A 288,358-nucleotide genomic window follows, 5' to 3' on the forward strand; every position below is an offset into this window, starting at 1 on the left:
CCAATCATGGCCTCCTAATAATCCCCATCTATGAGTTGGCTTCATCACTCTGTCCTCCTTCCTGCTGAGAGTTGGTGTGTGGGGAGTGTACTGGTGCACTAAGGCAGCTGTCGCATCATCCAGGTGGGGCTGCACATTGGTGGTGGTGACGAGTCATCCTTACTCACGCAAGTAGTGCCATTATTATAGATATATAATATATTATAGATCTCTTTTTATCTACAGTTTATTAAAAAAGTCTACACACCCTTATTGAAATTGCAGGTTTTTGTGATGTAAAGCCAGAAATCAAGATAAATCATGTCAGACATTTTTCTATATTTAATGTGACCTTGCAACCAACAAAATTCAAGAGAAAGCAAATAGATAATTACTAGGAAAAATAATTGAAATAATAGAACCTGCAACACCCTGGTTGCATAAGTGTGCACACCCTTTTATAATGGGGGCTGTAGCTGTGCTCCAAGTTAACCGATCACATTCAAAATTATTCCCAAAGGTAAGTAGCATACACCTGCCATCAATGAAAGTGATTCTGATTAACCCCAGATAAAAATCAGCTGTTCGTGTAGGATTTTCTTGAAACTTTCATGGTTGCATCCTACTGGGATTGCCATAGTCTGCAAGGAGCTGACAAAACACCTACGGGATCTTATTGTTGAAAGGCACCGATCAGGAGAGGGTATAAAAGAATATCAAAGGCATTGGATGTACCAAGGAGCACTGTGAAGACTATCATCAATAAGTGGAGAAAATGTTGGAACTACAGGGACATTGACAAGATCAGGACAACCCTCTAAAGGTGATGATGACAAGGAGAAATCTTATCAGGGAGGCTACCAAGAGGCCTACAGCAACATTAAAGGAGCTGCGGGAATTTCTGGCAAGTATTGGTCACTCCTTGCATGTGACAACAGTCTCCCGTATTCTGCACGTCTGGCCTGTGGGGTAGGGTGGCAAAACGGAAGCCGTTTCTCACAAAAAAGAACATCCAAACCCATATTACTTTAGCAAAAAAATACATTCAATCACCCCAAACCATGTGGGAAAATGTCTTATGGCCAGATGAGACAAAGGGTGAACTTTTTGGCCTTGATTTTAAAAGATATGTTTGGTGCAAAGACAATGCAGCTCATCATCCAAAGAACACCATACCTACTGTGAACCGTGGTGGTGGCAGCATCATGTTTTGGGGCTGTGACAGGGGCTCTAGTCAAGATAGATGGGATAATGACTTACTCCAAATATCAAGATATTTTGGCACAACCTGCTGGCCTCCGTCAGAAAGCTGAAGCTGAAGATGAAGAGGAATTTCACCTTCCAACATAACGACCCAAAGCACACATACAAGTCAACCAAGGAATGGCTTCGGAAAAGGAAGATCAAAGTCTTGGAATGCTCCAGTCAGAGCCCAGCCCTCAATCCCATAGAAAACCTGTGGAATGACCTAAAGAGGGCTGTGCACAGGAGATCCCCTGGCAATTTGAAGGAGCTTGAGCTTTTTTTTTGCAAGGAAATGTGGGATAAAAATGTAAAGTTGATAGAGACTAATTCACAAAGACTTCTTAATAAATAAATGCAAAAGGTGCTGTGCTTCCACAAAGTATCAGTTGGAGAGAGGGGGTGCACACTTGCACAACCAGGATTGATGCAGGTTTTTTTATTTGTTATTTTTCCTTATTATCTATTTGTTTTTCTCCTGAATTTTGTTGGTTGCAAGGTAACATTAAATATAGAAAAATATCTGACACGATTTATCTTGATTTCTGGCTTTACATCACAAAAACCTGCAATTTCAATAAGGGTGTGTAGACTTTTTATATCCACTGTAACAGTATTATTATAGGTAATAGAACGTTTAATTCTCAAGGAGTTTGGGCCCCAGTTTTAATGTTTGAGAAACTTGCCCACAGATGATTAGCTCCACCAACACTAGGATCTCCCTCCCAGTCCTGAGCAGGTCCAGCTTTCTGAGCTCTAATACATTTAGACCAGACACTGACAGTTCTGTCATCGCAGGAGTCTCCACAAAATTAGGACAGATCCAGGTGGAAGGTAAAGAACAAAATCCAATTCTGTTTTTATTGATACAGTATGTGGGCCTAATTATTCTATTTCAAATTATAATATTACCAAAGTAATTCCCAAACACTGGGATTAATTTTTTATTTTTCATGAAATATACTTTAATCTTTTATGAAGCTGGATTATGACAATCATCTGCTTTGCTGTACTAATTAATTCCAAATTCACTTTTTCTTTCTAGGAAAACAATGATCTGTTGCTAAAATACACAGTATTGTAATAAAAGCAGTAGTCTATTGTGAAAGTAAGATATTTTTACAATATTGGTCTTATTATGAATATAATTTGAGTAATTCAGATGTTAAATCCATTGCAGGCAATTTATGCATTTTTGGATTCTTTGCAATATTCTTAGCGGTCATGGGAGTGAAGTTTCCCATCTGTTTCTATAAACAGAATTGTTGGACTTCTGCTATAATGTGCTGCAGGCAAAAGACAAACCCATTGTAAGACATGTGCTCAGTTAGCACAACACTCCTACCTCACTGTACGAGCCCTTTCAACACCGTCTGCTTCATTCCTCTCGCAAACAGCTGTGTTTAAACCCCTTGGCTGATATCTGATATCACAAGAAAGAGGACACCTTGCCTGTGGCCCATAACAGCTACAGTATCTGTGCATCAGTGGGGGTGATTTGGATTTCTGCATGCCTTCAGAAAAGGAGCATCACTGTAGGCAGGGAATGGCAATGATTAATAAGCAGTGAAACACTCTTGTGTATGTTCTCACAGAACAAGGCAAGAAGAGCATACCCCAGCACAGCCTGCTCTCACAGACCAGACACAAGCCATTGTGAGGGAGCAGCAGGTTTCATCCGGATCTCGCACCTCATCTGGGAATCTGAGAAGTGAGCATAATCCAGACAACTGGGATTCATAAGACAGGTGGGCAATGCAGGACCTGGGGGGGTGGTGTGTCTGCTGGGCTTCACTCCAACCCGGCTGCTAACAATCTACTGTAGATCAGCTCATTGTTGGCTTATTGGGACCAATTGATCAGCTTCTCCCAGCTCTTCAGGTGCTGCAGCTTTAAGGAGACCCAGAAGACCTGCAGACACACAGTCCCCCAGCACCAGAACTGCCTACACCTGCCTGACAGAGGAAGAGAACCAAAGAATGCTGTTGTTCTGTGCGACCTCAGTGAGTTCCCATTAAGCACTGAAGGTGTGAAGAAAGGGTCAGAGTATGTGGGACTGACAGAGTCTGATGAAACTCTTAGCTGTCATTTTGTAAAATAAAAATTCATTTGTCTTAAGTTATATAACCATGTGGACACATGCTCTTCATTTCCACAAGCATGTCATAGAGGGGATGGGAGACATTGTCCACGATGGCCTCTAGTTTGGACACCATTCTCCTCTACCACTACCTCCAGGGGGTCCAGGCCAGGCCCAATGACAGAGCTTGCTCTTCTGATGAGCTTGTTCAGCCTGTTAGAATCCCCTGCTCTAATCCCAGAGCCCCAGCACACCACCGTGTAGAAAATGGCGCTCACCACCACCAACCGATAGAACATATGTAGCATCTTACTACACACATTGAAGGACCGGACCTGAGCCTTCTCAAGAAGTAGAGTCAGCTCTGGTCCTTCATGTAGATGGCCTCGGTGTTCTTGGACCATTCCAGTCTATTGTCGATGTGCACTCCCAGGTACTTGTATGAGTCCACTATCTCCATGCCACTCCCATGGATGCAGACAGGTTGGACCCTCTTTTTCTTGAAACCTATCACCAACTCCTTCGTCTTTGCCACATTAATTTGCAGGTGGTTCTTCTCACACCACTCCACGAAGCTGCTGACCAGTCCTCTGTACTCTTCCTCCTGCCCACCCATGATGCATCCCACAATCACTACCCAGGCTGAAGGAACTGAACCTTTTTAGTTTTGACAAGGAAATTCCAAATTTCTGTTCAATTCAGCCCAGTGGACTTCGCACTTTGCCCTTCTTTACACAAAGTGTTGTTGTGATCTGGGACAAGAAACTAACTATTTTGTTGAAGCCGATCTTCTTTCACGAAACAGAGTTCCTTCGAATTAGGTCACAGGATGAGAACCCTGGATCAATCAACTACTACAAACACAAGGGCTCTAGCCACCTCTCATCATATCCCTTGTTTGTTCAATAACTGAGATGTTAATAACCCCTTAGCAAGAGGTCACCCAGAGAACACACAAGGGAACCAAGATGCAGGCAGCACCCCTGGGCAGCAGAAGATAGTTCTTTGCTGCTGTGTGTAGAAGGCTGGCCTGTGGTCTGAGTGTGAGCTGAGAGCACAGACAATGGGCCCCTTGCCCTTTAAGCAGCTGGTGTCAGCGCTCGTGTGTGTGTGTGCGCCTGAGTGTGAGCAAGTGATCAGACTCTCTTCATAGCCGGAGGAGCAGCAGCAGCAGTGCGCCAGTCTGGGACAGTGGGAAACGCCAGTGCTGTGGTCAGAGGACCGTCTCCGCTCTACCTCTCCGGCTGCGTCCCGCCTGCCTCCCCATGCTGCGCGTGTTTGTGCTCCGCGCCGGGAATGTGCTGACGCCTGACACGGACATCAGCGATGCCTACTGCTGCGTCACTTTCCAAGGTAGGAGGCTGAACACAGAGGCAGACACTTTCGCCCGTTCCTCTGTCCCTCTCTCCGCTGTGGCTGGAGCTATTATTGGAACAGCCAGGCTCCTATTTCTGCTTCCCATCTATCTGAGGAGTCCTGTTACACTGCAGGCAGGCATGTGCTCCTGAAGTGAGTGAGGCTCAGAGTAAACGCAGCCTGGGGGTTATGGGGGTTCTGTTCCACTGAAACCACTGTTGCTGTCTTCTCAGTTCTGTGTCATAGCACTCTGCACAAAATCAGGGTTTAACAAGTGCTTATTTGTGGTCACCAATGTTTTTCTGACAGTATAAAACAGAACCGAAACACCTTTAGTTTTGTCAGTGTTTGTGTTTTGACCTAATCCAGTGTTACTTAAGGGGAGACTTTGGTTTGTCTCTGTAGTGAGCAACCACAGACCTCCGTGGCAGATTCTTACTGACTGAAGATCAATAACTCTTGGCTAATGTGATTGCTGCAATTTGCTGTTGATAGAGCTGGAGTCAGGGCTGTTTTAGTGGGCTTGTGTATGCAGCCTCTGCTGGGGAGAATGATTTTCTTTAGTGCTCCTTTGAACCATAAATTAAAATGCAGTCAGTGCCTCCATGGCTGGCAGCCATCGTGTGAAGCACTGTTATGCCCTTTCTGTCTGTAGCCTTCCACAGGAGACAGGTAGCTTGATCTGGCCAGTCTGAGACAACTTGCGGCAGGAATCACATCAATGGGTGAAGGGATGCAGAAGAGGAATGTATCTGGGCCTCATTCGTGTTTCTGACTGAATTACAGAACTCCATGTGCTTTGACTTGGCAGAGTAAGAAGGCTTGACATGATACACATTTGATACACATCATGTAAATGGAGAATCATAGGTTCCTCTATAGCCTGGATCTCTGCCCAAACTCCTCAGACATTTCTCATTCCTGTGTGCAGAGTGTATAAGGACTTCAAGCAGAAACAGGATTGATGAGGGAAATCTCCATCTTAATTTTGTTTTTTGTTGTTTATTTTTTCTGCTTTAGTGATTAGAATGAGAACTAGTATTTTCTTTTAGGAATGGTGCAGTGGTGAGCATTGCTGCCTCAAAGTGCTGAGACCCTGGGTTCAGTTCCAGACCTGGGGTGCTGTCTGTGTGGAGTTTGCATGTTCCTCCTGTGTCTGCATGAGTTTTGTCTGTGATCTGGTTTCCTTCCACAGTCTAAAACCATACTGGTTAATTGGGAAGATCAGCCCTGGTGTGAGTGTGTTTGTTTGTGTGTCCTGTGATGCACTGGCATCCCATCCAGGGTGTATCTTGCCTTGTGCCTATTGCTTGCTGGATAAGCTCTGACTCTCCTGTAACCATGAATTGGAAGAAGTGGTTAGAAAATGGATGGATAGATTTAAGTAACTGCTTAGCCCAGTTCAAGTCTGTGGTGAGTCCAGAGTGTAACCCCACAAGGGAAGATCTGTCCATGGCAGCTCACACATGTGGAATTCAGGGCACAGAGAAAACTGTGTGACCGAGAAGTGATCATGCAAACTCCACACACAAGGATCCAGGAGCAGTGCTACCTGTAATGCTACTGTGATGCCTGACATGCAGTGTAAACAATAAAATAATAATAAAACAGCTTTAGCCCTCAAGGAGAGCATTTTATAATGACAAACTATATGTTTTCCTTTTCTGTGGAATCACTGCATTTGTTCTTTATTGAGAGTTAAAGAAGAGGATTTTTAATAAAGTTAAAAAACAGTTGTCCAAGGTAGCATCAGACATGTATATGCTGTTTAATCAGCCCTTTAAAAAAATGAAAGGACCGATCTGCCAAAACCATGGGTCTCCTGACAGCTGTTTGTTTCAGGCAGAGCTTGATCTAGCTATAGACTTTGCAGAGCTCTGCCACGTCTCTGATGGTAACGAAGGGGTCAGAGGTCACACCTGGGCTTTACTGCTCCATAAACCTGATCATATGGAGGGGAGGCCAGTCTCTGACTCAGTTACCAGACACACAACTGGAGTGGGAATCAGCACAGCCATGGACATGCAAATATTGCCAACTGTAGTATAAAGAACCTGAGTTTTGAAAATGTTATCACTATACCATATTTTCAAAAACATGATAGTCAAAGGAAAAAGGCCGAGGTGAAATGTGATGTGAATTGAATAAATAGCGTTGACCTTTTATTTCCTTCCTTACCCCTTTGGTAAAGCTATTTTTACAAAGACAGTCAGCTGCTAAGGCTGCTAAGGTTAGATTAAGCTCAAGTATTGGACAGCTGGTCAGTTACATTTGTACAGCAGGAAGTACAACTGCATTTCCTTTATCTGCTTGAAAATCCGAATTTCTTAACTGTCATGATCAAGATGTTTACAGAGTTCATGGCAGCTTCAAACAGCTTCTGCGCTGATGAAGATGTAGTCTAGAATATAAACAGATCAACATAAATGGAAGGCGTCTGTGAAGTCCTCTTTCAAGTCCAAGTCGCTGTTTTCTCTGAGGATCTCATTCAGACATGATTAGGGAATCCCAGAGCCGTGCTATCGCCCCAGATTCCCACAACTCTCTGAGTAAAGAGGTATCTGTTTGCCCGAGTCAGGAAGATCATATTTCCAAGACCTATGTTTTTTCACTTTCCAGCAATGAATAAGGCAGGGGTGGGGCAAATATATACACTGTATGAGTCAGAATACTTCTTATCTCTTATCTATAACATCACTTGATTAACCCTATAGAATTTCTTGCATTAGGAATTTGTCTTTTCGCAGACCCCAGCTTGCTCTCCATGAGACACACAGACTCGGAGAGAGCCTGGGGTCAGAGCAGTTGGGGATAAGGGCCTTGCTCAGGGGCCCAACGGAGTAGGATTCCTCTGCCGGCTGTGCGATTTGAACCGGCAACCTTCCAGCTACAGGCACAGACCCTGAGCCTCAGAGCCACCGCTCCGCCCACGATTAGTCTCTTAATCACGGGAGACACTCAGGATTCACATGCGGTTCTTCAGGACAGTGCTTGAAAGAAAGCTTGTGCTCGTATTCTGTCAGTCCTCCACCAGGTCCCCAAGGACACACAGGTACACATTGGAAGAGAGTACTTTCTCCCTGTTGGGCTCCGAGCTTCAGCTGCAGATCCTGCGGTGTTTTACAGCTTCGTTCAGAATTCTTAAAGGAAAGCAACTGAGACTGACTCGGCAGGTTTACAACTTTAAAACTGAGCAAGATGCTGCTGTGGTGCTCTTCGTTAAGCATTTACTCTCCTGCAGTTGTGAGACTTTACTCCTCGCGTCATTATGAGCTCTTTCATTTTGCCTGCCCAGCCTGTAATCTGCCCATGGCTCTGCTGTGAGCTTCTCCTACCCTCCTCCTCACCCCTTGACATTCCAGGGCGAAGTTGCTCTGAAGTACAACTGGAAGATAAATCCCAGCCAGTGTGCACTGATTTTATAGTGATAACAGCACAATGAGATAAAACATTTGCACATGATAGGAAAACAGTGGGCTATCAACGAGCTGAAGATGAATATTCAGCTTCAAAGGAATAATAATAATGTAACATACATATACATCTCAAGCTATGTAGAGTCTTATAGGTGAGCATGAGAATATTGAAGTTGACAGAAAATCTGACAGGAAGCCAGTGCAAGAGCTCCAGGACAGGAGTAATGTTATCACTTGCATGTAACCTGGTCCACAGTGCAAATACAGACAAGACACTGACATAGACAATGTAGACAGGACTGATAATACTAATATTGATAAATAAGATTGTACAAACTGAGACAATGTACACCGGAACAGAGGCAGTGTACAAAGGATATATGCATAGTGCAATTTAACTGTTACAGAATAGTATAAAAAATACATCATACAATCTACACAACACACTGGGGGGATTTAAACCCTGTTTCTGGAATTGGGGTGGGTGCCAGTAGATTCCAGGGTGAGGAGCCTGACAGCCTGCAGGAAAAAGCTGTTACAGAGTCTGGTGGAGCTGGCCTGTACACTGTGATATCTTTTCCCAGAGGGTAGGAGGGAAAAGAGTTTATGGGAGGGGTGGGAGGGGTCATCTACTATACTGGAGGCCCTGTGTAAGCAGCGTTTGTGAAAGGTGACAGAAATGGAAGGGAGGGAGACTCCAATGATCTTTTCAGCTGTTTCCACAATTCATTGCAGGGTCTTGTGGTCTGAAGTGTTACGATTCCCAAACCAGACAGTGATGCAGCTGGTCAAGGTGCTCTCAATGGTGCTTCTGTAGAGAGTGGTAAGAATGGGCGGGGGAAGGTTTGCCCTCCTCAGTCGCCGCAGGAAATAGAGAATCTGCTGTGCTTTCTTGGCTAGGGAGGTGGTTTTGAGGTATTGTTATGTGTACACCAAGGAACTTGGTGCTTCTAATTGTCTCCAGAGGGGAGCCATTGATGTACAGTGAGGAGTGATCTTTTGTTTTATCTACTTTAAGAGACAAGTTGTTGTTTGTGCACCAGTCCACTAGTTGCTCCACCTCCTCTCTGTATGGTGACTCATCGTTGTTACGAATGAGGACCACCATCGTCATGTTATCAGAAAACTTGATGATGCAGTTTGAACTGTGGCAGTACAGTCATGAGTCATCAATGTGAACAGCAGTGGGCTGAGCACACAGCCATGGGGAGTTCTGGTGCTCATTGTGATGGTGCTGGAGATGTTTTTTTCCGATCTGGACTGTCTGAGGTCTCTCAGTCAGAAAGTCCAGAATCCAGTTGCAGAGGGATGTGCTGGGGTTCAGCAAGCTCAATTTTCCTATCAGTCAATGAACCGCATTCTTACATAAGAGTCTTTCTTATCCAGGTGGGACAGGGCCAGGTGAAGGGCATGAGATACAGCATCATCAGTAGGCCAGTTGGGGTGGTAGGCAAACTGAAGGGGGTCCAGAGGGGTAGGGAGTCTGGACTTGATGTGGCTCATGACTAGGCTCCCGAAGCACTTCATGATAAGGAGCCACCGGGCTGTAATCATTGACTGATACGGGGATGACCGCATGGCACAGAGAGATATTAAACACATCTGTAAAGACATCAGCTATCTGATCTGCTCATTCCTTGAGCACGATATATTGGTATATTGTCAGCTCCAGCAGCCTTACTTGGATTAACTTTTGCTAGTGTCTTACTCACATCAGCTGCGGACAGCAGATTAGGGTATTAAGGCACTTTATCAAGCAATGTATGCTTTTAAATTGCATGCCAGAATAACAGGTGCCCGGAGAAGCAGCATGAGCAACTTGAAGATGTTGACGCATATATCTCACCAGATCTAGAAATGTTTACTGTCTTAGCTGTTCCAGTTTAACAACTGCAGGATCTTAATACTGGAAACCACAGAATTCCAGTCATCAAATTTGGTCAGTTCCATAACTAAGTGAAAATAAAATTTCACCAGGCCACTTAAGGAGTTCAGAGTTTGGTCCTCAACTACCTGAAATGGAAAGCTGTTCCAGAAACCCACTTCTCCAATGTAAAGAACTAAATGTTCTTTCTGGGGGGGTGCTTATCAAAACTGAATCTTATGTTCTATTCAGTTATATTCTATAATAGTCTTGGTAGTGTGTTGTGGAGTTTTAACTTCTCTGTTTTTCTGTTGCTTCCCCAATTTGACCTGACGGGTACGTGGGAAAACCTACTGTACGTGAACATCCAGATTCCTGTTTCGTGTGTTGTGGAGTCACTGGTGGGGGTCATGTTGTACGTACCAATGTTAAATTTCATCGGTCACGCTCGTCTTTCGGAAAGTCCCTTTACCACACCTCCTGAAATTTAAGCATGTTTTCTAAATGTTCCACAGTTTAAATCACTGATATACAGTAGATCAGGCATGTTATTGATGCCTTTTGTAAAAACGCCATTTGAAATATTGATTTAGCAATTTAACTGCATCTTTATTGTCTCCTGTTATTGATCCCTATATGGCTCATTAATTTTTTACTTCTGCGTAGACACCCTGCAGACACACCGGCCCTCTGGGACCTGTATAAGACTACCCTGGTCTGTTTGCCTGGTGTTTGTTCATTAGATTGTAGCCAGTGAGAGGATGTTTTTAGGACCCTAAAAAGACAATACACAGCGTGCAAGTATCTGACCAGGGTAAGAGACCACAAGGAGGAATAGACAGTGACCATAGTCTGGCCTGGGCTACAAATGCAGACCTGGCTGCCCAGAGAGAACATGCTGAGTGACCAAAGACTGGTCAAAGAAAGTGGAAACAAGCAGAGGCACTGGTGTACTGTGAGGAATATTCTGGGATTAGACAATCATTCTTCCCTAAAAAAAATCTATTTCAAATTCTCAGCTCCCAACAGCTCCCAAACCTACTGGAGGAGGGAGGAGGAAAGTCAATAGAGCTACAGCCCAGTATGTGATCTCCAGGCACAGGCATGTGGGTCTCCTTATAATGTTTCATGAAATGTCCAGAAAAGTCCCATTTATATTGTAAATGTTCAGTTCATTTTTAACTGCGCTGTTCAAAATTCATCGGTCATGCCAATAAAGCTCTTTGAATTTTAAATTTGAAACAGGGAAAGCTGTGCCAATTCCTCTCACTAGAGAGAGTACAATAGAAAAACGAAAAAGAATCGGGAAAAAGCAAACTGGGACTCAAACAGTAAAAAGTCTAAAAATACAGTGCACGTGTATGAACAAACCACTGTTCAAACAGACATTTATAGAAACTGTGACTTGCACTGTTGTACTCTTCTTCTTCCTCCATTCTACAGATTCCATTCCACAGCGGTCTACAGACAGTTTTAAACTAGCGGTCAGTCCCGATGGTTCTGTATTGGGTGGTATAAACCCTAGTTTTTCAGCTCTTTGGATGTGTAGAGAGGAACAAGCAATGTAAATAATGAGGGACACCTGACGATGAGTCAATGAGATTGTGCAGGTTTAATTTTCTGCCACCGGTCCAGTTAAAATTAAAGGTCTGACTTGTATGCTGCGTTATTATAATAACATATCTGTTACAGGTATGTTTTGTTCTCTTTGTTCCTGCCATGTCTCTCTGCGTTTTTTTTTTAGCTGTGAAGAAGCCTCTTGCTCCAGACATAAACAGACCCATGAACCCTTAAATTGAAGCAACTAGCACATTCCTTTCCTGGACAGATGAGGTTAAAGAAAGCAATAGATTTTTTTATGATCATGTTTGTGATGGATGCACAGTGGAGCAGGGGTTAGCACTGCAGCCCATACGTTCAACTCCTGGGATGCTGTCTGCGTGTCTCCTCCGGGTGCTCTGGGTTCCTCCTACAGTCCTGGTAGCTTCAGAGTCTCTTGGGAAAATTCTGCATGCCTGCATTTGTGTCTTTGTGTACCCTGTGATAGACTAACCCTGGTGTGAGTGTGTGTCTGTGTGTGTATGTACCCTGTGATGGACTGGCCCTGGTGAGTGTGTGTGTGTGTGTGTGTGTGTGTGTGTGTGTGTGTGCCCTGTGATGGACTGTGCAGAGTGTACCCTGCCTTGCGCCTGTATTGGATTAAGTGGTTAGAAATTAGTTGGATTGTTATCATGAACAGCAGGTGGCGCTCCATGCCTTTAGGACCTTGTGCAGGATTGCAGAAGAGGAGGTGCAGGCATTGTTAGGAAATGAAGAAAACACTAAGAAAACACATTAATATTGTTTCACAGATGAAAGGTTCCTTTAACATAAAGACACACCATAGAATGAATGGTCAAAAAAACTCAGAGGCTCTGGGGAAATTAGATTCAGGAACATTCTAAAAAATAACTCTGATATAACAAATCAAACTAGGAGAGCATAGAAGAAGAAAGCCAGGAAATAAGAGGAACTGCTTTGTAATGAGAGTTGCAGGAGTTTGGAACACAATGCCTGACTGTGGTGTAGAAGGCGGATTTCTGGGATGTCTATCAAGCAGGTCAATGGATTTGAAAGAGCATTAATCAATTATTTGTGTTTGCACACTAGGATTGTGAAGATGTTAGCTGGTCAAGAGCACTTCCACAGGGATCTAGTTTTTCAGGGTTTGAAGTTCGTAACATTTTCATCTTTTACCAATTTCTCCAATTGCTACTCCAGCAGTTAGGAAGTTAAAATCATTTACTTGAAACCATGTGTTTCAACCTTTATTTGCTCTTTTATTTCTATGTAGATTCATACTTAACCACTGTGAAAAATTATATATTGCAAGCAAAAGTATGTGATTTTATACTAGCATGTAAGCATGTCCTTAAAGCACGATGCAGGTAACAACATCCTGCTGGAGTGGTTACTGGAATTTTCTGAAGTTTTTAATGCCACTACTGGGAGAAGCTAAACTCCAACATACTGTATAAATCCATGTTTAAAATTGTGGCCTATGAATTAATCAGCACCGAATTCCTCTGTGTATGAAGAGGTGCTGTGCTGTTGAAGCTGTGTGTCATAGCAGTCCAGGCAGTCCTGCCCAGCTCCAACTCTAACCCTGAAGCAGGGCAAAAGAGAGCAGAGGAAATATTCTGACTTCCTCAGGACGCCGCTCTATCCTCTCTGAAGGCGGAGTCTCACTGGAGCGGAGAGTTCTCCTGTGTGTGTGCGTGTGAGTGAGGGAGAGCTGGAATACTGATCACTCGGAGAACACAAATCTAACCCGAGAGTGTGTGCTGAAACACACACACACAGACTCGTACTGTGGTGATCCAGCCCACTCCTTGTTACTCTGGGGAGACAAAGCCCTTATACTCACTCACTTTGAGAATTACTTCCTCCCCACTGCTTCCCTCTGCCATGCATGGCTGGTCTGGATTACTGGGGAAGAGGTAGCAGCCAGTTCAAGGAAACATGTTGAGGTGCCTTGTCCAGCGGGCCAGCAGCCTTCCCAATGTGGAGAAGGGGGACAGGCAGAGCGACCCAGTGGCCAGCCTGACATTTCGAGGTAAGGACTGGGATCTGGGCCAGAGCCGGTGGGATTGCACTGCGTGTGGGAGAACCCTGTAAGGAGTGAAAAGGAATAATTGAGATAATAGAGGGCTGGTTTCACAACAGAGCGTACATTGATGGAAGTTGCTTTATCAGTATGTTTGGTGTTTGTAGAAGTACTGTATATCTTTAAACAAAGCTCTTTAATGAGATATAAAAAGGTGATGGAAATTATGTCATTTGTAATTATTCAAAGATTTTTTTCTAATTGTTCAGTGATTTAAGTAAGGACACTGCATCAGAAAAGCCAACAAGACCAAACAGAAAAATACAAAATATGTTTAATCTTTTTTCACTCATTTTCTCAGTTTTAGAGAACTGAATTATTTTTTCATGTTTTTTCTCTGTCAGGAAAACTGTAACTGTTTCAGAGCTTTTTGACACAGAACTGATTCTCAGATTTTGATGTTTGGAAAGAGTCTGCAGGGAGACTCTTACCTACAGAGGAAGTATGGCAGTGTTAAGACTGTGTATGTTAACCAAGGTGCTGCACAGCAGGACAGCGATTGTAAAGGCTACAGCGCAGACCTCCACCGCTCTGTGTGAGCCCTAACTCTGGGTGACACTGCTGCTGAGCCCTAGAGCAGGTCTTCCCTCAGGCTGCCCCTGTAAATACTCTGCTGGATAAATGGGTCTCCAGTTGTCACTTTCAGAGAATTTGTTTTTAAATCACTTACTTGTATAAGTAAAACAAATAAAAAAGAGTAGAATTGCTGTAACTGCCGGCCTTCATCCATGATCTCTGAATAATGATCTATTGTGTAACAGTTTCTTTTGCAAACAAAGGTTTATGATTTTATCACAACTTTTTATCAACATTACTTCTTCATAATACATTTTTACACATCCTCATATTTTGTCTCATAGAGCAGAAAGGCAAAATGTCTAATTGTTCACCAGTGGGGACCTGGATTCCCCTAAAGAGGTTGTACACGATTGGCTCAGTGCCTTTGGGAGCCGAGCTGGGATTGGTCAGCTTCTGCGAGTTCTGCAGGTGGTGATGTCATTGAGAGTCAGGCCACTCCTCCAATCAGCGCTGAGCGCCTTGCATGTCACTGTGGAGCTGGTAGAGTGGTAGAGTTAGTAGAGTGTTTCTATGAGCTGAGACTTACAGAAACAAAAGGGCATTGGCAACTTCTACAAAAAAAAGGAGAGTTATAATATTTTAAATAGAAATGTTTTTAGTGTTGATTTGCATATGGGTCAGTAGAAGCCCTCTCTTCTACTCTCTTTTCAAACAACTAAGATGTATTACTTACTTGTCTTATTTTTCTGGGAGATAAAATATCCTGTTCTGGAATTACCACAGAACAAAGAGATGTACTAAGGAAACCGGGGTACTTTACTGATGGAAGTCATGGGTAAAACAAGCAAAAATCAGAACTGCTTGATCAAAGTCGGATATCTCTAATTTGCTGAACAGCCTGAAGAAATTTGTGAACCCTAATTTTTAGTTTAGGGGAATCAGAGCCTGGGACTAGAGTAACAAAGAGCAGAGAGTATGTCAGTGTTTCATGTCTGAGTGAGAATGTTTTATGTGGAAAGTTTTCCAGTGGGCAAGTCAATCAGTAGGTAAAAATGATATAATTATATACATTTGTTGGGTATCTCAATGAGTTTCTTAAACTGAAAGACGAAAAGTATGCAAATTGAACATTAAAATGTGTTTTTATGAAAGATCTTCACTGAAATTCTGGAGGAATAAAGACAGACAGGTCAATATCATCCAACTGGTTTAAATCACAACTTTTGCTTACCAGCGTTTGTTATATATACAGTATCTGTTTTTCACACACCTCTTCTCTCATCTCTCTCTTAATGGGGTGGAGCCTCCTTCCCCTGTGTCCTTAAATACTCAATAAACATTCAGAAATCATCTGATTCTCAGATGTCATTATTCATTTTGAAATATTTGACCATGAACAGTTTATAAGAATTGTTTTGAAAATGAAATGCAGTTTAATTTGTTCACTACATTTAGAACTTTGTTGATTATGTTGCAGTTTTCCACATTTCCATTTTCATATTCCTTGCTATAATGCTTTTCCTAATGAACAGCTGTTGAACAGTAGTTTCTTTAATCTCTGTGATGATAGCAAACTTTAAAAACTTACAGAATGATAACAAAAGAAACAATGAACAAACAAATATACACCATTAGACATTGTTGTTTCATGTTGTGCTTTCCTGCAATATTTAAGCAATAATATCATTTATGAATATTAAAATGTTAGTTTTAATTTCACATAGGTTTCTTTCTGCATTAGAGCAGCTTTAAGAACTCACGGGTCTCGCTAGCAGAATGTGCTAGGATTGTGGTCAGAATTTACATCCCCTGTTAATGACCTTATTGTAAGCAGTTTGCCCCACAGTCAGCTGCTGACAGAGAAGCACTGAGAGGGCTCGGCTGCCAGCAGGGATACAGGAGTACAGGGGTTGACCAGCAGCAGCGCTGGTCTGAGGGAGAAGACACAGGAAGAGGAAGTGTCCGAAATGTGTGCTTGGGGGGCTCCTGTGTGTGTGAACGGCTGGGGAGCATTAATCACTATAAGGAAATTTTCCAATCCTGGCTTTTGTCATGCAGTGATTTAGAGACGAGACTGATTTTAATGCGGCTTGCTCATCTTCATGCGTAGACCAGGGAAAACACAGAGTGCTCGGGTTCAACAGTTTGGGGTCTTTTGTTGAGACAGGAGAATGAACTCTCTCTGGGAGACAGTTCATGTGATAAGAGTGGAATTTGGAGTATGCAAAGCAACTGGATTGTTTAGTGGTAGCTCAGTATATTAGATGTGATAATAATATATTTAAAAAACAACAGTTATTTTAAGGCCTCTTTATGGTTTCAGATTCCTGTCATTGTCTGTGGTTCCTGTCATAAAGTTGTTTAGGCTATTGCTAGGTGTCAGGTAGCCATGGCAACAATGTAAAGCTGTTTAAGTGCTTGTGTTTCCATTGTTTAACTGGAGGTGTTCTTTACTGAGTGTACTCAATGATTTTCTTCATTGTCTTCAAGCTATATTCAATTAATATACGTTCTCGTCTCTCATTTCCAATAAATGTGCTGCTTGCTGAAGTTGTGGTTCTGAATTTATCTTATCTTCAAATGATGGCGCCAGTCTTCCCTTCAAAACTCTTCTCCGTATAAATTAGAACATTTAAAAAGATAGGCTGGACTTTTTCTCCAACTCTTTTGAAAAAGAAAATGCTCAATTCAAACACATTTCAGAGGTCTAATTGGCAATGTCTCAATGACCTGAGCTCTTTTAAATACAATTTGGCCACTTGAGGATTCAGTTTATTTATTAATCCTGAGAAGAAAATAATGGATGTTAAATAATACTTTAAATTATTGCAATGGTTCGTAGTAAGCCATTTGTCTTGATAATATCATAGCAACAAAATATTATTTTTTACCATGTTGTGACCTCAGGAAGGAAAAAAAGATTCATTACTATTGCAAATCTAAAATTCATGCCACTTGAAATAATACACACAATAACACTTCTTCTGCAGCAATATAAATCTAAAGTGTTTGAAAGTGAAATATCTATGGTTTGAAAACATCACTAAAAACATTAAAATGAAAAGAAGATGAATTTTCTAAGTTACTCCTTTTTCTGCTTGTACATATCAGAAGTAGAAATGACAGGTAGTGTAATCAATAAAATCACAGTAACAAGAGCTCAGCAGCAATACATCTGCATTCACTGGACATTCGTTTCTCTAGCCCTGAATGAAAGCAAGAACTCATGCCTCAGTGTGGTGATGTGGGGACAGTGCTGTCCTTTGAACTCGGGTCCTGACTACTTGAATATTAAAGTTCCTGTGGCATTGTTTATAAAGAGTCTTAACGCCACTTTCATGACTCGGTTCCACTGCTGGACAGTGGGGCTTTTGGTGCAGAATGGCTGCTGGTGCAGAATGGCCACTGTGTGTCTCCCAGGTGGGGCTGCTGGTGCAGAATGGCCGCTGTGTGTCTCCCAGGTGGGGCTGCTGGTGCAGAATGGCTGTTGTGTGTCTCTCAGGTGGGGCTGCTGGTGCAGAATGGCTGTTGTGTGTCTCCCAGGTGGGGCTGCTGGTGCAGAATGGCTGTTGTGTGTCTCCCAGGTGGGGCTGCTGGTGCAGAATGGCCACTGTGTGTCTCCAGTGTGGGGCTGCTTGTGCAGAATGCACTCACATTAACCATGCAGGGTTGAAGTTCAGTAATTAATTTTCAACAGTCAGCAGTTTTCTTGGAGAAGGAGTGTTTAGTTTGCACAGTCAAGACAACTTGACAATTGATGGACTGATTTCCTTGGTGTTGACTCAGCTCCCCCTGAATCTGACAGACACCTATGAAGATGAAGCAAAAGCACCACTCTACTGATGCTTCCCTTCCTGTAGATAGAATAATAAGCCTTTCCCAACAAGACAGCCTTTAAAAATTAATGTAGCAGTAAAGGTATTTATATAAATTTGAGCCAAGTGCATATTTATGACATGGATATTGATTAGGCAGTGATGCAAATGTAAATTACCCCTAATTTTGGGGTAGTAGTATGGGGTATATTAGATGCTTAGTGAACACTGGTATGCTTCATTGCTATTGTTGTCCGTACAATACATTTTTAAATGTAGGTAAGACGTAAGGAGTAGGTTGTGTTGACTTGCTTAATGAAAGCTTTCAAACAAAACTTAATTGCTGGGTTCATAATTCTACATTTGGAGAGGCCAATGCTCTAAGGATTTTTGTGATATTGCACTTTATATCAGCTGACTGGGTTGTATTTTTTAAATCTTCCTTTAAGAACTGTATCTTCTTGCTAAAAGGTTTTATTGAATATGTTGTTTTTTCAGTTTTAACCTTGAAGATATTTTGCATTGGATCTAATTACAGTCACGTGAACAAATGATCCTGTAAATCTAGAACTACAGTACTGAAATAATTCAATAAAATAACTTGTGAAAAGAAAGATTTTGGCATTTGAGTTTGTGTGGCCAGTTTGTGACAGCAAACACCAAGAGCACTAAATCACTAAGAAGTAACTTTCCAAAACAAACTCCAAATCAGGAAGTACAACAACTATTATACTGTATATTGTGTTCATTTCCCACCAACTGTAGTCAATATATACTACAGTCGCACACAGCTCTCACAGAGCATGACTAGGAGTTCCAATAGCCCACATTTTGGAGTCATGGTTAATAGTCTTTGTGCCCCCAGAACATCATGGGCTGGAGATATGCCCTCATAGGTTGGTCTTTATTTCTAGGTAGGACCTCATCTTTCACTTGGGAAATCTTGGTTATATAGAAATATATAAAGAATGTTCTTCAGAACATTGAAGTCACATTCACTGCCTTAACATGTCTTTAGCAGGTCTTCTTGTGCTGACTGGTTTCTATGCAGATTACAATCATTTCTCAAGGTTTTTTCACCTCGGTCAGGGATTTGCTTTCTGTTTCTTATTTCTGTTGAACACCAGGAACGGCTCCTTGCAGGATATGCAGGGCAGAGTAACTGTAAACTTTGATTTAAGAAGAACAAGTAGGACTCAACTGAGTGTAACTGTATCTGTGGGTTATTGTTAGTTATGACCCTGCAGTTTATCAGCTGAGGTTTCATTTTGCTGTTTTAAAATTAGTAAAACATTTTTTCTAAAACCATACTGACAGACAGTAAAAAAGGTGGAAGGAAATTATTCAGTAAATTCTTGTGTCTCTTTATAAGACTGTAAAAGCTTAGGGAAGATTTCTGGGATGGTGGCATCCCAGAAAATACTTTCTCAGCATTGCTTCTGAATTGGAGACAGGAGTGCAACACATGTAGCAGTGCGTGAATTTTGTCACATGTCAAAAGGTACCAGGATGCCATGATGGGTGTGCACTGGGCACATCCCAGCCCTGTAAAAACAGCGCGCTCATAACTGCACCTCTTTATCTGCAAGACACAGTGGGGGGGCCACACAAGCCTTCCTTCATGCACAAGATGTTCACCTCCGTGATGGCCAGCCATGAGCCCAGCTGATGATGGAGGTGCTGCAGCCCCTCCACAGACACCGGTGACACTGTGCCAGCTGATGCCTCTCAGACTGCAGACATGTGTCAGGGCCCCAGCTGGTCTCACCCGTGAGCAGGCATCAGTGACCTCCATGTGTATTCCTGACCTCTCCTGGAACAAGATTTTCAGATCTTGAGTATCCACCTCATAAAATGCCATTGTTGAATATGAGCTTTTTTTACAACTGCCTTAGACATGGGACTGAGCTCCAACTGAGAAGGTTACCGATACAAAGACTTCGCTTGAATAGCCCACAATTGACTAAAAAGACTCATTTATTCTTTATGCTTCCAAAGGGAAGTGTGTTTGTGTGTTGCCTTGAGGTGGACTGGTGTCCCGTCCAGGGTGTGCCAACCTTCTGCCTGGTGCTGGCCAAGCTCCCCCTGACCCTGAATTGGATAAAGAGGTTAGAATATAAATAATCGATGGACTGCTTCATTCAGGTGTTTACAGTTTTGCCTGATTTCTTACTACAAAATTATTTTTTAGGTAGTAGTTTTCTCTTAGCAGGGATTTAAAGAGAGCCTTAAGAAAAGGGATATATCTTGCTCCCTGCCTCTTCACTATGGAGTGTGATGTTTAACTCATCAGCTGTGGGTGAGCTCAGAGTAGCCGGGAAACGAGTGTGTGCCAAACGGAAAAATGGGAGAGCGGCTCTATCAGATGAAAGTGCTGTATCCTCTGGAATGCCATTGCCATTTATAGACATCAGACAAGCAATCTGTGAGAAGGAGGTAATTTGCAGGCAGGCCCGAGAGAGAAATTTGAGGCTTGAGGCACAGGGAGCTGGGAGGAAGAATTAAAGGCATACAGCACAGTGAAGTGGGAAAACTGCAGCTCACAGAACACAGACACCGGCGCACAGCAAACCCTGGCGTGTGTATGCAGAGGAGCCCAGAATTGTTCTTAAGAGAAACTGAATAGTGTTCAATGTAGATTGCATGCTTCTTTAGAACTTCATCCATCAATCACTTTCAGCTTCCAGGATAACTGTTTTAAAAAGCGATACCAGTTAGGACCAAGAACTACCCATGAATGTGATTGGCTCTTACTGCACATGTAGGCAGTGTTAATACATGACACCTCTTGCTGCACCAGTATGAACAGAGACCACTGCTGGGATCTGAATGGGATCCACTGATGGGATCTGTACTGAGACCACTGCAGCGATCTATATTGGGATCCACTGCACTTCTAATTTATGTTAATGATCTAGTCTCTGGTATAATTAGTAAATTAATCACAGAAGCTGATGATACCAAATTAGGAAACACTGTAGATTAGCACTGTAGAAGCAGTAGATGGAAAAAAAAATTAAGACTGGGCAGCAGACAAGTGGAGGGTTTTTCAAGATGTAAACACTAAAACTATAAATATAAAATGTGAAACATTCAGATAGAAGAGGTTATTTGTAAAAAGAGCTTATATTGACACATCATTTACATTTTGTAGAGAATGTGGGAAAGCGAGGCAAAATGGTAGGACCTATTCTGTAGTTAAAACATTATTTAAATCAAAGGATGTTATTGCTAAAATTGTATAATGTACTAATAAGACTTCATTGGAATACTGTGTATTTTGGTTACTATCACCACATACTGTACAAAACATATTTTCAATCAGTCCAGGGAAGAGTCACCAGGTGCAGACTGACATGCTGAAGGAACTGAGCCTCTTCAGTCTTGAACAGAAAAACTACAAGGGTCCCGAGACAAGTATTAAAATGGCTGCAGAAGCCCAAGTGCAGGCTACTGTTTCCAGTGCGTGTGATGATGGTGAAAAATAATTAAAGGAGTTATTTTTGGAACCATAGAAACATATTAAATTTAGTTTACGTGTTGCAAATGTTACTGTTACTGCTGCCAGGGTGTGTGTTCACCCTGGTAGGAATTTACCACTTTTCTGCAGGCTTCTGTCCAGTGGTTTTTAGTTTAAAGATTTGCTTCTGTGAAAAAAAACTTCCAAAAACTAGGGAAAAAATATAAGCACCTTTATGGGGTTAATTTTTGTTATTCTTTATTTTAGGATTTTGTTTGGTGCAGTTTTATCTTATTGATACTGCGTTTACTGCGAGAATAGATTAAGCTACTAACATTTTCAATGTCAATCACAGTTTCTACAATGTTTTCTAAACCTCCTATTAAGGTATTTTTTCAAGCCATGGTCAGGCAGTATTAGAATAGAATAGAATCTTAATTGCCACACGTCCGAGGCTGGTGAAAACTGTTGTTGGTACAGCTTTACTACAGACATTTGACTTGTAACAGTAACATACAGAATATAAATACAGGACCAGAATGCACAATATACAATGCAGATTATTAAAATACAGGATGATGTATACAATACAAAACATAAAAATTCACTCTATAATCGAAAATGCAAAACAATCCGCGTTGATGCCCTGCAATGCAAACATAGACAAATAGATAAATGTAAACATAGACAAATCAGTGCAATTTAAATATGATACAGGTAAAGCACAATACTAACTAAAAAAAGCACTGCCCTTGGTATATAGATATATACCTCTGCTTCTGGAGGGGCACACCCAGGTTTTATAATCACCAGGATTTAAGACCTTAGAAAAGTTTAAATTGGCCTAAGTAAGACATAAATGTATTGAATAAGGCCTTCAAAGGTCAGGTGAAACCCAGATCTGTACACTCTGCAGCCCTTGTAGACTGGACGTGTGTACTGCTGCCTTGGTCAGCCATGAATCACCCACCTGTGATGACAAAAAACAAATGTTCAGGAACTGGAAAAGTCTGGTTTTAATTCTTTCTCCTTTTTCACAGGTTCAAAGAAGAAAACCAAAGTCATCAAGAACAATGTGAATCCCGTGTGGAATGAGGTACGAGAGCCTGAAAATAAAACAGACAAGCAGATAGACTGTGCTCTGTGTCCTTCTTAAGGAAAGATTCTTACATGTAGGTAGATCAGCACACACCTACAGACAAACATAGACTGCCCTGATGCAGATAGACAGACAGCTCTCCACTGCTCACTGCTCCTCTGAGAGCAGCAAAGAGTCAGGGAACTGTGATGGCGCTCTCTGCACTGACTCACACTCCATCGGCTCTCACTGGCTTTGACCGAGAAAAGTGCTCTTCTCACCCAACCCTGTGTCTCTCCCATGTAGGGCTTTGAGTGGGACCTGAAGGGAGTCCCTCTGGACACGAATGCCGAGATCCATGTGGTGGTGAAGGACCATGAGACCATGGGCAGAAACAGGTCAGACTGGGGCGGGGGAGGTGAGAAGGAGACCAAACAGGGTGGAGGGTGGGAGGGTGTGGGCAATTGAATTTGTGTGGGGGATATCACAAAATATGGCATGTGATTGTTAGGCAGGGAAGCCTCTTGTTAAAAAGGTGTGTGTTGCTAAGTGACCACAATGGTAGAAACTTTGTAATCTAAGAAGCAACAGCTGCAGGCCATCTTATAATTATCAGCTGCACACTTTGCTGCAAGGAGAAATATCTAGGAATCCGTCTGAGCTTCACTGAGTAAGCCACCCAACATGCAGATAGAGCAGAAGAACTAACTGAGGAGAGTAAGGTGCTGGTACGAGTGTGTCTGTGTCCACTTAGCAGTGAGAGTGGCAGGGCTAGAGCTTTGGGGCAGAGTGGGTTTGTTAAATGTCTGTGTGCAGGCAAGTGAGCAGGTTATGTGCAAGGACAGCAGCCTATTTATATCAGAAGGCTGGCATATATGAAGGGTGGCAGGCTGGTTAAGCTGAGTCTTTCTGTGTGTTAAACTGCCAGCAGCCATATCACCCTGCAACTCACAACTGGCAACCCACTGAAGCTAAGCAGGTGTGAGCCTGGTCAGTACCTGGATGGGAGACCTCCTGGGAAAAACTAGGTTGCTGCTGGAAGAGGTGTTAGTGGGGCCAGCAGGGGGCGCTCACCCTGTGGTCCATGTGGGTCCTAATGCCCCAGTATAGTGATGGGGACACTATACTGTAAACAGGCGCCGTCCTTCGGATGAGACGTAAAACCGAGGTCCTGACTCTCTGTGGTCATTAAAAATCCCAGGGTGCTTCTCGAAAAGAGTAGGGGTGTAACCCCGGTGTCCTGGCCAAATTTCCCATTGGCCCTTGCCAATCATGGCTTCCTAATAATCCCCCTCTATGAATTGGCTTCATTACTCTGCTCTCCTCCCCACTGATAGCTGGTGTGTGGTGAGCGTTCTGGCGCACTATGGCTGCCGTCGCATCATCCAGGTGGATGCTACACATTGGTGGTGGTGGAGGGGAGTCCCCATTACCTGTAAAGCGCTTTGAGTGGAGTGTCCAGAAAAGCGCTATATAAGTGTAAGCAATTATTATTATTATTATTAAACTGTGTTGTGTCGTACCCCCATAAAGGGAACGACTCTGGAGAGAACTGGGACAAGGTTATATTAAACTGTATTGTGTGTGCCCCACAAGGGGAAAGATTTATAACAACGATCTTGGAGGTGATTGGGAGTAAGTAATCTTTGTGTATTGTTATGTGCCTGGAGTACCTCGAGGAAGGGGCCCATGAAGGACACTGAGGGCAATATGTCACGAGTACAGAATTCAAAGCCCCAGAGTCCGCAAGCTGAGGGTTCATTAAGGAATGAACAAGCTCTGACAGAGTGAGTGTTAGAAAGCAATAAAGCATTCCATGTGTCCCAGTCATCCTGATGAAGGGGCATTTTGAGAACCAATCTCAGAGAGGAAAATTGTGAAAAAGTTCCCCAGCAGGCTATGACGAGCATGTTGCCTGAATCACAGCTCTTTGTGAAGGCCAGCCCTGGGTGCCACAGTGGGTATTGGAAAAGGTTTTCTGAAATATAAGAGTCTTCTACTCCCACTCTTCCATTTCTGCAATCCAAAAATGGCAGCTAAATTCTGGTCTGGGAAGTGGGGGCACTTCTTTGCAAGCGTTATTGGAGAAGGGGAAACAGAAAGCTGTCAAGGTGTGAACACCAAGCCAGTGGAGGAATTCAGGGACATCCTTGATGGTTCTGTAGGATCATTATGACAGGAAGTCAGGAGAGATCCTGTTTGTAAACCTTCTCATTGTCACGAAGCGTTAATCAGGACCCTATGCAGATGGTAAAATCTGGAAGGGAGTAAAATGAACACGGGGGAGAGAAGACTAGGATTGGGGCTGGTAGATGAACAGGGGGGTGTGTCAACAGTGCACTGGTGCTTGGGGGGGCCTGATCCAAGTGAAAGTCCAACGGGAGTCCGTAGGGAAATCTAGGGTGAGCAAAAGTCCAGAACCGGGTAATCCATCCTCGATAGACATGACGGAAGTTAAAAGCCGGAACAGGATCTGGTGCAGGGACGGGGAAATAAAAAGGGGGACCCAGATGGACAGGATGCCGTGGTGAAGCCGATGCCGTCGGGCCACTCCAGGACTCGCTGGTAGGGGGGCTTTCGGGTGTCATCTTCCAAAGCTGAGCCCAGATTGGTAGGAGCGCCCGGCTTCTATAGGGAGGGGCTGGAACAGGAGGCAGGCGCAAGCAATTAACAGAAACAAGAAAGAGCCAGAGCGCCCTGAAGAGAAGGGGCTTACAATTGTGACATATGTTATAATTTATCATTTATATGATAATTATTAATAATTAGTCTTTATAAGGCTTTGAATAATTAATCTTAAAGGCTTTATACAGACCTCAGCTCATTTCCTCATTAATTTGAGAATCCTGGGCTGGTTGCATTCCGGAGAGCAGCATGAGCTCCTTGTGGCTCCATGATTGCATCATCACTTCCATGATTCTTGATCCAAGGGGGTTCTCCTGGACCCTCCCAGCTTTTCATCGTGCTAACTCGCTCCTCATTCCTCAGCTCAGTCTAACCTGTGTCACTCTTCAATCTCACTCTGTCATAGGTTATGCTTCACCTCTCCCTGAGTCACACCTCATCCACACTGGAGTCACGCCATTCCCCTTCCTCTCACCCGTTCTTGAGTCAATCCTCAATGTTTCAAAGGGAAGTTCAGTAGTTCAGTCAAATTGTTAATTACTCTGACAAATATAAAGGGAAGAGTGTACTTAATACTTGGCAGTGTGAAGCATTAACTTGCCAGGATGAGGAAATAACAGCCTTGGCCGCAAGGTCAAGACTGATAACCCCCCCAACACTAGGAATGAGCTAGGGAGGCTGCTACAAGGGTGAAGTTGGAGTGAAGGGAAGGGTGCAAGAATGAACATGCACCAAGGGGGCCAAACATGAGAAATATTAGACATACAGGAAGAGAGCAAGATTACAATCAGATATCCCCAGTTTCAAATTAACAAAACCCTTTTGATTGTTAAATAAAGTGTGACATCAGATATCATCCATTGTTATGTTTCCTCATTTGTGAAATATTACTGAATAAAATTCTAAAAGAAGCAAACCATGCAAACCTTGACAGTTTATGTGTTGACAAAACAATACAAGACATCACACAAATATCCCAACCAAAAGCAATACAAAAAAGTAATGAAACTGACATATATACAAAATCAATTGTTTATATTTGCACTATATATTACTTTAAATACATTTAGAAACATACAATAATATCAGAATATCTATGAAAATAATAAGGAAAATAAAATACATATCAGGTCTTCTTAACTTATTTAAAGATCAGATGAATAACTCTGGCAATGCAAATAGTTTGGGAGATATGATTTTCCTATATAACACTCATGACAGCATATTATTGTAGTGATGAAAATGACATGTTATGAACTATGATATTAAAGGATACATTATGTTGCACTGTTTTTTTTCATTGACTGTGCAATTATTGTATCTGAACTGGCTGACGTGATAGCTTAAATAAAGCCTAGCCCTTGCTTTCTCAGCCCTCTGTCCACATCTCCGTTACCTTCAGATCCAGCCGCCGTCTCCCCTCCTGCTGCCACACTGTTTTCCTCTGTGGGGGGGTGTGGCCTGCTGGTGTGGGATGCTGGGTGTCCCTCTTGGACTGGCTGACCCAACAGAAGGACATTGGCTTGTGTGAGATGCAAAGTCAGCTAATAATAATAATAATAATAATAATAATAATAATAATAATAATAATAATAATAATAATAATAATCATAATAATAATCATAATAATTATTATTATTATAAGAAGAAGAAGAATCCTTATATTTATATATTTATATAGTATATAGTATAAGAGTTTTACAGGCAATGAGAACCGCCATCCACAAACAACAGATAATCAGGTGTTCATGTCAACCCCCACTGGAGTCACTGCACTGTTTAACTGTAAAATAAGAGTGTGTTTCAAGTTTCTACTCTTCACTGACAAATATTTACACCGCCCTGCTTCACTGTACCTAAGGGATTGTTAGCTGTGAGCTGACTGGACTTCTACTGAACTGGTGGAACTCTTCACTCTTAAACATAGTTTGGTCCAATTTAATTAAAACATAAAAATGCTTGATATGTACTCTCAAGGTATCTGCAATTTTTATGGTCAATTGGACTCCAGAGTGTGTTTAAGTAATTCAATGGCACAGAATATTTAAAGGGATCTTTAAAGTGATCATTTTTAATACAGTATTTCAAGTTCTATGTCATTCAGCTCAGTATCTCTTAAATGAGCAGATCAAATGAGAAAAATGAGAAACAATATACAATATACGAGATGCAAAATCAAACCACTCAGCTTTCTCCGATTCTTGATATAGAACTACCTTTGCATTGTTTAAGACCGATTGATGCACAAGAATAGCAACGATAAGAGAGAAGAGAAAGGGAGCTCAGCAGTGGTCTACATGAATGTTTCGATCTCTGAAACCCCACTGGGATAATTCTCCTACAGCAGTGAGATACCACAGGTATTCAGCTCCACAGTCTGTCTTCAGGCACAGCTGCTCTGCTCTCACTTCTCCATCAGAAGTCCCCTGATTGTGAAAGCCCCCTGCTTTCACTTTCCCAGTAACAGCTAGTGGAAGCAAATCTAACTGGGACTACAGCTGGCACTCCTTAACAGTGACTGCTACACAACCAGCAGAGACGCACTAATATACAGTACAAAGGAATAATAATAATCACTGCAGATGTAAACAGTTTGCTTATTCAACACGTACATTTGTAAAGAAACTAAGTGCCGTTAATTTCAAAGCAATATAACTATTCAAAACATACATTTCAAAACAGGACACTACAAAACAAATATGCATAATTAGTAATTGAAATATGAAGCACAAAATAGAAATGATTAACTGATACTGGGGAGGGTAATGATGACAAGTCAATCTCACAGAGCTGTTTCTAATCATAATCTTTACCGCAATTAGCAATAGCAATTAGCAATAAACTATATATCTCATACACACCTCCTTTCTCTCCTCCTTGCAGCTGCCCCTTTGTTAACACCTCTCTATGAACAGGGTTCGACCCTCCTCGAACCAAAACCATCCTATCTAAAATACTCAATAATTTACGAAACATCTGATTCTAGGCTGTTATTGTCCCTCATGGACTGAAGTCATTTATTTGTGCTGTAAAGGGATCTCCTTCTGTAGGACATATTTTTGAATAACTGTGAGTCATAGGTGTGATAAACCCAGAATGTTATTTTTTACTTTTTTACTGTGGGGTTATGAATCAGAGGGGACAGCTGGAAAAATCTGCGTGGCAGCATGCCTATCTGTGCCCACTCTTCGTCAGGTGCTGGTCACAACACGCATGAGCAATGGACAGAAGTGAGACTGAGTTGGGCAGTGGTGTCAGTGGGATTTGAGGAATGACAGGCTTCTCTAAGCACAGATTATTTGCTAGACTTTTTAGTGGATGTGGATTTTTTTGAGACTTATGTCTTAAAAACTTGTTCTCTTCATTTCTGCTGATAAATGTTGACTAAGAGTACAGGTGCTCTGTAAGGCACAGAAGCTGCATCAGTGGTGTTTTATAAACATCACATTGCACTGTAACAATGTAGATATAAGAAAGGAGTTCATATGCCTAAATGAGTCTGGAAGATCACAGTGCCACCACATGACTGAGCTCAGTACTGGAGTGGAAAACAAGTTTGCTGCTATACGTGCTGTTGGTGAACCAGCAGGAGGCCGTTAAGATTACTGCTCCTGTCAGTTTGGACTCCTGCAGGTCACGATACAGCTGAACTTGTGTTTCCATTTTAGAGATCATATTTTAAAAGGTTTCTGTAAGATATTGTTACAAGGAACAAGCAGGCAAGAACAGAAACAATCAACACAGCACATACAAAAGGACAGACACTAAAGGGGGTCTGACTTATTCCTTTTTACTGTTCCAGCCACTCTTACCTGCTAGAACATGGTTGTTTCCCAGCTGTCGATTCGAATCTGTACACTAGCTTCAGCCCTACAGGTCTTTTGTGCAAGTCTGCTCATGTGAAGTGTGCAAAGGAACAAGTGATAGTGTTTATTCCATGCTGAAAAGAGGAATAATACCGGTGAGGAGGAGTTGTCAGCAAAATGAGCAAAATGAGCTTTGAGCCGAATCCTGCGGTGAAAACCGTTGAGGTCAACTTGGGTTTGTGGGATGTCCAGCTTCTTGGGGACTGGAACAAAACTGAGGCCTTTGCTAAGAAGAGATCGATCATCCTGTGAAAGAGAGTGGTCAGAGGGTATAGTAACCACTATAGTTTTTTTATCCTTCTCTGAAGTGAGGAACTGGTAGAGTTAGGAGTTGAGGGATCTGATGAAGTTAGTTATAAAGGGAAGATGCAGTGGAGCTGTTAGCCATTAAAATGCCTTGGCTTTCTGTTGTTTGAGGGAGAGGATGGTAGAAAGCATTAGTTTCTGTGAACACTGTTGTAGAAGTCTCTGAGTGTTGCCGGAGTCAAAAGAAAAAGTGTTAAATCTAAGGTGAAATCCTTTAGGAATGTTATTATAACGACGACATCTGTAAAGGAATAAGAGGTGGTTAGAAAGCCTGGTCTTGGAACATGTGAAGTGTGTCAGGTGAACTAAACCCTCTTTCCAAAACATCATCCTCTCCCCATCCTGGGATCCCAGGCTCATGGGGGTCATGTATCGTGTGGGATCCTTACCCTTACTCTTTCCACCATACTTGCTCTGTGAGTGCATTAGCAGATGGTGCTTTGTGGGCCTGCACTTTCATGTTGAGCTTTGTCTCCGGGTAAGGGGTGTCTTGGTAGAGGATGTTCACATTCCAGGAATCTCTGGCACATTCAGGGCCAGTAAGCTGCACAGTTCACACTCTTCTCAGGCTTAGGGGGTTGCTTGAAGTCTAAGTATTCACTGGTTTGGTATGAGAGTTTTTGCCAGTCTGAAACATTTTAAATGTCTTTGTTAAAGTAACAAACCCCTTTATGTTGTGATTTCCTCGTAAATGCCTGTTAGCAGAACTATTCAAACATCATGCCATGCGTGCAGAGCTCTTGATAAACACTCCAGCGCATTGTTGATTTTCCCTCTCACTGTCTTCACCTCCACAGATGTGACATCAAGATTTCTTTCCAAGCTTCTTGCTGCTTGCGTCTGGCAAGTGTAATATTGTAGATATCCAGACTTAATAAAACTGCGGTGTATCTGTAAATTACCAATGAAATACTGGCTAGGACTCTTCAGAAACTCTCTTCTTAAGCATCCCAGTAGTGTAAAAAACTGGACATGGAGGATTGACCTAGAAAATGCTGTTTTTTAAGAGAGTAGGTTAATTTATCTTTTTCATTCTCGGAATGCTTCCTTGCCTGTGTGTTTTCTATCAGTAGTTTAGAATACTTAACACAACAGGCAATGAAACAAATAAAGGCAGAACAATCAGAAAAAGAGAATTCTATCAACCAATATGAATGCTTTTATATGAAATATAAAAATATTAAAGATTTTATGTTTACTTGGAAAAGATAGAGCACTGAAGTCAGGTTGTGCTCAGGTCTCAAGTGGGCTTCACGCTCCGATATAGGAGTACCCCCAGGCTAGAGGGCTTGTCTGTGCCTGTTGAAGCTGAGGGTCTGCAACAGTACAGATACAAATACCTGCGGTGCTTTAACACCACAGTCTGAACACAGCCTGTGCACACAGGTCCGGTTTCAGTCTGAAACCAGCATGTAGAAACAGGAATTCCATAAATCAAGATATTAAGGCTAATCTTGGTGGTAAAAGAGGGGGAAGGAGCTATTTCCTTAATTAAGTAATGTTAAGTAATGCAATAATCTGAAAACTTTCTTTTATCCTCTACTATTCTTTTTTGTGCAATGCAACACTGTGTTTTAAGAAACTTTTTGTAGATTGAATAATAAAAATAAAATATGACATTAATTCATATTTTTTGGTAGCACTTTTCTCAAAAAAGCCAACTGGACCCTCTGTTTTGGACAATCGAATGACTGAATAACTGCCAGCTGAAATGTGGAATACCATTCTGAATGATATTGAAATGCTATGAGAATAATGTTGTTTTCCAAGGTATTCAGAACTGTTTTTAGAACCATTAAGAAGCCTTTTCCTGTTTACTTTCTGTTTGCTCAACACTTTTATCCCTACCAACTAAAGACAAGATGTCTGCCAGAAAGAGCAGAGGGGGGTACTGCACAAATTCAGTTTTAGATTATCTGTTTATAGAAAGATACTTGAATGTTGAATGACTCAGCTAAAACATGCTCTGCTGACAAAGGCTGTAATTTTCGAAAGCTGTTTTCTGTCTACGGATGACAGTGGTGCAGCCAGTGCTAAAACAGCCTCTTTTGCAAACAGCCGGCAGTGCTCAGTATTGCCTCTCTACCCAGTCTTGGTTTGAACTCCTGTAGTTCACAGAGGATGACAAGTCAGTGACATAAGAAACAAAGAAATAAATAGGAATGTGCTCCTGTGTGTAAGTTGAAATATGCAGGCCTTATGTCACAAAACACATATGAAAACCAATGGTATGAGATACAATTGCCTGATACAAGTGTCTGATTAATTTTACACCTTCATCGTGTATTTTACATTGTACTTCCTCCCTTTTTATTTTCATGCACTTAACAGGCATTCTTATGCTGCTATATATACAAAGAGCTATTATTGAAGTATAAAATACTCTTGTTCAAGAGTTATGGATTAGCGTGGTTTAACAAAATGTTTAGAATTAAAATTAGATATGATGTGACGAGTATAGTACAAATCAAGGGATGTTATTAAAAAATTGTGCAATGCACTGGTGAAAGCTCTTCTACAAAATTGAGTATAACAATGTTCCTACAACAATGCTACTCAAGAGATATTGTTATATTTGAATCACTCCAGGGAAGAACAATCAGATAATCTGGGGTTTAAAGGACTGTTCTACACTGACAAACAAGTGAACCTTTTTCATTCCTGAACACAGAAGGAGAGCTGGTTCAAGTTTCGAAGTTCTCAAAGGCAATGACAAAGTCGACCTAGTGAACATCTTCAGAACGAGCAGTGAAACACGATCCTGAGGACACAGATGGAAACAGAACGCACTTCTTTACACAAAGAGTTGTTGGAGTGTTTAACAAGCTACCCATCATGTTGCTTGAAGTCCAAAGTCCAAATCCTGGTTTATTTAAAGAAATATGCTGGATGAGATGCCTGGGTTAATTAACGGACTGCCAAACTTGCTAGATGGGCCAAATGGCTTCCTCTTGTTTGTAACCTTTCTTATGCTCTTAGGTTAAGTGTTACAAGAATTGTATACAATATCCAAGTACAGCGGATCATGTGAAAGATTACCTGAATTGACAACACACAGAGTTACAAATGAAAACAAAGGTACATGATGTCTGTGGTCTGCCTTGGGAGGAAACATGAAGTCCCACTGATGTGGTGAGATTATAGGCCGCTGGCCAGCTCAGAGTGTGTGATCTCCTTGCTATCTAGCTGGCTGGATCTTGAGGAGGCTCTAGACAGTGGTCATAATATTAATATTCCACGTTCTTTATTTTTTCCACATTTTCCTTTTTTCAGAAAAATGACACACGTACTGTGAATGTGACCATACCTGCATTGTCTAAATTAAGTTTCCATTCTAAGAATGGAAGCTACATTTTTGCACACGGGATCATCAACAGCTCCAGACATCCTGTGCTTTCTATCATGGCAGAAACCTCTACCAATAATGAACTTTTATAGTTTATTTATTTTTCTTTAGTAAGAAGCTTGAAAATCTGCTTCCACTTTAATTATCTTCCTGGGTCCAGTCTCTCTGTGCTTTACAGATCCCCATCAACACCAACAATCACTCCATCCCTTCAGTTTATTATTTGATGTGGTTTATTATTTTTAACTCTGCTTTAATGATGCGTTGCTTTGTTTCCCAAGTCCCCCTCTCAGTGTATCAGGAAAATCAGGCCAACATAAACGGGAAAAGCCCCTTTAGGAAGTGCCTAGTGGTAAACATCACCAGGATGCATTGTTCCAAAACTGTGTGTCACCGGAGCTGCAGCCATTAGTGCCAAGCGCACTGGTGCCGAGCGCAAGCCCATTGTCTCCTGCAGCCGGCTGAAACCAAGAAAACACCTTCAGCTCAAGATGTGGCTGCCTGAGAGACAGAGGAGGAGTCACCTCCTCGAGGAAGGTCCTTAAACTATCCATACAGCTTTGTTCACACAAGGTATCGCATGATATGGGGTTATAGGTTTTGATAAGCCCCCGAGACCCTGACGTCTTTGAGGGACGTGGCTCCTGAGTGGCTGATGCAGAGTGTCTGGCCACACGATGGACAGAATGCTACAGCCCTGAGCCTGCAGGTTTGAATCCACACCATGTGCCTGAGTGATGCTGACAGGAGTTCTGAGGCACTGGAGCAATAGGAGGGTAAAAACTGACTTCCTCTCAAAGACATTAAGGAAACAAGAAGAGAAGAACAGTAACAAGCAAGAGCAGGATGTTTGGTCTATCTCCCTGTTTAGTAGTATGCTGATATTAGTATCTTATTCAGATGTTTCTTGAAAGAGTTAAGAGCATTGTTTTGAACAACATGATTGGGTAGCTTGTTCCAGACACCCACAACTCTTTGAGTAACGTAGTGCCTCCTGGTCTGTGTTTCACTGTTCATTCTGAAGTCGATTAGGCAGACTTTGTTGCAGACTTTGAGTATTTTGAATACTGTAGCAGATTCCCCTCATAGCCTTCTTCATATAAAACTAAAAGTGTTGAATTCCTTCAGCCCTTCATTGCTGGATTTCCCTTAAGCCCCAGGACCTGTTTGGTTGCTCCTCTCTGGAGCGATTGCAGAGCAGTCTATAGCTGTGATGAACATTGTATACAGTGTTGTACACGAGGCCTTAGCAGTAACATGGCCAGCTGTGGAGCTGAGTAAACTATATACGTGTTATAGTTACTACAGTAACCATGCTGTTGGGCTACTTGGTGTCAATCAACAGAAAAGCACTTTCTGCTTCCGAGAGATCAGCAGGGGAATGCTGGACAGAGACAGTGTCTCAAGCTCCCTGAAGTCATGTTCCCGGTTCCTGATAATGAAAGAAAAATTGCACTTCCCCAGAACACTCCTGTGGACATTCAACTTCTGACAGTTTCCATTCAGGAAAAGCTCAGTGCTCCAGTCACTCTGGGAAGTATTTAGCAGAAGGGTAAATGCATTGCAATTTGATCCAGGGACAGCTTACAGTCTCGACTCAATGAATGAGAATGACACATTAACTGCAGCAGCATCAGGTGCTGTGAGCCACCTCCTCCAAGGGTCAGTTATTTCCATGTCTGCTTCTTACTCAGCTTGTTCACACTTCTCCAGCTGGTGCTCTCTTCAGCATCGTGAGCACAGCTGGTCAGCAGTCTGGTCAGCCCAGCACATCAGGCTGGTTCTGGAGCTGAGGGCTGGCGGCTGGCGGCTGGCGGCTGGCGGCTGGCGGCTGTGTGGTTCTCCTCTGTCTTAGTCTCTTGTCCTGCCAGTGTATTGAACCTGCTGCCTGCACTCAGGGGGATGTTTACAGGTTTTGCTCCAGAGCAGAATTTCCCTCTCTTTTCTGAAAGCGATTGTAAAAGATGATACAACCAGAAATTCTGAAAGAGCCAATGAAAGGTGAGCAAACAGAAATGATGCTGGCAGGTGGTTTTTGGAGTAAACATGGTTTCCATAAATTTGTTGCAGGTTATGTGGAGTTGAGAATGTTGAGACAAATTTTGTACTTGAGCAAAACGTCCTGGAGGTTTGAGCACATTGAGCATCACTTCTTACTCTCTGGCCTTGTCCACTTAGGCATTAAATGATTTGGGCAGACTGACTCACTCATGTGGTATTTCAACATTCTTCTGAAATACAAAAACACCCCCCTCTTAGTAACATTCTCTGGAAATGTCTGTGATTGAATAGGATCTGAGCTGTTTTAAGATGGGCCTGAAAACGTCTGCAGGCTCTCTGGGGGATTTTTTAAATAAAACAAATCTCAGCAAAGCGAAGCAGCAGCCGCTGGGATTGAAGCAGGCCAGCTGTGGACACTGCAAGCGCAGCCTGACAGGAAGCCGGGGGAGTGAGTCACCTCGGTGGCACACACTGCTCCTCCCCTTGTCGAGGGGTCTGTCTTCCTGAGGCCCAGAGCCTTCCTCTCTCCCCTCTGGGCTGGGAGCTCACAGCTAGGGGCTCTGCGCTTTCATCTGTGGACATGTCAAAAAACTTCACACAGGCTGCATGTAACACGCTTCTGATTTGACTTGATAGTTTCTGCATTATTATTTCATGGTATTACAGCCATACTTAATACACAGTATGTAAAGATGAATATAAACTGATTTATAATTTTGATAAGAATTGTGGATGTGAATATTAAATACCTCTTGTCATATTGCAATGCTTTGTTGCCTTTCAACTTGTAATCCTCCCTTTTGTACACATAAAGTCAGTTATCAGCCACAGACAGCTGTTTCTTCCTTATTAAGTCTTAACAGCATGACATGATTAACTTTAACCAGTGAAACAGATAACCACAGAGTTAGTATGTTCTCCCTGTTTTCACCTGCATTTCCTCCCACAGTCTGAAGACATACTGTAGATTATTGGCTTCTGGGAAAATTGGCCCTGGTGTGAGTATTTGTGTTTGTGTCTTTCTGTACTGGGATCTGGGATGGACTGGTATCCCGTCCAGGATATGCCCTGCCTTGCACCTGTTGCTTACTGGATAGACTCATCCATAAGCCTGAACTAGAAAAAGCAGTTCGAAAATGGATGCATGGGTATGTCAGAATGAAAAGGAGTACCTTTGTTACAAAAAGTATCCCAACTGTAATGGTTTTTTAAATCAAACTTTCACTTTCTCCCTCGAAACCATCAATGTTGATATTTTATAGTGTCTGTCTTGATATAAAAATGGTATGAGATGTGCCTGTCCTCTAATGCAAACAGGCAGTTTTGGAAAGAAGTACTGTAGCTAGTGTGCTCTCACAGTTATCTGAGTGAAGGCTGAGACCCAGTCCCTGTTTCTTCTTAATGATTATTCAGCAAGTAGTTTTAATGCAATGCAACAGAAACCTTTACTGGTGTGCTTATTAGCCATGAACAAAACTATTCTTAAACTCTTGTTTGAACCCATTGTGGGCACATTGCTGGCTAATTGTGGTTGGAGACACACTGCGGTTAAACTCCAGCGATCCGCTGCCAGAGTGAATGGTGTGGACCTGCAGTACATACAGCACAGTACAGACCCACTGGGGTCTGTTTCTGCTCTCTTACGTAAGTGTTTATTGGACTGAGTAATTAAATAACAGTAATTTTACATTTACATTTACTGTGAGTATGAGCTATATAAATAGTTCCTAGTATGTCTGTTGTTTTCATATTTTCTGTTCCTTTTTCAAAAATAATAAACTGTTAATCACAAAACACATGAGCTGGCACTTATTTAAATCAGAAGGAGGGGTGTTTACCCTCGCACTGTGTGGACTCCTGCCTATTCTGTCAGAGCTGCTTTTAAACATCTGCAAACTCTTAGGAAAAACATTAACATGCAGTTTATTTTCAAAATAAGGAAATTAACTAAAATGCATAACTACTTTTGTCTGTTTAAAGGGGAAAATTTGTACTGGTGTTGTTTTTACAGTTTCCTTTTAAGCTGTGTAACAATTATCTTAAATGCCAGTAATATCTCCTCTTCTGGTTTATTTTCTAAGGCTGATTGCAAATTGAATACGACCCGCAAGTGTGGTAATGCTCTTCCACACAAACAACTCAGAAGGGAAAAAGAGAAACACAAATTGAGTCAAAGCCCTGAGAATTTCGGAAGTAATCAAAAGCAATTTATAGAAATGAATAGGTTGAACCCAACAACATCCTGCTGTTGAAAGCTGAAAACTTGTCACTCGCGTGATCTAAAATGAAAACTGTTACTTTCCTCTATCTTCTTTATCTTCCTTCTCGACCAGCTTCTCGAAAGCGTGTCTCTAAAACTCACGGTGAAGTAGGTGAACATGTTTTAATTATGGAGGAAACTTAATTGCTTCTACTTCTCTTCTCTGACTGCTTCATCTTCCACAAGAATGATCCAAGAACAAACACAAAATATAAATACTGTATATCAATAATTCAGTAAGAGAATGATCCACAGGAAATGCATTTTGTGTGCAATGTGGTGTTGCCCAGCGAAGGAATGACTTGGAGGTTTGGGAATGAGGTGCAAGCATCTCTGCACCAGCAGCTCCGGCGCAGCCTGTGGCAGGGGCTCTGTGCTGCCTGCGCGGACCGACCTGGCGCTGCGTGCGTCTGTCTCAGTGCCTGTGCCTGTTCCTGCAGGTTCCTGGGGGAGGCGCGGGTGGCCCTGAGGGACGTCCTCCACTCGCCCAGCTTGGCTGCCAGCTACAACGTAGCCCTGATGGACAACAAGAAAAACAACATAGGGGTGAGTCACTGCAAGGCAGGCAAGACCTCAGGTACTGCAACTGGACAGAGCTCCCCGTTTCCCCAGCTGTTGGCAAGCACTGCCACACAGACTACACATGCACATCATGCATCATGCATATACTGTATCTACTGTATGTACTTGGCTGATGCTGTTATTCAACGCAGCTTCCACCTGTACCCATTAATACAGCTGAGCATTTTTACTGAAGCAATCAGAGTGAAGCACTTTTTTCAAGGGAACAACAAATGCCAGCCTGGATATGAACCCACAACTTGCTGCAATTTCACTGTAGTCACATCTGTCTGAGACACGGTGTCTCTGTTGGAGTATCCTTATCAAAGGGGCTGTTTCAGGTCAGGGAGAAAAAGGTCAATTCTTTGAATTAAGTCAATAATTTGCTTGATTAATTAAGACGCCCCGAGTTGGTATGAAAACGCAGAGGGAGAATGTAGACAAAAGGGACTATAACTGACCACTCCCAGCCTCAGTGGTCACTGCATTACCCCGTTTTTCACCTCCATGCTTTGACATTGCCAGTGTGTTGTAAATCCAAATCTGTCATCCATGAACACACTGCTTTTCCCTTCCTGCTGGACAGGCGCGAAGAACATGCAGCTGTAGTACAACTCGGTCATGCAAACCTCTGCTGATGCCTCTCCGTCTATTTTCCAACAGGCTAAAAACAGCAAGTTCTCATAACGTCTACCTGTACATCACATCCGACTTCCACAATATAACATTGCTCTGCTCCTGCCCCCTGGCTTCGTTCCAGAGCAGAAATGTCTCTTTTCTGGTGGGCACACCCAGACTAAACACTCTTTCTGGCAGGGTTGCCCTGATCTGTTATAAAACTACGACACTGTCTCACATCCTCTCTGGATTTATATTTATCACTGTGGGATCATATGCCAAAGTGTATTGTTAGTCCTCTGGGTGGCTTCCTCACATTGTCTCGTTGGCACTCTTGGGTTTTGGGATTAAAATGGCAAAAACAGGAGGGAGGAGCTGTGAGACGCAGTTCAGTATTGTGTTATTGTGGGGTGGAAGTTCATCTCATGGATAAACACAGGCAGATCGACTGGTTCTGGACTCTACCTCACTTCCTCAGGAAGATTGTTTCAGCGTCCAGGTGTACTCCTGGCGCCAGACACAAATTAATGTCAGCCTGTGAACTTTGTGGACTTCCTGAAACAGAGAGTGAGCAGTCCTCCTGTCAGGGCATGACAGTTACTGCTGCAGCGAGATCTAGCTGGATTCCAGCACAGCGTCTCAGTAGCCGCAGCCCTGTCACATGCTGCTCAGAAGGAAATCACAACTCTTGCACTTCTAAAACTAGTCTAGTCTCAGATCAATTAACTACTAGTAACTGAGTGAAGAAGAGGGGAATGAGGAGTGGTCAGCACTGATTTGTAACTTTTCTTATGTTCTCATGTTCAGTTTCTGACACCCACAATCCTGCAACAGGTTGCAGGTGTCAATAAATCAATAAAGGAAAAATAATTAAAGTAATTAAATGCACGAACTCATTTTGGCACCTCAGAGTTTCAGTGTTGCAATGATATCTAAACCACACGGCTGTTGCCAAGACGCAGACATTTAGTGCTGTTGACTGTCCAAAGATATACAGTACCCCTTGTGTGGCTCTAAATAAATTAAGACTACAAAAATGTTCCTGAAAATTCAACTGTGAGAAATGGGACATTTCTGAAGCTGGTTTAAGAAATGATTGACATCAGGATAGCACCAGGGTGATACTCCTCCTAATAGATGCCCAGTATATCACAGCTGTCTCCTGTTAGATGGAGACATGCACATAGAAAACAGGAGGTCTGCCTGATTCAACTGCTCTATTCATAGAGAAATAATGTAATGTAATAACAGTGTTTCTTTATTAGCCCTATACAATTTCTTGCATTAGGAATTCATCTTTTCACATAGCCCAGCTTTTTCTCCAAGGAGACACAGACACAGACAGGGAGAAAAGCTTGGGGTCAGAGTGCAGGGTCAGCCATTGTACAGCACCCCTGGAGCAGTTGGGGTGAAGGGCCTTGCTCAGGGGGCCAATGGAGTAGGATTCCTCTGCCAGCCACAGGATTTGAACCACCAATCTTCCAGTCATAGCCACAGATCCTTAGCCACAGAGCCACCATGGCACCCAAATATACCCAGTATAAACATAATAGTTCAGTTTTTTCAGTCCTGAGGTGATCATTGTTGTTTCACATGCAGAGATGGTAGAAGCTTAAATGATACATGGACCAACTTCCACAAAAAAAGCTGGAGTGAAGTTGAAACAGGACCAGAAATCGCAACCACAGAAAATCGTTACCTTGACTTCACTCTCTTTCTGCCTCTCTACCACTTTTACGCAAACTGGCCTGTTAAACCCCGGATTCCTTTGCTTTTTACCTGGCTGTGTTGACACTACGCTACTCTCCTCTAATGGTTCCCTACCTGTCTCCCATCTCTCTGGGCTCCCTCTGTCTCTGCAGTCCACCTCTCACATCTCACCTCTCTCTCCTGCAGGCCACACTGGTCCTGCAAGTTTCCTACATCCCTCCCCCAGGAGCGGCTCCTGCCTTCCCCCCTCCGGCTGCCCCCGAGGCCCAGCACGCCCCGTCTGAGCTGGACACTGTGACTGGTAAGGGCTCCCGGCAGAGGTAACGGTCGGCTCGTGCAGCTCCTGTCCTTCAAGACTTAATAGCCTGTACATTAGCACAGGTTACATTGTTCTCAGATGCAAAAGCACTGTATAAATGGACAGTTTCTGTTTCTAAAACTTTCAATGCTACTTTTATGGTGGTGATAATGATGTCATTTATAAAAAAAGCAGCTCCTTTTTTGGGGATTTCTTGTTATAAAACGTGTTATAAAAGCAGCACAAAGTCTATAATCACTGAGTTTGGTGATGAAAGGTAGTAAATGTTTAGCCAGACCTTTAGAGGGGTTTTCCAGCACTTGTTAGGTCTTTTTATGAATGGCGCATCAAGACACATGACTACCAGGCAGCCTCTAAAATACCTTGTGGCTGTAATAAGGATTGACAAAAAGAAAGAGGGTGAACTCAAACATGGAAAAGAAGACACTCGACTTCTCACTGTGGAATAACAGGTGCAGAAAGACTGCAGCTCCCTGCTTTCAAATGCATTTCTTTTACAGAAACACAGTGGTACTGTGTTCCACATGACTGTGATCCATAGAGATTGTTCCTGTGGGAAAAGCTCGGCGTGTGTTTGACAATGGGCACAGTGAGGGGCAAGCGCAGCGAGGCGTGGCAGGCGCAGGCCTGGTGTCTCAGAGCTGCTGCTGCCAGGCTGCACAGGGGTCCACGTGTAACAGGCTCTGCTTCGACCCATGCACGGGGCACGGAGCGGTTCTGTGCAAGGTTGTGTCTTCCACAGCGTCCGTGAACGCGATGAGCCCCGCCAGCCCTGGGAATCAGGGTTGCTCAGAACACTTTTCAAAGAGGTAATGTCAGTGTGGCCCACACGGTTTCAATGGGGCTCAGCTCTGTCGCTGTGGGCTAGCCAGTCACTGGGAGAGAACTGCACTGTATTCCCCTGAGGGAAAAAAACACACATTACAGCTCGGCACCGATCCATTTCACACGTTGCTGATAAGACAGGAAGTGTCCATTGTTTCCCAGTCTGAAGCGATTCTGGCAGCCGTGCTGAGGTAGGGGGGCGACTCAGGGATGTCTCTGTCTCCCCTCAGACACCGCCGGCGAGGAGGACACAGAGGACCAGGCCGAGAGCACCGAGGAGCCGGAGCCAGCTCCTGGGACCCCCGGGCAGGAACCCTCCATCGCACCCCCCAAGAAAGCCCCCCCAAACGCTGTCCAGGGGCTCAAAAGAAAGAAGCGTGCCACCAAACAGCCGCTGTCCAACAAACCCCAGGATTTCCAGGTCAGGGTCAGGACACAAACCCCCAAATCTGAGCAAAGAAGACCTCAGGCAGACCAGAGGGCAATCTGGCCGGACACAAGAAGACAGAGAAGCACAGGAACTTTTAGAGTCTAATCCCTACATTGTCTAATTTATGGTTTTCTTTAGCTTGGCAAAATATAATTCCATATTAAAACATAAGAAATTATGTTTTAGTTTAAATGTCAGATGCTTCGGGTGATAAGATGAAATTTGTTAACTTTGGGAACTTTCTGCAATAATTTGTGTATGTGCACATGAGATGTTGTGATGTCATAACTCCACAACAAGAATCTTCTTATCCTCTGATTCCATTTTTGAGCTCTGATTCTCTCATTGAGTCTTGCTCACTCTGCGGTGGGGGCTGAGGAAGCTATCTACAGGACAAGAATGGGGCTAACTCCCATTTCTCAAATTCAAACACAGGCCTACGTAAACCTTGACAGATTAACATTGTTTTCTCAGGAATGAGCACACGGGTACATTCCTATTTGGCGGGTACATTTCCTATTCCTATAAACCTATAACTGCAATGAATTATTTTTTAAGTAGTAGTTCAGGAGGGGTTAGAGGCAGGAGCAGGGGACAGAAAGAGAGGCCAATCAAGAGGTGTGAAGTCAGGATAGATGTAGAAAGGTGTGAAATGAAACTTCCAATGAATGGAGAAAATTTAGTAGAATAGTAGTCTGTCGTTAAGAGAAGGGGGAAGGTGTGATCATAGCTGCAGGATAAATTTGGTTTCGATAGTCTTTCTGATGTATGAGTTCGGAAAACCAAAAAAGTGTTCGGAAAAGTCTTTTGCAAGAATAATCTTGGTTTCTCATGTATTTCTGGAGTAGGAGTCCTACAATCCCTGAAAGAAATAAGACCCAGACAGAACAGGTCCGTGAAACCATGAGCTACACTTTGGGTTTCTCTTTGAGGTGGAGCTTTTTCCTGCCTGTGCTCCTGCAGATCCGCGCTCGGGTCATCGAGGGGCGGCAGCTGCCCGGGGTCAACATCAAGCCCGTCGTCAAGGTGACCGTGGCCGGACAGACCAAGCGCACGAGAATCCGCAAGGGCAACAATCCGCACTTTGACGAGGTGAGGAGACGGACCCCTGTGTTAACAGAGGAGCCCGCATGGGTGTGTTTCACTGTTGCTCCGGGCATGCTACTGGAGCTGTGTAAAAACACGGGCCCCCGGTCCCCTGTCAGGTGTCCTTGCATGAGGTCCCTCTGTCCACCGACATCCTGTAAGTGGAAGAAAAAGGCAGGGGCTCGTATGCAAATAAGCCATGCGGAAGGGTTTCTACAAAAGGTTTCTCCTGAAAGCGGGGGAATAGCAGTTTTCATACTCGGAGAGCTTGTGGACAAGAATATGGTACCGGGAGAGGACATGCCTGCTGCGCCCGGTGACCTCTTGTCTGAGCGCGACTGTTCAAGCACACTGTTGGGCGGCTGTAAGTGAGCTGTAAAGGTTGTTGCGTTGCACCTGTCCAAATAACTACAGAATGGGACTTAGTAAAAGCCCGAAACAGCTGGATGGATCATGTCATTAGAAGGGAAATCTATCTGCACTAATAAACCTCATGAGCGTCTGAACGAAATTAAACCGTTTACATTGAAAGCTTTAACTGCCCTGCCCAGCTGTTTACAGATTGCCACGGATGAAAACCGGCTCGGGGGTGCTCCACTAGCAGTTTCCTGTGTTTTCAGGTGCAATGTGGGATTCGAAGTGAAAATGCACGGAGTTAATAATAATTTACAACACTCTCGCGTGTTTATGGGATGAACTCTTGCCCCCCCACACACATGCAAGCTCTTCGCCTGGCGCGGGAGACACGCGTGGACTGCCAGGTGGGAGAGGAGACACTCGGGTACCCGGGCGGCTGTGGGCTGCTTTCTTCTAACAGCGTACAAAGCACATCATCTCCGTGTAAATACTGTCACTCCATGTGGTCTCGCTGCCAGAATGCCCGTTCGGTTATATTTCAGCCTACTGCACGGGAGACCGTGGGTTACGCCTCTCATGTGTTTTTCTCCTTTTTTTTCCACAGACGTTTTTCTTTAACTTCTTCGAGTCTCCGTCGGAGCTCTTCGACGAACCGGTTTTTCTCACCGTGAGTACGCCCATTGCAGTGTGTGCATATACTCGGCTGTAGTTGTCACGGACAAATATGGATTTCAAAACGAATTTCAAAATGCAGGCTACTTTAACTTTACCGACTACGCCACCTCCTCCACACACGCCACTGCAAGGGTGGTAGGACCCCAATTCCCCCGAAACATCTTGTTTAAATCCCCAGAACCACCACTGCCCCCCACTGACCAGCATTGGACATCAGTATGGTCCTCTTGATTCCTCTAACAATCAAGCAGTTACCATGTCTATCACTGCCTGCCTAAAACACAGAACACATGACACCACGTATCCACAAGGGACACTCGCACTCACAGAAGCACCCTCAAAGACCCCAGTTACCCTAGACCAGGTTACCCCAAACACCTGGTACCATGGCATGCCTCCTTCCACCATAGCTGTGTATGCCTTCAGTGGTCATAGACCAGCACCTGGATGGGAGACCTGGGAAAGCTCAGGCTGCTGCCAGAAGAGGTGTTAGTGGGGCCAGTAGGGGGCGCTCACCCTGCAGTCTGTGTCCTGGCCACATTTGCGGGGCTGTGCAGTGACTCTGTGGCTCAGGATCTGTGTCTGTGGCTGGAAGGTTTACTGTTTCGTATCCTGCAGCTGGTAGAGGAATCCTACTCCGTTGGGCCCCTGAGCAAGGCCCTTCAGGCAGAGCACATGTTTTGGGGTTAATTAACGAACTGACTGTGTGCTGATGGCCAGGTGTCCTGGGGCCCCGCCCTCTCTGGCCCAGGTCTGGTTCACCCTGGCTCTGCCCCGCCACACCCCTCCACGTGCCATCCTTTACTGTTTGGTATGTCAGTGGCATCTCTGCAAACTGTTTCCTTCAAGCCCGTAGACAGGCACCTTCTGTGCTTGACTTTGATTAGAATGAGGAAACACACATAACCACTGGCCACGTAAAGCTACTGTTACAGTAAGTCAGTCTAGTCCCTGACAGCTGTTTTCCCACACAAAACTTTGTCACCCTCTGAAACTTTGCTTTCTGATCCTGACGAAAAAAACCTTCAGAAGGTTGAGCTGCTCTGTCTACCTTCACCGAGGTCTTGGTTTTGGAATTGACTCTAATAAACTGCATTAAATCTAGTCTAGCTACTCAGAGCCATTTCAATAATGTATAGTGAAGATTTTCATGAAATATTAAAGCTCCTTCTCTCTGCCCAGGTTTTTGACTCTCGATCTCTTCGTAATGACTCTGTAATTGGGGAATTCAAGGTAAGACTCCTTTTCCTCAGCTCCATTACCCTTAAGAGGATTTCTACAACTTATGTAAAGGCTGTACAGTAAATGATCTCACACAGTTTGTGATGCAGTAGTTAAACCGACCTGCTCATTGTATCTAATTCTTAAATTTTTGCATGTTTAACTACACAGAGCACATGCAGGTTTTTGATGCAGTTTTATTCCAATAAAATATTATTATTGCATCAGGACGATGTTTCAGGAGGCAGTGCTCAGGATGAGCCCGCGTCTCAGGGGAAATGGGGATATACAGTACCTGAATGTTGAATAATCACAGTGTCACTCCACACTGAGCTAGTGCTATACGTGTTGGAGCTCTGGACCCCTGACTGGAAGGTTGCAGGTTCCAGGCAGGGACCTGCTGTTGTTCAACTGGACTTTCATTCAGGCTGATCCAATAAAACACCTCCTTACCGAAGTGAGCTCAAATATAGCTTACATTAGATAAATGCATCAACTGTGTAAATCACTAACTCAATTATTTCGTTGATGTTTTTTATCCAAAGCAAATTGCATTTACACCCATTTGTATAGCCAGATAATTTCCTGGAATGAATTCAGGTGACATACTTTACTCAAGATTACAACAGCAGGGTCTCACCTCGCCCTTGGTTCCAGATGCACACACCAATTGTCAAATGAGCACAAGGCAGGACAGACACAGACATACACTGGCAATCCTGCAGACTGACACAGGAACTTATCGATGCTGGTGTTTCAATCATATTATAGAAGAAAAGGGAAATTCAGACTTTAATGCAGCAAAATCCAGTCATTCTTTAAAGAGCAAATGTACACACTGGTAATTGGCTTTTTACTTCCGGATGTAAGCTTCAGGAAAGGCATTTCAGAAGTTGTTTGGGGTCAGCAATACTTATTTACTACTACAAAACATATGACATATAATCATGATTTACCAATTCATTTTCTTTAATATATGATTCTATTTTCACAAGTTTTGATTTTGGTTACTAGGAAAAGATCCTCTGTCTAATCACATCTTTTTGTTGATTCTTAGCTTGATGTGGGCACAATCTATGCAGAACCCAGTAAGTACAATACTTCTTTTCCTTGCTGATGTTATAGTGACAGAGATACTCTGGGTTAGCTCTCAGCTGATGTCTGATGTCATGTTGTCTTTTCAATGCCTAGTGAAAGTGTTCTGAACATAGCACAAGTTTCACCTTGTGTTGCTTTAAAGCCTCCAGTCTTTACACTTTGAATTAGTAATTAATACTCGCTAAACAACCTACTCTACACATTTAACGCAAAGAACAAAAAGAAAGAAGTCATGAGGGTTTGAATGCTTTTGCAAAGCACTGTACAATATCTGCTACTGCTAATCAGTTCCTTTTGCATTTCCCAGCGATTAATCATTGTTACATGCATATGAGCCACTTCCAGAGTCTGTTTATTCAAACTTAAAGTTATTGCCTAGTGTTTGAATAACTGAGGGCATGCATCTGAATTCATCAGGGCTGTCAGGTGAAGATATCTAATCCAGACTGCACGTCTCCTTGTGTCTGTCTGTCAGAGCATGCATTCCTCAGGAAGTGGCTCCTGCTCTCTGACCCCGATGACATCTCTGCAGGGGCCAAAGGCTACCTGAAAGTCAGCCTGTTTGTGCTGGGGGTTGGCGATGAGGCTCCGGTGAGTCTGAGTCTGTTTTAAGTCACTAGTCTTCCGGTGCTGCTCATCCTGAACTCGATCTTCCTGTTGACACTGTTCTTTTACAAGAAATATACAAAATCAAACAATTTTCAGTTCATTATCCAAGGAATATAGAAGGAGTGTGTGAATATAAGTCCTAGCCACAATATGGCTGTTGGCCATAAGGAATTTTTCTCTCCTAGATTTTTTTTTTAATTATGAAAATTTAATGGAGACAATGACTGAGGGATAATGAGCTAAATTCATTATCTCTCAGTCATTGTCTCCATTAAATTGTGTTAATTAACTGGACACTCAGATATCTGAGCTCAGCACTGGAACATGAGCAAGAGGCACCTTCCTTCAGAATGTGAGTGTATCGTGTTACACGTGTCAGTAGTGATGCAAATTGCACTTGGAAAGGATGGGTTTTAAAATCCTTGACTACTGTATTTAAAGTTCAACAGGCTGTTTTCTGGGATTCCAATTTTAGATAGCTAAAACCATCTCAGTATTTTCAGAACCACCCTAATGCTACAACAGAAAAACTAAGTGCTATCCGGCTCCCTAAGGTTTGCCTTTGTCTTCAGTGAGTGTAGAGCAGATCTCTGTTTCTGTGAATGACTGCCTGAGCCCTGTGTTTCAGCTGGACAAGAAGGATGGGGTGGAGGACAGAGAAGACATCGAGGGGAACCTGCTGCGGCCCGCAGGGCTGGCGCTGAGAGGGGCTCACTTCACACTGAGGGTGTACCGAGCCGAGGACCTGCCTCAGAGTGAGTGCAGGCCAAGGGTGTGGCTCCCTCCTGTGCTTCTCCACACACGTGTGTCTGTCTGACGATAGGGCAGTGTATCTGTGTGACTGTGCTGACGTCAGTCTGTCTGACGATAGGGCAGTGTATCTGTGTGACTGTGCTGACGTCAGTCAGTCTGACGATAGGGCAGTGTATCTGTGTGACTGTGCTGACGTCAGTCTGTCTGACGATAGGGCAGTGTATCTGTGTGACTGTGCTGACGTCAGTCTGTCTGACGATAGGGCAGTGTATCTGTGTGACTGTGCTGACGTCAGTCTGTCTGACGATAGGGCAGTGTATCTGTGTGACTGTGCTGACGTCAGTCTGTCTGACGATAGGGCGGTGTATCTGTGTGACTGTGCTGACGTCAGTCAGTCTGACGATAGGGCGGTGTATCTGTGTGACTGTGCTGACGTCAGTCAGTCTGACGATAGGGCGGTGTATCTGTGTGACTGTGCTGACGTCAGTCTGTCTGACGATAGGGCGGTGTATCTGTGTGACTGTGCTGACGTCAGTCTGTCTGACGATAGGGCGGTGTATCTGTGTGACTGTGCTGACGTCAGTCTGTCTGACGATAGGGCAGTGTATCTGTTACTGTGCTGATGTCAGTCAGTCTGACGATAGGGAAGTGTATCTGTGTGACTGTGCTGACGTCAGTCTGTCTGACGATAGGGCAGTGTATCTGTGTGACTGTGCTGACGTCAGTCTGTCTGACGATAGGGCAGTGTATCTGTGTGACTGTGCTGACGTCAGTCTGTCTGACGATAGGGCGGTGTATCTGTGTGACTGTGCTTATGTCAGTCAGTCTGACGATAGGGCAGTGTATCTGTGTGACTGTGCTGACGTCAGTCTGTCTGACGTTAGGGCAGTGTATCTGTGTGACTGTGCTGATGTCAGTCTGTCTGACGGCGCTGATGTTGTTCTGTCAGTGTGATGGTGGAGCTGTGTGTCAGTTTGACAGTGGTGCTGTGTGTCAGTGTGATGGTGGAGCTGTGTGTTAGTTTGACAGTGGTGCTGTGTGTCAGTGTGATGGTAGAGTTCTGTGTGTGTCAGTGGTGCTGTGTGTCAGTGTGACGGTGGTGCTGTGTGTCAGTGTGACGGTAGAGTTGTGTGTCAGTGTGATGGTAGAGTTCTGTGTGTGTCAGTGGTGCTGTGTGTCAGTGTGACAGTGGTGCTGTGTGTCAGTGTGACGGTGGTGCTGTGTGTCAGTGTGACGGTAGAGTTGTGTGTCAGTGTGACTGTGGTGTTGTGTGTCAGTGTGACGGTAGAGTTGTGTGTCAGTGTCAGTGGTGCTGTGTGTCAGTGTGACGGTGGTGCTGTGTGTCAGTGTGACGGTAGAGTTGTGTGTCAGTGTGACTGTGGTGTTGTGTGTCAGTGTGACAGTAGAGTTGTGTGTCAGTGTCAGTGGTGCTGTGTGTCAGTGTGACGGTGGTGCTGTGTGTCAGTGTGACGGTAGAGTTGTGTGTCAGTGTCAGTGGTGCTGTGTGTTAGTGTGACGGTAGAGTTGTGTGTCAGTGTCAGTGGTGCTGTGTGTCAGTGTGATGGTGGTGCTGTGTGTCAGTGACAGTGGTGCTGTGTGTCAGTGTGACAGTGGTGCTGTGTGTCAGTGTGACGGTGGTGCTGTGTGTCTGTGACAGTGGAGCTGTGTGTCAGTGTGACAGTGGTGCTGTGTGTCAGTGTGATGGTGGAGCTGTGTGTCAGTGTGATGGTGGTGCTGTGTGTCAGTGTGACACAGGTATTGTGTGTCAGTGTGACGGTGGAGCTGTTTGTCGGTGTCAGTGGTGCTGTGTGTCAGGGTGACGGTGGTGCTGTGTGTCAGTGTGATGGTGGAGCTGTGTGTCAGTGTGATGGTGGTGCTGTGTGTCAGTGTGACACAGGTATTGTGTGTCAGTGTGACGGTGGTGCTGTGTGTCAGTGTGACGGTAGAGTTGTGTGTCAGTGTCAGTGGTGCTGTGTGTTAGTGAGCCGGTAGAGTTGTGTGTCAGTGTCAGTGGTGCTGTGTGTTAGTGTGACGGTAGAGTTGTGTGTCAGTGTCAGTGGTGCTGTGTGTCAGTGTGACAGTGGTGCTGTGTGTCAGTGTGATGGTGGAGCTGTGTGTCAGTGTGATGGTGGTGCTGTGTGTCAGTGTGACACAGGTATTGTGTGTCAGTGTGATGGTGGAGCTGTGTGTCAGTGTGATGGTGGTGCTGTGTGTCAGTGTGACAGTGGTGCTGTGTGTCAGTGTGATGGTGGTGCTGTGTGTCAGTGTGACACAGGTATTGTGTGTCAGTGTGACGGTGGTGCTGTGTGTCAGTGTGACGGTAGAGTTGTGTGTCAGTGTCAGTGGTGCTGTGTGTTAGTGTGACGGTAGAGTTGTGTGTCAGTGTCAGTGGTGCTGTGTGTCAGTGTGATGGTGGTGCTGTGTGTCAGTGACAGTGGTGCTGTGTGTCAGTGTGACAGTGGTGCTGTGTGTCAGTGTGACGGTGGTGCTGTGTGTCTGTGACAGTGGAGCTGTGTGTCAGTGTGACAGTGGTGCTGTGTGTCAGTGTGACAGTGGTGCTGTGTGTCAGTGTGATGGTGGAGCTGTGTGTCAGTGTGATGGTGGTGCTGTGTGTCAGTGTGACACAGGTATTGTGTGTCAGTGTGACGGTGGAGCTGTGTGTCAGTGTGATGGTGGTGCTGTGTGTCAGTGTGATGGTGGTGCTGTGTGTCAGTGTGACACAGGTATTGTGTGTCAGTGTGACAGTGGTGCTGTGTGTCAGTGTGACGGTGGTGCTGTGTGTCTGTGACAGTGGAGCTGTGTGTCAATGTGATGGTGGAGCTGTGTGTCAGTGTGATGGTGGTGCTGTGTGTCAGTGTGACACAGGTATTGTGTGTCAGTGTGACGGTGGAGCTGTGTGTCAGTGTGATGGTGGTGCTGTGTGTCAGTGTGATGGTGGTGCTGTGTGTCAGTGTGACACAGGTATTGTGTGTCAGTGTGACGGTGGTGCTGTGTGTCAGTGTGACGGTAGAGTTGTGTGTCAGTGTCAGTGGTGCTGTGTGTTAGTGTGACGGTAGAGTTGTGTGTCAGTGTCAGTGGTGCTGTGTGTCAGTGTGATGGTGGTGCTGTGTGTCAGTGACAGTGGTGCTGTGTGTCAGTGTGACGGTGGTGCTGTGTGTCAGTGTGACAGTGGTGCTGTGTGTCAGTGTGACGGTGGTGCTGTGTGTCTGTGACAGTGGAGCTGTGTGTCAGTGTGACAGTGGTGCTGTGTGTCAGTGTGATGGTGGAGCTGTTTGTCGGTGTCAGTGGTGCTGTGTGTCAGTGTGACGGTGGTGCTGTGTGTCAGTGTGACGGTGGTGCTGTGTGTCTGTGACAGTGGAGCTGTGTGTCAGTGTGACAGTGGTGCTGTGTGTCAGTGTGATGGTGGAGCTGTGTGTTAGTTTGACAGTGGTGCTGTGTGTCAGTGTGATGGTAGAGTTCTGTGTGTGTCAGTGGTGCTGTGTGTCAGTGTGACGGTGGTGCTGTGTGTCAGTGTGACGGTGGTGCTGTGTGTCAGTGTGACGGTAGAGTTGTGTGTCAGTGTGATGGTAGAGTTCTGTGTGTGTCAGTGGTGCTGTGTGTCAGTGTGACAGTGGTGCTGTGTGTCAGTGTGACGGTGGTGCTGTGTGTCAGTGTGACGGTAGAGTTGTGTGTCAGTGTGACTGTGGTGTTGTGTGTCAGTGTGACGGTAGAGTTGTGTGTCAGTGTCAGTGGTGCTGTGTGTCAGTGTGACGGTGGTGCTGTGTGTCAGTGTGACGGTAGAGTTGTGTGTCAGTGTCAGTGGTGCTGTGTGTCAGTGTGACGGTGGTGCTGTGTGTCAGTGTGACGGTAGAGTTGTGTGTCAGTGTGACTGTGGTGTTGTGTGTCAGTGTGACAGTAGAGTTGTGTGTCAGTGTCAGTGGTGCTGTGTGTCAGTGTGACGGTGGTGCTGTGTGTCAGTGTGACGGTAGAGTTGTGTGTCAGTGTCAGTGGTGCTGTGTGTTAGTGTGACGGTAGAGTTGTGTGTCAGTGTCAGTGGTGCTGTGTGTCAGTGTGATGGTGGTGCTGTGTGTCAGTGACAGTGGTGCTGTGTGTCAGTGTGACAGTGGTGCTGTGTGTCAGTGTGACGGTGGTGCTGTGTGTCTGTGACAGTGGAGCTGTGTGTCAGTGTGACAGTGGTGCTGTGTGTCAGGGTGACGGTGGTGCTGTGTGTCTGTGACAGTGGAGCTGTGTGTCAGTGTGACAGTGGTGCTGTGTGTCAGGGTGACGGTGGTGCTGTGTGTCTGTGACAGTGGTGCTGTGTGTCAGTGTGACAGTGGTGCTGTGTGTCAGTGTGACAGTGGTGCTGTGTGTCAGTGTGACGGTGGTGCTGTGTGTCAGTGTGACGGTGGTGCTGTGTGTCAGTGTGACAGTGGAGCTGTGTGTCAGTGTGATGGTGGTGCTGTGTGTCAGTGTGACACAGGTATTGTGTGTCAGTGTGACGGTGGAGCTGTTTGTCGGTGTCAGTGGTGCTGTGTGTCAGTGTGACGGTGGTGCTGTGTGTCAGGGTGACGGTGGTGCTGTGTGTCAGTGTGATGGTGGAGCTGTGTGTCAGTGTGACAGTGGTGCTGTGTGTCAGTGTGATGGTGGTGCTGTGTGTCAGTGTGACACAGGTATTGTGTGTCAGTGTGACGGTGGTGCTGTGTGTCAGTGTGACGGTAGAGTTGTGTGTCAGTGTCAGTGGTGCTGTGTGTTAGTGTGACGGTAGAGTTGTGTGTCAGTGTCAGTGGTGCTGTGTGTTAGTGTGACGGTAGAGTTGTGTGTCAGTGTCAGTGGTGCTGTGTGTCAGTGTGACAGTGGTGCTGTGTGTCAGTGTGATGGTGGAGCTGTGTGTCAGTGTGATGGTGGTGCTGTGTGTCAGTGTGACACAGGTATTGTGTGTCAGTGTGACGGTGGAGCTGTGTGTCAGTGTGATGGTGGTGCTGTGTGTCAGTGTGACAGTGGTGCTGTGTGTCAGTGTGATGGTGGTGCTGTGTGTCAGTGTGACACAGGTATTGTGTGTCAGTGTGACGGTGGTGCTGTGTGTCAGTGTGACACAGGTATTGTGTGTCAGTGTGACGGTGGAGCTGTGTGTCAGTGTGATGGTGGTGCTGTGTGTCAGTGTGATGGTGGTGCTGTGTGTCAGTGTGACACAGGTATTGTGTGTCAGTGTGACGGTGGTGCTGTGTGTCAGTGTGACGGTAGAGTTGTGTGTCAGTGTCAGTGGTGCTGTGTGTTAGTGTGACGGTAGAGTTGTGTGTCAGTGTCAGTGGTGCTGTGTGTCAGTGTGATGGTGGTGCTGTGTGTCAGTGACAGTGGTGCTGTGTGTCAGTGTGACGGTGGTGCTGTGTGTCAGTGTGACAGTGGTGCTGTGTGTCAGTGTGACAGTGGTGCTGTGTGTCAGTGTGACGGTGGTGCTGTGTGTCTGTGTGACGGTGGTGCTGTGTGTCTGTGACAGTGGAGCTGTGTGTCAGTGTGACAGTGGTGCTGTGTGTCAGTGTGATGGTGGAGCTGTGTGTTAGTTTGACAGTGGTGCTGTGTGTCAGTGTGATGGTAGAGTTCTGTGTGTGTCAGTGGTGCTGTGTGTCAGTGTGACGGTGGTGCTGTGTGTCAGTGTGACGGTGGTGCTGTGTGTCAGTGTGACGGTAGAGTTGTGTGTCAGTGTGACTGTGGTGTTGTGTGTCAGTGTGACGGTAGAGTTGTGTGTCAGTGTCAGTGGTGCTGTGTGTCAGTGTGACGGTAGAGTTGTGTGTCAGTGTCAGTGGTGCTGTGTGTCAGTGTGACGGTGGTGCTGTGTGTCAGTGTGACGGTAGAGTTGTGTGTCAGTGTGACTGTGGTGTTGTGTGTCAGTGTGACAGTAGAGTTGTGTGTCAGTGTCAGTGGTGCTGTGTGTCAGTGTGACGGTGGTGCTGTGTGTCAGTGTGACGGTAGAGTTGTGTGTCAGTGTCAGTGGTGCTGTGTGTTAGTGTGACGGTAGAGTTGTGTGTCAGTGTCAGTGGTGCTGTGTGTCAGTGTGATGGTGGTGCTGTGTGTCAGTGACAGTGGTGCTGTGTGTCAGTGTGACAGTGGTGCTGTGTGTCAGTGTGACGGTGGTGCTGTGTGTCTGTGACAGTGGAGCTGTGTGTCAGTGTGACAGTGGTGCTGTGTGTCAGGGTGACGGTGGTGCTGTGTGTCTGTGACAGTGGAGCTGTGTGTCAGTGTGACGGTGGTGCTGTGTGTCAGTGTGACAGTGGTGCTGTGTGTCAGTGTGACAGTGGTGCTGTGTGTCAGTGTGACGGTGGTGCTGTGTGTCTGTGACAGTGGAGCTGTGTGTCAGTGTGATGGTGGTGCTGTGTGTCAGTGTGACACAGGTATTGTGTGTCAGTGTGACGGTGGAGCTGTTTGTCGGTGTCAGTGGTGCTGTGTGTCAGTGTGACGGTGGTGTTGTGTGTCAGGGTGACGGTGGTGCTGTGTGTCAGTGTGATGGTGGAGCTGTGTGTCAGTGTGACAGTGGTGCTGTGTGTCAGTGTGATGGTGGTGCTGTGTGTCAGTGTGACACAGGTATTGTGTGTCAGTGTGACGGTGGTGCTGTGTGTCAGTGTGACGGTAGAGTTGTGTGTCAGTGTCAGTGGTGCTGTGTGTTAGTGTGACGGTAGAGTTGTGTGTCAGTGTCAGTGGTGCTGTGTGTTAGTGTGACGGTAGAGTTGTGTGTCAGTGTCAGTGGTGCTGTGTGTCAGTGTGACAGTGGTGCTGTGTGTCAGTGTGATGGTGGAGCTGTGTGTCAGTGTGATGGTGGTGCTGTGTGTCAGTGTGACACAGGTATTGTGTGTCAGTGTGACGGTGGAGCTGTGTGTCAGTGTGATGGTGGTGCTGTGTGTCAGTGTGACAGTGGTGCTGTGTGTCAGTGTGATGGTGGTGCTGTGTGTCAGTGTGACACAGGTATTGTGTGTCAGTGTGACGGTGGTGCTGTGTGTCAGTGTGACGGTAGAGTTGTGTGTCAGTGTCAGTGGTGCTGTGTGTCAGTGTGATGGTGGTGCTGTGTGTCAGTGACAGTGGTGCTGTGTGTCAGTGTGACGGTGGTGCTGTGTGTCAGTGTGACGGTAGAGTTGTGTGTCAGTGTCAGTGGTGCTGTGTGTCAGTGTGATGGTGGTGCTGTGTGTCAGTGACAGTGGTGCTGTGTGTCAGTGTGACGGTGGTGCTGTGTGTCAGTGTGACGGTGGTGCTGTGTGTCAGTGTGACGGTGGTGCTGTGTGTCTGTGACAGTGGAGCTGTGTGTCAGTGTGACAGTGGAGCTGTGTGTCAGTGTGATGGTGGAGCTGTGTGTCAGTGTGATGGTGGTGCTGTGTGTCAGTGTGACACAGGTATTGTGTGTCAGTGTGACGGTGGAGCTGTGTGTCAGTGTGATGGTGGTGCTGTGTGTCAGTGTGATGGTGGTGCTGTGTGTCTGTGTGACACAGGTATTGTGTGTCAGTGTGACGGTGGTGTTGTGTGTCAGTGTGACGGTAGAGTTGTGTGTCAGTGTCAGTGGTGCTGTGTGTTAGTGTGACGGTAGAGTTGTGTGTCAGTGTCAGTGGTGCTGTGTGTCAGTGTGATGGTGGTGCTGTGTGTCAGTGACAGTGGTGCTGTGTGTCAGTGTGACGGTGGTGCTGTGTGTCAGTGTGACAGTGGTGCTGTGTGTCAGTGTGACAGTGGTGCTGTGTGTCAGTGTGACGGTGGTGCTGTGTGTCTGTGACAGTGGAGCTGTGTGTCAGTGTGACAGTGGTGCTGTGTGTCAGTGTGATGGTGGAGCTGTGTGTCAGTGTGATGGTGGTGCTGTGTGTCAGTGTGACACAGGTATTGTGTGTCAGTGTGACAGTGGAGCTGTTTGTCGGTGTCAGTGGTGCTGTGTGTCAGTGTGACGGTGGTGCTGTGTGTCAGGGTGACGGTGGTGCTGTGTGTCAGTGTGACGGTGGTGCTGTGTGTCTGTGACAGTGGAGCTGTGTGTCAGTGTGACAGTGGTGCTGTGTGTCAGTGTGATGGTGGAGCTGTGTGTCAGTGTGACACAGGTATTGTGTGTCAGTGTGACGGTGGAGCTGTGTGTCAGTGTTATGGTGGTGCTGTGTGTCAGTGTCACGGTGGTGCTGTGTGTCAGTGTGATGGTGGTGCTGTGTGTCAGTGTGACACAGGTATTGTGTGTCAGTGTGACGGTGGAGCTGTTTGTCAGTGTCAGTGGTGCTGTGTGTCAGTGTGACGGTGGTGTTGTGTGTCTTTATCTAACAGTTGTTTTATGTGTTAATCTAACAGTGTTACTGTTTGTGTCTGCAGTGGATGATGCCTTCCTTGATGGAATGAAACAGATCTTTGGCTTCGAAAGCAACCGGAAGAACTTGGTGGACCCGCTGGTGGAGGTCAACTTTGCTGGCAAAACGGTAACACTGGGAAACAACTACACTTTTCTTCAACTACACTGCCCTGACATTGCACAGAGCACCGCTGAGCTGGCAGACTCTGTAATAGTGCACCGACTTGCTCAAGACTGTGTTGACACTCACAATACTGTATCACACAATAGTAACAACCCATTCCTCTACAATGAACACAAAAATGAACACACTTTGCACCAGCATATCAATATTAATTTTGCTTATTTAATGGCAAATATTTTGTTATCTTTTGAAATTTTCCAATAGCTTTAATAATGAGCTAATTCTTCATACAGGTTTTATTTTTCCATTCTTTCTTTGACAGATCTGCACTAAGATCCTGGAGAAAAATGCCAACCCACAGTGGAACCAGAGCCTCTCTCTTCCTATCCGGGTAAGATATTCCCTACTGAGATGCCTCTAAAGAACACCTACAGTACCACAGCTCTTCATAGCCGAGTTATCAAAAATAGTAAATCTGTAATGAGAACAATGAGTAACAGGAACAATATAGAAACACATATTAAGTAATATTAATAGGAATAAAAAGGAAACATATTTGGGTTGGTGTGTAGAGTCGGGTCAGTGAGAGGTGTGTAGAGTCGGGTCAGTGAGAGGTGTGTGTGGGACGGTGTGTAGAGTCGGGTCAGTGAGAGGTGTGTGGGACGGTGTGTAGAGTCGGGTCAGTGAGAGGTGTGTGTGGGACGGTGTGTAGAGTCGGGTCAGTGAGAGGTGTGTGTGGGACGGTGTGTAGAGTCGGGTCAGTGAGAGGTGTGTGTGGGACGGTGTGTAGAGTCGGGTCAGAGAGAGGTGTGTTTGGGACGGTGTGTAGAGTCGGGTCAGTGAGAGGTGTGTGTGGGACGGTGTGTAGAGTCGGGTCAGTGAGAGGTGTGTGTGGGACGGTGTGTAGAGTCCGGTCAGAGAGAGGTGTGTGTGGGACGGTGTGTAGAGTCGGGTCAGTGAGAGGTGTGTGTGGGACGGTGTGTAGAGTCGGGTCAGTGAGAGGTGTGTGTGGGACGGTGTGTAGAGTCGGGTCAGTGAGAGGTGTGTGTGGGACGGTGTGTAGAGTCGGGTCAGTGAGAGGTGTGTGTGGGACGGTGTGTAGAGTCGGGTCAGTGAGAGGTGTGTGTGGGACGGTGTGTAGAGTCGGGTCAGTGAGAGGTGTGTGGGACGGTGTGTAGAGTCGGGTCAGTGAGAGGTGTGTGTGGGACGGTGTGTAGAGTCGGGTCAGTGAGAGGTGTGTGTGGGACGGTGTGTAGAGTCGGGTCAGTGAGAGGTGTGTGTGGGGGACGGTGTGTAGAGTCGGGTCAGTGAGAGGTGTGTGTGGGACAGTGTGTAGAGTCGGGTCAGTGAGAGGTGTGTGTGGGACGGTGTGTAGAGTCGGGTCAGTGAGAGGTGTGTGTGGGACGGTGTGTAGAGTCGGGTCAGTGAGAGGTGTGTGTGGGACAGTGTGTAGGGCTAAATGTGCAGAAAAAAATATGCTCTGACAGTGGTCTCCCTCTTTACAGTTCCCCTCTATGTGTGAGAAAATGAAAATCCGAATCCTAGACTGGTAAGTCAATACTCACCCTGATATGCCCGCTGCCGAAACATTTGCCATCCATCCAATTTCCTAAGTGCTTTGTCCTATACAGAGTTGTGCAGGAGTGGGACTCCATCCCAGCAAACAACAGGCATAAGGCAGGATACACCCTCAAAATTACCCCAGCCCATTGCACTCACACAGACAGACATGCACACACTAACACTCAAGCTTCCCCACAAGTCTACTTACCAGTATGTCTGGACTGTTGAAGGAAACACTCACAAACCCAGGGAGGTAACAACCCAGGTCTGAAATTGAACCCAGAGCCCCAGAGCTGCAAGGCAGCTATGCTAACGACTCTGCCACCATGCTGCTTCAAACACATTTTATTTACAGTTATTTCATGATCAATACGTTTTGATCATAGCGATGACAGTTATGGTCTTTTTCAGCTATTTCCTGTACAGATTGTTGGTATTTATGTGTGTACACCTCTAATGGATTGTGACCCCTAAATGCAGGAATTGCTTTTTTATTGATTACACCATTGAGCAAAGTTAAGGGTGCTAGGACCCCTTTTCCCTGCAACAGGGTACACCAAAGCTTGTCTCTTTAACCTCTCTCTCACATAAATCACTCTCACAAAAAAGAAAACACACAAACCTCCACAAAACTTAATTTCTAGTAAATGCAACATTCATCACCACTGAGAAAAACAGAATCCATGACACAGAATATCCCTCCAAAGGGCAGACCCACACAAATCCCCCATGGACCCCAGCTACTTGACACAGAGTCTCAAAGGAGACGTCCAGCAGCACTCTTCTCTGTGTAGGGTCTCTGGGGGCTCTTAGCATCCTCTTTAGTCTGACTCTCCTGCACAGCCTGTCCCCCCCTACCCTGTTCACCTCTGTGACCAGCTCTGGGTAAAAGGTGGGGGTGCAGGGGTCTTCCTCCTCTGCTCACTGTAGAGTCCCTGGTGTCCGAGTCCTCTCCTGGGGGCTGTTGGGCAGACACTGCCATTGTCTTTTTGAAATTGTCTCATTCTCTGGGGGATGATGTCTAGCTTGGGGGCAGAGCTAATTGCTCAGGGCTCATTGAGGAACTGTCTATATACAGATTTGGCCAGGTGTAAGAATGCATTATGTAGCGCTAATTCCCAGTATGACCCTGCCATATGTACACAGTCAGACCTGTGTCACAGTTCACGTCACCTCTCGATTGTCTCTAATTGCCCGGAATCTGTGTTAATAGGGTGCTTGATCAGTGGGATGAAGCTCAGAGCACAAGGTGTGAACTACACCAACCCTTAGGGTGACACTGGCCATTGAGTGCAACTTACATCCCCACCTTGACACCTTTCATCCCACACCCATTATCTCCCTCTGTGACACACCTCCAGGTGTTTTCTCCATGTAACCTTGAGCTATAACCATGTGAAGTTTTTACATGATCTGAACGTGTGTTTCTTAAAGACACTTCCTCATTCTCTCTGGCAGGGACCGAGCAACTCACAACGATGTGATCGGCACAACACACCTGTGCATGTCCAAGATCTCTGCGCCGGGAGGGGAGATTGAAGGTAGGGAGGCTGGGGCTGTGGAGCACGCTGGACTGATTAACACAGTGGTGTAGTGCGGTGGGCCGCTAACCCCACTGTACCCGGGGGATAATGGGCTGTGCTATGAGGTGGTGGGAGCCTTGCTCTGCTGTGTGGGAAAATGCATGCGGTTAATTCACTCTTGCAGTCACAGAAGGCAGTGTTCATGTAACTTATCACTATTGCAGATTTTACGCCACAGGATGCATACAGTATCTCCTACTACATGGGTAGTCAAATACGTGATCAACCCTGTCCACCCACTGCAGGGTTTTAACCCAGCCAGCTCTTTAACTGTTTGACCCACTAATAATCACCTCTACAGTTAATTAAAGGGCTGGTTGTTCAAGACATACATGCTAAATGTAACGGGAGGTTTGGTATGTTACTACCCCTGGCCTCACAGATTTTTATTTAGTGGGGCTGCTCTTTACTGAGAACTCTCACCCACTTCTGATACAGGGATCATACAAACCAGACATGCAGCCTTGCTTTTTATGTCTGCTTATATGTCATGGTTTTCAATATCTTTGTTGCTACACAGTTGTCGCTCCTGCTCAGGCATCTGCAGAGGTCTGACACTGAGAGTTTATAAACAACACTGTTTAGAGTCGAGACAAGACCAACCAACCAATGAGACTGGTGGTTCTGTGGCTGAGGCTGTGACTGGCCTTTCTCAGGGGTATCAGGAGACCAGAGCGCTGTGCTGTGTGTGCAAAGATCTTGGCGTATTCTACAGGGCATGGGGACTGAGATGTGTTCTGTATTCAAAGGACTGGGCTGTTTTCCTGGACTGTTCATCACCATTTTAACTCTTATGACATAAAAAAATACAAAATCCATGAATGATTTGATTGCTCAAATTAAGAAAAAACAACTCGAGATTTAAGCCTGCCTCCCCAAAAATGTATGTGACACTGTTGCAACACTTTTCTTACAAAGATGAAGACTGTGTGAATGTGGCATCGGTTTGTGTGTGTTGAGAGACTGTGGCCAGAAGAGCTTTAAGATCTGCTGCTCCAAACATGACCTGAGCACCAAGTGGTTCCTCGGCCTCTTGTACCAGGAGGCTCCAGGAGGCGTCAGGCTCAAGTGCCAGGAGGTCCACTCTGTGTGTGTCCTCCAGTTAGTTGTTTTCGGATGCATTGAACTGTTGAGGTGTCACAGGTGCTTGCAGGCTTGTTTCAGTCCTGTATTAATGAGGACTAGATCTCACATCAGTGCCCCTTCTCATGGTGTCTCTTGTAATGCCTTTATTAGAGTTTACTGCAGTTTACCCTAGTAAATGCAGATTTTGTAATAATGCTGAGTGACATAATTACAAAGCATGAATGCATATAGTAAATTGTTATGTAAACCAGTGAAAACTATAGCAAAGAAATTGCAGTGTTGGAGCAATAGCAGAATTGTGTTAAGTAACAAAATTGTGTGATGGGGTGAATTGGTGTACCTGTAGGGTGAGGAGCCCTAAAGCAGTCGTCTGAGAATGAAATTTCACCATCCTCCTGCAATCTCCTGCAGGCTGTTGCTTGGTTGGTAGGAGCTGCATATGTTGAATTAACTGGCAAATTAACATGTCAGCAATTATGTCCAATGGTCATAATGTGGTCAAGCCACCATCTTGTTAGGGAGCTTGTATTGAAATTAATAAAAAAAAACAACACCATAGGGACAATAACAAAAATATCATTGCAATTTACTTTGATTGACGGTGTGTGTGAGTGTGTGAATGTGTGAGCGTGCAAATGTGTGTTTGTGAGTGTTTGCAAATCAGTCACTGTCTGGATCTGCAAAGCCCCGAATTATAAGTGTGCTAGAGCTGCTCTTTGGGCTGAGCCTCGATTAAAGTAGAATATTTATCAAGATGGTGTCGACCAGCCAGAGAGTGTTTCAGTACAGCTGTAGGAATGCCATGACACAAGAGCAGTTAGCACAGAACTGGCCTCTGTGCTAGAGAAGGCAGCCCAGGTCTTTACTGTCTTTTCTCTGTCTCACTGCTCCCCTGTAGTCAACAGTCCCCCTCACAGTCCTTCCTCCTGCTGCTCTCGGTGTGGAGCAGACTGCTTGGGTTGGAGAGCTGGGTGATGTGGATACAGAGCAGGAAGGGAAATTGGGACATGTTGAGGGAGAAGGAAGGGAACTGGGTGTGTCTCAGGAGGGGATCGTGTGAGAAAACACCACGACGAACCTAATCTCTCAACAGCTATCTCAACAGCAAGCACAAGGAGTATCCACTAATCATACTGTGGTCTAGAACACTGGCAGAAATAGGCCCATTCCTCACCCAGACCCAAGACATGCAGGCCAGATGACACCCATGAGTGGAGTGCTGGATGGGGTGGGTGGGCGTGTGTCTGCAGAGTGGACTAGGGTGAGCGTGTGGGATGTGCTGTGTGTGTGGTGCCAAGTAATGGAAGACACACAAAAGACACTGAGGAATTTGGAGACTCTATCCTGATGAATTCATGCCAGTGTCATTTGGGATTTCTTAAAGAACTATGAAGTTGCACTTTAAGATTCACATAAAACCTGGCGGTATCTGAAGGGATAGTCCAGTTGCTGATATGTGTGATTTTCTTGGGATCTGAGAATTTTACCTGCTAATGCAATTACTAACACACAAACCTTTGTTGCTTTCTGATAACATATTTTAGAAGTGCTGACTAAACCATTAGAGAGGTAGACTGACTTTTTTTAAAAGTCAGCCTATCTATGAAAAAGGCAGATCTTATAGCATGTCCTTTACCACCAAGAATAAAACTGGTTGCATAAATGTGTCGGTTAGACAGTTCTACCTCTGTGACAGCCTGATCGTACACAACTACAGCAGCTCACTGGTGGCGTGTCTGGTGCTTCTTAAGTTGAGTAAAATTAGATTTTCTTTACACTTTTCAGGGACAAATCCCTCCATGTTTTTTACAGGTTACATTAAATTAATCTAATATATATATCTTCTTTGGGGAAAGTGTTTTTGTCGCTTACTTTAGTAGGAAATCGAATACTGGACGCACTTAATGTGAATGCTAATTGCAACGTGCCGTTAGTTCAGTGATATCTGTTGTTTGCTTTGCTGATCTCACTTGGAGACACAGAGCAAAACAAGCACTCATGTGTCACAGCAACACACAGAGAGTTTGCAGGGAGGAGAATGTCCACATGGTTAGGGTGAGACATGCATCCTTTTACAGCCTACAACAGGAAGGATGCCAGACAGGGCAGAACTGTGAAATAAAAGTAGCAGGAGTCTGATCAGTTTCTAAACTGGCTTTCGCCAAGACCCACCACTCCTCTTGGGCTCCGAATGGCTTTTTTCTTTACTGAGAGCTGCATCGACACATGGCAGCCTGATCTGCTCAGAATTTAGTAGTTATCCAGGCCGGGGCTGATCAGTACTGGAGAAGGAGACCTCTGAGGACAAGCAGGATGAGACTGTAAGTGGTGCTGTGGATCAATACCCCTACATTTCCCTTGAATTTAAGTGCTGAAGTAGTTTGTCACTACAGGCGCAGAATGGCTGCTCTGTGTCGTCCAGCTGGGACTGCAGTTCAGAGGCTGTGGAAGTGGATCTCCTCCTAATGTAAAAACACTTTGGCATCTTTTGAGATGAAAAGTACCCTATAAATCGAAGGAATTAATTAATTCATGACTTGCAACCTGTTCCATCCTGACATCAGAGCACTGTACAGCGTGCACACAACAGGGAACACAACAACAATGACAATAATGAATAAATAATAATACATTTATAGCTGTTGTACAATAGTTCACATATAAAAACACTTGTGTTTTATATAAAACTCAGACCCATAAAAACTTGCACATAAAAAGACAGATGAAAAGCAGCAGCAGTTTCTCCTTGAGTGAGTGGAGATGCACAAGAGCAGGTGCTATTGCTCACTGTGTGATACCAGGCCTCGCGTGGGAAAAGAAGACTCAGATCATTTGTGTACCAGCAGGACAAACAAGGAGAAAGGAGAAAGGAGTCCAGTTTTGTAGGAGGTACATGATAAGTAGCTTGCATTAGTGTCTCAGTCCCTGGAAGGCCACATTCCCTAAAAGCTTACCATTAGCAGGAGGTGGCCAGGCAGGAGGCCTTGTCCTCATTAACGACCAGTTGCTTCTGAGCTGGGAATTTGACATGCTGAGTAAAGCCAAAACAATCCAAAATAGCTGTTTGTGAAACGGTATATACATTTAAATAACCAGCAAGAAGAACATTTGGAAAGGTTCAACATAGTAATATTAATAGCTCTCAGATTGAAACCCAATAGCAGGTTTAGGGGCACAGTATATCACAATGTAAAGCACAGGTTAAGAATCCTAAAACAATCTTGCATTCAGAGAATGCAACATTCAGAATAGAAACCATATTTCAACCAGTCTCCACCTTGAAGGACTGCTAAATCACAATCCTGTGAGTTGCTTCAGCATCTGCTGGTCAGTTCTGTACAATCAGGCTCGAGTGTGGTATTTGTGTGCTGATCTGATCCTTTCTGAGGGAGGCAGCTCTGTCACACCAGGGATCTGCGGATTTGATTAGCTGAAGAGGGCAACTCTTCTGATTCCCTCCATTAGAGGTGAAGGTTTACGTTTATCTGTTTAACTGGATTTGTAGATCAGTGGTTTTGTAGTCTGGCTGAGCTGAGTTTATTTTCTTTCAAATGTGTCATTATTAGCTCCTGATTTTTTTTACAAAGAATTCATTAAAAAAATAGACTCAGTGGATGAAAACTATCTGAAATGCACAGCACTGTAAAATTTGTTATAATTAGGTTAATGTTTATCTTTATTACAGGCCCTTGCAGATGATTGCCGGGCATCAGAAGTATTTGTCATGTCTTGTTTTTACATTTTCTGTCTGAAACATTAGGCTTTGACTGTATATCTCTATCCACTGCACTTGTCTGAGCAAGTTAGTGGAAAGCTTTAAATTAAACTAATATTCATGTGCAATAAAGTACTCCTTAGTGGTTCTGTATATTTCCAGACCACAGAACAACGAACCCAGTTAAAAAATGATAAAACATTGCTAGAAATCGAAGCTCTCTTGGTGTGCACCTCTGTACTGTGTGATCTGCTGTTTCCTTGAAGCCCCATGCTAACTCGCTCCTAATGTGTATCCATCTCTCTGTGCTTCAGATGACTTACCACCGAAGACCCTCACAAACAGCTGTACGTCTGGTACATCATTTCTCTCCTTTGTGATGTTACACTTAATGCTGCCATAGTCACTCCCACAGTAGTGTTCCCCAGCAGTGGCTTCTATATGACGAAAAAGGAATGTTTTCTTATGCTGGGTGATAGGCAATGTTGTCATTGGTACCAGGAATCTTTCTGAGTGCTATTCTCTGGAATTATTCTTGTTCCACTATGTGAAGTTTTATTAACTCTGCTCAGAGTATGGCAAAGCTCTACAGAGATTTTGTTTTCAGAGAAACAGCAATATAATACAGCACCATCCCAGAAGATAATAAAATGGTTTGTGTCTCTTGCTTAGACACTCACATAAAAACGTGGACTCTCAGGTCCAACTGTGTCTTAGAGGAATCTGAAGAATTCCTTATATTCACTATAATTCAAGTTTTAAATGTTAACAAATAATGATAACCATGTTTACCAGTTTTCTAGCATGTGTTTCTGAATCAAAAACAACACTGTAACTGATGATTTACACAGCTGTAAGAATATATGGTTTTATTAGAATATTGTAAAATGCCTTGTTGATCCATTCATGAAACAGGTGAGTTTGGATCTTTTTGTGATCTTCAATTATACTATCTTCAAAATATTTGGACAAGGAAAGGCAATAAAACTGTAAATTGATCCAAGTATCTTGTGTAGCCAGTTCTTGGAAGAAGCTAAGACACTGACATCAACTACTGTATATGACTGGGTAGTTTGTTCTAAGCTTCCAAAACTCTTTGGGTAAATAAGTGCCCCCTGTTCTAGGTTTTAAATGTTGTTGCACATAGTTTCTGCTTGTGTCCTCTGGTTTGTGTTTCATTGTTTATTTTGAAATCCTCTTGATTGACTGGTCAGTGATTTTCAATGCTTATATCAGGTCCTCTCGTAATATTCTCTGTTCATAATAGACCTGTCACTCCAAGAGTAGACCTGATTTCCTTCAATAACTAAGCTAAACGAAATATACACATTAACAACATTTGACATGTATTTCCTCACAGGGAGGATTTGTTCTGTGTTCACTGAAAGACAGGCAATTACTAAATCACTGAATTCAGCCTCTGCTGAATGGCACTGGCCTTGCCGAGACTTTGACAGAACGCCGACTCTTTTAACAATTAGACCCAGACGTCAGTCCATGGGCAGTTCAAGCACTCGCCCTGGGTGTCCTGGGTATTGTATAAGCTGTTAACGAGTGTTTATGCTTCCTCTTAATCGCCTTTGTGTCTTCTGTACCCCCAGTTGATGACAGCCTGGGGTTCCTGCCCACCTTTGGGCCCTGCTATGTCAACGTCTATGGCAGCCCCCGGGAGTTCAGCACATTCTCGGACCCCTACGAGGCTCTCAATCTGGGCAAGGTGCAGTGCTACATGCCTCATTGTGCTGAGTGTTTCATGGTAGTCCGCCTTTCACTACTCGACAAAGCACGTGAGACACAGAGAAGCCCATTTCCTTCTCCTGCTCTCTCCCTGTTCGACCTCTTTCCCTCTCCTGCTCTCTCCCTGTTCGACCTCTTTCCCTCTCTGACAACAATCTGTTCTCTCCCTGTTCAACCACTTTCCCTCTCCAACAACAATCTGCTCTCTCCCTGTTCAACCACTTTCCCTCTCCAGCAACAATCTGCTCTCTCCCTGTTCGACCTCTTTCCCTCTCCAACAACAATCTGTTCTCTCCCTGTTCAACCACTTTCCTTCTCCAACAACAATCTGCTCTCTCCCTGTTCGACCTCTTTCCCTCTCCTGCTCTCTCCCTGTTCGACCTCTTTCCCTCTCTGACAACAATCTGTTCTCTCCCTGTTCAACCTCTTTCCCTCTCCTGCTCTCTCCCTGTTTGGCACATTTCTCTCCATCGATTACTTCAATGTTAATAATCACAGTTCTCCCTTAGAGCACGACCCTTCTGGGGGACTGCCTCTACTATTCCAGAAGGGTGCAGATATGAATGTAGTGAATGCCAGTGATCTGATTCGTGCCCTGTGTGCCTGCAGGGAGAGGGAGTGGCATACCGTGGCCGCATCCTCTTGGAGCTCAGCACCAAGCTGGCGGAGCGTGTCGAGCAGAAGGTGGAGGATATTCCCAATGATGATTTGTTGGTGGTGGAGGTGAGAATGTACTCTCAGTGCTTTCTGGGAAACACTTCACACTATTTACTGAGAGTAAACAAAACCTACAGTTTGCTTATTGTGACACTACACCCTGACACACTGCACACTGAGACACGACAGCCTGACACACTTCTCACTGACACTACAGACTGTCACACTGCTCACTGTCACTACAGCCTGACACACTGCTCACTGAGACACTACAGCCTGACACACTTCTTACTGTCACTACAGCCTGACACACTGCTCACTGAGACACTACAGCCTGACACACTTCTCACTGTCACTACAGCCTGACACACTGCTCACTGTGACACTACAGCCTGACACACTTCTTACTGTCACTACAGCCTGACACACTGCTCACTGAGACACTACAGCCTGACACACTTCTCACTGTCACTACAGCCTGTCACACTGCTCACTGTCACTACAGCCTGACACACTGCTCACTGACACTACAGCCTGACACACTTCTCACTGTCACTACAGCCTGACACACTGCTCACTGTCACTACAGCCTGACACACTGCTCACTGACACTACAGCCTGACACACTTCTCACTGTCACTACAGCCTGACACACTGCTCACTGACACTACAGCCTGTCACACTGCTCACTGTCACTACAGCCTGACACACTGCTCACTGAGACACTACAGCCTGACACACTGCTCACTGAAACTACAGCCTGTAACACTGCTCACTGAGACACTACAGCCTGACACACTGCTCACTGACACTACAGCCTGACACACTGCTCACTGACACTACAGACTGACACACTGCTCACTGACACTACAGCCTGACACACTGCTCACTGACACTACAGACTGACACACTGCTCACTGAAACTACAGCCTGTAACACTGCTCACTGAGACACTACAGCCTGACACACTGCTCACTGACACTACAGCCTGACACACTGCTCACTGACACTACAGACTGACACACTGCTCACTGACACTACAGCCTGACACAATGCTCACTGACACTACAGACTGACACACTGCTCACTGAAACTACAGCCTGTAACACTGCTCACTGAGACACTACAGCCTGACACACTGCTCACTGACACTACCGACTGACACACTGCTCACTGTCATTACAGCCTGACACACTGCTCACTGAGACACTACAGCCTGACACACTTCTCACTGACACTACAGACTGACACACTTCTCACTGACACTACAGACTGTCACACTGCTCACTGAGACACTACAGCCTGACACACTTCTCACTGACACTACAGACTGACAAACTGCTCACTGAGACTACTGCCTGTCACACTGCTTACTGTCATTACAGCCTTACACACTGCTCACTGAGACACTACAGCCTTACACACTGCTCACTGACACTACAGACTGACACACTGCTCACTGACACCACAGCCTGTCACACTGCTCACTGACACTACAGTCTAACATACTGCTCACTGTGACTCTGCAATCTGACATACAGTACCGCTTACTGAGAAACATACACGCATGGTCATCCACACCAGTGTTGGCATCCTTATAGTTTATTATTGCTTCCAGAAAACCAGGGAAGCCAGTCATGTTAAGATTGTAATTGATTTTGTTATTTTTAAAAATTGTATCACAGATATAATAAAAATTGTTTGCATACTTTTAATCTTGTCACAACTGTTTGTAGAAGACGTACATTGTTCTTTGGGTTGAAAATAAATGTGGCCCCTATTCTGGTGATGTCATTAAAACATTCCGTAGTCTGTCGATGTCCTGAGCCTGTGTTTTGTCTGCGACTTTTCCAGAAGTTCATGAGGAAGAGGAAGTACTGCCTGTTTGCTGCCTTCTATTCTGCCACTCTGCTCCAGGACGTGGATGATGCCATACAGTTTGAAGTCAGCATTGGCAACTATGGCAATAAGTTTGACAACTCCTGCCTGCCTCTGGCCTCCACCACTCAGTACAGCCGGGCAGTATTCGATGGTGAGATCCCAGCTCCAGCCTCCAGGGGGTGTCAGTGTGCAGTTAATATTCTAGTTCAGTTGCCTATGGTCTGCAGTCTCATATCAGACTGCAAAACTCTTCAGCTGAGTGCTATGAAGACATTATTGTTCCTTTCCTGTTGAATTTCTAGTGATATATGAAGGGTTCTCTTTGCAAAAAAATAAAATTCATTAACAATAGATGTACAAAGCTTCGTAGTTGAGCCACAAATATGAAACATTAAAAAGAAGAACTAGTAAAAAGTAAGATTTATCAATCCATTGATACAATTAAATAATTTTTATTTAGTATAGCGCCCATTGCTACTGCAAGTTACCACAGAGTTTTTGGACATATGCATTAAGTAATATACAATAAAAAACAATAACAAAATGACATAAAAAGAGACTTAATACAAGCATCAGGCCTAAAGTAAACATCCACATCTGCATACAGTTATACACAACAAATCTAACACTACAGTTCTTGTTGTAAAGTTTTTTTGATCTGTTGATGATAAAACTGTTAATATTAAGAACATATAAAAGTTGCAAACAAGGGAAGGGCAGGTGGCCCCCTGTAATTAGTAGGTAATTGAGTGAAATATGTTATCCAGCTGTTTCTTGAAAGAAGCCAGGGTATCCGTTTCAACAACATCCCCATTTTAGCATTCCCTCCTTATCTGTGCCCTTTGTTTTCTCTAAATCCACCCATATGCCTTTCCCTGAACACCTACTGCCTGTAATTCGAGAATTAATCCTTAATGAAGGACCTTATAAAACACCATATCGTATATTCCTTACGTGTACACTATGGTTGAAAGCTAAGTAACAGGATAGTTACAAGACCTACACTTTCTATATCCTTGCTGACTATCGTCTAGAAACCTATTTCCATCTACAGGAGGTATTGCTTTTATTTACTTCTAATAATTGTTTCCATATCCTGACATGTAATAGAAGTCAGACTAATTGCTCTTTAATGACTTGGTTCAGTCTCCCCCCCTTCTCATGAACGGGCACTTCCTTAGCAGTTCTGCAGTCCTGAGTGCGCCCCTGTCTGAAGGGACTGACGGAAGAGGTGGTAAGATCCTGTCAGGCCCTGGGGGGTTATTAATCTCGAGTGCTCCTAGTACCCAAAACTCTTCTCCCTCTTCTGTGCTGATACCGTCCAATACAGACCTGTGTCCTTCTGTTGCCTGAGGCCGGTTGTTGACTCCTTCCTCAGTGAACACCTGAGAGAAAAAGGTAAAGATTTATTCCATGCTGAAAGGAAAAGAAAAGAGACACACAATGTTTAGGCTATGGAGCCTTATTCAGGTGTCATCTCACCAAAACGTTTTACTTCTCTTTTCTTGTCCTTTCAGCTGGAATAAACCTTGACCTGTTCCTTTGCAGCCTACACATGCTGACGCAGCTCCCTGCCTGAGAGGACTGCTCGATTACTACACCATTCACTTCCCCTTTGTCCCAGATGCAGGATCCATTTTGCTTTATCCTTCTTAGTTGTTGTGTGCGATAGTACTTAAGGAATATTTTAGGATCATTTTAGGCTCCAAAACAACATACCTTTCCATATCTCCTTTGAGCTGTCCAATGTCTACGTGGGTTTTAATTGACTTGCGCTGGGACGACGTTATATGTGCAGTGCGTGTACAGTGTGTGCAGCTCAGTCCTCAGGTGGGCAGCCTGTTGACCCCGCTGTCTTGCCTGCCCTGCAGGGTGTCACTATTACTACCTGCCCTGGGGGAACGTGAAGCCCGTGGTGGTGCTGTCCTCGGAGTGGGAGGACGTGAAGCCGCGCATCGACGCCCTCAACATGATGCTGCACATGACGGAGCGCCTGGTGAGTCTGCAGCAGCTGATCGGTGGTGCACAGCCCCAGGGCCCCAGGACATCCGCCTCTGCCAGGCTCTCCTGACCCAGCGTGCACTCGTTCTTCAGGGCACAGCAGCAGGCCCAACGGTCATACAGTCTGGACAAGGCTCTCCCCCAGCGTGAGGAGTATGGGAGTCGGACACTAGGTGTCTCTGCTTTAGTGACTCCTTGTAAGGGTAGTGTCCTACCAGGACTTGTACTTTTGCATTGTTACAGGTGTGGAGAGAAGGTCGTCTCCAAACTGCTTGTCAGCCCTGCTGGCAGAGTCAGCGAAACAGGTCTGATTCTCTCTTCTCCTCTTTCCCCTCTGGTTAGGAAGCCAATCTGGAGCAGGTGCAGTTGGATCTGAAGGCAGGCAGTCCAATGCAGGAGGTGGACAGCAAGGTGTCCCATCTCTTAGACGATGTCATCGCTGACTGCAGGTATAATCTGGTTCGGTGGCTCATAGGGGTGGGGTCGTGCAAAATCATCAAGGGGGGCCTAGTTCAGGTGGTCTTAGCCTCCTTTGGGCAGGGATAAGTTACCATTTAAATTGACAAAATCTTAAACATCATGACAAATTAAAATCTAATAACTCAGGATGATGGTGTCATTAATTAGAAACAAAACAAAAGCAGAACTACAGAACAACATCAATGTATTTTAATATTAATAAAATAATATATTTGTGGAAATATTATTAATGTGAATGTTTTTAAGAGCAAACACTGTGTAAAGACGTCCCTGGTGAAAGGCTCATTTGAATGGGACTGCGGGGTCGCAGATGACTCTGGGTGTCCCGATCCCTAGCTGGGCCAGCTCTCTAACTCACCTTGCTGTGTGCTGCAGCCAGGAGCTCCCTGACCTGCAGAGCTGGCCCTGCGCCACACCCCTGGACAAGGCCAGGCGCCACCTGCGCAGGAGCAACCTCCAGCAGATCCAGCAGGCGGCGCTGGCCCTCAGACACGGCCCCGCCACGGAGCTGGGCGTGGTGCTGGAGCAGGCGGAGGACTGGGCGCTGCGGCTCCGGGCCCTGGCCGAGGAGGTACGGCAGGAGGGGCTGGCTGGGTGGGAGCGTGGGGAGGGGTGCACAGAGCCGAGAGCCCCGGCGAACGGCGGAGGTGAGCGATGGAGGAGTGTGCTGCTGATCCATGGCGGGTAAGCTCAGGAATTGTCAGGAAGTTTGGGCCCTCCCGCTCGCTGTGCAGGAGGTGGAAAAGCACAGCAGGGGTGGGGACAGATGTAGACAGAGGTAGGTGGAAGAATGGCTGAGGGAGCCTGAGCAGGACATTGGCATGAAGCAGACACCGAGGGAAATCGGACAAGGCCGTGGACTCACAGCGCTGTCCCTCTCCCAGCCCCAGAACAGCCTCCCGGACATTGTGATCTGGATGCTGCAGGGGGATCGGCGACTCGCCTACTACAGAATTCCCGCTCATGAGGTCTTCTACTCCCGGAGCCACTGCGGCAGGAGCTGTGGGCAGCTGCAGACCATCCGCATGAAGGTGAGCCGCAGGGCTGGTCCTGGTGCTGAATCTCCGGGTCGGCTATGGCCACTGTTACCACAAGCTTTGCACAGCACGTGGGTGTTTCAGAGGTTACGGATGGATAAGTGACTTGAGTTCTCACTTCCTTCCTATTTCCACCTTCACTGTATTAATGTGCTCAGGATTTTAAAGCACTCTGATGAGGACGTGAAGACTTAATGAAAAACCAAACAGATGTGATGTTTACTTGGCATTTGTTCAGGTGCGTGGAGGACAGTGAAAGAAACTGACAAACTTTAGTTGCCCAGGTATCCTGCTTCGAAGTCCCTGAGACATATTCTTCACAGACAACCTCTTTAGAATGAAGCACTACTTTACCCAGAGGATTGCAGGACTATGGCAGAAGCTGTTAAGCAGTCATTGAATCCATTTGCCTGGGTTCCTTAGAGAAAGTACAGAGTTCTCAACTCTAGAAATCCAATATTGTCCACAGTACCACTGAACACAATTCACCATTTGATATTTTTAATGTGCTAAAATGAACAAATGCAGACACAAAAATGAAGTAGCTGTTTTTTGCCTTAACACCTGTGATGTTAATCAGTTCAGCTCAGCTTAATTTAATGTGCTTCATGGGCATGACCAATCCAGTACAGTAAAGCATGACATGAGACGGCTATTAACTACAACAGGTAATTAAAAATTACAGTGTCAAGAAATAGCTTAGTTGCTAATTCCAACCTAGTTGTCTTGCCTAGAGCCCTTAAACCAAGCTGGGTAAGAAAATGTGTCATTTTCTCTCATAGTCCTCCACCCACCACTGCCTGGTGAACCAAGACTTCAGTTAATCTCTCTGATTGTGGACGTTACCAGATTTCACCGATGAGCAGTGTGTGGAGTGACTCTTGTGTGTGTTTTACGCAGTATCCTCAGAACGGCCGGCCGGACTTCAAGATCCCTGCACAGCTGCGTGTGCGGGTGTGGTTCGGCCTCTTGGCCGACACAAAGGAATTCAATCAGTTTGCCGAAGGGAAGCTGTCAGTGTTTGCAGAGACGGTGAGTGTCAGGAAGGCTGAGGGAGAACAGATCTGTCCATCTCACTCGGTGAAAAGATTCTTGGGAAAAATACTTGGCGTTCACGTAGACACTCGCTTACATCTTCCGGACAATGTGGGAAAACAATACTTAAGGCGAGATATATTGCACCTCTCAGTGGTCATTAAAGATCCCCGGGCATTTCTTGAGAAGAGTAGGGAGTTATCCCGGTGTCCGGGCCATATTTCCCCCCTCGGCCCCCCTTTGGCACAAGCAGAAAAGATTACTAGAGGACACGATTAAGCAAACACGTGTGAACTGAAATTAACTTTTACTCCAGTAACTCGAATGTCCTCTCTCAGTCAGTGTCACACTGTTATAGAGGCTCTGCAAGCCCGTCAGATCAAGTGATGCCCAGGAACAGTGGGAGGTTCCTCTTGACAGCTTGGGGGCGGGGTGAGGCCTGTCGATGTCCAGTCAGTGACTTGTCTTCTTTTTCCTTTGCCAGTATGAGAACCAGACCAAGCTGGCCCTAGTGGGGAACTGGGGAACCACTGGCCTCACATACCCCAAGTTCAGTGATGTCACGGGGAAAATCAAACTGCCCAAAGACAGCTTCCACCCATCGCCTGGCTGGGCCTGGGCAGGGGAGTGGTTCATCAGTCCAGAAAAGACGTCAGTGTCCCGCCACATTCTCCACAACTCTTCGTACTGGGCTCCCTCCTCCACACCTCTCCACTGCCTGTCTGTCTCTTTCCTCACTGTCCACTAGTTGTTATTCTGCTTCCCAAAGAGAACTGTCTAAATTACACTTGATGTGCATGAACTTTTTGTTGCTGTTTTTGGATTCTCTTAAGCATTTTTTGCATTGCTGTTTTATAACTTGGGCCAAAGGCCAAAGGCCAAAGTTTTTCCTCTTGTACAATAAAAGGCATTCATTAAGGTAAAACTGTTATGCAACTTAATTGCCATAGCTCAATGTCTTGATGACCACAGAGCTTTGTGTCCTGTGTGCCCCTCAGGCTGCTGTATGATGTGGATGCGGGTCACATGACATTCATGGAAGAGGCATTTGAGAATCAGATGCGGTTGCCAGGGGGGCAGTGGATCGGGATGCATGAAGGCTACACTGATGTGGTTAGTGGATTTTGGCCATTTCCAGCACTGCAAACCTGAATTACCACTTTATGCATTAGGGACAGGGACCATGATTGCCTTCTCTCACACCTGGCCTTGGTCATCCCTAATTCAAATTGCACTGACTGGTACTTCTGTAGTGATTCAAGAAGTCTCAGTGCAGTGTTGAGATAAGTTTGTTACGAAAGCCCCTCAGCTGAGCAGAGAGATGCCAAGGTACTCTCATTCACTCAACTTTAAAGCACAGACACTTCTGGGAGATTCTAATACCTTAGATATGACCATGAACAACTTATTATGTTAACTATGTAACATACAGTATCTTAGAATTAGAATTGACCTGGCAAGAATATATATTTAAACCTAGACATAGAATACAGTGTATCATTCCATAAACTGTTCAGAAGCTCAAAAAATGTCAATCATTCTATAGGGGGCCTAGCCAGCTAAATGAAGATTTGTCACTGTGATCAGAATTACAACAGGTGGTCTGCCTTCTTTCTTAAACACGAAGGGTAAAAGTAAATAAAGGTTTCATCTAAATTCAGTCCAATGAAATCCTGCACTACTGCAGTTATTTTAATTTATTTTCCCTTTTTTCCTCACTTCGACGTGCCCATACTATAAGATGCAAAGAATGGAAAGAGCAGCCTCCTTCACTGACTTCTTATTTTGTGTGCTGAGGCAGAACGGGGAGAAAGCGCTGGCGAAGGATGAGATCGAGTGTCCTCCTGGCTGGGTGTGGGAGGACGTGGAGTGGAGCGAGGATCTCAACAGGGCTGTGGACGACCAAGGTACGGTCTGCCTCAGCAGGTCAGAGACAGGACGCTTTGCAGACATTTACATGCGCTTCGTGCCCTGCGGTGCCCAGCCAGCGTGTTAGCACAGTCAGAAACTCAAAGGACAATGCAGAGCTACAGTACGACACAGTGACTTTTATTAGCAGAGTTGTAAAGCCAGAACTGAGTCCACCAAAATCGTAACAGATCCGGCATGTCACCCAAACCCTGACCCACCTCCCCAAACCCTGCTTTTCCTGTCTTGTGTCTTTCATTTCACTTATGGGCTGTTTCTCAGCCTGGCTCTCAGCTCCAAATTCCCTGTGAGAAGGATTTTCAAATGCAGTGAAGGTGAGGCTTTGAGTGCACCTGCTGGAAAGATAGAACCTGACACTGAAGTAAGAAACTGAACGCAGTAAGTTTATCCAAGATTAAGGCATCATAGTATCCTACCTGTATAAGACTTGGGTCTTCTAGCATTTGCTCCCTGAAAATATGCAAGCATACTGTAGAAGCACTAGACATCTGCTTCAGGATGTAAAAACAGCAAGGAAAGGATCCCAGCATTACTATGTGCGGCTGCTGAGGGCTTTCACACGTTGACACCAGTAAAGTCGGCACGTCACGGAGACCGAGGGGCCTCAAGGATATGATCGGCGAGCTTCCAGTACTCTATTACCATTGTGAAAAAACTCGATTTACTTCTGACATAGTGTACTCTCATATTCGAGTCTTTTTTGAGTTGCAAATGTCTTATTGGTAATTCAATGGACAGCCGGCAGTACTGGACACCACTTTCCCTCTATTAATCTGGTAAAACAATGATTTACTGTACTGTGGTACAATACAGTGCATTAAATAAACAGTCCAGCAATATATTAATATACAGCACAGTTACAGTTTGTATTAACATATCGAGGAAGCATATGAAGTCATCACGTCATGTCATTGCCAAACCACTTTATACCCTATGGTGTCGGGGGAAGCCAGAGCCTACCTGGCAAGCAGCGAGCACAAGGCAGGGTTCACCCTGGACGGGGCGCCAGTCCATCGCAGGGCCAGTGCAGGCCATCACACATGGGGACAATCTGGAGGCCACAGTAAAGGCCGAGGGGGGAAATATGGCCCAGACACCGGGATAACTCCCTACTCTTCTCAAGAAATGCCCGGGGATCTTTAATGACCACTGAGAGTTAGGACCTCGGTTTAATGTCTCATCCAAGAGACGGCACTCACTCCAGTATAGTGTCCCTGTCACTATACCAGGGCATTAGGACCCACACAGACCGCAGGGTGGGCGCCCCCTGCTGGCCCCACTAACACCTCTTACAGCAGCAACCATAGCTTACCAGGAGGTCTCCCATCCAGGTCCTGACCAGGCTCAACCCTGTTTAGCTTCAGTCATATATATTTTTCTAATACATTGTAATATTGTGATTTTGGATTTAAAAAAACGTCATTCGTGATTTAATGGACAGTCAGCAATAACAGACACCCCTTCACCTCTGTAAGTCCATTAAACTGAGGGTTTACTGTATCGTTGAAATCTTTAAGTTGTATGAGCAGCCTTAAGGACAACACACTGTATCCTTCCATTGTATCTTGAGCAGGCTAGGTGAGCAGATGCTACCCAGAGACAAAGTAAAAGGAATTCAGGCCTTTCCCCATACAGTAGTGAAGCACAATGCAGTCCAAGAAAAATAACATATATTTCAAACCCTGTTTATCATTACAGCGGCAGTTACCAGGTTACAAAGATTCACTGGTTAACCAATGAAACCACAAGCAGTCCATCACATCACTGCTCTTCATAACTCATCCCTCGCTGGACACATTGTGTGATTCGGCCAAGGGCTCACACATGAATCACTGCTATGATGTAAGACAACTCGAGAGAGTCTCATCCAACCCATGGGGAGAAGATTATATTAAAACAAAAATTCAGCCAGGAGCCAGCACAGCGAACCACTTTGAACTGTGGAGGAAAAAGCAACAAAAAGAGTGAACTGTATCTCAACATCATTTTATAATTCTAAATTATAAATTACCTGTTGGTTTCAGACAATTGTTATGTTATACATCAGGGTGAGCGAGGTTTGTTTACAATGAAAATGAAGAATAACTTAATCAGTGTTATGTACCAATACGGAAGTTGTATTGTACGACTATAATCACTGATGGGTTTCAATGCTACTGAAGAAACATAAGTTAATAACATAAGGGCTTAGTCAGTAAGTGGGGGTTGGCCTCTGGTCGGGTAAGTCGTGATGAGATGAGTTTTCAGTTTCTTCCAGAAGCCGAGTCTGTGGTTCAGGCTGTGGCAAGTTAGTTGCTCCACCACTGGGGGGCAGCAGAGAGAACAATCAGGCCTGGGACTCGCAGCCCCTCAGACATGGCAGTGCCAGTTGGCCAGAGGAAACAGATCTCAGTGCCCCAGCAGGAACACGGGGCCTGGCTGTGTCCCACAGTTATGGGATCCCCTCGGGATCCCTGTAGGCCAGCACCAGGGTTTTGAGTCTGACGCCAATGGAACGACGTCTAGAGAGATGTAAAGTAGTGAATCCTGGTGATCTCACTGCCTGAGCCGAGTGCCGCCGGCTTTCCTTCCCTTGCGTTCCCTTGCAGTAACGGGGTGTCACTGCTTGTCCCAACAGGCTGGGAATACGGCATCACCATCCCCCCAGACCGCAAGCCCAAGTCCTGGGTGCCGTCAGAGAAGATGTACCACACTAACCGGCGCCGGCGCTGGGTGCGGTTGCGCCGCAGAGACCCGAAGAGGATGGAGGCGCTGAGGAAGGTACTGCGGCTGCGGACTGCCCACGGAAATACAGTTTTGTCCCCAGATCCACCTCAACAGAGCATTCTGCTCATTCAGCACCACCTCTGCGTTCGAGAAGATGCATTTCAATTCATTCCAAGTCGCTGCGTTTTTGCAGAGCATTTCCTCATGAGCTCACAGAGGGGAGCCGCTGGCTAGTTTTCAATCAGAAAGTTACCTCTTGCTTGTAAGGCTCAATGTAAAAAACGCTAACCTGATTTAACATTGCTGGGACACGAAAGGCAGAGACATTGTAACTTGAGCTGATTCTGGTTCGTGTTTAGAACCCATTTCCTGTATTATAGAGTGACTTAAAATTCACACAAACACTTATTATTTAAGTTTTTTTTAAAAAAAGTTTCTGACTTTTTGCATGTCTCAACAGGTAGCAAAATATATTGATCAAAACTCAACTTTAACTCGCTTCTGAAATCTGAGCAACAAGGAATCCTGAGGTGCCCATCTGGTGTTGTTGTAACAGTAAAAGCCTCTAGGTGGTGCTGAATGAACACTGAATGGAAGTTTACTTCAGGAAATAAGTGAGGGTGGTACAGTGTTTAGCACTGTGTGTGTGCCCTGCGATGGGCTGGTGTCCTGTCCAGGGTAAGATAAGATTAGATCACTTTATTAGCCATATACAATTTATTGCTTTAGGAATTTGTCTTTTCACATACCCCAGCTTGCTCTCCATGGGACACAGACACACAGACAGGGAGAGAAGCTTGGGGTCAGAGCGCAGGGTCAGCCATTTATACGGCGCACCTGGAGCAGTTCAGGTGAAGGGCCTTGCTCAGGAGTAGGATTCTTCTGCCAGCTGCAGGATTTGAACCAGCAACCTTCCAGCCACAGGCGCAGATCCTCAGCCACAGAGCCACCAGGTGTACGCTGTCTTGTGCCCATGGCTTGCTGGGACAGGCTCTGGCTCCCCCGCGCCCCTGTGCAGGATAAAACGGTTAGCAAATGGGTGGATGTAAATTTTAAAGTGCTCAGAGAGCATCAGGGAATCCTGTCCGCACTCCGTTCACGATTTCAGAACTAGTCCTATTTCTGTAGTCTCCCTGATGTCCATTAGACATCTGTCGTGAGATTTCATCATGAAGAACCTTTAAGAACAGGGCTTTATGTTCCTATATGCATCGGACACTTGAGTGTTACATTTCTTACCTATTAAAACTCTAAACATTTAAATATGTGGTGGGCTAAAATAATTTTAGTGCTCAGGTTTTGTAAAATCTATCTGTAGAATAAAAGTCAAATAGTATTAAAACGTTAAGTTGAGAACATTTAAAAAGGAGCTCTATTCCTGTTTTTGTACTCTACAGTTAAAATCAGACAGGACATTGCATCAGTAGTAAATACTGGTGCGAAATGGAGTATGATCCCGAAGAGAAAGATTAAAAAATCTTAAGAGTGTTGATTGTATTTATAAACACGTAATACATGGCGCTCAGACACGTGTCTGTGGGACCCTGGGGGTAGATCGGTAAGACGTGGCGCTCAGACACGTGTCTGTGGGACCCTGGGGGTAGATCGGTAAGACATGGCGCTCAGACACGTGTCTGTGGGACCCTGGGGGTAGATCGGTAAGACATGGCGCTCAGACACGTGTCTGTGGGACCCTGGGGGTAGATCGGTAAGACATGGTGCTCAGACACGTGTCTGTGGGACCCTGGGGGTAGATCGGTAAGACGTGGCCACAAACCGTTCCCGCTCCCTGCAGCAGCGGCCGGACGAGACGGAGCGCGAGGGCTGGGAGTACGCCTCGCTTTTTGGCTGGAGGTTCCGCCTGAAGCAGCGCAAGACTGACACCTTCCGGCGCCGGCGCTGGCGCTGCCGCATGGAGCCGCTGGAGAAGACGGGCCCGGCCGCGGTCTTCGCCCTGGAGGGGTCCCTGGTATGACTAACCCCCCCGCGGAGGCAATCAATCAAAGTTTCTTCATCAAATGCACAACAGTACAGCGTGCAGCAGTAGTTGCTGGCCTCTCTTTCTGTCCCCTGCTCCTGCCCCTCTTCTCTCCCAGCTTTTGTCCTCCCGCTACATTACCTTTGCCTACTGCCCTGTCTTACTCACACCTGAAGAAGGCTCCACGGCCGAAACGTTCTGTTTTCTTTCTTCTCTTTTCAGCATGTAATAAACCTATTACTTGCAATACATTATGTCCAAGTAGTGCAATATGCCGAATACAGTGAAAACTGTATGTCCATATAGCCATTAGGGGTGATTTGCTGAAGGAACTGCAGGTTGGCTATTTAGCAGTCTTATTGCCTGGAGGTAGAAGCTGTTCTGTAGTCTGTTGGACTTGGACCGAATGCTTTGGTACCGTTTACCAGACGGTAGGAGAGAAAACAGTTTCTGACTGGGGTCCTTGAGAATTGACTTCTCAAGACATCTAGCTGAGTAGATATCCTGGATGCTTGGTAGCTCACAGCCGGTAATGAGCTGCGCTGACTTCACCACCCTCTGCAGTACTTTGCGATCCCGGGCGGAGCAGCTCCCACACCAGGCAGTGATGCAACCAGTCAAGATACTCTCAATAGTGCACCTGTAGAAGTTTGCCTGGTTATGTGACGGCATGCCGAACGTCTTTAGCCTATGGAGAAAGAATAGGCACTGCTGTGCTGTCTTGACCACAGTGTTGGTGTGGTGGGTCCAGGTTAAGTCCTCTGTGATGTTAACTCCCAGGATTTTTAAAACTGTTGACCCTCTCCACCGAAGCAGAGGGGCGCAGCTCTGAGGAGGCAACTGGGCACTTCTTGGTCAGGGGGCTCAGAGCTCTGGGTTATTGCTGGGTACAGATCCTCAGGGCCTCAGCTCCCCCTCCACTGTGGGCAAGTGCTCAGCTGAAAGGAACCCAGGCAGGGTGTTGTGTGCTTGGTGTGAGAGCCCCAGTGTTGTGTGCTCATTGTAAGAGCCCCAGCATTGTGTGCTTGTTGTGAGAGCCCCGGCGTTGTGTGCTCATTGTGGTACCCCCGGTGTTGTGTGTTTGGTGTGAGAGCCGCAGTGTTGTATTCTCGTTGTGAGAGCCCTGTTGTTGTGTGTTTGTTGTGTGCTCCTGTAGCATTCCTGTGTTGGCAGATGCTCAGACTACTGTGATGTCTTCCAGCTCTGTGGTTCACAAACCATTCGGCAGTAGTTCTCAGGGTACACTTTAGAAACTGAAAGAACTAAGAATCGTGAATTGTAGAGCAGCTATCCACAGTTTATCTTTCTTTCTGTCTTCTAACTTACCTGGTGTGCTCTGATCCCTGCAGACCAGGGTGACTCAGGCTGGAGATGGCTTCTCATTGGACTAGCAAGGGAGAAAGGCTGCTGTCCCTCGTAAAGCTTCTGCTTTGTTTTACCAGGGAGGTGTATTGGAAGACAAGAGCGATGAGAAATCAGCAACTGCCAGCTTTGGGGTGAACCGTCCCACCATCTCCTGCATGTTTGATAGTGAGTACCAGCCCCCAGTTAGGGCTGACTGGAGACCGTCACCGGAGGGGCTCTGAGCTCCGAGCAGAGAAACGCACACACCTGCTTCACTTGAACTGGCTGAAAGAGCGCTACATTAAGAGCAGGCCTGTTTTTGGATAAGCTTAATATCACGTGAACCCTTGATTAGGACTCTCCTGAAGCAATGAAATGTGCACCAGAGGGCACAGGTGGAAACTATGTGGAAGTGTATTTAAATCAGAGAACCAGAGGCTCTTTTTTACATCGAGGGTTGTGGGAGTGTGGAACAAGCTCTTCAGCCATGTTGTTAAAGCTGACATGCTATTTTTTTCAAGAAACAACTGTATGAAAACTACAACAAACTACCAGACCTATCAGATACATTATTTCCCACTGATATCATCAAGAGTTTTAAAGAATGGGAGCAACGATGAGTAACCGAATTTGCCCGAGATCATTTCCCAGAAGTTTCTTTAGTGTCCCCACACACTCTCCACTGTAGTTCGCAATGCCATCAGTTCTACAGAGCTGGCTCGTGCCCACTGTGCCAGTGCCACTGAAGTGCAGGTGGCCACTGGGAGGGCTGGCCAGCCTGTGATTATTGAAGAGCGAACGTTCCCTCTCTTCCAGTCCCTCTTTCCACTGGGATCACGGGCCGCTGCCCTGCCTGGGTTCTCATACTCTGCAGAATTCCTACACCCGGGTAGGACATTATGAAAAAAGAAAACCAGCCAGTGTGATGCCGTCCTCCACAACAGGCAGATGAAAAACCACCTACCCTGTTTAGATTTGTGATGTTAATTTTCTCCTTCATCCAGTACTGGTCCCACTGAACCTTTTGCTGCTTTGAAATTATTTTCCGAGCTTGAATGAAAACGGGCCAAACGCCCGGACCTCTTTTGTGTGAAGTCTGGGAGGCAACAAGATTTCTTGAACAATTGTGCAGTTTAGGATCAATTCTATATATAGAATAGGAATAGTATTCCTAGAATACGACCATCAAGAATAATTGACCAGGCACCTTCTGAAGGGCAGGGGAGTTAGACATTTTAGCCTGCCTTCTGACTACAGGGAAAAAATTAATCATTGCATGTGAAAAGTTTAATAACATTTCATCTGACTGTCTGTCTCTTTAAACAGCTTTAATTTTAAACCAATGTCAGTCAAATATTTTATCAGTTCAACCTAGAAAGAGATTGCGTTAATCAGGACAGGTTCACAGACTGCAGTTCTGTTCTGAACAGGTGCTCCTAGCTACAACAGGACAAAACCAGTAAAGAGCAGTTGAAAATATTACATAACTGATAATAAAACACCTGAGTGTGTTTGCTGGCTGCCATGACATGTGCTGTGAGTACCTTGTGCCAGAGTATCGGTGTTGTGTCGCCCTGCAGGTGGAACCCGGTACCACTTGCGATGCTACATGTACCAGGCCAGGGAGCTCATCGCGATGGACAAGGACAGCTTCTCAGGCACGTAGTCACGGCACCCTTTTACTCACTAAAATAAAAAGGTGGTGAGGTGGCACAGGGGTCAGCATTGCTTCAGTTCCTGGGATGCTGTCTGTGTGGAGTTTGAATGGTCTCCCTGCGTTTGCATGGGCTTCCTTTGGGTGCTCCAGTTTCCTCTCCCAGTCCAAAGACATGCTGATAGAATTTGCTTCTGTAAAAGTGGCCCTGGTGTGAGTGTGTGTGTGTGTGTGTCTGTGTGTGTACCCTTCACTGGACTGGTATCCTGCTGCGCCTGTTGCTTGTTGGGACAGGCTCCTCCATGACTCTGTGTTAGAGAAAGCGGTAAGAAAATTGATGGATGTTCAAATGAGAAAAAAGTTTTTCTGTTAACATTTTCAAATATTACAGTCACTTCCTCTACCGATCTACAAATTGGATGGAGTAATTTTGTGCTTCAAAGAGAGGAAAGAAATGAATCTCAGTAACAGTCTTTCATTAAAGTGCTGTGAGGTCACATTACACAGCATGAAAGTGGATGAAAAATATAAATAGACTTAATAAGAGCAGTAATACGGAGTGCTGATGTAAGACTGAGTAAAATACTGCTCTGGCATGGATTGCTGTTTTTGGAGGAAAGACACAAGCCTTTCAAAGCACATAGCATCAGATTTACAGCTGTGGCAAAACCAGCCCACAGTCTGAGTCATTCTTCCCAGTCTCTGAAAGGTCAGGGCTAGAGCACAAACCATGCTGCTTGGGGAGAGCTGGTGTGCTGTACCACCGTCCTGAGGTAGCCAGTGTGTAAAGGAATGCATTAAGCAGTGTAGGCACTGAGTGAGGTGCAGTCGCTCCAGTTGTCATATTAACATGGTTGCGAGCAACTTGTTGATCCAGGCGCACTGAAACCGTCTGCAGAGTTCAGTGAATGAGGGCTGGAAACATGGTGTTCGCTAAGTGTGTGCCCAGCTATTGTGCGCTGGTCCCATTCCACAAACCCATGTTTAATTCCCCTTTAAGCACCAGCTTTGAATTGGCTGGGAATCTCTTGCCATTTTCTCATCACCCTGTCTTAATAGAAGTTGATGCTAATCGCCCTGTCACTGTCTTCTTTCATTAATAATCCTACATTAAGACAGCAGTGAGGTAACCGCAGGACTGGCATGGCTTCAGTCCTACCACGATGGGCAGATCATGTTTTGCTGTGGAGAAGGAGAGACAGCAGACAGCAGAGAGATGGAGGAATGCATATGAAGGATTAGCAAGCTAACACGTTATTTCTCAGAACTGTCGAGGTAGCCAAATGAATTGTATCGTTTTATCTCAGGCTGCTCATGTAGTGGACTGGTTTATTAATTAAAAAGCTGTCAGAGGGCCATTTTACTGGACTGATTTGCACCCTGTATTTTATATCATACTATTTGGACCCAGAAAGAAAGTAAATAATTTTCCTCTTACTAGGTAAGAGCATGTGACCCTAACCCTGCTCTCTCATTACCAGTGCTTTTTATTCTGTATCTTTTTACTCTTTTTACAGTACCTTTTTACAGTTGCTGACCACCACCATTGCATTTCCAGCCATCGCTCAGTTATTGCTTCTTAAAGCACATTGCAGTGAGGAATCCCAGTCCTTTTCAAACACTTTTTTCTGTCCAACCATCCATTATATCCATTATCAGTAGCCGTTTAGTCCAAAACAGACAATAGACACAGGATTCATCTGGTTTGGGACGCCAGTCCATCAAGTGGTACTAACATGCACATTAACAAGACTGTCTAAAAATTCCAGGGAACTGGCGGAGAACATGCAAACTCCAAACAGCAGGTGCCCTGTCCACAGTTACACACTTGACTCAAGAGCTGTGAGGCAGCAGCTGTAACTACCGTCACATTGTGCTGCTCACTCTGCTCACTCTGAAGGGCTTTGAGTTTTTTTTTCCTTATTGGAGTCCAGGGACCTGTCAGTTGAAAACCACTTTGCATGGTGGATGAAGATGCACATTTCAGGGCACAAAACGGTTTCAAAAGAAATACAGAGCAAAAGGAGGTTAAGTAAGGAAAGGCTGTATACAGGGACAAATAAGTATGAGGATGAGACTATCGAAGAGGTACATGATACTGCAAGAATGCACACACACATCGGTTTCATTGGGAAAGTGAGAGTTTCATTTGGAAAAACAAGTTTTTAAATGGCACTACAGTGTCGTGTGTAGAGTACATGGGTATCAGCACACCTCCTCTGGGCGGCTCTGGGGCAGTGCCTAGTGTTCTCTGGCCCAAGGGGCAATTTCAGGCACAGGTTCTGTAATCAGCAAATTAACGAAACACCCAGATAATTACATCCTGACAATGTCAATTAGGCACCCTGGTTTTGTGTGGAATGGAAACAGAAAAGATGTCAGGCTTCAAGTCACATTGGATCGATAGCACTTTGGAATTCGCAGGAGCTGTGGAATACATCTCGAAGTCCACAGTACATGCAGCTGAAGAATGAGAAAGCATTTAGGCCAGATGTTCGAGTTCATTGCTAAAGAACTGCTTTTTTAATAATGTTGTGCTTACGTTTTGTGTAATTTCTTTAGGGATGTACTACAGTACGTAGCAATTTCACAATTTGCTGAAATAAGCAAAAACTAAAGCTAGGGCTTTTTTTCACAAGCGCCCCTAAATTTTGTTTTGTTTTTACTGCATCAACAAAGATGGATTGCCACTAGACAAGAGAGATTCGCAATATTAATTTGGTGGAAAAGAGACTTGATGAAAGAATGGCTTTTTTTTCCATTAAGCGACAAGATAATGGAAACAAGCTTCTGCTGCCCATTAAATTATTACATCTTATAAACCAATTTAAAAATAAGAGGATTATACTTAGGCTCATTATAAAGCATGATTCATTTATAAATAAAAAAAGTTAGTGTCATCTTCTGATTCCTAATCCCTTTCTTTTGATATTTTCTTGGAGTAAACCACAGATACTTTGGGTTTTCCATGAAAATTGTAGTTCTTAAAATAGCCATAAGGTTCAGAACTTGTTAAATGGATCATTCTTTCTGTATGGACTACGGCAACTAGGTTTTGCAGACCAGTCTAATATCGCTACCAGTAAAGCTGTTTAATTACTGCAGCTGACAAGAAGAATAAATCCCCACACAACAATGGCACCCTACACTGCGGAAGGATGCCAGGCCCCTGGGGACGCTGTCTCTGCCCCACACTGTCTGTTTATTGTTATTACCTCTGAGCCTGATTCAGATCTGTGCACCATTTTCCACTGCTGGCACAGGCACAGGATATCAGCGCATTTATTTTTACAAAATTAAATCAGGAACATTTTTAAACCCAACCTAAAAAAAATAACTAAACATTTAATGCTTCTCTTTTTTCTTTCCTTAAAGCTCGTGTTCACGAAGGGGAAAGGTTAGCCTGCACTTAGCGAAGCTGCTTTGATTTTTCCAAGTGAAACAATCCCCAGGCACCCATTTACATGTCTGAACATAATAAACTACCAAGGAATTTATTCTGATGGAGGTTTTGGCATTCCTATGGCTTTTATGTTATTTATTTTTGTTCTTGTTTTGGAATATGTTTTAACAAAAAAGGTTTTCAAAAAAGAAAGCATGGCTTCTTCCTTTTTGATGTTTTAGGATTTGAGAATTCAGTTTCTGACTAACCTTTGGCAACGCATTTGCTTGTTTCCGACTGAAAAAAAGTGAGGAGTGGGGATTAGATGACTGTTTTGCGGTTTCTGGTTTTGATTGACAATACAGTATGTAGAAAATTGAAGGATCCAATGAAAAGCTTTCTACAGCATTGTTAATTCAGAGAAAGGGATAAAGAGCAGCAACAATCAATTTAGAGACACTAACTTTCATCAGGGTGCAGCGTTACAAGATTAGCAGCCTGAAACGATTATAGAATTAAAAAAAAAGGAAAAAGCCTCTTAAGACGTAGCAAAACCTTTAAAAACTGTAACAAAAAATGTTTTCTCAGTGGATAAATCTCCTTTTTACTTTCATCCGTATGATACAACGGCTCATGTTCCTGTCATCTCCCTCTTTCCGACACACTCCTGAAGAGGATCACAGTGCTCGAAAAGCACTTTGCCTTTTCTGTTCAGTCTAGAATTTGACCCTTGTTGCTTTGCAGCAGACAAGCCAGTGGAGCTTCCCACTCTCTTTTTAAAAATAAAGCATCTTCTCTTATTTGGGAAATTTATGGATTTTTTTGTCTGCCTTAAACTGCTTTAGAATCCACTATTCTAACTAACTAAACCATCGTATCTGTGACCCTGCTTCTACAGACCCCTACGCCATCGTGTCCTTTCTCCACCAGAGCCAGAAGACCGTGACAATCCGCAACACGCTGAACCCCACCTGGGACCAGACCCTCATATTCTACGAAATCGAGATCTTCGGGGACCCCAAGGTCACAGAGCAGAACCCCCCCAACATCGTGGTGGAGATCTTTGATGAGGACACCTATGTGAGTTGCAGTGAATTCGTACAGTACTGCTGTTCAGATGAGGTCTTTCTGCAGATGACTAACAGGAATGGTGATCGTAGGCAGCGTTTCATGCACAAATAGACAAAGAAATCAAGACAGACATACAGAAAATGCTAAATAAAATAGAATGTGATACAACAATATCAAAAATAAGTTTATTTTCTTGTACTTATCTACAAGTTTTTTTAAGCTTAATACTACACTTGCAATAACTGGTGATTGCAAGATATGACTAGTAAGACATTACCTCATAATCATTGCAGTTTCTCACTGCACAAATGGTCTCTTCAGTTAAAGTCTGACGTGGTGTATGGTTTCTTTATTGGGATTTGTCCTGTTAATTCTACTTGCTTCTATAAGAAATGATTCCATGTAATATGTGTGTGGTTCATTGGTGCTGTCTTCATCTGTTTCAATCAGATGTACCATGGAGCACATACACAAACTGGGCTGATCTGAAGATGGTTTTAAATATAACCAGTCACAGAGGTATTGTTCTTGAAGCAGGGGCAAGACTTTTGCAGATTTTCTAAACATTATTGGAGTAAATGCATTATCTCTTAGCTTGTTTACTTTAGTACTACATCAAAATAAGCAGAAACTTACCAATTTAGTAACATTAGGTGTCTTAAGAAACGTCTTTGCAATCTAATATGTCTTCTTTCTAATAACCAGAAAGAAGGAGAAAATGGAAAATAACAACACCTCTTTGGCCAGATCTCATTGGCTATAATCACAGTATATTAGATTCCATGTCTGGTTTCATTTCACTCGAGACAACTTCGAAGTGTGTCCTTGGACCTCTCCTGCTGTCCATGGAATGAGAGCTTTCTCACCGTCTTCCTGTTGAAGTGTAGGTCCTCCTCCCATCGGCCCATCCCTTTCCCAAACCACTTTATCCAATACAGGGTTGCAGGGGACCATAATGACACCAGTCCACCGCAGGGCAAACACAGACACAAACGCACACTCTCACCCTTGGGCTAGTTTTCCCGGAAGCCAATTAACCTGCCAGCATGTCTTTGGACAGTGGGAGGCAACCAGAGCAGCGGGAGGAAACCCACATGAACGCAGTGAGAACAGACAAGCTCCACACAGGGATTCAGCCCAGGGCCCCGTGCTGTGAGGCAGCAGTGCTGACCACTGCCCCACTCCACCGCCTGTGGGTCACACATACAGGATAAAATGTCAGGCAAGGTCATATTAAAATTAAACAGTCTGAAGCTCTTTAAAACTGAAGGGAAGTTGATATAATAATGATGTGATTTAAAAAAGCCATGTGCCTGTCTGTTTGTGACATTGTTAACGCTGCTACCCAAATTGTTTTCCACCTCATTAGTATCCAAAAAACAACAAGAAACATACCTGATATCGCATAGTGAAAGGGTCCAGTCACCAAGGTAGAACGCCAGGGTGTCTTTACTTTAGAGAGTCTGCGTCTGAACCTCCCTCCTGTCAGCATTGTCTTCCTTCATGGGCCAGCGGCCGCTGTGCGTGGATTCCACTGTGACTGGTATTACAAGTGCTTGTGTGAAGAGGAATCGCAGGCTGACCATCATGTCCTTGTGAAATAGTTGTTTCCATGTCTAAATGTGCTTGAGGTTTGGACTTTGCCTTGAGCTTTAGTGCCCAGAAAGTGACAAGAACCCCGGGCTGGTGAGGCTGCCTGGAGGCTTTGCTCCTGCACTGAGAGGCTGTTGTTCTGCCTGTGTCCTGCAGGGGGCAGACGAGTTCATGGGTCTCTGTGTGTGCCAGCCCGCCATGAGTAGCCCCCCCCGCTTGGCCTGGTACCCGGTGCAGCGGGGGGGCAAGACTGCTGGGGAGCTGCTGGCAGCGTTTGAGCTCATCCGCCGAGAGAAGGTGAGGGCAGATGCTTGCCGAGTAGACATTTAGCTTCAGACAGAAAGCATGTGACAGAAGTCATGCCCACCAGTAAATGTCATTAGTCCTGTTTTCCTGTTGAAAAGATGTAACACCATAGTCATTTAATCTATCAATTATGCTCATCATTTAATGGGATTAAATTAATTCTGTTCAGGTGGGTAACTGCGTCAGCATGCGTAGCCTGCAAAGGAACAAGTAGTAGGTTTATTCCAGGCTGAAAAGAGAAGAGAGAAAACACTATGTTTCGGCTGTGAAGCCTCACACCTGAAGAAGGCTCCACAGCCGAAATGTTGTGTTTTCTATCATCTCTTTTCAGCATTGAATAAACCGATTACTTGTTCCTTAAATTAATTCTATTTACAGTAGTTGTAAGATAATCAGAGATACCTGCTTGACTTTGATTTGCATGCCAAAGAATGTCATTTCTGGTAGTATGTCTGCTATATTGTAAATTTTGTTCATGACATTCATTATGGCCTGAAATGAGAATAACCTCTTTATATTTAAAGACCCATCTCTTCTGTTTTGGTATGGATTGTTTGGCCAAAAGGAAGAAAAATAGTGCTACAGTGTGTGCACATTTGAATTTTGCCCCTTTGGGAACTGGATTTCTTCTATTTTGAATGCTCTCAAGCTGTATTCAGTACCTGCAGCCTGCAGGCACGATCTCCCTGCCTCTTCTGTAAAAAAGCTGCTTGTTATATTTAAGGTAGCAGGGATAACTCGAGGTGGGCGGGCTGGTTGGAGATTTTGTCTTCGTTCATTTGTGGTGGAGGCAGATGGCCCTGTGCCTCCTAATTATTGGCACCACCACTGACAGTCCCAGTCCCAGCCTGCGCACTGCATCTACTGTTCAGCCGATATCTCAGGGGCCCTCTCTCGGATTTAAGATGACTCTGCTTTCACATGTGAAAAGCCTGCTTTCCCAGCAGTTAGAAGCTAATTTAATAATGGAGTATGAAGTCATTGCCTTCATTTGAGACTCATTAACTCCACTGTTTCTCTCTTTCCCACAGCCAGCGGTCCATCACATTCCCGGCCTGGAGGTTAGTCACGTTATAGGAGGGGCTGGCTCCCTTCCCTATGGATACCGCACTGCGCTCCTCAATCAACCAACCCTTGCAGGATAATTAGACACAACTCCTCAACGTCGGCAGACAAATCTGCTGTACCTGGATACAGCCAAATTGCTCAATCTGCCTATAAGTCTTCTGGATTCAAAATGCCAAACAGCCCTGCCAGAGTGGCCCCGTATCTATAACCCAGCTGCATACTGTTAGACCTGGCTAATCAATGGGAAACTTAATTAAACTGAGCACTTGCATGAGGACACAGCTTCCCACACACAATACCAAAGACATAAATCTACCTGGCCTGGCCAGCGCAGCTTTAATCAAGCTGTTGCTTCTCTGCCTGTGATGTACTGTCGACAGCAGCCCACCGAGTAGTGACCTTTGAAGTTCGCAGAAGCAGAATAATTGTATGGCCTCCTTTCCACAAGATTCCCAAAGACACGGTGGCGAAGGCAGCCCCATCTCTAATTTAAGGCCAGAAAAGGGTTCAGCATCACAGAATTGGTAAATGAATTGGGAGCAGATTTTGAACAGGAGGCCTGCCCTCGTACATACAGATGTGGGTGTTTGCAGTAAACTGCCAAGCCATATAGCACTTGCTGATTTAGCAGGATCTTAAAAAAGAAACAAAAGGAAACATTATGAGTTTTTTGGATCTATGAGGTAGTAGCAACCAGGAGAGCAAGGCCAGCCAAATTGCCTCCTCTCATTTGTATCCATTCTAATGTTTGTGACGTGCCAAACACAACATCCAGGAGTGACATGCTTGTCAGATGATCCTGCATTTGTGAAACTGATTTGCTCTCTTTGCGCATTTCGCCAGCAAGGGAATTAGGATTTTTTTGTTCGTAGTTAATGCTTGAATGGTTTCATAGAATAGCTTATTAAAAATGGCAGCAATTTTGCAACCTTGTGGCCTGATCTGGTCAGGTCACAGACGCTCTGCAAGGCAGGGCTCAGCCAGTACTGGGATTGGAGAGCTCCAAGGGAAACCACAACTGGTTCCCTTTCAGACAGAATTTCCAGACCAGCGCATGTGGTGACCGGGGACACTGAGCATAAGAGGTGCCATCCATAAGATGGGATATTAAACAGAATTCCTCATCACTTAGTCATGAAAGATGGCATTGTCGTGGTGGGGACTAGTGGTTAGGGACACAGATATGGGAGATTGTGTGCTCCACCCGTGAGCAAGATACTGCACTCAGATTGCTTCAGTTGCTCTGGACAAAGGCCTCAATCAAATTTATATGAGTAGTAATAGACGATAGATACAACAGTAAATTGGGGAAAATCAGAGTTCATGAGCCGAGGGCTGTTAGCTCCAGTGCCAGTAGTGGCAGTGCCAAGTCCACAGTGTTTCCCAACCTGGCCTTCCTCATGTTCCCTGTTATTCCATTGGCAAATCAGTTCCTCACGTCTTTCAGTAATGAACATTAAGTCATTTTGATTAGGCCCTTCCTTACAAGATTAACATATCCTTTATGTAAAACAAATTGATTTTCCAAATACTTAATGCAGTTGTTTAATGTAAGAAGAATTGCAATAAATTGCATGAGCTTTCTCATAGAAATGTATGAATGCTCTAAAATAATTTTTGGTTGTTCTGACTTTGCTTTTTATGTGTCCCTATTCTTCCTGCTTGAAATTCCAGGGAGAGCCAATTTCCACTCCAGCCCTGGATGAGGTGAGTCCTGCCTCAGGCTGTTGTGGGGTTTTTCACAGAAGCAGGCTGTGGTTTAAGGACAAACTGTTATGCAGGCTATGAGAGAGGGCACTTCAGTATCTACAACACTGTAGCAGTGAGAGTCAAGTAATGACCCTTAATTTGTCTTCTTGGCACTCTAAAAATACAAGATTAACTTTCCAAAAGGTGATAAATAAGGATTGATTAATCTGTTTATATATTGTGAATACATTTATAAAGCAAAGTGACAACTGGAATTGGAAGGAAAGATGGATGAATCTCCCTAAATTTAAAAAATAAACATATTGCAGAAAACTCCCAGGTTTGCATTTTTCAGGGTATTTTGCTTTGTACTGAAGTTGTATGAACAATCATTCCCTCTGCAAAAAAAAATCTTGCTAAGAAACTAAGGAAAATCAACAATGTATGTTTACAATAAAAAAAATCAATCAATCACTCTCCATAGCTTGTGTTGCATGTGCAATTAATCACATCTTGAGTTCAGTTTTGACTCATTTCTTAATGTTGTATTTTGCCAGGTAGAACAGTGGCTCACACACCATGTCAGCTCAATAGATATCCACTCTGGTCTCGCATGAGCAGAGGGGTTTTGGCCTTATAGACTCCTGGAATGGTCCAGTGTGTTTCATGTCCATTAAAGAGCTTCAGAATTCAGAGTACTCCAGGATCATAAATGATCATGGAATAATTATTTATCCATGAATAGCCATGTTCTTTTTTGCTCATGTTGGTTTATCCTAAATAAAATGTATCCTTAATAAACAGTTATTTCTATTAAATAACTGTTATATAATAGATAACAGTTATATCTATTGTAACAGTTGATATAAGACAACCCCAAACATAGCAGACATGTCAATAAGTTTAGAGGAATGAAAGTGTGCACAGCCGTGTAATGATAATGCTCTGTATATACATGCATTGACACTGGTCGGAGTGAATAGTGAGATAGTAATGTGCTCTCTGCTCTTCTCCCCCGCCTGTCTCTCTGGGGTCTGTGGCGCCTCACAGCTGGTTCTTCCAGGCTTCTTCTCTGGGAATCTGCAACAATGGGTACAGCACAGCAGCTCCTCAGCAGCTCCAGTGTGGGCAGGGGATCTGCCTCTGGATCAGATCAACAAGTCTTTAGCACGTCTCTGTAATGGGCTCATACTGACCCCCCCGTGTCCTCAGCCGTGCTGCATGTGCAGGGCCTCTGATACCAGATTAGTAGATAGTAGAAAGGATACAACGGACAGGAGGCCATGGAGCTTTTTGTATTGCCATTGACAAAATCAGAAGACTGGTTCAGAGTGAACAATAAAATATGAACCAGAGGAAAAGTGGAAACTGCTTGGAAGTAAGATGTAAGAAAATGGGGAGATTAAAAAGTTGTATAGAATGAAAATAATCTGGAACTGGCGACACTATTACTGGGTAATGAATTGGAGAGACCTGCTGATGTTAAATGCACTTTTCATCTGATCCAGTGCAGTGTCTGCTCTCTGCTTATGGATATAACAAAGACACTGCTTATGGTACTGTGGCTTCTCATTTTACAGGAACTGTGTAATTAAATGCAGTGTCAAAATGGCACCTTAAGCAGTCACATACAAATACTGATGAACCTCAAATTCTTTAAACCTAAGCAATCGGCACACTGTAATGCCATGCTTCTAATTCACTGACATCATGAAGCTTTGCAACAGCAGGAATGGTAGAATTCATTTCATACATTCTTTCAGCCCAGCTCCTGCAAAGTTCAGCTCTCCCACACAACTGCACAGCCACAGAGCGCAGGGCACTGTCTCTGTTGTACAGCGGTTCTTTTCACCACAGTGTGACTCGTCTTTTACTCTCTCATGCTCACCGATCCCTGTCTGCTCTGCTCGCATTGACCCTGCTGGTTTGCTGTTTGTAAATATCTGGAAATGAAATTGATCTTTTCAACACCGATATGATTGGTAGACAACCATGCATGCTGTCTTCCCTGTGTCTCTACATGTTTTTTTTGCAGTGTTACTGGTTTTTATTAGCCGCTCATAAGTAAATCATTTGTCAGCATTGTCAAAATTAGATGTGATGCAATTTGTGTGAAATATGCCATCTTTAATACTTTTAATAACTTTCTGACTTGAAAAAGTTATACATCTAGTGTTAAGTCTAATTTTAATTCCAAAAGCAATCTAGTTCTTAAACAATTATATAGAATTATTTTTGTTCTTTTGACAGCATGTCTGTTAGTTACTTGCGTCCTCATGTTTGTGCAGGGTATTTAATCTTCATGGCTTCGTGAAGTTGTCATTCTTCGCATATTTGTACCCATCTGTTTATTACCAACAAAATTAATACAACACCTGGCTTATTTATCTTGAGATATTGTGCTTTGCTGTAAGAATCCTGTTCTTGTTTTGTATTTACGTGTCTACTTCAGACTGGTGTGCTATTCTTCTTATTGTTATTGGTACAGTTGACATTAGGGGCTGGATATGAACAATCCCAGCACACCCTGAAGCAGCCACTCGCTCTGCAGGTCATAGGTTCAGCAGCAATGTCTGGCTTCCGTCACAGAGCCATGCAATGGCAAAATCTTATGTTTGTGACAACGTGCTGACATAGCATTAGATTTCTTGTAATTTCATAAAGCACAGCAACAATCTTTAATTAGTAATTATTTACCTATATTTGCAAAGCACATTTCATCTAAAAGCATCCTTAAGAGCTTCAGGTACAGAGGGGCGATCCACCTCATCCACGCTGAAGTGCAGCTTCTGCTCGCTGATACACAGCACAGCAGATCACAGCAGATCACAGCAGATCGGCTCCACCCATCGAATAACGGAATTCACACATATTCTTCCTCAGACGTTCGTCCCCATGTAGCAGAATGAATGAAATGACACAAGCTTCTTGTTTTTCTTTCTGTGCATTATTACATACATATTACAATCTGCACTTGTAGTCCTGTAGTCCTGTGCAGCGAGCTGGCAGAGGTCCTGGGGTTCGGAGGGTGAGGATCACCTCAGTGTTTTAACTGTCTCTGTTCTGACCCCAGCCTGCAGACACAGACCTGCCCTATCCTCCACCACAGCGAGAGCCCAACATCTACATGGTCCCGCAGGGCATCAAGCCGGTGCTGCAAAGAACTGCCATCGAGGCAAGTACTGCCCTCCCCCCCTGTTCCTCCTGGCACTTTGCCCACGGCTGGCGCGGCTCAACTTCAGCTCCATCTCCTCAGCACCCCATTCCTCTCCCTGAGCTTTTCCCCACGGTGTCTGTCACTCAATTCTCCATTCGGCTCCGGACCTATTCTGAGTGCTGGCAGAGGGTGCAGGCCCTTACCAATCATGGCCTCCTAATAATCCCCATCTATGAACTGGCTTCATCACCCTGGCTCCCTTCTGAGAGCTGATGTGTGGTGAGTGTACTGGTGCACTATGGCTGCCATCGCATCATCCAGGTGGGTGCTGCACAATTGTGGTGGTGGAGGGGACTCCCCATTACCTGTAAAGCGCTTTGAGTGGAGTGTCCAGAAAAGTGCTATATAAGTGTAAGCAATTATTATTATTATTATTATTATTAATTTTCCTCCATGGCCTCCCTGCACCTGGGCCGTGGGAGATTGCAGGCTTCGCTGCACGTGTGGCTCGACTGTGATGCCCCTGTGGTTCCCTGTGGCCTGCAGGTCCTGGCCTGGGGTGTGAGGAACCTGAAGAGCTACCAGCTGGCCAGTGTGACCTCCCCAAGCCTGCAGGTGGAGTGCGGGGGCCAGATGGTGCAGTCGTGCGTCATCCGCAGCGTCAAGAAAAAGCCCAACTTCGACATCAATGTCCTCTTCATGGAGGTGGTGAGTATCCTCTCTGCCTCCTGCCCTCGACAGACAAAAACTGAGAGCTTCTCAGTAGAAGCTTTTAATTTGCTGGAGTTCAGGTTTGGCTCAGATGGTGTTGGTTTGGAGATCCGAGATCTGATGTGAGCTGCCCTCTGTCCAGAGAATCCCAGGAGCAAAATCAGAGCTCCTAGTGGGTCACCATCTTCTCTCCTCAAAGCACAACTCAGTTACCTAATATTAAGGTTGTCCACACCATCTCCTGCAGAAACTGCATTATATAAAATAAAGGTTAGTGTGATGAAGATGTGATGAGGTGCTTAATGCACCTAGTGTCTCAGTATTTAAAATCCAAATGTGCATGTTTGAATTATTTTTAGATCCTCTTTTTAATACAAGCCTGAGAAATATTTTGAGTAAGGGGCTCCAAAGTGAAAGTGAGTTGATTCCGTAAAAGAAATAACATCCATTTGCTAGTTCATGGAGCACTCTTCTCATAATGCATTTGAGTATGTTATGCCTGTCCTCTGTGTTTATGTTCATTTCACAAGGATTCACAATGATCTAGAAGAATGTTGTAGTGTTATAAATGGAAACACTTTGATTAAACCCTTTTCAGCACTCTAAAGTGTAAATATGTTTGATGCCAGTTGCTTTCTTGTGAGGAATTGAAATTCTGACATCTGAGATTTTGCGAAAACCGTTGAAAGTCATGGGATTTTAAGATAATTGATGATGTCCATAACTACCTGTAGGCAAAAGAGCATACAGGATTTGTGTTATGGATTATATTGGGATTCTTGATGGGGCTCAGTCTTTTTCCTTACCTTCTGATGAAAACAAAGCAGTTTTGACAAACCAAGATATCCTTGTAATGAATGAAAAGCAAAGGAGATGTAGTGCTTTGTCTTTTAAAGCAAGCGCTTTTGAGAGCGTTGAACTGTACCTCTTTAGCCTCTACTGCTGTGACTCCTACCACAGACCTGGTCTCCACTGCCCTCTCCCTGACCCTTACCCCCTCCGCTCCACTACAGCGCTTGCCCCGGGAGGAGCTGTACATGCCTCCCATCGTGCTGAAGGTGATTGACAACAGGCAGTTTGGCAGGAAGCCTGTAGTGGGGCAGTGCACCGTCCGGGCCCTGGAGGAGTACCGCTGCCACCCGGGCAGCCTGGAGAGGGACTCCTGCGAGGACCAGCAGGGTAGGTCTGAGGCCAGGGGCTGCAGTCCACACAGAGGCAGTCCTGACATTGATCAGTTTGCAGATGAGAGACATTCAAGGGCAAAAACGTTTGGCAGCAGACAAACGAGCAGCGGTACATGAGCAGTTTGCTGCAGGGGAACAAACATGTCCTATGAGTCACCCACACAGTAAGTCAGAATGTGCTTCATATATTCAGATGTATCCTTCCTATTCTTTCTGGCCAGAAAGTATTTCCTTTGCCACACACGGAGGTGAGTGAGCTATGAGCCACACTCAGAAGCAGATTCATGCCCTCGCAGTGTGAGGGGATCAGGGAACAGGCTCACTGTATTTGAGCAAAGGATTTTCTCTCCTTCCGTCCAGATGAGATCAGCATCTCGCCCCGCGACGAAGTCCTGATTGACATCGACGACAAAGAGCTGTTGATCCCAGGGCAGGTAAGAGCGCACTGCTCTGTGAACGGCGAGGGGGCAGTGAACCCAGCACCCAATAAAGCCGCATGGCTATGCTGTAATGTGCTAACATGTGCAGCTGTCAGAATGTTTGAGCTCCTCTGCGCAATCTCAGGCTAAGTGGAGAGCACAGAGAGTAGGTGGTGCAGTCACACATAGGGCCACAGAAAAAGAAGATCTCGGCATGCCGTCTGTAGATTCAAATAGTAATGATGATGATGAAATAATCATTGGAGTTGGAATCCCCATGTTCCAGACTTCCTTCAGATTCCAGAACTGTAAGAAAGGGCCTTTTTCTACCTGTGCTGTCTTCCAAAACCTCCTTTACTGTCAATCTCCCAAACTGGATTGAGCCCTTGTTGTTGAGACCCTTCAGCAGTTTGCATTATTGTATCTTTTCATGTTGTGAACTAAAAATGAAATCCACCATTCAAGCAAATCAATTCATATAATTAAATGACTAAATATTAGGGAGTCTATGGGAAAGAACAATCAAATCCTTCAAATCCCAGGTTCCTGTTTAACTGAAGGGTTTATTGTTGTGTTGTGTCTCTTGTCTCTTTTCACATGAATAGCGCAGATATAAAAGATGGATGAAGGCAGTGAGACGTGTAAGTAGATGTCTGTGTGACAGTACTTGGTGTTGTGTTGGGTGACACTGGAGGTGTTCTTCGTGTGGGCTTGGGGTCTCCTCAAAGAGGCATGGAGGTTTCTCTGTCCTGTCACTCTGTGGGTCGGTATCCTGTCTGGAGGTGATGTTTTAACTTTTCTGAGGTGATGGTGTTTTTAATTTACTCTGTCCAAGTTCAAATAAAAAGCAGGTTCCGGAAATTAGATTAATGTATCCTAATGGGATGTGTTTTGTGCTATTCGAAAGCTGTATTTTGGACTTATTTTCAGCTGCAGGGGAACAAACATGTCCTACAAGTCACCCGCACAGTAAGAAAGCCATATTTTTGATATAGTGCTGTTTCTTTTTGTGCTTTCACCTTTGTAAAATGACCTCAGAACATTTGTAGAAGAAGTTTGGCATACCAATGTCAGTCTGGACCTAAATATCATACCACTATCCAGCAAAATCCAAATATCATACACTGGAGGACGTGCATATCAGGTTACTGCCCATTGGAGAATGCGTGCCTGCCTGTAATCCACTCAGGATAATTAAGGACTCACACCCACATGACAGGAAGTGCTCTCATTTGATTATTATTATTGCTTTGGTTCCAGAATTCCAAACTCTGGATTATTTTTCTGGTGCGCTTAGCTGAATTGATGAAAAAAAAGAAGAAACCTCCAAAATTAATCTGATCCTATAATATCACTCGGTGTGGGCTGTTGCAGTCATTCTCAATGAAGAATATAGCATTTCAGATAAATTAGCATTCTTGTGTTGTGGAGGTCGGGAACTGTAATTGACAGCAAAGTGTTTTTGTTGTGGATAACAGTAAATGGAGCTGACCACGTCTAGTAATACTCTGCCATGGTCTGTGAGGGACAGTGATCTGGCCAGTTTCTCAGTATTTGAAGCATTGAATTGTGCTTGTTATGTAAAACCATTTACAGTCCTGTTCCCTTGGAGTTAAATTGGCCTACAAATACTGGAATTATTCCATAGTCTAAAAATACAACACAAAATGTGTGAATCTGCATTCTGTGCCATTCATTAACTTTGCTGACGCATCGCAGAATTTACAACTCCTTGAGTAGCAAGTTAATGCAGTTATGCCACTGGACAGAATTGGTGTCAAAGGGCATGTGGCAGGGTTTGTATGCAATTTCCTTTGGGAATTGTAGTTTACTGCAGTTAAGACATTTATACTGGCGTGATTTATTTTGGAATTAAAAAAAAAATCCCTGGATGAGGTCATGTGACTTGACAGAGCAATGGCACAATAGAATTCTTCTAGTCCCTTACACCACTCTTCCATGGAAGAACAGCATCATATTTCACTATTTGTCCAGTTTCCTTTTTCTAATTGTGTGAAGTACATTCCAGAATGTTGAAATTCTGGGCGGACAGGTCCCTGTTACACACCAGTAAGGGCAAAACAGGAAAACCTTACAGAAATCATCGAAGCCTGGGATCTCATATGGATTTATGACTTCAGTCAGGAAACAAAATGCAAACTGTAGCCTCTGCAGAAGGGTCGGGACTGCTTTGTCAGATGACAAAGATGCTAGTGTTTGAGAAAAATACTGTCTCTAGTTGCGAGTGGGACTAAAGGAGGAGGCCAAAATTGCTCAGCTCACCAGTGTCTCCCCATTTTATACCTGGTCTTGCAAACAGGTCTATCAGGGCCGTGCAAGCTTCACTGCATCTATAGCAGCGTAACCACAGTAACTGAAGACAACACATCTCTTGTGCTACATAGACCACGAGGATTTTGAAGGGATCCAAAAAGGGCAACCCATTTATCGTCAGATCAGACAGTTCAGACTGTGCGCAGATTTGAGCACCTTTACTGCAAATTAAGCAGAAGTTGTCCTGGGAGCCACTCAGACCAGCCCGTACACAGGGTCTGGGTCCGTACACAGTATTCCTGCTCCATCTGAACATAATCCACAGATCCGATGTCTATTTATAATACCACCCCCCTCACAGCACCCTCAGAACTGACAGCAGGGAAATTGGGCAGAGGCAGTGCAATGCCAAGAGAAGGGTTTGCCCTGCCTTTCAACATGATGTTGATTAAGAATTTTAAATATATATAATTCATTTTTTTAAAAGAAAATTAGCATCTTCAAATTTCTGTTACACCCACCCAATTTTAGTTTCACCAGTTGCTTGTTTGTTCGTCGGCTCGCAGCTAGAGTGCTGTCCACTCCCCAAGCCCGCACCACACCCCAGGCCAGCCTGAGGAGCTGTGGACTGGCTCCTTCCCTTGCCCAGCGCTGAGCCCCTTGAAAAGGAGACACAGCGCCGTACTGACAGTGCAGGACTGGCTGGAGGAGGCCACAGGGTTCATGTCATTCTGTCGCTGAAAGCCCAGTGAGCCATGGCTGATTAACCCCAGCCTCGGACCCACAACCACAGAGCTCAGCCTGTGTTTGGGCAAGCACCTTGACTAGCTTAGACATTCAAAGGTCCCGTGCATGACCTCCATATTCATTTTCGTTGCAATTTACAATCTTAACAAGATTTTAAGGCAGGTGGAGGGAGACAATAATGGGTGCACCATTACCTTTGCAAATCCATATCACTTTCAGAAAAAAGAATATTTTTACTTGCAATTTTTTGCTTTCCTATACTGCCCCTATTTTGTAAGGACCTGTCTAAGAGCGCAGAGTATCAGCACACAGACACCAGATATCTGAAGTGTGACATACTCAGGTGTTGCTTTCAGGCAGTGGAAATTAGACTTTGGTCCTGATGTTATGCATTTTATTATTGTAAGGTGCAACAGGATCTGAAATGAAATGACACTTTCACATCATTATCTTTTAGCATTGTGTGCACCCATGTAGAGTTTATTGCTTTCCATTATGGGCAGACAGGAGACACACATTCACAGTTTTCAGGAGTTACAATTACAGCACATCAGTGTACACTGTTGTGTTTCTCTTTGGTCCTCCCCTTTCTGCAGCGTGTTTGTGGAGTGCCCTGGGACACAGACTTGCCAGCACATACTGTATGCAACATGGGGGTTCAGGTGGGAGTGGGGACAAATGGATATCAGCTGGGACGCTATTAGGAATAATACAAATTGTACTGATTAGCAGATAAAATTTCTCCCAATCCCTTGTACATACTCTGGTCCTACTGCAATGTTGGTGGCTCCTGGTTTTGGGAAGGTGCCACCATGTTCTGAGCTTGGACTACTCTCCTTTAGTCTTGAATGGTGAGTCTTGATCTCTCCGCGCAGCAGAAACACATCTGGATGGCTGGTCTTACAGAGGCTAAAAAGACTACTGCACAATAATGGTGGGGCCCACCTACCCTTCCCTGAAAAAGATGGTCCCTTTCCTTGGAGTTCTAGAAATACTGGAATGGAGTCTTCCCTGTAGCCTGGGTGGGGACTGGAGATGCACCGCAGAATGTGTTTCCAGTGTGTTTGTTCACAGTCATCCATCTGGCACAGCGGGCGCGAGGCGGGGAACATCCTGGACAGGATGCCAGACTATCACAGGGCAGACACACACCCTCACACCAGGGCCGGTTTCCCAGAAACCAGTGAACCTAACAGTGTGTTTTTGGACTGTGAAAGGAAACCAGAGCAGCTGAGAAAACCCACGCAAACAAGAGAAGGCATACAAACTCCATGCATACAGCACCCTAGGAATTGAACCCAGGGCCCCAGCTCTGTAAGGCAGTTGTGCATCACCATGCTGCCCTGTCTGCAGTTCTGCCCATCTAAAATACATCAATTTTCTAAAATAGAATTGGTGTCTGGTCTGTTAAAACTGTGTTTTCCAGGAGCACCCTCCCTCCTTTAACCTTGATCTTTAACCTGTGTTTTATTTACCTGGGGCTGGATCCAGAATTCTTTTCAGCCCCTCTCACTCGACCGCTGGCTGGAGACAAGGTCCTGATTTTAATGTTCATTACAAGGCAGCTCTTCTGCAGCGACAGCCCACTGGAGTTTACTTCGGTTCATGTAGCAAGGGGCTGATGACGCAGTGGCACAGTCTATTCAATAGCGTTGCCTGTGAAAGCCATGTTGCTGTCAAGCCTTCAGTAATGACTGCCTAATCCCATTGTAAAGTATTCGATTCTCTGTTGCTGTCTCCAAGCCAGTAATTTATTGAATGTTTTTTTTCCAGTGCAGTGCAGCTCTAAGTTTTATTTATTTATGGAGATTTTTGACTTGGAGACGTCCATAAAAATGTGGGCCTCCTCTCTCCCTGGCTCCCAGAGGCAGAGGCGGCAGTATTAGCGCTGCAAAAACATTCTCATCCCTTGACCCGCCCGCCGCGGACCCACTCTGCTTCTAATGAAAGACAGTTGCTCCGTGGTTCTGGTAGATCAACTGTCGCTGCAGTAGCTCTGTAGGCAGGACTTTACTGCACAGGGCTGCGTACAGCACAGCTTGGACTGTACAGTCCGAGTATTACTTTAATCATCTGTAGATATGGTTGAGCTACTACGTTCATGTGGAGATGGCAAGTGTACTCAACAGAGCACTGTTCATACAGATATTCCTCCCACTTCTGCTCTTCCTACCAGAATTCTTCAGTAAACATGTTTGAGACAAATGAGTCTAAATATTAAAGAGAAGTCTAATCATATTTTATTTTGTTTAATTCATCTGCATTTTCCTTCAAATCATAGCAATATCCTGTTATAAGAGTGGTGCGAATCTGAAGGCGTACATTGTGATAGGGAACACTATACTTCTCTTTGGTAAATGAACTATTTGCATTATTTCCAAAGCTCCAGATGTCTCAAATTTATATCAAAATCATATGAATTAAATGTTTATTTGTGGTGAGCTCCATTCAGCCTCATGCGTCGTCTTAAAATGAATCTTAATTTATAACACCATCTTAAGTGTTATAAACTGGCATTAAGAGCTGCTCTGAGCAAAGACTTTCTGACAGGCTGGCATTATTTCAGCAGATGTGATCCCACAGCACTGGAACACTCTTTTAGAGAATGTCTTTGACATGCGGCATTCATGGCGAATCGTGTAGGCTTGTTTTACCACGAATTAAGTTACTGCTCCATTTATCTCCCATATGCTTAAATACATTACTTTGCTGTGCAGTGTCTTTGATGGCATCCTGTGTCTTTTGAATGGCTATATAATTTTAGAACGTATCTGTTTTGATTTCAAGGTGCCTTAGAGACAGAAGGTTAACAGAGTGGATAGCAGAGGACTGTCAGTGCATTTAGGGTTTGCATAGTGTCTCTCAGGGCAGGAGCTGAGAAAAAGAATGGCATCCCTCCTGGTTTTATAAATCTTCTGATCCAGTGCAGTAACCAAGGTTCAAATCTTTGGTGAGAAACTGCTGTTGTCCGCTTGAGCAAGGTACTTCGCTCAGAGCGATTCAGCAAAGCCCTCTGCCATATAAATGGGTGCAAATAAATATAAATAAATAAACACACCTGGGCTCTCAAATATTGTAAGTAGAAGATGGTTCAGTCTGAATTACTAAGTTGATAAGGTTTAAATTAAATTAAAACTAAAAGCTTATTTATTTTAGTTGTTTGTATTTTCTGTGGATTTGGTGATGATGTGTGGAAGAGCAACCCAGAGATGTAGGTTAAGGAAGACATTCTTCTTCAGAACAGTGCAGTAAATTTAGCATGGTGGGGTGAAAAAAAAGTTTTAAATACAGTCCTTGGCAAAGGAGGTGCTGTGTGAACCGGCTGTGTGAACTGGTTTGGATCCCATGGAAGACAGGAGTCTGCTAATTCCCTGCCATAGCTACAGCGAAAAATAATAAGAGTAAAAATAATAAATAAAAATAATAAAAAAAAATTCTGGGATTATGGAAATAGGCAGATTTATACATCTAAAAAATCATTTGAATTTTGCAGCTGTAACCTTTCAGCCTTTTCTTGTTTAGTCACTTTATAAAAATAATAAATTAAGGAAGAGTTGTCTACTCTGTTGCTGTAGCAACGACCACATAAACGTGGCTTGTGTCACTGTATACTCTGTGTTTATTTACATTTTTGACCCTTCCATTTTTTACTTGAAATGGCTGGTTCTTTAAATGAAACAAAAAATTAATCTTTTTAAAATTTTAAATTTAATTACCTACGCAGGTAATTGCCCAATTTCATTTTGTACCCTTGCTGTTGTTGTAAACAAATTTGTGAACTTGTAGCTCACAATATCAAGAAACAGACATTCTTGTGTGCTTTATATAATTAAAACAACAAATAAGTTTATACAACTCTCACCTGCCATATAATGACAGTGGAAAACTGTTTGCCTGTGAACTTTGATGTTAATATTTGAGATCCACGCTGAAGAATCTGTCTTCTTCTATAAGAGGAATAAACCAGATTCACTGATGGTCTTTAATGTTTGTCAGTTTTGAAATGACCTATAATTATATTTAAAATGAATAATAATTCATTACATTTGTATACTGCTTTTTATTCCAAATAATCACAGAGCACTTTACACATTTAGGAAGGTTCACAATTCTTCCCCTACTGAAGTGCAGCCCCACCAGGGAGACACACAGCAGCCATTCTTCACCAGTAGCCCCACCTGAGAGACACACAGCGGCCATTCTGCACTGCACAGTTCAAAATTGAGTAGTTTATCAGCTGAAATAAGAGAAATGGCAAGGGTCAAATTATTTAAACCTAGAGTGTAATTATTAAAAACAGAGCAGAAATATTTATCCTGCTATTCTGAATATGTGCAAACTTTAACAATTGTGTACATCACACTGCAACTAAATGTAGAGCTACAGTAAGTGTTCAGTTTAGCAATAACTTCTTATGTAATTATTTATTTATATTCCTTTGTCTGATTATCTTTTTGGAAATATTGGCAAGAATCTCAACACAATGGTATGTAGCTGCATAAATAAACAGCCGCAATCCACACGAAAAAGTCAAATATTTGGTTTTGTGGGTGGATCAGCAGGGATCCATCTTCTGAGTCCCGCTGAGAGCAATCCAAAAGGTTATCTTTCACTCTAGTGAACAATGACAGAAAAATGAAAATGAAAGCATGTGTTCTTGATGAATTAATGCGCTGATAAATGCCCCAGAATTTCCGACGTCTAAGATGTTTAAAATGTAACACAATATTTGGATATTCAAAATGTAGTACAATCTGTTACTCTAACTTAATGAGAGGTGCAGAAGTACAAGTTTACATAGTTCACATAATGTGATTTACATTCAGGGCCCTCACTGATGATTCAGGGTAACTCAAAACCAGCCGTGCTCCTCGGCCGGCTTCGTGAGTCTGCTGCAGTCTGGCTACACTTCGGCCTGTTCCAGTTCGCCTCATGCTTGCTATTAGGTTGCAGGAAATGGGAAACAAAAAGAGATTGTGAGCCAGTTGCTACTGTTTTGGGACTAAGCCTGGCCTGCCTGGTCAGAATCTTTTATGCATTTTTTCTTTACATCCTGAGATGAGCTCTACAGAAAACACAGCTTTAGTTTTTCCAGTGGCAGACAGAGGAAGGCTTTCTTGCAGCACCTGTAATTTATAGAGTAAAGCAGTAGTCCAAGCAGGGAACATGCTTGAACATATCACATAAGTCAGGAGCATATTCATGATGTGTTTCACTCCTGCTTACTACATGGATCATCGTGGTATCTGCTGAGAAACATTGAAGAATGCATCAGATACATACAGTATTGTAAAAACCGGGGAAGTTAATCAGTTTCTCCCTCTGCTTAAAGAAACCCCTTTCTCCTTAGTCTTCCTTAGCTGTTTATCTCAGTGAGAAGGTGAAAGAGTAAGCAGAGGTGTGCTTTAGACAGTAGAATATTTACTGCAGCAATATGCCTGCTAGGAACTTGCTCAAAGATATCACACTTGTGATCTGAACCTACAACTCTGTGGTCCAGAAGCCTTGAGAACTTCTCCATAGTGCTGCTTGTCCATCCGTGTTATCTTATACTGGCAAATGATGACATGCGACACACCTTCATGCACTCTAATAGCTTGTTACACACGTTCCTGTAAAGAAACAGTTAGTGTCCAAGTATACAGACATGCATCTTTGCAGTCTGTATAAGTGCAGCTCTCTGGAACTGTCTGTGTTGGTTTAAGCCACTAGAGGGCAGCTTAGAGACACTGGATGTCTGGTCCTGGAGAGCCAGCATCCAACAGGTTTTGTACTGTCGGTCAAATCATCAATTTTTAAGGATATGGAAGAATTTCATTTTGATCAGTTAAACAGATGATTTTCTAAAATAAGTGTTTTAAAAATCATTTAGGATTAACATCTAAGTACCTTTCAGTCCTCAAGGAGCAGAATTCTCTTAATTAGATTACTTGCTTATTCATACATATGTAGCTTGTTGGTGTTGCTAATCTTTAAAAACAGGTGAACTGTAAGACTTACTCAGCTGGGGCTCCGCAGGACCAGGGTTGGATACCCCTGCTTTACACAGAGTGAAAACATTCACACTAGGATGAATGAGAGAACCCCAGTGCAGCTGGTTTCATTGCGTTCCTCTATGAACAGGTAAAGGACACAGGAGAAGGTATCTAAAGAACAGACCTTGTCATTCGAGATATGTCTTGTGGGGAGACCAAATCTTTGGTTAGATTATTTGCAGAGTCCATGTGTTACTGATATACAGTTGTGCAGTGCTTATTATATGCTGAAAAGAGAAGAAAAGAAACACACTGTTTTGGCCATGGAGCCTTCTTCTTCTTTGACCCAAAGAAGGCCCCACAGCCAAAATGTTGTTTCTTTTCTTCTCTTTTCAGCTGGAATAAACCTTTACTCGTTCCTTTGCAGCCTACGCATGCTGACGCAGCTCCTAACCTGAACTAGTACAGTGCCTGCTCATTGACGGGAGGTTAGACTTGGGTTGAGGGTTTAGGTACTTCTGGAAAGTTTACTCTAAGCAGCTATAATTCCGCTGGGAAAGAGGTGGGCAAAGGAACCTTGTGAGGTTCGGACACAACGCGAAAGTGGACAGGCCTTTAAGCTATAATTAATAATAATTGCTAACACTTATAAAGTGCTTTTCTGGACACTCCACTCAAAGGGGGAGTGGAGTGGCTCTGTTGCTAAGGATCTGTGCCTGTGGCTGGAAGGTTGCTGGTTCAAATCCTGCAGCTGGCAGAGGAATCCTACTCTGTTGGGCCCCTGAGTAAGGCCCTTAACCCACATACAATGGCAGCCCTGTGCTCTGACCCTATGCTCTCTCTCTGTCTGTGTGTCTCATGGAGAGCAAGCTGGGGTATGCAAAAAGATAATTCCTTATGCAAGAAATTGTAAAGGGTTAATAAAGTGATGTTATTTTTATTATTATTAAAGCGCTTTACAGGTACTGTAAGCTACAACCATCTCACAGAGGGGCTCAGCTTCTGCTTCACGGTTTTCTTTAGTTCAGGGGGTTAAACAGGGGGACTGCCATATTATTGATGTGAAGATTTTCCTATGTGCAAAACAGCCATTCAAAGCACCAGTGTAGTCAGCACAGCTGGAGCTGCTTCTGAGGACTGAGCAAAAAAAGATGTTCTCCAGAGCATCGTTCAGGGCCGAGGCCTGAACCAGTGGAATGGGGATCTGCACTCAAAATATTGATTGACTAGCCCCAAGGAATGATCAGTGTGCACTAAGCTCTTCATATTTATAAACCCTAATTGTAAGTTTGAATCCTAATGCTCACTCCTTCATTATTTCTTCACAATCATGCAAAATCAGGTGGAAAATGTAAACTTCTAAAATGATCCCAGTTTCCAGACCCCTGGGGTACAGTAAAGGGAAGCCATCAAAGAGGCATTCAGCAGATATTCTGAGCCAGTTTGGTAAAAAAAACTGTTTCAAATATATTCAGGGTACTCTGGAATCCGTTTACTCCATGTTTCAAATGTTGAGAACACTAAAATAAACTTTGAGGTGCATTAACTGAAACCTAAAACACTGCCTTTCACTCTACAGCAGAAAAAAATGTAGTGTTTCCAAATACATAGCTTGGGAAGAACATCTGTACCTTAAAAAAAGAAATTAAAGACGCTTAAAGAGCCAACTGACTGCAGGCATTGGGCAGTGTGTTACATGGCACATAGCTACAGACAATTTCTTTAAGAAGGTTAGGTACTTGTCTTCCTGTAGTATTCCCTACTCAGTACATGTGAGTATTTTCTTCTCAAGCAGGTGAGTGATTTCCTGTTTCTTTATTGTGGAAGCACACCTGTGTCTTGTCTAGCCGCTCGTTGAGAGTCAGAGACATTTTCGGGCCTTCTGCAGAGTGTCACCACAGATCCTTAAAAGCTCATGCTATCAAGAGCTGTACAATATTTCCTTGTTTAAAGACAATCACAACAAAGGCCTGCTCCTAATTAGCCCCATTGCAGAGGCCTGTTTTTGAAGTCTGCATTATTGTATATATAATGCCCTGGCACAATGTGAAGGCTGGGGCTTTAAAGGGGAGCTCGCTCAGATGTGGTGTATCGTCATGGGCAGACTGCGATTCTGCCGGCCGCGCCTCTGTCACCACAGGCGCCACGAGATCTTCTTTGCGCTTTTCTCTGCCAGAGGTTTACTGGGAAAATTCGCAGAGGGGAAACATAAAAATTACAATAGCAATTATAATAATGATAATCTTAATGATGGATAAACGAGAAAAAGGGGCCGGGCGGTTGAGCTTGCGCCGCGCAGGCCGAGGGCAATGATGACCCTCATCTGGATCTGCACGTTTGCCGCCTGCTGACTTCGCCGCTGACGGACGTTCGTCCGCTTGCTCTGTCCCAACGCGCTCGCGAACCCAGACAGCTTGGCCGGGGCCCACATTTTAGCGCCAGTTTGACGTGAATAAACTGTAACTGTCAACGAGATTAGCAGGGGACGACTGCGCCAGCTCCTTGCTGGCTCCAGTACCATCACTCTGGTGTTTATTAGAAACCATCCAAACATGCCGCCTTCGCTTCAGCTCCAGGAGCCATTCCCATGTTCAGAATCGACCCTTCTCTGCACCATGTGAACCCTTGACCTCCCTCTACTGGACTGTCATCGTGGTTCCCAGGGTGGAATGCTGCTTGTCACTTACTAAGGATCAGTGCCATTCCCTTCAAAGTCCCCAATACCATGAGAGCTCACGTCCCATTTCAAAGCATGCATAGCGGCTGCACATCAGCGCGGATGATTGGGCTGTGTACACTGGGGGTTTGGGTTTTTCTGGAATGCGCTGGATGTCAAGAATTAAGGCGACAGTAATCTGTGGGATACAGGACAAACTGTGCAGCTTTGTCTGTCCCCAGTTTGAGTGAAGCAGTACATTCTTTTTTATCATTCTGATCCTACAGGTGGGGCAGATACTAAGTGAAAAGTTTATTCTAAATAGTTTCCATATATAAATGTAGAAAGACTTCTGTCCTTTGGCAGGTCTGTGGCTTTATCTTTGTGTTACCAGATGTACCGATGAGCAAAACGGCCTGGACTTTCCCTCTGTCCAGGTGTGCTCTTTAAGGAAACTCACTACTTCAAGATCTACTGTAAATGTGTGCCTGACTGAAAACCAGTCCAAAAGCTTCCAAAATTAAATGATGTTTTTTACAATCTTCCCACCAACCTTCATTCATTTTTGGTGAATTTTGCAGTTTCATTGAAGGTCTTCAAATATGTAAAATCTAATATAAGGTGGGGTTTTTAATAGCAAAATATTTTCCATCTTCTACATTTCTTGTTGCTTCAAAGGTTGCTTGTTCAAAATGACCCTGTCTCAGTCTCAGTGCCAGGGTGAGGGGAGTCTGAGAATGCCCTCACTGGCACAGCTTCAGGTCACACTGCCCACGGTCCAGCCGGGTTGCAGTCTGTCTCCCAGCTGTTTTGACGGGAGAATGCTCACCGCAGAATCCTTCCCTGTCTCAAAAGTTAAGAAAATACATTTTGTGCAGTAAAACAATTTGTTTTAATTCAATGTCTTTGGGCATTTGTCAGGTTTCTCTTTTTTTTAATCAGTGCTGACTTGATATTTTGTAAGAATTAAATACCAGAACAGGATAAAAGGATGTCAACCCAAATGCCATTTGCTCCCTTACTTTGCCAGGAGTTCTGCACAGTTAACCAGGGGTGCTGGAGGCATCTGTAGTACCGGCCCTTTATTTCCACAGTGACCACCACCTCTGTGCTTGATACGTGTTCACAAAGCCTGTGTGAGGTCTGGAGTTATATACGAATAAAACACAACTGATTGAAGATCTAGACACTGGGAGGTCTGTGGTTAGGTCCTATATATAGGTTTATGTTATGTCAGCCAGCTAAGAATCACATATGCAGTCTCAGGATCAGGATCCAAGTGTTTTACTGAATATAAAGGCAAGACGAATACTTCTTCCAGGCAGTGAGGTGTTAATGTAAATGTAGGCATCGGGATTTTAAAGAGGTGGACAAAACTGTTGAGTGCAGAGGCTAAAAATAAACTTCTGAGTCCAAAACCAAAGGAATTGGTCTTTTACTTTTATTCAGTGTAATTAAGAATTTAAACTTAGTTCTTGTAAATGTTACCGAAACCTAAGATGAGAGTCAAACATGATGTAATGTTAAGGTTTTAGACAAGATCCACCATGACCATGTTCTCGTTACTTGTAAATTTATCACATACACAAGATGGCAAAAGTGGTGCCCTCTAGCACTGGATGGTGATAGAGAATGATTCCAGTAATTAGATATTCTCTTTAGCCCTTTAGAGCAACTGTATCTGCTTCTGTGACCAAAAGCCTGACCTTTAACATTGCCTGCCTTTTGTCTCTTTCTGTGTCGAGAGCCCAGGTGACTGCACCTCATCTCTGCGTGTTCTGCTAGTGCAATATGTGTGCTCTCGACTTTTTGTACGTTTTATATTGTTGAGCCCTAACCAGCTAACCAAATCATTTTGATTTGTAGTTTGCAGACGGCACCAGCAGCTCAGCCATTATTAACCTCTCATCCTCTCGGTCCAGCCTTCATGTACGTATCTTTTTAACGATGTCTCCTCTTTCTCTCTGTTCATTCTTCCATCCTGACTGAAAGGTGCAGTCAATCACAATGCTAACTCAAGACTCGGACCAACCCTTTCAAATACTCCTCACAAAAATATGGCATTGAGGTTGTAACATTTCCATACAAGAGTGTTCACACTGGCAAGGAATTCTGGGGTAAAGACAAATTCAGATCCTATCAAGAGTGTAATACATTGTTGAAGCACAACTTTTGCAAAGGGATTGTCAGAGAGTTTTAGACATGTTTCTTCAACTGTGTTCGGAAGAATCCAGAGGGATCAAGAAATTTCATTCTATTTGTGGTACCGGTATAAACATCGACGAGTACAGAATATTGCAAGGAGGGAGCAGAAACACAAGATACACACATGAAATGGGAAACTCTAAACACGAAGACACTATCTGTAAAAAAAACTTTGGTGTTTATGTTCACTCATCATTTACCACTTCTACTATTGTGGGGAAGGGATAAAAAAGTAAACAGAATATTAGGATATCTAATTAGAAATGCTGAATTTGAAACTAGGGATAATATGTTAAATTTTTGTAATGTACTAGTATAGTTTAATTTATAATATTGTGTAAAATTCTGGTCACCTGGACCTGAAGGAATGTCCTACACTGAAAAAAACAACAGACCTAAACCTTTTTCATCTTGAACAGAGAAGACTGTGAAGGGACCTGATTTGAGTATTTAAAATCCAGAAAATAACTGACATTGTCAACCCAATACAGCAGTGAGACATGGAACAGAAGATAGAAGTACGTTATAACTGAAATCAGAAACACGATCTTACACAAAGGGGGTCTTTAAAGAACTGGCAGGATGAGATCCCAATCAAGTACAGTAACTACTGACTTCTGCTCTCATTTGTAACAATTGCTGAACTCTTGTAAGACGATAAAGTTAAGACAATAAGATCAGCCACTACTTTTATTAGACAGATGTGCTGAGAGGAGTTAGTAAGCATGCTCAGGAATGTATTTCCACAGTAAAACACCGGTGACGAAGAGTATTAATAGGTTACCATTATTATACTGTAGTGTTTATACTATAATGTACTGTACCAGATGTATAAGCATCATACAACAGGGGGAGCAGTAAGGATTCAAGTTTCTTCCTTTTTAAAATAAATTAATTATTTTCTTCCTTTCACCTTCTTATGCTGTGGAGGAGGCCCGGTCTGATTGCTAGTTATTGCCCTGGTCGTATCTTAACTGCCAGTTTCGGCACAGTAACATTAAAGCTTCGATTTCAAACAGTGAAACCAAATTTGCTTTCTTATTTGTATCTGAGCCCTATAAACCCTTCTTTTGTTACGGTTAGAATTACTTGCAGGTTCCATCTAGGGAACAGATGCATCTAATGCTGGTTCAGATTAAACATTGAAAAGGATAATTGAATCAAATATTTCACTTGGATGTATTCTAGCTCGAAGCAACAGTAAAACTTGTGTCTTTTTGTGTTTTTTAATGTTATTTTTCCTATTTTTTTAACTCAGATTTTGAGAGATAAAAGGCTGACCTTACAACAGTCAGTGCGTGCTTGGCCTGGCAGTTTATAATCCAGTTTTATAAGCTAGTTTTACGAAAGTGATTGCTGGTCTCAGTGACTTTCCTGAGTCTGAGATGACATTAAGCTCTTTTGATAATGGCTTGTTTATATCATGCTCCAAATGTAGCACTGAATTTGTCTCTTGAGCCAAGATCTGGAGGTTTTTCTTTCTGCAAACAAAGATATTTATTTTATTAGAAAATATTCAAACCAGATGATCAAACCCAAATTTCTTTCACCAAAGCCAAAGTAAATAAGGCTGTTAAAAGATTCCCGACTTATATCCCTAAGCCAGACGTCAGACAAAAAAGTGAAACGTGCATTTAATCAATTTTCCCCTAATTAAATTTCTGAGATTCAGACTTTACAAGAATCAGGGGATCCCAGTCCAGTCCTGCTCTTGCGGAGCATTGCGTAAAAAATGAGAACATTTCATCAGTTATGCACAAACTTAACAGAAGCATAATATATTGCCGCAAAAATGTGTTTTCAGATTTGGGGGTTGTTAACAAATATTATCTGTTTTGTTTTATTCATTGTCATCGCTATACAGTACTTTATTAGTAGTTGCTCCATATCCAGTTCCACGATTCCCCTAATGTGAATAGATTTTCTTAATAGATGATGAATTGGCAGTTAGGGGATCTATCCTGCTCTCCTGAGGACAGCACTAGCAGACAAAGCGGAGTAGCCATTTTACATTTAAAGACAGCCTTGCCCAAGACTTATCCTACAGTAGCACTCCCAGAATCAAGTGTCAAGTGTAGCTACAGTAGTTCAGGTGGGTAGCTGCGTCAGCATGCGTAGGCTGCAAAGGAACAAGTAATAGGTTTATTCCATGCTGAAAAAAAGAAGAAAGAGAACACAACGTTTCGGCCGTGGAGCCAAAGGAAGCCTGAAGAAGGCTCCACGGCCGAAACGTTGTGTTCTCTTTCTTCTTTTTTTCAGCATGGAATAAACCTATTACTTGTTCCTTTGTAGCTACAGTACAAGCCTCACGGAGCAATTCCTGTCCTTAATTTTCCTGCATTGCTTCATCCTGTACAGTACACGCTAAACCTAGCACGATATTAAAAACAGAGGACAGATATACTCTATTCTGTTTTTCAACTGGAGAGGGCACTGCAAAATGAAGAACGTTTATATTTCTACACCCTGGAACAATTACAGAGTTCAAAGTTTCTGATGCCATGAATTGTTTGTTTTCTTCCTGCGTTTGACCTTCATCTGTCCGCCTGTCGGTGCCCCTCTCCATTGGAGAGGTGCGTGTGATGAGCGTGCTCAGTGGGGAAGTTTATTACTGCTATCTCATGTCATCTCTAAATAAAAAGCAGCCCACGGAGGACTAGCTGGGTCATCCAAGTCAGTGGAAGCTTTTTGAAAACAAACAATAGAAAGAAATTTGTCCTGAGCCACATGCCTCTGCTATTAGAGCAATTTAGGGCCGACCAGCTGGCAGGGAAAGATCCTTCAGCGTTTCTAAACCTCTGCCTGGCATCGTTCTCTTCGCTGCCCTACCCTGCCCGGGCTCCTCAGTCAGATTCCTGCCATCACAGCTCAAAGCCTTCTGCTATTCCTTGGCATCGGGCAAGTGGTTAACAAGAGTTTGCAGTTAGTATTTCAGAGCTGGAGCACTCGTTGCCATTTTCCATGGGACACTTAAAAAGCATCTGACTTTTCCTTGGCATTTGAGGAGGCTTGCCGTTAACGAACAAAACGGCTTCTATTCAAGCCCATAGAGCAGAGGCTTGGAAAGCACTTAATTTGTGTGTGTTGGGGAGCAAGGGAAAGGGAGGCAACCCATAGTATTACAATTGGTATGCAGACATTTTTTTAAAGACAGACTTTGACACAGACACATGCAGTGGTTGAAATTCTTTGCATGTTTCTTTTCTAGATTTAACAATTTGGTTTTGAATGGCTCATCAAAGATGGCTAAAGTGCTGTTCCTATACGTGGCTGTGGTTAAGTGTTGTATTGGCTAATCTGTCCCTTGGTACTGATTAAAACCCCAACAATGTCTGTCTGTACCAATTTCCACATCAGAGTAGCTGGTTCAGTAAAGCCAAGCGCTCTTTGTATTTTGTATGTGGGCAATGCACTTCAGCTATTTACACAAATCTTTTTTTTTGCTATTTCATTTTCCAGCACCCTTGGGGCTTAATATTTTAGCCTGTAATATTGAGTTAGATGGCTAAATGCAGTTTGCCTGACTGTTCCTCTGGACTTTGGACCTGTGTTAAATTTGCTGCATGTAAGACAGTCCCATGGTTATAAAGTCTGGTAAATGTTGTTTTGACACCTGTCTTTCAGCACTTTATCTCACACCGGAGAACATTACAACGTTAGACTCCACTCCTTTTGCTGTATAGATACACCTTAACATGGCCTGTCAGTCCTTCACAATAGCTGTTATTCAGTCAAAACCTGTTTGTGTAGAAGAAAAGAAGGCTGAATTACTCCCACATGTTCACAGTTAGTAACAGATAGGATGAAAGTCCTGCTCCTAACTTTATGATTTGCCCATCAGTTTAACAACATGAGCACTTTGATTAGAACTAACAATAAATAGGAAAACAACAGTGATTTGTTGGTTTTGTCTGATATACAGTATAGCTCTTTGGAGGTTTTTTACAATTTGATGGTTGCAAAATTAGGATTTTGTTTTGCTGAGACGGACACGGTACTCAGTGGCCATATCATTTCCATTTCCTCTTTCAGGTTGTCTTCCCTGCTGCAAACTGCTTTAGATTCTGTTGGTGGTAATGTGAAATTGTCCAGACAACATTTCCTAGGGTCTCATCATTTGGTCTATATGATCTCCAGTCACCTCTTCTTGCCAGTGTGAACCGCTTTCTCTTGTTCCTGCCTCCTTCCCCTGGGCCTGAACTGCTACACATGTTCACCTACGGAGCTGGGGAAAGTTACTTTTAAAAGTAATCTATTGCAGGTACAAGCTATTAGTGTAATGTATTTCTTTAAAAAAAAAATAATACTTTGTTACTTTTAAGAAGTAGTGTGATACTTACTGTACATGGGAACTATACAGACTACATAAGTCAATGTTAGTGATGGCTTTTTTAAATTAATTTCCCCATGCCACTTGTTAATTTAAAAAAATAATCCCTTGCACGTGAAGCTTGTTACTGTAATCTATCACTTTTTAAAGGTAACTTTCCCCAACAATGGCCACTTATCCAGAAAACAGTAAATGTTTTTTTGTTTGGACTGTATATGTGTTACAATACAGTGAAACAAATGCATGTCAAGTCATGGGTGACAGCACATGTTCAAAGGAATTCAAAATTCAGAGGAACTTTTCCCTTTGTTGTGGCAAACGTGGTGAACACATTCTCCTGCTTTAGCCCAGAGCACATACATGATGAAAAATCTCTGTGGTACACGTAGTCCTTCAGGCCTTGAAGGACTGTGCTGGTGAGGATAATTAAAAACATGGATATTAAATTAATAATTTTGGAAAAGCACTTTAGAATGTTCAAATTATTTAATTCGCTTTTCTGTGCATAGTCTTTGGAAAGTTTGCATGTACAGTATCAGATTGCTCTGTCTGTTCAGTCTTAACCATCTTTGTGTAGCCATAAGGGAATGCAGCAGTTTTCTCGACATTCATTCCTGTGCTGTGTATTATATGAAGTTTATATAAAGCTTACCTACGCACTACTGTAAGACAACAATGTCTTTCGTCTCCAGTGTGGGCTCAATCCTATCTTAAATTCCCTGACATCTGACTTCCGCATGATCATCAGTAGCTGTAAAAAAACATCTAATGCATCGTGTACAAGGTCCTCTTGGAAATGTGCATGTACCATTAGCAAAATATGTTCATCAGTTATTTATTGACCACTTGTTTCTTGAGCTTTATTTTGTTTTGCCACTTTACTATTCACTCTGAAGAAACTCCTATATAAAATCATTCTAACATTGTTTCTAACATGCTTGCATTCCCCTGATGGAACTAGAAGATACAGTGGGTAAGTTGGTTTCTCGGCACAATATCACTTTCCTGTTGACGTACTGTGGACAGAACTATGGAACCATATCTCTTGTTCTCCAGTGCTCTCTGAAAGGGCCAGCTTTAGAAGACAGACTTTCACATAGCAGGAGCTCGGGATGCTCGAATCGGATTCCTCTCTACAGACTTTCAGTAAATGGCATGCATGAGTTAAGCATTTTAGAATACTGTCACAATGATGAATTTGGTTTTCATCTACAATTTAAACAAATGAAGCATACAGTACAGTACATTGGAAACACTGGAGTTTGAGTTTTGCTTTTGGAATGCTAGTGTCTGGATTTTGCATTATCAGAACAATATAACAAGATGCGTGTTGGATTACTGCAAAAAACATTCATATGTGCCTATTAGAACTAGGCGCTGGCTGACTTCCTTCTGTCTGCTGCTTTCACAGGAGGAGGAATTCATGGACTGGTGGAGCAAGTTCTTCGCCTCCACAGGCGAGCGCAGCAAGTGTGGGACCTACCTGGAGAAGGGCTGTGACACCCTGCAGGTATGGACATTTCAGACATTGGATGTGGAGCAACACAGGCGGGAACCTGCTCCCTGTGACAGCGTGTCTGCCAGAGGGGCTCCTGGGTTTGAGTCTGGCTGCTGCCGCTCTGCAATGCCTGTCTGTCTGGTTCTGTCCCTGCAGGTGTACAACACGGAGCTGGAGAAAGTGGAGGGCTTCGAGGGGCTCACTGACTTCTGTCAGACTTTCAAACTGTACAGAGGAAAGTCTCAGGATGACAGCGAGGATCCCTCTGTGGTTGGGGAGTTCAAGGTGTGTGAGATCCCCGCAAAGGAGGTCACCTCTAAGAGGGGCTTCGGGTCACACACCCTACGGATGGTGCAGTTTCTGATGAGTGGCTTATTGGGGTCAACCTCAAGGCTCAAAAGCGAGGAGTTAAAGAGATATTCTTAATATCACTGCTGCTTGAGAAGCGATTTTCTGACATGTTGGCAGGAGTCTGTTAGGTATCAGTCGAGGTAAAGACTAAGGAAGGAGGCCATTCAGCCCACCAGTCCCAGGAGTCAGATAAATGTCAGAAACTATAAAAAAAAACCTCAGGGGGTGATTTTTAGACAAGCTGCTGGAAACTTGGGATAATTTACAAAACCTTGGTGAAAATACAGTATAGAAAGAAAAATACTATAAAAACTTTATTTCAAGGCAACCCAGACTAACATTGCACATCCCCTGAGAAAATTAAATGGCCAAACACAGTGACTGAACTCATATAAAGTGATCAGACAGATATTAAGGGTGTGCATTGTTTTGGGTGAGACTGTACTTACAGTACTGTCCCAAACCCTCATTTATTGATTGGCATGTTAGACCATGCTTTTTCTGTACTAAGAGATCAGCTTTATCGGACTGGCTGATGTCCGATAAAGACATCTTACATGCTTCTAAAATATCAAATCGAGGGCTTTTACCACTGTGATGATGCCATTCACTGTGTGAACTTCATTTGAAGTCTGTTTAATAGTTTATTGCTACAAACAGATCTTCGGGCTGCTCTCACTCAACGGTCCACGTGCATTCCCGAAGAGATCATTGGTGGGCTGGTAAATGGTAAATGTTTGGTATGTTTTGGTAAATGTTTGCTGCTGCTCTCTGCCTCCACAGGGGATGTTTAAGATTTACCCACTGCCAGATGACCCCTCCCTGCCCACTCCCCCTCGCCAGTTCTGCCAGCTGCCGCCCAATGGCACGGAGGAGTGCCTCGTCCGTGTCTACATCATCCAGGCCGTCGGACTGCAGCCCAAGGACGCCAATGGCAAGGTGAGCGACCGGAGCACAGCGTGCCTCCACACTGTGTCCCCGTCCCTGACAGAGCGGGAGGCACGCTGCGCTCCGGCCGACTCGTTCGGAAGAATCCAGAGGGATCTGATTGCTCTGATTGCTATGACTTTGAGGCGGTTTGTATTCAGAAAGCATGAGTTTGAGTAAGAGGTCTTGAATGACTCCAGACAGCCCACCAATGATAAGTTAAAAATCCAGTACTCAGTATTAGATTCCTTGATGTTTAAAAGCAAAACCCCAACATCATATACTGGGATTGCAGTTCATGGCTGCCAGCCGGGCAGGAAAAAGTAAAAGCTCCTCAGTACTAAGTGCATTTGGCAGGGGCAGGTTTGAATGGGGGCAGCAGAAGCACATCAGCTCTGCCTATATCCTCGCTGGCGAAGCTGCCCTTGCACATTGCCAGTGTTCCCTCTGGAATGATTTTGCAATGAGACAAAGCTGCCTCTCGCAGCCCTGCCCCTCTTACCTCCGATCTCAGTGTCTGTCCAAGACTCGCACTGGTTTAAGAAGGGAGGGCTGTTCAGACTGAAATCTGGCCTGTTGCTTCCAGTTGCGAAATCTTTAGACTCAAACTGCCGACTTCATTATAAAGTAGTTAGTATAACATAGATTTCCTCCAATTAGAAGAAAATTGAAGCACAATTAACCCTTCCATTGCCTGTCTGCACAACTGGCCTATTGAGAACAACATGCCACAGATCGTCACTCCTTTCTAGGGCATGTTCATACTGTATCTTCTGCTTCCAGACTGTGGCATTGACTTGAACTGTGTGTTCCCATAGTGTGACCCCTATGTGAAGATCACGCTGGGCAAGAAATCAGTCAATGACCAGGACCACTACATCCCTTGCACACTGGACCCTGTCTTCGGAAGGTAGTTCTTATTCTCTTTCTTCCTGAATTTGGTTTATTCAGTCCATAGTCCACTAAAGTATGAATCATTGCTACACAGCATGAATGTATGAGAACTGTATGGGAAAAATACAGTTTTGGCCTGAACTCAGTATAATAAGAAACCTGTTAGTAGTTTTGAATAAGCCTGCGGAAGGATAAAGTAGAGAACCTTGCGGAGCTGCTAAGCGTGTGCTGAACTGGATGTCCAGTGCGCTGCAGTGAGTGTCATTAAACAGCAGGGGTCACTGCTGTCTCAGGAATGAAGGCGCTTGCTCGGTGGGTACTGTGCCCAGCTCAGTGAGTCAGGACACCACAAACGTCTGTTGTCATGTGTATCCCCTGAAGAGCCAGCTTCCCAGCCTCCTAGCTGATTGTACACATCCTCAAGGCAGCCTGCATTACAGTATGGACAGGAAGGAAAGCATGTCTTTGGGTATTGATGTTTATTTAATACTATTTCGTTTTGAAATCCATGATGCATTCTTATCTAATAGTCTTCTCCAGGCTGTATAATCCTGTATATCTGAATTGATTAAAAATACATTTTAACTTAAAGCCTTAATTTTGTATATTATATCCTGAAATTCTGGCTCTGGAGTCAGCCTTCTTTTGTCCCCCCTAAAAAAACGTCTGAACTAGGCTTGAGTGTGTTTCTGAACACTCCAGTCTGATTGTATCCATTTCTGCTTTGGCTGTACACTTCAGGCTCTATACAGCAGTGATTGTTCACCTTATGCTGCTGTGAAAGCCAGTATCCTAACTTTATGGGGGCTGTACGGAGGCTCTGTGGCTTAAGATTGGTCCCTGTAGCTGGAAGGTTGCCGGTTCGAATCCCGCGGCCAGCAGAGGAATCCTACTCCGTTGGGCCCCTGAGCAAGGCCCTTCACCCCAACTGCTCCAGGGGCACCGTATAAATGGCAGACCCTGCACTCTGATCCCAAGCTTCTCTCCCTGTCTGTGTGTATCATGGAGAGCAAGCTGGGGTATGCGAAAATACACATTCCTAGTACAAGAAACTGTATATGGCCAATAAAGTGATCTTAACCACAACTCTCCTGTGGCCCTGATGTTAATGTCTTGCCTTAGAAAGACATCTTTCAGAAGCCTGACCTCAGTCCTCTACCCCTGCTCGCTGTACTGACTCCCCGCGGGTCTGTCTCCCTGCCGCAGGATGTTTGAGCTGACGTGCACCCTGCCCTTGGAGAAGGATCTGAGGATCACGCTGTACGATTACGACCTGCTGTCCAAGGACGAGAAGATCGGCGAGACCGTCATCGACCTGGAGAACCGCTTCCTGTCGAGGCACGGGGCGCGCTGCGGCCTGCCCCAGTCATACTGCCTGTGAGTGGCACCCAGCACGCAGACCCCTGGCTGGGGCTGCTGTCATGGGAACACAGTTCTCGTGCTGGGGGTCTAGAGAAGCCATTGGGCCCGTTCGGCTCTCTTGGTTGCTGGCAGCCAGCTGATACAAGGATGTCCTCCCACTGAAGGAGGTTGGCTTTGACCAGATGGCTGGACAGCTCGGCGAGCTCGTAAACGCTCATATTCATAAAGCACATGTTGCAGAGGTCCTGGTGGCAAGCCCTCCAGCTCTCTGCTTTTCAACCTGAACTCTTCCGCTTTGGCGTGCTGCTCTGACCTTGCCGTGCCTCTTCCCAGGTCAGGGGTGAATCAGTGGAGGGACCAGCTGAAGCCGTCTCAGCTCCTGAGGCTGCTGTGCGAGAGGAGAAACTACAAGCTGCCCATCTTCAAACAGGACCGCATCCTCTTCAGGGGGCAGGAGTACACACTTGCTGACCTGGGTAAATGAGGGTGCAAAAGGACCTGGCTCACCTTGCAGGTCTGGTTGGGGATTGCTCATTGATCCAAGAATCTCTTCCAGCCCTCCCAGGGAATCCAGCTCCAAAAGTTGCGCTGGGAAGCTTGTTCCAGAAACCACACCTCTGTGAAAAAGCGGCTCCTGTTTCAGTCATTAATGTGTCTGCTCTTGATTTGCCTCAGAGCAATACATGGGGCCAGTTCAATAGTATTTTAATAGGGTCCTCAAGGAGCTCTCTTTGGCACATGCTGTGAAAGTAAAACCATGATTGCTGCATTTCTGGAACATATAACATATCTAAGGACCATTCTTTGAGCCAATCTGCACTACCATCTACTGACAGAAGACCAAAATGTCAAAAGACAGAGCTGAATGGAGTGGTCACCGTTTTTAAACTTTCATCCACTTTGTTTGTCCAAAGGTCAGCGCTCAAACGACTCCTTGGTATACCACCAGTATTTCTCATAGAATAATTGCTTTAATACAGTACTTCAGATCACTCTTAAAATTATATAGCACACTAGTGAGACCTATTTTAGAATATTGTGCACAATTTTGGTCACCATCTTATGGACAATTTATGCTACTTTGGAACCAGTCCAGGGAAAAGCGACACGGTACTTTCCAGGATTCAGGGAATGTCCTACACTGACAGGCTGAAGGAGCTGGACCTTTTTAGTTATACAAATGCTTACTTTCTTCACTCGCTAAATCTGGAGTTTTGTTTTCTGATCCTTCTGTCCAGCACGTGAGGACAGACCATGTCCTACACCATGTGCTTCTGTGAAAGAAGGACCTTGGACCACATCAGGGAGAGAGTGGTGGTTGACTCAGGAGTTACACTGGCACATTTTCCCATTAAAAACCCAGAGGCTTCCTTATAAGTAAAAAAATAAGGACCACTGGAAAACAATATATTATAAAATAAGACACTAATAATACGTCAGATGAAAAGGTGAAGAAACAAATTTCTGCTGAAATCAGTTATTAGTTATCGTTGTTGGGTCTTGGTTTAAGCACAAAGAGAACCTGGTTCAGTAAAGACTCAGCACGTTGCTGGTGAAAGCTGACGGCTGTGTTGGTTCTGTGGCCATGTGCTACGTCAGTGTGGCACCTCTGACCCTGCTCTGTTGTGTCTTACAGAAGATTCAAAGCCCCCAAACCCTCATCTCGGCCCCACCGAGGAACGTCTGGCACTGTGTGTGCTGCAGAAACAGGGCCTCGTCCCCGAGCACGTGGAGACACGGCCGCTGTACAGCCCATTGCAGCCTGATATCGAACAGGTGAGAGAGCACAGGGCCAGAGCAGACAGACACCCTCAATGCTGTGCCCACTGCAGCCTGATATCAAACAGGTGAGAGAGCACAGGGCCAGAGTGGACAGACAGCCTCTCTGCAGCCCTGGGTTTAGTTCCACACCTGTAGAGTCTCTCTGCATGCAGTTTGTATGTTCTCCCTGTGTTCATGTGGGTTTCTTCCTGGTGCTCTGGTTTCAACCCACAGACCAAAGACATACTTGATGGTTAATTGGCATCTGGAAAAACTGGCCCTGGTGTGAGCGTATCCATACCTCTGTATTGGTCTGTGTTTGCCCTGTGATGGACTGACGTCTCGTTCAGGGTGTATTCAGCTTTGTGCCCAATGCTTCCCAGATTATATCGTCCCTCCTGTGTCACCTTATTCTGAACTGTGGTCAGACGTGAGGGCATGTCAGTTTGTTAAGGAGGGAGTGGTGCTGATCTTATCGCTGTGTCTTCAATCCCTTGACCAGTGCGTTTTCTTCTCTGTTCTCACAGGGGAGGCTTTACCTGTGGGTGGACCTGTTTCCTAAATCCCTGGGCCCCCCTGGGCCCCCTTTCAACATTTCCCCACGTAAAGCCAAGAGGTAAGAGCAGGACAGCGATATCTCGATTTAAAATCTGAGGTGCTTACTGAAGTCTGCACCCGCCATAGGCTCAGCCACACTTCAGAAGGGATCTTCCATTGAGACGTTCTCTTCAGGCCACTGAGCTGTGTGTTTAGGATTAATGTGAATGTGTGAGTGTGGCGGCTTCCTGGGGTCTTAAATTACACCTCTGTTCTGAGCCCTCCTGTGCTTTTCTGCTCTCAGTGTCTTTCTCTCTACGCGCCTCTGCCCCAGTGTAGTCCTGTTATTGCTCACATTCTGTTTTAGCTTGTGTTTTAGTTCATAATCTGTCTCTGCTCTCTTGTCCTTCCTGTTGCCCTGTGCCCACAGTTCTCCTCTTTCGTTTCCCGTAGGTTCTTCCTGCGCTGCGTGATCTGGAACACCAGTGATGTCATCCTGGATGACGTCAGCATCACGGGGGAGAAGATGAGCGACATATATGTCAAAGGGTATGATGTAATGAGTGCCAGGAGATAGAGGACCATGAGCGCTGGAGAGGATAATGGGGATTACATCCCACATGCTGCTTTAATGCAGATGTGTACCACGTGTGTAGGCAGGAGCTTGAGCAGGAGGCTGCTTCAGCTTGCTGTGGGGGCAAAGGAAATGCCATTGCATTCAGGCCACCAATCATGGTCATAAAGAATGAAACAGTGTTTTGGCTTTTGAGCCTTTGCTTTGCGAGGCTGCTTTGACCATTCACAAGAAGGATATAAGAACATACTGTTACACAGGTTCTGATCTAGCTCTCTTGGTTGCTACGTAGTAGCCAACTGATGCAAGGAACTCATCCAGCTGTTGAGACCAGCTGAGACCAGGGTATCTGGGCTGGGTAGCTTGTTCTGGTCTCTCACAGCTCTTTGTGAAACATGCTCTTCTCAGTTTCATATGCCCACAGGTCCCAGTTGTGTGCGCTGGTTTGTGTTTCACTGTTGATTCTTATGGAATCCCTTGTGCTGACTCTGTTGATGCCTTTGCAGATTTTGAACACTTGAATCAGACACTCTTGCAGTCTTCCCTGGCCAAAAGAATAGAAGATAAAACTCTTTCAGCCTGCCTGGTTAGGGCATTCCATTAATTCCATTATGCAATCTTACAAATCAAATCCCTTGATTTAATTCTTCACTTTTAACTGTAATTCCTAACATTTTGTTTTCCTCGGCAGGAAAGGATGATTCTCACCTGTTGACAAACTAACTGTGTTTTTCTATATCAATAACATCATTGAATTTCCACATGGCTGTCATACAATACTTCCTAATGAGTAAATATGCTTGTAACAATGCGTTTCACTCAGAGTTTCATGTTCCGTGGGTTTAAGGAACTGGACTACAGTTTTGTTCACACTTGTACTACTGTCAAAGGGTGTACTTGTGACTAAGAGCTATTTCTACTTCTTCTCTTTCTGCATCCTTCTGAGCACTGAACACCAGTTCAGCAGAACTGTTCAGTGGACCAGAAACTTAAGCTAATACTTACAAATAACAGCTGGACAAAGCAGTAGTTTGTTCATGTTTACTGTACGTCACCGGTACTGGCCCAGACCCGGGACATGCTTGTCTCACGCCAGTGTGTGAGGCATGACGAACCCAGAGGAACAAGTAAAGGTTACGTCCATGCTAAAAAGTAGAAAGAAGAAATAATGTTTTGGCTCTTCAGGTGTGACAGCTGAAGAATTCTCAACAGACTAATTAAGTTTGCATTAATTTTCAACGTGCAATTAACCTTTACTTGTTCTTATGTGCTCAATGCGCGCTGGCACAGTTCCCCACTCAAAAACTGTGTAATACAGTTTACAGCACCAATGCCCAGAACTGCAGCTGGCTCTGTTGCACACAGCCACAGATTAAGTGTCTCTGATCTCACGGTTGGCTCTGTATTGTATGAGCTATAGAATGAAATGGCAGGACCACGCATCTTGCTTGCCATTGAAATTAGGTTACCAAGTCATAGATGAAGTAACAGGGCACCTATGTGAGCTTCCAATTGGCAGTCAATTGGTAGCACAAAAAAGGAAGAAATTTTTAGTTCATTAAAGCCAGTAATGATATACACTATTTTCACCATGCACTTTTACAGATGTAGTGGCAATGTGCTTCTCCAGTTACATTTTCCTGTTTGCCACTGTTGACAAGGAGGCACTTCCTTGTGCTGACAGCTGGCAGGATAGTGCAGTATTGAGGATCTTCGTGTTCTTTCACATGAGTGTATTGTGCAACGATGTGTGTATATAGTGTATGTAGATATTTCTCATGTCTGTCTATCTGCTTACACGTGCCATCAATAGTTGGAAGCCAGCTGTCGCACACTGTTGATGCAGTAGTGCTGCTGTGTTCCTGCACTGTGCAGCTGTGATACAGATGTCACTGTTGGATGTTCGCAGCTGGCTTCTGGGACACGAGGAAAACAAGCAGAAGACAGATGTGCACTACCGCTCTCTGGGTGGGGAGGGAAACTTCAACTGGAGGCTCGTCTTCCCCTTTCACTACCTGCCTGCAGAGCAAGTCTGCACCGTCAACAAGAAGGTCTGTGTGTGTGCGTGTGTGTGCATGTGTCTGTGCATGTGTACGCATGTCAGCGTGTGTCTGTGAATGTGTGCACTTCTGCATGTTTGTGTGTGTCCGCAAGTGTCTGCGTTTGTCTGTGTGTGTGCACGTGTGTCCGAGCATGTGTTTGAGTATGTAAGCGGTCTGCAGCGGGAAGCACCTTTAATATAGCTGCTGCTGTCACTGTGTGTTTTTCTATAGTTCTGCTGTAGTTACTAATTGCATCCTTAATTACTTTGTTGAATGCTTTCTTACTGCAGGAGCACTTCTGGAGCCTAGACAAGGCTGAAACAAAGATCCCCCCGAAGTTTGTGATCCAGATCTGGGACAATGACAAGTTCTCCTTTGATGACTATCTTGGTAAAGTCCTTTCCCAGTGGTGTTGCTTTAAGAGTCTCCTTTTGCTCCTCCAAGGATTAGTAGCAACACACGAGTTAATTAAGATAAGATAAGATCAGTTTATTAGCCATTAAATAATTTCTTGCATTAGGAGTTCTTCTTTTCGCATACCCCAACTTGCTCTCTGTGAGACACAAAGAGAGAAGCTTGGGGTCAGAGCGCAGGGTCAGCCATTGCACTGCACCTCTGGAGCAGTTGGGGTTAAGGGCCTTGCTCAGGGGCCCAATGGAGTAGGATTCCTCTGCCGGCCGCAGAATACGAACCGGCAACCTTCCAGCCACAGGCGCAGATCCTGAGCCACAGAGCCTCCCCACTGCCCCTTTGTCCAGTGATTCAATGTGCACAGCTGTGCTCAGCCCCTGTTGGGATTCGATCACAAACTCTCTCGGGCCAGAAGCCCAGGTCCTCTGCTGCTGCAGAATCCTACTCTGTCTATGTTTCAAGGGGGTGACATCAGTTCAGTGCATTGAGCCCTGTTACAACAACACATCTGAATATTTGCAACACACCCACCTGTGTGTGCACGTGTCTCACAAATACTGTTCTTGACCAATTCATCGAATGACATTTAGTTATTTAAAAAGTTCCGGTTTAATCCTTAACAAAACAAAAACCATTCAGAGTACACATGTAATAGGATGTCCAATTGGAAAGACATTGGAATCATGGGAAATGAAAGATTATAGAAGTACTCCTTCCTGACTGTTTGGGCAGGTAGAACTTGCCTTTTATGCTCCTCGCTACTGATCTTCCTGTCTCTTTCTTTTTGTGCCTGGCAGGCTCTCTGGAGATGGACCTGAACCGCATGGTACGGCCTGCAAAGTCTGCTGAGAAGTGTGGCCTGGAGCTTCTCGACCAAACCCTCTCCGCAGACCGGCTGGTTTCCCTCTTTGAGCAGAAGACAGTGAAGGGCTGGTGGCCCTGTGTTGGCGAGAGAAACGGGGAGAAGATCATTGCAGTGAGTGCACAGTGCAGCTCCTTTCTCAACTACATTAACCAACTGAATTTAAATAAACCATATCATCAAACTGTACTGCCTTCTGCTCTTGGAGCACAGCCTGACAGCCCCCCGCGTGACACTGCGGTCTCTCTGTCTCCGGCAGGGGAAGGTGGAGATGACGCTGGAGATAGCGTCAGAGCAGGAGCACGAGGAGCGACCAGCAGGGCAGGGGAGAGATGAGCCCAACATGAATCCCCACCTGGAGGAGCCCAGGTGAGTCCCGCAATCTTTGCATCACTGCGCATGTGCTTACACGCAATGTAATCTCTAGTGTCTCCTGTGTCTCACAGGGCTCTGCTCTTGTCCAGTTCTTCCTTACTAACTGTATGTAACCATTGAGTCAGATTTGTCTTGGGTATTAATGTTCTCATGGAACTTGAAGATGATGGTGAAAATGGATACAACAAACAATGTCTGAGCTCTGGTAAATTGTGTTGATTGGTCCCCCTTATCAATTATGCAAATTTTACTTTGCCCGTTGATGTCTTGGAATCCATCCAAATATTCAGTTTAGGGACATTTTGGGTTTGTGTTTGAAGGTCATGTTTTTACTGTTGCAAAGGTTTTTATCCCCATCTTTCATCTTTGTAGCATTGCTTGTATTCATACAAACCTTTTCAAGTCAGAAAAGATGACCATACGTTTGACTTGTCAGACTCCATTACTGTAATACTTCCTGATGTATCAAAATGTGTTGTTAACAGGAGGCAATGTGTTCAAAGCTCAGAATCTCCTATTTTAACCCAAACTAAAATGCTTATTTAATGACTTCCTGTGGATTTAAGAATCACATTCAAAATAGTTGCTTTTAAGGTCTGGAATGGTTTTGCTCTTGACTCTGTCAGTGAGCTGTTCACTGCCTACACACCATACACCATTTGCACTGTTCAGAATCAGGCTTTTATTTTTTTCTCTTTGTGTTTGCTTGGATTTTATTCCTGAGGCTCCAGTTTCAAAGACATGTTGGCTGTGCTGATTCGGATCTCTAAATTGATCCTGTGTGTCGTGTGTGTGTCAGCCTTGAGTTGGACTGACATCTTCTCCAGGGTATCTTCTCTTCATCCTGCACTCAGAGTTTAGGCTCCGGGATGCCACTGTCCTTACTAGGAATAATCTAATGTCTCATAACTGATGGACCATTTCAAGCTAATGTTGCATTTTTATCAAAGCAATGCAGAAGCAAAGTGCAAGAAGTGGCCAGATGTGATACTTGTAACAATTAAACGACATTCGACATAAGTGCACTGCACTTCTAGTGTTTCCTCATTCACTGTCCAAAGAATGGGCATGTTTTCAAAGATGTCATCTTCTGTTCGCTGTTTTCCAGACTCTTCCCAGAAACAAAGCTTTGCTGCCTTAGAAGTTACAATCGTAATCAGTCATTAAAGCACAGCCAAATCAGGGTCCTAAAGCAAAGCCTCACAATATGTGATGCCACAGCAAAGCCAGTAAACTTACGGTATAAACATGGTGAAAGCATGGGAAAAGGGTAGATTTTTCCAGTGCTGGGCTTGGCCTCTGACTGTCTTTCTTCCTGTCCTGCAGGCGGCCAGAGACCTCTTTCTTGTGGTTCTCCTCCCCCTTCAAGACCATGAAGTACATCTTGTGGAGGAGGTTCAAGTGGGTCATCATTGCACTCCTCATCCTCTTCTTCGTGCTGCTCTTCCTCGGGATCTTTCTCTATTCCTTCCCGGTAAGACCCTGCCTGACCTCCTCTTCAGCACCTTTATGGAGCAGAAAGCACACCTATGACACTGCTTCTAGGCCACTGGTGCACAGCCTCAACTCCTTCAGAGCCAGAGTCCAGCAGAGTGTATCTGCCTGCGTCAGTCACGCACTGTCGTCAGGTTCAGATGACCCGTAACTGACAAAGATCAGCGTCAGGGGCACTCAAGAGCTGCATTTGTATTTTCGGTACTGAAAGAGAAAAGAGAATCTTATGTACAGTTTCTTTTGGTTTTCAATTAATGTTCTTCCTTGATTTTACTGCAATTTATTGCTAACTAAGCACTTGAATACACGTTACATCCAGTACAAGATAAGCCTTCTTTTCATGCCAGATATGTGAAGAAGCCAGTCTGGAAATGTCAGGAGTCTAATACAGTAATACTTTCTCATCTGCAAATCCTGTTTAGAGAAAGGATCACACTTTAGATCCAATCAGCACCGTTTGTCTTGATAAGTTTTTTTTTTGCTGGAGCATTTTTGTTTAGTAGCTGAAAGACATTTTGTGTCACACAGCTTTGCTTTTCCAAACATTTTTGAACACCCTCATACCGAAACTGATATCACTTCACAGACCCTGTCTTTTCTTTGTACATTGGAAGACTTCAAAATTAAAAGAACTTCTCCAGCACACAGTTTAAAGCTTTTCTGAGCAAGTTAAATAGAATTAAAACTCTCTTTCAACAGTCAACATGTCGTTTTTGTGTGTTGCCAAACCTGTGGCAGTGGTGTAATTATATAAAAGCTTTATACAGTCAAACAATCCAAGCGCACTTCATGTGCAGGACGGGGCCCATATTATCTACCACTGAAAAGCAGCCCCATCTGGATGTCACATGGCAGGTTGACTCCAGCCCCACTCCAGAGCAGATCAGATGAGGACATGAGAAATGGCATCATCAATGGATTTAAAGGGGGACTTTAGGAAAGCCAGGCTATGTAATCCCAGAGTGAATTTAGCCAGTAGGAGGGCAGTAACACCTCTACTCTTATGAGCAGAGTGTTGGGATCTTTAGTGACCTAGTAGTCAAGACCTTGGTTTAATGTTGGTGATACCTCTTACAATAGATTGTCTGCAGTTAACATACTGGGACATTGTGTTGGAAATTATGGCCCAGTGGGAAGAGAGCCACCTAGTGATCCAGTAACCTGGTTTTCCCTGGGGGTCTCCCATCCCAGTGATGGCCAGACCCTGCCTTGCTGGGTTTCTGAGATTTGGTGAGATTCAGCTGCAAGTTGATAACTGCCCAGTGTAAAGATCCTTTGTACTGATGCTTTTATGGCTCAAAGAATCTCTTTGTTCCTGCAACACAATCATGCTTTCTTTTCCTACCATTTTATTTCCAGGTTTGCGTACCTGTAACAATGACCTAATGTAAAAAACAAAGCCACAGCTAGAGGGCACTGTGCATGTAAACTAAACAGAGCACTTATACGCTTTAACTTCGGGAACTAAGCATAACGAGCGCGTACAATATCAGCCAGTCCAAACAGACAAGAATAAAACTACAGATTTTTTTTTAATCAAGATCTCAAGGCCACAGTTCAGCTCATCCAGCATTAAAAGTCCGGTGTTAGTTACCGCCCGCTCATCCGAGCCAGCCTTTAATACGATTTTCCGCACCAGAGCGCCATGAATGAGAATGAGCGTCTGCGGCCCCGCTCACGCCGCTCAGGTGATGCCGCCTGGGTTCCCTGCGTTCTGGTTGTGCCGAGAATGTCAACATGCCAGACGCGGTGCCGCCATGCACAATGCTGGCCCTTGTGTCGGTCTGGGTTTCAGGGAGGTTAGGGGAGCCAGGCGGTGCTGGCAGCCCCGAGCCTCTGGATCTGTAGGAAATGAGATCCAGCTGGTGCCTCTCCTCAGATGTGAGGCTGAACTTCATCAATATTTAGAGAGACTGTTGATTTGTAATAGAAGTCAGGTTTTGGCCATGGAAACTATTAACTTGTGTTACAAATGTTTTTCTGTTATTTTGTGTCTTATGTAAAGGTTCAGTCAAGAAAAAGAAATCCCCCTGAAATTTGAGATTGCGAACAGAGTATTGGATTATGAGATGAATCCCCTATATCTCTTGTACGATGAAACTGAAAGGTTTATAGGATACATGTATGAAAGCATCTTGGACATGTGTTAAACATATTTATGGTTTACAGGTCTACATACTGTATACAGAAAAGTGTAAATGTATTTTGCTTTTGTGTTGAATACAAGTTAATACTGTATCCTTCACTAAGATTAATTATTTCTATGGACCGTTACATTTTTTTTTCATTAAGAAGTCTCTGAGCTGCAATTTAAAACCTTAGTTAAGTGCGTTTTGAGCATTTTTTTCCCAAAGTCATCACATTGTCCCAAAATCTACTGTGATGGTTTTCCCAAAAATAATTAAGTGAAAAATTGACAGAACATTCCGATTCCCAGTTTCCACGGCTTTAGAGGTCGGGCTGAATTAAATCGTGGCTCTAGCATTAGCAGAAAGAGGCTTGTCAGCTGAACAAAAATATGTTTTGCTGAGTAACTTGAATCTGAAGTTTACGCTTAGAAACAGACTCTGATATGTTGTCTGTAAACTGTACAGACAGCGCAATGTCGCTTCAAACCACTTCAGTCAATACAGCCCAGTGCAGAGTTCAGGCTAACCAGATATCAAAACCTCATTCTGGTTTCTGCCCACTTGGTTGCAGTTCAGCTGCCATAATCAACTGTTGAAGGGCCACTGACACCTTCCCAAGATGGAGTGTGCTGTACTGGGATGATCTGGAGAGAAGGGGGGAAGCTGCTCTCCCCAGGAAGGAGTGTGCAGCCCTCCTGTGTGGCTGCCGAGAGAGCAGAGTTGGAGCTGTTTTATTTTATGTGCTGGGGTTATGTGTCATTAAATAGGATGAGCAAGGAGACCTGAATGTCAACCAGCGTTCCTGTCTGCATGCTGGCACCGCTGTTCCAGCAAGCCAGCACTATAAAAACGTCCATAAACTTATCGCTGCTCTTCTCCACATCATTAAAAACAAATCAAAAAAGAATCTCACTGTGATTCAAGCCACATGCAGATGTTTCCTTGCACACCATTCTGCTTCCCATCTCTCCAGACTGTGTCTCTGCATTTCCACACTAGCATCCAGCTCTGTCATTCTTTTTAAAAAGAATTTGCCCAATTGCACATTTATTGTATAGATGAACTCTGCAGAACACACAGAATAATTTGCTGTAACAGGATTTGATGGCTATTATCTTTTTCCAGCTCGCTCCTCCCTCCCCATGTCTCTTCCCTGAGAGATATCTCATTTCTGCTGTGTTTGGGATCTTCAAGCACAGGGCCTGGCTCATCATGGTCTTTGTCCGAAACTCAGTTTGACACATGTAGCTGTAGAGAAAACCAAGTGAGGACAGGCACGAAATACAAGCAACTTAAATGGTTACTTCTGAGATTGAAGCAAAGCTTTCCAAGTTGAATATGCTTTTTTTAAATCCTAAAATATTGTGAACACCAGGGTTGGAAGGGAAGTTTCTGGTCCGTCTGCTGTGCTGGGATTGAAGTATTTAAATGAAAGCTCTATTATAGCGGGTCAGAATGAAGATAATGGCACATAGAGAATATGACAGGACAGCACAAGTCCTCACTGGCAAGTGGGTGCAGTGACAGGAGTGTGTAGTGGACATTTGATAGTGTGGCATCATCTGCGCGGCAGAGGAAACGAATTAAAAAGATCCCACATCATTACTCACGTGAGGGTTGCAGCTGCTCATGTCCTGACGGCGGCACAGGCAGACAGGCAGTGTGAAGGACGGGTCCTGACGGCGGCACAGGCAGACAGGCAGTGTGAAGGACGGGTCCTGACGGTGGCACAGGCAGAGAGGCAGTGTGAAGGACGGGTCCTGACGGTGGCACAGGTAGACAGGCAGTGTGAAGGACGGGTCCTGACGGTGGCACAGGCAGACAGGCAGTGTGAAGGACGGGTCCTGACGGTGGCACAGGCAGACAGGCAGTGTGAAGGACGGCTCCTGAGGGCGGCACAGGCAGACAGGCAGTGTGAAGGACGGGTCCTGCAGTTGGCACAGGCAGACAGGCAGTGTGAAGGACGGGTCCTGACGGTGGCACAGGCAGACAGGCAGTGTGAAGGACGGCACCTGAGGGCGGCACAGGCAGACAGGCAGTGTGAAGGACGGGTCCTGCAGGTGGCACAGGCAGGCAGGCAGTGTGAAGGACGGGCCCTGAGGGCGGCACAGGCAGGCAGGCAGTGTGAAGGAGGGGTCCTGAGGGCGGCACAGGCAGGCAGGCAGTGTGAAGGACGGGTCCTGACGGCGGCACAGGCAGACAGGCAGTGTGAAGGAGGGGTCCTGAGGGCGGCACAGGCAGACAGGCAGTGTGAAGGAGGGGTCCTGAGGGCGGCACAGGCAGGCAGGCAGTGTGAAGGACGGGTCCTGACGGCGGCACAGGCAGACAGGCAGTGTGAAGGACGGGTCCTGAGGGCGGCACAGGCAGACAGGCAGTGTGAAGGAGGGGTCCTGAGTGCGGCACAGGCAGACAGGCAGTGTGAAGGAGGGGTCCTGAGTGCGGCACAGGCAGTCAGGCAGTGTGAAGGATGGGTCCTGAGGGCGGCACAGGCAGACAGGCAGTGTGAAGGACGGGTCCTGCAGGTGGCACAGGCAGACAGGCAGTGTGAAGGAGGGGTCCTGAGGGCGGCACAGGCAGGCAGGCAGTGTGAAGGACGGGTCCTGACGGCGGCACAGGCAGACAGGCAGTGTGAAGGACGGGTCCTGAGGGCGGCACAGGCAGACAGGCAGTGTGAAGGAGGGGTCCTGAGTGCGGCACAGGCAGACAGGCAGTGTGAAGGAGGGGTCCTGAGTGCGGCACAGGCAGTCAGGCAGTGTGAAGGATGGGTCCTGAGGGCGGCACAGGCAGACAGGCAGTGTGAAGGACGGGTCCTGCAGGTGGCACAGGCAGACAGGCAGTGTGAAGGACGAGCACCTTCCCTATAAACAAATCTTGGCTTTTTATTTTTTGTTTTTGTTCAGCTGAAAATAACATGTATATAATGTATTATAAAGTTTTTTGCGTTGCTTGAATGTTGACTCTGCTGCTTTTTACTCTCGTACTGTCTTCTTCATTTTTACTACTTTAACATGATGTCCGCTATTGTAACAAATGAAAGCCGACATACACCTGTACACTGTCAAAATTAATACAATTAAAACTTCCATGTCACACACAGAAGGCATATGGGTTCACACACACCTGCATTTTTAGATTTCTAATCTTACTTAATGGCAATAGTGTGTATAGGTGCTCACACCTGAAGAAGGCTCAACGGCTGAAACGTTGTGTTTTCTATCTTCTCTTTTCAGCTGGAATAAACCTATTACTTGGAAACATTGTGTTCACATCTTAGAGACTTTTGATCCTGCCGTAACAGTCTTTCTCGCATTACTGCAGCAGTGTGGTAGACAAGCAGTACCTCTCCCTGTTTGGCCTTGAGCACGGTCAATGGCTCAGACCAGTCAGGTCCTGTCTTGACATCAAGCTGCTAACTGGTGGACAGAGACTTAAACAACAGCATTCAAACATATGAAATAAGCACAGCTCGACATTGGCATTACTGCTTAACACTGATCACATTAACCAGTGAAGCAATGTACCGTATTTCCCTCACATCATTGTGTCAGCAGCGTATTTCTTATACGCCTCAGCACTGGCCCCACTGGAAGGCCACAACCTGCCGCACTTCCCAGCAAGAACTGAAGCCATCACTCCTACTAACCCCAGGTTTCTCCTCTTACAGAACTATGCTGCTATGAAGCTGGTGGGGCCCTTCAGCCGTTCCCAGTGAGCCACCTGCCTGGGGGAGAGGACAGACCCCCAGCGCCGCTGGCAGAGCCCAGCACCGCCCACCCCACTCTTCACACAGCAGCTTTTTAGAGAGAACACCAGGCTAGAATGTTACAAAGACCATCATGGCAATTGATGTTAAATATTTTCACTGTAATTAAAAGAAAAAAAACATTTTTCAGCTCTGTAATGGGCAATGGCTGTCCAGTAACAAAATGCAATTGATCTACGTTCCTTGAAAACTTGTAAAAATGTTTTTTTACATGAAGTTTAATTGCTCTTTACTTTCAGAACATAACAACTATTAGAATCAAGAACCAGGCCATTCGGCACATTTCACTCGTTTGTGTTTTTTCAGTAGCTAATTGATCCAAGGACCTCATCCAGGCATTTCATGAAGGAAGCCAAAAAAACATGAGGTTTATACATGGCTTAGGAGATGAAAGTATTTGCATGGCAGAAATATTGCTTCAACTGCCGGTTTCAGAGGTGTACTTGCCAGAAAGTGGCTGAGAGCCATTCTCACACTGGACTGGACCCCCCACTCTTTGTCTGACTGACATAGTGAAAGGAATGGGAATCAGTTCCACTGTACTGCTTGAAGACAGATGGACAGATGGCTGGGTGGATGAAAGAATGGATAGTAGATAGATAGTTTACCTGTATACTTCTGTGGACATCAATTGACTTTTGGCTGATCTAATTACATACAAATGATTCATTGTACTTCATAATCAGGAGACGTATTATATTTACCATGACAAACTACGCTTGAGGCTTATAATATGAAGTGTTAAGACACTTCTGAATCAGATGCAAGTGATATGAAATCGATCACTCTTTAGCTGAATAAACTATACAGAAGACATATAGACATGTGAGAAGTAACTTCCCTCCCTTCAGCTACAGGCAGCTGTTATGTTGACTTGTGCTGTCAAGAGTATCTTCTGCCAGAGAAGCTCACTCGTTACTCCGGCCTCCAGCTCTCCTCGTGCTCGTCATGCCTGTGAGAGTGTGTGTGGCAGCGGAGCTCTGAGCTCGTTCTGCGTGTCAGGCAGTTCACGCCTCCAGGCTTTAAGATGCATCGTGTAGGTCAGATTATACCGATGTAAAGGTCTTCCTTACTGTTGGAGTCATAGCCCTAGCCTAGTCCTAGCTGAGTAAGAAAGGATAACAGGAAAACTAGTTTAGGACTAAGCCAATGTGCAGCCTTGCAGGATTAAAAATGGCATGTGTGTCGGCTGAGCTGTGTTACAATAAAGCGACTGCACAGGAGTGCTTAAGCCAGATTCAGCCTGCATGTGAGTTACATGCAAATGTTTTGCTAGGATTACTGAATTCTTCCAATGTGCATTAAAGGTGAACACTACTCTCCATTATAAACTCACATCTTATAGTCTTTCAGTTATTTCTCTTGTACTGCAAAATGACTGTTAAGCAAACTTAGTTAATCTTCCACATGTAATCAAGCTTTCTTGAAAAGTAATAATGCAAAGCTTGCATGTGGTGTACAGGTCTGTACAACGTGTTAGTGACATGAAAATATTTGATTTACAAGCCTTATGTGCTGCAACCTGGCCGAAGTGTTAGATCCACGATCTCATGTTTATTTTTACATTTCCCTCTAAAAATAGCCAATTTCCCTCTGCATCTTTCAGCTCATAGTTCTTACAGTGGTGTGCACTAGATTTTAACATAAAATATATAATCTAAGTGCAGTTTCAGGAATCCTGATTTACAATCTCAATTTACATTAACAAATTCTGTTAAAGCATCAGCAACAAAAAATGAAGTTTAGTATAAAAGTCAGGATTCAACAATGTTATTAATTAAATATGAATAAATAAAAGTGAGGCATAATGTTATTGAGACTGTAAATTTACCTAATTAAAAGCGTATCCAAACAGACCTTTAATTAACACAAATGAGCCTTCATGGTGACATTAATGCCGTATGAGGGATTTTAAAACACTGTGCATGGATCGCATTTGCAGACATCACAGAATTCTAATTAATACCATGTCAGGCTATGAGCTATAAACAAATTAATAGAGAAAAAATGTAACTAGTGCTATATCCTCAGTATTCCTGAATAAGTAATTGATGTTTCATTGCAGATATGTTCCCTGGTGTGCTTAATACATTTTTTTCCAATGAGTTTAAAGTTATAATTCAGCCTTAAATACCAAATAACCTGGCAGCCTTTAAACTGAAGCTTGAAAGCAGTTTGTTATGTGTAAAATACACACTGTACAGTATGTGTGAGTGTGCCAATGAGCGTGTGTATACTGTGTCTGGAGTAATGCCTTATTATATTGCACTATTTTGCTGAGAAAAGCCAAAGACAATGTCAAGAGTTTCACTGTTTCAGCTAATCATGCTGTAAATTGGACTGCACACACGAGTCTCATTAACTTGCCAGTTGAAAGTTTTATCATTTGTAATAAGCAATTTTATAGACACCTTTTATTTCTGTTTACATTGCTCTCAGTATCTGGACGTGTTGAATATAAACTCCCGTACTCCTGACCATGATGGACAAAGCACTTCTGTTACAGCAGGATGCCAGGATTACAGCTGATGAAATATACACCACAGTGTAGCTTCCCGTACCACCTTTTCATCAGTTGATGAAAACTATCACTCAGAAATTACTAGTCACTGTTGTCAGTTGTATAAAAATCCTCTGATGCTACAAACATCACATGCTATTTAATCAGAGATGTATTTTTCCTCCAGTCCAATATTTCTGTAGACCTAAGCGGCTTTAAATTGATCAAAAATGGGCACTGTTGTTGTTAAAAGTGACAGAGGTGAATTAACAACCCTGTGAACGCTATTTCCTAGTGTCAATTAATATTTCAGGCCACTGGTACAGGACTGAACTATTGAGCATTTCTGAAATGTAAGGTATTTTTGATTTAAATATAGGATTAAAGCCATTTAAATCCTGCGTAAGCTCCTGAGTCATTACACAGCTCTTGATTTTGGGATGTTACATTTCAGTTGATGCCTTATAAAATTCTGTTTTGCATCAGATATGGGTTTGCTTTTGCCTTCTGTGAAGCAATATCATGTACACAATATATTAGAAACTATGCACCCATATTTGCGATACATGTACTATTTTATTGGTTTCTGATAAAATGTATCATATAAAAAGATAAAATGTCTGTTTATTTGAGAAAATAATAAACGTATAATGTCTGTTCACATTCAATGATTAATTCACTAAAACCACAATCTTATAAATCTTGAATAACTGCGAAAGTGTATTGTTTATACCATGTAATTCAATTTTACAATACAAATAATATGATAGCACAGCAACATCTCTCTCTCTGAGTTACTTTTTTCTATGTCAATCAAGTGGGCAAAAGGTTAATATTGACTGATTTCCCACTGTGAAGATGACATTTACTCAATTCCTGCTTGACATGAACGTCAGCACTGCTGTTGACAGACTACTGGACTGTTTCGAGCCTTTACACTGCTTCCTGCCTTCATCTGGTTACTTAAGGCAAATATACTGTACTGAAAGCATTAAGTAACACGTGGTATTGGAAACACTATTAATTTGTTGCATTTTTATTGTCCCTTAGTACAGTTTCTCTTCCATTTTTCATCATGCAATCTCTTCATTCCGAGAAAATAAAAAAACTGACCTCAGCTGCAAAAATAAACAACAATTTAACAAGACAAAACTGCAGCTTGGATAAAAGTAATGACATTTCTCAGATTTAATATGCTTTATTATCTGATGTGTTTGTTGATGTGTGTGAGGCTACCAAAATGAAATAAAATTTTATTGGAAAAAATTAAGAATGGTGTGCAAAAACCTAAATTATGAATATTTGGATCCATGTGAAATCTGTGTAATTTATCCTATTATCCTGCTGTGTCCTTCCCAACGATCACAGTTAAAATGAGTATTCATTTACGCACATCTTCAGTCCTACCTGCTCTGCTTTCCAGCAAAACCCTTCCAATGGTGTTACAGTATGTACGCTACACCTGTCAATATCAGGGGCTGTTCGAGTAAACTGCCTGTTCAGGAGGGGGATACCAAGATTTTCTCGCCACTGACAGCTCGGATCTCCCCTTCCACACTAGAACAGTCCCCTTCGCTCCCAAAGGAGCAAGACTCCCAGGAGAGAGAGATTTTCCCCAGATCAGTTCCTGACAAAGGGCCCACCTGCGCACCTAGTCATGAAGAATCCCTGTGTGCTGGATCTTTTAACCTTATCTTTGATGTGCTCAGTTTCATCTGAGCTAAATGCTTGTACAGTTTGAGTCTTGGAATACTCTACTCCCTTCAAGTGCATTTCTGTTTAAAGCACCTTAACTAATGAACAGCAGTTGTGTGCGCTCCCTTTCGGAGCAGCATCCAGACGAAAGCCACATGGTAATGCATCTCTGTAATGACCCCTAAAGCTGTGATTGGTAGTTTCTCATGCTGGCTCCTGAAGGTAATGGCACCTTCTTGGATTTTGTCTAATCCGCCAAGAGTAAAAAGGCTATTTTTTCATTTGTGTCAATAGGAGGTAAGAAAATTGGCAAACAGGCTTTTACCTGGCTCATGTCTTGTAAAGGCTCTCTAGGACATACTGGCACAATAAGTATTTTTTTCGATTTAAGAAAGCAATAATAGTAACAAAACAAAGTAAACGTTATTTACTTGTATTTGCATAATTCTTTTTATCCGACTTCATCTTCCACTGAGGTGCAGCTGCACCTGGGAGACACACAGCGGCCATTCTGTACCAGCAGCCCCACCTGGGAGACACACAGGGGCCATTCTGCACCAACAGCCCCACCTGGGAGACACACAGGGGCCATTCTGCACCAACAGCCCCACCTGGGAGACACACAGCAGCCATTCTGCACCAGCAGCCCCACCTGGGAGACACACAGCGGCCATTCTGCACCAGCAGCCCCACCTGGGAGACACACAGCGGCCATTCTGCATCAGCAGCCCCACCTGGGGGAGACACAGCGGCCATTCAGGCCACTTTATGTATTGCCTCTGACTTGGGGGCTGTAAGTATCCTTATGCTCCTCGATCTTAGTGTTGCTTTTGATACAGTAAATCATTCAGTGTTGCGTAAATGCTTGCAGACATTCTTGTCTATCATCTTGTTCTGTCTTTAACTATTTTTGCTCTTATCTGACTGGCAGGCAGCATTTTGCCTCTCTTGGTCCATATAAATCCCCTATGGCCCCTGTCAAACATGGTGTACCTCAGGGTTCAGTCTTGGGCCCTTCGCTTATTATTATTTACAGGCCTCCCCTCAATCAGAATATATGCAAACATGGTCTTCAGTTTAATTCTTATGCAGATGATACTCAGATTTATGATTAAACTTCTTGTCTCACTTATCTCTTGTTGGTGTGACATCAAACTCTCGTTGACATCAAATTCCCTGAAGTTAGTGACAAAACATACATTTTACCAGTGGGCAGCTGGACAAGCTGAAGGGCTTCACATGAATGGTGGGTTGGCTTCCCCATTCACACGTCAGCCATAGTCAGGGATCTGGGAGTAACACATGATCCTCTCCTGTCTTTCTAGCCACATGTGAAAAACTTGATTAAGATCTCTTTCACCTAAGAAATATCGCCTGCATTAGGGAATTTCTATCATTGTCTAATGCTGAGTGCCTGATTCATGTATTTATAATATCAAGACTTGATTTCTCCAACTCTTCACATTATGGGCTCCTTACTCTTTTCTCAACAAGTTGCAATAGCAACTCTGCTGCTAGAAAACTTACTCACACCACACCCTAACAGCGTATCACTGCTACACCTATCTACGCTGGTTGCCTAAAAAGTCACATATTCAATATAAGATCTTGTTACTGACTTTCAAGGCTCTAAGCATTCTGGCTCCATCATACTGTGTATTTCTGAACTCCTCCGTGTTTACCCTCCCTTATGTATCTCTGTTCAGTTGAGGCCGGCCCTCTGCTCACTGTAATCTCAGACTTGTGGTGACCACGCCTTCCCTGCAGCTGCTCCAGTGTTGTGGAATGACCCTCTTTACGAGAGACAACTTCTTTAACTCTCTTCAGATCTAATCTTAAAACTTACGGTTTTACCAAGATCTAAGTGTGATTGTCTACATCTGCAAAAACCAACCTGCATGCTCTTGTGTTTCTATTGTACTTTTTTCTCTTTTTCTTTATTCATGATGTACAGCACACTTGGGGTTGGAAAGGCGCTTTATGAATACAAGTTATTATTATTATTGTGAGGGTCTCACTTAACCCCTGTGAAGGCTAAGTGAAAGGTCCACTGAAACTGACACACAGAAACACTAGAGACAGCTGTCAGAATTCAGGGAATATTATTGAGCCAGGCCGAGTAGATAACATGGAAGACAGTCACAGTAAATAAGGACACATGTAAGGGCTCTGGCATTGGCCTTCAGGCACAGAAGTCTAGAATGAAAAGTGATCTGCTAATCAAACAATCAATTAGTCATGAAGTAGATAGAGGCTACCTTCCTCCTGCACTTCCTTAAAAGAAACTAGAGAATTAATTAATCTTAAGAATGTGCTGGCACAGTTAAAGAATCGTCCCCGTGTGCTGACACTGCTCTGATCCCCTCTCCAGGACAGGCTGGAGATCATTTAGCCAACGAGAGGTGCAGGAGTCTGCATGCTTCTTTCAAGGGCCAAACCTGCTGAAAACATGCAAAATGAAAACCAGATGCAGATCAAGAGAGATGAGCTGCAAGGTACCAGCAGCTCCCACATAGTTAGGCTGAGTTTAAGACGCCACAAGCTTCCCTTTCGACAGGCAGGTAGGGGAGCAGCAGCTCAATGAGGCTGCTGACCGAGGCCATGTGTCTAGTTCCCTTGCCACACAGGCTGCTGAGAGAGCTCCCTAAACCAGAAGACATCAAGTATAAGGTTTCAGGATAACGTGCTGCAAGATTTTCAATGAAATAAAGAACTAAAGAACTATTTCTTTGTCCCATTGGAGCAGGAAACATTATGTGATCATTCAGATCATCCTGCACATGTAGACAGCAAAATGGGCAGAGACAGTTCTTCAGTCTGGATCCAAGTTGAAATCACAGCATCTCCTTCTATATTAGCATTGTGTGCATGCTTAATTTAGTTTATGGACATTTCAAATAAATATTAATATGTTTATGAGAAGTGCAGTGTCTTAAATCTGCTCTTTGTTTCAATAATACCATGATATTTGCCAAACCACAAAATGCACATCTGTTCCTTGTAAAATAATCAGCTATTGTTTAATTCTTTCCTATTAACAAATACCAATATACCATATCAATCCAATGGAAACTAAAAACACTTGCATACCATTCTATGAATTACAGTAAAATGCTAATACTAAATACTAGAGTTAAATGGGCATCGAACAGAAAAAAATTAAATCATCCAAACGTTTTCAGCACTTACATTGTAATTGTATGCCAGTCGATTATTATAACCTGTTTTATGCAACTTTATCTTATTATTATTTCAAGCAGCACTTTCCTCTCAGTTGTGCAGGACTGAAGTGACAGGACAGTGAATCAAGAGAAAGTGTGACTGTTTCTGTCAAGCACAGTTCTCGCTATATTCTTATAGAAACACTTTCTGCCCGTGTGCGTGAGTTGCACATGAAATGAGAGAAAGATGAGGATAATCAGGCATGAGAGCAACACGAAAGGAAGCGAGCGCTTGACTCCAGCGGCGAGGCCGAGCATTCTGGGAACTGAACCCGTTCTGGACCACAAACATCTGGGGGGGGCAAGCCGCTATCGGCTGCAATTAGCGAAGCAGGACTCTGCACTGAGCTCCAAGGCACATCAAAACAGCCGGCCCAGGACTGTGATGTGTAAAATGGTCCATGCGTGTGATTGGCCATATGTTGCTGATCACAAGAGGGAGGCCGATGGGGAGACCTGGCAGTAACTGTCCAGCTCCTGCTGCAGGCTCTCCGCCGGCCTGCTGTGGGTGCCTTCCTCCTCCCCATCCTGTGGATCCCCGAAAAGACAAGACGACAGGACCAGTGACAGGGAGAAGAAAGAAGGAGAAGAAAGTAAAACTGTACATACTCTTATTTGGCAAAAACACACACACCATTAAACCTGTGAAACGCTCTGCTCATACAACATCTGAGACAAAGGTGCTAAGAAACACTCAAAGAACATTGCTGCCGGCTTCTTTATTCAGTCCTTTAATTTGTTTGGAACCTGTAGCTTCTGTAGCTTCTCCTTCTTTATCTTTGCTTGCTCATCCGACACAGACTGCTAACAGGCTTTCTGTCTGATATTTCTCGCCTGCCCATTCAACACCGGCCAATGAACTGAAAATAAAATGAATTTACATCAGTGTTTGAGACTGTGATTTGGAAGACGAAAAAAAAGGACATGCAGAGGTCAATCCCAGGATATCATCCAGCTCTTTCTCCCAGGATCCCAGGAGACTGGCTGGACAGGTCATCTGTTGCTGTAGGACACCCCTCCTCTCCTCAGGGCTAAATGCACTTAATTTCCATGTGTCTGCAGGTCCTCAATTCACTCTCAATCCTGAAGAAAGTCATTGGGAGTTTCAAATTACTCGGGACCCCTCCGAGTCTCCTGTGCTCCACACTGAAGAGATTAACAGGACAACTTTCAAAGCATTCTGTTTGCTCAGAAGTTGCTCAATTTTTCTTCTTCTTTCAGAAAAGAGCCCATGATATATTCCCAGATTATGTTTAAGTGAAAAACATTAATTTTAATTTCCAACTCATCTGACATCCTCAGAGCTTTGTGGAAAATTCTTCTCTGGAGCAAAATGCTTCAAAAACATCACTTCCAACTTTTTCCAGGACAGGAATATGCTATTTTATATAGTTGTGTTTAAAACTGTGCTCAGTGTCACACATCTTGTCCATGTACAGTATATACACTTTCTGCATGCAGTACTTTGTCTAAAATGATTTTCATTTGCCACATGTGCCGAGTCCTGAACAGCATCTGAATCTTGCTGAATTTCCCCCATCACTTCTGCACTCTTCCTCCTATTTTGGTATCATCAGGAAATTTGATGTTTCATTGTCAAAGCTGGACTCCTTCACCTCCAGTGTGTCAGCTTCACCTGTCACCTCCCTGGCCATGTGGGTAGGTGGGGTGTAATGGTCCCGTAGCTGCGGGGGCTGTGTCAGCTGACAGGCTTTAACCTGCCTTTAACCAGGATGTTATTGTCATTTCTCAGGCAGCCACAGTATATTAGACATTGAATAAAAGTTTCACAATCATGTTTCTCCAATTTCTCCAAAGGCTGAAATAACTGATCATACAGTATAAGAATTCCACAGACCACAGTGTAACAGAAGAACTACACCAATACACACAGTCCTTCCTTCTTTCAGTACTGTTTTTAAAATTCATAAACAGGTTATTGTGATCTAATTCAAGTCCTGGTGAAAGAGAAGAATAGTGTCCTGCGTCCCACTGTAGTTGCTTCACCATACCTTGGACTGCTCAATGTTAAAACCTGGTCTTGGGCTGAATTCCCTCCACCTCTCCCCTGAACCATGTGCCACAGCTGTTATGATCATGATCACTCCAGCCAATAAACTATCGATTAAATGGGCTCTTAAGCTCCTTTGAATGCCCATATTTATTTATTTTTAATTTAGTAAATGCAAACTTAGTTTTTAAAGTATACAGTATGTGTTGTATATTTAGATGGGGGATAGTAGCATGACCTAAAGCAGGAACTTTTCAGCAGGAGCATTGCTTTCATAAACCACTAAAAGCTATACCAGCAGTTCAAAATAAGTTTCACATTAAACCACTTCTTCATTGTGGCTATTAAAAGTAGCATTTTTAACCTTTTTTATTCCTTCTAATTTTGTAACACAAAAGGTACCTTGCAGCGGAAAAGCAATCAACTACAGTAAGTACTTGGCAGGCTTTCCAAGATTACAGTGCATTCCAATGTTTCATCTTTCTGCTTAATCTTGTCAGGACTGACACATAAATCTGCTGATGCGTTTTAACAGACACCACCCTCTTAGCTCACTCCATCTTTGTGCTGCAGGATATTCAAAAACAAAGACGGGAGGATCTGGAAACAGTTTGAGAAATACTTAACAATTCACATTGGACTGTGCATTCATTAAGGTTGGAGCAATCTGGAAATCACCAGCCCATTTTAGTCGATATTAAGAATCTTTTTGTGGAACTGAATACAAGCATTCTGCTTATGCAGAACCAATATGGTATTAGCAATCCTGTCTGCTTTTTGAAAACATATTAGAGCATAAGAACAGTTACAAATGAGACGAGGTTATTGGCCAGTCCAATTCATTTGTAATCAGTAGCTAATTGATCTAACAATCTCATCCAGCTATTTCTTCAGAGTCCAGCAGTATTTGCAGCTTATTTCCTTAACCCTTTGTGTATAAAGAAGTGCCCTCTGTTCTTTTATAATTCAGGGAACAGGTCCCCTCATGGTCCTCGTGCTCAAGACTAATAAGACAGTGTCACGATATTAGTCCCCCCTCCTTAAGGGTGCTCCAGCCCTTTCACTTAAGACTTTATTCTCTGCACCTGTTTCCCATTCCCAGCCCACCTTAAAAGCCAGGCGCTGACACTCATCCGGGCTCTGCATCTGATTTCCATATCATGCGAGTCCGGGACCTGGAAGCGCCTGGTCCCGTTAAGGTTTTAACCTCCGTTCCCATTCCCATTCCCATTCCCATTCCCATTCCCGTTCCCGTTCCCGTTCCCCGTCCGCCGGTTCCGACCCGGCCTTCGTGGTTTTTAATTCTCTGTTCTGATGGATCTCCTGGTTTTGGACTTACCCTTGTGTTTTAGATATTCCCAAAGGACTACTCTCTCGGATTGTTCGCCTCGGCCACGCCTCCCCCGTGCACCAGCGCACCTTGGACACGCCCCCCTGTCTTCTGCCCCGTATTCCTGCATGACGTTTCCCCAGTGTTTCCCCACTCCGTCGGATTGTGTCGTCCACATAGGGTCCAGAAAGAACTGTTCGTTACAGACAGTCCCTATAGTCTGTCAGTGTAGGATTATCAAGTGCTGGTTACTTTCTGTTAAATTTCACAATAGCTGATGTGACAAGTGCAGGCCCCCTGGCTAATACAGTAACTAATTCTCTGTGTTTATCTTGGAGACTATAGATTCTTTGCATTGTTCTCCTATGGAATGTTTGGTCTCTATCCTAGTCAATTTAATGAAATCAGCAATACTGTCACTGCCAGTAGAAATATTAGCAATAGTATCAGTGTAGAAACGCTTGCGTGCTTTGAGACAGTGGAAAACTACGTTTCTGTAGGGGCTGTGGATAGTGGCTACACTTACCTTTATGGACTGAGTCATTAGCTGATTATTTTACTCAACCCCCTTCCTGCCCTGTTTGTAGAGCTGTATTGCAGAGAGTCTCAGCTTTTGGGGTTTGGGCAGCTGTTCCAGGAAGTGTGAGTTCACCGCTAAACTGTGCAGCGCTTGCTCTGTGTGCGCAGCTCTCACAGCATGGTCTGGACTCGCTGTCTCCACCAGGCTCCAGCTTCTCATCTGAGACCATGTGCTCCACATTATGCATTTCCATATGGTTTAGCCACCTGATATGGCTGTGATCTTCAAAATGTTCTTTAAACAAAGGCTTACCTGCTCTGATATGGCATTTTCACACTGGTATACATGTGTGGAGTCTGCAGAGTACAGTTTAATTCACAATGGCCATGTAGTTGAGCCCAGTCCTCAACCAAACAATCAGTCTGTCTTAAGAAAGAGAGAGAGAGAAAAGCAATTTGGCCTCTCTACCCACAGCACAGAGCTGCCCACCCGGGCCCACTGTCCACACCCACAGCACAGAGCTGCCCACCCGGCCCCACTGTCCACAGCACAGAGCTGCCCACCCGGGCCCACTGTCCACACCCACAGCACAGAGCTGCCCACCCGGGCTCTCTGGCCACACCCACAGTACAGAGCTGCCCACCCGGGCCCACTGTCCACACCCACAGCACAGAGCCGCCCACCCGGGCCCAAAGTCCACAGCACAGAGCTGCCCACCCGGCCCCACTGTCCACAGCACAGAGCTGCCCACCCGGGCCCACTGTCCACAGCACAGAGCCATTCACCCGGGCCCACTGTCCACACCCACAGCACAGAGCCGCCCACCCGGGCCCACTGTCCACACCCACAGCACAGAGCTGCCCACCCGGGCCCACTGTCCACAGCACAGAGCTGCCCACCCGGGCCCACTGTCCACACCCACAGCACAGAGCTGCCCACCCGGGCCCACTGTCCACAGCACAGAGCTGCCCACCCGGCCCCACTGTCCACAGCACAGAGCTGCCCACCCGGGCCCACTGTCCACACCCACAGTACAGAGCTGCCCACCCGGGCCCACTGTCCACAGCACAGAGCTGCCCACCCGGGCCCACTGTCCACAGCACAGAGCTGCCCACCCGGGCCCACTGTCCACACCCACAGCACAGAGCTGCCCACCCGGGCCCACTGTCCACAGCACAGAGCTGCCCACCCGGGCCCACTGTCCACAGCACAGAGCTGCCCACCCGGCCCCACTGTCCACAGCACAGAGCTGCCCACCCGGGCCCACTGTCCACACCCACAGCACAGAGCTGCCCACCCGGGCCCACTGTCCACACCCACAGTACAGAGCTGCCCACCCGGGCCCACTGTCCACAGCACAGAGCTGCCCACCCGGGCCCACTGTCCACAGCACAGAGCTGCCCACCCGGGCCCACTGTCCACACCCACAGCACAGAGCTGCCCACCCGGGCCCACTGTCCACAGCACAGAGCTGCCCACCCGGCCCCACTGTCCACAGCACAGAGCTGCCCACCCGGGCCCACTGTCCACACCCACAGCACAGAGCTGCCCACCCGGGCCCACTGTCCACACCCACAGTACAGAGCTGCCCACCCGGGCCCACTGTCCACAGCACAGAGCTGCCCACCCGGGCCCACTGTCCACACCCACAGCACAGAGCTGCCCACCCGGGCCCACTGTCCACAGCACAGAGCTGCCCACCCGGGCCCACTGTCCACACCCACAGCACAGAGCTGCCCACCCGGGCCCACTGTCCACAGCACAGAGCTGCCCACTCGGGCCCACTGTCCACACCCACAGCACAGAGCTGCCCACCCGGGCCCACTGTCCACAGCACAGAGCTGCCCACCCGGGCCCACTGTCCACAGCACAGAGCTGCCCACCCGGGCCCACTGTCCACAGCACAGAGCTGCCCACCCGGGCCCACTGTCCACACCCACAGCACAGAGCTGCCCACCCGGGCCCACTGTCCACACCCACAGTACAGAGCTGCCCACCCGGGCCCACTGTCCACAGCACAGAGCTGCCCACCTGGGCCCACTGTCCACAGCACAGAGCTGCCCACCCGGGCCCACTGTCCACACCCACAGCACAGAGCTGCCCACCCGGGCCCACTGTCCACAGCACAGAGCTGCCCACCCGGGCCCACTGTCCACACCCACAGTACAGACCTCCCACCCGGGCCCACTGTCCACACCCACAGTACAGAGCCTCCCACCCGGGCTCTCTGGCCACACCCACAGTACAGAGCTGCCCACCCAGGCTCTCTGGCCACACCCACAGCACAGAGCTGCCCACCCGGGCCCAAAGTCCACACCCACAGCACAGAGCTGCCCACCCGGCCCCACTGTCCACAGCACAGAGCCATTCACCCGGGCCCACTGTCCACAGCACAGAGCTGCCCACCCGGGCCCACTGTCCACACCCACAGCACAGAGCTGCCCACCCGGGCCCACTGTCCACACCCACAGCACAGAGCTGCCCACCCGGGCCCACTGTCCACACCCACAGCACAGAGCCATTCACCCGGGCCCAAAGTCCACAGCACAGAGCTGCCCACCCGGCCCCACTGTCCACAGCACAGAGCTGCCCACCCGGGCCCACTGTCCACACCCACAGCACAGAGCTGCCCACCCGGCCCCACTGTCCACACCCACAGCACAGAGCTGCCCACCCGGGCTCTCTGGCCACACCCACAGTACAGAGCTGCCCACCCGGGCCCACTGTCCACAGCACAGAACTGCCCACCCGGGCCCACTGTCCACAGCACAGAGCTGCCCACCCGGGCCCACTGTCCACACCCACAGCACAGAGCTGCCCACCCGGGCCCACTGTCCACACCCATAGCACAGAGCTGCCCACCCGGGCCCACTGTCCACAGCACAGAGCTGCCCACCCGGCCCCACTGTCCACACCCACAGCACAGAGCCTCCAATATAACGGCTGATATATTTTGCCTCAACTGCTCCAGTCACTCCAGCTGTATAAATGGACACCAGCATTGCTGAATCACATGTGTTGTCTGCTTAGCTCTGACTTGTTGAGCCTGTAGAATCACACAGCAGCCCAACTCAAGACCCAGTTGAAGACCATGGGTCTTGAGCTGTTACTGGCTATTTGAAAACAGTTCCAAGCAGGGGAGGAATATATGCTCCATGTGTGCGATAAGTGGGACATGTTCAATATCTGGGGTAAGAGAACAAGTGCGCTTGTTAAAGAGAAGCCTGGAGGGCTCACTAGGGGGCAAGACAGGGGCGGACTAACTGGGGCACAGAGCTGGGTTCTGGAAGAGTGCTTGTCAGCCAAACCTGCCCTAGAATCCACTGTTCAGTAGCTGTTGTATATTTAACTGACAGTTGATGAATGTTGTGTGAACATTCATACAGTAAGTCATTATTCTGCTCCCATATAATAATTATTGCTTATGCTTACATCCCTACCATTATTAGAGTGAGAAACATTTGAAGATGATTACCCTGGCTCTATGACACAGTATTTCAGAATGGGTAAGACCTGTGGATACTGTATACAGGACAATACTTTTTCTCCAATGGAAGGGCACTTAGGAGCAGAAGGTTGTGGGTGGGGGTGATGACACATTGTGTATTGCTATGAAATTTTGAAATTTCTTGGATTTCCTCAGCCCTTTCTCCAACAGCCCAGAAAGAAGGAGCAGTGTGCTCCACGCCAGTTCTTTCTCAGGCAGAGAAAGAGAGACAAAGCAGAAGAAGACAGAAAAGATATGCAAGCTCTGCCCCTCAGGGATGAGTGAGTGGGGTGGGGGAGTGGGAAGCAAGAAGGGATATTGGTAAGATTTTCCTGAAGTAAAAGAGCGTAACCACATGTACTGTACATGTAATATGAAGCCCAGCCTGTAATTATTCCTTCAGAAGCTGCCAGGTCAAGAGTGGCTTGTTAACCTTGTCCTGCAGAGGAGGTCCACTGGCACCATAATCCTGAAAGCAGAGCCAGTTCCTCTGGCCCTGCAATCACTGCTCATTTTCTTCACAGCCTTCAGAGCTGTGCGCGCAAGAAAATAGGGCGATCCAAAGTGAAGCGAGAAGGACGTCTTCCCATCTTCCATAACAGTTCTATCTGAGTTCAACAGCTTTATTTTCCTTGGTTGGACAAAAAAATAAATGTAATCTCTACATAGCTTGTTGACTCTTTAACATTGTCATAGCTACAGTACGTAGACCTGATTAGACAGGTTTTTAGTTTAGTTTGCAGGATTGTACAGATTAAAGCACTTATCTTAGAAACACAGATCGTTCTTCATGCCAGGAGTCACGATACAGGTCACTCCCAGTTTCATTCCCAGTGTCCAGCGCCATGAAGATGTTCTTGATATTTGAACGTGAAGATTTCTTGGAGGCATTTACTGATTAACAGCATCCCGCTAAGCAATCAGAATACTTTGGCAGAGTAAGTGCCTGTGGAGCTGATGGATTAAGGTTGACAATTACCATTCTAATATTCAAAGATTATTATGCATTTTTTTCTGATTAGAGTGCACACCCAGAGCATGATGGAAATGGAAGCCAAGATTTACCAGAAAATACACAATTTCACAGTTTTGCGTGGTAACAGTTCCAGTGCTTAATTCATCGAATGACAAAATTCAGATTTGCCAAACAAGGCATATTAAAACCGAAACGGTAAGAAACTGTGCACTACGGGAAACATGATGGAAATGTGGGAACCAGCTGTTTACTGATGTATGTACATTCAGTGGCGCGCAGCATGTCAGCACTCTCCAGCCCGCCCCAGCGTCCAGGGGGAGTCCGAAAGACGTCAGAAGATGTCCTCGTCACGCGTGACACATCCCGTGGCCGAAGCCGCCGGGATCGGATTCCCAAACCACACTTCACCTCTGGCATGGACAAGACCTGGGATCAGATTTTCAAGCTCCTTCCCCTGTGGTCTGCGAGGAAACAAAGACAGAGGGCTGATTTATAGGTGCTTGCAGGGCAGAAGGCAGCCTGCCCAGGTCCGTACGGGAAGGCACGTGACCGATCCTCTGGTGATGGGCGTCTGCTCCAGGAAGCTGGACCTATTTCCAGAGCTGTGTCCAAAAAATTGGAACCGCAGTTCCCGGATCTGGTTCCAGAAAAAAAGCGAAATACAAATAAGGCCTTCATCCAAATTTATAGTCTCGATGTACATTCAAAGGGTTTCTGTGTGTTGAAATGCAGGATGTACAAGACATTGACGGCTCTCCAAGCGACAAGCCTTTCAGCACTTATAAATCTACCGTCCAATGTGGATTTCCCTGTAATAAAAACTTTTCTTTTTAATTCACTCCTTGGTGGAGCTCCTGTAAGAAAATCATGTCACTATAAAAATTAAAAACCCCACATTTGAATTACACTGATTCATTTGGAAACGTCTGTATGTAACATTTTTTTATTAACTTATACAGTCTGTGTTTTAGGTGTAAAGGATAGGTGCTCTTTAAGAAAGCATATACAATTATACCAGGGATCTCCTCCGCTCCTGAACTCTAGTGTTTCATTCTGTCACCTTCAGCCAGGCATCCTCCTTCCTCTTCCTCACCATATTTACCAGAGAGGAAGTTTCCTCTCATCCTCTCTGCCCTCCCAGAGCTGGCCCCTATCTCTCCTTCAAGTTTAATCGGTACACCCTCCCCATGATCTGCATGCCCACCTGTGTTCCTGTGCACCTGCACACCTGTTTACTGAAGGGAAACAACCCCAGGTGAGTCAGAAGCTGCTGCACCTGCAGTTGACAGTTGGGGAAACAAGAGTATATTATATAGTGTACATATGCAATACTACAGCATGTTGAAGCACTTCAAAATATCTGCAAATAAATAATAGAATAATGTCTTCAAAAAGATAGAAAGACTTAAAATTGTATATTTTGGGGTATGAAAATCACCTGGGAAAATGGCAAACTGCAGCAAATTACAGATTAATTAAACTCTAAATTAAACCGATAGCGTTTTTGTCACAGCATGCTACAAGCACACAGAAAAATGCTACGAAATGACGGTTTTGCTGGGTTTCAATATAGTCTTTCATAGCGACAGTTTCCTTTCTTATCTTCCTCAAAACATTTCTTTTTATTGTTTTTTTAAAGAAATTTCCTGTCTAATGTCCTGTCTGCATTTTCCAATTTCCTGTCTAACGTGCACATAAACCCATGCCAGTCTGCCTACAGAGCAAACAGGTCAGTGGAGGATGAACTCTCCTGGGGCTCCATGATATAATATCTAAAAGCACCCAGCACAAATGCCCGGATCCTCTCTATTGACTACAGTTCTACCTTTAGCACAATCATTCCTCTCAAGCATTTTGATAAGCTGGCAGAGATGGGTATCAATCAGACCCATTGTTATTGACAACTGGATTTCCATTCTAATAGGAACCAGGGGAAGCTGAAGGGCACTATCTCTATGCCTCTCACCCTGAGCATAGGAGCTCCTCAGGGTTGTGTCTTATAAGATAAGAGATAAGATCACTTTATTAGCCATATACATACTGTACATTTCTTGCATTGGGAATTTGGCTTTTCACATACTGTACACACAGGTGGGGAGAGAGAAGCTTGGGGTCAAAGCACAGGGTCAGCCATTTATACAGCACCCCTGGAGCAGCTGGGGTTAAGGGCCTTGTTCAGGGAGTCAACTGAGTAGAATTCCTCTGCCGGCTGCAGGAGTTGAACTGGCAACCTTCCAGCCACAGGCACAGTTCCTTAGCCACAGTGCCTCTGCTACTGTATTACCTCTGCTTTACTTTTTGATAGATAGATACTTTATTGATCCCGTGAGGGAAATTGCAGTGCAACACAGCTTTACACAGACAACACAGCCACAGTGTAACGAATGATACAATAATAATAATACTACTACATACAATACAATCAGTACAGTGAGGGGTGCACTAAAAGAGTTACTCACAGTCCGGACACACAAAGAACAAACTAGAACAGAACAGTACGCAGAAAAATCGTATCACACATATGAATATAAATATAGATGTTAATATAGATATAAATATAAATATAAATGTATTGCACGGGTTCCTGGCATATATTGCACAAAAAACGGTTGTAAACGGGAAAAGAAAGAGAACAGATGTAGCAGTAGATGTGTAGATGCGTTTAGTCCAGAAACAGGTCACTGTCAATGTTGCCTCTGCTCAGACACAAGGTGGATGCATTGTACAGTCTTATAGCAGAAGGCAAGAATGACCTCCTGTAGCACTCCCTGTCGCACCGTGGATGAATCAGTCTATTGCTGAATGTGCTCTTCATTTCTACAAGCCTGTCATAGAGGGGATGGGAGATGTTGTCCATGATGGCCTCTAGTTTGGACACCATTCTCCTCTCAGCCACTACCTCCAGAGGGTCCAGGCCAGACCCAATGACAGAGCTTGCTCTCCTGATGAGCTTGTTCAGCCTTTTAGAATCCACTGCTCTAATCCCAGAGCCCCAGCACACCACTGCGTAGAAAATGGCGCTCGATACCACCGACTGATAGAACATACTATATGTAGCATCTTACTACATACATTGAAGGACCTGAGCCTCCTCAAGAAGTAAAGTCGGCTCTGTCCCTTCTTATAGATGGCCTCGATGTTCTTAGACCATTCCAGTCTATGGTCGATGTGGACTCCCAGGTACGAGTCCACCATCTCCACGCCACTCCCATGGATGTAGACAGGAGTAGATTGACCTTTTTCCTCCTGTAATCTACCACCATTTGGACATATATGACTATTTTCACATGATCTCAGATTTAGTCAAAATGTTCACGCTCGCTGGTGATAACACTCTCATGGGGCTTGTCACGAACAATGATGAGCTGGTACTGCATACCCGAATAAATTAGCTGAATTAGGTCTGTGGTGTTTCCTCAGTAACCTAGAATTGATGTCAGTAAAACAAAAGGACCTGTAATGACTTTGGGTGAAAGAACGGAGCAGTCTCATTATTATACTGTATGTCACCAGTCAGTCTGTAGTGGTGGTGAAGAATCTTAAGTTCCTGGGCACCACCATCTCCACACTCTAAAATGGGGGGTCAACACATCCATTTGGTCCAGAAAGCTCACCAGAGGCTGTTCTTCCTGAGCCTGTTAAAGGGGTTTGCAGTGTCACAGGAAGCAATGACCCTCTTTTACAGATCTGTCATCACTGTGTGGTATAGCAACAAATCTGCCAAAGACAAGAAGAATCTAGAGAGGGTAATGTATATTTTCACCAGAATCTCTGTGGACTCACTCTATTTCTCTAAATTAAAACTCAAAGCTTTAGAAACCCACCCTGCCTGATCTCCGTTTACTGTACTTCTCTCCCCTCCGGAAGATGTTTAGGTCTTACTGTACCTCTAAACAAGGACCACTACAAGTAACAGCACTTACACAAAGGCTGTGAGATGCATAAACTCAATTTTTTAATTTTTGCAAGACTCGCTGTTATTCCATTAGTTCTCACTGTTCTTTATCTTCTTATTGTGTGTTTAAGACAGTGTGCAAAGATGTGTTGGGGGATGCTGGTTTTTTGCTGTTTTTTACTGCAGCTGAGCTCTTTACTTAAATGAACCCTGCATTCAAGGAACAGGTTGCTTGGTTGGGATATTGGCACAGTGTGTGGCTCCCCTGCTGCATGTATTGACTTCTGTACAGGCTGCTTGGAAAAGAGGGTGGCACAGTGGTGTTAGAGACCACTCTGTTAGAGGACCACTCATACACATGCTTCATGCACGGTGCGCACCGAGAACTGAAACTAGACACAGTCATGCGGAGCACCAGTGGACACCAGAGGGCATGTTTTCACAAATAGTTTCTACACATATATAAAGGATGAAACAACTGCAATTTAAACACTTAAATGGAAAATATGAAAAACAAAATCACAGGCTGAGTCCCTTTTTTTATTCCGACAATAAATCTACCTTAGAATTGTTTTTCTGTGCCTGCAATAAGATACAGTCACAGGACAGCCCTGAGCTGTATCTGTTGATAACTGTGGAGCTTGAAGGCCACGTTTGAACACCCTGGCTTTCTTATTCATCAATACCAGCTCCCAGGTGGTGAAGTGCCGCGCAGCCGCCATGTGCTTGCAGCATGAGGAGTGGAAAGACTGCTTTCAATAATGAGGCAACATGGAAGCAGGCCAGTCGACCCCAGGTGAGCACTGGCAAAGTGAGACCAAATAATACAGAGCTCCAGGGCCTGGGGGCTGTTTTCTTTTGTTTTCCACGGTGAAGGCATTTTTGAAGCCCTATTGTGATAATTGTCTGCAGTGTGAAATCAGGGCTCGCTCAGCGGGCCCCTCACACAGGAACGGCCCCTTGCAGGGGGACTGGCGCACCTACGGCTCCTCCTGCCCATCGCGCTCCTCGGGCTGGGTCTGCTTCCATGAAAACCATGCTGGTTTCCAAACAAGCTGTTGCCTTACCTACAAGGGAGAAATGAGTTTTTTTTGCTGTGGGCTGCGGTAGGTCATTTTAAACAGACTGCCTGCTGCACTTTCACAGCACAGTGAATGTGTCTCGTAATGGAGAGCTTCCCCGCAGGTGGGAGACCGCTGTGCTGCCGGAGAGACATCTGCAAAGCTTGCCAGTCACTAGTTGCAAGGAGCGAAAAAGATTAGCTCAAAATATAAAGTCCGTGTATTCAACCTTGCCTGAAGGCACAGATCCAAGAGCCATTTAACAAATCTGGACCCCTAGCTGGTCTAAGATAGTTCCTTTCGGGCTGCTTTCAGTTTTAGGTGTTTACTTGGTTTTGTATCTCTTCAGATACCAGAAGGGTGTAAGGATGCAGAGACGTGGATATTCAAAGTATTCCTTCTTTTGTTTATTTGTTTTTTTGGCCCAGGAGCTATGCCAGTGTATTGGCTCATTGTGTGGTTCTGTGTGGACTGGACAAGGACAAACAGGCCAGTGTCTGCTCCTGGACTTCCAGGCCTTCCAGAGCTTGCGGGGTCAGCAAGCATGCTGGTGTAGCGGAGCTGGTGTTGTTACGTCAGCGCCCTCACTGCGCGTAGCAGGGACTCCAGCTGCCTGGGCTGGGGGAGGTCTCCTTCAGCTTGCGTGGTTGGCGCCCTGTTGCGTTACGCCGGAGACCTGGGTTCACGCCCCAGGTGCTGCAGGATGGGATGGAACAAGTGGCGGGGGGCACGACAACCCACGGAACCGTGACAATCACATGTGTGCTGTCTTTGAACAGATGCCCTAGGCAGGCAGTGGTCTCCTTCCAGCTTCCTGGGGTTTTAGCATTTTGTAAAGTATGTGAGGAAGTAACAGGGCAAAGGCACCATCTAACTCAATATATCCTGAGTTAAAAACCTGGGAATTTGTCAAATAATGTAAGAACTCTTTTGCATATGACGAAGGTTCAATGATTCTACTTTAGAAAAAATGAGGTGTGGTATTATTAAAATACTTGTGGATTGGCAAGCACTCTTGCTACTATCATGAGTTTCAAATAAGGACTTTTCTTTCAAAAAAAATATTTTCAGTGTCATCCATACCTGTTTGTGAAATAATATAAGGCACTGGTATGCAGTTTGGAGTCAATCTAACTGTACAATTGGAAACACTGAGCTAAGAGCCAGTATTTTTTTTTTTGCTAAATATAATTTTCTGGGCCCCACTTATCGTGACCTCTCCATAAAAATATATGTATAATAATAAACGTTTTGAGACATAAAATATCAAACAAATTGGCATTTTCCCTGTTTTTATGATATAATATCCTACTGCTTCTCGTTTGAAGTTCAATTTAGTTTTTCTATTTTCCAGTTCTTTAATGAGTTTCTGTCTTTTATGATATTTCCATATCCTTCATTTTACCCCAATAAAATTAAAGGGAAAAGGACACGTTGAAGAAATGCCAAAAAACATTATTATTATAATTATCATACTTTGTTTCTTGGGTTTTCAATAAAGATACTTTATGTACCGATACTAGATCTGCGCATTTTTCAGCAGAAATGCAGACCCACATCACACCACAATATGTTCAATCACTAAACAATCATCCCATATTGTTTCTGTGATGGGCAGGATACACAATGGACAAGACACCAGCCAACCGCAGGGTACACACACAAACACAGAGGTATAATTTAGGGACACCAATGAACACAGTGTGTCTTTGTACTGTTGTAAGAAACCCAGATACTATAGGGGGAATAACATGCAAACTCCACACAGAAAGCACTCCAGAATAGTCAGACCTTTGACCCATGAGCTATGAGACAGCAGTGATAACTGACATGTCAGTACTGCCCCATTTGGAATCCACCCATTTGCAATTAGCAGATAAATAAGCAGGGCAAATATTTATATCTGCAGTGTATTATGACTCATGTTATGTGTGCATGATTAAGCCTCAAGTCACAATGTAGAACTGAATGGATAAGGACAATATAAAAAAACATCACTAAACAGTACATGATTTATCACTGACAGAACTGAAAAGAAGACTGGATTCTGAAGTAGCATTGATGACTCGGGTGGTGTGGTGGCACTGTGGCTAAGGATCTGTGTGGGGGGCTAGAAGGTTGCTGGTTCAAATCCTGTGGCTACCAGAGAAATCCTACACTGCTGGGCTCCTAAGCAAGGCCCTTGACCCCCACTGCTCCAGGGTATGAGTTGGGGTATGTGGGGGGAAAAAAAAAAATCTTAATGCAAGAAATTGTATATAGCCAATAAAGTAATCTTAAGACCATAAATCTGAACTATGAACTATGCTCATGGTGAAAAAATAATTAAGTATTATGGAATACAAACAATTTCTCTGCTCTTGACCATAATTTGTTCTCCCATCTGATGGGTTGCTTTTCTAAAGAAAAAAAAAACGAACAAATTTAATGATTATTGCTTATTGGGGTTGAATAGGCAATTGGCAATTACAATACATGCATGCACACAAAGGGATATCATATTTTTATCATATTTTTACAAAAAAGAAATATCAAACGTAATAAATCCTGAACACAGTGCCGACCTCGATTCCATCCCCATTCCCACAACAACCACTCTCGGCAGTAAATCATGAACGTGCTCCTTTTCTAGCTATTAATACAGCCAATTTAGAGACTCTACTTGAGGCCCACAGGAGGCATGAGGGATGGCGATTAAAAAGCAATTTAAGAGGTTTTTTTGGCTAATGGTTCTCCAGGACATGCGCGATCCGTCATGCGTGCCGGAGGAATCCAGGGAGGCTGTGTTTCCAGGATGAAAGGGCTGGGACTGTGCTGCCGCTCCGAACCGCAGTCGGAGCTGAATGACATCACCAGATGCTGCCGGCTGCACTACCTGCTCCCACAGCTGGGAGGAATGGGGTGAGATTTTATGGCTCTTGGATGCTGCTGAACATCACATAATAATTATCACCTCTGTTCCACGCGGGAAGGGGAGCAGGAAGAGAAAGAAGGAAAAGATGAAGTAGGAGTATGATTGCTGTGTGATGCACTTTTCAAAATGGGATTTTGCTGCTCTTTAGCCTTGATCCTAAAAGAAAACAAAAAAGAGTCAATCAATCGGTTTGAGATCATGATGTTAAATAAGCTGCTTACCCTTAATCATTTATTCTGTCCCTTTAAAGGAGAGCTGCAGTCCCCGTTTCTCAGACCGGTCTTTTAATCTTGGTAACAAAATAAATTCACTGACATTTTAGAAACATTTAACAAATTTTGAATTAAACACAAAATTGTGAACTTTGTGAAAGTCGCCACATTGTTGCAAACCCCTGTCTCGTCACGGGTTACAGTTCCCCTGAATGTGGTGCTCGCTAGTCACCACAATGGCTCATGTAATGCGAGGCACTGGCGAAGGAGCGCAGGCTGCGCTGCACAAATGTGCCATCATGATCTGCACGCAGAGTTAATCAGTAAGTTATACTTCTTGGTAAAACTGTCTCAGAGTTGAAAGCAATATTTCTATGGGATCAAAAGAGATGTATTCACAAACCTGCTTGTTTACAGTGTAATAGGGCCACATCATGTCATCACGTCAGACGTTTTTGTTTCCTTGTTCTGAATCCTAGAATATGGCACGGCACATACTTGGACATTTTGTCTATTTTGTGGTGTAAACTGGATTTACTACAGTATGTGCATTTTACTTACATAGTGATTTGAAATGCACTCATCAATGCCGATTATTTCTAACCTGAAATACAAAAATAATGTTGCAGTTCCCCTTCAAAAGATCTACAGTATTTCTCTTAGGACATAATTACATAGTTAGTAGTTTAAATTACCCACAGGGATCACCAGGCCTTGTTCTGTTAAATATCCTTAGTTTTAAGGACATAACGAAGGTTATCAATGGGAGGGGGGGTTTTCAGATCATAGAGCGGATTGGTTTGATGATCTCATCAAGATACAGTACTTTTATACAAATCCATGGCACAACCTTTAACAACCTGGCTGGGTAGCTTCTTCCAGACGTCTACAGTTCTTTATATGGAGTTTACTACAAACATTAAGGAGGGCTGACAACTGACAAGCTCAATGCTCCTCATTCCTGATGCTATTTCCTCAATACAAAATATCAACACCATATATGCACCTTTTATGCTTCTCTTTTTTGCCCCCTGCATCCCTCCTCCTCCTCTCTACCTGTGTCACTCCTCACTCTGCAGGGGGTCCCAGCCTCCTCAGCCTGCAGACAAGGGGCTGCAATTAGCCAAGCAGGTCAAGCCAAATTTACCAGAGCCAGACACTTAATTTACATGCAAAGGAACAAGTAATAGGTTTATTCCATGCTGAAAAAAAGAAGAAAGAGAACACAACGTTTCGGCCGTGGAGCCTTCTTCAGGTGACACCTGAAGTGACACCTGAAGAAGGCTCCACGGCCGAAACGTTGTGTTCTCTTTCTTCTTTTTTTCAGCATGGAATAAACCTATTACTTGTTCCTTTGCAGCCTACGCATGCTGACGCAGCTACCCACATGAACTACTTAATTTACATGTTCTAGAACTGCTCACTGCTAAATCATTCTCAGAACCCAAAACTAGTTACCCTACACCTAACACATACTCTGCATGGTAATTACAATAAGTATTTAAACACACATTTCTTACAGTGGTTATTAAAATACACTGAATAAAAATTAAATATGTCTTTCAGTAGTTATATACAAACTCCAGGTTTTATTTGCTGTAATCACAGGTTTGGGACAATTGTTCCACATCTGACCTGAGTGAAAAGGAAGTTTTACACCGTGACTCAGCCAGCGCACATCACTGTGGTAAAATACCCTCCCATATTCTGCGTCAGTTGCAGAGAGGAAATGACCAAATTGCCTGTGGTGGAGTGCTCTTGCCTGAATCACGTTAATTGTCACTACTGTACCCATCACATCCTCCATTTCAATGACTTTTAGGCCCAGCACCTCCTAATGAATCATACAGTGACATTTTCCTGTACAGCCAGTCAGACTAGCTGTCCCTGTTCATTGCTGGAACTCCGTCACACATCACAACACCACACTCAGTCCAAGGCAAATACAAGCTTCCAGTCTTGGCTGACGCAGCTTGGAAAATCTTGCTTTTTTGTTGTCTCACTACAGCCCTTGAGATTAAGGAGCTTTTCCATTGCACAAACACTCATCATCAGCTAAGCGCAACACGTCCATTTTCTTCCATTTCAGAGTCCCTGGTTAGCCAGAGCCTATCCCAGCAAGCAATGGGCACAAGGCAGGGTACAGCCTGGACTGGATGCCAGTCCATTGCAGGTCACACACAGACACAAACATACTTCCATCAGGGCCAATTTCCCTTGAAGCCAATTAACTTACCAGTGTGTTTTTGGACTGTGAGAAAAAAAAACTAGAGCACCCAGAGGTAACCTACACTAACACAGGGGGATCATACAAACTCCATGCAGATAGCAGCCCAGGGATTGAACCCAAGGCCCAGTGGTGCAAGGCACCAATACTAGCCACTGTGCCACCATGCTACCCTCTCATAAGATAATTAAAAGCTATTCTGTCAGTGAAAAATTAAGCATATCTTTACTCACTTCTACTGGCTACTATATTTTGAGCAAGAGTGGCTACTGTATAAGAAGCTCGTGTTTTTTTTTTCTGGGAGCATAATTTCCATCACCTTACAAATGCCCTCCTTAGTAAAATCACCTTCTGCAAAGGGTTTACATGCTGTGCTGTAAGCTGAGACACTTCACAACTTGTCATGTTAGCTCTCGAGTTTACTATCACTTTTCTTTGATTAAAAAATGCCTTGCTGTAACAGTTTCCAGTTGTTTTATCCTTTTTTAACATCTTTGTCATGTGTCCAACTTGTGTTTTGTGTAGTTACGTTACCTTTCACACCTTCACTATTTTACAACTAGCAGTGTTTCAAATTGAACGCACACATTCATCCCTAACAGTCACTTGTGCACATTGTTGGGATCACCAATACTCACTAGCAACAGCTTTTTTTTTTCTTTGCACCTTCTATTTTCTAGGGATATTGAATTGAGGGAAGTTTGCATTGGTGGTCTGTAACTGTTAATGACTCACTATCTACTAACTATCTATTAATGAGCATTTGTGTTTTCAATAGTAACAGATGTTAAGAGTTGAGGTGATTATGTGGTAGCTCAGACAGGAGGATTCCTCCTAGTGAAAGGAGGTAGTACAGTTCACTTCTACTGCTCCATTATTACAGTAGCTCATTTGAGGTTAAGTGCTTCCACAAGATTGAATAAGGGTTATTGTTATGTATTGCAACACCCCACATTTAATTTGTATTTGTCTGGTTGTCTACCACAATGATTGAATGCTGTTTTGTCCCCTGGGCCTTAATTTGATCATCACTGATCAGAAACTTCCATGCTTGAGAACCTAAAAAAAGCTGTCACATCACAACAGTTGTCTTTACTTTGTGAAGTGATGGTCCAAACACCACTTCCCTTCCTGGAATCTTTCAGAGACAGCAGTGATGGGCCCTGCAGTCAGTGTTCCCCTGGTCAGGGCCAGCTGGCTTTTCTCACTTAGAAGTTTTTATTTTATTGTAAAAATGTATTTTCTTTAATTTAAGGAAATGCCTGGGCTGACAAGCCCTCCTCCCAAGATCAACGCACTATTTATCTTGGTATGTAGATTGCTTTTAAAGAAAATTGTCGCGCGTCTAGACTTCTGTGGTTTCCACTTCAACCAGAGAGCATTTACCTGGTTTCTTTTGCAACCACAGAGTCCCCAGGGTTCTGTGTCCTAATGAGAGCCAGGAGACTCAAAGGGTGTTCAGAAGTTGATGTTGAAGACCCATGTGGGTTCTATGACCCCTTGATGTAATTCCAACTGTAAAACCTGAAACTAGTATCTTTATTGGCTTTTACCCACTTATAAAGTCCGTGGAAAAATGCCATTCAAATAAAAAATTTTGTTTGTTCATGTCTGTATATATTGTACTCGTGTGGAATGTTTTAAAACTCACTAAATTAATATTTTATTTTGTGAAGTGCCATTCACCATCTTTCCTTTAATTCCTGCCTGCATCACAGGAGAGTGTCACAAGAGCACCAGACCCCATCTGGAAGAGGAAGGGGAAGAGGGATCACATCTTGAAGTTTGCAGTATGTGTTACATACAGAGACCTAACTCATCCCCCACTGAAGGGCAGTAACCATCTGGGTGGCACACTGCAGCCATTCTGCACCAACTGAGCCACTGAACCCCAGATCGGGGTAGAAGTGAGAAATTATTCATCAATTCAATGAATTTATACAAGCAGGAGCCATTGCTCAGAGTCTGGTCTGCTTGAGCCGGATACATAGCAGGGAGGGTGTTTGCAGTACTAATCTATCAAGACATGGGCTGATACAAAGGGTCTTGCATTTGTGAACAGCACTTTTTTCAGTTTTGTATTTTCCCCATTACTGGTGTTGAGTTTGTACGCCTAAATGTTTGCTGTTATCACACTGGTGTTAAAATATGGACTCAAAAGTATTTAAAAAATACAAGCCTATTTCACATTTTCCTTTTCTTCAAAAAATTATGGAACAGTTGGTGGCAGATCCATTACAATCTCATCTTGCATCTAATGTGCTTCTTTCAGTCAGGCTGTAGACAGAGGCACAGTGCTGAAACAGTCCATATTATGGCTTTTATTGATTTTTCTGACAGTTTCTGCCTAAAGGACTCCTTTAGGACTCTGGCTAAAATTGTTCTCCTTCTGGAGGGTGCAGCTTTTTTCTTCTCCTTCTGAAAAGTGCAGCTTTTGATACTATCAACCCTACTGAGCACACAGAAATTGCCTAGGGCTTACCAACATTTCCCTTCACTGCTCTGGCACCTATTTAACAACCAGGAGCAATTTTTAAATCTGTTACTTGCCCAGGATATTCCACAGAGTGCTGTCCTATGATATCAAGTTATTTATTTACATGTTGCTTCTTGGTCAGTTTATTCACCATCATGCACTTGGGACTGATATGTGATAAGCCTCATTGGTGTCAGTGATGACAGTATTGCTTTGGTTTCTGCCCTATCCAGGTGTCTTATACTGACATATGGACGCAACCCAACTTATGCTCATAGACTCCTAAAATCAGCTTCACAAAGTTACAGCTACTTTTCTCAGTTAAATTGGATGGAAGTTGCTGCCAGAAATGTTATTATGGAAACAGAATGGCCCAATTCTGTTAAAGGTCTCAGTAGAGACAGTCCCATTCTACCAAAATTGAAATTCAGCATCGATTTCTATTTTAAGAAAAAGGAAGAATCTACTATAATTCTCCAACAATTATCTCTTCTAAATACAGATACAAAAATCTATTCAATGTATCCAGTTTGATGGCTTGGTGCATTTGTTTTCTCCTTAACTCATAATGATTAGACATTTTTCATGAAGGACAATTACTTCTGACACTAAACAGGCTTCTTTCATCTGATAGATTTTGCTGAACAATTGTCTATTTATCCACTGTATATGATCAGTATGCTGTATAGTGCATCTACTGCTTGAATGTAAACAGGATAAATTCTTTTTAACTGTGGGTATCAAAGAAGGCTGCCATCTTAACTCTCTACCCTTTACACTCTCTTTGAAACCTTTAGTTTAAACTTTCTAGTGTTTTAGTTGTTAGAATTTTTGGGGATCTTTTTCCTGCTACTAGGGCTCATCTTATTTTTATTCCACTAAAGGTGTCTGTTACAGATCCATCTCTGTATTTTCTCCCTTTATATACTTAGACATAATATCCTCACAAACATTGGCCAAAGATTAGAAAGGAGGGCTTGATGGTGTACTGTTAGACTCCAATTAGACCTGGACAGGTAGCAGCAACTTCATCCCACCCTTCATGGTAGGATGTCAGAGATCAAACCGAACACGTTCCCGTTGGCTATATTGCCTTTGTTACTTCCCACCATGCCTTGTGCTCTAGACAGCTTCCTAAAGGAAAGGGGATGTATTTAATATAACTATTGTGCATGTCAGCTTGAGACTGTGAACCTGAAATTGTACCCAGAATCCCCAGTTTGTTGGTCCTGTTTTAAGGATATGATAATTGAAACATTTCATTTAAAAATGTTCCTTTTTCCAACTTATAGCAAAAAATTAATAATGTTTCATTGATGGAGCTGAATGCATCATTAGGGGATACATTCTGTTCTGGAGAGATAGGAAAGACAGAAGAGGTGTAGAGCTATTTATTGAAAAGACTAGTCAGGCTAAGAATTAAACCTAGAGGTAAAAAAGTGTCTCTTGAGACAGACTCTAGACGGGTCAGACTTGTTAAGCATTTCAAAGCTGGAGTGTCAGGAGTATTCTATAGATCTGAGGTTCTCAGCTCCACCCCTGAGGGTCACGGTGTCTGCTGGTTTTCCTTTCAGCTCTTCATCACTTAAAATAGTTTTTTTTTCTGCATGCAGTCCTTATTTTAAACAAAAATTATATAATGATTCATATGGGCACTATTATAATTCACGTTACAAATATAGAATAAAGTCAACAAATATTTTCACACACTTAATAGCTTACATACGCTGTCTTCTATCTGTCGGAACTCTGCCTAATTAACATGATCTCGCCCCTTTATCTAAGATGTAGATTTTGAGATCATTCCAGGATTTGTGAGAACAGAACTCACTGTCAGGATCCTCTTTGATTTAATATCTATTTATATTTCTACTTATATATGAGATTTGTTATGAAACTCCTTTGCTTTCTCACCCACTAATGTAACCTTTCCAGAATGTCTCTAAGGCAAAGTTTGTTTTGTTGACAGTCAGTAATATAAACTTAACACCCTCCGTGTCATAGTCATCTAGGACACAATACAAGAGACCTTATTAAATTAGCTATTACTGTAACAGGACAGTGGAAGAGTGAGGAAAGTTTTCATTGTTAGGGTGTCTACAGAGCCGTATACAAAATAGGGTTAATAGGTGGAAGATTATCAAACAGGTTGTGGCACACTTTTGCACGTACAAGTTGAGCAACGTGCAAACAGCACAGTGTCCTGCTGCAGCTGACACACACTAGTCAGTTTCTTTAAGAATGACAGGAACAAGATCACATAAGAGAGAATGTCCGCCACAGATACCATCAGTCTTGAGAGCCCACCTACATATCCCTCACTGGTGTGTAATACGGGGGAATATTTCCACATCGTAGAAGAACTTGGTACACTAGGTTATCCATTTTAAACTTGCTCACAGAATCTATGCTGCACCACTCAGGAAGGTACAGATGAAAATGATAAAAGGCCTGTAATGTCAGGTTTGTGCATCTGGGACAATGGGTACATACCGTATAGTATTAGCATGTGCTGAGAGCCCCTGAAAATTAATACATGTTGGTGACATGTGGTCTCTACCAAGTACTCTCACCCCAGAGAGTACTTCTTCTGGCAGATGTCTTTGAGCTACTATTATCAGTACAATCTAGCTGTTTTTTTACTCTAGCAGGAATGACAAAAGATCTAAAAAAACATTTTAAAGGCCTGGATGGAAACTGCTATCTCTTTCTCATCTGTTTGACTATTTTTATTACATCTTAAGTTTAGAAAGATCCACTTCTCAGTTACAGTCAGCATCTGTTGCCATGATTTCAGGCTGCAACACTGCTATCAGTGAAGCAACACTGTGATTAAAAGTTCTGTAAAGATCTGGTTTCGTGTTTTTCATTGTATTGCATATAGTACTGCACTGTATTGTTTGATGGTTCTTCTTGCTCTGTATTTTGTAACATATTTGGTAATGCAACAGGTGTTTATGTGTTCCCTGTACTCTGGAGTGAGGTTTAAAAGTGATAGTAAAAAATATTTCCTGAAAAAATGTTGGAAGCTCTTAATCTTGGTATGTTTGCTGCTTGTTCTTATGTGAATTTTCACATTAAAAATATCACAAGAACACCTTTCTTTCGTCTGTACAACATTAATATCTTGCTCTTGCTTTCCTATCAGACACTGAAATGCTAAGTCTTTGTTAAATCAACTTTAGATCACTGTAGCGTTATACTGTATGTACAGGCTTGTCTTCTGGGGAAGTGAAAGGGCTTCAAAACTCTACATCTTGTGTACTATTAAAAACTCTGAATGGATTAGGTCCAAGTTATCTCAATAATAACTCCACGAATCTAGTCTATCTCTTGATGTGAGATCTGTTGCTTCAAACTTCTGTCTGTCAAAGACTAGCCTCCACTCAGCAGAGGATAGAGCCTTCTCACCTTATTTTGATTAAAAAAGAGCATAATGAACTGCAAGCACAGGTAAAAAAATGAAGTCCAAGAAAGACATTGAAAGGAATATTGCAATTGAGGCTAAAATAAATAAGTTATTTCACTACTACAGCCACAAAAGAACCATCAAGATGACATCATAAATATCAGGGACAAAAATGGAGAAATGCTATACAATGAGAGGTGTTCACTAAAGAAGGAGTCAACAACTTGCCTCAGGCAGTAGAAGAGCAAAGTTCTGTATTAAATAGCATTAAATAGAGGGAGAAGTGTTTTAGGTAATAGAAGCACTCAAGATTAATAAACCCCCCCAGGGCCTGAAAGTATCTTACCAATTGTACTCACGGAAATGAGGAATGTTATTCAGGAGCCATTGAAACACCTCTTCCGTCAGTCCCTTCAGACAGGAGCGCACTCAGGACTGCAGAATTGCTAAGGAAGTGCCCGTTCATGAGAAGGGGGGGAGACTGAACCAAGTCATTAAAGAGCAATTAGTCTGACTTCTATTACATGTCAGGATATGGAAACAATTATTAGAATTGAACTAGAGGATCTCCTATATGGAAATAATTTCCTTGGGAATAGTCAACACATATTTAGAAAAGTAGGTCTTGCCTGACCAACATGTAAGAGTTCTTTGAACAAGCAACAACCGTAATGAATACACACAGGGCATGTGGTATGCAGTATTAGATTTTCAGAAAGTTTTTGATAAAATTTCTGGTAAAAGATTAAGTCACCAATTGCAGGTAGTAAGCATTTGGGGAAAAAAGGTTAAAAGCTTAAATCAAGGGATGTTCTGTTGAAATTGTAAAACACATTAATAAGGCCTTATTTAGAATAATGTGACCAATTTTTGTCACTGTGTTATAAAAAAGGTTACTGTATCGCTGCTCTTTAGAAGAGGAGCAAACAGATACATGCTGACACCTAAGGGAACGTACACTGACAGACTGAAGGAACCAAACTTTTTTAGTTTAGAATAGTGAAGACAACTATTGGTCCTGAAAAAAGCAGTCAAAATCCTCATAGGCTCTGACAAACTCAACCCAGCAGATTTCTGCAGAAATGAAACAGTGAAACATGAACCAGAGTGCAAAAGTTTAAACTATGTGGAAGTGGATTTAAAACTGAATACAGGAGGGAATTCTTTACACAAAGGGTAGTGGGGGTATGGAACAAGCTGCCCAGCCATGTTGTTGAAGCAGATACCCTGGATTCTTTCAAGCTGCTTCTTTCAAATTGCAGCTGTATGCAGCACCATGTCTGTGAAAATCACTTCCTTAGTCCAATTAAACAATTCTGTATCTGAAACGATGTTAATAATCATTGGTGGATATTAATTGCTAATATCTAATTATTAACAGACTTGTTAATAATGATTATTCAGGGCAATTTAGAGTACATATACACCATTTACAGGAAGAATAACATTCATACCAATAGCAAGCAAAATAAAGGCTTATTCAATTTTTATTAAAATAAACCAAGAGAAGTTATCACATTATTACATATTGAGCTCTCCAAATCTCCTCCCTCTTTGGTGTTCTTGTCAGCACGGTGGTCACAGAAGTGCCCAGTGGCAGAGGACAGACAATCCTACAATCACACAGGGACAAAACACATATTAATACCAGAAGAGCTGAGCTCAACACCCGCCCAATAACAGCCCCATCCACCACAGTGCTTCTCCTTAGTTTATCAACCATTCACATTAATACACATACTGCGGTGTACCAGGCTTTCTGAACCATTAATTTCATGTGGTGACCGGCCTTGTTGTAGCATGTACAATGTAGCCTTTGTGCATGTACAATCAAAGCCACATGTAAAGAAAATACCTGAGTATTATTTTTAGCATTAAAAGACAATAATGCCATTGTGCTGCCACTGCAGGCAGCACCAAATCAATTCAAGTGGTTTCTCCATGGCTTTATATTAAAAGCACTCTCCCACAGAACTCTGATTTGCCAATGATTTGACTCACAGATGATTATAGACATTTCAATCCTTCCATTTACCCCTTCTATATGAATAAAACAGAGGAGAAAAGTGAGTAGCCTTGACATTTTTACATTCACACTCACTGAAATTGTGAGCCCAAAATATGTCAGTCAGCAGCTAACGTCCTGGGCTTCTTACTGCATGGTGCCAAGCCTGCTGCAGAAAACATGGGATTTAAATTCTATTCCATACGGTTTGTAAGAACTTTAGCATAAGTCACTCTGAGTGTGTGCACCAGTGCAGCCACCCACACTTTCTAAACAAGCACTTCTTTCTTGATTTTCAGATAATTTTATCTCTTATTTATACAGCAAGAATAAGTACAAATCACTTGGAGTGCGCTAGGGTGAAGACAGAAGAGCTACACATGGAAACAATATCTTTTCATTCTAGTGTGTATTCATTAGGATCAACTGTAACAGAGATTGTTCAAAAGCTAGGGGCTTTCAAGTGAGGGATATATTCAGTTTTTACTTGTTTCTTTGGAAACTGCACTGCTGACATGTTCTGCCATAGGAATCTGACTTATTCTTCCTGAAACATTTTGTTTTGTTTCTTTTCCTTGTTGGAGCAAAATCCTGCGCTTGGGATTGTGCAAGAGAGTCAAACAGCAAAATCTGCAGCATTTCTTAAAAGGTTTGACCAAGCTAGCATTTAATTAATGGTTGAAACTAATCAGCTTTTTGTTTATTGGTATTTGTACACCATTAGATTTCACTCCAAGTACTCTCCGAGCTTAACACACTGACTAATCTTTGCTTTTTACCTGAAGTGCTTTGGCAATCCAGCTCCAGTTTTGAACTGACAGTAGTAATGGACAGCACAGTTCTAGCATTATTCTTAACGTTCAGCTCACCCTGATACCAGATGGCCACTGTGCTGCACATGCACACTTGCAGCTGCGCATACACACCTGCAGCTGCGCATATGCTTCTGCAGCCGAACTGTGTTTTAGGATTTCCGTCCATTGGATCTTGCTTGCAGCTGAGCATGATGGTCTTCCATGACCCCAAAGTGTCCCTTTCTGACAAGGCTTTGAAGTGGGTTTGCAGGTTGAATGACGTTGATCTCCAAACTTGCTGAAAAAAACTAGTTGCCTAGGCTACGTTTCCGTGTAAACCCCTCATTTTCAAATGGAAAAACCACAGGCCCTCTAATTATTAGCAGTGAAATGTGACCATATTTTCATACCTACCAGATCCCTCCACCCCTCTGCGCTCCCCGCTGCGCTGAAGTGCCGAAAGCATGTCGTTATTCTAACACTTTTTTTCCCCTGGTTTTATGTGACTCTTGTAAATTCATTACAGTGGCTCGTAAGGAACTGTTTCCAATCAAAAAAGGGCATTTTCCCACGTATACATTGAGCCTCTTCATACATTTTATTGCATTTTTTCAAGCTTTCTTTGCGGCTCGTGTGTTATGTCAGCATGGCAATGCTTTTTCCATGCTGAAGGGAGGCGCGAGAAATAGCTTCAAAGTGTGTGCTGACCCCTCGCCCTCGCCTGGAGGGGTCCCAGCGGCGGCTCCATGCTCCCTGCTACACCAGTCCCGCTCGGGGACTTTGAACGCTCAAAGCTGACATCTAGAGAATAGCAATCCAGGACTGACCAGCCTACCAATGATGACTCAAAAAGAAACGAATGGGCTTTTTACCGAGTACAGTAAAGGGTTTCCTTTGGGAAATTTGCAGATCTCTGGTGAGTACCGGTTTCTGCATGATCTGACCTACTGTATAATCTCACCATGAGGTTATAGAAGGAGGCCATTTGGATGCAGTGGGTATCAAGCCCTACTGTGCTGCATTGGGCACCCTGACACCAACACCCACTGAAACAGGCACTGGCACCTTTTCCCCTCAGCTCTTCCATGTGCACCCTTCTTCTGCACCGCTGTCTGCATTGGGTCCTTTAAAGGCCGAGCTGCCAGAAGCGAAGGGGTTTGCTTCCAGTGAACGACTCAGCAGGTAGTATTTTGTGGAGGCTGTGTGATCTCCTGTTGGGCTGCAGTGTGTGGTCTGGGGTCAGAAGGCAATGCAGTTAACATCCTGGGACTTTCGAGCCACTCTTGTGCAGCATCATGTCTCACTGGCTAAATCCATTGCAACATTTCTATTTGAGAATAACCACATTGTATTCATTAGTAGAGATGTGATTACATTATTTATAGTAGACCTAGATACTGTATTGTCCAACATAATGTTTTAAAAAACAAAACAAAACACACGCATACTTAATTTATTTAACAAATTTAACTGAATCCATATACTACTTTTACTGCAAAGATTGTTTATTTTTACTTGAATAACAAAAGTAATAACTTCCAGAAACATCCTCTCCACTCTCATCTCTAGGGGTCAGCAGCCAGCAGGACACAGAGAGATGCCAACATTGAGAACCTCTCAGAGCTAGCCTGAATGGCTGAAGGTACTGCTCCCGCTGTCTGTCTAAAGCTCTCAAATTCACAGCCTTCAATTGGAATTTGTAAACAAGAATCTCAGGCAAAGAAAATTGTGCACTCATAATTTTAGGTTCTATATTAGCCAGATACAGTCCAGCAGCCTTTAATGCATCGATGTAGGTACGGAAAGGGCTTGTGCCTGGCTGTTAGCACATGGGAGACACGGTTCTGCTGGAAAGAGGACAGCGAGGGATTCTCCCACAGATGTTTTTTAAATAGAGAAGAGTTCTGATCTAAAAACAAGCTGCATGAGGGGATATTTCATGTGGGTAACACAGGGAACAGAGAGGGGAAAGAGAGATTCTGCATTTCAAAATATTACATGGCGTAAAATTAGACATCTCCTCTGGTGCCACAGAAATTGATTTGCAAAATGTAGCTACAGTATTTTTATCGCATCTCAAGTTTACATTCTGTAACAGAAAGAAAAAACATTTGTATGTATTTATTAGTACCTATGACCATTCATGTAAATACATGTTACATTGTAGTCCAAATTATATTTATTTATACTGTTTAGAGTTCCAAAAACCTGACAGCACAAGCTGATCCTGTACAATGAACTTAATCGTACTAGAAACTACAGCAAGAGGTGAAAACAATGAGCATTGTAGAAATATGTCTCCACAGGACCTTTGGCCTATAATTCACTTGCATTTGGGAAAAACACTGAGAACACTGTCACATTTTCTTACGTAATGAAGACAAACTGTTTGGCAAGAGCTTGGCTATCAGTCTCAGAAAGCTCCTTGGCTCTCAACACCTATTTGTAGTGTGATTAGTAACCACATGTAGACTGTGCATGTGGCTTGAATATCTAGCACCGTAACACACGTTGACCAGACACGAATGAATGCTGCATTTTGCCTTTCTTTAAGTTACAAAGCAAAGGAGTCTCAAAGGGTACTTTCAGCTGTGCCTCTGCCCTGTAGGACAGGACAAAGAGACCTCAAAAGGGCCTGATGTTATGCTGCAGTAGAAAATTGTAGTGGTCAGTTGGCCATCAGTGGTGTTTATAGTAGGTCATACAGCAGTCAACAGAGGTGAATGCTAACATAGCATACTGTAAGTACCCTAGTCAGCCCCTCCAGGAATAAGAGAGTGAGATACCTACTGCTCTATTAAATTTACAGGCTCTGGTCACATTGCTTTTACAACACCAGAATTTATTTCTTTGATTTTGTGCTGCTGGCTTGCTTAGAAATTTTCAAATTGAATGACTTGAACTGAGAGAGACATTACTTAAATAGCTGACACCTGGGTTTAAAGGCAGAAACCTTATTTGGTTCAATAAGGCATGAGCATCCAAATGAGCAAAACTGGTCTCATCTTGCCTGTAACCTTGCAACCTTATTTTAAAGTAAACTTTACATACATCCACTTTGTGTTTTACTTTCCCCTACATTCTTAAGGGCTTTGGGATAGTGCTCACAATTAAAAGATTGGCTAATCTTTAATTGAAGAATTAAACACTGTTCCTTGCTGCCCAGTATATTTCCATGAGTCACAAGCAGCTAAAGGCCACCAGAGACAGTAATTTAATCTCGATTTAAATAGTCAATCCATTCAATAACTGCTTTCTTATCAACAGAACTTTTTTAAATAAAGTATTTTGAAATAAGAGCTGGGTCCATACAGTATTTGTCCATGTCCACTTACAAAATGGGAAAGAAAGTGTCCAGTGGCATAAAGTCAACCTATTGTGCTAAGATTGTTTCTTCCAGCAATATGAAATACCTAGACTATTTGAATAATCTTATTTCTTTTTGTCATTAGTTTGGTTCAGTTTGTGAATAAAGTGTAATGAAATGCTTATTTGGATGTATGCGCCAATACTAAGATATTAAAGGAATCACCAAAAACATAAAACATGTGAACAGCAGCAGCAACAAGTTAAATAGCACAGCTTAAAAAAGTCAGACATTGCGAGAAAAAAACATCAGTGTGAGCACATGGCCAGTGAGTACTCTATAATATTTGTTTTTCCAATAAAGTTTTAAAAATATTCTGCCCATTGTGAATGTCATTCAAATAAAATGGGTATTAGCAATGAAATGCCCCCTTCCCCCTCCCTAATGTTATAGGTACCTGGGCACCGGAGAGCTGCCCGATGACAGGCTTATTAGGAAAGAGAATTCTAACTTTTACATCTGCACTTCCTGAAAGCCTCCAGAGCAGAAAAAGTGTTTGTGTGTCTTGCCAGATGTGCTCATCAGGCAAAACGATACTAGAATTTTACGGTCATAATGCTGAAAGCCCAAAAACTGAGTGCCGAGGTGAAAAGTACACTGCACTCCGATTCAACTTCCCTCAGGGCTTCACAGTGTGCTGTACAGTATCATTTGGATGTGCAGAAGTGAAATTAAAGAATGACATAGACTAAAGAAATCAGTCTGGCTACAGTGCAGTTTGATCCACAGTTCAAAAATTGATTTAATGTTATGATGTACAACAGCATACAAACAAGCCTAACAGATCTCTTGATTGATTAAATAAAATCTGCCATAATTTCATCTATTTATAATATACAAATAAAGAGTTGTAGTGCAAGAAATAACTATTGACTGATGCATATGTGTACTTTAATACCAATACGTGTTGTTATTAAAGGATTACAATGTATATTTTGGTCATTGACATGGAAGGTAGTTTTGGAATAAATCTCCTTGGATGTCATTCTTATCTTGGAAAAAGCTTTTATCTCAGTATATGAGATCTACTCCAGCACTAGTCAAAGTCCACCTCTCTCTGCTTCTAAAATATAGCACAATATGGTATTCGGTATTTAAAACACTTTAATCGCCATAGTCAAAAAATACATTTTAAATATAAATCCCAAGGCCATTACTTATGCATGTATTTTGCAAGTAAAAGACTTGCACAAAACCTTTTTTAAATAACAGAGTTTTGAATCGATGCACATATGTAGTGATTCAAACGTGAGTTAGTGAGTCACTTAGTGAGTCACCTGCCCTGCTTGTGTGATTTCCCTTGTATCCGCAGATGACGACTTCAGCTTCCATGCTCCTGTGTTTATCCTCTCATTCGGTGTGTGTGTGTTTTGGGGACATATTAGAGTAACCAAACCCTGTGATCTAAGTCCATAACACTTTTATTACTTTGTCAATAGAGATACTGTTAAACCATTCACGTTTTAGCAGTCAATCTGTCAGGAAAATGGAACTCAACCCAGGCCACCTGGAGCTTGTTCAAAATGCATTAGAGCTCATGTATTTGAAATACTTCAATTCAGAGTGAGATGTGGGACCCATCTGGGCAGGATTGGGCACATCACTCTTCCCTCACCACAGAAGAAGGTCCTGCTCTGCTCCGAAACTTTGATGATGTGGGAAGAGAACTTCAGTTTTGAAAGGGGCCCCATAAACATCTGCCATTGTTTAATTGACTTAAAAAAGTTTCTTTATTGCTTAAGGGAAGCATGCTGAAGTGCTGAAGCATAATTACATGCTGGTTTAGAGACTTAAAAAAACAAATAGCATTGCATCGCCGCAGCTTCAGGGGTTGCTGTGCTGGGTCTAGCTGTGATGTGGAGGTGACTGTGGACCTTTGGCATAAAGATGCTTTCCTTAGAGAACAGCCTGCTGCTTCCTAGATTCACACAGGCCAGTACTTCATATAAATCTTTTAGTTATTAGATACAGTACATCTCCACCTGTACTTCTATGATAGACTATTTCCATGGAATATTTTCTGATGGAAAAATGCAAAAATCTCCAGGGAAGTTCTGTAGACATTTTTTCCACCATCTAATTCATCATTGCACACACCATTTGTACAGCACAGCTGAGCTGTAGAACTCATTCAGTGTTTTCCAGTGAGGCCAGTCTGTCATTTTTTACAAATCAATAAGTGCATCTGCATGATCAGACTTCAATGGATAGACACTTGTAAATCTCAATGTTCGATTGTTTGTGTTTGAACCTATTTTACTTAAGAGCTTCCATCAGCTGTGTAATTACCAATCACCAATTTTCCAAAGCCTTTTAAATTTTACAACAGACTTTTAGAATCAAAATTGTTTTTGAGTTTTGTCTTATGCAATGCACAATAAATGGTTGTGATCAGTTGTATGTGCGGCTGGGGAGGCAAACATCAGCGATCCCGTCCTTGACCTGCAAGAACATTCTCTGCTGTTTTCCATCCGGGATGAACTCTAATTCTCCAGTGGTCATTAATAACAGTTGATCTGATTGTTGGTTAAGATTTTTTTGTTTCTTTGGTCTGAGAGTCAAAAATACCAACTTCAGAGGTATGGTATACCTTCTAACAACTTCTGCATTTAGAACTTCAGCCAAATTTGCTCATTGTTATTTCTGACTAAACTGAGAGAGTACTGTACAATTAGACCATTGAATGATCATTTGACACAAATTGACACTATCAGATACTCCTACACTAATTGTTTATTTCCTTCTACAGAGGTCCATTTGGCTTCCCTCCTCTGAATAAGAAGAGTTCTGAAACTCAGACACTAGTATAGGATAGATAACAATTACACATTAATTTAACCTTTTAAGAGCTCATAGCAAATTGACAAATATGCAGAAAACTGAAATCAGTTAGCCAGTGATGAAGAAATCAGCTGGAACAAAATCTAGCAGACAGTGTTCCTCCAAGACCAGGTTTAGGGATCACTGGTCACTGGACATAACAGCACTGAGCTTCCACATTGTCAGTCACAGTTCTGGTGAGTTTACCACTGGTGCTTACTTTAACACAGTGAGGTCAGGCACTGAAACTGCTCTGAGGAGATTCTCCCTGAGCAGAGCCATCCTATCAGAGTGGATTCAGGACTTCGGGGATCCAGGACGATTTAAAGCAGCCAGATAACCTGCCAACACATTTCTGGAAAGCATAGTAAACCTGTGGAAACAAGGAGAAATGCAAACTCCATGCAGTGGAGCTCCACAGCCCTGAATTCCAGGACCGTTAGGCAGCTCACTTGCACACAGCTGTGCCTCCCAAACCTAGAAAAGGAAGCATATTTTAAGTCAAGCTTTCTTAAGCATATTAAAATATGTTGCGCGCTGTTGCTCAGATTGTGAACTATACTGTACTCCCTGAAACAGTGTATCATACTGCCACTTTATAATATTGCATAAAATGCAAATTTACTTTATGATTTTCTTATGATGCCAAGGAGCAGTTAGTAAAGAATATTTTCTGTTACTTGGCTGGTAGACAAGATTGGAATGAAGATGTCAATAAGGAAAAAAGAACAAAGAGTATTAGATTTTTTAAAAACTAGAAAAGAAAAACAAAAATCGCTAAGCACTAAAAAGAAACCAAACAGGTTAGGCTCCACATTGGAAACAAACCATGGAACAAACAGATACCGTGTGGATCTGAAGCTCAGGTGCTCTGATTATACTTCTTCTCTGTGGTTGGGTTACTTTATAACTCGTGACGAGTGCAACACCCAATAAGTACAAGCATATAAGGGTGTTTTCTGGGGAGTGTGGCTGCAGGAGGAAGAGGTCAGGACTGGGGGACAAAACAAACTAAACAGTTGACTAATTTGCCACATTTAATTGGTGGAGCACAGGGAGAATTTCCAGGGTTTTGTGTTCTATGCTATTATTATAGCCTGAGTGATTATCATTCTGGGGTTGTTTTTTTTGTAACATGATTTAGGATCATGAGTTTGAAAAGTATTTTGAAGATGCTGCTTTTGTTTACTTTTATTTCTTTTGTACACATCTTCCAGGTGTTTAATGATGATTTTCAATGATCTGAGTTTCATTTTTTTACATTACACTGCAGAAGAAGAAGAAGCCTGTTGGGAAATCGCAGCTTTCTTTTCAGACAAACATACATTGACACAAACTCAGTGTTCCTCCTAACATTAAAGCCTTTCCTCACCTCTCAGATTTGTGATTTCATAGCAAGCATGAGACACCACCTCCCAGCCACCCTGTCCTGAACTGGCATCCTGCTCCCTGGCCTGTTGCAGACGCACGTGGATGCCATGGGCTGCTCTCTGTCATTGTTTCTGTGCTCCATTCCACCCACCTGACACTCGGCTGAACACAATGGATGCATCAGTACAAAAGTACCCTCCGTACTTCCACTGCCTCAGCAGAAGGGAAATTTACGGAAAGATCCTCTCTGTTTGAGGTGCTTCCAAGCATCTGGTTCACAGTGAGGCCACCATCTTGCAGGATGCAGGAGCCAGACCAGGGAAGGAGGAGGGGGAGACATTAGTTCACAGAGTGGAAGAACGTGGATTTCGCAATGTAGCTTTCTCTCTGGGGGCACAGGGGGAAACACTTTGCGTCCACTGCGATGTGAAGGTAGGATGACAAATGAAACTGCAGAAAGTCCCGAGTTTGACTTCTAAGCCTAGCTACCATAGGTAAGTATTGCAAACTTAAACTGATTCAAGTTGGACTTCAAAAGCTTGTGATAATCCATGTTCTGTTTATTTATTTAAATGCTGGCTGAAATAATGGAAAAAGTATCAAATTGTATAACCCACCCCCGACAGCCTTCTGCTCCATTTCCTTTTCTTCCAGTTGTTTTGGCTCTGAAGTTTTTGGAAGCAATGAAGTGGCCAGGAGCTAGCCTCAAATTCAGTGCAGGAGAGTAAGGGACCCATTTTTTTTTTTTGGGGGGGGGATGCAAGGCTGGTGCTGAAAATTAAAAAGCAGGGCTACATTTCCATCTGTTCTTGTTGTGAAGACAGCCATTCCCATCTCTTGCTTCAGTCCAGGATGAGTCTTTTTACTGTACATGTGACAGGAAAACTCCAGTCCTCACTGCACCACAGACAGAGCCTTCCTATAGTGTTTTCAAAGACACACTAATCATAAACTCCCTTACTGCATGTAGCGCTCAGCCAACGTCTTATTCACTATAGTGTACCTAGAGAACTCATTATTCTCCACTCCCAACACGGGCTGTCATGGAAATAATCCAGAGAAGGAGCTTTTAAACGTCACCTGGCTAAGCTACAATGAGAAAGGCCATACTGACAGGCCACAGCACTGCGGCAGTCAAGTAGGTCTGGCTACTGGCTAAAATCTCTGATCCTAAAATAACCGGTTTTACGCTGATGCAGAACGTTGCAATAGCCATTCAACAGCAGCCCATCTATTTTGTCAACCAATATAAAGACTTAATTGCTTATCATCCTGGCTTTAAAACTACAAGCAGGAAGAACAGTGTCCTTCCCTGGCACACTCACGCCCACACACACAGAAAAAAAACAACTCGTCAAACATAAAACACACCAGCAGAAAAGCAAGATGTTGATTGAGCTGTCTTTCTTGTGGCAAGAAAACACTATAGGAAGCAATTAAATCTGAACAACTGAATACAATGTGCCGAGGAAGGCCTTGTTGTGGTAGTGTATTTCTTCATAAACACAGATTCCTGGGAAAAGTGTCACAGTGAAACATGTAAACAATATCTAACCAAATGTATGTTTGAGTTGAGCATAGTTGTTCTATATACAAAGCATACCGTAACACTGAGAACGATTTCCTGGTTCACCACACATTTGGTATGCATTTCCTCAAAAAACCATGGAAAACATTCCGCTGCTTAGCAGAAAGGTGACAGATTTTCAATAATTTTTTTTTTTAGGTTCATCCTGTGACACTGGGACGGCCCACACGCATCCTACAATTCCTTTACTGTTTCAGACCTGACTGTAGAGCACGGCCAGCACGAAACTCTCTCCGACATCTTCCACTCACAGCAAACTGGGGAAGGCCTGTTCTATGAAAATCTTGGTTTACGTAAAGCACATTAATTGATGAACAAACCATGTGTGTGAGCCTGCCTGTCAGTCAATCTTTCAAATCAACATCGAGAAGAGGATTGGAGACATTTATTATAATAATAATAATAATAATAATAATAATAATAATAATAATAATTCCCTACAATGTATATAACGCTTTTCTGGACACTCCACTCAAAACGCTTTACAGGTAATGGGGATCCCCTCCACCACCACCAATGCCATTTCCATGCAATTATTTGGAACTTAGAAAGCTGTTTATTTCTGAAGCAGAAATCTTTTCCTTTTAGTGTCATTTTGGCATATCAAACCACCCTGTATGCCCTGTATAGACAGTTATGTCTTTTATTCCAATTTGTCTTTTTTACGTATTCTAAAAGCTATTTATTAGTGTTAAATGAAAAACGATCTGAGTTTAACTGGTCTTCTGTTTTCAAAGGCCATGGCTTAGGCCTTTGAAAACAGAGAGGATGAAAGGTCTCACAATGATAACATTTTAACAGTGCCCTTTTTGCATTGAATACTTTGTTAACAAATCCAAATCATGTAATTTATGAAATTTCATGAATTTAGTAAAAAGGCCTTCAGAAACATTTTTTTAATGTGTCCTTGGGTGCACTCTGATGTTTGCAAATTTATCATGATCTCCTAATCAAATGAAGATACAGTATGTTTCACAGATGGCATTAAACCATGAGCAAAACCCTCTGTTGTGCGTCTCTGAGCATTTCCCCAGGAGGTCAGCAGGCTTTTATCTTCCCAATCTTATCATTCTGTCATCGGCTCTTCACGATACCAAGATGGTCTGTTGTAGTCAAAGAAGTGCACATGTAGCTTTGCCTAAGAAGTTTAAAAGATGGATGCATTTCTGCATATAAATTCTTGCATGCCTCAGTCTCTTCTCTAAGGACATGGAATTTACAAGTGGGTAATTAAGTCTTCTTTCACCTCTCCCCCGGGCTTCAGCTCTGACCTCGGGCTTCTCTCCGTTAAAGTGGATTGATTCCAAAAAGCTTCTCGCAAGCTGAAGGTAGTGTAAGCATACCCACGCAGCCATACAGTACTTGGCCAACATACCCATATGCCTGCAGATTCCCTCCAACCTCAACTCTACACAGGTGGAGAACAATAAATTTGCAAGATGAATTATAGTTCCTGTAAACCTCAGTATTTAAAACAAAAAAATGCACTCTGATTTTGGAATCTTTTCAAACCCTGCTCAGAGGTAAAACTGTCTCTGAGCTGTTGATCCACAGCTAAGAGAGTGAGTTCTCTGACACTAGTAACCTCTTCCCTATACCGTCATGATATGGACAGAAATCACAAATACCTAAACTAATTCTAACAGAGAAAATTAAGAATGAGTGTAATGCAATAATGTAGTCCCTGCAGTGTCCGTACACTCGTAAGCTTGTGCTGGTTTGATCATTTTACAGCCGTACCGCCTTGCCATGCCAATTGCTTTTAACACAGTTCACATTGTGTGCTTACGCATCAGACAAACCCTTTTAAATACAAACATGGCATTGGCTGCTGAGAGTCTGTCCCAGAAACATGTCAGTAAAACAGAATCTCTTAATTTACCCTTATAATGGATTTATGAATCACACATGCAAAATCTAGTAGCTGTAATGTATTAATTGGACACCCTGGATGATGCTTCTGTTTTTATGAATCACTCCCATTCCGATGTCAGATACTGACTCTCTTATGTGTGATTTATGATTTCTGGTCAGATGACAGCACCTGGGTGTCATGGTGAAGTTACATTGTGAGGGAAAGTGCTGTTTACAGCACAGGCAACAGAGTCACACTGAGATGTGGTTACAGTGGAGAATACTGACCTTGGCGTGAACTGTGTTCTGGAATTGATTAGATAGGTACTTTAAATCTTGTTCGCTAACAATGTGCTCAGGGCATGTTCCGCAATAAAAAACACTTTTCTAAGGCATCCCCACTGAGTTCAAAACAAGAGCCAGGAAGCCAAAAGAGTTTATAAAGTTTCTGAGGAAAAAAAGACAAGCATGTTGCTGAGCAAAATAAATAAGAAAATTAGAAAAACTGTTACAGATTGAGATTAACAGCCTCTTGCAAATTACCTTTGTCTGGTGAAATTCGCACTGGCGGTGACCATCTTTCCAGCACACTCTCATGAAAGGGGGGCTAAGCTCATGCAGCAGTGGGGGTGAGTGGAGTGACAGAGAGAGTGGCTGCCACAGGCAGAGTGTGGGCACAGATGCCCAGTGACTAGATAACTGCTGTGCACAGCGTGGCCAAGGATCTGCACTCGTGGCTGGAAGGCTGCCGGTTTGTATCTCGCGGCTGGCAGAGGAATCCTACTCTGTTGGGCCCCTGAGCAAGGCCCTTCACCCCAACTGCTCCAGGGGCACCATATAAATGGCTGACCCTGCGCTCTGACCCCGGGCTTCTCTCCCTGTCTGTGTGTCTCATCATTTTGAAGTTAACAACAGAAAGAAACAACGAGGAATCCTTCATTCCCAGGGACGCGTGAAGAAGGCTCCACTGAACCTTTTCTTTTTTCTTTTCCGTGTGGAATTATCCAGTGCAGCTCCACACCTGAATGTCACGAGAAGAAACACAGCCTCCGTTTCCCACAGGGATAAAGTACAGTAAGTGTGTTTTGAGTGCGTATGTGAGAATAAGGGTCAGTCTTGACACCCGCTGGAGTGCAAGCGATCTCTAAAGGATGACCAATCACACCTCTTCACTAGTAAGATTATGCTGAACTGGGGCATGAGGATTGTTTTTTTTTGTGAAACGGTATTAATATTAAACTATTACGTGGTGCAGAAATCAACAGGCAGTAGAACACACAGACACACATACTAAATGCAAAACTCACAAAAACTTTTTTTACCATAAAAGGGAGTATCTTGAATCCATCATTACCTTCAGATACCTAACAAGAAGCTTAGGTGAGGTGAAGTGTAAGCTTGCCCTCTAACTCACACTGAGAAAGAGATAACAGCTTGGACCCTTCAAAATGTATCCAAATACACTAGAGTGACAACAGAAAAAGGGAAAATAGTTCTACAAACATGAAAATGATCCTTGCAATGCCCAAACAAATGGTGAAATGTCATTCATTCACTCTTTTCTTTCCCCTGTTCTGTTCTTCATGTCCCTTGCTGTCTGTTCTTGTTTTTTGTGAAAAGTATGCTACATGGACTCAGTTCTGCTGAAGATATCCTGTCACTGAGGCTTCACTCAGATTGGACTGTTATCTACTGAGATACAGTACCAAAAGCTGTGTAAACATGTCAATGCCCTTCATATATCCAGTCAATCCATTTTCCTGAGTGCTCAGGCCTGGATGAATCACTTTCAAAGACTATAACTAATTTAAAGAACTCAAGCACACAGCATTATTCTACATATTGTCCCAAGAAATTTCTTCATCTACGGTATAATACTAAAGTCCTTATTTCACATAGGAACACCTACCCAAGATTTGTATGATACCTATAGCATACAAAGGGAGAAAAAAAAGAAGACAAAATATTCCAAATATTGCACAGGTGCTGGCTAGAAGCAAAACATCATTAATTGTAGAACGAGGTGGATGCACACGTTATACTACTAAATAAATTTGATTTAACAATTGACAGCATTTTGGCAAACAAGCCTTCATCAGGACAAACATGTTTGGCTCACCAAAAAATATTACGTACTGTATAAGAGTTCCCCAACCATCCATATTTAAAATTAAAGAAGTACCTCTTTTTCAATTGGAAAAACAATTGTTAAATAGAGGGTATTTATTTGCCTTATTAATGGGTATTACCTCATGCATGACACAAGGAGTGATCTATACAATCACTTGATCCTCTGATAAATCATACTGTATATATGTAAAACCAAAGGATTTCTAAACACCAAAGCTCTATTAGATGTTGGAATGTGATCATGACAAAAGGTCATTTTGCGGGCACTGATCCAATACAGTACAGAACTCTTAGAGAGGGGGCAATACTGTTTATATTCATCTAAGGAGAGAATCATTCTGGATGAATGTGTTAGGTGGATAACATATCTAACATATCGGCTTTATGTTGGAATTCTGTATTGCATGTCTTTAATTGTATGATGTTTGAGTAGGAGCTGCATCAGCATGCATAGGCTCCAAAGGAACAGGTAAATGTTTATTCCATGCTGACCAGAAGAGGGAAATGGATTTGGCTGTGGAGCCTTCTTGAGCCCTGAAGAAGACTCCACGACTGAAACATTGCCTTTTGTTTTCCTTTCACCATGGAATAAACCTTTACCAGTTCCTTCAATCATATACTGTAAGCTCACCGAACCAAATTCCATGCAACTAATTGTTATAGCAATAAAATAACTTTCAATTTCTTATTAAATACCATGCTGAGATAATGTTTGTGAACCTCAAAGATAAATATAGAAATTTCAGTTTACCATGGTAGTCTTCTTTAATCAAAACACATTTTCATGAAAACATCCAATAGGGCTTATAGTAACACATTCCATGTCTTCTAAAAACAAAAAGGTGTATCCATTTAATTGAGTAATTAAGATACATGGAATTTGAAAAAGTGAACCCCTAGTTTCATTAGCTCAATTAAGGGAATAACTAGAGTCAGGTGTTCATAGGTAAATCTTTGGGCTGGGTTTGGAAGACCCCATCCTGTATAAGGATCAGAAATGTGCATTTGGTCTTCACCATACAGGTGTTGGTTTCTTTAGCTTGTGGTATGACGTGGTTTCCGTTAAGCATCTCAGAAAAAGAGTTTCTGATACTCATCAGTCCAGAATGGGATTATTAAACCATACCTAATTGTTGGGGCTCCACCATTCCACTGTCAGAAATATACAGTAGTTTACAAATGGGGAAAGCTCAACACCATAGATACTCCATCCAGGAATGGTCTTCCTGCCAATATCTAAGAAGAAAGCAGAACATTATTAAGGAAGTTACAAAGAACCCCGGAGTTGCATCCAAGGAGCTGCTGACTACTCTCAATTTGGCCAATGTGACTGTTCATGACTGAACAATCAGAAAACAAATGAACAATAACAGTGTTCATGGAAGGATAGCAAGGAGAATATCACTCCTTTCCAACCAAAACACTGCTTCTTATCTAAAGTTCGCCAAAGAGCTCACAGGTGATTCACAAGTCTTGTAGAACAACGTTCTCTGGGCAGTTGAGACAAAGGTAGAATTTGGCCTCAATAAGAAATGTTATGCTAAGCAAAAACCAAACATTGCTTTTGAACAGAAGAACCTCATCCAAGCCATCAAGCATGGTGGTAGGAGTGTGATAGTTTGGGGCTGTTTTTCTGCTCAGGACTTGGATGGCTTTCCATCGCTGACACAAACATTGACACAAACATACATCCTGCATTGTATCAAGAGATTCTAGAGGAGAATATCAGGCTTTGCATTGGTGACCAGAAGCAGAACGCCATTCCCATTGCTTTAGCTCTGAGATCCAGCAGATTGAGAACAGGGTGTGTGGGGAACCTCAATTCCCCACCACAGACAACAAAGATGTAAGTAAAAAACAAGAAAGCAGGCAGGAAGCTTGCATTCAGATTGTACTGGAAAGAGTGGAGATCATCCTTATTAAAAATATCAGTGAGACAGTGAATCCCTTTAATTCTCCAGAATGGGTAAATGAAAGAATTAACATACAGTATCTCAACCTTATACTGATATACTATATCAACCTTACTCCTCTCATGACTGAAGATGTGCACTCAAAGCAAAAACTTGCCGTTGACACCCCAGTCTGGGAAAAACTGCCATAAAAGAACGTGGTTGTCTGATCAACTGTGGAAGCCAACCATAGAGGTGTGAAAGAAGGACTACAGGAAAGCCCAGACCACACTTCTTAGACCAGACTAAACCTCAATTCGGTATTTATCATTTGTCATGTTCTGAACTTCTTTCTTCATCATAGGCAGGGATATAGGCTCCTTCAGAATAACTGCCTCTCCATGAAAGAGATTAGGTTAGAGAAACCTCATCCATTTTCCCAATGAAATTGAATGTCCAAACTGTAGACTGTGAGAATGGAGTTAGAAATTAGTACCAACACTCCCTACTCCTGCCCTCCCCAGGAACTAAAACGGGAAACAGGAATCCTCCAACAGGATAAAAAGAGAAGACAGGGGCTTCAAATAGAAATGTCTGCCCATCCAAGCTTGTCCAACAAGTAGACAACACTTAACTCCAAGGCAAATAGCTTAAATTAATTAAATGCTAATTAAATAATTAAATGCTGTGCTTACTTTCTGACTCCATATACTCAGCATAAATTCAGAAAACAAAGTTTAAGTAGGAAAAACATTGAGTGTTGTGTTGTTCCCTGCTGGATTGGTATCTTTTAGTCTGATATACTTTAACAAAGCAGGAAACAATGTTTACTCAAGAATAAAGCTTTTGAAATTAATGTAGTCAAAGGCTATCATTCTTTAAATTCAATAAATGCTGGTAGGCTGTGCAACACTTCTTGACATAAAGTGATACAGTATTTGCATGGTTTTCACTGCAAGGCCGAGGAGCAAATCTGCATTTGCAGGTTTGACGGGCATAGCATAGGGAAAAAAGGCCCTTTTTATCAGCTGAAGAAGGAGTAAATATGAGGTTTTCAAGTTCTTTAGAAATTGATTTGACATGTCCGCCACCCACAAACTCATAAATCAGCCTCGAAATAAACCTACCCTTACCTGGAGCAAAGGAAGTGTAGCATTTTTTTACAACGCTGCATATGAAAACCAATTCCTTTGCCAAGGCTGTCAAGATTGAATGTGAGACACTGACCAGGGTCAGCTTTGGTTAACTCCAGATTGTCCATGGTGAACATATTGAATGTGGCATAATCTTAATGAGGTATAAAGAGGTTTTCATTACAGCGGTGAAAGCACAAACCATAAACCTCAGTAAAGAGGATGATTTGCAGTCTTGTGGTAAGGTGGTCTGAGCTACAATCTGAGAAGTTAATCTGAGTCATTGCTTAGAGGAAATGAGTTAATCTACATTTTAAATATCATTCAAATTCTTATTCATTTAGCATGTTAACTTTTTTAAAAAAGACAAAAAAAAGTAAAGAGTATCGTATTGTAAAGAATTGGAACGATGGGGATCACAAACATGGAGAGAAAATTAAACATTTAAAGATGATCAGAAACAGACTCTTCAGTTCTCTCACAGCATGCAAGAAAGAGCTGGCACCATTGCCCAGAAATGTTAATGTTTGTCTAAATAATAAATCTTAATGTTCCCAGAAGTAAAGTAGTACTGGCTGTGCAATGTGTTAATGTCGTACCAAGCTGACTTTTTACAAATGCCAAGCTATGTTATATCTGAAATTTTAGAATTGCATGATTACAAAGCATTATGCCCAGTTATTTAAGATATGTTTATTGTATTTTAAGAAAATGAAACGATGGGACAACAGTTCTCAGAAATAAAAAAAGTTACTTTCATTTATACCATATTAACACCAATGGATCATTACATACACAAGAGGATCAGCATCATTTATCATAGAAGTGCAGCCCCAACCTGTGTGTCATAGAGCAGCCTTTTTGTACCAGCAGCCCCACTGCACAGTAGATCAGGGAAAGAGTGAGAAACTGCTTCACTAAATGGTGTTTTTTAATACTTCTAATCTCCTACAGTACATCTAAATACTTGCCAGCTGTCCACAGCTTGCCATGTATCTTTTCCAGTTCTCAGCATTTCAATCTCAAAATCATTCATCTCTAACCCTTTTCTGCTTTCATTTCCTCCAAGCCAGGATGGGAGATGCTTTCTCTCATTTTTTCGAACAAGCAGATCTTCAACTTCACTCTCTCCATAAGAAACAATCGACTGCATGATGCAACCACCCACCACAATGCCTGGTCTTTTCTTCTGCTTCTCCTGACGTTGTCAGACCTTCCTGGAACTTTAAAACAACTAAGGCCCTTTATCTCCCTTCCCCCTTTTCTCTTCCACTCTCCTCAATCACACCACTCTCTCTCTTCTCCTCCTCTTTGTTTCTATGTATTAGCATCTAATCCATAGCACCTGAAGCCCCAGCCCATCCTTGTCATTTTGTCTTTGTCGTGTTCACAAAGGAGTGCCCACTTGTCTCTGATGTCCTCTCCACCCCGAGGGTGCAATCATGCATTCCTGGTATGCATTGCTGCTGCAGCAATGTGTTTCCTCTCTTTTTAACCCCTTTCTGCTGGTGTCTAACTAGTGCAGTGTCAACCCTTGACACGCTCCTCGCCCCAACCGTTCCCCAAGATCAACCCACAAATAAAGTTTGTTTTCTTTTGGGGGTTCTGTTTGATATTCATCTGCATCTATTCAGTTCCATCAGACAACATCAGGAGAGACTGGAATACCAGTTTGAATCCTATGTTGGTATCAGCACCGGCTACTCTACCTGGTCTCTGCAGTATCTTCCACTGCCCATCACAAAGTTACGACCTCAGGAGAACCAGAATTTGGTGCCACCTGTTTGCCGACGTGCATTCTTCTGCATCACACTTGCTTCTCATTCACTTCATTGTCCAAAAGTGTTCCTCTGAAACACTTCATATCTGAATCTGCTTGATGAAAGCTCAGACCTGCATCATGCAAACATCTCATTCACACCAACTTGTGGCACACATTTTTCAACTGGTTCACAAGAAACTTTGCATCTAAACTGACTTGTTCAAAGAAAGTTCATGCTCCAACACTTGTGTAATTGAAGAAATCCGTATTGTTTTGGGATTCCATTAATCCTTTTTGGAGTTTGAGACTGCTCTAACACCCTGGACAGGGCTGTCACTTCATCAGAGAGGCAAGTAATGCTAAACACCAAAATAATTAAGTACACTATCACTGTTTGTTTTTGATGGTTTATTTTGTCATAATTAGAATTTGACCAAAATACTGAACAGAATTAAAGGGGAACTTTAGGTACTGTAGGCCACACTATTCAAACCCAGAGTGGAATCTGGCAGTGAGGTTACTACCTATGTCACTCACAGCAGCAACCTGGTTTCCTTAGTGGTCTCCTGTCCTGCTATTGACATAACTCAGCCTTGCTTAACTTCTGAGATCTGACCATCTCAGGTGGCAGCACAGTTGTCATATTCTATAATAAAAAACTGAGCCATTGGGCCATTCATATGAATTACAAACCTGAACTGGCAAATTATAAAAATATTTTACATGAAATTAAAGTGCTCATTATCTTGTATGTACTTCTCAGATCCACTGGTAACGTAAATCAACGTTTAACGTAAACTAAGGTTGCTGCTGGAAGAGGTGTTAGTGGGGCCAGCAGGGGGCGCTCACCCTGCAGTCCATGTGGGTCCTAATGCCCCAGTATAGTGACGGGGACACTATACTGTAAACAGGCGCCGTCCTTCGGATGAGACGTAAAACCGAGGTCCTGACTCTCTGTGGTCATTAAAAATCCCAGGGCGCTTCTCGAAAAGAGTAGGGGTGTAACCCCGGTGTCCTGGCCAAATTTCCAATTGGCCCTTACTAATCATGGCCTCCTAATAATCCCCCTCTATGAACTGGCTTCATTACTCTGCTCTCCTCCCCACTGATAGCTGATGTGTGGTGAGCGTTCTGGCGCACTATGGCTGCCGTCGCATCATCCAGGTGGATGCTGCACATTGGTGGTGGTGGAGGGGAGTCCCCATTACCTGTAAAGCGCTTTGAGTGGAGTGTCCAGAAAAGCGCTATATAAGTGTAAGCAATTATTATTATTATTATTATTAAATCACAAGATATCAAATTCAGCAAAAAGAAAGACGAAGTTCATTAATATACTGTATCAAAGTCACAATTGGAAAAACAATTACAAATCCTAGTTATGGCAAAGGGTTTACATCTGCAGAACGTGTGCTGCATTAGTTTAATAAATTATAACACTTTCTTTATTGGGGGCAGTAGGAGGTTATGACTGGCAAGAAGCACGATATAAAGCAATTCTGTCACTTTTTTCTCTCCAGCATAATGTTTTTATTACCCTAATTACAGACTACAGGAAATACCTATTTATTGTCATCATCAACTCACAACCACCACCATCCTTGAGTTTGCACTCAAGGCACTCAAAATACTTCAGAAGTATTTTATAGTTTGCACCTTTAAATTGTACTATTTATGAGGAGTGATATGCCCAGTAAAATTGAATGCAGACATTTGCTTGCTGAACCACAAGGTGCCATTGTGCCACTCAAGCAGTTGTACTTTTCTCTGGAGCGATTGGAGTTACAGTAAATGAAAATATACACTTTGTTCAACCCTCAGATGGCAGTTCTGTGTGCTCTACCTGTTCCTGTACAGGAAGTTAGGAACTTCAGGACAGTTACAAACAAGAGGAGGCACCTCTGCCCATCCAGCCCATTGGATAGTCAGCAGTTGCTTGATCCGAGGATCTCATGCAGCTGTTTCTTGAAAGAAACCAACTTCCCTTTTAAAAAATACAGCAAAGGAACGCGAACCGCCGATCAGACCAGAAGCCAGGTAAGAAGCCAGGCAACACAAAACCAGCGAAGGTAAAAAAACAACGAAAGTCCCCGAACATTTCCATAGGCACAGCACATTCACCTCCTCAGTCATGGGAGTTTGGAGGAACAGGGAGGCAAAGCAAGCCTGCGTCTTCTGACACTCGCACATCTGCAACCAATGTAGCCTGTTAGCGTTCCAATTCCTATGAGGAGAAAAGAAAGAGAAAAAAAAAGAAGAAAAAAAATCCAGCATCTATTTTAATGATTCCCTGAAGTCACAGGACTGGTTTGCATTTACATCTGATGTTGCCCCCCAGCTCTATCACTACACCCTGACAGGGCGATATTCAGTGGGTGTCCCAGCTGTCAGCCCCCCAACACAGGGCGGCTTGGTTCACTCTGCACTCCACTAGCAGCTTGACCTCGCACTTTGACGTAAAAAGGTGCAAGTTTTTGAGACAGAACATGGGGTGCCTTGCGAGTTACACAGAACAGATCCTACAATACGATCGCAAAGATGGCCCTGTTCTCATTTACTGTGGTTTTGAATGAACCAAATTATACATGCATGGCAAAACAATGAGGTCCCAATTTGCCAAACATTTTCTCCAGATGTGCAACCAGGAATCAAAGACTTCCAATCGACGTGCCCTGTTTATGAGCTGTATCATTCTCGTTGCTTGTCTGTCAGGCTCCTGATGGCTTTTTACTTTTACAGAAGAAGGCACAAATTTACTCTGGTGCAACTTAAATAGTTGAAAACTCTAGCAGAGTTTTTTTGGTAATTGTGGACCTACTGTACAGTATGCACCCTTATTTACACACAATAAAAAACAATATGGTAGAACTATTCCTAAATACCTTCAATGTAGTAAAACATTGAGCGTACTGTATATCTGGATCTAAAATATTTCAGTCTGGGTGACCAGACAGAGTCAGAATTCCGAAATGTGTTCATATGACAATAACAACTTTGTCGTGTAAGGGCACTGCCATGCTTGTTGCATGTTGACAGATGAATTCAGAGGCTCAATGGTTAGGTTGTGACTCAATGCCATGTCTACCCTCCTTCACCTAGTGCAGAACTGAAGAATTTAAACAATCAACAGATGATTACAAATTGAATGGGCATAACATTTAAAAATACCAAAGAAATGTTTTATCAATCATTTCTGCTCTGTATCCACTCCAGTTGTGTAACACTTAATCCTTTCTTGTTTTGTTTTTGTTTTTTTACTTTCCTAGAGGGGATTGCTGGCCATTGAAACAGAATGCACACAAAAGGGAAGTTATTTACTGTAGCTGTTAAATGCATTGCCAAGGATACTCCAGATTCTGCCGTGGTGAAATTTAAACTGAGAGTAACAAATAAAGAGGCATATGTCCTGACTGTGTTCCAGGCAAAAAGGACCAATCTGATGGTATCCAGTGATTCATCATTAATATCCGATCAGCCCACATTGGAAATTCTAGAAGCTGCATTACCTTTAAAAAACATGATAATGTGTCTTAAGACAACTATGTTAAATATAGTATAAATTCTGCCTTTGCTACTCAAGAAGAGAGGACTTGAAGGTTTCCATACCTGCTAAATCTCGTACTCATTAGGATCTTACCACGTTACTGAATTGCCTGTTTGCTATCTTCATGTTCTTACACAAACACTTTCTACACAATCCCACAGTCTAGTTTGTGGAGATATTTCAAATGCTGACCTGATGTCCGAGGGGCGTTAATGGATTTAAAGGGCTCGGTGATGCAACTGTCTTGCAGTTTGCACTGCAGTTAACATCTGAAGAGTCTGGCTCCCTTTTGTTAAAGAATTTTATGAAGGCTGCCTTGAGTTCACTGATGGCAAACCTCAGCATCCTTTAATTTAAGCAGCGTCCTGCATGATGTAAATTTTTCCACTGCGCTCTATACACGTTGTTAAATGCCTGAGATTTCTTTTTTGCCTTTGAAGCCAGTTCCAGTTTATTATTGTGCATGTGTTCGTAGTAAAAGTAAAATCAACTGGAGATCCAAATAACACTGGCTTTGTTCTCTCGGCTTTTCGAGACTAATCTGTTTTCCTGAAGTGGTGGCTGGCAGTGACCTTAACAGTGTTTGAAGGTGCTGAGTTTGTGCTGTTCTTCGCTTGATGGAGGGGGGAGATGTCTGCAATGAAGGTGGAAGGTGCCATCATGTTGAAAATGGGCTCCCAGTTATTTGGGATTGAAACATGTGAGTGGCCGAAGGGATGGAATAAACGATAACGTCTTTGTCCTTGTAGATGATAAAATCTCTAAATTTGCAAACTGGGATAGGTTTTTCTATCCATCTATTTTCGAGGGTCCAGGGGTCAATACAGCCTATCCCATCAAGCAACGGGTTCAGGGTCACGGCGTCAGGGTGGGTGGGTCTCCAGAATCCAATTAACTGACTGGTATTAATTGTTTGTACTGTGGGAGGAAACTGAAGCAGCTGGAGGAAACCCACATGAACACAGGGAGAACGTATAGACTCCACTCAGACAGAACCGCGGGTCTGGAAGTGAATTCTGGGCCCCTGCGATGTGAGGCAGCAAAGCTGACCACTCTATTCTGCCACACTATGTTTTTCTATACTAACCACATGCAATGTCTTTGCTTCAGTTTACCACTGTTTTTGCTTGCTGTATTATTTGTTCAATTTCTATTCACAAAGGGTGGCAGGAGAATGGAACAAGTATATCAACTATGCTGTTAAAGCTAGTACCCCAGCTTATCTAAAAAAAGGTCTGGTCAAAATCCTCAGATCAATGACTTACTTCCACCCAAATTTAGATAAATGGGCCGTAAATCCTCCTCTCACTTATTATAATAGCACTCAGCTTTCACCGCTGCAAACTATGGTAAACATTTATAAATGACATTAGACAAGAAATACATTTTATTTTAAACATACAAGCTTTTAATACCAGTAGTGTCCAGGAAACAATCAGTAAAGACAAGCATGGAGTGACTGCCAGAGACAGGTTGCACGAATTGTCAGGAAACAAGCGGTACAGGCTGGACAAGAAGGACCATTCAGGGCAGAAGGGAAGGGAAGAAGGGCTTGGAAACACACCTAGGCCACTAGCTGCAGGCTGTGTTCACAACCTCAACCATAGAAAATCCATGTAAAGACATTCAAAGGCATCTCTCAAGCATGCACTGCCAAGTACCCTTTCATACATTAACTGCAGGCAGTGACCTACCTTTGTGTTACCTTATAAAGAATGGAATGTTGTGTCAGGAGTAAAGGATATATTTGGGTGATTGAATGTCCCATTGCTGCATTGCCCAGCTGTTGAAGATGTCAGAGAGTTCTGCAGACTGCCAAAGAGTTCACGGATTACTTTTAGAAAGGAGGAAAAAATAAATGTATTCTAACAAAACTCTGTACCCATTTAGCTCACCCTTCAGAGAGCAGCCAAATCGTCTTCTGTAAAGCAGGGCCAGTCCATTACAGTTAATCAAAGTTTGAGTGAGGAGCAGTGGAAGCTGAATTCATAAGACATGTTCTCTCTCTGTAAAAGTGAGTCCACCAAAATGACAAACCAGGTAACATTTAAGAAAGGAGAATTGCTCACAGAACCACAGGCAGAAGCCTCCTTATTCCCCATCACAAGAGCAGAGAAATAACAGATTAAAAGGTAATAGCATTACTTAAAATGCAGGGCAGAGTACCTCAGGCACATGCAGAATACAGGCTGGAGGCTGTACCTCTACATTCTCTGCATTTTGCTTATACTGTATAGGCAGAGAACTTCAGTTACCATCAGGAGCTTTCAGAGACTGTAAATAATATACAGTATTTCTACATATCTAGTGCTATTTTTCAGAATATGCAATGTATGTGTTTGCATTTTCTACCTACAGTATAAAACTTTTCTGAAACAGCATTGACATGAATTTATTGCAATCATGTTCTGTTTAAGCTCCTTGCTTAAGCATTTCATTGGTTCATGAGGGCTCACTTTCACACTGCTCTGCCAGTCATCATTGGCTTTACAAGTGGTTGAGTTATTTCCTCTGCATTGGAATATGCCTTTCATAAAACATTGGGTTGTGGATGTTTTTTTTAATATAATTCTAGTTTTAAGCTCTGTAAGACATCAGAAGTATTACTACATGTTTAAGTTGTTTACTGGCTAACTATTTTGACATGTGGGTAACAAACCTCTAGTGTATTTTTTAGGCACCCTGTAAGTGCATTGTTAATGAAATGAGTGCTTTAATATAACATTCATTCTTTATCTTCTGTCTAAATCCAAATTCTGAGTATGGTCTACTATACATAAAACTCTTGACCCCCTTTCCTCTCTTAGTTTAACTCAGACATACTCAAAGTTAATGTACTTTTATGCATGTAAAAGACTAATGAGGTACAAAATGAGCTTATTAAGCCGTTCATGCTACAAACGGTGCTATACATTTACAGGAAAAACAACCATTGATGAAAATCCATATTGTTTAATCCATATTGTTTAATTTAACAATTATTTTAATTAAGACCATTTTCAGACAGATTGTCATTGCTAGGGGACAGAAAGAGAGGCCAATCAAGAGGTGTGAAGTCAGAATGGGTGCAGAGAGGTGTGAAATAAAACTTCCAATGAATGGAGAAAATTTAAAAGAACAGTAGTCTGTCGTTAAGAGAAGGGAGAACGTGTGATCCTAGCTGCAGAATAATTTTGGTTTCGGTGGTCTTTCTGATGTATGAGTTCGGAAAACTGTCTTTGAGAACACAGACGGAGAGATTAGAGTGGTCGTGGCCGTCAGAGGTGAAATGAGAAACAATGGGTTTGGAGAGATCTTTAATCTTCACAGCCCTGACGTGCTCTCTGAAGTGATCTCCGAGTCTCTTTCCTGTTTCTCCAATGTAATGATTACTATTTGATTGCATTGCAGCTTTTCACATAAAATTGGCAATTTATGATTAAATGTAATCTGTTAAATGTAAATTATCTATTAAATATTGTAGTTTAGAGAGGAAAACATCCACGTGTTTATGCTTCATGATGGGATTGCACATGTTTGGGTACACATGCATTTGAGTGAGCAAGTAAAAATAAAAAGATTTTAAAATAAGTTAATGTTAATAGGATGTTAAACAAAGTCACTAAAACTAACTCCACCAGGCTTAACTCTTGTACAGGGCTCTAGAACGAGTGCAGATCAAGAGTGTCACGGTTCTCTCTTGCTCTTTCCAGGCAGGGACGAGTGCAGGGTCAGCTCACACCTACACAGATGTCTGGCCCAGGGGCCTGATATGTAGACCACCTGGTGGCTGGTTACTGTGTGAAGGGTGGGCGGCGCCAGGTTTAAAGCTCTGGCTACAAAGCAGAAACTGTGTGTGAGAGCGCTGCAGGGCAGGGCTTCTGCACCGTCCAGTCCAGCTCTTCATTAGGACTGACTCCACTGACACCCCCCTGCCAGCCTGTTACTACACTGGAAACGGCTCTGTGGTCTGCTCTCAGCTAGTCAAGTCATGAGGTCCTGTAAGGAGATCAGAGACATGCTGTCTTTATACTGTGGCATGATGGCACACTGTTTCTTGGGGCCAGAAAACCTGAACTGTTCAGGACTTGTTTATTTTTATGGTAACGCCATTTGCAAACTCTTCCTCTCTCTCTCTGACTTCATCTTTCTCCTCTTCCTGTGCCTTTCCTGTGGTCTGAGCTTTCTCGTGTTCCTTCATTGTTCTTTCCTCAGTGCTTCCTGAGATCCCCACCTTGGTTGCAAATTTATCAGCAGCATGAAGCTTTAAATCTCAAAATGTGTTGTAGACATAGACATAGCCTTTCTGATTCATTGACTGCATATTCATTTGTTTTTATCCTCAGACTTGCAAGTATTTTGGTCCTGTGATTTTCGGATTCATTTTCACCTCGCAAGAGAACTAGTAGTTATTTGATCCAAGGATCTCCTTCAGCCATTTCTTTGAAAGACATGACCATCAGCTTCAACACCCTGACATAGCTTTGATGTTGCCTTTGTGGATTTTGTGTCTTTTCAATACGAAAGAGAAGAATTTCTTTTAGCCTGTCAGTGCAGGACATTCCTTGAAGACCCCATTTTTTTTTCGGGGCTGATTCCAGAACACAATCAGACAACAAACAAACCGGAGGACACGAGTGGAAATTGCACAAAAGCTTGTGGGATTCCAGAACAAGCTGCCCAGCTTTTAGGTTTCTTTCAAGAAACGGCTGGATGAGGCCTAAGATCAATTAGCGAGGCTTGAGTCTGAGGTTTGCCTATGTGGAACCTAACTAACTTTTTTCGCTATGTTCAAACATCTAATATTTGTACTGCTTCGTCACCATTACCAGTCAAATTTGGGGTACCACAGAGATCAGTATTCGGACATGTTGCCACTAGGTAGGATAATATTTAAGCATGATATTAACTTTAAGTCCTATGCTGATGACACTCACATATACATTTTATTTACACCTAACGACATCTCATCAATTGTCACTTTAGCTAATTGCATTTATGGAGTATAGTCTTGGATGTTTGAAAACTTCACCACTGCAAACAACGGATGTGTGAAAACAGCTCTGATATAACTAAGGTTTTGTTGTTTGGAGGCAACAGTGCAGATAGGACTGTTATAACCTCAGCATTCAACTCTGAGGGTCTAAAATTTTGCCTCAAAGATTCGGCATGTAACTTAGGTGACATCTTAGGCTCTCATTTAACTCTCATGTTAATGTAGTGTCTCGGCGTGCTTCCTACAGTAAAAAAATATTGCAGAACTTTGGTATTTTCTCTCCACTCAAGACACAGATAAACTAATACATGCTTTTGTAGAGAGGAGATTAGATTAATGTAATGCCCTACTATCAGGGAGCACCTATCACAGCTTCAACACCTTACAGTGAATTCAAAACGTGGCAGGTAGAATTGTTACCAGGAGTAGAAAGTAAGACCATATACTGTAACACCTGTACAGTATATGTACAGTGCCTTGCGAAAGTATTCGGCCCCCTTGAACTTTTCAACCTTTTGCCACATTTCAGGCTTCAAACATAAAGATATACATTTTTTATTTTATGTGAAGAATCACCAGTGGGACACAATTGTGAAGTGGAACGAAATCTATTGGATTTTTGAAACTTTTTTAACTAATAAAAAAATGAAAAGTGGGGCGTGCAAAATTATTCGGCCCCCTTGCGTTAATACTTTGTAGAGCCACCTTTTGCTGCGATTACAGCTGCAAGTCGCTTGGGGTATGTCTCTATCAGTTTTGCACATCGAGAGACTGAAATTCTTGCCCATTCTTCCTTGCAAAACAGCTCGAGCTCAGTGAAGTTGGATGGAGAGCGTTTGTGAACAGCAGTTTTCAGCTCTTTCCACAGATTCTCGATTGGATTCAGGTCTGGACTTTGACTTGGCCATTCAAACACCTGGATACGTTTATTTGTGAACCATTCCTTTGTAGATTTTGCTGTATGTTTGGGATCATTGTCTTGTTGGAAGATAAATCTCCGTCCCAGTTTCAGGTCTTTTGCAGACTCCAACAGGTTTTCATCCAGAATGGTCCTGTATTTGGCTGCATCCATCTTCCCCTCAATTTTAACCATCTTCCCTGTCCCTGCTGAAGAAAAGCAGGCCCAAACCATGATGCTGCCACCACCATGTTTGACAGTGGGGATGGTGTGTTGAGGGTGATGAGCTGTGTTGCTTTTACGCCAAACATCGTTTTGCATTGTGGCCAAAAAGTTCGATTTTGGTTTCATCTGACCAGAGCACCTTCTTCCACATGTTTGGGGTGTCTCCCAGGTGGCTTGTGGCAAACTTTAGACGAGACTTTTTATGGATATCTTGGAGAAATGGCTTTCTTCTTGCCACTCTTCCATAAAGGCCAGATTTGTGCAGTGTAAGACTGATTGTTGTCCTATGGACAGACTCTCCCACCTCAGCTGTAGTTCTCTGCAGTTCATCCAGAGTGATCATGGGCCTCTTGGCTGCATCTCTGATCAGTCTTCTCCTTGTCTGAGCTGAAAGTTTAGAGGGACGGCCAGGTCTTGGTAGATTTGCAGTGGTCTGATACTCCTTCCATTTCAAGATGATCGCTTGCACAGTGCTCCTTGGGATGTTTGAAGCTTGGGAAATCTTTTTGTATCCAAATCCGGCTTTAAACTTCTCCACAACAGTATTACGGACCTGCCTGGTGTGTTCCTTGGTCTTCATGATGCTCTCTGCGCTTTCAACAGAACCTTGAGACTATCACAGAGCAGGTGCATTTATACAGAGACTTGATTACACACAGGTGGATTCTATTTATCACCATCAGTCATTTAGGACAACATTGGATCATTCAGAGATCCTCGCTGAACTTCTGGAGTGAGTTTGCTGCACTGAAAGTAAAGGGGCCGAATAATTTTGCACGCCCCACTTTTCATTTTTTTATTAGTTAAAAAAGTTTCAAAAATCCAATAGATTTCGTTCCACTTCACAATTGTGTCCTACTTGTTGGTGATTCTTCACATAAAATAAAAAATGTATATCTTTATGTTTGAAGCCTGAAATGTGGCAAAAGGTTGAAAAGTTCAAGGGGGCCGAATACTTTCGCAAGGCACTGTATATGTGCAGTATATTAGCTCTCTCCATTGGCTTCCTGTTAGGTTCAGAGCAGACTTCAAAATCCTTCTACTTACTGTACTAATAAGGCTCTCAGAGGTCAGGCATCTGATTAAAGTATAATGTATTAATGTATACAATCCAAGTTGCCCACTTAGATCACAGAACGCAGATCTTCTTCTTAATCCACATATTAATAAAAAAACAGCTGGTGGTAAAGCCTTTAGCTACAGGGCCCCTAGTTTATGGAAAAGTCTTCCAGCCTATGCATGGGATGCCAAGTCAGTCTCAGGATTTAAATCCAGACTAAAAACCTATAACTTCAGCCTAGCCTACTCACACCTTACATCATAGCTCGTTGCAACTACGGCTGCTGGTGCTGCTGTACACCGAGTGTCTCTCAGTGCTGGCCTTCCAGGTAGATACATCTGTTGTGACCAAACTATCCTATTCTCCTCCCCACATATCCGAATGATGCCGGGACTGGGCACCATCTGAGTTGGATGCTGCATCACTGCTATGTATCCAAGAGGGACACCTCAAATACAGCTATTGTTTAGGAGGATTTGCTGGTCTACATAGATCTGCATGGAGTACTGGCACACAGGAGGACATGATGGAAGACTTAATACTCCACATTTAGTATTTTTATAGAATTGTATAATGTTAGCATGCCCAGAGGGGTTGAGCAGCCAGTTGACCTTGGACCCCTAGAGGTTTTTCTTTCTCCTTACAGAGGAGTTTTTGGTTCCTCTCCTCTGTTGCCTTCTGGCTTTTTCTCTTTCTGTATTGTAATGTTATGTACTGTCACACAGCTTTAAGTGCCTTGGGGCAACCTTGTTGTGAAAGGTGCTATATACAAAAAAATTGAATTGAAATAAATTACTAGAAACTGAGCAACGAAGGACAAAATTATTTTCTTACCATTTCTACAACTGGCTCCGTGGCCAGATATAATATTCTCAATCAGGTTCTAATGTTATCTTTTGAGATTTCTATAGTATGTTGCAGCTTTTAGTAGGAGAAAGTAACCCATCTCTTGCTATGATTTCTTTTAATATCACACATCTGGTGAGGCTATGTCATAGCTGGTTTCTTCAGAGAAAACATTGTGTTCACTTTGTTATTGCTAACTGCCATCATGGAAGACTGTTCTTTCAATTGGATGGTTCTCAGGAAAACAGGTAGATGTATCTTTACAATCTACTGTAAACAGTGTCTAAGAGCCTGGGCCTTCTTAATCCATGCAATTATATGACACAGGGAGTGCACAGACGTGTGACACCATGTGAACTTTCCACGATGAAACTTGGAATTTTTAATGTACAGTGACTTCAGTTTAAATCAAGCCACTTTGACCTTAGACCTTAGTTTTGTTAAGTTTGGGAATTTAACCTGAATATTAACTATGGTGAGCAATGCATGATTAAAATTAACTGTGATGCAGAAACTTATGAAAAATAATTTAATGCATGAAAAATATTTTAAAATGTTCTACCTGCAAATACAGGAACCTAGTCCCTTCCTCCAGGTCATATTTCTGTGCCCAACCCCAGACTCATTCCCTCTGGCAGAGTTCTCAGACATTTTAAGTAGTTCATTGTGCTGATGAATCAGAAATAAATGTTTACTAGGCTGCCACCAACCTTGCTTTCTAATAAATCTGCCAGAAAATTTGTTTGCCCTCTGAACTGGGTGTCCCTCATGAGCCTCATAGACAGGCCTGTGAAAGCAATCAGGACCCGAGCACAGAAACTGGGAGGGTCCAGTCTAATGAGCCCTGCTCTGCTCCCATTTCACCATAAATCTGCAGCGCCTGGCCACATTTCAGAGACTTCTTTAAATGAAAATAATGGCCCAAGCTCTTATAGTAAATATTTTCCAGCTCTGTTGTGGTGTGTTTTTGCACTTTTCACCCGGTGCTTGTTAAAAAAGGGGCTAGGGTTATTGAATTATTGAACTGTTTTTTTGCAAATAGTAATGGGGTGGGTTTTATGATTGCTAAGGGTCTTTAGCATACCTGGAGGCCTTGAGAAAGAGGAGCAATCATGTAACCACATTAATTGGCCAGTAAAATACTGACCTTTTACCAGCATGTTCCTGCTCAGTCGCCAGGGCCTGTGGAAGCTGTTTTTATAAGGAAAAGGGTCAGAGACCTTGTCTTTTGTGACAGAGCCACTGTTCTGTGACGTGTTTTTGTGAACGGAAAGTTACATGAGAGCATGGTATTGCTGGCATCCAGGAACGCATCATTAAAGGAACCTTTAGGCAGTTGAAACGTCATGACCCCACTGTGCCCCCAGGAATTTGTTCCCCACTTTCCCACTAAAATATATAGATCTTCATTTGACTTAGAATCGTCTAATGACCTCAGCAACCTTAAAGGGTGACCCATTTACACAACGGCTCATAATGTTCCCACGCAGACATCCGTGGTTAATATTGCTCAGCGGGTTTCAGTCTCTGCTCTCTTTCAAATGGCACGTGTGCAGTGAATTCTGCTTTCAGCAGATCCTCCCTAATTGTTTGTCTGCTCTGCTATATATACTGTATGTAGGATATAGGGTTTATGTCAAAGATTTGTTAAAATGTTAACATACTGCCCAAGAAGCATCGCAGTGTCTTGTTTTGAAAGAGAAGCATGATTGGAATATCTTTATTAGTGGAAGTAGTTCAGGTGGGTAGCTGTGTCAGCATGCCTAGGCTGCAGAGGAACAAGTAATAGGTTTACTCCATGCTGAAAAGATGTCCAACACCTGAAGAAGGCTCCATGGCCAAAATGTCGTGTTTTCTTTCTTCTCTTTTCAGCATGGAATAAACCTATCTTTATTAGTTTACCGTAGTGAGGAATGAAATAAGTTATTAAACTGCCCTATGATACTCCTTTCTTTTAAATACAGATAAGAAAAATGCTAAGGAAAGAATTGGTTAAGTCAATGTGATTTACTTAGCTTTTTAAAGATTTTAAACACCCTCATATTTATGTTTATAAAAAAAGCACATTGCATGTGCAGCCAACAGGCTCTGAAAAATTTGATTTTCCTTGGCATGTCTTGCTCCAAATGATGGGAGTTTAGTGAAAGGAGATAGAGGGTGTCTAGAAATTGAAGGGGAGAGAGAAAGCAAAAGGAATTTCTCTCAGGACTTCAGTGTGCATTTCCAAGTTTCTGTAAATCTTCCAGTTTAGCTAAGCTTTCAAAACACCAAAGGAAGAACACATGGTGCAAAGCAGAAACAAAGGGCAAAGTTACATCTGTGAAAGGAACTAGTCTTACATATAACATATACATATACAACTGGCATTGTGAAACCATTTGAACCATTCAATTGTAGCACTAGTGGAACACACCCGTGACAGCAGAAGCACTTGGAGTTGCAGCTTTTGCAGCTTTTGCCTAAAATATCTGCATTGCAAGATTTCTGCTGATTTCTGCTTAGATTACAAATCATGCAGCTCTGGCTCAAATCCACAACCTTCCAGGTATGAGCCCAAAGACTCATATGTTCCTTCCTATGGAAGGCATACTGTGTATACAGTAAGAAGTAAATTATATTCACAAAAACTAGGAGGAGAATATAAATCCTCAATCTATTACATACTGTATATAGACAGAACAGGCTGCCGCAATTAAAAAAATATAAATTACACAAGAACACGAGAATTTAAGAACTACTGTAGTTATAATGATGGGCATTGTCCTGGTGAGGGCAGAAGTTGCTGGTTTAATGAGAGAAGAAGGCTCCACAACCAAGAGCCTTGTTGGGTTTCTTTTCTTCTCCTGTCAGCATGGATTAAACCTTTACCTGTTCCTGTGCAGCCTACGTATGCTGATGCAGCTCCCTACCTGAACTTCTTCAGCCTATTTTTGCTTCGACCAACTATGCTAAATCTTTTTCTTCATCATTGCATCTCCTCGTCCCTGGGCTACTTTCCCCCTCTCTTAACCGGCTCTTCACAGCGATATGTTACTCCTCTACCCTGCTTCCCACCTCCTGTTAAGTCTTTTGTTCTCCCATGCTTGGTCACCTGCTGTTTTCCCTCTCTTCTTCATCCCTGAAAAAGGCTCCACAGCCTAAATGTTGTGCCTCTATTCTTTTCCTTTTCCTTTCAGCGTGGAATAAACCTTTAACTGTTCCTTTGCTACCTCTGTCCATGTCTTGTAGCGTGTGTTCCTTCAGGAAGTATTCACCCTTTCTTGAACAATTGCAAATATTGTGTTATGAATTTTTAATGCTTTGAAATGATACCTCCCTTGATTCACATAAGATATAAAACAACAAAGGGGCAAACATTTTTATTGGGTAACCCAAGCATAGGAATATATTTTTTAAAATTAGTGTATTCATCCCTGCGAATGAATACTTTGTAGAAGTATATTTTTTCAGCAATTACAGCTTTGAGTATTCTTGGGAATGTCTGCATCGGCTTTGCACATCGAGATTTAAGGATTGTTTTCCGTTCTTCATCTCAGATTTGTTCAAATTCTGTCAAGTTGGACGGGGTGCTCTGCTGAACCACAATATTCTCCTTCCACAGTGGGAGGAAATCTGTGTTTTGAATGGGCCCCTCGAGGACATTCACCTTCTTGCTCTATCATGACCAGTTCTTGATGAAAAGTGTCCCCATAAGATAATGCTACCACTACCATGCTTCATGGTAGAGATGGTGTTATACAGATGAGCTGTGTTTGGTTAGCCCCAAGCATAACTCTTTGCATCCTCGCCAAATAGTTAATTTTTTTGTCATCAGAACAGAGAATCCTTTGCCAAATGGACTCAGGTCTACCACATGCTATTATGCGGTCTTTCTCAGAAGTGCCTTCTAGTATACATAGACACTCTCCTATAGAGACTAAATCTGTGTAGTGCTGCAGAGGTAGTTGTCCTTGGATGGGTCCTCTGATCTCTGATATTCTGCTAGGGTGGTCATTGGGTTCTCTGTCACCTCCAAAGTCCTTCCTGTCTGGTTGCTCAGTTTGAGGTGACAGCCAACTCTTGGAAAAGTCTTGATGTTTCTGTATTCTTTCCATTTCCTAATGATGAACCTGATTGTGTTACTGTGAGCTTTCAACACCCTACATATGTTTTCATACCCCTCTCCTGATCTAAATTCTCCTCACAATTCTATCACAGATTTGTACGGACCAGCTCCATATCAGAATCAGAACTGCTTATATTCCACAAAGGTGCAAAAGGAGCATTAACATTACTGACAGTTACATTGGACAATAAACAAAAGATGGGGGAGTCACAACATGTGCTCACGGTACAGAACATGTTGACAGTACAGTATATATAAGACACAGGCACATTCACATTTTACAGTACAGTGCAAATATATGAACAATTGACATATGCAAAATACATGGTTCAGAGCATGTGTGAAAGTACGGTCTGAGGAGAAAGGTGCAACAATGTAAACATGTTGGTAAGACGCGCCAGTTCTTAAGTGCGAGATATACAAGACATGAACTAAGCAGTAGTAATAGTTTAAAGTTTTTTCAGCTAAAACATGGAGTTGCTGGGGGAGGATGCTGGTTAAGCAAGGATATGGCATTGGGAAAGAAACTGTCCAGGTGTCTGTTGGTTTTGGTTTTGACTGCTTTAAAACATTTTCCAGAGGAAATCTTTTGAAATAAATGACCAGGGTGGGAAGGATCTGCAACAATCTTGGTGGTCTGATTCATTGCTCTAGATGTGTATAGCACAGTGAGGGATGGAAGATTGCAGCCCATCACTTTCTCAGCATACTTGATAATGCGCTGCAATCGGTCTTTAGGCTTTGCAGTAGCGGAGCCAAACCAGACCATGACAGAAGAAGTAATAACACTTTCAATAATGGCTCTGTAGAACTGTATGAGAACAGATTGTGCAATGCCAAGCTTCTTGAAATGTCTCAAAAAGTACATGTGCTGCTGTGCTTTCTTTATAATGCAAGCAATGTTTTCATCCCAGTGGAGAGTGTTTGAGATGACGGTGCCCAAGAACTTGCAAGATTCCACCACATCGACAGCAGAGCCCTTGATTACCAGGGGAGGAGGTGCTGGGGGAAGCTTTCTGAAGTCAATTATCATTTCTACAGTTTTAGCGGTGCTGAGATCCATGTTGGTGGTGGTGGTACACCACGTTGTCCTGTACAGTAAGTCAATCGACTTCCTTTCTGTCCCAGCTCTCATCGCCATTTGTGATGAGGCCTATAAGAGCAGTATCGTCTGCAAGCTTGAGTCATTTAACCGAGGAGTCGTCGGAAGTGCAGTCATTGGTGTACAAGGAATGGAGTAGAGGAGAGAGAAAACACAACCTTGGGGTGTGCCTGGGCTAATACATAGGCTGAAAGATAGGGGCCCCATCTATAACAGCATCTATCATGGAAGTGACTTTAAACTGTAATATCATGACCCTATGATGGCGCCGTGCTAGCGGCAGCCTGTTACAGCAGCTCTGTCTGTAATTTCCCTCACCGGATTAATAAAGTATCTATCATATTATATAGTCAGGTGTATTTCTCCCGAAATCATGTTAACCAATTGAACCAATTGGACTGACCACCAGTATTCAAGTTTTAGGGAGACCTCACAAGGACATTCGATGTCCCTGGGTACAATTTGGAGTGTCATTGCAAATGGGGTTAATGCTTATCAAATCAAGATGTCTCAGTGTTATTTAAATTACTTGTACTTTCATTTAGCTTTGAGATTTTAGAGAAGATCAGTGATGACAAATCCCATATAAATGTATTTCTATTTGAGTGTGCAACACAAATTGTAAAAAATCAAAAGGGGGGATTTTTACATAGACTTTGTGAAGTACAGTATATTTCAGATACCACTGTTCTAACCTGTTCTGGAGGTAGTTTAAATGATCTATAAAACCTCTCATAGCATAGTCTGTGGCTACTCAGTTTTATTACTGATTTATGTTCAATATAAATCATTTGCTCTGTAGGTAATATACCAATTCTAGAACTTTTAATTCGTATGCATTGTCATTTGTGGAGAAAAAAAGGGGAAGATGACACTTCAAATGTGCATTTTTGCTGTTAAATCAAAGTTATTGATGTAAAGGTGTACAGACCCTTGTTGAAATTACCTTTACACTTCTTATAATTTGCAAAAATTCAACTAAAAGTTGTTTAAATTAAATTAAAATTGATAGAAGAAACCAGGAAAATAACATTGTCATGCTGACTGTCAAAATAATTCTTTTCTTTGACAAAAAAAATCCAGATTACCCTTTTAGTGTGTTCCAAAATATGCAATGTACTATTACAAATGTATTTTACTGACTTCTGTTTGAGGAAAAAGCATCTGTAAAGAATATTGTGTTATAAAAGATAATATTTGCCAACATTTCAATCTTTAGGAGCTTTACAAACAGGATGGATATACTCTTCAGTATGAACTTAATCCTTTCCACCCAGATTTTACATCCATTACTCAAATTACATGCACATGCAATTTGTGAATTTTTGCTTTAAAGAAGCCTTCATTTTCATAACTATTTCTCACAGTTACAAATATATTTTGCCACAATGAAGGTGCATCCTTTGTAGCCCAACAGAAGATGCTAATCTCATAATGTGATCTCCCACAACACGTTTCTACAGCTCGTCTGCATTCTTCATTTTTAAAGCATTTATCTTGTATACTATTGCAATAGGGTTCATCTGACTCTAGGCTCTAGGCATTATGGGACCAAGCTTTTACAGCAGTAGCCCCTAGTCTTCACAGAACACTTCCTGATCATATTAAAAAAAGTACCTTCTGCTGATGTTTTTAAATCTCGCCTCAAAACTTACTTGTTCGTTATAGCCTTCAATTCCTCACATAATTCTTTCTTTTAATATCGTACCTATACATATATTTTCATATGTCATATTTTCATAAGTGTCTTGACAATGCTCAGGCTTGAAAGGTGCTCTACAAGAATGACATTGATTGATTGAAGAAGGATTATTATCATAAACAAGGTACAGTGTTCTTACATTTCAGGGATCTGTTAGGGTAAAAACAAGCAATGCTGGGTGATTTGCTAAACCTTGGGAGCAAATCGGAAGGTTTAACATGTAAACTGATGAGAATGTTTGTTTTGGGTTTTATGGATGTTCACCCCATAAATGTTTTACGAGGAAATAATTATGTTCCTAAATCAAGGGATGAGTGTAAATAGATAATTATTTACTCACCCTCCTCTCATGAGCTGTTTTAACACAAATACTTTTTAATCTGAGCTGGTTCTGTGGTCTTTGAGGTGCGTAGGTTTCCTAACAATCCATAGTGATGTATTTCACATGGTCATTTGCCAGTCTGGCTACTCATGTTTTCTGACAGGGTAAGAAAAATCACATTTCTGGTGCACTGGAAATGCATGATGAATTAAGGTTCTCTACTGCTGCAGAGCTACAGAGCTTTACAGGAGAGAGCAAGTCTGGGAGGAAGTGGCTGCTGTTTGGTTTCTAGAATCTTAAGCGAACTCAGACACTGTTAACCCCCGACCAGACGAATCCCTCCCTGATAGGACCACCCATTACCAAGAACGCTGTTGCTACAAAGCGAGAGCCAGTGTGCTCCAGAGGGAGAACTTTCTCCAAGCCAGTAGGAAATAGTTGACTTTGAAAAGTCCATTTGAAAAACGTAGTGGGCTTACTATTCACTGACTCACTATACTCTCTCTTTGAACTGAATATATTGGTGTCATTTGACTCGGGAACTCTAGGGGCAGACTATGTGTGAGTATCAAGGCTGTTATTTCCAAAGACAACTGAACTGCATCTCATAGAGAAGCACAGAAGTGATGCAGATTTTATTTATTTATTTAAATGCTCACAGAATACAATACCCCTTTTCAAAATGTGTATCAGTCCAGAGGTTTTCTAATGTTAGAAGTTATCTAATGTTCATTCAGAGATGTTTTTTATAAGCCATAAAAATAAAATGGTGTTGATGTCAATATTGTTGTCATTGTTGTTACAGACACCTACATTAGCAGTTTAAAATTCTTTGCAACTTCAAAATGTTATACAGTAAGTGCCCTCCCATTTCAAGATGACATGCCAATTGTGTGAATTGATGGCTCTAAATTGTCCCTTCATGTTTGTCAAGCAGTGGGCTGGTGTCCCATACAGAGTCTAGTCCACAACAGGGTAGGCTCCTGCTTGCTAAAACCTTTTAGCAGGAAAAAGAAACTTTCTGGTAATGGACAGATAAAAGAGTGGCAACACTTGCAGATGAAAGATTTTAAAAATGCAATCGATGTGTGAACTGACCAGTCCGGGTTTTCTGTACACTGAGTGGGATCATAACCGCTACCTTAAATTTTACAGGAGGAACAGAAAGAGGGCAGCCCAGACTGCACGTGCTGTGGGGTACAGACGTGGTGTATCCTAGCTGTTACACAATGTGGCTTATCTATGTGAATACGGAGAAAGGAAGACCTGTGGGCAGTAAAGAGTTAATTACACAGGAGCCATGAAGAGGGTTCGTACCACCCAGTGCTTCACCTCAGAACACGTTGGCTCACAGTAGTGTAAAACTCACGCCATAGGCCTTTGGTCTTTTAACCAGAGGATAAATAAACAGGACTGGGTCCTGGCAGGGGACCTGTACACCAGCTGAAATAGGCAGGAAGTTTTATTACTGGAGCAATTAAACAGGCAGCAGTGCAAGAGAGGATGAGGTGAAAAAGTCAGTCCCTCCTCTCTGGCCCCTAGGGACTACACTCACATAACACTTACTGCCTTCCTACTGCTCCTGTTTCCCACTGTAGGCTGCAAAAGGGCCTGGCTGTCAGTTCAGGGGTTCAGGCAGGATGAACACTGCACAGAGATGAGGCTCCTGCTACACTTGGGTATCATACTAAACTGACTAGACTCCTCCAAATGGACTCCAGATCAAGTTCAGACTGAAAAAGGCAGCTTGAGTTTGGCTGGTCTGTGTGCATCTAGGCTGATGAGAGAAATTAAAGTATACCCCTCCTAACTCAAATTCATCACTACTTTGATCAATAGTGGGTATCAGGATCCAGTATAAAGTGTCAGTGTGATAAGGGTTGGTTTAGCATCTTGCTCTACCATGGCTGTCATATTCCAACATACAGTATCTACAACATCCAGTATGTGCTATAACAAAAGCAGGAATAATAAAAAAACTCATACTGTAGAGGAGTTACTGTATACTGTTAATAGATATGGCCGATTGTTTCAGAACAGAAGATGTCTTTGAAGCAAAGATTAGAGACAAGGGCTGTTCAACGGCCGTGAAGTTCACTCAACAGCAGAAGACATAGAAAAAGAAATGGTTATTCTGACTGACAGTTCAGGGGCAGCATATCACTGCTAGCAGGGATCTTTCCATTGAGTATTCCAGTCTAGCAAGGAGACACTAGCCTCAGAAATGTTTCTTCCCAATTAGTTACTATTTGGACTTCCAGCATGGAATAAGCTTCAAACTTCTACTAAGGTCAACTAAAATCAATAACAAGTAAACCTGTTTTTAACTTTAGAGCCTCTAGCTTACTTTTAGGTTTCTAACATATTTTCTAGCTTTCCTATCATAGCAAAGTACAAGCTTCAGTAATTCAGGTCTTCCTGAATGAAAACCTGTGTGTTCTACCCACGCCCTTTTATACCTTGAGAGGCAAGCTAACCACCCACAGCTGAGCCTCATCTCACAGGAATCTAGCTAATCAGCCTTTCCTTTTGTTTCATGAAAATGTTTGGAATTAAAAATGAAGGAAACTTTAAAGTTTAGCATGTTTATAATAAATAGAGACTTTCCAAGACCTTTGATACAAAATATATCACCTCTACAACACTGTCCCATACTCTGTCTCACAATTTTTCTGGAAAAGTGATGAAACAAAAGCAAAACTAAAGGCCCAAAACTGGACAAAGGACAGTTTAAACTGTTAGTAGACTAACATGAAAACATTCTGTTAAAAACAGCTAAACGCCATGGTAATCTGTGAGCATGATAAAAATGCTGAATTAGTGAAGTGCTTGCACTAGTATAATCAATCAAAGTTTAATTATCAAATACACAACAATACAGCGTGCAGCAGTAGTTGCTGGCAATGAAATGTCTGTGCTTTTGACAACTGTTCAACCATGGATTTTTATGTTTTAACAATTAAATTGAAAGCTTTAATACATTTACATTTTTTTTGCTAAATAGAATGTAGTTTTAAATGACTATACTGTATGTACAGCACAGTGAAAGGTGTACGTACTGGGGACAGTGAAGTGATTTTTTTTATTTTTGTTGTCTACCAGTGACACTTCAGAGCCAAAGATAAATATGAAGACAAACCACAGAACATCAGCTTTTATTTCTGGATATTTTTTTGCATGAATTCTTGAAGGATGCCAAAAGCACAACTGACAGTAGAGTTGTAAGGCAGTGAGTTACTGTGCCGGTTCTCCTCTGGATGCAGGCAAGCACATGGCAACTTCAGGACTCCTCCAGGAACTCTACCAAAAGCCAGATCCTCCAGGCAGCTTTCTCCAGTCTTTCAGCAGGGAGATTGAACACTGCATCGCTGTGCACACGCTAGCCTGTATTTTTGACAAGATTAAGACCTTATTATATTCAAATGAGGATGTGAAAATAATTTGTTACTGATTCATTTTTAGCTTTGCAAAAGCTTCTTGTCGGTTTTTGAAAGGCTTTCCCGAGCAGCTTTCACCACCATCTCTTGTTGCAGTGGGATAGTTTCCTCAGTTACAAGCCACAGAAGACAAATGGGGAGCACTGACTCTTCTTGCCATTCCATTAACCGGGGTTCATGTTATCAGAGCTCCCTTTAACACTGGCAGCTGTGTATGTTGGATATTGAGCCGTGTTATTCTTCGAAGAACTTGAATAATAGTAATCTGGCAGCCATGCAGAAAGGGGCGATGCAAAGCTAATATTTGATCTGGATCTTCACCAGTATAACGAAGCCTTAAATAAGTGGTTTGTGGTCAGAATTCATGTGTCCATGTGTGTGGCTCAACTAGATGTACTTTTGTTAAACAAAAGAGGATCTTTTCACTTGAGTGAGAAGAGGGGTGAATGAATGTGACCCACGTGTTTTGGGATTCAATTTAAAAATGATATTTATGAACAATGTGGCATCGATCCAATTTCAGCAGGGGCTATGAGTAAATCTGGAGGACAATGTTTTCTGAGTAAATCAGAAATTCATACTAAAAATGTTATGCGGGAGTTAACGGTGATACTAAAGCACATATCACATACATGTTTGTTTACGTGAGTCGTTGCACAGCTGTGTTTGGGATCTTTGTTTTACTCGGTTCCTACATCAGGTAACACATTCCCAGGTGGTCAGAACACAGTGCTGTACAGTATGTGCCATGGTATTGCCACACAATAAGCAAGGGTCCCGTATCTGGATAGAGAGCATCCTGTCACAATCAGCGCAAGACTGTTCAGCTAGGCAGTCTGTCCAGAGCAGAGGTGTAGGACAGCCAGAGCACAACTGAAAATGTCTATCTTCATTATTTCCTTGCCAGAGGTATCAGAAGACAGAAAGAGAATGTATCTGATAGAAAAGTGCACTAAATTAATAACCTAAAGCAATTTTTTGCAGTGCTGCAACCCAAACCTCACAGAAACACATGCATTTTCTTTTCCTCCACGTCTGGGGTTTCAGGGTCATGGCTGGGGTACTGGCAGAGGGAGAATGCCATGCACAGGGCCCTGAGTACTGACACCTGTCACATTGTGGAGTAATGTTCTCTGGGATATTTACTGTAGTTGTTGATGGGGTTTTCAGTGCTGCCGGATATTGTAGATTCAGTTCATTTCCCAGTTATTATTGTTATCATTTTCCTTTTGCATCTCCAAGATTTTGATTTGAATCTTAGATTGTAAAATAAAGAAATACCCTTTAGCACAGGTTCAGCTGGTAAGATTTCTCAGGCTTGTATATTAAGTATGTTGGGAATTTACTACAGCATGGGAGGTCTGAGAGCTTGAAGAAGGTTTCTTGTCAAAACTTATAGATGTATAGATGAAAAAACAGTAAACATGTAAGGGCTACAAGATCTGTTAACCATAAATAATACTCAGGCACTCTCAACGACATCAGTGTGGTTCATGGCTTGCTAGAAATTACAGACACGGCACTTTCCAGTGATGTCTCTGTTGTTCGTGAACCATATGAGAGCCACAGCACAGTCACCAAAGTGTTAGCCCTGCTGCATATGACAAGGGCTGCATGCCTCAATGTGGTTACAAATCCAATACTCTGTCACTCCACTGGCCATCTAAAACTGGGAGGTATCGTTGGAAAGCTAAGAAATATTCCTGTTTGCATGAGTCAGAGAGCAAAAAGCAGCAGAGTCAAAAAGTTACAAGCTCTGACATGTCACTAATTCCTCAGCTTGATGCTGCCATGCGGTGGTGTTCTATGCAATAAATATGTCGGAATTATGTGATAATGGGTATCTCCAAAACAATGAATTACACAAATAAAGTGGTTGGAACAGTATTTTCTAACTATGAATGTTCAGTTAGATCTTTAAATGAATGAAGATGGTATTCACTGAAGTACTGATGGACAGTACTTCAATAAATCTAATTTCTTCATCTGAAATGTCATTTTTACTACCAATTTTTACTGCTTGATTCAGCTGAGACTTTTATCCAGAGGGACTTACATTTATACCCATTTACACATCTGGGTATTTTAACTGCAGCAATTCAGATGAAGTACCTTGCTCAAGGCTACAATAGCAATGTGACCCCTGGGACTGCAACCAGCAGACTTTAAGAGCCTTTATCTCTACTCCACAATGGTCAATGTAATTCTGAATTATGTTATGCAGTAATGCAGAATAACTGTCTTCATCAGTATCTCCCAAAATACATGTACAGTGAAATCATTTTAATATAATATAGAATCAGTATATATATATGAATACCAAAAATGAATTACTGTAATACTGTATGTGATAATCCCTACACTTGCATGCAAATATTGACAATGTTTTACAACATTTAAGCAGTTTTTTCACTATAAAGGACATGACTCTGAGGTTCCTGGTGTTATTGAGAAGAAGTTTGGGTGGAGGTCAAATTCTAATGTCACATTTCTTCTTCCCTTTAATGCTTAAATGCTCCCTGGCTGAAAATGGCACCACCACGCCCTCCCTCCACCCCAGCATCACCACAGCAGCAATCCTGTGCTGATCTTTGCCCGGTGCTGTCATGTGCTCAGCCAGGCGACTTAAAGCCTAAGTACTAAGCTTGCTATCTCTTAATTCATCAGTTTATTTAATCATTATTAGGATTTGACCAAAGAATGGGATAAAGATTGATCAAATTAAAAACTGAAAAATTGTCAATTACATTCATATGCAGACATAAAGAGGAATGTTAGTAGAATGTGGGTGGTCTTTGTGGCATCTATAAATCTTACAATAATATCCTTTCCAGGTAAAGATCACAAGGAATTTTAACCAATCAGACAGTATCAGTATCATATCAGAAGTTTAATTGATGCAAGAGACCCCACTAAATGAGTATTTGTGTGGCTGACAAGCCCACACATCCATCCAAGCAATGCCAGGGAGCCTAACTCTCTTCTCTAAAGAGACAGGGAAGTTTGACTTTTGTTCTCTGGAGCTAAATATAGAGTTCAGTTCCTCCCTAGCAAACTCAAGCTGTCTGCAATGAAGTCCCATGTTCAGCTTCGTGCGTAGAGGTTAAGGATGGGTCACAAAGAGCAGATGAATGGTCCAGGATGTGGTGGTTTTGTCCTGTGAAAGCTTTAGTGGAAGTCAAAACAAACAATCCAGCTAGACCAGAGTCTAGTCTAAAATAATACTCTACAAGGAGTGGAAAACTCCTTCACCTCATCACAGAATGGAAGCTGAGGGAGCCTAGATGAGTATTTTGTGCAATTCTTGTCTTTGGGTCGGACAAAAGCTGTCTGAAATTTTAGAATTGCCTTTTTGTAAAACATATCTTAATATGCATATGTACAATACAAAGAAACTAAAATTCAAAGCAGCACTTTACGTACTGTATAGTATCTGTATTGACGCCCAGAAGAAACATAGGATAGAAAATATTTTTGTAGCTTTTTTTATTTAATATAAATTGAATATAAGAGTGAAAATAACAAGACACAGACACAAATAGAATTACCCTTTTACTCTTAGAATCTCAGGCCTTGGGTCCAAGTTCTTAGTGATTGGTTTTGATTTGTGGCAAGTTGAAACATTATTCAATGCCGTTATCAACAGTTTAAGGTACAGTAGCACACTCTATTTTTTAAAAGAGAAAGATGTATGTATCAAATATGAAATAAAGAAACTTTAAAGTGAGCTGCCTTTGAAAATTACTCCCACATCTAGGGGAATGAGATTAGAATGAAAGGAGTGTCTAATCATGTAGTCTTTTTTCCAAATGTTTAGAACAGGCTGCCAAAGCTTTGAATCCCAAAGAGCAAAATTGTGTCTGTGGTCCGACAATTATTTCTAGAAGGCCAATTGCCTTGCCTAACAGTGAACTAGGAACGTGTAACATTTTACTGCATTTGAGAGGCTACTGCTTTTTTATTTAAAATCCTCATCTTCTTTTCCCCTTGAATCCCAGAATGCCAAATGTAAGAATCTACTCACAACTAGTAACTACTAGCAATTGCCAGTAATACACTGTCGAGAGAAGGTTAGAAATAAAGCCCTGCAATTAATCATATGCAGGGACTTACAGTAGATATTCTTGTGAATAAGTACTGAGTAATCCCACAAGAATAACACCACCTGCTCTCAGTATACCCTATGATTATGAATTAATTAAAAAGTAGTTTTATTTTAAATTATTACAAGAATGCAGCAATTTAATTATGTAGTTAGGACCTAACAGTGTCTTCTATTAAAATAATTTAATCCAACAATATAAAAGTAGAGCCAAAACCAGGCTTCTCAAGTGTCTCAAAAAGGCAGATCCACTCCTCACACACGTCCATACTACGGGAGATCAGAACTTCAGGAATGGCCCATGTGTTATGTAGAAAGCAATACACTTTAAAAAAAGAAGTTTCTACCCTTGAAAAAAACAGATAAATCCAGATAAGTCATGGAAGATAAAACACATTTGAAATAAGAAGCTAATGCTTTGACTATTTTTGTGTCCACATTCAGAAGGGAAATGGGATTGTAAAATTCACAGTCAAGAAGATCGTTATCATTCTAACACTTAAGAGATATACTGTAGAAGCTTGATTAAAGGAGATGGGGAAGTTGTGGAGTAGAATGATTTCTGAAAAACATAATTTAATGTGGGGTAAAATTGTGAATAACATTTGTTATTGTCACACCCCACACTCTCCCTCACAAACACCATTATATTCCCAAACCTAATGCTTCACGATCTCATTCCTGACTGAACCCATCACATTCTCACGGGCACCAGATTCCACAGATTCTCACTCCTGGACCAATAATCCAACCACCATGTCCCTCTCCCTTCACTATTTAAACTTCCCTCACGCACCAAACCATGCTCACTATTGAGAAGCCTCCTTTAAAGTTTTCAAGTGTGCTTTTTTGTCTCGTTGGATTTCCCGTTTTTTTTAACTTAACTTTTCCCTTTAGATCTTGTCTCTTGGATTTCGCCTTTTGGATAGTCTTCTCGGTTTGTCTCGGCTCTTTCTGGTTTTCTGATCTCTAGCTTCTCCTATCGACCTTGCTTCTGGATTACGATTTTGGATTGTTTGCCTCTGCATCCTGCAGGATTCATGGCTACACATAGGATCCCCAGAGAACTACCTGCCAGTTCCCTGACAGTTATAGAATTCTGTTTAGATCCATGTGCTCTCGAACTGTCCGCAGATGTGTGTGATGATAAATTGAATGATATGGTGGCTCAGTTCTACAATCTGTGGCTAGGGGGTCAGCATTCATCACATGTTGATTGCTCAGGAAACTTCTTTAAGCAAAATATGATCCTTGAAACCTGCATTTTTTTTAACTTGCTTGAAATACATTCCTCAGAAAGTAGTGGGGGACTGGCCCATTGCCCTTTGCAACAGATCAATCTGAGGAAGACAATGGATCCAGGTGCAATTTAAAAGCTATCTGGAAAAGAGAGAATGATGTCCATTATGCACCAGAGCAGGACAAAAAGAAGTAACAGACCAATCTGTACATGGAAATTATACGTTTAGAGGATGTTTGTTGGCGTTGGTGTTGATATATGACTTAGCAGCTCAGAATTAATCTAATAGGGACAAGAGAAGAGTTTAGTTATAGTTTGGGAAGAGTTTAGATTTCATTTCTGTTTTCTCATTATGTGAATGAAGATCACTTTACCTTGCTTACCTTTTCATCTGCATTTTGTCTATTTTTTTTATCTAACAATGTGCTACCACACCACTTTTCCTCGAAATTGTCACAAAATAAAAAAAATGAGCTTGTCATTGATCCATTGTGGGTCAATGGTTCTGCTATTTAAGCATGTCTGAAATGTAATCAACCAAGATACAGCTGCCTGTTGAGGTTCATGAGTCAGATGTGTACAACAAGTTTATCTCCAGGTTTATAAATCCTAGGTCATGATATTAGCAATAGTTGGTCTGCATGATTTGAGTCAAGTTAGTCAGATTCAGTGTGTAGAACTTACCTGTGTTTACATAGTAGTGGTGCAGAACAGTTTGAAAATGTATATATAAGATAAAGTTGTTGAGCTCACAGAGGCACATGGCATGTTGTTTATCAACCTGGGTAGTGAAAAGGACAATTTGGCCCAGGAAGGTAAGTTTAAGTCCTTCCTCAGTATGGTTTCATCAGGGATGTTCTCATTCTTGAAAGTGTCTAAAATTAAATTAATTTGGGTATTTATAAACACCTAGTCTCTGCTAGAGAATATGTTCTATTGAAGAACCTTGAAAGAGCAGTGTGTGCAAAAAAAACACATGATAAGAAATAACTATGTTGTTATAGATGTTGGTTTTGAGTGACTGAAGTACAGTAATTTACTATCGAAGACGTTGATACAAGAGAAACTGTGATGAACCGAGGGAATAAAGGAACGCTGCCTGATTTTTTTATGCACAAGAATACATGCACCCCTGGATGAATACAATTTGGAGTAAAATATCTGCCCCATCCAGCTCCCACAAAAATGAGATTCTACATCGTCTGGCTCCTAGACATATTTTGAATTGAAGTTTGGCACTCATATTCACATTGCACAGATCACATAAAATCTTGATGTGCTTTAATCCAGCTATTATATTTACTTTATGATAATATTTCACTGTTTACAGAGTTAGAACCAGGTGGCACTGCAGAATATGAAAGGGTAAAAGTAGTCATTACAATTTAGTCCTGAATAACTGTTGCCATGTTCACTGGTTCTGACTCGTAAGAGCTAAGTGTTTTACAATGAAACCTTGTTTAATAAAAACAGGTCTTTTCTTAAACCAAAACCAATTCAATGTGTTTTGAGATGGAATGGTGTATGAAGTAGAAAATTGAATAATTAAGATTGAGCATGTGTGAAATAATAGCTTAACCCCTAGTTTACTTATCACAATTAAGGAGGTAATTAGAATAAGGTGGTTAAATAAATAGGTAACAAGTTGACAAGTTTGTACAGCACTGTCCAATATAATGTTCTAAACTTTGTGAGTCTGATCTTTACTATACATCTTAGCAGAAATATACTGTATGATGTACCGTACTGTATAATTAAAGAAGTTTTTGGGGAACCTAAAAAAAATAGTTAAGGTTCATCGGTCAATGGCTGACCCTGTGCTCTGACCCCAAGCTTCTCTCCCTGTCTGTGTCTCCATGGAGAGCAAGTTTGGGTATGTGAAAAGACACATTCCTAATACAAGAAATTGTATCTGGCCAATAAAGTTAACTTATCTTATCTTATGCCAGCAGCCATATCACTCAGCAACTCACAACTGGCAGCCCACTGAAACTCAGCAGGTGTGAGCCTGGTCAGTACCTGGATGGGAGACTCCTGGGAAAAACTAAGGTTGCTGCTGGAAGAGGTGTTAGTGGGGCCAGCAGTTGGTGCTCATCCTGCGGTCCATGTGGGTCCTAATGCCCCAGTATAGTGACAGGGACACTATACTGTAAACAGGGGCCATCCATCAGATGAGATGTAAAACTGAGGTCCCGACTCTCCGTGATCATTAAAAATCCCATTAAATATTAAAAATCATAAAAAATCCCATGGCGTTTCTCGAAAAGAGTAGGGGTGTAACCTCGGCATCCTGGCCAAATTTCCCATTGGCCCTTGCCAATCATGGCCTCCTAATAATCGCCATACAGTATATGAATTGGCTTCATTACTCTGCTCTCCTCCCCACTGATAGCTGATGTGTGGTGAGTGTTCTGGCGCACTATGGCTGCCGTCGCATCATCCAGGTGGGGCTGCACACTGGTGGGGGTGGAGGGATCCCCATTACCTGTAAAGTGCTTTGAGTGGAGTGTCCAGAAAAGTGCTATATACAGTAAGTGTAAGTAATTATCATTTTTAATTATAATTATTATTATCTTATCACTTTCAACAGCCTCAACCTCAACTTGACCATAGTGATGGGAGAGTCCATAAGTGTGTTATGCAGCAAGAGAATGATACCAAACATACAAGCAAATTAATATCCAAGCTTTATCATCCCTTGTGGGAAATCTGTGTTACAGAACAGCACAATACAGCAAAATTACAAGGACAGACAATCATCAAAAACAGAGAAAACAAAGTGTGCTACAGGAGATAAGAAAGTAACTTTACATTGCTTAAAAGTGAGATTGCAGCAGGGATTAAATATTTCTTATTTACTTTTATACCTGGGGAGACAGAGGCATCTCCCAGATACAAGTAGTGTAAATTCACATTGGAGGGGCTGAGACACACACTCTCCAATATTCTTCTGGCCTTCTTTAAACCCTCTCTTTGTAGAGGTCTTTTAAATTAATTTGGTTTGCCCCATTTATTTTTCTTCTTTTCTTCACTAATTTTCCTTATTACTAAAAGTACAAAAATGGCACTGCTGTTGCCAAACCAACAAGTGAGACAGTATGTTAAAACAATTTCAACAAATGATTTGAAAAAGTGTTAGATAGTTTTAACTTATAATAAAATAGCTGAGTTTCCTAAGAAAAACAAGTTTGCTGGCCTCTTTTATAAAGTGTCACAGCATTTGTCCCATCTTCCCATTTTTGTCAATGAACAAGTCCCAAATCCTTGTAGTCATTGACAACCTCTAGCCACTAATTAAGTTACATTTTTCCTAAAATCAATTCCTTTGTTTTTAAAATGTTTAACATCAAAGAGAACTCATTACTGCCAAGGTCTAGTCCATCCTAATCTGTCCCTCTCATGCCCATCACGCAAACGGCACTGCACCCAAGCCCCCTCCTCCACCTTAAAGGTGCTGACCCATACGACAGCCCAGCCAGCCACCAGGTGCTCACTGGCAAACACCACCCCCTGGCCTGACTCAAGGGTAGGTTCCAGCGCCCCTGAACCAAGCCGGGTTCTGTTTTAGATTAACCATCCTGGGAATGTAATTTGGATTGTTCTTTGTCAGGACCCTCACCTGTGCCTGTGGGTGGAAGGTTGCCGGTTCAAATCCCGCATCCGGCAGAGGAATCCTACTCTGTTGGGCCCCTGAGCAAGCTCCTTAACCCCAACTGCTCCAGGAGCGCTGTACAATGGCTGATCCTGTGCTCTGACCCCAGGCTTCTCTCACTGTCTGTGTGTCTCATGGACAGCAAGCTGGGGTATGTGAAAAGACAAATTCTTAATACAAGAAACTGTAGGTGGCCAATAAAGTGATCTTATCTTACCTTAGATTGCCTTGCCAAGCATAAAGCTACCAACAGCTTTGCTCTAAGGCTCTCTGTGGTATTCAAGCTCCTCCAACATGACCAGGTCACGATCCCAGGAAGAGCAGGTTGTTATGGCAGGAGCCTTGTGTGCATCGCTGCAGCTGCAGCCTGCCCAGGGGCCATGGGAAGGACTATTAGGTGGCCTAACAGTGTCAAACCAGGAGTACAAGGTGGGATTTCACTCAGGCTTGTGAAAAAGCCCCCTTTCAGGAGGCAGAGCTGGAAGCCCTGGGTGGGACTGGTGGGGGCTGTACTTCTGGAGTGTAAGAGGGTGTTTCAAACTTCAGAGGATCACACTTCTTAGCCTCCCCTGGAATGCCTGGCTTATGCCAGGATGCTGGAAAGGAGACTCCCCCTAGTAGTACTACAGCACTACCACTACTACCACCACTACCATTACCAACTACTGCTACAAATAATAATAATTATTATAATAACTAAAATACGTTATGTTATATAGCTCCTTTAAAAGTAGCATCTCAAAGGAAAAACTGAACAAACTCATGGTCAATGCAACTTATAAACAGGAATAACAAAAGGTGCCACAAGTTACTGAATGTAAGAGTTTCCATATGTATTCACAGGAATATTTAGTGTTGGATCGTTTCATCTAATAACATCAAAGACCTCAATCCCTCTTAGGAGCTGAAATAGGATACTACAGATGTATAAGCAAGTGTGCTCCAGATCACTAAGGAGAACACGTTACTCTGATTTTTCAGATTGTGGATGTGCATGGATTTGCAACAGCTAATCTGAAATACCTTCATGCTTCTACTGCTCCAATCTGCACTCCCGCCCATGTTGGAGGTTTCTGTAGTGATGACTTCTTTGCTGAATATTTGTCCCAAAGGAGCACCCAGGGAGAGGCTAGCTGGGTCCCTCCACCAGCTAAAGGCTGTGTCTATTGCACACCACATGCATCACAAAAGCATTGCACCATGTCTGACTTGATCTATGACAGAGCAGGTCTGAGCAGGGCCGAGACAGTAGAGGAGGTGGTCTGTCGCATGGACAGCCCGCTCCATGGAGGGAGCGCAGATCAGCCACTTATACACGTAGTTCGATATTCTGAGCCCCTGAAGATGTCCTTATTTTTTAGAAAAAGTACTCAGATTGACATAATGATCTGAAGAATGTTACTTTCCTACGCCTTGCTCTGGAAGACAAACTCAAGATATTTCCTGTGACTTGAGTGGGTGGATGAGAAAATAAGCATACTTTAAGTGTACTGTGGTGAGCCAGTCGCCAGGCTGGACAGACCAGATAATGGATTTTTTTGTGAGCATCTTTTAACATGAAACCCCGTGATTCATGGTTGAGATCTCAGGTCTAGTTTGGGGGGGCAGAGTCCAGCCTGGAGGTGAAATGCAAACCCACGTCACCATGACTCCTATAAAAAGATCTGTGATTTCAGACAAACATCAGAGCAACTCAGGCACCCAGATGGACGGGCGCAGCATCACCAGTGATCGACAGGTGGAAGCTGGGGGTGTGAACTGGGTCCCCGTCTTGTAAAAATAAGGGCTACGAAGAGGACGACAGAATCCCAGCGGAGTGTCGGTGTCGGAGGGAAGGCCAGGGTAGCGCCTGAAAACTCTCAGAGGCAGAGCTGGGAATCATGGGGTCTTTTCATTGTTTTCACTGAATACAGACCAAATGTCAAATATATTAAATATTATAATCTTATTTTTATATATTTTTAGTAGCTACTTCACTGAGGAGGAGTGCTATCTAAAAAAGCACTGCATTTATCTGTAAGGGTTGATGTCTTTTTTTCCATCAAAGTCCTTCTCGTCCATGAAAATCCTGACAGAAAGGGCCTCCGCAGGACCCAGGGGGTGTCTTCCCTCTGCTGGCCCTGGAACTGTGGTTAAAACCGCTGAGTACCCTTCTGAAGCTGCCAGAACTGAGGGCATAGGACAGGAATGTGTGTTGGACAGACACAGGCTCTAAAAACAGCCAGGGCAAGGCAACAAAGCAGTCCTGCCTTCCACATTCCACTGCTGCTCCATGTACCACTTCTGTAATTAGAGGAAAACAAACAGTAATTCAAGGAGCCACATCAGACAACAAAGAAAAAAAGGACAAAGGCTACATTTCTCAATGGTTTGGGGTTTACCCTTTAAATGTTCACAGGCATTGAGCAATAAGAGCCATGTCACTAGCTGGTAATTATTATTTCTACATTTTAATTTTTTTCAGTACTCTATTTAAAAAAAAAATGTTTCTCCCCATCCCATCCTACTCCATTTGCTTCACCCCTAGATGCTTTGTATTCAAAGTCGAATAGAAGTTTCACATAAACCAACCTATGACAGGCTTATTTTTATGTTAAAATAATGGCCATACTGTAGATGCGTTATGAATTTAATATGCTGAGACACAGTAGTTTTAGTTAGTACTGTACATGGACAGCTGAATTCCGGACCTACTGAAGCCTTAGTACCTTAGTACAGTACGTGAGGTGTTGCAGTAGTTTAATCCCTGTGAAGTTCTGTAAAGGCATGTGTTTATATTTCAGCATCAGACAGGACAGGCTGAGCAGAGATCTTAACTGAACAGTGTTACTGAAGTGGAAGAAAGATGACCCCTGTAATGTTCAAACAGGAGATCAGGGTTATAACACTGTCAAAAACAACACTGACCTTCACTTTGAGTCAGTCCAGTTTGTACTGGGCACTATTTACATACCAATTCACAGTATATTTAATCAGCACACTTGCTACAGAAAGGGCATGCTGAAATCCATGTTGTACTTTAGAAGATACTCCAATAAGGAGGATACATCTGTAATCATGAAAATAAAAAGGTATGTGCCAATATTACAGCATATAATTGACAGGGCATTAGCCAGTCAGTACTATACAAGTGAAAGAAAAAACAACCTTGTCTCATTCCTGTGCTGAGTTCCAAATGACTAACACAATCTTATCTTAATTCAGCAAATTTGGTAAGATGATGTTAGGAGCATTTGGAAAATATACGTTTTAGATATTTGCTATGAATTTGCAACCATTTGCAACCATTTGATAGTGATTTGTTTTAGCAGATGATTTTAACTCACTTGTATCTGCCATAATTGGGCAAGTCTGCACAATCAATACTAATATGAGACAAATTCCCAGAAAAGGATTGTTATAATAAATAATCTCCCTCATTCCTCATGGCCACGGAGCCTTGTACACTGCTTTGCAGATCGTACTAGACGCTGACTTCGTTATCTGTGAAGGTGCACAGACAAAAACACTTTTCTGCAGAAAAAGAAAGAATCAAAACAAAGAAGAAGAGAAATTCTGTTACAACTCGTGTAAGTAGAGTTTCTATATAGTTATCATTATCCCTTAGAAATCTGTTGTCCAATTATGTAATGCTCATACATTCGCCAGCCAAACATGTCACTCTTTCAACCATATTGACTCAGAGTTTAATCCTCTGCCAGTAGCAGTTCTGGCGTCCTGCCCCATCATACTCCTCCAGAAGCCCTCTGTGTAATCTTATCTACCAGAGCCTACTGCACACTCACTCACCAGCAGCACTGCGGAGTTCCCGAGTGAGCAACACGCTGAAAACACACATTCTGTGGAACATTCTCTGTTTACGTTGCGAGGGCTATGAATTACATGATTTGATTGCTTTTCCGTCTATGGCAACGTTTGATAGGCTTTTGACAGGTATTATCTTAACAATAGATATTGTAAGAAATCTGTTTAATACTGTGCAAAATATTGTGTAAACGAAATTTTAGCCATTTTCTCTAATTTCATATAATTAACTGGTAATCCTAATAGATGTGGAATTTGTCTGTCAATATTAGCTGTTTAGCTTTACGGGTGAATAGACAGGCTGGATAAGCTTCTGCTGCAGGTTATATTGACTGCATATTGGTTGCCTCCATCTGTATGTTCACGTTTTTAAAGACTTTGATCCATGCAAATTAAAGATTGCCAAAGGACAAGACTGGTTTATTTTCACCTGAGCTAAGCTGTATTTTTTATAATTGTAGCATACTTGATGCAATAATTAAAGATATTTGTGGAGGCTTTAAATTAATTGCTCACACTTATGACACATACTGTACTGTATGTTGCAGTTCCCCAATGTATCTAATAATTACGCACATACTGTACGCATATCTACATTCTGTAAACTTAACAAATAAGCATTCTTCAAAAGAAGGAAACACATAATGCTTTGATCACCAAGGAGAATCACAAGCATAGACAGATTTTGGAGACTCCCTGTTATTTTAAGCCGAAGCCAAGAAATGATACAATGTCAATCCATACTCATACTGCAGATGATATCCTGCTGACACTGTTTATCTATGATATGATTTTTTTATATTCATAAATATGTGCTTAATAACAGCAGAGGTGAATTCCTCTGTTATTAGACGCTGTTATTAGACGCCAAAAGGACTTCAAGGTCTTTAATTTAATTGTTTTTCTTTCAACAATGTTCTGGAAACTATGCTGCTATTCATTAATTGTGAGTGTCAGCAAGGGAATTCTGAAAGGATTCCATCCCTCAGCCTCAAGACAGCAACCCCATCAGACCCTATAGGTGTCTTGAATCAGTGGCTGAAGATGCTATTGGATAAAGATCCCCATAATTAGCTCAACAAAGTACCTGGAATGAAAACCAGAAAGATCATCTAAGTAAAGCTTAAGGGATGTGGGCTTTAACAGTCTGGGGGGTCACTAGTGTCTCAGCCAAGCAGTTTTCCTTCTTAGAAATAGTATAGGCACCCATAGAAGCTGGGTAATATACAGTAGCTTCTCTAGGTACAGTATTGCACAACCTGCATGTGCTGTCACATCCTGCCACTAGAGGCCGCTGTGGCCATGCTTGCATCCGGCTAGGCTTAGCACAGAAGACAGCGTACAGGAGTTACACCAACATAAAAGAAAACATTTTTTCACTGGTACATTGGTACTTCTCTCTTTCCTAAGCTTGCCAACCACTGTACAATAGCAGTTATTCATCTGTGTGTCGGCTCGTTGATGTCATGATATCACAGAGCCTTCAGCTTCCAAAGGTGTCGCTGACTGTGCAGATGGGACAAGGAGCTGCATTCCTGCAGCAGGGCAAGGGAGCTTTTTAATTTTTGCTCCATATAGGCTTCAGTGATCCCTGTGATCTACCTAAATTAATGCAGCTTTTTGGGAAGCAACATTCAGTTCAACATGAGCTGTAATGATGTTCCAATTTGTAAGGTGCTGACAATTGAAAATGTCTATAATTTGTGCAGACTTGTTGGGATGAAGCAGTGGGTTCAATTTCCTTTTGAATTATGAAATTGTGACATGAAGTTTTTTTGACACTACTCAGAATTGGAGTTTATATCCATGTGAATTCAGACACTACGGTGCAGAGCGACAAATCAAACATGCTTGTTCACAATACTGCTTCACCGGTATGCTGTTAAGCACTGTGGCCAGTTTTGTCTATGGGGAGCTGTAACCTGAAACATTTTTGGGAGTGCCAAATAAGCTGAGGCAGCTCTAACAGCAACGAGCACTGGAAAAAGTTGCTGCGGATTGTTTCAGTTTATCAAGGCCTTGGAATTTCAGAATGAATGACTAAAGCAATTTATAAAGTAATGTATAAGGTAAGAGAATCAATAGAACCATTATGTTTTATTAGCCCATAGCTTCAAACAAGCCTTCCAACCACATTACTGTGTCATTATGCTGGTGGCCAAACAGTATTTATCCAATGCTTCTTAGATGGATCTGCTGAAGCTATTCTTTCCATCGAGAATGCCATGGAAAAGTCTGAAAATGTAAAAAGATCTATTGAAGTGTGGGCTGAGCAGTTGTTTTAAGAGAGATGAGCTATGAAAAAACAGAAAACCAAAGAATTTCCCCGGGAAAGCCACTTGAAAGGTTCGTGCTGGAGGGACAGAGAAGGAGCGCGGTGTTGCCTTGGACCTCACCTTTGAGTCTGGACTCGAGCAGGGAGGGACCTTGGCCAGGAAGGACACATGTTTTCTCGCTTCATCACAGGTGGATTGTGGTCAAACTCCAGGATGCATCCAGGATGGCCACCACACAGAACGATTACTGGGATAGCCCTGCCCTTCAGAGAAACTGATCAGGGAATGGCTCTTGAGCCCGTCCACACTGAACAGATGTCCTGTAGAAAACAGAGATTCAGACATTCTGAAATAATAAGAAAAAATAATCGTGAAAGAACTCAGTGATTCCGTCACAGCCTCAAGCTGAGGTTTGACAGATCCCAGCCTATCAATCTCTACATCTCAGCTCCGATGTTTATTCTATGCATTAATGACTGTCTCTGCAGCTGTGTGGTTTAGCAGCACTGTCATTATCAAGTCTTATTCTTTGAATCACAAAGTTACTCCACTGGAAAAGCAACCACAAAAAGCACTTATTACAACTCTTATAGATGTCTGCATTCTTATGGTGTCATAATGCCCCATAACCATACTCTCTCCTCCAATAATGTCACTCAACTACAATGCCTTTTTTCAAAATGCTGATTAATCCATTTCAGTGTGGCAGTGTGGCAGTGTGTGTCAGTGTGTTGTGTGTGTGATCTCTCTCTGCATTTCAGGTTGCAACACTCCAGGTCCAGTATACAGTATGTGGACAAATGCACTGGACAAACATTAGGAATGAATGCCTGAGTCACACAAACTGTTTCTGACCTTTTGTTGTGGTTAATACTACTCAGATATTGTAGTGTGATTATTAAGCATCTACTCTTTTAAAAGAAGAAAAATTCACACATTTTGGGTTTTCTAGGAAGGTCTCATTTCAGATAGCATCCAAGAAATATGTTCTTTCTGTTCAGAAGAGCATTTTTTTCATGTTATACAGGGAAAGATTGAACGTTTAATCAATTTCTCACTAGTCAGGACCAATATAAAGAAAGCTCTATAAGCAGACTCTGCTACTGTATGGCTGTTCATCACTCAGTATTGCACTTGGATGCTGTCCAACTAGAGACCCCTTAGGCAATGGAAAACATAAGGGGCAGAATAGTTAGATACAGCTGTCTTGCAACTATATTCCCTCCTCACAGCATAAAGGACTTCTGTGTGAGCAGCAAGGGCACCTTATCAGCAGACTGCTGACCGCTCAGAGGCACAGGGGCAGACAGTAAGGTCTTGCTCTCTGTGGTTTGACTCCCCAAGGTACTGAACGCAAGGTAGAGAGAACAACTCTTGACAGTAGCACAGAGGTTTCATGGCTGTTTAAACCAATCTAGAAGGTTAAAAGGGACTTTTAACTGGGGAAGGGCAGCCTTCAGTAGCCATGATTTCGTGCTGATCTGGCTGTAACGAAGCATAGTTCTGGACACTATGCAGATGGTATAATCCAGAAGTAAATGAAAGGATGACGGAGAGGAGACGAGGATCAGGAGGGGTTGACTTACAGGGGAGCGTGACGATGGTGAGCTGGTGCTCAGGGGGTGTAGCCAGGGCGAACAAGTCCAAGGAGTCCAGGGGGGAAATCCGGGGAAAAGTCCAAAAGTCCAAACGGGGTGATCCAGCCGAGAAAAACAAGACAAGGTTAAAAACTGGAATGGGATCCAGTGCAGTGAGAGGGAATAAAAACAGGATGACGAGGCCAGGCGCTCTGAGCCTCAGCAGGGTCAGGACGCTGATAGGAGGCCTGTGTCCTCAAGCCGCGGACGTAGGGCGACTTGGTGGTAGGTGGGCCTCCACCTACCACCAAAAAAATGGGCGTCCATCTTCCAATGCAGAGCCAGGAGTAGTGAGAGCGCCAGGATTAAATAAGGAGGGGCAGGATTGAGGGCAGGTGCACATAATCAGCAAAAATGTGAGAGCCGGAGCGCCCTTAAGAGGAGGGATTACGATCGTGACACTGGCTGTGCAGTAAATTTACTGTCAAATATGAATGAGCTTCTTTTTACCACACAGCAACAAAATGGACCTACCAAGTGACATCTCAGTGTTAAATTGATCTAGAAAAAAGCAGTGCTTGAAGCATACTGTTTACACATACTGTATACACACATGCGCACAATTAAAAAGAAACAGAATATACAGTAATATCCACTTCTACTGTGGTGTCTGTAATCAGGATATGTTAAAGGTTTCGCATCTTGGTTTCATTAATTAGATATGAAATAACTGGCTCATTAAGTTTTAGCAACCACTTCAATTCACTTCAATTTGTTAGAATTATTTTGTATGCAGTATACTAAATGCAGGCTGTTCTGACTCCTCATCACAGCAGCCCAGCTGTAAGAGAGGAACACGTAGCACAGATGTGTTTCCTGCATGTACACACCTTTCAGCTCTGAATTTTCCCAGCCTCTTCTGATTCAGATGCTTGTGGGAAGACCATTGACTTTGCAGCCAAAGCTGAGGACAATTTTAGGAAACAATCTACAATATTATTTGCAGAAATTTCATGATTGATAGATTTTGCTAATAGTTATGGAGCCCTTTTGTCCCTGTAACTCAGTTTTGCACAGGTTTAGCAGGACTGCCTGATGTTTACCCTCTTTAGGGGTCATCTAGGGACAGTGTAGATTGTAAATGCACAAGATGACCCTGAGATCTTCTACAGTCTGGCTGCCTTCAGAGCTGGCCCTGCATCAGCTCAGAGCCCACCTCCACTTTGAGCCAAACCCAGATCCGCTCATGCACAAAGAGGCTGTTATAAAACTGAATAGCTGTCCTTCACAGAAATCCGTCAAAACAAAGCTTACATCACTCTTGCTTTTCTCTCCATACTGGAGTGGCTCTTGTCATCTTTGCTTGGACATGTTGATAATGGCAGCACCTTCTGTAGACTTCGCCCCACTCGTTGGTGCTGAGCCTGTCTGCAGGTCACCATGTCGTGTCAGAACAGTTGAGTGCTTTGAAAATGATAGAAGGGGCTTTTATTCTATTCTGAAAAATAGAAGCGTTTTGATTGCACCCTTTGCTTTTCACATGACCACAACATCTTCTGACAAATTGTGACAAGAAAGACGATTGTGGCTTCAATAGATCAGGTGGAAGTAAATAAGCACTTGGCCTGGGTAATGGTGGGACACTGAAGTTAATGTGAAGTTTCAACTGGGCAATGGCTGATGTATCCCAGCTGGGCTAGGGAAGAACTACTACTTAAAAAGAGCAGATCTGCAACTTCAGACCAAATAGCCTGCCTTGTTTTTGAGTTTTTGACTAGTTGGGTACAGTAAGTCCTGTAATAACTCCTAGCTGTATTAATAGTGGTTAAGTAGGTGACGAGTGGGAGCCATCACTTGCTCTGTAGCACTAGCACTAGAGAATTTGGAGAAACCTTATTTTGGTATTCTTTTGTTTGTAAATATTTTTCAAACCAAATTTTAAATAAAACAAGAAACTTTCTAGACCTCGTGTCAACAAGCTGGAGTCTTCTGTACAGTTCTTCCCATGGTTTAGTGTGCTAGAGCTTTGCTTCAGGTCCACAGTCCTAGCAGGACTAGCAGAAATGGTCCCTTGCGTTTTCAGTGGCAGCTGCTCAGTGAGGCCACTTGATTGACAGTATCTCCTCCTTTTGCCCAAAAGGGTCAGTTTAGCTTTGCATGTGAACCAGCCTGTACAGAGTGCAGTGATCTGGGTTCCCAGTCTGGTCACTCAGGCTGTGGCTACTGAATGAGAAGAGAGAAGACTCACTGAGGGTCTAACTGATTCCTGGTTCTGGTGTTTATTTTTCAACAGTTTGGGGTTTCTAATTATTTTTGTGATAAAAAGCTATCAAGCAATACTGATTAATGAAAAGTTGGTGATACCAAGTAAGCTCTCATGTTCTTAAAAGAATGGTGTCAGAGATGTTGAGTTAAGACATGCCGATACGCTAGTGTTGTTTCTGGAAGTTTCTTTCGAAAGGGGAGAGAGAGGGAGAGCTGGGTGGGAGGTGAAAGGAACTCAGATCAGGCTCTGGCTGGGAAGATGTTGACATGAGCTTGGCTTTGGCAGAAGAAGCTGAACCACTGAGATTAGCGTTGCAGATTGCACACAAGCACTGTGGGGCACAGCAGAAACCCAACCCCAGATTCGCCTGGCTCGACTGGCCCATGAGTCACCCTGCTTCATCCTCCAGCGGCTGCTCTCTCCAGAGCTGCTGAGCGTCGACTGTTGATGTATAAGCACTCAGAATTTGCAGTGTTGTTTTTGGGTCCTGTAAGCACCATAGTGTGAAAAATAGGAGCCCAGTAAGCTACTAGGCTTGATCCAGAATGCTACTGTACTGTTACTGTTTTATAAGAATATTTTTTTCTTCAGATTCTTTTTGGAAATGGTCTGTTGCTTACAGGAATTTAAGTTCAAACTACTCTTGAAGGTAAGTGAATAATAAACCAGAATCAACAAAGGTTTTCATGCATGTTAAGACAGAAAAGTGTAAACTGTACATGAAACTAATATCTATTTCATATAGTGTCTTTAAAACAATTTACCTTAGTTTGCCTTGTAGACAGTCTTTCTGAATATGTTTTTCTACAGCACATACTGTAGGAACTCAGCAGATCTACCAGTGTTATCTCAAAGTCAGTAAAAGTCTAATCAAAATCAACCACAGCATTAAATTTCCTTATTATGCAGTCCTATTCAAAGATTCTTATCACACCACAAGTTTTTGGAGTGCTCTGTTAGCATGGGCCATGTTTTAGCTCTGTGAGACCAACAGAATTACACATAAATATCCCCTCTGGATTCAGCTACTGGACAGGGAAATTATGTACTGTATTATTATTTCTATTGAGGCTGGATAGTTTATTATCTTTTTAAAGTTTTGTTAAGTATTAATCACCTAGTCTCTCCTGATATCTAAAAATTACATTCATTTAAGATCATGAATAAAATAAATATAATTTATTTAATGATAATGATTATTTAATGATTTAATGATAAACTATGGAAATGGAGAAGAAGGCGGATTGTTATGGACACGGACTGGGATCCATGTCAGGTCTTGTAGTAGACCTTATGCGATGTGGTAAGAGCTGGAGAAAACAGAAAGGCATAGTAAAAGGAAACACACAGGGGTTTAATAGTGCACAAAATAATAGTGACAGTCTATGAGACAGTGAACGGGGGAGAAAAGGAATGGCATCCAAATCCAAACAAGTCCAAGGGCAGGTCAGGGCACAGTCCGGGAGTCCAGAGGCGAGTTATCCATCCTGGGACGCGACAAGGATAAAATCCCCGGGAAGGGGGAACAGACAAACAGACACGGAGGTCCAAGGGTAACAGGGAGAGATCCTCCAGACCCCGGGATCAGGAAGCGGGAGGTGTCAGGAATGAGGCCTATGCCCTCAGGAGACAGACGAAGGGTTTCCTGGTGCTAGCCGGACTTGCGACATCCTTACCCTAATGATGAGCACCGAGGACTGGAGGAGCTAGTCTTTAAATAATACAGCTAAGAATGTACACCTGGGGAGCTTAATCAGAAACAGTAAGGGGAGTAGTGGAGCGCCCTCTAGGGAGGGATGTCGGGCGTGACACAGATGTACTGCAGATGTACACAGCCACCTTCTGACAGGTGACAAGAGGAGGTGCTGTCGAACAGTGAGAGAAAAGGGCTACAGTAGCACCGAAGCCTTGTCTATTCTTTGAAAGCACTCGTTTTAATTTGGATATACAGTCACCTCTAAGACAGGTACAGTATGTGATGAGAAGGACAAAAGAATGCATTTCGATTAGCTTACAGCGAGACCTCAAAAATTAAATGATTAGTGGAAAAATGTGCCACCCTCATTTTTAAAAACTAAAATACTGTAACGCTACAGGGTTCACATGGGGATGCATCCTCACCACTGCTGCCTCAGGTCAGCCCCCCACCATTGGGGACTTGAACCCAGGACTCCAGCATCACTCAACAGAGACCCAGCTACTTGAGCCAAAGGGAAATCTCCCCATCAGTTCCCTGGCTGCGGTCCCTGCTATTCACAGGGAAGGGCGTTGACGTCACCGCTCTGGTAAGCCGGCTTGAACAACCCACAATGGTGGCCGTATGCGTTACAATATATTATATGGTTTTACATGTCACAATGGTAAACTCAAACAGGTATTATGCAAGTCCATTTTCCATGCTTAACTAAAGCAATACTGTAGGTGGGGTTTAATAGTTAAGTTAGCAGTCAGTGATTAATAGCTGATGCTGAGGCTCTTCATGTTGAAGATGTAATAACACGCACTGACCTGGAGAGGGTAGTGGTTGCAGAACTGAAGGCTCTGAGCAGTCAGACTGGAAAGAGTGATATTGAAAGCACTGCACTGAGAGCAGTGGCAAGGGGTCAATCCAGGAGATGAAGACAAGGATGTAATGAAGGTCTGAAGCTGGGTCAACACAGGGAGTGACAAGATGAGGGGAATCTCAGAGAGAAATCGAGGACACGGGCAAGGGTCAGAGCACAACGCAGTGAGCAGCATCACAGTGAAGAACTGCTTCTGTAGATCCCAGGTGACTTGAGGGAGATAAACCCAATGACTGCGCATCAGTATAGAGTGAAGGCAGGATTTACAAACCCGCAACTAATAAGGTGACTACTCATTAAGGCAGGGAGTACTTGATAGTCACCCATAATGAGGTCATGTGGCACTGATGAATGATTCAGGTGGTGTGGAAATGCCATTGGGTGCCACATTGACCTGCGTTCGCACGGGTACCAGAAGAAGCAAAGATATTGGCATAACAGAGGTTTGAACATCCTGTTAAACCATTTCACTTTGACTCCAGTGTTTGGTGTCTGTAGTCAAAACACATCAATCAACAACTTTCTGCAATTTTGATGCCAAAGAAAAGAAACTCAATCAGAGCAATAGTACAGAAATTTTGCATAACAAAATCAGCAATTTGAAATTTACTGATGAAGACACAGTGGGTATAATTACCAATAATGCAAGACTGGTTTGGCCAAGAAAACCATCTGCAGTTGGTAACAGAAAAATTAAAAGAGCTGTCAAGAAAAAAACCTTAAAACAACTGCCAATGAAATTACCAGCAACCTCAAGACTGACACAGCAGAATTATAAAAGCTACACTGCAAGAATTAAGCCTCTTATCAGCACCAAGAACAGAAAAAAATAGAATTGCTTGGAAGTCCAAAAGACGAGCCAAATGAATTTTGGAAATTTCTGGGGTGATGAGATGTGGCCAAGCTGCTATTACATTTAGGTCTGAACACCACAAGAATAAGGAGAAATTGAAAGTGGCTGCAGCAAAGTCTTAACAAAGCATTTCAAATACTGAACTTACACAGTTTGGTGAGCTCAATGGATCAGACCGTGCACTTAATATGTCACAATACAAGGTGATTTGGGTTGATATGTATGGGTTGGTTATAAGTACGTTTTTGTTCTAATTTAATTCATTATGTGCATGGAACTGCATATGTATAAGCAGATTATTGTTACTATATGATTTAATCTCATGGTTGGAACCCCAAATTGAATATGAACTTTAAAGAGTGGAATGTATCCATAAACCCATGTTTAACACCCCTACTCCTTCAAACAACCTGCCGGTATGTCTTTGGACTGTGGGAGGAAACCCACACAAACAGGGAGAACATGCCAAGTCAACACAGATACTGTAGCATGTCCAGGTTTGAAACCAGGGCCCCAGCAATGTGAGGCAACAATGGTGACCACTGGCAATCGACACAAATAGGGACTGTCACAGGGACCATAAACTGGGAATCATACTTCACTCCTTAGCCATTCAGAAAAGTTCCCGCCTTTTCTGTGTACAAAGCTTAATTATTCTTCATTTTAGGTGCATAGGGATCTTAATCAAAATTTGACAGCAGTGTACTCCCCTCTGAATTTTCCCTTTGGCAAGACACCACCATGTAGCTTCCAAAACTTGTAATAAATTCCAAACTTTCCATAACATACTGCATGAGCTGCCTTGTTAATGGCTGCTGTGAAGTGAGTAAACCAGTAGCTGGGCAAGGCAGTGCAGTAGGTCTTGGGCACCTGCCTGGACTCTCACAGCATAACCTCTTCACTGTGTTTCAACAGGCTCCCTGCTGCAGTCTGGCCTGTTAGCCTTCACCTGCTGACAAGAATAACAGCACAGCTGATGAATACCCCCTGTGTGTCACTGCTGTGCTCCTGTACACCTGAATCTGGCTTCCCGTTTCCTCTAAGAATGCATGCTCTGTGTTAAAGAATAGGACAAGGGCTAGGGTGTCATGGTGGTGCAGTGGTTAACATTACTGCCTCATAGCACTGGGGCCTTGGGTTCATTTTCCTGGGATGCTCTCTCATGTTTTTCAACAATCTGGCTTAGACCTTAGAACCTCTGTGAGAACTTTATACATCTCTGTTGTCTGAAGTCGAAATGAAGTGAGGTCTGGAGTGGGATTGCATGGATTGAATTGGACATTTTTAATAATAGAAATTTGATCCTTACCTCTTCACTGTCCCTTCTTTTTGGGATCACTGATACTCTAATAAATAAGTCCCAAACCATCATGCCAGTTAGTGTCATATTCCAATAAGGGATGAAAAACTGACAGTTACTCATATATAGTTGCCTCTAGAAGTACTAAATTAAAAGTGGAATTACAACTGCAGTGTCATCAGAACAGTGAAAAGCATTACACCTCCTTGTTACTATTGCTATCAGAAAAAAAGGCAGAGCTGAAACTTCACCAGATGTTGTGGCCTCTGCTGGATTAAAAAATATATTTTATAGACCTTCCAAAAGGGTCATCTGGATTTTAAATAGCTCTTTTGGTTAGGTTACCAGATTTCATGAAAGGTTTTAAGATGCTATTAAAGAAATACCAAAATTGCAAGAAAATGAGCTTTAATATAGACAGAAATATAAAACACACAATGTATTCCCTTTGAAGAGTAAAATCCCAGCAATGGTACAAACCACACTTTTACTGTTATTCATTTATCGACCTGACACTTTCATCCAAAGCAACTTCCATTTGTACACTGGGGATTTTACAAGAGGGATACTGAGTGAAGGAGCTTCATGAAGTGTAGAAACTGCAGTGTCCTACTAAGGATTTCACCCCTGACCCTCCAGTCATGAGTGGACAGCCCTAACTTTTGCACAGGTTTGTCCCCTCCATCTAATCAAACTTGTGTTCATCTCCTTCAGACCTTAACGCCTGTAGTCTCTGTAGTACTGTAGTCTCCCACCTCTTTAACACCACTGTTAAACTGAAACATTACAAGACACTCACTACAGTAAAACTTCAGAGGTACTGGTCTCCAGGGCCTGGACCTGTCTACTGCTCAAGAAACAGACAGACAAGACATGTGGGCAAGGAGACATGAAGAAATGCTGCTTAGATCAGTTTCATCAGCTCCATGAGCACATGGCTGTCTCATTAACTTTGAATTTAATTTTGAGTGGGTCTTTAGGAATTCAGCAATGTAGAGAGCAGTTTGTGTGCAACGTGTGGTCTATAAAAAGGTGAATATAAACACACAATTCTTGATTAGGGCTGGCGGCTGGAATAATCATGGCAGCCATCCATGGATTGCCGTACTGATTATTTTAGAAGATGTACAACCGGAAAAACAAAATAAAACACTGAATCAAGTTTATATTTCTTGTTGTGTGCCTAAACATGAGATATCTGGATTCTTTCTCACTTGTATGAAAGTGTGCTTATAGCAGAAATGTTTCCATAACTTTCAGCCAGTAAAAATAATTTCTTACAGCATGTTTCATGGTTCTTTTTAATAACAAGATGCCCCCTAATAACTCCTTTATGGGATTTTAATTTATTTTCTTTCTATTGCTAAATAACAAGTCTTGTTTAAATTATAGTAGTCAGTCAGTATTGCTTGGGGTAGCAATTTTCCACAAAGAGATCTTTGCAGTGAGCCAATTTACTGAACCACTAATTGTGTCTCTAGGTGGTATAAAATGCGAAAAATTAAACCTTACAAAAAGTTACTACAGTAAATCATTAGATTTTGATGAAAACAAAAAAGTTCATGCTTAACCAGTAAAGGAATTTTGTATGCTGATTGATGGGATATCATACCGGACCATCTGCAACATGCTATAGGAAATAGTGCCTGCTCTAGTACTATAGTCTCCTCCCGAGTCAGGGGCAGAGCAGAGCTGTACCTGTCACTCTGGTGCTGCAATTCTAATTTCACAGGCTGCCTATCAGTCGCTGAGGATGCTTCTGCAGAGGAGATCACAAGGCAGGGTGTAAGAGGGCTCAGCGCACCAATTGTGTTCCAGAAGTGATGTCACTTCCTTAAGACCTAGACAGTGTCAATTTCCACCACGACAGATGACCGATTGTTCTGGCATAGCTGGGTTCACATCTGCCACTAGGGAGCAGCACTGAGCCTGCGAGTGACTGTGTTTGAATCTCCGAATGGGCACAGCAGCAGAGCTGCACACGTCACATACAGTAGGCAGTGTACAGGATGCAGGTTGGTGCCTTAATCCAGACATTGCTGACTTAAGTTTGGGCAATGTCCATAGACAGCTGTGGCTGGGCTTCATCAAGTGACAGCTCACAATTGCGAAGAGCCATCAGAGTTGTGTTAGGGAATGCTCTGTTTGCCAGCAGTGAACCCCTATGACTTTCCAAGCAAATGTGTAGCTGTAGAGTTATCAGAAGAGGTGTAGTATTACACTACGATGATTTACTATCACATAATATTATTTTTATTAACATCTTTTAGTTCCAAAAGTTCTTAATGAATATTTAAATTATGTTCTTTTAACATTCCTATTCCTAAGAATATAAATATCCATCCATTTTCTAACCACTTTATCCAATACAGGGTCACAGTGTAATGAGTCTATCCCAGCAAGCAGGTACAGGTATTAATATTATGCACTTTATTTTTTTAAAGTGGCAAAGTTTACACATTCCTTTAGACATCAAATTCTATTGGTCTTCTGAGTAAAGGGTAATCAGTGGGTGCTCACCTGTCTGCGGAATCAGCACTATCTCGGGTTCGAGTCTGGGTTGTCTCACTAGTTGACTGTGCTCAGGATCCCCCAGGAGGCTCTTCACAGCCACAATGACCACTGTGGCCTCCTGGACACTGGCAGGCAGGGACACACCTCTCCTCCAATCAGCGTTTCCTCTGATGAGGTAAGACGAGGTGCTCGGCAGTGAAGGTCAGAGGGGTCTGGCCTGTGGACAGCTGCAGGATACTGTCTATAGATGCCATTCGAGAGGTGACAACCGATTGGCTACATGAATCAGTTGTGTATTAGCAAGGAACCTGTGATTCTAAATTTTAAAAACAAACCTGTTTGGAATTTAAAAACGACGTAGTGAGAAGCTACGATTAGAGAGCAATAGGGAGCCAATTGGAGCCACTTCCTGTGACTTCCAAGGATTTAATTCGAGTTCTTCTAATGGGAAACAACTGACCCACTCTGTGACCCAGATACATGGCCTTTGGCTGCTGGGCTGAAGGAAATGCTCTACAACATACTGTAAGCTCCATAGGGACTTACAACAATCTCTTAATTGGGGACAGAAAAACGTCTGTGCAACTTTAAAGGCTGCTTTTCAAAATAAACTGCTGAAGCTAAGTATTTATTTGTCTGTGTGTAAGTGCAAATATGGCGCTACGCGGTATTTTAACACCTGGTTCCAATGTGTGAACCAAGGAGGATTAATGAGCGAGTTTATCCTTTCATTTCTCCTTTATTAACAGCCCTCCCTCCCCCTGCTCATTAAACCAGCCGGGCCTCTCATGTGTTTGATTGTTTTCCCAAAGCCCTCACCTGCGTTTTAAGAGTCACTTTAATGATGCGAGCAGTGTATGCTGGTAAGAGCTCCAAATGTCTGGTTTAAGGCCATTCCCAGGAGTGCTCAGGAAAGCGAGTGGGTGGATCCATTATCAGCAGCCCTTTCTTTCACCTCCACAGAGTCATGTGGACTTGGGGTCAGGGACTGGCCAGGACCCTTTGCCCTGGCTCATCTTCAGTGCGCTGGGGCCCCTGGGTCCCAGCATGCTAGTGAGGCAGCGGTGACCCAGAAAACTTGAAATAAATCCAGGTCAGATTAAAGTAAAGACTAAACAAGTCTCTAAATATACAAATGTGATAATAAATTCACAATGTTTTTTATTCCACACTGCACAGAAATACTAAAGAAATTGTAGCCACTCCACTCATTAACCCAGGGATGGTGTTAGAACTCACCAGCTTCCAAACATGCCTTTAAAGTACACATACACTGATGGTCTGGACACAATGCACTAATGTAGGCGCCTGGATTGTCTGTGTTCAATGTTTACAGAGAATAAGTACCATAAATGAATTACGTACTGCCAAACAGAGACTTACTGTAAGTAGTGTTTCCCGTGGTACAATGGAAGAGACCTTGAGATATGAACAGTAGCAGAGCTCACTTAGTGGGTTCTATCTGGTGTGTTTTGAGGAGGCATCAAATTCTAGACTGGGCCTGAGCTGTCCTGACTAATGTGATGGATTGATGTGCAAGTCCGTTCCACACCTGAAGAACCAGGGATGAAGTGGGCCCATGGAGACTGTGGAGGAAGAGTAGAGAGGGCAAGACGGTACATTAAGACTGAAGACCAGCAGGAGAAGAGAGGTGGAGCCAGAGACAGCTTTCTGAAGGGCTTGTATCAGCATCACACCGGCATCCATGTATCTCACACTCACAGTGAGCCTGCTGAGGACACTAGAGCTACAGTGGGAAGAGGCTGCTCCATTATAGTTCAGCTCCTCTCCCAAACGACTGGCCATCTGTGGCTAATCATATCCTGATGAGGCCTATTTCCATCATCGGGTTTACTTTAGTTTAAGCAGATGCATAAATACCTTTGGAGATACGTACACAGAGGCTTTAACTACCCTGGTGTTTTAATAACTTCTTTATGCTATTTTCTGAAAGCACAAGCAGATACAACGTGATCATATCAAAGCAATTCCAAGGTGTTTGGCTTGTTCACACGCACACATACTGTATATCTTTCCGCAGTTGTCACAGGCCTGCAACAGCGATTTTTATTTATTTTTCATTTCTGTTTATTTTCTTTTAAACTGCATTGTCATGGTAGTGAATTCCAGTGATTAAGGATAAGACAAAATAATCATTAAAACTGTGAATAACTTAAGCTTTGATATTATATTGCATATGTTTCAACAAAAACTTGAAAACTAGACAACTACAAGCAGATTTAAGAGTTTCCAAGCAAATACAAGACCACGCAAGTTCCAAGCAAGAACAAGAGTTCTGCACAGCATATGTGAGCTGTGAGCATGCCAAGGAGAAACTAAAGTGAGTGATACTTATCACGTTCATTGCCCAAATAGTGTGGAAGAAGAGCCGTTAGCAGTGCAGAGCATGTCTCACCATGCAAGCCATGGGACATTGTGGGTGTAGGAATTACTGTAATGTGACAGGTGCAAGTGTGATGGAACATGTATAGTAACTTTGTAACTATACAATTAGTATAGTTGTTCTCAAGACAGAGCCAGTTTGAGTTGTGAGAACAAAATGGCAGCCATACGCCAACTTGGTTTGATCAAAGGCATCTCCCTGGAAATTCAATTCCATTCTAAATGTTTGAAATTTGAACTTTCCCAAAGTTTCCATAATGTACATTTTTACTTAAAAAGTATAATCAAACAAAAATTTGAAATTACTTAAATCAACTGTATGTTTGTTGGATTATACCAATGAGGTTTTCTAATTATCTTAATCCCTTTTGATGATGAGGGTGATGTAACTTAAAGTAACAAGCCTTCTGTTCTAGTCGATATGTAGCCAACACTTTAATGTGGTAGTTTGCATCACTGAAAGACATATGACTTCACAGGAATGGAAGGAGGAGAGGCTGAGAGCTACTTATCCACATGGTCTTGACCACTGATATCGACATCTCAGCTGTGAACTGAAACCCATTTCAAAAGGTTGCATTACCATCCCAGAGTATAATGCAGTTGCCTTTAGGCAGGTCCTAGTAAGAACAGGAGCTAAAGCCAAGCCATATTAAAGAAAGTCTGTGCCATGTGTCTTCAGATCCTTTCAGCAGAAGTACTGTGGCTGTCCTATAATGTAAATCCTTTCCTCAGCCCAGAGCACCGAAAACATTTTAAAAGTCACCAGTGTCACACCACCACATGAGTAATGAACCACTCTGCACGTTCACTGTGCTCAGTTCATTCACTGATACATTTTCCAGTTTTGTTGATATAAAGTATAATACCCTTTATTTAAATTATATACAAAAAAATTTAGTACAAAGACCTACAAAGTAGCAAGTTATGTTGATAAAATAAAGCATTGGGCTGTTTTTGTAAGATTTATATTGAAGATACTGGAAGTGACATTTCTGAAGAAGTTCAATGCTAACGGTGTTGTCAGGAACTTTGCTCTGCCTTTATAATATATTTCTCAACACCAAGGTTTGTTGTCTATTTGACTTTTCTTTTTGAATGCGTGCTAGTTTTGCAAATTTCCTTGTGTAGCAGATGTATCTTTAAATAAAGCTTACATGTAATTCAGACAGAGCACTCATTCTTTACACTATCAAAAAGGTGAATCTTTCTGTGGACTCGGTTTCTAGTTTGAAACTAGATCTGAATGTACCATACGCAATAAATTCTCATTGGTACTGTATTATATCAGAGAACGTACTGTATTTTTAAATAGAAGGTTGATATCTTACTTCATGCAGCTGTTACATTTGATTGTGAGATAGTCAAACTGAATTTTCAGACCAGTTTTCAGGAATTAGTGACACTTCTAGACCTTTTCATTTTATTTTTATTTTGTGCCTTTTCAAACTACTATACAAGTGCATAAAGTCACTCATTAATAAGCATATCTATCACTTCATACATAATTCTGTATTAGTGGTTAGAGGAAGCAGCTGCCTTGCAGTGATGACCACGTTTCCAGCTATCCCTGTGACAGCTCATGCAGTGCACCTATCCTGGCTTACCTGTACTCTCAGGGCTCTGCCTGATTCACTGCAGCTCCCTCTGACACGAAGACAAGGCTGCATCTGTGTGAGCGAGCACACGATGACTGTATGTGCACATAGTTTTCGCCTTAGATTTCAGGTATTAAAGTTTTGATGAAGTAGCATTATCTAAAACACCACTGCATGTAATAAAGAATTAGCAGGTGCTTGCAATTCATTAGCGCCAGCTTTTATGAAACCTCACTTTAACAAGATGACATAAAAAATACCTGCGAGGTATGAACATGATGTAGTTCACAATAAAGTGTTGGAATTCCCTTATAAAAATTGAGTTTTTAATGCTGACTAAAATCACATTTTAAACAAATATGCCAAATATTGTTTCATGCAGTTTCAAACAGTTAAGGGTTTAGAGTGCAGAACTTTTTTTTAAGCACAATGTATCTAGCAACCACATGCTTTGGTCATTCCATTATAAAATTAACAACCCTTGTAAATGTCATTAATCACTAAGGTTCCTGTTAATGAAATTTAATTACCTTTAAAAGTATGGCCACGTAGGGTGATTAAATCATTTTAAAAAATACATATTATTCCCTTACTGGGAAAATTGAATGTAAAACATGATGACAGCTGTCCTCTGGTGCAGCCTTGTTTCCTGCACAGTGTGCCTGCAGTAAAACTCCAATCCCCCTGGTCTGTGGCCTTATTTAACTTCACTGTCTTTCCACCAGGTCCAAACTTACCTTCTCCTTTTTGTCCAGTACAAAAATAGCAACAATTTGCTAAGGTAGTTACCTTAATGTTGGAGCCGTTAATATTTCAAGTTATTTTTTTCACAGATTCAACACTCAGGTTATGGGTATCATTTAGCCAGTCATATCACCACCAAGAGTCCAACATTTTTCTTATTTCATTTATCAAGAATGACAAAACTCCCAGCATTATTTGGAGCTGCAGGCAGAAGTGAGGTGAGGGCATGTGTAATGAAGCATAGTTCTGGACCCTATGCAGACGGTATAATCCAGGAGTAAGTGGAACAGGACGACGGGGAGGGGACAAGGATCAGGAGGGGATGACAGACAGGGGGGTGTGACGATGGTGAGCTGGTCCTCAGGGGGTCCAAGGAGTCCAGTGGGGAAATCCGGGGCGAAGTCCAAAAGTCCAAACGTGGTGATCTAGCCTAGACAAACAAGACAGGGTTAAAAACTGGAATGAGATCTGGTGCAGGGAGAGGGAATAAAAACTCTGAACCCCGGACTCAGCAGGTTTGACAACCAGAACTCCCACCAGCTGCAGGTTCCCCTTGGTGATATTGCCTTATGTTTTGATATTAAATACAGGTGCCAATGCCAACTCATATATGAAGTATTTCTTTTACCTCAGCGGAGGACTATCAGGAAGAGAGGGCTACTGAAAAGAGTAGAGGAACATTTATAGCTGATAGGCAAGGAAAAAAGGCTTTGTCATAGCTATCAAATGCAAGTGTTAGTAATCTCCTTATATTCTGCCAGAAAGAAAAGGTTATGCTGTTTGTTTTGATGAACCACCAAAAAACTGTTTTTACATACACTAGAATTTGTCAAATCAAAGTGCTCTGTTCTGACTTTTCTGACTCAACGAGCTCCAAGTTCTGACTTCACCTGAAAAGAAGTAATTTTTTGCACAAGAGGTTTAAACTCAGCCACTTTCTTCTCACGTATCTCGGTTAAAATGGTAAAAGAACAAGACATAGAAATAGACAGGTATTAATGTCATAGACCCCTATAGCCAATTTCCACCTGGACTTTTCTCCCCTTAAATATTTTGTTATATCTCTGCAGCATCTATTATATCTATTATCTATTATATTGAAACTAACCCTCTTGGCTTTGAATGTGAACAAATTTCTTTTATCTCTTAATGTGTCCACTCAGCAAACATATGAAAAAAAAAACAGACAGCGAACATTTTTTTTTTTGGTATTCAGAGGTCACATTGTTCCATTTTTAGGCCTTTAGGCAGGCTCATAATGCTTGTAGGCCTTGTCTTGTCTTTTAGCTTGGATATAAAATTGGGACAAATTGATCGATTTGAAAAAATTTGACATACTTTTTTGTGAAAAAATTTGACATAATTTTTTGTGTAGACTGAACCTGGAATGAAATTTCTTGCATCCCCCCAAAAATATAAGTTAATTATAAGCAAATAAAATATGTAAAAGCCATTGTAATCACTACAAGAAGCCTTTAGGCACTGCTAGAGAGCCTTTTCTGCTGTTAATCTGATTTCAGGTAATCTGATTGATTACCACCTTCTGTGTCAATAGTTGACAACTTGAATGCAGGCAGCCAAGGCTCCCAGAGGAAGTCCCATCCCCTAAGGGCTCTGAATGGCTGAAAATACAATGAATGACAGCGTTTTCCACCAATCAGACCAGCTTTTTTTTGGCGGTCAGCTTCAAAATTCAGTTCCAATAGCCTCTCAGTTTCCTCCAGGTCTGGGGATGAGTAAGTATTATTGATGAGTAAGTATTATTGGTCTTATGGATGCCCAGAACAAGGTAAAAACATGGGATATATTCTTTTTTGCTGGTTTTGGCGGTCATGTTTTGCTACCTTATTGATTACTTATCAACGCACTTTGGAAGTTTGCAGAAGTGTGTCATCAGATAAAAAGTCTTATTGTGATGAATTGCCTTGGTGTATTTTGGTTCTGAAAACGTTTTCAAAGCTCTGGGTGTCTATTTTCGATTGATAAAAGATTTTCTGTAAAGGTTTTTAGGTTTTGTTGGTGAAACACGATGAAATGAGACGAGAGTCTTAAGTCAACATTGACTTAGCTCACACCCACCGGTGGTTCCGCAGTGCACTATTACAAACAATTAAACATCTCAGGATGCCGATGTGTGTACTGAAGAGAAATATGGAAGTCTTGGGGTGTTTTCAGTTAGTCTGGTATTTTGTTAAGTGAATTTATGTTTTGTAAATGGCCTTGGTAAACCAGTAGCATTATCAAAGAACCCTGGAAGTTATATCATCAGAAAGAGGAAGACATCCAGTGCACTAAAGACCTCACTACCCATCACTTCGTCACCACAGACCAATTTTGTTTTAGGTTTACTTGTAATACATATCAATTGTTTTAATAAAAAATAGATAAATAAAAAATAGATAACTTTACGTTTCATTCCTACATTAAGACTTCAAAATCTGTTGCATTCGGACATTTTGGGTATTCTTAGTCTCATGATTAAGCACTTTAAGACTTGGCTTTGATGCAGACTCACAAATACCCCAAAGACATCTTTCCTATTCTCCTGCTTTGCATAGTCATGGACTCTTCTAGATTATTCTTAGTGAGGATTGTCAGTCCTGGCCCTTTCTAGAATGTGCAACCTCATTATTATTTATCTTCCTCTTGTTTCTGTTTTCACTTGCTTCCTTTTCCATTCTTCATTGGCCTATACTGCCCCCTGTGGGGTGAGGTTGCCTACACATCTAATGTATAATCCCCTTTTTTTTTCTCTATTAGTAACTTCATACAAATCCTTAGCAGCTGTGACTTTTTGGACCTGCATGTTACAGATCTGAAGAAATGTCCTATGATGGCACTTGCAACAATAAAAAACTCAGCTTTTTACTCAGCAACTTACATCATTTTCTCCACCAAACAGCTCGCAGACACTATCACACGCAGCCAGCCCCTTTCCTAAAGCGCACTGCGGCCACATCTGACATGTTCTGGGAGTGTGCAGACGTGGCGACATTTTGGAAATGGTTTCTGCTTCTTTGCCCACTATTCTGAGCGAGGACACTGCTTGCTCTCTCTGAGTACTTTTCCTAAGTGAGAATGCAAAAGGTCTGTGCCTTTCGCGGCTGAAATAGGGTTTGGTTGGTTGGCCTTGCCGCAGATAAACAATGTTGGAGCTGCATTGGGAGCCCACACATTCCCTCCCCTGGTACACTGGATCTCAGCCCATCAGAGAATGATTTATGCAGAACTCTCTGCTGCTGGAACCCATGGAGCCAGGGGCTGGACCACAGAGGAAGAGGTTGCTATGTTATTGTGTTTTGTTAAGACTTTGTTCTGTTTAAAACTTTAAAACTAATGCAAACTGGTTAAAATGTACAGTATGATATTCTAGATTACATTATATTCCACAGGCATTAAAATGGTTAAATAGTAATACTTTCAGCTCTGGCAGCAATGATGAACTTGGGGATCCTTGTTTAATCACGGGTACAGCCACTGGCATTATGATGTACCTGTGCTTGGAGGGAAATATAAAGGTGCCTCCGCAGGTAAACCTGGGCTGTGTGCTAGACTGGCAGTAGAACACCTTTGTTCTTCAAGGTGTCCACTAGATGGCAGTAAGGTTTTCCAGTTTTCATTATGAAAGTTCCATTACAACAGTCAAATTTCCATTGGCACGCTATTTACAGAACAGTTTGTGATTTAAATATGGCAATGAAAGGGCAGAGAATGACATTTGAATCTGGGAGAACGTGGATAAATCAAAGAGTATTTCTGGTTCATTCTCTGCAATTTAGCTGTGGCAGTGGAACAATTCCTTAATCGTGCTGCTACTGTTGACCACTCTCCTGTCATCTCCCACAGTACATATCATCAGTTATATAAATAATTTACAATTTAGATAAGTAACCCTTTGTGAACGAAATTAATTGTATTAATTAATTGTATTAATTGCTCTCCCACACACAAGGTAATCCACTTGATTCTCAGCTTATATTCCTTTCATCTCAGGCATGAAAGCTACATTGTTCAGATGTGAATTAATTGGACTGGTTCAGGGATGCGCAGTCACTGGCCTTCGCACACAAGATACGGATGATGATGATCTTGTTGATGATTGGTGTGGTAATACTGTGTAACAGGGCTCAGTTGAGGGCTCCCCCAGGAACTCAGACAGGGTATGATTCTCCCAGATCCCAGTAAGATCTGGTCCTTAGGCACACTGAGCCCCCTAGCATCTGCACTGGAATTCCCAATTGCCAGATCAGTACTGTGCGACACAGCTTAATTCCCAGAAAGCATCTGTTTGTAGAAAAAGAAAATAAATGCAAACCTTTTTTCCTTACATCAGAAAACACCCAGGTTTCATATTTCTTTAGAAGAAGGTATCAGTCTGTAATATACTGTAGCTGAGACTTTACAAAAGCATATCACAGAGAAATACTGAAGCCACTTCCACCGGGGCCAAGGTTAAAATCCAGAGCTGTTAATGGGGGGAAAGGGCAGATTAGGTTTTCCTTAGTGCTCCAGCCCAGCATGACTGGAGAAGGCCCAGGAGGAGAGGCGGCCTCCTCCTCAGAGGGCGTGGAGGTATTGTGTAAAGAGATCCACGTCAAACTGGCCGTTCTTCACTGGGCTCTTCGTCCACCTCATTGTGAACAGCTGGATCACTGTAAAGGTAATCAGAGCCACAGCAGACAGCACAGAAAGAGAAACTCAGTGAGAACAGACACGACAAGAGGGGGGAAAGGAATGGCAATAGGGGGGATAGTTAGCAGATAAAAACTGTCTCCACTCCGTAAAGAGATCCGTCCTTTTTATTTTCAAATAGGTTATCTTTCTTGCCTTAATTAGAGCCAAAGACTGCTCTGTTCTCAAGCCCTCATAGACGCTTCCCTGTGTTCATTCACAGCAGATCTTGGCAGGACCCAGACTGCTCTTTGTGTCTGCAGGATGCTACCTGTGTCTTGGTATGAACAGATAACAGGTGGGAATAAAAGAGAGCCACTTAACCCCCATGGCTCTGGTGTCCATGGGAAATTTCATTCCGGCATCTAAGAGTTCAGAGGTTGTCAAAAGAAAACAGAGAAAACTTTGAGGAAGGCTACACTTTCAATCTATAAGACAAATTTTTTAACAAATCTCAAGACAAAATTTTTAACAAATCTCAAGATTAGGTATAAACTCTCTGGTATTGCAAAGAGCAGGCAACTTAATGTCACCCACTTCCTATTTGAACTCAACTTAGAGAGCAAGTTGCTCGCCTTCTGTTCTCTTTTTCACTGTTTTCCTAACAATCGCCGATTGATTAGCTTGATCCACTACTGCTGCTCTTCTGTGTGAAGAGTATAGTCGACAGTACTGTACTGTACTACTGTACTACAAACTCACTCAATTTATTCAAGTTTAATATGAGGATATCATGAGCGCCTGCAGTCTCACTCTCACTGCTTGTGCAGAGTAGTTTTCCTGTGCCACAGGACTAAATAAGGGTCCATTACTCATGGTGTGCATAGTGGAACATGGAAGACAGAGAACGAATGTACTTCCTGCAAGTGTTCCAACAAAACCAGGAGAAAGTTGTTAATGTCTTTAAAGCAGTGTTCAAAGCAGTAAAGAGTGTGGTAGGTAAACTAAAATGCAGTTAAATAAGAATTTTGGCAAATGCAAATGAACCCAGAAAGCTACTGTCACTGGAGTCTGCACCTATAGTACAGTACTATAGCTCACATGAACAGATTGCAAGTCAGAATATCTCATTGTGCACAGAAATGTCCTTTTCTCAGCTGCTGTAACGGTTTTTGTCCTCTGGCCTGTTTTTTGCATTAACATCCCTTGCTATGAAAAGCACCCAATGAAATGAAAAGTCACAGCTGGACAGCAAGGGCTTTGGTGAAATTTAAGGTAAAAGAGTCTGCCAAGTCTTAAACACTCATAAAATTTAATCTCTTTGACAGAAGCTTTAATCCACATGTTCAGTCAACACACTTTTTAGTATAAATGTTATCACATTTAAACTACAATGGAAATTCTATTTGGACGTAGAGAGACCTGGAAATTAGCAAGTGGTTTGTTTCAGAATAAAACTATGTAGAAGAACAGTGAAATATCAGATGTTAAAACACACCTGCATCAGGTAGACCTTAAATTGGGAATCATGTCTGCTGATCTACTAACAATTCACTGTCTAAACCCAAGATGGAAAAACTGGCCTCACAGCATATTAAGCCTCACAGACCTTTTTCTGCCTGTTCATTTGTGTGTTTGTGTTGAGAGGATTCCTGCCCTTTCAGTGATACCTGGCACCTGTGGAGCAGGAAAAGACCACACCAGGCAACAGAAGACAAACCATCCATGAAACCAATAAAAGGACAGACCTAATAAGTAATCAAAATCCTCAAAGGCTCAGACAAAGTCAACCCAGCAGACTTCTTCAAAATGGACAGTGAAACACAATGCTAGCTGGACAGGTGGAAGCAGTGGAACATAGAAGAGGGAGCGCTGCTTTACCCAAAGCGTTGTGGGAGTGTGGAACAAGTTGCTTAGCCATGCTTTTGAAGCCCATACCCTGGCTTTTACTGCCGACAAGGAGGCCTGGGATGCTTCAGAATCAGAAAGCAAAGCAGATGCATCTACTTGTCTTTTTCCTCCCTTGATTCTTGAAAATTACTTGTTTCAACTTGGTATCTTTCTGATAATGGCATGCAAAGTATTTCTTTCCTCTCCTGGCCTCCATGGCCATTGTCTTGGTGCCCAAGGGAGAGCCAGATCTAGTGGCTGGGCGGGCTTGTGTAACAGGGGCTATGTGTGCACGCGCATGTGTTTGAAAGGGTGGGTGTGTGTTGAATCTCCACACAAAGACCCATGGAAGAAAGGATAAAGAGAAGTCCTGGACTCCTTTCACCAGCTGCTCTAATACCCCTGTCTCTCCTTCAGTTTCGACAAACATTTCCTGCATGTTCCCATTCGCTATGTTGGTTTTTCTGATTCTCCAAAGGTGATTGACAGCCAGCAGACTGAGGGATTAAAAGTATCTCATTCTAATCCCAGCATTCTTCCCAGCTTTCTTTAGCGGAGTGAAAAAGGACCCCGAATGAGATAGCTGCCTAAGGGATCCTCGCTTTGTCACATTTTGTTAAAGGAGTCCGGATTGTTATTATTGCGCAGTGGAATTTAATGATCCTTTTGTGTTCTTTGACCTCCAGTCCTGGGCATAGTCTTTTATGCGTTTTATTTGTCATTTTCCATTTGAAGAGCAGCTATGTCAATAACTCTTACAGGTTTCAGAACAGGGTGACCTAGAATCTTAGCGTGCACAGGATTGTTCCAGGGGTGCCAGACAAACAACACTTAACTGCATTGTCTTCAAAGCTTCTTTGTCTGGGTGGAAAATAGCTGTCATTCAATCAACAGGAACAACAACACAATGTCTATAATCCTGTTTGGAGACCACAAATTGGATTGGAGCTTCAGATACTCTACAGTGCATACCTGACTCCCATGGGACAGGAAAAATGGAGGAGATTGTGTTTTATGGAAAAAAAATGTTTATGGAAACTACAGCATACTACAACTTGTTTCCCAGGATTTTTTGTGGTGGTCTGATTTCAGTATTAAATTCTGATGGGGCTCAGAGACAGTAGAAGACCCATACCACTGTAGTCCTGTAGGGTTTAGTAATGTATTTCATTATAGGCCTAATAGAAAACTCATAATCAAATACCTGTAGATAACCCTGATTATATATAGATCAATTCCCCACTGAAAAGTAGTACGATTAAACAACATTTGGACTGTTGTCCACACACTAATGAGCTAAAGTACAAACAAAGATCAAAGCAGCTCAAATATACACCATACAGAAGACAGACTTGCATCACACAGGAAAGGAGTAACATTTACCCTGAACACTAACTTACTCCAATGATAGCCAGACCAGCTAGTAAAATAATCCCCTTGGTTCCCAGTGCTACTCAAATGAGCTCTGTTAAGCAAAAGTACTGTAGGTTGTATGAGAAATTATCTCTGGCAGTCCCAGCACAGACAACACAGCAGCACCAATCTTCCCAGACTGACTCACACAGTTTGCCAAGAGAGTTTGCCTAATACCACACCATCAGGGGTCACACAGGGGCGCTGAGGACAGAGGCAGAAGAAGACAAAAGAGAAAAGTATAAAGACAGCATATCATGACAGCTGCTAACTCTCATGTAACAATAGTCCTATGAAAATTTCATACAGTTGTATCCCTAGTACAATGTATATTATATAATATACTGTATTATAATAATCACCATCATCACCAGTGTCCCATTTAAGGGAGGGAGGGTCCAGGGAGAACAAGTCCAGGGGGGTCCAAAGGTCAGGCACAGGGTGATCCATCCACAACAAGACAAAGTTAAAAACCGGAGCGGGATCCTGGGCAGTGAGAGGGAATAAAAACAGGATGACGGGACCAGGCGCTCTGAGCCCTGGACTCAGCTGGTCAGGACACCGATAGGAGGCCTGTGTCCTCAAGCCGCGGACGTAGGGCGACTTGATGGTAGGTGGGCCTCCAGCCCTCCGGGAGTAGTGAGAGCGCCAGGATTAAATAAGGAGGGGCTGGATAGGAGGCAGGTGCAAAAAATCAACTAAACGTGAAAGAGCCCTTAAGAGGAGGGATTACGATCGTGACAGTACCATGCTGTCTTGTCCACTCTTGCTCAATGAGCCACCGTGGATCTGGTGTGGAGTTTAACTTTTGTCTTACCTCAGAAACTTTTCAAAACTTTCTGACTATTCAAGCAATTAAACAGAATTATGTTAATATTACAGGAAATTAATGAGCCTACACTACTCAAAGGTTAGGGGGTGGGTTTAGCAAAATGAAAACGGATGCAAAACAGTCATTAAGAACATTCGAATTCAAGCTTAACTATCCTTGGGAGGAAATTTGCTTTACAGCACAGTCCAATATAATGATACAATAAGGAAGACAAACATCTCCGATGAAGACAAGGTTCAATTGTTTTACAGAAGATGTGGAAGTTACCTTAAATTGTTAGAAAGATATTGCAGTGGGCATGAAATAATTCCTGAGGCTCTTACTTTCGCACCTGAGCACAGCTCCCAGACGGGAGTAGTTTAAATTCACAGTGGAGGGGGTGTGCTCCATAATGCTCTTTCCTTCTTTACAACCTTTTGTTTTTTTAGAGGTGATTTTATTTGCTATTGATTTGATTTCTTTTGCTGCTTATTTTTAATTAACAATATTAAAATATATTATTAAAATTAACAATACTGTTGTTGCGAGACCAACATGTGAGACAGCATGTTAAGACATGTTTAATTAATGTAGTTCTATCTTCCTTTAAAATAGTTAAGTTTCCTAAAAAAAAAGTATTGGCTGTTTTTATAAGTGTTACAATTTTGGTCCCATCTCAGCCTTTTGTGTCCATGATTACATTCCCAAGTACTTGTATTCATTGACAATGTTTACTGCTAATTACAGTAGGGTGGAGAGGGGTTGCATTTTCAACAAATTCAAGTTCTTTGGCCAGATCCTTGGTTTTCAAAACATTTAAATTCAAAGAGAACTCATCACACCATTTAGTAAGATCATTTAAAGTGTCCCATGATGATTTTATGGGTCCTTTAATAAGCTGACCAGGGATATGCCATCAGCCAGCTTAATGAGATGTCTGTGTTTGCTCTAATTGGTACTGTATTAATATTCTATACATTAATTAAATGTGTATGTGTATTTTTTTTTAAATACCTCAGGTCTGCAAAACTAAAAGAGCATCCTGCTCACTATATCTGTGCGGCCAGGATGGAAACAACCACAGCTGCTTCCCCAGGCCAAAACATTCACCGTCATATCAGTTCAGCTAATCTCCAAAGAACTTCATCCTATTTAATAAAAGTAATAATAATTGCTTACACTTATATAGTGCTTTTCTGGACACTCCACTCAAAACGCTTTAGAGGTAATGGGGACTCCCCTCCACCACCACCACCAATGTGCAGCCCCACTTGGATGATGCGACGGCAGCCATAGTGCGCCAGAACGCTCACCACACCTCAGCTATTAGTGGGGAGGAGAGCAGGGTGATCTAGTCAATTCACAGATGGGGATTATTAGGAGGCCATGATTGGTAAGGGCCAATTGGAAATTTTGCCAGGACACCGGGGTTACACCCCTACTCTTTTCGAGAAGCGCCCTGGGATTTTTAATGACCACAGAGAGTCAGGACCTCGGTTTTACGTCTCATCCGAAGGACGGCGCCTGTTTACAGTATAGTGTCCCCGTCACTATACGGGGGCATTAGGACCCACTTGGACCGCAGGGTGAGCACCCCCTGCTGGCCCCACTAACACCTCTTCCAGTTTTCCCCAGGAGGTCTCCCATCCAGGTACTGACCAGGCTCACACCTGCTTAGCTTCAGTGGGTTGCCAGTTGTGAGTTGCAGGGTGATATGGCTGCTATTTAAGCCAAAGTAGGCAAAATTAATCTTTTTTCCTTGGTGTTAAAAAGCAGACAAAAATAAGCAGGGATAAGGAGATTACGGAGCACGAATGACCTGCCCCATTAACTCCCCTTTGATATCAGTCCACCAGGGGCCAGCAGCAACACGGAGCTGAAGCAGAGCCTGGCGTGTGCACACCTTCTAGCCCTGCCCCTCACTGGGCGGGACCCGCTGGTGAAGCCCCCTGCTGTCATGTCCGCAGGGCTCGGGGGACGGAGGGGTCGTAAGAGTGCCAGGAGATTCCGACCCAGAGGAGGCCATGTGGCCCATCCTGCCCGCGGAGAGCTCAGAGGCAGGGGCGGGGTGGACTGCTGGGCTAATCTGTCCCGAATCCCCGCCGCACCTCCGGCTCTGCAGGCTCTGACCTCCTCCTCCTGGCATTGGCCTGGAAGGCCTGTTCTTCCGGACAGATGTCTGGGGGATCGGGGTGCTGGTGTTCGCGTCTAGATGCTGGGGGATGACGATCTCTAGACCGAGCGATTCTGTCTAATCATCCTGTAGATTTCTCTTGCAGGGGGAAGCAATTACTGGGCACAAGTTACAGCATAGACAAAAAACAAAATGACCTCTTTACCCTTGATAAAAAAAAATAGGAATATATTTAACAGTTACACAAGCCAGCGTTGTGTTTGACGTCAGCTGATACATCTGTATCTTGTGAATGCTTCTGCTTAGACCAATGGTAAACAAAAACAAGCCACAAAGTTTTCAAAGGACCACAAATATTCCATATATGTAGCATGATGCTTCACATCTTGCTTGTCCGATATCCAGCTGCTTGTGTTGTGAAGCACAATGATTATTTGTTAATCAAGGTAATGAAGAAGGCACAGAAATATTTACAATTGGTATGAGTTCAAAACAAATGATAATACCCTCTAAATCCCTGACACTCGCCACTTTAAGGCACTCAGAACTGGACGTAAATCTTTAGAAGGGATCATTAAAATGTTAACAAAATAAATAGTCCTCCACATGCGGAGTCCTGTAAAGTTGAATACTAAAAGGAAACAGCCTTTGGAAAATAGTAAACATGAGTGAGAAGGGACTGCCTGAGGGACTGCATGGTGGGTTTGAAAAAGAAAATAGGTCCACTCATATGAAAAATACAACTCCTTTCCTTGTTTAATACGAGTCCTTTCAGATCCTAATACTGTAGTTGATCATTTCTGGCTGGGCAAGGAGGAATCGCTCCTACCTTGCTTCTGTGTCTGTCTTTCTGTCTTCATCTCCTGTCTTAAAGACCATGCTGTAGTAGCTACAGCGGTTGGGGAAAGACCAAGGAAATTCCAACCTCAAACGCAGTCTGGTCTCTGCAGTAAATTGGGACTATTACCTAGTTAGCAGTAGCGTGACTTAATATTTGAGGGTCTACAGAAGAAAATAAAAATCAAACCCATAAGAACAGTTATAAACGAGAGGAGAAGATTAGGCCCATCTAATCCCACTGGGTAGTTGCTAGCTACAACAACATGGCTGGGTATTGTGTTCCCGTATACCCCTTTGCACGAAGATGCGCCTTCTGTTCTCAGGTTTAGATGCACTACTACATACTGTAGCTTCCACTTGTGTGATATATAGAAAGGTCCTGTGCAATATGCTGTCCTTCATTTAGATGTCTGAAGAAGACTGGGATCTGTAGTCTTATTGGTCATCTCGCCGATAAGCTCTGCCCTCGCACAAATCTGGTTTCTTAACTGCTACGCTTAAGGAGGATTATTTTCACTTTTTTGTTAGTTTGAAGTTTCACCTCACTTTCTCATGCAAATCCTTTAAAGCTGTAGACGTTCCTCCTTCATTTCCACATGAGGCATGTGTAAAGTGATGGGTTTATTTCTGGAGCAACTACCACTACAATAACCATATTATCAATACTGCTCTTGATTTACACAGACTCCTCAACAACTCGTATGGACAAGCTCAGTCAAACAATGCAGCAAAGACTAGAAACACACAAACTCTGTCTTCATGCACAGTTTCGGGCCTAAATATTGCTTCTGCCTCTGCACTGATCTCTGAACTCCAACTGTTTAAACCGGAGAATACCAGTCCAGTGCTGATAGTAATACATATTCAAGGTGCTGGGTAAACACGAGGTCAAATTAAAGAATGTCAATTCTAACATCAAGTCGTTAATACTTGACAATAATTCCATCCCCCAGACAGGAAACATCAACCTTCTGTGTTCCTCTGCAAAGTGTCTACAAAGTAAAGAAGCACAAAATCAGAGCCTGAATGACTCAATAAGAACAATGACACAAATAACTAAGTCTGAATGAGACACCAATACAGACAAAGCCATCTCTTATAAAATGAAAGGACAAACTTACTCTCAGACATGATGCTGAAGAAAATGGGAATCTTTCTCTTCAAATAATGCATCAAAGAGAGGCAAAGAGACGTGCACGTTTCTTCTGCCTAGTGGATACCACAAAAAGGAAATAAACAGTCCCACAGCTGCAATAACGCATCACTTTTTAAAATGGGTCTCTTTTAGTGCTCAGGTACTTGGTGGGATTGTTAATAATGCTGTCTTGTCTAACACTGAGTTGGGCTTGTAAAAGATGACATTGTCAATCTTCATAGTCCAGGTGAGACATGTGACTTCCACATTGGCTCTTCACCTCTGATCACCAGGGCAGATCACACAGGTCCTCCTCCCACCCAAAAGATTTCGAGGTGACGTCCTAGTGTCCCCCAGTAACTTTACAAGGGTCACAAGACCTATTGCATGTGTGCAACTCCAGGGGCCCAGCTGAGCTGACGGCCTTCAGCAGTGGCTCCTGTGCTACTCTAACTCTACATTCACCCTAGTTCAGCCCTGGCTACAACTCATCTATACTGAACTGAAGGGTGATGGGAAAGTTCGGTGTTGTACAATCATTCATACAGGAGCCTATAATAACACCCGTGACCAAGAACTACATATGAGCATGATTCTGGCTCTTATATGTAACAGACTTTGCATGATTTTCTCCAAGTACCGTCCATGATGTTGTCCCACCTCCCCACCCTGGGCTTCCAGGATTGACTCCAAGCTGCCGCAGTCCTTATCAGGAACATACAGGACAGCTTCCCACTCAGAGCCGAAACTAGCAGATGAAAGGTTTCGACAGAAATTCAGGCCTGGTTTCCCCCTTGTTCCAGTTAACTTTATGAAAAGTATTTTCTTCTTTAAATTCCCTCAGAAACCATTGTTCGAAGATGTGTGACAGGTTTGCCTGACGTACCATCAGGGGTGGCTGAGTGAGCGAGGCTCTGGAGTGATTGTTCTGTTTGTTTTGACACCATTTTAAAAAAAGGAAAAATAATAAAGGGAGCAGAAACACGGAAAGGGAAGAAACTTGGGCTGGAGTTTGCCAAGTAATTTTATGCCTAAACTATTTCCTAGTGTTTTTGCAGAAAACACAGGAGTGTGGATGTTACCCCTCGGCTGTGGAGTCAGTGGTGGGGCAGTCGGTTTTACAAGGCTGCATTAATACTAATGGGATCTGGATGGTGTTTGTCTAGGCTTTGCACTAATTGTCTCTCCTAGGGGGTAGGGAAACCAGGGCCAAGAAAATTCTACTTTTCCCACCCGCTTTAAAAGGAAATTTCTGTCCCACAAAGGTCACTTCCTGAGGATAAAACGTCTGTTTCACAGCCAAACATGTACCTGGATCTCCTTATTAAGCTCTAAGTGGAGCAGACTGTCTCCCAGCCTTCTGAGTGTGTTTCAGACTTTTCTTAGGCGTAGAACATCAATAAACATTTTTCAAGTTTTTATATGACACACGTCCTGTTTGGAGTTTTTATAGAAATAATAGTGAGGCAAAATAAAAAATAATGTCTTTGACTTGCATTAGGGTTCAAAAAAAGTATTTGAACAGCTTTTGTTTTGTTGCATTGTCCCTCAGTGTATTATTTTTTGTATAATATTATTAATAATAATAGTTCAAGATGACACGTATCACGATTCTCTAGTCTAGATGTTTGATCTTATTTTCCAATTAGAGCTTTAAATTAATAATAATAAAACTATTATAATTCCTAAAATACTTAGCTGTGATTTTTTCCCCCTAGATCACGAAACTATGGATGTAAAAAAAAAAAGAATAATATAACTTGCTGGACCTGAGCCACCCAGGTCTGGAGATGTGCTGTGCAATGAGCGCTAATGATAAAGACTTCTCCTTGTTTCCTTTGGAACATTATTCTCTACAGCGGAGCTCAATGCTGTTCTGGCTTATAACACAAAGAAGTCGAGCAAAACGAATGTGAGCTCGCTATTAACCACTTAAAAAGCTGAATGAACTACAATCAGTCCTGTAGTTTCTCATTAGCTGCGATATGATTTTCTGATGACTACAGATGCAATGTCCATTTGGAAGTGTGAACGAATCTAAGTATTCAGAGTACACAATGGCGAAAACTACCATTGGCAGTTAATTTTTCCACATTTCACTTTAAATATAAATCTTACTGAGTTTTACAAAGAATGTTGTTTGTACAGCAGGCTGATATAATATGCTATAATCTGACATAATATGAAACCGGTGTGGAACTTGTATCTAATTTTAAGTATAGGTTACTTTATATTTTATGTGTACATGTGGGGAACAAAATAAGAAATCAGACGTGGTATTCATGAGAAATGATTCATACAGATTTACTAAATGCCTAGAAGGTATGTGTGTAAGCATTGCCCTGTCAGATGCATTTTACAACATGTAAGCTTGTGTTCAGAAATGTGAGTGCTCCTGATGCAGACTGAACTGAATGAGTTTGCATAGTTTCACAGTGCTAATGAGAAGATGAAAGAGACACGGCTCATGAAGACATCCGTGTCTAATTGTGATAACTCTGGCAATGGAATAGGAGGCCTGAACAATTGGAAAAGTTGAAAAGCTTTGGCACCTCATGAGTCTACATGGACAGCAGACAGACATGCCAGAATTTAAAAGATCGAGAAGTAGACTTGCTGGTCATTCACTACCATGCCAATACATCTTAGTCCGATGTTACTCTTAGACTGAGCTCAACAAATCGTAGGTTAGCCCATTCATTTGAACATAAAGCATACTCTTACAAGAGCTACTTCAGGGATTCATCAACACTTTGTATCTGTGTCTTTCCAGGGATTTGAACCCAGCAATCTGCCACATTGCAGTCTGTGAGTGTATGATGTATGTTTAATGGCATAAAATTTGTTTAGGAAGAGGATAAACTATGGCTCTCACCAGTTCCTAATGGATTTTGAGGTATAAATACAGGGGTCTATACTACTATTTTCCAGAATTTGTCGTAGTAACACCCCTCCCAACATCACCAATTCAACCACCAATGCCCTAACTGTCACGATTATAGTCCCCCCTCCTTAAGGGTGCTCCAGCCCTTTCACTAAGACTTTATCCTCTGCACCTGTTCCCTATTCCAAGCCCACCTTAAAAGCCAGGCGCTGACGCTCATTCGGGCTCTGCATCTGATTTCCATATCGTGCGAGTCCGGGACCTGGAAGCGCCTGGTCCCGTTAAGATTTTAACCTCGGTTCCCGTTCCTGTTCCCCGTCCGCCGGTTCCGACCCGGCCTTCGTGGTTTTTTACTTGTTCTGATGGATCTTCTGGTTTTGGACTTTCTCGTGTGTTTTGGATATTCCCTAAGGACTACTCTTTTGGATTGTTCGCCTCGGCCACACCTCCCCAGTGCACCAGCGCACCGTGGACACGCCCCCCTGTCTTCTGCTCCGTATTCCTGCATGACGTTTCCCTAGTGTTTCCCCACTCCGTCGGATTGTGTCGTCCGCATAGGGTCTGGAAAGAACTGTTCGTTACACTAACCTCTTGGATTATTACTCCATCATCCTTATGGACAGGTGGTCAGACCTTAATAAAGGCAATACTGCATAAGGGCTCTCTCCACAGTCACAACACCAGCATTTGTCTGGATCTTCCGAGCTCGTGCTTGTTCTCCCCTAAAGAAATCCAAAATAAAAACCATTGCACTTTCCACTATCCGGTTATTGGATATAAAAGTGTCATCAAAAACATGTATTATAGAATTCTTTCGAATTTATGCAGTACTTGACTATGTCAATTTAAGTTCACATTTAAAAAATAAAAGCAGAAATGTACATTTCTAGTATATTTACAGTATACTGTAATCATGTAAATGGAAATGTGTGGTTTGACGGTCTTGGGGAGTAGGAGGAGCACGATGAGTGTCACATGGCTGGCTCTGGCTGGGGCGAGGGCCCTGTCATTACAGCAGCAGGTTAACCCGTCAAACAAACGACAGGTCTGAGAAGTCTCAACATTATGAGAGAGAGACAGATTTCTAGTGTGTTTGGAGCTGTAAAGGAGTTTACTTAGTGAATCGATGGGTACGATCCACGATTTAAATTGTGCTCAATTCAAATTTATTTTCAATATCTTATATCAATATCTTTTGCAATATCTTATTTAACTTTTTTTTAACTCCCCTACTCCTCATGCACCTTACAGGAAAGCCCCAAACCCGGGTCAGTGGTCCTGACAAACATTGCTTACAGGTAAAGTGTTTGAGAAGGCCTATTTAACATTTCCTGGTTATACAAACAATAGCTTTTGCATAGTTACTTTGTGCTTCACCTAATCTTTTAAAATATATATATTTTTACTTGAATGGTCTCTCTAATCATCTCAAAATATCTTCATTGAATTAAAAAAGCTATTCTAACCACAGCTGCAGCTCCAGGAATACTTTTCAGTATAACAATGACTGATGCAGACAGTTTTACATTAGCATTATCTATGGCCTGTATGGACCCAGCCCTTTCTCCCCTTTAAATCCAATCCAGACTTAATCCTTCTTCCAAATTAAAATATTAGCATTCTGTCCCTCCTGAGCCCAGTTACTGCCTTGGCCAGAAACATGTGGCTCCAGGAAAAGAATTGAGACACACAGGCTGGACATGAGCCATGTGCACAAAGTGGCCTTACTGAGTACAGTATGTCTTACAAACCGTATCTTACCATGAACACCCTTCAGGGTTCCAGTGCCTTTCAAGAGCCAACAGTCACTATGCATCATCAGAAATGAATATAAATTGGCTCTGGGTGTATCACAACACTAGAATACAGAGCTGTCTAACCTAGAATTAGAAGTCGAATTAAAAATAGTACTGTTTTCTTGAGCTACTTAATTAACACACTCATGTCTGCACATACTGTACTGTATTATAAATGTGCCACAGATAAGTTTTTGTTTTCTTCTGTTTCTTTTTCCTGTTAATGAAGATCGCCAAAGCTCCACAGTTGAGGTGCGTGCTGATTTTGTAGTTTACTGCCAGTTACTGTCCGTTTCTCTCGGGCTCTGCTGTCAGGCTGCTGCTGTTGCCAAATACATGTAACATTTCACCCAGTGACTGCGGCCACGAGCACTGTGAGCACAGGCACCTGCTGCTTCTGAGCGAGAGCCTTTTTGTTCCAGGGAATTGTGCAGGAGTAAATGGATTGTGAAGGAATCATAAAATCCGTTTTTTTGTAAAATGCAATGCAAGTGTGGTCTTCACAAAACGTCTGTGTATTCAGAGACGTCATGTGATTCACATGCTAAATCAGGGGCTCCTGGTCCTGAGGACCTCTGGGTCTTCTGGCTTTTCTTCCCAGACATGCTCTTCACCAGAAGTTAATTGATTCTATTTTCTGTTTGAAGCAGATTTTTTAAGCTTGCTTTATGCTCTCAAAATGTCAAGTGGGATTTGGAATGATCCTTTAGAGGTTTTGGAGTTTTAGGTCTTCATTCAACGAGCGCGACCTATGCAGGAAGACAGGTGGACTGCACTCGATGTGATCGTTTTTAACAGGCTCGAGGGGAGCTGTGTCAGCTTGCACAATGCAAGGACCGGGCTGAGGTTACTTCCTCTGGGAAAAGTACAAATAAGAATGGAGGAGTGAGGGAGAGAGCGGGTACTCGGGACGAAGGGGTGTGTGGAGCACAGTGGAAGGGTGAGGGTGGCTGGGGAAACCAAAAGTGGGGCTAAAGAGACAGAACTGTCATCTATTTGTTATTTATTCATTATCATGTACAGTCTCTAAATTATTTGACTGATGATGCTGTAAAAAGTAACTCCCACACTGCTGTGTATTTTACTGGAGACATTTTTGGTGAAGCACTTTGCTCAAGGGTCTCAGCTCCGATTTGAACCCACCGCCTTCCAGTGACAAGTCCAAATCCCCAGCCACTGGAGTTCCAGGGGGCGTGTTTAAGGAATGAAGAGATTTAAAAAAACAATTGTTCAGCACTATGTACTGGGGGGGAGGATGTGATCCTAGTTTAAGGATAACTGATATGTTCCTAGTGCATGAGTGCTTGAATCCCTGCGAGAGGACTGCAAGGCCAGTGCGACCGTGGCCTGGAGAGGAGAAACAGGGAACTCTGGGCTTGGAGAGGCCTCTGCTCCCTGACGGTGTCGGCCAGTCGTCTCCCTGTCTGGACGGTGCAAATGGTGCCTTCAGCCAGACAGGGAGGAAGGGAGACAGAAGGGAACTGGACACATGTCCTCTGGAGGACTAGCCGAGGACAGAGCGGCTGTACACATGCGTGCTGCAGTGTCCACTCCCACGCGAGACAGCGGCGTGTGGAGCAGCAGGAGCTGCTGGAGGGGCTGGCGGCTGTGGACAGACAAGGGAGCAGTGGAGACTAGGTGGTGCGTTGTGAGGAGGTACAGGGGGGTCTGGGGAAAGGGTCACAGCGAGAGGCTCCACCAGTAAAACTTCAGGGACAGAAAGGGTGCTGGGGTGGAAGGAGGATGGATGAACAGAAGGTGGGGATTCCTCTGAGGGCTGTTTCTGGCTTAGGTGAGGCCCTGTAAATATACAGTAACATGAGGGATATCCCATTAGCAACAAAGATGACAGGGCTTAGTTTTGCTCTGCAGTCTCACCATTATACAAGTGAAGAAGTCTGAGGAATTCTGAGACAGGAAGAAAGTTTTTGCTTGGAAGAGAAGGAGCTATAATGGAGCTCACTGTGTGAAGCAGTGATTTTATTGGTGTGCACTTCACACAAAGCTTTTGTACAATTATGACTGTACACTGCACATCAGAAACTGATCACTTACTGTAATAAGATCCCATTCTAGTCGGAAAGAAGGAGCAGAATGTTGCGGAGAGACTGCTCTGAGCTCTGTATAGTGAAGCTTTTGGAAACAATAAGATCAGATCACTTTGTTCGTCATATACAATTTTTTGCATTAGGAATTTGTCTTTTCACATACCCCAGCTTGCTCTCCATGAGACACACAGGCAGGAAGAGAAGGGGGGCGGGTATGGACAAGTTGTTTTACAGCAGCAGTGTTGGTGTACAAGCAGAAGATAAAAAAGACAGGAACAGTAATATACAGTACATACATATTTACATATTTACATTGAAGGTCAAGTGTTAAGTAAGGATATGGCTACAGGTATGAATGAAAACTTAAATCTGTTGGTTTTGGTGTTGGGGAGTCGGTATCTGAAACTGGCGGCTGTAATGTACTGTATAGTTCTTTGTTGGCTCATGGCCAGCTCAGGAAAACTCAGCCACCCTGATTAACATTTTTTAAAATAAACTAGTTACATACAGTACTAACTACATGTAAGAATAAAGTTAAAACAGAGAAACTAAAACACGTGAAGAGCTGACGAAAGGCGACAGAAGTTACTGCTGCTTGTCACCGCAGCACAGCGCCCAGACGTCCAGCAGGATGTGTCTTAAATTCAGGACTAAGCGTAAAAAAACAGGCAAACCAAATTTCATAATATCACTGGTGAGTTATACTCCTTTGGAAGAGAATCCCACAGCAGATACAGAAGTCCCCCTGGACCGGGGGCCCGGTGTCCCGCTGCCCGGTGCCCGCTGAGCACCACTGTCTTGGGTGAAGGGGCGGGATGTTGAGCCCTGATTCAGTCCCATATGTAGCTCTGCCACAAGGTCAGAAGGACCCGTTATGGGGGCCTTGTATAAATCTTTATATGCGTCTTCTAGTCTTTCAGAACCAGTATGACCAACTTGACATTCACATGCAATTAGGCTGCTGCAGACAGATTCTTTCTAATTATTCCTACTCTATAGCTTGTTTTTCCACCCAGGTTATTAGTGCTCATCAGTGGCAGGCACATCCGGCAAGCCCGTATACTGTGATGTTGTAAACTGGAACATCCTGTCCGGGTGAGAAATGGAGTTGAAGGTTGGAGTAGAGAAAAGGGGGCCATGGTTGCCGACTAAAACATAGCTTGTTTGTCCTAGGCCATTACACATTTTGTTTGTCTTTTCTTTATTTTTTTCCTTAATAGAAGTGGTCCTTGGGGACACGCTAGTGTGTTTTTATTTTAAAACTGAATGGGATTACAAATCGATAAATGAATCATTTCAGAATTTCAAAAGCCTTCCAAGTTTTGCAGCACTTTATGAATTGGCCCTGATTGGTTCCAGGACTCAGCCTTGTGAAAGACATGAAAGCTAGTTTGAAGAGCCTGGCTAAACCAGCTCAAGGTCAAGACATTAGAGATGCAAAGCTGTGGGTGCTGGCTTGCTGTTAGTTAATGTTTGAGGTACAAACTGTGGGTCAGGATCTGTGCCTGTGGCTGGAAGTTTGCCGGTTTGTATCCTGCTGCCGGCAGAGGAATCCTACTCTGTTGGGCCCCTAAGCAAGGCCCTTCACCCCAACTGCTCAAGGGGTGCCATATAAATGGCTGACCCTGCTCTCTGACCCCAAGGTTCTCTCCCTGTCTGTGTGTCTAATGGACAGCAGGCTGGGGTATGTGAAAAGACATTCCTAATACAAGAAATTGTATATGGCCAATAAAATGATCTTGAACTATTTTAGAAAGAATAAGGTCATCCGGTGTCAAACCATAGGCACAGCTGAGACTTCCTTCATGACACCTTAGAATCTACAACATGATTGACAAACTGATGTTTTCATGGATGTATTGAACAGTCCTTATGTAAGGCATACAGTAAAACAATTTCAAGTTTGCACTCAAATCTGATGAAATGTAAATGCCTGCCTTTCTGCCCAAACAACAATATTCAGGCAAAATGTGGTTAGCCTGCAGCGAGGAATACATAGGTTTAACACAGAAAGCATGAAACTGTGGTTGAAACATGGTAAAGATATAACATACTTTTATCCATTTTAAAATGTCTTTGTTTATATTGGACACAGAACTGTTTTCCTTTCACCTAAGGAAAATCCTTGTGAGTGTGTGTACTTCCTAGATTTACCTTTCTCCTCTTGCGAAGGATGGAACAAGAAACTTGCAGCAAAATGTCTGTTTTACTTCGAGTCTTTCAGTTGCTACACTGTATTTAAAATGCCTGTAGTAGGAATACATAATTGGACTAGAGGTTATGACAGAAAAGGAAAAGTTCATTTTAAATTAATCTTAATTCCACAACTTTGATCGGATGCTATAGTCTTAAAATGTTTCATTGTAGCTGGAATCCAGGATATATTTAAAAATAAAGAACCATTCTGACTTGAAACACCAGAGTTAAAGCTTGATTTCAAAAACACATTCTCATTATATTAAAATATTCATAACAAGCTTTCTTATAGTATTAAAGTCCTATTTAAAACCCAAAGAATGTTTTAGAGGCAGCAGGAGCTCTAGGGCAGGTCTAATGCACTCATTGTCCCTAAATTAGAATGCAGGACACTGTTTTGAATAGCGTACATCAATCCGCATATAATCCTCTTTAGTTATATACAAGAAAATCAGGGTTGGTTATTGTTTTCTTTTAAGAGTAAAAACACAGGGGAGGTTGCAAAGGAAGGAGGATATTTAGCCCATCTAGTTCATTTGGTCAACAGTAACAAATTGATCCAGGAATCTTGAGTAGCTGTTTCTGGAAAGAATCCAGGGTAGTTACTTCGGCCACTGAGCTGGGTTGCTTGTTCAAGACTACCAAGACCTTTTGGATAAAGAAGTGCCTCCTGTTTTAGTTTTAAATGTCTTTTGTTTCCATTTGCGTCACCTGGTTTGTGTTTATTATCATTTATTCTGAAGAAGTCCAATGAGTTGACTTTTGTCAATACTCTCAAGGATTTTGAATACTTGAATCATGTCCCTTTAGAAATCTTCTCTGTCTAAGTCCAAAGGTTGGGTGGAACAGCAGTCTGACTGCAGGATGGTCATCTGGTTAACGTTTCACTTCAGACCAACCTAGAGATGGACTCATACAGTAGGTAGACAATATAAACAGGGTATAAACCATTTCAACATGGTTTTCAGGTGTCCTTTTTAAGGGCTTTAGTTACGGTACTGATTACTTTCACTCTTTCACTTTGGCCAGGCTCACACCTGCTGAGCTTCAACACAGTGTTGAAAAAGGAATGGATCATATACATTCAGTATTTAACACAAATTTGTTTCAGCAACAAACTCAACAAACCTTTTGTAGCAAGGCATACAGTAAGTGAAGGGGTTCACAACCAGCTCTCCCCCATGTGGGGTAGTTTAATGAGCTTGCTTCAGCCATAACTCAATTACATCTCAATGCTAACTACTGCATATAGCTTTATGTCTTTAAATCTGTCTGTATGACATACTGAAGCTTTGATCCAAGCTTTGCTACACTCATTTTCTTATGCACCAACATTCCTTTGAATTGCAATGACTGTAAAACACATGGGTACAGCATCTTGGAAAATTGAATGCCCAGCGAGAGGCACCATTGATCTTACTGTAGTATTTCAAACTCCTCTAGCCAGCAACAGCTGCAACAGCTTTAATGAGCAGATGTTTTTGTGGTGTTCTGTCACCATTTGGGGCATCATATTGGACAAGCCAGAGTGCAGAATAAAAAGGAAATAGCTAATTTTGGCATTTTATTGACACCACAACCAAAATTTGCTTTGTAGAGCTACAGTATATTGTTTATTTCTCCTACCAAAAAAGGAAATATTAAACAGCCACCAAAGCTAGACTCAATTGATCTTCTAGGGCTTTATAAGGTGTAGATCTTAAGGTATCAGCAATGCTGAAAAAGGTAGGATTGTATTGTTGAAATCCAAAAAGAATAATATTTTTCTGATCTGATTAGATAACTCTATGAACTAAGCCAGGCAATTACTGTATACAGTATTTCTCTACATACAGTACATTACCAGTTAAAGAAACTACTTTCTACCAATATTTTTCAAACCACATTTTCACATTCTCTATAGAATGCAGACTACCCTCTTTGCTTGAGCTGGAAGGTTCTTCAGGAGGCAAGTGCAATCATATTAAGTATTTCCATTTACAGTGCAGATCTTTTGTAAGACAGGCAGCCAATAGTAAGATCTGCCTTCCACAATTTCCTCATTTTGGCTTTAAGTGTCTGTACAAGAGACCCAACAGAAGGTTCAAAACATTCTCTAAGGTTTGGAATTATTTCAGACTGTTAATAGGCCAAAATGAGAAGATTACAAATTGTTTCAGTTTGTTTAAAACTGAGAATAGTACCCTTTAGTCCCATTTTCCCATAAATGCCAATAGTGAGGATGAAGGACATACTGTAGGATCACATGAGAAGGTGCAATCCATAGGATGCTCTTCCACAAATGTTACCTGTTTGGTAACTTAGCAGCTGAGTGAATTTAAGCTTTCAGCCAGCTATTTCCTGAAGGAGCCCAGAATATGAGCCTCACACCCACCGTCTGGGAAGCCTGTTGTCGGTACCCTCAACTCTTCGGTAAAGAATTTCCTGTTCTGAGTATTTAGTGAATTCTCTAGTGACTGCCTATCCTTATTGTGCTAGAGGGAGCATGAAACAGTCCTTTTCTATGCACCCCTACACAATTTCTGCTCACAATTCTATGCAATTTCCTTTATTCTATACTGAGATTTAGCTCCTCTGTCCTGTCTATACATGAAAACCTCAGACCAGAAATAATTCCTGTTGCACTTTGAACCCTAAGGCTATAATATCATTTTGGTGTGGTGTGGTGACCAAGACTGAAAACAGTATTTTAAGTGAGATCTCACTAATGTGCTGTAAAAGTTAAGAACAAATTAAATCCCATGCTTTTCCTCTATACTTCATATACATTTTTTTCTTCACCACATTGTAACAATATATACATAAACACACAGATCCCATTTAATGCAGTATTTTGTCCTGGTCTTTTTACTTTCTGTTATAGTTCTTTTTGTGTTTTGTCACTAAACCTACAGTATATTGTATAATTTGCTAATTTAATTTCCTAATTATACAAGACAAATTATTGAAATATTGTAGATCTGGAAGTGCAGTGGACCTAAAATGGAACCATATGGTACACTATTACCAGCACTTGACCAAATTGACATTAGGCTCCTTAAGATAGTAATTCACCAATTCTCAATCCACATTACTGTACATTAGTTTGGATTCCTAAAGCTTTTGACTGGAGAATCAGCCTTTTATGAGGCAACTGTGCTTACTTCTTTTTCATTTTACTTTCTTTTACTTCTGAATTGTAGTACATTAAGCCCAATATTGTTTTTTTTTGTTAGAGTTTTTCTATTTTATTATTCTATTATTCTATTTTTTACAAATATTTCTAGGCATCCGCTGATTCAGGAGTACTAGCACTCCTTTTACTATAATACCCTTGGATCAGACACACTGTACCTCAGTGTAACTCTTACGCATGTAACAAGATAGTAAGACTGAAAACCAAAACTCCTTATTAAACTATTATTAAGGTTTTCCCCGTTACGCCTCACCACAGAAAGTACCATAACGGCACTCCTTTGAGTAAGCTTATTCAGCAGTGACAAGCAGCGGGATCATCTACTGTATGTAGCTTAGCTTCTCATCGGATCAGTCTTTTGATTATCACTTGTTAATAGTGGACACAGCTCTGGCCTAGTGCGTGAAGTTTGCACTCCCCCAGGTTAGATGTCTGTAAACTGACTCTGTGTGCGTGAAGTGCGTGATGTGCAACCGCAATGGACTGGCCAGGATGTAGTGTCAAGGTCCTGACTCTCTGTGGTCATTAAAAATCCCAGGGCGTTTCTCGAAAAGAGTAGGGGTGTAACCCCTGGGTCCTGGCCAAATTTTCCCATTGGCCCTTATCAATCTTGGCCTCCTAATAATCCCCATCTATGAATTGGCTTCACTACTCTGCTCTCCACCCTGGTGGTGGTGGAGGGGAGTCCCCATTACCTGTGAAGTGCTTTGAGTGGAGTGTCCAGAAAAGCGCTATATAAGTGTAAGAAATTATTATTATTATTATTATTATTATTATTATTATTATTATTATTATTATTATTATTATGGTACCTGTGCTTACAGGATGGACTCAAACTGCTGTGATCCTTACTTGACATAATGAATGCATGGATGGAAGATTTTGAGAGATGTGTGCTTTAAAACAGTTTTGCCTGGAATAATATATTTGAAAACCATCTGATGGATATATGCTTGAATTAAGTTCAAACTTAATGTAGACAAATTATGAGAAATGCTTGTTTGTGTCACTTTTGTTCAATACCCTATTATAATATCAAACACCGGATTTTGCATATTTTATCCCAGAAACAGAAGTCATTAGTAAGTTGTTACTGAACATAGATATTTTGCATGATGAAAGCACAGGATCATATGACTGTATGCCTCTGTGGATGATGAAGGATTTCGGTGGTTTGTTCTGATTTATGAATAATCAGGTATATCTCTGCCATTTTCTCTTTACACATCTGGGATCGTTTTGAATAACATTTTGGGAAAATCACTGATATATCGAAAATCAGTTTCCTTGAAGGAAGAAAAAAGCTCAACACATGAATCTTTTGTGTTCCATCAGTATGAGCAAATATTTTTATTAAGCCAGTACCAATATTTCAGTAGTGGGGTTAGATCCCAATGAATGTGATAGCAGAAAGAATGCCTGAGAGGTTATTTGGCGTATCTCTCCTAGTCGAGAGAATGGCAGCCCGATGGGAAATGTTTGCATGAAGAATGAGCCAGGGAGCTGCTGCAGGGGTGTGGGCGGGGTTGAAGGAGAGGTGAGAGAGAAACACACTAAGGGAATTCCAGAAGGTAAGATACTGTTCAGTATATAGACACACATAGGAGAAGTAGAAGCAGGTGAGACTAGATCTATACTTCTTCCTGAACATCTTTAAACTCCATCTGTGAACTGGTTGTTTTTTGTTTCTGACATGTACTGTATTTAGATGATAGTTCAGGTGGGTAGCTGCGTCAGCATGCGTAGGCTGCAAAGGAACAAGTAATAGGTTTATTCCACGCTGAAAAAAAGAAGAGAGAAAAAACACAACGTTTCGGCCATGGAGCCTTCTTTGTATTTATATGATGTTGAGTATTATTTGTTAGTTATGATGATGCCAAAGTCAAATTTCTGTTGGGTAAAAGAGTTTCTAATGTTACTTCGTCAAAAACTTCAACTTCAGGCAAAGTTAAGAATCAATTCTCTTTAAACATCTTAATTAATTAAGGATTGGAAGCTGTTCTGATTCTTGCAGGAGTGAAAATTCTGGGATTAGAATTGTTATTTTGGGGAATGTTTGTGTAATCTCAGAGTATTTCTCACCATGCAATAGAAAGCACATCTCTGTCTCTGTTTCTCCATGCTGGATATGGGATCACAACTTGTCCTCTCTAGACAGCCAGGTCTGCCTGCTTTGCTTGGTTTCTATGGCCAGGCTGTTGTCACCAAGCCTGAACTTCACTGGGGTCCGATACTCAGCTAATGTGTGTTGTAGCTATAGCGTTCCGGTTTATGTTGCGTTTGTGTGTTCGCCGCAGTGGCTAAGGTGGTGTTATGTGGCTTGTACTATGATTTTATTGACTTTGATTCATGTTGTTTTTGTTACGCTACCTTGAGGCTGGTTGGTGTCAGTGAGCTTCAGGACCAGATGGGTGAGTGGGCTCTTCTCTGGGCTTAGCTCCTGGTTCAGCAGGGACTTGTGTTGGTAGGACGTTTAGTCACGTTTTTTCAAGAATGACCAATATTTTATTGCTCTGATCTGTATAATGATAAGCAAAGGGTAATGGTCTAATTCATGTATATGTTCCCAACTCACAACAATATCTACTGCATATAAGTTTGACACACAGATGTATTATTCATATTTTATATGATTTTTCCAAGAAGTATCTATTCCCCAACTCTGCAAAAGAATCCTAGCAAATATCAATTCAATTCCAATTTCCAGGACCTAATATGATTTCTTAACCACACATGCTGCTGTCCACAGAAAAGTCCTCACTAAACCCCTCCTCACAATGTGTGTCATGTCTCCGTGCCCCTCTCAGATGATGACAATACAACCAAGGTTCAAAAACAGTTACATTTTTTTTCTTTTCAGACCAGGTACCATACAGTACACAGCATTTATACAGTGGGCCGCAGGACTCTGAAACTGAGGTCTTCAGCAGGATATCCAAGGCCCGTTCACAACTGTCTTCATGCACTATGTGCTCCCTGAATTTCAGAACAGTCTAGATTGTTTCTTCCTCTTGAGTCCCCCAGGGATAAGGTAAATGTAATTGAAGCTGGAATGCAATGCGGTGTCCAGCAGATGACTGACCTGAATAGAAAGCTGCGTGTTTGTAGTGCGCCAGAGAAGCTTTGAACCAGATGATGATTTCTCCTGCATTCCTTCATGATTTCATACAACAACAAGCCAAAAGGCTGGGTTCATCTGGTGCGTGTCTTGTCTTGCCTGGTTTCATCTGCATTTTTGTGATCTTTATTAGCAATAATTTTTTTTTCATTTGGTCATTTTCAGCATTTTGTGAATTTGGTCAGATTCATAAAAGTTTGGAATTTTGAACCCTTTGGATAAATTAGCTCTAAGCTTCTTAAGCTACAGAATACGGGCCAAATGGCCTCCCCTTGCTTATCAACATTAATATAGCGGAGCATTGTATTGAATTTCACAATTCCATTATAAAAAAACACTTTGTTGATTGAAGGTTTAATTTTAATGAATCCCGAATGGGATAATTGAAGAAGCAAGTGGTGTAACATACTGCACATAAATAAAACATTACTAAGAAAATAATATATACTGTACATGTAAGACAACAAATGGACCATAAAAGTGATTGAAAGTAACAGTGTGTAACATTTTAGAGGGTATCAAAGTACACACGCATTTGAAGAGGGGGCTCTGTCAGATAGACATTATAAATCAAATTTATATACAGTACATTCATTGCTTGCAAGCCTGATGGCCTTTTGGAACAAAGTTAAATTTCCTTCTATTTGTCTTGTACTGTGGACAGCAAAATCGTCTTCCTGAAGGCAACAGTTCAAAAGCCTGATGAAGGATGTGAGACGGGTCTTCAATGCTGGCATGGGCCTTCCTCAGGACCTGCTGGGCATACAGCTGTTCAGTGGTCTGAAAGGATCATCAGTGACTTTAGAGCTGAGAGTCACAACATTTTGAAGGTGTTTTTTGTGTTTTTGACTGAGTGAAAAGAATCAACAGAGAAGAGAAATAATACTTGCAATAAAGGAGCTATAAAATGATGAGAAAATTCCTTTTTTACTCCAAAGGAACTCAGGTTTCCTAGGTTTTGTTCACATCAGTGACATCAGTGTTCTTGCTGAACTTTATCGTCTACATGATAATCGTCAAACACAGTTCCCAGATATCTGCAACTGTACTGAATGTACCCCACATAAGATGAAAAGGAGGGGAAAAAGAACACAGCCTTGTGGTGAACCAGTACAGGCAGGGTCAGAAGCCAACCCATTATTAATAATATTAATAAGCGCTTGCTTTGGGGATTTTGTGACTTCATATCTGCACCACACTTCTGCAAAGCCTTGTCCAAACAAGAACAATAATGAAAGACATGAACAGACAGAAGACCACCATGGCCCATGCACACTATCTGGTACATTACTGGGCTCTTGATTCTGACTTGTAAATGATGCAGCAGCAGCACTGCATATGAAGCAAGACAACCTATTATGCAATTTAACTGTATGCATATCATGAATGGAATGTGTACATTCTGCATGAGAACAGCAACCAGTTATTACTGGTTATGTTATGTTATGTTAGTTATGTTTCTTTTCCTGAGGGAAGAAATTCCAAAATTGCCAGAGCTATCTGGTGTTAACAACGTGTCCAGGGATAAAAGGATACACAAGCCGGAGCCTTCTTGAACTTTGAGAGACAAGGCTGGATGTCGCTATGCCCTTGGCAGAAAGGTTTGCCTCCATGTGTGTTTTATTAAGGACTGTTTGCTTACAGGCCTCCTTTGGCGTGACTGCTCCGAGAGACAAGCTCCTAATATGTTTGTAGTTGCTTTACAGCTTTATTTTAACTAAGCCCTGGAATGTAGTTACTAGGTACTTGGGAATTTCATTGTAAAAGGTGTTCCTTTAAGATGTTAGCACAAAGCTGTGAGGCACAGCAATCAGAGAACAGGATGTCCAGTTCAGTTTCCTTCAGTGCAGAGGGATTTAGTGAGCAGTATACCACTGTACTGCTCTGCAGGCAAGTCTTATTCATTTCACCGTTTTAGGTTGTGACATCACTTGCAGGTAAATGTTCCAACTTGAATGGCATAAAAATATTTTCTTTTAGGTTTTGGAAGGCTATAATTGTCTCATTCATCAAAATAATTCCAATCTAAATACCGAAAGATGTTAAAGTTTGTCCAGGATTTTGATATGCATTATTAAATCATTTTCATATACTGGTCACAAAATGTTGTGATTACTGACATATTTTACAGCTTTGACCCTTGGGATAGCTCTGTCAGTTAGTACCATGCAGTCGTATTCTAAACTTCACAATGGGGGCGTGCATTTGTCAAAGAACATCTGCTGTTATTGTAGTTATCTGATTTGTCATATTCCCAAATTTTAAACTGGCATAACTCTAATTGTGGCTATAAAGCTAAAGATAAATAGGTGTTCTAATTTTAGTTTTGAAGAAAGCAGTGAGAACATAGCTGAGAGCTTGTGTGCCACAGTCATAGCTTTTTTTGTCTTTGTGCAAATGTTTATTCATAAAGAGGTAAGAAGTATACAGTACGTATGAGAATGAAAAACTTTGAGAGAGAAGTAGTTCGGGTGGGTAGCTGCATCAGCATGCGTGGGCTGTAAAGGAACAAGTAAAGGTTTATTCCAGCTGAAAAGAGAAGAAAGAAACAAAATGTTTCGGCTGTGGAGCCTTCTTCGGGTGTGACTTTGCATCACCTGAGTGGCCACTCTGCCTCTCCCCTGCTCCCACCTCATCCACTCTTGTTTTTCATCCATTCATGCACGCTGTTGTTCTCCTATGCTACAGTATATAATCTTTGCTGTCTGCCCTGTCTTTCTCACACCTGAAGAAGGCCCCACAGCTGAAACATTGTTTCCTTTCTTCTCTTTTTAACTAAAAATGATCCAACTACTCCTCAGAAAGTCCTGTTTAAAGAAAAGATTTAAAAAAGTGTTTTGTACAACATTAAATGACAAAGTAACTCTTTCACCTATCACTTTAGGAGAGTGTGAAGGCATTCTTATATACAGTATGTATGATTTGTATGTGTTGATTATAAATAGAATTTCTGATGAAAAAATCTATCGGTGCCTCACCATTCGGATAACAGAATGCAGAATGTCTGTTCTGTATGCAGACAAGCTTGGTGTAGGGGAATGTGCCACTACTGCACAGCCCTGGGCTCTTCTGCTGTTTGCAGTCCATGAAATGACTTCAGCCAAATGAGAAGAAAAGGGAGCAGCACTGCAGTACGTCTTTGTGTGACCAGGCTCTGTAGGAAACTTGGGTCCGGCCCCAAAGCACACACCGCAGTCTGTAACAGTCTGAGCAGTCTCTCTTTTCTATAGATCCAAATAACCTGACAGCACATGAAAATACTACTGATTTTCATATTTTATGACAGAAGGCAAGAAATACCAAGCCAAAACAATTGAAATATTACTCTTACGCTATTTGTTTATTCGTATTTCGTTATTCGTAAAAAATGAATATTAATCAATATGAATGTAGAAAAATATTTTCATAGCTTGGCACATTAGCACAGACAATGTTATAGGAAATTTTCTTAATGGTGTTCTATTTAGTTATTAATAGTACTGATGATCTATCAGGTGATCACAAGACAGCTCTTCTGTGCAGCATGTTTCACAAGTGTGCTTCTAAAACGACACGTGGAAGCAGCAGTGCTGGTCTCTCTCGGGTTCACAGGTGATGAACTTGAACTCGCTGTGACCCCCAGCTCCGTTTTGACTAACAGGCTCGGTCAGATGTGATGACCAGGCCTCGGTAGTTTGCTCACACGGCAGGAAAGTTCCAGGAGGAGGTCAAGTCCCCCCAGTTGACAGTAAACTGTGGAGGGAAAAACATACTCTTCTCAGAGCACCAGTGACCTCTGACCTGTGTGATTGCAGCTCCATGCAGCCGAGTGGAAGAGGTGGCTGCTGCTCCTGCCGCACGAGAGAGCCTCACAACCAGGGCTGCATCTGGCTGCCAGATGTCTCATGAGTCAGGGCGAGGTGACTCCGGGTTGGGAAGAGTTTGCAGGGGCAGACAAAAAAATCCTTAACGGGAATCTAGTGTTCCTCTGGGACGCCCACCCTGCTGAGAACCCAATTACTTTCAGGTTTAAGTGACCTCTGGGCAAATATGTCACCTGATTCAGCCTTAGGTGAAAAGTTCAACTAATGTACTTTTTTTGGAGTATTCCTTGCTGGCAATGAAGGTGCACTGGAGAAGATCTTTAACATTAGCAACAACCTCTGAAGCTATCAGCTGATATTGGAGAAAAAAATCTGAATGTCCATGTGTGATTCTGTTGATAATGAGTGATTTTACATTTTAAATTTAAAATATGTCCAAGGACATAGTGGATGTGAAAAATAAAATATGATCAGAATAAAACACCACGCAACAAAAATGGATAGGAAAAATCTTGATATGTTTATATGCAGGAGGCCAACCTTGATTTGTTGCTGGAATAACAGACAATAACTACGCAAACCATTTACAGCAAATTAGAGTCAAATACAATTTTTTGTGCCTTTCTTCCATATCTTAAATTTTTGTAAATATTTGTAACTGTCACATTTTATAGGAACATATTTTCGTAACCCCCTGCCCCAAATAATCACTGTTTGTCAATAAACATGGTGGATTGTGATCATGCTCATGTTGGCATAAGGAAGAAACTCTGCGGCCTTTTTCTATAACATCATGGGCTGTTGAGCCACCTGCCTCAGCTCATACTGCAGGTTTCACTGGTGCCCACATAGCCTTGTTGTGCTTGGCCTGTTGTATTCTTGCTTGTGGGATCAGTCTTGGAGATGACTGGACTATAGAGCCCAACAGGTGCCCTGAACAAACCCATGTCCTGTTTAGACATTGGAAAACATATAGTAACACTAACTATCTGAATTGCTTTAGTGGCAGAAAGTGCAGGTGATGAAGGAATAAATCCAAATAAATAAACTCTGAAATGCACTCACTTAATGGTACAGTGTCACCATTTAGTCCTAAAGAACTAAAAAGCCTTTTAATTTGAGAAAAATTAAAAAAAGATCTTTTAAATATTCAGTGATCAAAATCAGATCTTCTTTAGACCTTTCTGTCTTTTCCATACTGCAGTGTTCACATCGATAACGGGGCACATTCCAAACCTATTGAGCTAGGTTCTGGGAAATATTCTTGTAGTCAATGGAGCCTGTGATGTACAGTTGCTCAGTTCCCAGTTACACACTCATAAAAAATGTATATTTAAGTTGTTATCAATGTCCTTAGCAATCATGTCTTTGGAAAGGACCCAGTCTGTAGAACTATTATTGAGATGAGTCTTTCAAATTGAAAAGACAGTGAAGAGCTGCAGCAGAAGGAAGAAATGTGACATTCTTTTCAAAATCCAAGCGAAGCACTTTGGAACATGAAATCACGTCAAACAAATAATAAATTATGGCCTTTATTTGTAAGGATTCATGAAGTTTATAATGAAAGTATGGGAGGGACGACAACAGGCAAGTTCAATCGGCCTCAGCTGCCAATAATTCCTACTCACCTCTGATGTCATTTCCTCACCTCAAACGTTTTAAATACCGTGCATGATCCCCTTCTCTCCCTTGCATACATCTCCTGCACCCCACCTCCACCTCTGTAGCTGCCCCCTGCTCACTCCTCACTCTGTATGTCCTTTTGTCAGGAGGTCAGCCCTCAGCCATGCAGGTTAAGCCAGATTCATAGTGACAAAAACACTCCATAAACCTTTCAATACACTTAATTTTGGGGTGTAATTATTTCTAGTGAACCTTCTGTTCTCAGTTTTAAAGCTCTCGCACAGTTTCCACTTGTATTAACACAAGCGTGAAAGCCTGGTCTTGCTTCACTGTTGACTGTGCTGAGATGCAGAGGAGGCCATGGGGCTGATTTTTAGAGGATTGAACTTCGAGGACTTTGACTACTTTAATAAAGTCCCCTTACGGTTGTCTCTGTTCAAGGCTTAAAAAAATCAGTTCTTTCAGCCTCAGTGTTGGAGGTTCTATTAAGCCCAAGGATATATTTAGTTGTTACATTTTAACATACAGTAATACCCCCTTAATTTATGTAAGTGTCACATAAACACTTTTTCTGAAGTAGCCTCTTCTGTCTTGGTGGTTCCCAATTTGTTTGTATCAATGTAGATTTTTACTGCCTGCATGACAAATTATCCAGAATTTTAGCTAAATCATTTGACTTTTATTTGCTGCTCCTAGAGTGTCTGCATATCCCTCGATTCTGGTTTCATCTGCAAATGTGACTAGTTTACTAACTACCAGAATGTAGATCAATTAGGAAGAACAGTGGATTTAGTACAGATCCCTGTGGGACTCCACTAATTACATCAACCTAATATGGTTAACTTAATATGACTAATATGAACATTTAACCCTTATCTGTGCATTCTGTTTTAAATCAATCAACAAATACTCAATCCAAATACAATCCAAACAATTGACCATCAATCTATTATGAGGACCTTTATTAGAAGCTTTCTGACAATCTACAGTAATATACCATACAGTATTATATGTTTTGCTGTGAATTAACTGTTTTTCCAAAGAAATTAGGGAAAACCTACTTCTTAAAATCCATGTTTACAATCCTGAAGGATTGTATTTCCATTAAATTTGGTTCTAATTATTGACAGATATATTAAGTAAGACAGACTGATCATATCAAGTTATGTAAATAGTTTCTGAATAACATCTCCTGCTTCCTTGTTAGCAGTTTGTAGACTTGCATTTGACCCTGAAAATCTGTTACTCTTGATGCTGATGATAATAATAATAATAATAATAATAATAACAATAATAACAATAACAATAATAACAATAATAATAATAATAAGCAGTTGGGGTTAAGGGCCTTGCTCAGGGGTTGGATGGGCATCCTTCGAGTCACAGGCACAGATCCCTAGCCACAGAGCCACAGCTCCACCCCACTTGAGTTCTTCTAGTACCCAAAACTCTTCTTCCTCTTGTAAGCTGATAGGTTTTAATACAGAACATGTTCTGTATTTGCTGATCTTTTAATAATGATCTGCTATACTTTTTGTTTGTTTCCTTGCTGAAAGTGTCTCCTCTTCCCAATAATTGGAATTCCAATGATGGAAATGCCAAGATAAAAATTGAAATTCATTTGAACATATAGTATTACACTTATATTCCTACAGACAACACTCCCCCCCCCCCCCAAAAAAAAAAGAAAATGTTCATATTTGTCAGTCTCCACCGTACAACACTGTAAATTGGTTCACAGTGAAAACTACACTCCACCACCTCATGACCCCTGATTCCATCTGCAGCCCATTGTGGGGCACAGCTGTCAGAAGGTTCAGATTCCCTGCCTCAGGCTGCAGGTTTGTTTTATGTAATCTTAGTGCACAATCGCATAAGTGATGTGCTCTTCAAAGCTGGAATGAGTTCTAAGAATTTAAAGAATGACATTTTTATATCACATTCCAAACCCCCGCATCAAAACTCTGTACGTGGTGAAGCACGAGGCCCTAGTGTGCATTTTGTGAAGATTAGCTCACCTGGCTCTGGACAAGCCTCTTTAAGGCTGCAACCTTTTTTTGATGTTTTGGAAAACACACACATCGACATCATGTCGTTGTGTCTGAAGCCGTTGAATGAAAATCTGTTTGATTTTTTTAAATTCTAGAAACATCGACCAGTGTTTCAGGGTCGGGTGCAACCTAGCCCAGGGGTCAACACCTGTGACTTGTCAGGAAACACATTATTAATTTCCCAGAAAGGAGCGAGGCATAAATAGGATTTTCCTGAGTTTGAATCTTGAACCACGTCAGACAGTGAGGGACACTAAACAGACGAGTAGGCGGGACCAGGGAAAAGGTGATGCTTTTCAGAAAACCAGATTCAAGTAGCTGGAAAGGTTCAAAGCCAACTCTGCCAGACTCTGCCTAAAGCTTTGGACAATTTTATCAGTAATTTTAGATATTAAACTCTTTGTATTACAATACACCCTCACCTCACACCTACAGTACAACGTTAAGATCTCAAGAAGAAAAAGAAGCTAAAGCACTTTGTTCAAAAGTTCATGTTTTAAACATTTGGATACCAGAGAATGAGAGACAAAGTGATTCTCCTTCTCTTTCACACTTATCATTTACTGTACCTCATGTACCACTAGAAAGAGACACAGCACAAGTGAGAAACCCGGCACAGAAATGTTTTTTGTGGCTTTATTTGTATGTTGAAAATCAATAAAATCACTTGTGAAGTGCAGCTTAGCATAATAAACAGAATAGAAAGGCAACTCACAGAGTCCAGGAATGGTACAGCAATAACGTAAAAGCAAAGCATGTTGATGTTTGAAGTTCTTTTTTGTCACGACTGATGCTTAACGATACCATGAACAAATAATCAGGTGTGCTTGGGGGCATTTACAAGCAGCCTTCATGCTCAATTAAAAGTACATCCTAACTGAAAAAAACACATCCCAGAAAAAAGGAATAAGCACCAAAACCTGGAATTGTAGAAATCCATGGCATTTGAGCAGTACAAGGAACCTTGGATTATAAGGCTTAACACTTTAACGGTTTCTGCCACTTGAAAAAATCTAGTGAACACAAGTAAGTGGAAATCAGTCATTGTACTCCGGTGATAACTGTGTATTAAACAAAATTAATTTATTTTAAGGTATTAGTTGAAGATTATTTAGATTAGATTTGAGAAACTACAGTATCTGTGAATTTGCTGTAACCAAAGAGTCCTGTAGTTAAAGTTCACTCCTGACACAAATGTGCAGAATCTGGGTGGATCACAGAAATTTAAAACAAACTCACACAACACCATGCAGGTACCGTACAGCACGCAATAAGCATGATTCTTTATCCCCTACAGTACAATTCAAAGATGTGACACTGCACTTAGGGCCATCCAGGCAATAGCTCTCATCCCGGTGATCTCACCCTCTTTGACACTGTTTCACGCAGGGCAGCATGATGTCACACTAGGACTGAGGCAGGATCCTTAAGGCTGTATAGTCTAGGACACAGAATAATTACATTGACATGGAGTGTAAGTTACCAGGAGCTGTGGAGAGCTAATTCCCTAATCTTTCACATATCTTTCACCAAGGTCAGGTTTTTTTTCCACTATTCTTTAAATGAATATGCTTAGCCTCAATTTGACATTAGTATAAATCCCAAAACCAATATGCAATTTGTTAGCCTCTCTCTGCAGAACCCCAGGAGCTGTTGTCAGGGGGAGTTCTGGTAAGGATTAAGATTCAGGACCATAAGAGGTACAGTCACATGACACAGCCTTTTCAGTCATCTTCTCTAGGCAGTGAAATCATACCTTGCTTTTACAAGAGAATTAAATCCACAAGGTGCTAAAACAAACAAAAATGTTGATTCAACCCTACCAAATCATTATTGATAGCTCTAACGATGACTCACTCACTCAGTGATGCTGTCCAAATGTGCTCCATAATGACATTTTTCAGAGACACACAGGCCCTTTGTGAGAGATATCCCGATGGCTATGGCCTCGGTAATTGTAGTTAACCAGGGATTAAACTCATGCGGATGTGTGGCTTCTGTTGAGGGGATTATTTACATTTGTCAATTTTTCAATACTAGGTATCATTCATGGAACACAGCGTGCCAAGTTCAATAGAAAACTTGGCACTATCCCATCCCAGGGAATAATTTAATTTCCATATGGAAGGATTATGGTAAAAAAACTATAAAATTATACTAAAATGATCCTGTACTCTGCTATTTTAGTGAGCTTCATAAAAATGGACTAAATTAATAAACACTTCTTGAAAAAGATTTTTGGAGTGTAAGAATTACGAGTAACGTTGTTGTGTAACACGTGCATATTTACACTCGTTTCTCAGCAGTCACTGTCTGTAGCAGGGAGTGGACACAGCACAGTGGATGCAACAGCCACTGGACCTTCAACAAGCACAGTGTGACAGTGGCGGAGCTGGGACCTGGGCTCAGGGCTCTTGTATAAGCCATGTCCCCCCTCGCAGGGCGGTGTGGTGGTGCAGTGGTCAGTGCTGGGGCCTTTGGCTCAATTCTGGACCTGGGGTGCCGTCTGGGAGAAGTGAATGATTCCTCCCTCTGTTTGCTTTGGTTTCCTCCCACAGCCTGAAGAAGTACGGGTTAATTTTAATTGGCTTCTGTGAAGATGGGACCTGGTGTGAGTGGGTATGCAGTGTAACGTGTGCTCTGTCCAGGGTGGGCCCTGCCTTGCACTTGCTGCTTGTCTCCAGAATGGGCTCCAGCTCCCCCGTGATCCTGATGGGATGAAGCAGTTAGGAAATGGATGGATGGGTGGAGGGTCTTCCCTTATTTAGATGGAGACTCCCTTATTTTGGGAATAACCTCCAGACATCTCCAGGGACTGGTCTGCTCTTAAATCCCAGGGTTTCCTCTTTCACCATATGCTTTTAACTATGTGCCTAGATTTAGACTACAAATCCCCCTTATTTTTAAAGTTTGTGTATATCGCTTTCTGAGGTCTGTTCCTCAAAAAAAGAACTAAAGTATGGTTAATTTGTAATTTGTTTCAATAAGAACATAAACTTAAATCACAGGAATAACCTTTTTTAGTTGCTGTTTTAATTCTATTGTTATATTTCTAGTAAGACATTTGAATTTAAAATATACTGTACCATGCACCATCCAAAGGAAATTCAATTAAGTGAAATAGATCTGAAATATTCCCCATATGTGTATATATTAATTAATTATACTTAAATCACAGTTCATTCCAGTGTCCCACAGGATTAATCTTGCGTAGTAAAAGGCTAAAGAGGTGAAGGGTGCTAAATCTCTTCAGTTTTGAAAAAAGGATATTTAGAAGACAGTTAGTACAGAGGTATGTTTCAGTTCACCCCAGGAGAATATTTTAGACTCAACAGAAGTTACACAGTCACAGGGTTACAAACAGAAATGTAAAGGAATTCATTTATAGAATTCAGAAACACTTTGGAATTACTTCACAATGGAAACACTTAGGAAAGTACGAAACACTTGTTTACACACAGAGTTGCGGCTGTCTGGAACAGGCTTCCCAGTCTGATGGTTAAGGTCCAGTCTCTGCACTGGATACAACTTTAGATTCACTTTGATAGTAAACTGTCAAACAGGAAAGACGTGCCACAAGGCCTCTTTTCGTTTCTAAAGCTTCCTGTTTTCTTATGTTCTTGAGTGGTTGTCCATACCAAAGAAACAGACAGTCTGGACTGCAAACACACAATAAATAATAGCTTTCAAAACCCTAGGAAGTCCAGCGTAATATTAACTTTCAAAAGTTCTTTTTGGTTTGTCACAGTTTATTTGCACAAATCAGCTAATGTTCTGACTGGCTGAAAGAAACGTTTATAAACCTGAAGGGCTCTCCTCTGTCCGACTGGGCTAGAATGCTTTGTAGTCTCCTTCCTGTGCTGGAGACCCCTGTGTGGCTGTAGCAGAAGGCACAAGGCACAAAAATAGACTTTAACTCCTACATCCACCTGATGCAGCTCAGGAAACCTTGGTGTGTTCTGTTACTGTATATTACCCAGAAATGATATGGAGAGGTGCTAAAATGCAACAGATTTGCAGTATATTTAAGCCAATAGAATTTGTTGTGCATTAAATAGCTCTCAGTATATGATACATACCGTACGAACAGGTAACGGGTTTATTCCATGCTGAAAAGAAAAGAAAGGAAACACAACGTTTCAGTTGTAAAGCCTGTCCTCACACCTGAAGAAGGCTTCACAGCCAAAACGTTGTGTTTTCTTTCTTTTCATTTCAGCTTTTCTACCTGTTCCATTGCAGCCTACTCATGCTGACCCAGCTACCTACAGTACTATGATACATATGTATGTACTGTATGTTCAGGATTCCCAGCTTGGTCTCAGCAGCTTTTGAAGGTTTCATGCTATGATGTTAAGCTCATCTTTATGCTGCTGCTATTATTTGTAGACAACAGGATCCTACTGCAATTTCACAGTATGAATAAAGCCAATGCATTAAATCAGGAATTAAAGCCGCAGAGTCCCCCAGGACAGTGTCATGCTAGAAGATTATCTGGGCTCTTGATAAATACCAGATGAGCCTGGGTACTGAGTGAACAGACAGTCTTTTGAGCTCTGCTTCTCCCTGACGTCAGGTGAGGGTGACAGATAATGAGAATCTGAAGACTGATATCATCTGCAGCTTAGTAATGCCAAAGGAATATCTGATACAGCATTTACTTTAGCTCTCCTCTCAAATTCTGGATGCAGAAAATAGCATCACTTTTCCTACTTCTGAACTCTTCACGAACCAAACACTGATAATGGAAGTTTTAGTGCAGTAAAGTACCAAGAAGCAATGAAAATGGCCAATCTAGATTCATTTCATTTGCAGATGAACACCAGGAGGGTCTGTGTTTGGATCTGAGCGGTGTTTGATTAAAAATAATAAAATATTCTAGAAGACATTTTACCATTTCATCTGTGGAATCTATTAAACACCTAAATCTCCCTACAGAGCACCTGCAACTGTCGGAGAGGGTTTCAACAGACAACTGTAGCCGTGAATTAGGGCTCCACAGCTGTAGTAAATGGAGATTTAAGTTCAGTTCAGGCCTATAACTGTAGTCTGTTAAACATGCTGAAGAATGGCCAGCACATGCAACAGTACAACTCCATGTTGTTGCTTCTGCGTGCTGTCGTAATTGTTTGTCAGCTCCAGGCTTGCTGTTTATGGCTCTTGGTTCTGAAAGGAAAATCTCTGGCAGGAGAGGCAGATTCGTTTCCAGAAAGCTTTGATGTGAGTCAACTACCATCACTTCAAAGCCACACGCATAACCTGCAGTCATTGCAGATCGTAAAGTCTCTGGGGTGCCATTCCAGAGGAACCCTTCCATTTCCCTGGAAAGTCTTTTCCACTTAATCACTGGGACTGACTTGGGACTGACCAATGGACAGGTCGCCTCAGCCTAGCAAAAGTCAATGCAGAAACTTCACCACAGAAAGGAGAGAATCACCAGGATTGGTCTTGGCTGGTCTTTAACCTCATCCAAACACATCACTACCGCAGGTGGTACCTCATGCCTGTGTTTACCTGGGTGAAATGACAAATGATAGAATGACATCTTGAGTATTGTATTATCTCCCTGATTGTAGTCTACATAAATAAAGAGCTCCCACAGCTGACAACTCAAAAGCCTTGTCTCAGAGATGAGCACTACATGCACGGCCCTTGACAAGCAACACAAGGGAGAGTAATGCCTAGAGCTCATTCAACACAAGTACTGTACATAATACAGCAAACAGTAAATGGGTGTGACCTGTATAGCTTTTGTTTTTCTACTTTCTTTTTCTGTGCAGTTTCTGTTTTAGTCTTAATGCTGCCTGTCAAAACACAGGTTTAACCTTAAGGTCTTAGCTCTGAGCATTTCTTTTTAAAAGGTTGATTCTATTTGTAGATAATTGGCACTAGTAGCAATGGTAAATTTCTAAGGCTCGTAAAATGTAATATATTGTGTTCTGCTCTGTAGTCCGGGGTTATTTAAACAAACCACATGAATGTGCTGTTACATACCGGTAATCCTTCTGTGTTTTACTGGCAGCTTTTACAGAGTTCTCCAAGGTCATCTGCAACTCCAGTGCAACAAAAATAAGTAGTTGAGTTACAGCCTCCAGGAGGAGAAGGCTCTGAAAACAGCGGAGAGCCTGCAGGGGGGAGTCCTTGTACAGGTCAGGCGCTGGAGAGAAATCAGCAAAGCCTCCTCCTCGAGCCACCACTGCGCCTTCTACCACACAGAAACACCTGTCCGGCGTGGCCACAGAGCTCTCGCCTGGCTCTGCGATTCCAGTGCAGCATGTGCATCTCCAATCTGACAGTCATGCACAGATGATGTACAGTATCATTCTAGACAGGCTTCATAAGACAGCAGGCTGACTCTGTCTGGTTCTGGGTGGATTCCTGCAGAGAAAGATGCCAGGACACCCGGGACAATACTGTCAAGGGCAACGTAGCAGTCCCAGGAGTTAGTGTCATGAACTGCGATGACTCTGGTTATTGAGTTACTGAGAATTTAGGACATTATAGAATGGACATGCATATGATAACAGAAGACACACAAAACATTTAATTATCCTTATAAGCCTCAGAAAAATAAATCAATGAATTAACAGTAATATTTACTTTCTGCAATGCTCATTGTTTTTATTTACACTGATATACAGTACTGTATGAAGTCAATGTACAGGTACTGTATTATTTCTTCAGTAGCTGTGGAAAAGATGTGAAAGTCCTGCAGAGATCCCTGGAGGGAGGTTTACTAGAAAGATGTTTAATTTGGATCTCAGACCTATGTTTTTGGATTTCAGACTTTGGATGTTGGATCTTTTTTTTTTTCAGACAGTCTATGCAAAGAATGAAAAAGATCTTTGCCTACCAGCCTGGACTAAACAGAAAGCATTGGTTTAAACTAGAAAGAAACAGCAATGTCCTCCATTTCCAGTGTGATACTTACTTTGCCTACATCTGATCCTCATGATATAATTATAATCATGCAGCAGAAATTTAAAATGAAAACCTACCAGCAAACAAACCACCAGGGAAACTTTTACAATTTTTCTCAACTAGTCTAATGCTGGAGCTTAGTTTTCTGCTTGTTTTTATTATGGAATTATCACAAAAAGATATTGCCAAATATATACAGTATATATATATATCCCCTACACATTTTATTTTTTAAAACAATAAGGCAAACTTTTTAGGACCCTGGACAGGACACCAGTCCATCACAGCAATTCATATCTCCTCCTTCAGAGCCTTTTCAATCCACCCCAAGAGACCAGCTGGCGGAGTTACCCTGAACCCTGAGAGTGCAGCCCTGCTGCAGCAGAGCTTTGTGCTGAAGCCCTGGGCCAGAGTTCTGGACTCTGTGCACCTCCTGAATGCTGACCAGCGCTGGAGAACATCGGCACGTAGCTGCCGTGACCGGTTCCCACGCATGGTTTTCTGACTGCTGAGAGACTCTGTCATCCTCGTCGGCAAGTCAATTTTCAGACCACAGTGAGCCACTGCTCTGATCTTGAAATCCCCTTAAGGGACTGTGGTACTTTACGAATATCAAAATTCTGTTTTTTTTTTTTTACAAATTCCAGGTGTTTTTGATCCAGTCAAGAAGTTCTGTCCACTGAATGAATCAGACTTTTATAAAAAATCATAATGCAAACAGACAACATGCATAGTTTGAAATGTAAAAACATCCTTAGCTTTCTTTTTCAGAAGCCCCAGAAAATAAGAACTGAATTAAGAATTTTTCATACCCTGGAATTTATAGTCTGAGATATTAGAATATATTATTTATTTCTAGAATAGTTATTATCTGGCACTTGTCATCTCGAATTACTTGAAAAATAAATGTTCTTGTTCTTCAGTCGACAGTTCTTTGCAAGTACTGTATACAATAGATTTAATGAACAAGTAAAGGTTTATTCCATGCTGAAAAGAGAAGAAAAGAAACACAATGTTTTGGCTGTGGAGCCTTCGTCGGGTTCCTAATAATCCCCATCTATGAACTGGCTTCATCACTCTGCTCTCCTCCCCACTGAGAGCTGGTGTGTGGGGAGAGTACTGGTGCACTATGGCCGCTGTCGCATCATCCTGGTGGGGCTGCACACTGGTGGTGGTGGAGGGGATCCCCATTACCTGTAAAGCGCTTTCAGTGGAGTGTCCAGAAAAGCACTGTATAGTATAAGTGTAAAGAATTATAATTATTGCTACTTAATATGTGGGAGTCTAGGAAGTTTAAGATTTTAGTGGGAGTCTGGAACAATCTACCCAGCTATGTTGTTGAAGCTGATACCCTGGTTTCTCTCAGAAAGCAGCTGGATGAGATCCTGAGTACCATTCACTACTAACTACAGTACTAACAGTGATAAATGGAACCAAATTGCCTCCCCTCGTTTGTAATTGTTCTTATCTTCTTAGTATTATATTCACCCAAGAAACCACTTGATAAATTTCTTGAGTGATCTTGGAGGGTTAACATACTGTACACTCTGGCCTAGGGACACCAGAAACCTACAGTATGACTGCATACAGAACACACAGTAAGACTACTGACACCTAGCTCTCACATCGGCTGATCTACAAAATTAATTCATTTCTGTGTTAAAGACGTCATTTTGTGTTTACAGATTCTAAAACAATATTTATCTTTCATAAAACAAGCAAATAAAAACCATAGAGGATGATAATGCTTTGATGTAAAGCAAGAGGGCAGTTCATGTATGAAGAAAACGTCATGGATTTTACAGAAAGGAAACAAACAATAGTTGACTTCAGTTTGCTGTTGTGAACCTGAGCATTTCAATGAAGCATAGAAATCTGCTTTATTTCCTATCAATAAATGGCAGTGATGTTTGGTAGGGTTTGCACAGTCTCCTGCACAGCAAAACCACTCTGACAAGATGTCCAATATTTATTAGTCTTGGCGTCTGGTTTGGATTTTTCCTTCTCAATCAGGAGCTTTGGGATATTTAAAAGAAAAACATGCTATTTTCTACATCTCTCCTGCAGTAAGATAATATGACTAGACAAAGACACTGGTTCCTGCCAGTATAGCAGACAAATGACAGAGCAGTCTATCAGTAATGAGGCTTGTCCAAGAACATCTAGACAAGGTGTCTGGCTTGTCTGCTGTGGCAGATTTGGAAGCCTTTAAGAATACTCACTCTCATAAAAGAATGAGACCTCTCTGGTTACTTCAGCTCAATGTGAGGTGAGATTCTAAATAAAAATATTGCAGTAGAAATTATCTCATTTTAAGCAATATTTGTAAAACAACAAAATAATTCCTGAGGATCATTTTTCTGTGTTATTTAGTGGTGTTGGTAGTAGTAGTGAAGGAATTTTCTGTCAAGCATGCTGTGAAATCAGCCAGGAAGTGCAGAATTAATTCTTTACTTGACACAGCAGCTTTTCACAGTAAACACCTTTTGATATTTTTTTATCTTTGTGTTTAAAGAAAATGTAAAACAAATAAAATAATTAAACGCTCAGCATTTAAATCTGAAACATTGCAGTAACGCATTCAGTGACACATTCCATATTAGTTTCAGCCCAAGGTGCCTGGGGATGTTAATGGCATGTTTTCATTTAAGGAAATGGGTCTGCCCTAACTCTAACACCAAAGTGTTTGTGAAAATTGAAATAAACAATTTATTCTTGCTTTTCCCACCATGGAGATGTCCACTTCCTGAGCTGTGATTTCTGCCTCAGTCATCTCTCAAGGGTAGAATGTGGCTGGCCCAGAGCTCCCTGGTGCCATGGGAAACGTGTTAAACAGCCTCATGGGTGCAGGGACTTGACATCATTCTCATCAGGGCGAAGCCACTTCAAAGCTCTCTGTCCTGCAAGGGGAGGGGGGTGACAGCGCAGGGGGTGGACACATGGTCCCAGGCCACTGCATGAACTTCATCACACCAGAGTGTTCTCTGTGAAGTTACTGCAGACATTCTTTCAAGTCAAAATGCAATGCAAAAGCCACATTCTTGACCCCAGTGGAAAGAGAATCACAAAGCAGGAACTTGCATTTGTTTAACCTGATGGACCTATTGGTCCTGTAGTGTGAGCATTGAACAACACAGAGGAGATTAAAACTGGTATCAACAGCCACTGGTCTCTGTTCAGATTCGCCCAGAAGGCCATTTTGATTGGACGTTTCTGGGGTTGCTCTTTCATGAAGTATCTCACTTACATTAGGTCTGAAATAATAACATTTCCATTTCAGCCTTTGGTAAAGCTGACCCTGACATGAACTGTAACTAAATATTTAATTAGTTTACAGTAGCGAAATATTTTCATCCACTAAAATGGTGAGGGATTTGTTTATGATTGGAAAGATTTTGAGACAATCATTTTCATTTGGCACTGCCTCTGGACTCTATTACTGCTACAATTTGCTTAAATTAAGTAATAAACATTTGCTTCTAATCAGTTTTCCCCCCTTTCCTCCTGAAGCAGAGCCCTGCGAAAGCAGGAGGAAAAGAGGATGCAGTATTGTCCAGTAGGTGTCTCCATACAGCGCCATCTTCCTCTCACCTGCCTTTGAAAAGCTGAGTTCTCACCCAACACATGAAGGCCTCTGCAATTTATGCTTAGAGTTCTATTTAAGCTTTCATTTTTCAAAGGTTTTACAAAACAGTGTCCAAACATTCCTTTTAAAAAAAAGGGGAAACGGTTTTAATTTTGCTTAGCTTTACAGGCTGGAGAAGTAGCCACAATGCTGCTTCATGGGCCTATGAACTCTTCATGAGCCGTGACTTTAACAGCTGTGATCCATTTACATTTGTAACCTTCATGTTAACTGAATGACCCACAGACACGTCTTTTCTCATCGTGCCAAACTATAACCTCAGTGGAAGTACTCAAGTTAAATTTTTCTAGCTTTCTTTAATAACAATCACTTTCCTAAACTCTAAACTTCAAACTCTCTTAGATTTATAAGCATTTCTTTTCCACTATATGTGGCTTCAGGATAATTGTATCACGAAATGGAAGATTGTCCAAAAACAACTAAAAGATTGGACTAACGAGATCCTTCCTACATTAAATTCACATCAAAACTTAAGATGGTTGGTCTTCAGGTTGCATAGCATGCATGCTTCATGGATACAGTACCGTCTGGTAGCACATCCAGAATTTCCACACTAGAATGCTTTTGTCTTAAGCTTTTGTTTTCTAGTGAAACCAAGCTAAAAGTAATTAAAATAAGTACTGTAGGCAGCCCTCTTAGGTCTGAAGTGCCTTAATTTACAAGAACAAAGCCAGTAAAACAAATAGAGCCATCTGAGACGTGCACAGGGCAACTCGGACTGAAAAGACATATTCAAGATTTCTTCATTTTCCTTTCCAAAGAAGGTACACTATGATTTTCAGTGCGCAGAAGTTATTCCTGCTTTACATCTGTTTTGCTTTTCTCTGGAGCTTTTTTCCTGAAAATGTGAATATCCAGTCAATATTACATTCTCTAGCACAGTGTCAGAGAACATTTTATATTTCTTGTGTTTATTTGGGGATGCAATTTATTATACTGTATATAGTCTTTTATTGTTGTTTCCTATCTTTCTGCCCAGGACAATCAGACTAAAGTCACCATATTTCAAAAATTAAATCTTAAGCTTATTTTTCTTGCTTAATGATCACTGACTATAACCTGTACAGTATATTCTCAGTAACCCTTATATATATTATGTTTAGAACTTCTGAATACTTTTAAAATTACACTTGTTCTCTAACAATTTTTTTATGTGTAATGCTGTTCTAACACTCACTTAAACAAGACTTGTATCAATATTTGAGACAAGAGCCATGCGCACCTCTAGTTCTCTACAATGAGAGAAGTGCTCTAGTCTGAGCCTCAGTCATGCCACCAGATGACTGTGACTGGGATTCCCTAAGCAGCAGACCTGGCTGAGTGCAGCCAGTGCAGGATGAGATGAATCAGCCGGGGCTTTCTGGCTGTCTGCACACAGCAATCCTTGAAAGCCATCAAAGGAGTGTGTCCGTGTGGCTGAAAGGCAGGAGTGTGGACTAGAGATTAGGGCTCTGAGCTCAGATTTGTAGGAATGTGGACACTCTAGCTGGGTAGATTGTTCCAGACTCCCACTAAAATCTTAAACTTCCTAGACTCCCACATATTAAGTATCAATAATAATAATTCTTTACACTTATACTATACAATGCTTTTCTGGACACTCCACTCAAAGCGCTTTACAGGTAATGGGGATCCCCTCCACCACCACCAATGTGCAGCCCCACCTGGAAGATGCAACGGCAGCCAAAGTGCGCCAGAACGCTCACCACACATCACCTATCAGTGGGGTGGCGAGGAGAGCAGAGTAATGGACCCAATTCAGAGATGGGGATTATTAGGAAGCCATGATTGGTAAGGGCCAATGGGAAATTTGGCCAGGACGCCGGGTTTACACCCCTACTCTTTTCGAGAAACGCCCTGGGATTTTTAATGACCACAGAGAGTCAGGACCTTGGTTTTATGTCTCATCCGAAGGACAGTGCCTGTTTACAGTATAGTGTCCCGTCACTATACTGGGGCGTTAGGACCCACATGGACTGCAGGGTGAGCGCCCCCTGCTGGCCCCACTAACACCTTTTCCAGCAGCAACCTTAGTTTTTCCCGGGAGGTCTCCCATCCAGGTACTGACGAGGCTCACACCTACTCAGCTTCAGTGGGTTGCCAGTTGTGAGTTGCAGAGTGATATGGCGGCTGGCTATGGGTGTAACTGGGTACATGTGTAACTTTCTATAAGTCAATCGGCATCAGTCAAATAAATGAGTAAAGGTTCTCTGTAGTGAAATGAGAAGTTGTTGCTGGAAAGCCCGTTCTTAGTAGACAATTGGCTATTCCAGATTGGGAGTGCCCACAATGAAATAAGAATCAGTGACTTCAGATAAAGAAGAAAAAGATCTGACTCACACCCTACACACAAATCACCAACAGCTGATGGTAGGTTTCCTCTGGTTCGCAGTGCGGAGCCTCAGGGCACCATCTTGGACTGGATCTGGAATTTGTGATCTGCATGTTTTTGGTGTAACCTGGGCCAGGGTTCGTTACAGTTAATGAGATTTTGTGTGTTTTAATTTTTTCAAATATCAAGAGATTTACAAGCCTTACTGTTTTCATTTGTGTCTATTATTCCTAAAATGATTCCTTTCCTATCATGATTAAGTCCCATGCTATATGAAACATACTAATATTTATTTCTTCTTAGAAATATGCCTTGCACATTGTTAAAAAATGAATGGAACAGCTGTTTATCATATTTTGGCTTTAAAAAAATACTTAAAAACATAAGTCTAACCCAGGGAATTTATCTTGTGGCCCAGCCCATGCCACATACATAAAAATGTAAGATTGCAGATGGGAAGAAGCCATTTGTCTCATATTAGTAGTTTAGTAGCTGATTGAATCAACATTTTTGTCCAGTTGTTTG

The 288,358-nt window shown here is 42.8% G+C and overlaps 1 protein-coding gene and 1 long non-coding RNA gene across 14 annotated transcripts; one reads left to right on the forward strand and one right to left on the reverse strand.

Moving 5' to 3' along the window:
• Positions 1-4,437: 4,437 nt before the first annotated feature.
• Positions 4,438-136,814, forward strand: dysf (dysferlin, limb girdle muscular dystrophy 2B (autosomal recessive)). Of its 13 annotated transcripts, XM_069191728.1 has the most exons (59): positions 13,221-13,532; positions 22,418-22,473; positions 22,762-22,853; positions 37,300-37,405; positions 39,935-40,049; positions 41,123-41,313; positions 42,286-42,414; positions 43,370-43,432; positions 44,623-44,673; positions 45,719-45,749; positions 46,235-46,350; positions 46,997-47,123; positions 55,420-55,523; positions 55,843-55,911; positions 57,026-57,069; positions 58,542-58,624; positions 63,782-63,823; positions 65,069-65,184; positions 65,814-65,927; positions 67,716-67,893; positions 69,614-69,738; positions 70,086-70,192; positions 70,599-70,794; positions 71,108-71,254; positions 72,161-72,292; positions 72,780-72,946; positions 73,294-73,408; positions 74,097-74,202; positions 76,842-76,984; positions 77,820-77,957; positions 78,726-78,899; positions 80,351-80,438; positions 81,833-81,910; positions 86,187-86,368; positions 88,109-88,249; positions 89,290-89,319; positions 91,001-91,033; positions 92,066-92,107; positions 94,089-94,190; positions 94,719-94,880; positions 95,897-96,062; positions 96,428-96,501; positions 97,092-97,127; positions 110,005-110,067; positions 116,085-116,183; positions 116,328-116,456; positions 117,306-117,461; positions 118,268-118,359; positions 119,550-119,720; positions 120,039-120,181; positions 121,342-121,481; positions 121,994-122,082; positions 122,457-122,552; positions 124,487-124,628; positions 124,910-125,009; positions 125,828-126,006; positions 126,152-126,261; positions 127,594-127,741; positions 133,555-136,814. In XM_069191728.1, the coding sequence occupies exons 1-59, from the start codon at positions 13,439-13,441 to the stop codon at positions 133,600-133,602; spliced, it is 6,510 nt and encodes a 2,169-aa protein (XP_069047829.1). In that variant the 5' UTR covers positions 13,221-13,438; the 3' UTR covers positions 133,603-136,814. The 13 variants fall into 13 exon arrangements, with proteins under 13 accessions (XP_069051378.1, XP_069050092.1, XP_069050860.1 ...); XM_069192059.1 differs by lacking the exons at positions 97,092-97,127; positions 133,555-136,814 and adding an exon at positions 131,506-131,655 and having other exon boundaries at positions 13,220-13,532; XM_069192392.1 differs by lacking the exon at positions 97,092-97,127.
• A 71,454-nt stretch (positions 136,815-208,268) lies between these two features.
• Positions 208,269-218,601, reverse strand: LOC138241238 (uncharacterized). Its single transcript, XR_011190425.1, has 3 exons — positions 218,534-218,601; positions 217,478-217,656; positions 208,269-208,463 (listed from the first exon to the last, which is right to left on the reverse strand). It is a non-coding gene; the product is annotated as an uncharacterized lncRNA (long non-coding RNA).
• Between the last annotated feature and the right edge of the window lie 69,757 nt (positions 218,602-288,358).

The sequence above is a fragment of the Lepisosteus oculatus genome, chromosome 1 (genome assembly GCF_040954835.1).
Source record: "Lepisosteus oculatus isolate fLepOcu1 chromosome 1, fLepOcu1.hap2, whole genome shotgun sequence".
Classification (NCBI taxonomy): domain Eukaryota; kingdom Metazoa; phylum Chordata; class Actinopteri; order Semionotiformes; family Lepisosteidae; genus Lepisosteus; species Lepisosteus oculatus.

Bases quoted from the DNA above. Each gene is read 5' to 3' on its own strand.
- dysf (XM_069191728.1), top strand. From the start codon at position 13,439: ATGTTGAGGTGCCTTGTCCAGCGGGCCAGCAGCCTTCCCAATGTGGAG. The intron at 44,674-45,718 runs GTAAGACTCCTT...GTTGATTCTTAG, and splicing joins CTGTAATTGGGGAATTCAAG to CTTGATGTGGGCACAATCTA. The intron at 96,502-97,091 runs GTAAGAGCGCAC...TCACATGAATAG, and splicing joins AGCTGTTGATCCCAGGGCAG to CGCAGATATAAAAGATGGAT.